The 288358-nt window shown below is 42.1% G+C and overlaps 1 protein-coding gene across 5 annotated transcripts; it reads left to right on the top strand.

Moving 5' to 3' along the window:
* Positions 1 to 86411: 86411 nt before the first annotated feature.
* On the top strand, positions 86412 to 279691 carry PHF21B (PHD finger protein 21B). 5 transcript variants are annotated; one of them, XM_034440342.3, is made up of 13 exons: positions 86412 to 86540; positions 87597 to 87662; positions 230957 to 231049; positions 242847 to 243197; positions 246057 to 246176; positions 255184 to 255235; positions 256051 to 256127; positions 263988 to 264042; positions 266833 to 266855; positions 269396 to 269554; positions 272109 to 272184; positions 274173 to 274276; positions 276536 to 279691. In XM_034440342.3, the coding sequence occupies exons 1-13, from the start codon at positions 86484 to 86486 to the stop codon at positions 276767 to 276769; spliced, it is 1467 nt and encodes a 488-aa protein (XP_034296233.2). In that variant the 5' UTR covers positions 86412 to 86483; the 3' UTR covers positions 276770 to 279691. The 5 variants fall into 5 exon arrangements, with proteins under 5 accessions (XP_034296233.2, XP_060540126.2, XP_034296234.2 ...); XM_034440343.3 differs by lacking the exon at positions 86412 to 86540 and adding an exon at positions 86979 to 87261; XM_060684143.2 differs by lacking the exon at positions 230957 to 231049 and having other exon boundaries at positions 86413 to 86540.
* The last annotated feature ends 8667 nt before the right edge of the window (positions 279692 to 288358 follow it).

Below are 288358 nucleotides of genomic sequence, written 5' to 3'. Positions count from 1 at the left end.
CGGTTCGGGCGAATCGGTAGCGGTGGCGGCAGGCCTCGCCCACCCGCCCGGACACTTCTGTGCATGCACAAAAGCTTCTGCACATGTGCAGAAATGGCACACACGTGTGAGCAAACGGGTAGCAAACTAAATTGAAACCCACTACTGATCCTACCGTTTAAAGCAATTTTTCTCAGACCTGGCCACAAAGATGTGTAAACATCAATGTCGGCTGGGGAATTCTGGGAGTTGAAGTCCACGCATCTTAAAGTGGCCAAGTTTGAGAAACATTGCTTTTAAGCAAGACCAGCTACCCTGCATTTCATGCACTTACACACGGGGAGCCGTATCTCTTGAAAGGCCACCTTTGCAAAGCACTTCTGAAAATGTTCTCCAGCTTCCAGGAGCTGGAAGGTTCCCAAAAGCGCTACTCAAAATCTCCCCCTAGATGGTGCTCTTGAGTCCAAACATCTCTTCTGCACTGGAGACACCCATAATGTTTATTCATACGGTGCCATTTTTCGGGGCTGGTGCCACCTGTTCCTGTTGACTAATTAGGACAACCTCAGATAACCTGAAGTGAAAAATCAAATTCCAACGGAGTATATCATTCTCTTTTTATCACACAAAGCACACACATGCTGCAGTTTTGGGTAGCAGAAGCAACGCAGGCGGGTAAGACTTCAGCCGCTCGTCCCTTTTCATTCACCAAGCCCTGAATTGCATTGAAATGGAGACCTTGACATTCAATTAATTCAAATGGAGAGAGTCAGATTTGGGGGTATTCAGGGTTCCCCCTCCTTTTTCCCCCCTTTTTCTCTGTGGGAGTTGTACTGAAGCATCAGCCAACGTAGAAAGCATCTCTGCTTAAAATGCATTTTCTCCTGAGAGACATTGAGTTGAGGAATACATAAAAATGTAATGCAGCGATGGTTTTCACAGAAACACACAAAAAGTTGGTTAAAAGGTTGGGGAGGGGCGGGGGGCGGCGGCGCAGAGACGTTTTGCATTAATGTATTACATCCTAAAAGGATTCCTGCAACAGCCCACAAAGAACCAGTGGCTACGGATCTAAATTTCCGAAACCATTAGCACCTGAAACATCTCAGTGAAATTCAGGTTCATTTGCCGAATGTTGTTCGTTGAGTCACCCCAGTGGTGGGATTCAAATAATTTAACAACCGGTTCTCTGCCCTTATGAACGGCTGGGTGGGCGTGGCCAGGGGGTGTGACAGGCCAAATTTCATCCAATTGCATATTTAACCCCTGAGTGGTATATTTGGGACCCAAACATTGTGTCAGCACTTCAAGCTGCATTTACTCTAGTGCTGACATAAGAAGGAGAAGCGGAGGTGTCTGGAAAGGGATGTTTGACTTTTCACCTACTTATTTTCCCTGGAGATAATATCCCCTAGGAGATGGGATGGGAGGGGGGAAATTCCTTTGAGCTGGAGCAGTAGATTAGGGGTAGAGTGACTTGGAAGATGGCCAATGAGTGCAGACGAGTGGGGAAAGGAAAGGGAGGGTTTTGGGTCAGGAAGTCAGTGTTGGCTACGATGGAGTCGGAGTTAGAATGTCGTGCTTAATAAATGGGAGTTTTTCATCAAAGACTTTGTTTGAAATGCAATTTATTTGAGACGACCTCAAAACCTGACACATTGTCTGATCATCCAGTACCCTGTTTCCCCTAAAATAAGACATCCCCTGATAATAAGCCCAATTGGGATTTTGAGGTCATGCACTAAAATAAGCCCTCCCCGAAAATATTTAAACATATGAGCAGCCATTCCCCGCCATTCCCTCTGGTTTCCTCCATGCACCCCAAAATAATAAGACCTCCCCGAAAATAAGGCCAAGTGCTTATTTCGGGGTTCAAAAAAATAAGACAGGGTCTTATTTTCGGGGAAACATGGTATTTCTTTCCTTCTAAAATAGGGTTCAATAACGTAGACCTCCAAAGCTTCAAGCAGCCTCCAAAAGTCTTGGAACTAGATCCCTAAATCACTTGCCACTGAATTATAACTTTTAAGGGGAAATCATTAAACAGGTTGCATACACCCTAGCAATGTTTCATTCATTTAACTGAAATATGAATATCAATTCATTCAAATCTACTGTGGCGAGGTGTTAATTTTTGGTTGACCCAACAAACCTATTTATGGGGTGAGATTCCCCAAAGGAAAGTTGTACTGTTGTATTTTTTTTTTATTATTTGATTTATATGCCGCCCTTCTCCGGAGACTCAGGGCGGCTTACAATGCGTTAAGCAATAGCCTTCATACTTTTGTATATTTATACAAAGTCAGCTTATTGCCCCCACAAACTGGGTCCTCATTTCACTTACCTTAGAAAGGATGGAAGGCTGAGTCAACCTTGAGCCTGGTAAGATTTGAACCTGCAGTAATTGCAGGCAGCTGTGTTAATAACAGGGTGCTTTAAACCACTGTACTACCAAGGTATTGTATTGTTGTTGAACATTGTATTGTTTCTTATGCCGTATCAGTTCACAACTGAAGTTCGTAGAATTCCTGCTGGAAGGAAAAGAATGTCATTTCTCATCACCCAAGGATCAGCTGCCTGCACAAAATACATTCAAAATGGCGGGTCTTTGATCATACCATTGTGGCTGCCATCTTCAACTTTGTGATCACACACATACTGTCACCCAATTGAACAGGGGTGGGTTCTAAATTTTTTTATTACCGGTTCTGTGGGCGTGGCTTATTTTGTGGGCATGGCTTGATGGTCATGTGACAATTCTTTAGGATTTAGCAGAGGTACTGGTCTACCAGGCTTTTAACTGCTTGCAGAGCTGTACGGGTCTACTCATTCGTTTTTGGAGGCACCGGTCTACCCATTTGTTTTTGGAGGCACCGGTCTACCCATTTGTTTTTGGAGGCACCGGTCTACTCATTTGTTTTTGGAGGCACCAGTCTACCACCACACTGCCTTTTAACACTGATCAGCTGTAGGGCGGCCCTTTGAAGCCCCGCGGCAAGAGTTTAAACAGGTTTTTTCCTTCTAGCCGATCATCTGGGACTCGGGAGGTAGCAATAGATTAGGGGTGGGGCCAAATAAAAGGTAAGAAAAATGCGGGGGTGGGGGGTGGGAGGGCCTTCTCCCGAACAAAGAGAAATGGTTCAGTGACATCATATCGTCACTGCTACCGGCTCGGCCAATAGCATCACTGAATTTAGTGGAGCTATGCCATTGGAAAGAATGAAGCATTTTTTAATCACATGACTGCACCAAAATCAACAATAGCAACAAGTGAACAAATGGACAGCTTTTCAGAAAAGAATTAAAATCCATGTAATTCGAAGTGCCTCTCCATACTGTTTAGCTTTTGATGATTTTTTTTTGAAGAATAACCTTAGATATGAGCCCGTGGCATTTTTAAGTTTGAGGCAAACCATAATTAAACCTAAAAGAACCTCAACGCAAGAGTATGTCTTAATGACAGGAACGGATCTTGTGTGTAAATAACTGGAATAAATTGGAATTTAATGTACATCCTTAATCACTTGGTAAATATAAATGTAATCTGTTGAGTTGCTGGTTCTGAATGCAAATGGATACTTATAATATTAGATTAGCAGTTTCATTTGTAGGATATAGGAAAAAAATTTGAGAAGGCCATCCTCTTTTGAATCTCCCTTCCTGTAAATTGACAAGAGACAGAAATCTGCAGTACAGTTGCAGTGTGCAAACAATGGGGGAAAAAAGGAGTAACTTTTTTTTAATATATATAAATTCTATTTCTTTAAAAAAGTACAAACAAAAAATTTATCGACAAACAGATCACGGTAAGAACATTACACAATACATAACATTCAATCTAAATAAACAGATAAAAAATAAAAGTCTAATCTAGCATTGTCCTCTTTTTATTCTATTATTTAACCAAACATACCATAGGTCCCAGCATTGGAAATATGCAGAGTCTTTCTGATCTCTTAAAATTTTAGTTAGCCTATCGGCTTTTGCACATTCCATGATTTTCCCTATAATTATATCTTCAGACGGTAGATCTTTACCTTTCCAGTTTTGGGCGAGGCATATTCTAGCCGCATTTTTTTTTTTTGGATTTGATTTATATGCCGCCCTTCTCCAGAGACTCAGGGCGGCTTACAATGCATTAAGCAATAGCCTTCATACTTTTGTATATTTTATACAAAGTCAGTTTATTGCCCCCACAATCCGGGTCCTCATTTTACCTACCTTAGAAAGGATGGAAGGCTGAGTCAACCTTGAGCCTGGTAAGATTTGAACTTGCAGTAATTGCAGGCAGCTGATGTTAATAACAGTGCTTTAGTCTGCTGTGCTACCAGGGCTACCAGTTGTAATATAAACAATCAGATACCATTTGTTAGTGCCTATTTTGTCTGGCTTGATGTTTAATAAGTAAAATTCAGGTTTCAGTTGTAATTTGTAACCAGTAATTTCTAACAAAAAAAGGAGTAACTTTCAGTTCACTGCTATGGTGACACATTTGGGGTACTGCCAGGGGCATTGTGATATACATCAAAAAGAGTGGTATTTGAGTTTTAAGATCGTGGCCTCCATTTTAACCTTTTTGATCTCCTTGTGGATATTCTGGGATATACCCATTTATTAATGTGGTGTCCCATTCTTTGAGTGTCCAAAAGGACACGGAACAGAAGAATTTGCAGGAACTGAGTCAAAAACATCATAAAGATCTTGACCACAACTACAGAATTAAGCCTGCCATCTTGGATTATTTTTAATTGACTTCCCCATGGCTGTCTTTGAATTTACTCAGGTCTTTACTCACTGGAGAAGAGCCTAATGTTGGGAAAGATTGAGGGCAAAAGAAGAAAGGGACGACAGAGAACGAGGTGCCTGGATGGAGTCACTGAAGCAGTAGGTGTGAGCTTAAATGGACTCCAGAGGATGGTAGAGGACAGGAAGGCCTGGAGGAACATTGTCCATGGGGTTGCGATGGGTCCGACATGACTTCGCAACTAACAACAACCAAGATCTTTACTGATTTAGGTGGGAACATGGGAAAATTAAGGACAAATGGATATATGGCATCAGAAGTAGTGTAACTGTTTCAGATTTTGATATTAATAAATTTTAATATTTTAATATTAATTAATTATATTAATCTTGTTTAAAATACTGTGTGCTCAAAGTGGACATTTGAATTTCATCCCTATGGACTTGAGGATGTTCCAGGAGGCATCAGAACAGGATTGGATCTGTTGTAACAAAACCTGGTAATGAAATATTGGAAACCAACCCACAAGCTCGGAAAATGAACCTTCACCTGAGCTACACATATTTGCCACTATTGCAAACACTTAAAGTATTTTTATTGATTAGCAGGAGGCTCTGCAGGGATATCAGACACATCATGATATGATCATGGAAAAGATGTCATTTGTGACCTCCTCATGGCTTCTCCTAGATAGTTGTGATTCTTTCAATAAACTGAAAGGATCCTGAAAACATTTTTTTTGCCTTGCTGACTAAATATTAATAGGCCGGGATGTTGGAAAATATTTCTTCAACAAAAACTTACATTTCAAAAAAAAGAAGAAGAAGAAGAAGAAGGATTCTTGCTTGTCAAAATAAAATCCTAAAGATGAGTTTGGTCCCTGTCCTAATGTTTTTTTCTTTCTTTCTTTCTTTTTTTAATTTGATTTATATGCCGCCCTTCTCCGGAGACTTAGGGCGGCTTTCAATGCGTTAAGCAATAGCCTTCATACTTTTGTATATTTATACAAAGTCAGCTTATTGGCCCCACAAACTGGGTCCTCAATTTACCTACCTTAGAAAGGACGGAAGGCTGAGTCAACCTTGAGCCTGGTGAGATTCGAACTTACAGTAATTGCAGACAGCTGGTGTTAATCACAATGCTATCACTCTTCTGAGCCACCAGGCCCAGTAATGTTCCCTTTTATTCGTATCCATTTCATGTATTCATAGTTATGTTTTTACTTATATCTGTTATCTAATACATGCTTGATGAACATAAATAAATAAAATAAATAAAAATAAATAAGTGTGTGTGCAAATATTTACACTAAAGAATGGAGCATCTTTGTAAGATGTGGAATAAACATCAATGAAAAGAAATGGTGGGTGCATGAGTTTACCATTTTATTGAGGTCTAGAGACAACTAACTAGTACTCAGGCTAATCCACTATAAATGGGATGTTTTTCTCGATTTCCTAGTACAGTCTATAAAGACTTTGGCTTCCCTTCCAAGTACTGATCCTATCTGACCCTGTTTATGGTTTTCAGATGCAACCCATTCATATGGCATTTTTCACTCCTGCCTTTTCAGTTAATCTGCTCCTGGATTCTCTTCCTTTTCTAGACTATCTTGGTTTTATGAGAGATGTGCAGGACATAAGAAGAGGATCAGAGGCAATTGCCAGCTTGGATTTTCTAATTTACCTCTGTGGATCTTTGTGAAAGATATTCAAATGCCATGATGTGTCTATAACTACAAAGGTTAGGATTGTGCAAGCTATGACGTTCTCTTGACACTCTATGGAAGCCAAAGTTGAACTTTGAAGAAGTAGGAGAGGAAGAACGTGTTCATGATTATGAACTTGGGTGTTAGAGAAGACTCCCGAGAACATTGTGGACAGCCAAGAAAACAAACCAATGGATCACAGAACAAATCAATTCAGAGTTTCACATTTTGAGTCACAAATGACCAGGTTCAAATTATCCCACTTTGAACACATTATGCAAAGACCTAGCTCTTTGGAGAACGGTCTAATGGAAGAAAGGTAGAAGAAAAGAGAAGGAGAGGACAACAGCAAGGTGGGTGGATTTGATTAGAATGGAGATGGGTCTACCATTGGAGGAACTGAAAGACCAGGTTAGGGAACAGATCATCATGAAGAAAATGTATGTGGTGCTAAGAGCTGACGATGACTTAATTGCACATAATCAACCAACCAACCAACCAACCAACCAACCAACCAACCAACTAATCAATCAACCAATCAATCAATCAACCAACCAACAAATCAACCAACCAACCAACCAATCAACCAACCAATCAATCAATCAACCAACCAATCAATCAATTAATCAATCAATCTTGTGGAACCCCCCCCCCAATAGGTGCATTGAATTTTTGAAACTGGTTGGATGTTTGCCAAACTTAATTCCTAGAGCTTCTTGACACCAGATTTTAATTTCTGGGAGTCTTTTGTTGCGCATCTTCGCTTACCATGAATTGCTGGTTATTATATGGCAGCAATATGATGATGCTCAAACGTTTAATAGATAGTAGAAATTTATTGAATAAAGCGGTATTTGCCAGATGCCAGAAACTATATTTCAGAAGCAGTACCCCTGTTCTGCCATCCCTCCCACTCAGTTTACCTCAGGCTTATTATGATTATAAACCAATTTGGGTCTTTGTGAAGGGAAGTGGGGGGCGGGGAGAGAGAGAGGAAGGCGAGAGAAAAAGAATTCACTTAGGCAAGTGTGACAGACTAAGTGTTGTCCCTCAATATAATACACAAATTAAAATTTTTCTCAAAGCTAACGACTGATATGAGTTTATGTTTAATTGCTCAAATGAAGTGAAAATGTAAATTAGATGAAACTATGAATCCATAGACCCTGTTGTTGCCCCTAATATAAAACATAGAAGGTATAAATGCAAATAAGCAGAGAAGGCATGTCGAAGATGCCATCTGCCATAGACTTCCTTCAGAAGGTCCCAGGCAGTGGATCTTCTCTGTCATGATGTCCCAATTTATGGAATATTCCCTCCCCACTCCCAAAAAAATTAGATTAGCTCCATCTTTCTTAATGTTATAGAAGTCCCTCAAGACCTGGTTATGTCACCAGGCCTGGAGCTTCCATGGAACTGGAGACATATTTAGATGGCTCCATTACTGAGGTGGATATATTCTCTCATTCTCTCACTCATTTTCTCTCTCTGCCTGGGATTTGTCAATTTTAAAAGCTAATTAACTTCTAATGTTTTCATGTTGACTTTTTATAGCTTTCAAATGCTTGTTTTTATATATGTATTGTTTCTAGTTCGTTATTTCACATCTCTCAGAGTTATTTTGCATGAGATGGGCAGCTCTGTAAAGCACGGGTGTCAAATAACGTTTGTTATTTGTAACGTTTCGTGACGTTTTTTCTCTTCAAAGAGCTGGGGTGGGTGTGGCCTGCATGTGACACATCTGGCCCGCGGGCCACCAGTTTGATACCCCTGCTGCAAAGGAATGGATGGATGGATAGATGAATGAATGAGTCCACTAACAATTCTCATCATTAAAATTTAGGATTTCAAATGGGGATTGAAGGGATATAAGAGATAGGAACTGTGGTGACTTAATGGTTAGAATGCAGTATTGCAGGCGCATTCTGCTGACTGCCGGAAGTTCAATTCTTACTGGCTCAAGGTTGACTCAGCCTTCCATCCTTCCGAGGTCGGTAAAATGAGGATCCAGATTGCTGGGGGCAATATGTGGACTCTGTAAACCGCTTAGAGAGAGCTGTAAAGCACTGTAAAGCGGTATATAAGTTGAAGTGCTATTGCTATTGCTATAATTCAAACATACAAGTTTTAGGTGCCTGTCAGAAGCCAGGCTGTCTAAGCTTCATAATATGATCAAGCACATCTTAGTTATGTCAGTTGTGTAATGATATCATAGTTTATACCAGGGTGTCAAACTCGCGGTCCACGGGCCGGATGCTTCACACGCTGGCCACGCCCACTCCCATTTTAGCAAAGGGGGGGAAAGTCGCAATACATCATGTGACGGCAACATGACGACGTGAGTTTGAGACCCGTGGTTTATGCAACACTAGCTCTCTTCATTCCAGCTATTATTGCATTTGACACAACACTTTTGGAAGTTCTGCTGATCAAGTTGTAGGAATACCAGCTGTTTCCTGAGGATTACCAAATATCTAGCATGCAGAAATGCAGAACTTTTCCATGGTTGTTTGTTCTCCCCGAATCAGATTGCAAGGGAGTCATTGTCAGTGCAATGTGTGCATGAATTCGAATACATTCAATGCAACATTTAGATGTTTGTCCCTGTTTTAATCACCCGCCTTGAGGGAAGAGTCGTAATCCATCATCCAAGAGAGGACAGCCACATGGAGAACTGTGTTTAAACTGGAGATTCAAAAATGAATGTAGCCAATTCCATTGTCAGTGGATAACTTAGTTTGCAAGTGCCCAGAGGTCAATAGGCCTAGGCCAGGGGTGAGCAAATGTGGCCCTTTTACAACCTGTGGACTTCAACTCCTAGAATTCCTGAGACAGCCAAGCTGTTCTGGGAGTTGAAGTCCATAGGTTGTAAAAGGGCTACATTTGCGTACCCGTGGCCTAGGCTAATTAAGAAAAACGAACAATGAAGAAATATAAAGTGTTTTAAGCAAAAAGCTTTTTTTGCAAAAGATTTGGGAGTGGGGAGAGAACCCAAACAGCCTCACGTCACTGAAAATTTAGCAACATATTGATGCAATTTAGCAACACAAGACAAGAATAATTTTTAATTTATACCATGGATATTAAAACGTTAGTGCTTTTGACTATTATCACTCCCTCACATTTTTTTTTTTAAAGTTTCGAAACTTTCAGTAATGTATGACTTTCATTGTAAAGATTTGATTCATTATCCAGCTCAGGGATTTTAATCTGTTTTAGCTTGATGCTTTTATTTGTTTTCGTGCTTCAATAAATCTTGCATCTCTGTTGCTTCCTACTTTATATTGTGGGTTTCACTGTGCTCTTATGATAAACAAGATTTTATTTGTTGAATAAATCTGTGAAGTGTGTGCAGGGGAGCCCAATTCAAGAATGAGACCCAAATCGTTCGTCGCACCAAAGGGGGAACTCTATTTCTCTGAGGGACTGAGAAAGCATTAAAACGCAAGGCAGTGCAGAATATATGACAAAAGCTCTTTTAATATAAGATGATTTCAATTTCAGGATTCACACGTAGTGTTTTTCAAGCTTGGAAACTTTAAGATATGCGGTCGTAAGTCAAGGAATAACTACAGTCATTTCTAGTGCCTGTGCAGGCAGTGCTGAACAAGGGTACAGCATATTTTTCAATTTCTTTTTGATATTCAGGTTATAATCTGGGAATCTCAGAGTGCAAACGGACTTTCTCCAGCACTTTGCTTTGTAGCCAGAAGCTTCTTTTATGCTGTTCACAATCTTTGCTGCCAATTGAAGGAGGGCCTTTTGAGGAGGGATCCAAGAGATCTCTTCCAACTGGGTGAAAATTGTGCCACTGGACAAGCAGGTGTCGTATTCACAACAGGCTCTAACAGGCATTGGTGATGGGAGTGAAAAAGAAAATCAAGATGGCAGCCGTAAAGGCCTGACTGAAGCCCCTCCTCTTTCTACCCACATCATGAGGTACCGAAAAAGGGGCGGGGCTTCAATCACGCGGTTGCAGCTGCTATCTTGACTTTTTGGATGTTTTCCATCCCAGGAGATGCCCTGTCAGAGCTCAAGGCATGGATTAAAATACCTGACTTTTGTCAGGTTTTGCATTTCTTCAAACACTGTGATGAAATTCCCAGCGCAGAAGGCACATTAAACTGAAGAACAGAGGGAAAAAAGTCTGCTGCTAGAAATGTTTTAGAATCGTATCTTTATTTGTAAAACTTTTCTACACAACAATTCTGCCCAAATGATTCCCATAGCAGCAGGAATACATGCCAAAACATCAGTTTCCATAACAATTCTTTCCTCTTTTCTTAGCAGAAAAAAAAATAAATAAAATAAAATAAATTGGAATAGATTTACTGTAGGAATGAAAATAAGCGCTTCTAAAAATGGAAAGATGGAGCATTATGTTTCTATAAGGTCTCAATTTAATAATAAGTTTAAAGACTTAATTAATCTTATACTGATATTTTAGGGATTCAGTGTTTTCTCCCCCCTTGGTTTCTTTCCCTCCCCCTCCTTATGTTCATCTTACTGTAATGTTTGTACTTATATTACCATACATTCACTGAAATTCTAGTTTTATTATCCTTCAATAAATTTCTACTCGTTTTTTTATTTAATAAAAGGAGAAATATAAACAAAAACACCTAGCATGGGAATGGACCAGAGGTGGGTTCTTCTTACCTTTATCACCGGTTCGCAACGGGATCGCGCCTTGCTTCTGCGCATGCACAGATCGCTGATGACGACATCCAGGGCGGTGAGCGGGGCCTCCCGCCGGTTTTACTACCAGTTCTTGCGAACCGGTCCGAACCAGGGCAATCCACCACTGGAATGGACTGACGGGGCCATCTGTAATCCAATCCAAGCTATTTATGTATCAAGTTCCATCCTTCAAATATTTGCTCCAGATTTCAACTACCAATGACAATTCTCCTAACAGGCTGGGACCTTCCCCTGAAATTTTATTTATTTATCTATTTTTTTACATTTCTGAACCACCCATTTCCTAGAAGAGGGACGCTGGGCAATGTACAATAAAACGTTGAAATATAAAATAGTATATATCAAAGTTAAATGGTAAATGTGATTGGCAGGCATTTGGCAAGCGCAGCGTAACTTTCAAGAACAACCTTCCCTCATGCCTGAAGAAAAAAAAAGTTTTCGATCAGTGTGTGCTACCTGCTCTAACATATGCTGGTGAAACATTGATCCTAACCTCACAATTGATTAAAAAAAAAAAACTACAAGTGGTACAAAGAACCATGGAAAGAGACATGCTTGGCATTACAAGACAAGATAGAAAGACCCACACATGGATTAGAGAACAAATGAAAGTATACAATATCATCAAGAGAGTAAAAGCATGGAAATGGAAATGGACTGGTCACATAGCAAGAAGAACTGATGGCAGGTGGACCCAGGCAGTCATAGAATGGATCCCACTTGATAGAATGGATCCCACTTGATGAAAGAGACCTAAAACAAGATGGATCGATGACATCAGCAAGGATTGCAGGCCCAATTGGCAAAAGAAAGCTCAGGATCATATGAGTTGGAAATAGGCGAAAGAGGTCTTCATCCAGTGGTGGACTTCAAAAATTTCAGCAACGGGTTCTCTGCCCGGTTGCTGGGTGGGTGTGGCCATGGTGGGCGTGGCCTAGTCGGCCTCCTGCACCATGGTGAGGGATGGGGCGCATTTTTGCCTTCCCCAGGCTCTGGAAGCTTTCCTCGAGCCTCTGGAAGGGCGAAAACTGCCTCCTCTGGGCTCCAGACGCCCTCCAGAGGCTGGAAACGGGCCCATTTCTGGCCTTCCGGAACTTCCGGGAGACCCATTTTCCCCCTTCCCCGAGCCTCTGAGTGCACCCTGCACTTATCTCGCATCCAAAACGGGCGACATGGAGACTCCTGGGAGGGGAGGGGTGGGGTGGGCAGGGCCAGCCAGGGGTGGGATTTGGAAGTTCTCCAAACCAGCCATAAAGTTAGTTACGGATTTCTCCCAAACCTGGACAAACCCGTAGCAGCTCACCCCTGCCTTCATCCTGCAGTGAACAGACAACAGCTAAAATGATAATGATGATGATGCAAGTTAAAGATCTTGCAAACATCTTCCCCTTCTTATACTCCAGTGAATCAGGGAGGAGTCAGGCTGAGCCACTTCCAAATGTCATCGCAACCATTCTAGACTTTAAAAAAAATGTTTCTGCCTCTTTTGCCTAGATAACAGTTCCTTCATATTTCTTCCAAGGTCATTCTTCCTACCTTCTACCAGGTCATCTTCCTATCTCTACATTGTCTGTGCATGTGAGGAAAGACATCAAGGGCAAACGATGAATCTGATCCATCACTCTTCTTTCTCTGTCTGCTTATTGCATGTTTCAAATGCCCTTAAATCAGAAGAAACTATGAAAGAGATCTTGGAGTCCTAGTGGATAATACTTAAATATGAGTCAGCAGTATTCTGCAGCTGCCAAAAAAGCCAATGCAATCCTAAACTGCATTAACGGAGGAATAGAAGGTGGCACAGTCGCCAATATTGTTGGAATATAATATTGCAGTCTAACTCTGCAGACAGCCAGGAGTTCGATCCTGACTGGCTCAAGTTTGACTCAGCCTTCCATCCTTCCAAGGCCAGTTAAACAAGGACTCAGCTTATTGGGAGCAATATGCTGACGTTGTAAACCACTCAGAGTGCTGTAAATCCCTGTGAAGTGGCATATAAGTCTTATTCAGAGGTGGGATTCAGCCAGTTTGGACCAATTTGGGTGAACCGGATGCTAATTTGACATCTGGTTCGCCAAACCGGTAGTTGCAAGGACTGGCTGGCCCCGCCCACCCTACCCCTCCCAGGAGTTTCCACGCAGCCCGTTTTGGATGCCAGGTAAATGCAGGGCCCACGCAGAGGCTCTGGGAGGGTGAAAAATGGGCATCCCGGAAATTATGGAAGTCTGGAAACGGGGCCTTTTCTGGCCTCCGGAGGCCCTCCGGAGCCTGGGCGAAACTGTTTTTGCTTTCCCACAGGTTCGAGGAAAGTCTCCAGTGCCTGGGGAGGGCAAAAAATGGGCCTACCTGAAGTCTGGAAATGGGCCTGTTTCTGGCCTCTGGAGGGCCTTTGAAGCCTAGGGGAGACTGTTTTCACCCTCCTGGAGGCTCGAGGAAAACCTCCAGAGCCTGGGAAGGGCAAAAACACCCCCCCTACCATGATGCAGGAGACCAAGTAGGCCACGTCCACCATGGCCATGCCCATTCTGCAACTGGGCAGAGAACCAGTTGCTAAAAAATTTTAATCCCACCCCTGGTGTTATTGCTATTGCTATAGAATCAAGAGTACACAAAGTGTTAGTACCATTTATAATGCCTTGGTATAACCACTCTTGAAATACTGCATCCAGTTCTGGCCACTGGTCATATGTTGAGGCTCTGGAAAGAGTGCAGAGAAGAGCAATACAGATGCTGGAGGGGGCTGGAGACTAAAACATGTGAAGAATGACTGCAGGAATTGGGCATGTCTAGTCTAGTGAAAAGAAGAACTAGGGGTGACATAATAGCCGTGTTCCAATATTTGAGGGGCTGCCACAAAGAAGAGGGCGTGAACCAATTTTCAAAAGCACCAGAAGGCAAGACAAGAAACAATGGATGGAAACTAATCAAGGAGAGAAGCAACCTAGAACTAAGGAGAAATTTCCTAACAGTTAGAACAGTCAATCAGTGGAACAACTTGCCTCCAGACGTTGTGAATGCTCCAACACTGGAAGTTTTTAAGAAGAGATTAGACAACCATTTGTCTGAAATGGTACAGGGTCTCCTGGTTGGGCAGGGGGTTGGATTAGAAGATCTCTAATGTCCCTTTCAACTCTGTTAAAGAATTCTTCCATTTGTGCAGAATCATGTTCCCTGCTGTTCTGTCCCCGTCCCACACATGCACCCCCACAGACGGCCCGGAGTTAATAAGCCACACGACAAAATCTTTGAAGAGAAAGCTGGCAGCAACCCAGTAGCTAGCTGCCAATTCAGACTTTACTCACACAAAACTAAGATTAGACTGCAAGCATTCCAATAAAGCAGGCAAAGTTTCCACAATACAAGGATTAGTCCAAATGCAGTCCGACAAGGCAGGCAGAAGTCCAGTAACGCAGAGATCATGGATTATTTCTAGTTTTTGCTCGTCACAAACTGAACTGGCCACCACACCCACATTTATACCCTGTGGGGTGTGGTCCAGTGACTCAGCTAATCTCTGGCACGCCTTCCCCTCTGCTGCGCATGCTTCTCCCTGCGCCTCTGCCGAGGGTCCAGCCAGCACTTATCTCCCTCGTTGCTGTCCACCTGTGGCTGCGGGGATGTGCTTGGCTCTGGGCCTATCTTTTGGCCTTCGGTGTCCTCCGGAGGCATTGCCAGAGAGGAGGGTCCTGGAGAGGGAGGCCTTGCCAGCTCCTCTCCCTCACTCTCAGAGTCTGCATCTGTCGATAGCCCAGGCTCAGGTAACGGAGCCACAACACCTGCCAGTGAAATTTCCTGTTCCATTCTCTGATGCCTTCTCCAGCAACATTACTTGCGCTGAACTTGAGTCTTTCCGTTGTGCTAGAGAGCCCACTTAGCTGAAACTCTGAGGCTTCACACTGCACTGTGCCATAACAGTAATCTTTCATGTGGAAACAGCCCATCGGCGTTGTGCCAGAATTGTTCCACTGGGTCATGTCAAGTGTTTTCGTGATACTCATTCGGTAGAGAGTCATTATGAAGACAATGAAGGGAGACAGATATTGGAGAGTTCTCCCATCCCACCCTTTTTTTCCCCTCCTGTGCTCAAATAATAGAGGAATAAAATTGATGTGTGGGAACAAAGTGCTAAGTACAGGCCTGAAATAGCCAACCTATCATTAACACAACAGAAAAGAGTTCCAGGCTCACCAACTGAAGCTTTGACTGCCATCAAATCAAAGAGATTTTAAATGCAGACTTTATATCCCTTCTGGTCCTGGGCACTCACAATGCCACAGGTAAGTGAGATTAATTCAAAGCAGTAGAATCTTTTCGCTGGCTCAGTCTCTCGATGTTACCTTGGAGCAAAAATCTCTCCAAACTCTTCTAAAGACCTTGAGCATCGGATTCCCTTTCTACAATATCCTGATCCAGATCAATAAGGAGGAATTAATATATTGTGGAAATATAACACTGGATCACCCAACCAGGTTAACTACTCCCTTATTCCAGGCCACATGTACATGTCCACAGGCAGAAGAAGTGATGCTATCACAATTGCCATTATGTCACTGCAGAGATCATGTGAGTTTTGCAATTTGCATTATTTTCTCTGGGCAAGTAGTGTTGCTGTGACTTCTGCAGCAGGTCTCTGCTCCAGGCATTTAAATTTAGCCCTAAAAATTCCTAATCTAACTTCACCAACTGGGAAAGATTGAGGGCAAAAGAAGAAGGAGACGACAGAGAACGAGATGGCTGGATGGAGTCACTGAAGCAGTCGGCATGAGCTTAAATGGACTCCAGAGGATGGTGGAAGACAGGAAGGCCTGGAGGAACGATGTCTATGGGGTTGTGATGGGTCAGATACGACTTCGTAACTAACAGCAAAACAACAAAACTTCACCAAGACAGTTGCTTGAGGAATCTATAAATCCACCCCGTCATAGCAGATCTCTCTCTCTTTCTCCTTCCCTCCCTCCTCCCCTCCCCCCTCTCTCCGTACATGGGTCAAAGAAGTCCAGTAGACAGCCTCGGTTACATGATACACGTCTTCCTTCTTTTTTTACGTGCAATCTTCATCATGCGACTGAAGCTGCCACCTTGAGTTTTTGTCACCACCCCAACTTTCTATCTTGGCAGAGCAGCTCAATATCCGAAGCTCTAGCAGAAGCATGAATGAGGAAGGGGTGTCAACATTTGTTGGACAAGAGTTATGGTTCATATACCAAGTGGCAGAGCTTAGATTGCAACGCTGTACTGGTCATCTTACAATTTTATTTATCAATATTACAGCATGTAAGATATACAAAGATGGATAGATGGATATAGATGTACCTCTTCTTTTAAAACATACATCAGCAATACTCCGTACTTGTTTTAGCATTATTTTTAGAATCTTACTATAACCCTCATATTTTATTTAAAACAAGAGTGTGTTTAAAAAGTATTATCTATGAATGAACAGATAATTACTGAAGTCGTGCAATTATTGCTCAGTATAATATTAGTATAATATTAGAGACGCGGTGGCTCAGTGGGTAAAATGCTGAGCTTGTCGATCGAAAGGTCGGCAGTTCAGCGGTTCGAATCCCTAGTGCCATGTTATGGGGTGAGCTCCCATTACTTGTCCCAGCTTCTGCCAACCTAGCAGTTCAAAAGCACATAAAAAATGCAAGTAGAAAAATAGGGACCACCTTTGGTGGGAAGGTAACAGCGTTCCGTGCACCTTTGGCGTTTAGTCATGCTGGCCATATGACCATGGATACGTCTTCGGACAGCGCTGGCTCTTCGGCTTTGAAACGGAGATGAGCACCGCCCCCTAGAGTCAGGAACGACTAGCACATATGTGCGAGGGGAACCTTTACCTTTATATTATTAGTAAAAGCTATACCAAGCAAGGTGTATTAAGTTGTTTTTAATGCTACAAAGATATAGATTTTGCATCTTGCAGATTTTGACTTCTGCCTCCAAGGCCAACCACACTAGCCCTCCCTCCCCCAAAGTGAGCAATCTCTTACCCTTTCCTCAGCCTTATGGGCTGCCAGGCACCTTCCAAAATGAGTTGAGGGGAGAAATTTTCCTTCCTTTTCCCCATCACTTTCCCTCCATCGTTCCTTTTGCCAGCTGGAAAGCTCTGCAGAACTCTTGAGTGGGCCAGAAATAGAAGTTCCTCTGAGAAATAATCGAATGCATTTTAAAACCGTGGTCAAGGTCTGAGCCAATTTCCATAAATTGCATCCCTGCAAGGTAACAAGTGAAAACGTGTGCTTGACTTATCAGGCACAGCCGCTAAAACCTGCCATTTTGCAATTCAAATAGCAGCCTGCATTTAACGGATGCCAATAATATAAGTAAAATCGGGATAGTATTCTTTGCTGCTGTAATAATAGCTTATCTTTGCATTCCATTTTGTGTAAAAGACCTCTGCCAAAGCTTTTGTCAGCTAACAGCATTTGCTCAAGATCTCTATGTGCCACCGGTAATATGATATGCAACATTTCATCCTAACATTAATAATATAGTTATTATTGCCGGCGTTCCAAAACGGTTCAGAGTAAAACTCCTTTTAACCCACAAGACAACAATGGAGAAATCACAGGGGCATCTAAAAACACTTGGCAAAATGTTGAACATAATTCAGGGCAGAATGAGAATGGGAACAAGATAAAGAAAACTAGCATAGCTTCCAGAATTATTTCTCGTCCTTTAATGAGCAGTGACAAATAGAAAAACATGTGCATGTTCTACTCTGTAAGAAGGAAATGAATTCGTCCTTGACTTATAACCTTTCGTTTAGTGATGGTTTGAAGTTACAACGGCACTGAAAAAAAGTTACTTAAGACCGGCCCTTGCATTTTAACTGTCATGGCACCCTTAATGTCACATGATCAACATTTGAGCCCTTGGCAATCGGCATTTATTTAAATCGTGGGTCCTGTGATCACTATTAACAACCTTCCAAGCTTTAGCACTATAAACAACCTTTCCTATTGTGGGGTACAATATAATACGTTGTAATTTTTCATTAATACTACCGTGTTTCCCCGAAAATAAGACCCTGTCTTATATTTTTTTGAGCCCTGAAATAAGCGCTTGGCCTTATTGCCATGCGCTCAAAAGCCCGATTAGGCTTATTATCAGGGGATGTCTTATTTTGGGGGAAAACAGGGTATATTTTACAATTTATATAGGGTTTGTCTTTTGACCAAATTACCTAAGGGTTAGTATATTAACATATAGCTGCTACATATCCAAGGTACAACCATGATTAAATTTTCTTTTCAGTTGTATGCATTGTAGATATTACTTTATCAGGGATGAGCTTCAAAAATCTCAGCAACGGGTTCACTGCCCCGTTGCTGGGTGGGCATGGCCATGGTGGGCATGGCCTAGTTGGCCTCCTGCATCACAAGGGTGGGGGGCGTTTTTCACCCTCCCCAGGCTCCGGAGGCTTTCCTGGAGCTCCGGGAGGGCAAAAATGGTCACCCCTGGCCCTTCGAAAGCCCTCTGGAGGCCAGAAACGACCCATTTCTGGCCTTCCGAGGCTTCTGGGAGGCCCATTTTTGCCCTCCCAGAGCCTCCGCGTGAGCCCTGTACTTACCTGGCATCCAAAACGGGCCATGTGGAGATTCCTGGGAGGGGTGGGGAAGGGTGGGTGGGCCATCCAGGCATGGGATTTGGGGGTTCACCGAACTGGGCAGAATCCTAGCTAGAGGATTGCCCGAACCTATGTGAACCCCAAGCAACCCACCCCTGCACTTTATCTTTAACTGTTCTTAGGTTTCCATGAACAAAGAAAATAATCAAGCCAACCTTGGGAAAGTTTATTCCAAGTTTGTAAAAATGGAGCTGGGGAAGGAAAATCAAGGAAATGAGGAGTATGCTAAGTCGAGCAGGAGTAGAAGGGTTACAAGTGATGTGGGGAATTTTATTGGAAGGTAGAATTTTTGACTGGAAAATGAAACAAAGGGGAAAATAGAACAGGAAGAAAATACAGGTAATCCTCTTAACAACATAAATGTTGGGTTCAATTGTGGTCATATGTTGAGGACTGCCTGTATTGACAGATTGCCTCAACTCAAAAGGATAAATGTTACCTGGGTGCAATAGATTGGGGGGTCTCCAACAATAGCCACTTTAAGACTTGTGGAATAAAGAAACAAACAAACAAACAAACAGACAGACAAACAGACAGATTTGTGGACTTCAACTCTCAGAATTCCCCAGCCAGCAAAATTCTGAAAGTTATCAGAGTTGGAGATCTCTGCAACAATAACTGTATTTCTCCTTTTAAGTGATTTGAATTTATTTTTCTTCAATTTCCTTAGTGTACAGGTAGTCCTCGACTTACAACAGTTCATTTAGGGATCGTTCGAAATTACAACGGCACTGGAAAAAAAGACTTATGATTGTTTTTCACACTTACGACTGTTGCAGCATCCACTGAGGTCATGAGATTTACATTCGGACACTTGACAACTGACTCACATTTATGACAATTGCAGCGTCCCAGGGTCATGTGATCACCTTCTGCGACCTTCGGACAAGCAAAGTCAACAAGGAAGCCAGATTCACTAAACAACGGTGTTACTAATTTAACAGCTGATTCACTTAACAAACGTGGCAAGAAAAGCCATAAAATGGGGCAAAATTCATTTAACAAATGTCTCACTTAGCAATATGAATTTTGGGCTCAATTGTGGTCATAAGTCAAGGACTACCTGTAATAACCTGGGGCTGCTGATGGGGCTTGGAGAGCCAAAAAGGATTGAGACTCTGAATCTCCAGATGGAAAATGAAGACTGAGTGCTGATGAGAGGATTAAGTATGTGGTTGCTTTCCTAAGCGATGTCATACCATGAGGGGAAAGTTTGAACAGCAGGGTCAGGGTCCTCAGATGAGTGTTTTTGTTGCTTGAATCCTGGACATATCTGCCTTGGCCAAAGCCATTTTATTGCCAATGAACATGGGAGGTTCAAGAAGAAATTGAACGATGTGGTTCCATCTTGGAATCCAGCTCTGTCCAGGTTTTTGTGGAAAGAGAGGAGAAGGAATGGAAAAAAGACACAGAGAGAAGTTATAAAAAGTAAATATAGATATAGAAACCACCAATATTTATTAAAATAGCACACAGATATAGACATCTAAAATGTATACCGTGTTTCCCCCAAAATAAGACCGGGTCTTATATTAATTTTTGCTCCAAAAGACGCATTATGGCTTATTTTCTGGTTAGGTCTTATTTTGGGGGAATAAAGTACTAAACGCATCCGTCTGGTTGACAATCTTAACTGGGGCTTATTTTTGGGGTAGGGCTTATATTACAAGCATCCTGAAAAAACAATGCTAGGGCTTATTTTCCAGTTGAGTCTTATTTTCAGGGAAACAGGGTACAGTACTTGGAAACCCATAATAAGATGACATACAAAATATACAAATAATACAGTAAAACATTTATAGATATACTTACTTAAGATATATATATATATATATATATATATATATATATATATATATATATAATTTATATATCGCTGATAAAGAAACAAAGGGAGACTATTTCTTTATCAGTGAAATATAAATTTGGTATAAAATGATTTGTCGTGAATGCAACTGCTTGAGGGCTCCTGGATTAGAGATGAAAGGCGAAAGGGATGCAGTATGCTCCCTCCCACATGCTGGGGTAGACCAGGTGCCTTGACAGAAAAACACTTTATATATATATATATATTCCATATATATATGGAAATATTATTTGTTTGGAATAAGTATCAACTTTGTATAATAAATCCTGCCCAGACACCACTCCATTTCTTGTTTAAGAAAGAACCTGTCATTCATTTGCAAAATATGAATTTTATGAATGACAGTAGGGGTGTTGAGTGAGAATTGAGATGAGTAGAACATTTTGGAGCTTCTATACAGTAAATTAGGAATTCCAATCCTTTATTGCACAAACTGGAATCAACACAGAGCCAGATGTTATCTTAAACGTGTATTTTAGCTACTGCTAAAGCCTTCACACACGAGCTGAAAAATAACTAGTTTCTCTCACAATCTGGATTTCTACAAAGATAATCTCATAAATACATTCCAAAAACTGTTAGGGAAATAGATTAAGTTAACTGGTGATTGCTTGAAATAAGAGATTTTTATCTCGACAGATGATATGAAAAGCCTTTGTGGAGGGGCTTAAGTTGGTTTGCTGTGTGAGCCTTCCCTCTCATTTAGTCTGCTGAGATTGGGAATTTGTTTTATGATCATAAACACTACCTCCAAATCAATGCGTATTCTCACTCCTAGAAACGAAAAACAATAAGAACCAAATATAATTATCAATTTGATCTGAAAGCTTGAACCCCCATATCCCAGTCTTCTCAATGTTTTCCTTCCCTTTTCTTTTTCGCTTTCCTTTCCTGTCTTTTTCTGCTTTCCCTTTCCTTTTTATCCTGCTCCTCCTGTTCCTTGCTCACAATACAGATTAGATGCCTCTGGCCAGAGTTCACTCATCCAGGTGATCAAGCTACACGACATTGGCAGAATTATGTTAAACTGCTGGGGACAAAAGAGGTAGGAATCACTTTTTTTTTTTTTTTTTTTTGGCTGGCAGATTTAACAGCTTGAGCAGAAATGGCTTTGCTAGCAGGGATTTGTGATTCGGGCAGCAGAGAAAGAAAAGTGTCACTTCTTACATATCCAGGGTGCATTAATTGCTTCCTTTTCCAGGGTCTCAAACCTTCCGTTTGGTAAAACACAGTCCCTCCATTTATACAGAGGCCATCGCGAATCGATACTATCTCACTCAGTGTCTGACAATCCTTATGGATTGTGTATTGTGCCATTTGCCTCTCACAACTGAGAGAAGTCGGGCTTCCACTGATTTCGCTTTTTTCCCTTTCCCTTCCAGCTTCTGAGATGCGCTTCAGAGCTATTTGAGTATTTTACCCCAATTCCCTTTGGCATTCAGTGTAAAAAGACGTTTTCCTTTGAAAGATACAACTCCGGCTTTGCTCTGGAGGCCAACCCAGAAGCTTCTGAAACTACACTATTGTACAGAAATGTCCAGAGCGGTGTGTGTGTGTGTGTGTGTGTGTGTGTGTGTCAGGGGTGAAATGTAAAATTTGTTACTGTGGGCGTGGCTTGGGAGGGTTTAATGTGATTGGATGGGCCTGGCCAACTTTTTTTTTTAAGACTTTTTAAAGCATTTTTTCAAATGCTTTGAAAAGCCTCTGCCGATCAGGCAACTCAGCTGGGATCATCAGAGACTTTTCAAAGCATTTTTTTTTATCACCTCTTCGGCCAAGAAGTTGCAGAAAAAAATGCTTTGAAAAGCCTCTGAGGATCCCAGCTGAGCCGCGCAATCATCAGAGGCTTTTTTTAAAAAAAAACTTTTAAAAGCATTTTTTCATCGGAAGAGGTTGTAGAAAAAATGGTTTTAAAAGTTAAAAAAAAAAGCCTCTGATGATCGTGCAGCTCAGTTGGGCAAGGGGGGTGGGGGGCACAGGGATTTTTGCTACCAGTTCTCCGAACCACCAGCCGCCATCGCTACCGGATCGAGCGATCCGGTCCGAACCGGGAGCATTTCACCCCTGGTGTGTGTGTGTGTGTGTGTACTCACCCCTCTTTTCATGCATTACCACATATTAAAAAATAGTGATTGCTCAATTGTTGCCATCAACTTGCATTTTTAAACCACCCGTGCAACAGAAGCCAAAAGGTGGGTGGGAATAACCTTTCAAAGCTAAACTTTTTTCATTTTCCAGTTTAATAAGATTTAAAGTCAACTGCTATATTATTCTTAATTTCTGCAATTTAGCTGAATTACTTAATTCAGTGATGCCTCACCTGGGACGAGAAAAACCCTGGTTTCTTTGTTCACCAAGTATGATTTTCTTGCTGCAGAAAAACACACGTGCATAAATACAGATCAATTACTATTCAGTTCTGTTCGGTGGCCAATTTAAAATGTACTCAGATGTATTTAAAAACGGATCACATGTTGGCCAATTTGAAAACAAATATCCAAGATAGGAAGCATCTACAAGAAAGACATTTGGAAAATCAAAAATGAATGCAGGCATCAAAATAAATACAAAGTCTAAAAAAAGGAAAACAAGTTTTGCTTGGCACTCAAAAGATGATAGAGAAAGTCTTGGCAAACTCTCTGGAGGAAGGCCAAGGGGAAATCTACAAGATATGGTCAAACAAGTCAAGATGGCGGCCACAAAATGCAATGGATGTTTTGCCTATTTTTAATTTGGGTGATATATATACTGATGCACCTAAAAAAAGAGGTGAAGCTTTGATCCTGATCCTCTACTGAACACTTGCATTTTGCAATCAGTGAAAAGTGCATTGGGCAAACTCAGATGGAAAGCATGCCTGTGTAAGTAAATGATTGGCTTGCAAGCATTAATTTAGCGAGCATTCAAAGTTATAATAGCACTGAAAAAAGTAACTTACTGTATGACTTAGTCCTCGTACTTATGGCCATTGCACCATCCCCATGGACACATAATTAAAATTCTGGAGCCTATGCAAGCTTGTTGTTGTTAGTTGCGAAGTCGTGTCCGACCCATCGTGACTCCATGGACGACTTTCCTCCAGGCCTTCCTGTCCTCTACCATCCCCCGGAGTCCATTTAAGCTCATACCGACTGCTTCAGTGACTCCATCCAGCCACCTCATTCTCTGTCGTCCCCTTCTTCTTTTGCCCTCAATCTTTCCCAGCATTAGGCTCTTTTCCAGTGAGTCCTTCCTTGTCATTAGGTGGCCAAAGTATTTGAGTTTCATCTTCAGGATCTGGCCTTCTAAAGAGCAGTCAGGGTTGATCTCCTCTAGGACTGACCGGTTTGATCGCCTTGCAGCCCAAGGGACTCGCGGGAGTCTTCTCCAGCACCATATAATTCAAAGGCCTCCATTCTTTGGCCCTCAGCCTTTCTTATGGTCCAACTTTCACAGCCATTCTTTGCAACTGGGAAAACCATAACCTTGACTATACACACTTTTGTTGGCAAGGTGATGTCTCTGCTTTTTAGTATGCTGTCTAACTTTGCCATAGCTTTCCTCCCCAGGAAATTTTTTTATTTTAAATTTCTTGGTTGTTGTCCCTATGTGCGGTGATCCATGCAAGCTTACACTTAGAATAACTTTATTGTCACTTTAAATGTACACTAATTGGCATACATTAAAATGAAATTTCGTTGCATACAGCTCTCAAAGGCTCACCACCTCCAATATACACTACTTCAAAATGCCAAGAAAAAATAAATAAATAAATAAATATTTATTATGCATATACCCACATATATTATATGACACAGAGAAACAACACAGTCTAGTTCGGATGTGTATATGTACATGGCGAGAAAAACAAATCTTGTGAGTTTACCAGACGGATGGCATAGGGAACAAAGCTGTAACAGAATCGGATAGTCTTGTTAGAAATATTTCAAAACAGAAACAGAAACACTCGCTCTTTCGCTAATGCTTTGTCAGGGCTGCAAAAATCTGGGCTGTCGTTCTGTCATGGCCCCATCGGAGCCTGGTTCGGAAGAGGAGGAGAAGTTGAAACTGGGACTGTCCGCTGGGGATGACGCCAGTGGTGAAATCCGAATTTTTTTTTACTACCGGTTCTGTGGGCGTGGCTTGGTGGGCATGGTGTGGCTTGGTGGGCGTGGCTTGGTGGGCGTGGCAGAGGAAGGATATTGCAAAATCTCCATTCCCACCCCACTCCAGGGGACGGGTATTGCAAAATCTCCATTCCCTCCCCACTCTGGGGTCAGCCAGAGGTGGTATTTGCCGGTTCTCCGAACTACTCAAAATTTACGCTACCGGTTCTCCGAATTGCTCAAAATTTCCGCTACCAGTTCTCCAGAACCTGTCAGAACCTGCTGGATTTCACCCCTGGATGACACGTCTCCCTTGGAATGTTTGGCGAGGCCAAGGGCAGAGGATGATGCTGCCCCAGGCCTCTCAGGCATTGGGGGAGGTGATCGACCAGACGGAGAGCTGCCTGCCCTCACAGACCCAGGGGAGGATCAGCAACTGACAGCAGCCATCCATTGTTTCTTGTCCTGCCCTCTGGTGCTTTGGAAAATAAATTGACCCCCTCTTCTTTGTGGCAGCCTCTCCAATATCGGAATACTGATATCATGTCCCCCTCAAGTCCTTCTTTTCTCTAGACTAGCCAAACCCAAATCCTGCAACTGTTCATCACATGTCTTAGTCTCCAGGCTTTTCATCATCTTAGTTGCTCTTCTTTGCACTCCCTCCCCACCAAATCTCAACATCTTTTTGTAATGTGATGACCAAAGCTGGATGCAGTATTCCAAGTGTGGCCTTACTAAGGCTTTATAGCACTGTCAACACTGTCAAACTATTTACTAAGTCTGCACTACTATTAACCTGCTCATCGTTCCCATCACCCGTCTCCTCCCATTTATGACTGTATGACTGTAACTTTGTTGCTTGTATCCTTACAATTTATATTGACCGTTTCCTAGTAGGATTCGATTGCTTATTTGTACCCTATGACTATCATTAAGTGTTGTACCTTATGATTCTTGTGTCAGCACTTCAAACTACATTTGTTCCATTGCTGACATAAGGAGGAGAAAAGGGGGCAGCTGGCAAGAGGAGGCTTGACTTTTCACCTACTTATTTTCCCTGAAGATAATATCCCCTAGGAGATGGGTTGGGAGGGGGGACATTCCTGGGAGCTGAAGTAGTAGATATGGGGAGAGTGATTTGGAAGATGGCCAATGAGACGCAGAGAATTGGGGAACGGAAAGGAAAGGTTTGGTGTCAGGAAGTCAGTGTTGGCTTCGACATAATCGGGGACAGATTGTCGTGCTTAATAAATGAAAGATTTCATCAAAGACTATCTGTTTGGAAAATGCAATTTATTTGAGACGACATCGAAACCTGACATCTTGATGAACGTATCTTTTCTTTTTATGTACACTGAGAGCGTATGCACCAAGATAAATTCCTTGTGTGTCCAATCACACTTGGCAATAAAGAATTCTATTCTATTCTATTCTATTCTATTCTATTCTATTCTATTCTATTCTATTCTATTCTATTCTATTCTATTCTATTCTATTCAATGGTACGAATACTTCACGTGATTTTGATTCTATGCCTTTGTTTATACAACCAAGGATTGTATTAGCTTTTCTGGCTGCTGCTGAATTATAACCACTGTCGATTATAACCACATTTTTATTTGAAGCTATAAGCACCTCCTGTTCTATTAGCAGAGACATAGATACCAAGACGAATCAAAGCCAGCGTTCCTGAAGTAGATAGGATAATAGTCTAGCATATGAAGCGGGAGGTTGCATTCTTCAAAAGCACCAATTCACAGGTAGAATTAAATCGTTGATCTGTCCCCCTGGGTAACATGCTGGCCCTCAAGAAAGGAAAGGAAATGTGTGTTTTAACAAGCTGCATCTGGTGCTTTCGATGACAAGACAGCCGAGCAACTTTCGGCATCATCCTCAATGAAGTAAAGCCATATTAAATCCTGCTTGTTGCAAGGAAGAAAAAAAAAATTGTTTGGCATCTACCTGCAGCTTATGTTATAAATACTCTCAAAATAACTGCATTAGGAAAGGGGAGAGAACAGCTTTGTTTATTGAAGCAAACATGAAGTGTTTGCGTTGAATTATAGCCACCAAAATGTAATGTATTCCTTTTTGTCGAGGATTAACTGAGAAGAGGTTCTTCTCAGTTAACCAGCTGGGATTTTATTTGGAGACGATTGATACTTATGGAAATATCTTGCATTGACTGGCCAGCATAATCTCTTCATTACTGTGTGTTAAGGGCCAATGACAATGGATTCACATGTCATAGTAAGACATGGTTCGTTCTGACTGTTTTGCAGACATGCCACAGTGGACTGATTAATACAGGTAGTCAGGTAACAGGTAACAGTAACAGAGTTGGAAGCAGTGGTGGGTTCCTCCCGGTTCGGCCCGGTTTGTCATCGAACTGGTTCTCTTTGTTTGGGAGCTGGGCCCTCCCGCCCTCCACCCCCGTTATTCTTACCTTTTATTTGGCCCCGCCCCCAATCTATTCACTGCCTCCCGAGTCCCAGCTGATTGGCTAGAAGGAAAAAACCTGTTTAAACTCTTGCCGCGGGACTTCAAAGGGCCGCCCTACAGCTGATCAGTGTTAAAAGGTGGTAGACCGGTGTGCTCAAAAAACAAATGGGTAGACTGGTGCCTCCAAAAACAAATGAGTAGACCGGTGCCTCCAAAAACAAATGAGTAGACCAGAATGCTCCAAGAACAAATGGGTAGATCAGTACAGCTCTGCAAGCAGTTAAAAGCCTGGTAGACCAGTACCTCTGCTAAATCCTAAAGAATTGTTACATGACCATCAAGCCACACCCACAAAATAAGCCACGCCCACCAAGCCAAACCCACTAAGCCACGCCCACCAAGCCACACCCACAGAACCGCTAGTAAAAAATTTTGAAACCCACCACTGGTATGAATACCCTCCACTCTCAACTCCATGTGGTCGGCTGCACCAGAACCACAAATATTTCCTTCTGTTCATCGATAAATGGACCCTCTTTTCAATCAGCCTCCAGCCTCCATTTTGTTTCCAGTGCCTTTCCCCCGGCTTGGAAACTGAACCAGACGGATATTTCTTCCAACAAAACAAAATGGTTTTGCTGATTGTGATAAGCTTAACCCTGTTTCCATCACAGGCCACTCTTGGACAACCATTTTAGCTTCATCTCATCCAATTTTCTTAGCTTCCCGAGACTAGTTGGTGAAGTTTCTCAGCTACTTAACTTCGTAACTACTGTAGAAGCAAGTAAAATGGAAGAAGAGTGGTAATGCTCATTTTCTCCTCCTCTTTTCACTCCCTGTTGGGAAGGAGATAAAATAGAGCAGAAACCATGGGGGTGGGGAGAGGGGGGAATCATATCTAATCATAAGGAAGAGAAACAATTGAGGACTAGAAAGGAAAGGAGGATCATCCCATTTTATGTTGCTTTTCTTCATCCTCAGCAGGTGGCAGCACCTGTATATAACCTTCTTCAGAAGCTAAAGCAGATTGGACCCGGCTTAGTACTTGAGGGGAGGTTGCCGGAGAATAGCAGCATAGTAAGTTAAAGCATGAAATGAAACATTTCCATAAAGCTGCCAAGAAAACGATGGAACTTCATCTAATGCAGTGTTTCTCAACCTTGGCAACTTGAAGATGAATGGACTTCAACTCCCAGAATTCCCCAGGCTTTTAAAAGGTAAAAAAAAAAGGCTCTGACGATCACAAGGCACAGCTGTGATCGTCAGAGCCTTTTTTTTTACTTGCAAAAAAGCAAAACCTTCTGTGCATGCACAGAGGGTACAAAACACATTACTTCCTGCTTAAAACCAGGAAGGAACGACAACCAGGCAGGTGGGCCGAGCCTCGTGCCGCGATCGCTACCGTTTCTCCGAACTACCCGCTACGATAGTTACCGGATCGGGCGATCCGGTCCGAACCTGGGAGCATTTCACTCCTATGTCAAATTCAATTTCATTGAGGGCCACATCAGGGTTGTGTTTGACCTCGGGGGGCCGTATGTGTGTTTGTACAGCCAGGGTGGTGGCCAGGGTGGGCATGGCCAGCTTGACATCACTCATCAGGGCTCTGTTTTTGGCTGCGACAGCCTCCTGCAGCCCTCTGCCAGTGAAAACAGAGCTCAGGGAAGCTACATGTGGCTCACCTGGGCTCTGTTTTCACTGGCAGAGGGCTGCAGGAGGCCGTTGTAGCTGAAAACGGAGCCTGGGTGGTCAGCGCATGGCCCTCCCAAGCACTTTACTTTACTTTACTTTTATTTAATTTATATACCGCCCTTCTCCTGAAGGACTCAGGGCGGTGAACAGCCAACAATAAAATACATACATACAAAATTTTAAAAAACAGAACTAAAATCGAATTAAATAATTTGGCCCAGACAGATTAAAACCTCAATCAATTTAAAACAGATTTAAACTTTGAAAATTAAAAGATATTAAAAATATTAAAATTGTTTAAAAATTGTTTAAAAAGAGGGAGAAAGTTAGGCCAGGCCCGCCTGGTGAAATAAAAAGGTCTTTAGAGCGCGGCGGAAGGTGCGCAGATCTGGGATCCTCCGTATCTCCAGGGGGAGCTCGTTCCAGATAGTAGGTGCCCCCACAGAGAAGGCTCTCCCCCTGGGGGCCGCCAGTCAACATTGTTTGGCCGACGGCACCCGGAGCACTGCAGGCTGGTCCTTCACTGTTTCCAGGGTGGGCCTGTGGGCCAGATCTAAGCACCCCCCTGGCCTTGAGTTTGACACCCCTGGTCTAAACAGTACAAGGAGTACAGATAGTCCTTAATCTATGACCATAACTGGGCCCAACATTTCTATTTGACTTACGCCTCATTTTACGACCTTTCTTGCCTCCCTTGTTAAGTGAATCCCTGCCATTGATAAGTTAGTAACCATCTGCAATTTTCCCAGCCACCTTCTGACAACCATTGAGGCAAGTCAGATTGGCTTAACAACTGAACGATTGACTTAACAATGGCAGAGACTCACTTAATAACTGTGGTTTAAAAAAAAAGTTGTAAAATTACCTTTTAAAATAACCGCCTTATTTAGTTCCGGTTCCAACTCTGGTCATAAGTCAAGGATTCCCTGTAACCTGGCATTTACAAAACAAGAACATTATTATGCAGCTCAGGCAAGTTTCATTCAAGATTTGACATCTTAGATTCTATCTCTGTAAATCAATGGAACATTTTTTCTTGAATCAAACTCCACCCTGGCCAGTATATGAACTAGAGGTAATTTCCAAAGAACTATATACAGATTTTCAGTTTGTAAAATCTGATATGATATCTCTTCAAAATTCAACATACATCTCTCTGTGTGTGTGTCTGTGTGTGTTTATGCATGTGTGCATGCGTGCACATACATAGGTGTCCCTTTTTCTGTCTCTGTCAGATCTGCCATCTTCAGCTTAGCGCTTTGCTGGCATCCTGCCATAAATTGTTAGGGGGCGGGGGAGCAAAGAGGAAGTAGGAAATTGGCATGTAGAGCAGGGGTGGGTTCTACTTACCTTTACTACCGGTTCGCAGTGGGGCCGCACACACACATTCTTCTGCACAAGCACAGAAGCTTCTGCGCATACGGAGAAGTGTTTTGATGATGTCGGGGTCGGTGGGTGGAGCCTCCCACCGGTTTTACTACCGGTTCTATAGAACCGCTGCGAATCAGGGGTAACCCACCACTGATGTAGAGGGTAGAGATGTGCCAAGGTGGAGTGGGTGACAGGTTTAACAGAAGCCAGAGGTGTGAGAGCCAACCTGCTCCAGTCTTCAAGGCCACGAAGCCTGGAAAGGAATGCGAATTCCACCAAGTGGCACCAAACATCCCAGCGGTTTCCAAAACACCTATACCGCAAGCCATTGGATGAAGACAGACTAGTCAAGGGGTGAGAGCTGGTGAGAAGGGGACAGTAACTCTGAGACTCTTTATGTGGGAACTTCAGTTCTAGCCTGCTCTTGTTGCAACCACTAATCCTTAATAAAAGAACCTATCACTTCAAATAAATGGAGTCGAGGGTCTTTCTTTCCTAGGGACCTAGTTGGGGCAAGCCTGACACACACAATCTTCACCCCCCCCGCATCACTTGCAACAGATTCTCCTGCTGAGATACATTTAGACTTTGATATCTATCTGGTAGTAAAACTCCTGAGCATAATGGAGATAAGTTTGGAATATTTATTTATTTTATTTATTTATTTATTGCGATTTATATGCCGCCTTTCTCCCTAGGGACTCAAGGCAGCTTACGAAATGACAACTTCAATACAAATCACAATACAATACCAAATTAAAATCAGTAACCCAATTAAAAACGATTTAAAATTATACCAGTGTACCCCCAAACGGATCAGTTTAATTAATATAGGAATATAGGCCCTATTGGTCCTAAAAATAATTACTTCAGTGTGAGAGTCACTGAACTCCACAGAATTGACTCCTGAGCAGAAGGGAAAAGATTGTCCTGTGAAACCATATAGGCAAACCAGGAATGATTGTAGTAGAGAAAGATTTATTGACAGACACATAATACAACTCCCAAACATATGAAAAGAGCCATAAAGAGCATTCTGCTTTACTGCTGTTCTGTGTTATTTACAGTATTCATTTTTAAAAATTTAATGTACTGCTGACTAACTGATAGGCTTTTCAAAGCAGTCGGTAAAAGAAAATGCAACAGCATTCAGATAAAATGATTGGATAATTAAAACAGGAAAACAGGGAAGAGCTTCAGTTGTGCCATTGTGATTGCCATATTGATGTGTCAGCCCCACTGCACTGTGCCTCGTGGCTTGGGGCTGTCATACAGGAAGGACCGGGGAGCTGACCTGGCGATGCTCAGAAGTATGTCCGGTCGCCCAGCCTATTTCAGCCGAAAGTTAAAGCATCTGAAATATAACACCCATCTGACCTGCTTAGGCAAGAGCTCCAGCTTTTATTGGGAAGAACACATCCAATGTTCCACAATAGCCTGCTACGTCCACTCAGGACATCTATGTTATGGGGAACCCCTCCTCCTCCCCCTGTTCTGTCCCCGTCCCACATGCACACACACCAACAGACGTCCAAGAGTTAAAAACCAAACCAGCCGACAAAATCCTTTTCCTTATGATAAAGGAACTTGGCAGCAACCTAGTGGCTGCCTGCCAAGAGTTTATTACTCACAAAGGGAAGAGATAACTTTTCTCCGCTTCTGGTACATCAAAGTAAAATGTTCAATAATTACAGAGTAACTCAAGTCCAAATATAATCCAGCAAAGTCTATAGCAAACGTCCGGCAATGCAGAATGGCATGAAAGCTTTCAGCTTTGTTCATTACAAGGCTTGACTGGCCACCACGCTCCCTTTTATACCCTGTGGGGTGTGGTCCAGTGACTCAGCCTAATCTCGGGCATGCCTCTTCTTCTGTTGCTCGCGCTTATCCCTGCGACGCTGGCGTGGATCCAGCCAAGACTCATTACTCTCATCAACCACTGTTAACACTTAGTGGTTACTTACTAGGTTCCACCGGAAATACCCAACCAAACCGGGTGGGGGGATGGGGGGGTACACCACAACCAACCTAACTGTGGATTTTGTCTTCCAGATGCCATCAATGTGGTAGGGGGCCCCGCATGTCAGTCCCACTGCACCATGCCTTGGAGCTGTCATTCAGGCAGGACCGAGGAGCTGACCTGGCGATGCTCAGAAGTATTGTCCTTCACCCAAGTAGCATTTACTAAATGCTTCTAACACTTCTCAAACTCAGCTTCCCTTTCTCCTATTCAATAAATAGGACTTTGAAAGGAGTTGGCCCAATCCCTATCTCTGCAAATAAAAATGAAAGTAAGGTGCTATGTTGTTACCTCTGATGCACATATCCTCATACAGATTAATGCTAATTCTTAGGCTCACGCTACAGTTGTCATACATTCTATGACAAGAAAACTTTAGGAGAAAAGTTTTGCACTCTTCTGCACATAATCGAATTCCCTATGTTACTAGGCTCGAAATTCTTGGTTTGGATAACCTGGAACTGCGTTGCTTGTGTTGAATTTAGGTATTGCATACAAAATTGTACGTAGTAATGTTTTACCTGTAAATGACTTTTTCTGTTTTAATCACAATAATACGTGCACATTTTAAACTCAATGTAAATCTTGACTGTAAAAAATACAATTTTTGTAATAGAGTTGTCAAAGTTGAATGTTTTACCTGATTCAGTTGTCTCAGCTACAAATTTTCACAGTTTTAGTCACAAATTGACTTCTGTGGACCTCACTTCATATTTAAGAGGTCCGTAAAGGGGGCATGCATAAGTGCACTAACGTGCCTATCGTCCCTGTCATTTTATTTTTATATTATTCATGTTTTCGGTTTTTGTTTGACAAATTATAAATAAATAAAATAAAATAAAATAAATAAATAAAAAATGAAATCCAAGATGAAGTTAGCAAAGACAACGTATCCTATTTCTAAGTGGATTCAAATGTGACAAAGTGAATGAACTGAAAGAAGAATGAATTAATTGCTCTTGAGAATGGGGTGACGAGTAAGCTTAGATCAAGAAATGTTCAGGGATTTTGTTCGGCCCACATTTTAAAATTCACTAAACCACTTCATGCTCCTTAGGTTATATTAGAATATGATTGTGCTTCTGGAAAAAAAAGATTGTAATACATATTGTCGTGCACAAAAGTGCATATTATATAGGAGGCAATACGTAGAAAAATACCTAGAAAATGTAAACAAATCGTGCATTTTTTGATGAAAAATGGGCTTAATTTAAATGCAAATGTGCAGGCTTTTAAAACATTTCATAGAGTGATGTGTAAAGATGATGGAATGGATTTATGACTAAGCACTCGAAGAACTGACATAGTCTAGGAGGTACTCACTTAGTGAAGAATGCTTCCTACTGAAATTTTGTGACAAATCTGTTTCAGTGCTGACTAATCATGAGTCAGCACATCTGTATGAACTTTAGAATGGGTATTATTAGGTGGGAAAGACTAGCTTCCCAAACACTTTGTTTTTATTAATTTATCAAATTTATATGTCCACCAGGGGTGGGTTCTACTTACCTTTACCACCGGTTCGCAACGGGATCGCGCACGTGCTCGCGCGCTCACTTCGCTCGTGCGTGCATGTGTGCAGATCACTGATGACAACATCTAGGGCGGTGGGCAGGGCCTCCCACCGGTTTTACTACCAGTTCTTGCAAACCAGTTTGAACTGGAGGCAACCCACCAGTAATGTCCACCCTTCTCACTGAAGGCAACTCTGGGTGACTAGCTTTTAGCTTTGTCTTTGCTTTGAAGATAAGAAGCTAGCTTCTGATAGGACTAAGGCTATGCATCTCTCTCCCCCCTCCCCCCCCAAAATTACCTCAAGATGGTGGCTCTGATTGTGCAGTTGAAAGGCTTGCCCCCTTTTTAATGTATGTCACGTGGCCGGAACCATCAACTTGTATTTTAACCCTCTCCACTGAAAAATGTCATGGTATGTGAGAAAGGCCTTGGGAAAGAAGACACAGAGTCACAGACTGGACAACCTGGATGTAAAAACCCACAGAAGGACGAAAAGTGTGCGAACATGGACCACCCAATTATCCTGGCTTCCTGGCTCATATTAGAACCATAGGGAGAGCTGTACTTAGAAGAGCCTTTGGATAGTTTTGGCTGGACTTCCAATTGCAACTTTTCTGGCCATTGATATCAGAGACTTAGAAGTTTACCAAATCCGGATTAGACCACTGCAATGCATGCTACCTGGGGCTGCCCTTGAAGGTCACCTAGAACAGTGATGGCTAACCTTTTTGTTGTCACATGCACCCGCACCCATAATGCAATGCGCGCATGACACCCCCCGCATGATCTGCCCCCCCGTACATGCACATGAGACCCCCGTGCTCCCCTCACCCCCACGCATACATGCGCAACCCGTGATGTCCCCGCTCCCCCGTGCATGCACACATGACCCCCACACATGTGCAAATGACCCCCCATCCCCCTGTGCATGTGCACACATCTCCCGCATGTGTCCCACCCCCAGGCATGCGTGGCAGAGACCCGAAAATCGGCTAACTGGAAGGAGGCATGCCCGCATGCGCGATGTAGCTGAGGTGGGGCGACGGCAATGGTGGGTTGCCCCCGGTTCAGACTGGTTCACAAGAACCGGTAGTAAAACCGGCAGAAGGCTCTGCCCACTGACCTGGATGTCATCATAAGTGATCTGCGCACGCGCAGAAGCTTCTGTGCATGCGCAGAACAGTGTGCGGGCGCGCTACAAACTGGTAGTAAAGGTAAGTAGATGTTGTGGCTCCGTTGCCTGAGCCTGGACTATCGACAGATGCAGACACTGAGAGTGAGGGAGAGGAGTTGGCAAGGCCTCCCTCTCCAGGACCCTCCTCTCTGGCAATGCCTCCGGAGGACATCGAAGGCCAAAAGATAGGCCCAGAGCCAAGCACGTCCCACAGCCACAGGTGGACAGCGACGAGGGAGATAAGTGCTGGCTGGACCCTCGGCAGAGGCGCAGGGAAAAGTGTGCACAGCAGAGGGGAAGGCGTGCCAAAGATTAGCTGAGTCACTGGACCACACCCCACAGGGTATAAATGTGGGTGTGGTGGCTGGTTCAGTTTGTGACGAGCAAAAACTAGAAATAATCCATGATCTCTGCGTTACTGGACTTCTGCCTGCCTTGTCGGACTGCATTTGGACTAATCCTTGTATTGCGGAAACTTTGCCTGCTTTATCGGAATGCTTGCAGTCTAATCTTTGTTTTGTGAGAGTAAAATTGGCAGCTGAATTGGCAGCTAGCCACTGGGTTGTTGCCAGCTTTATCTTCAAAGATTTTGTCATGTGGCTTATTAACTCCAAGCCATCTGTGGCGGTGCGTGTGTGGGACGGGGACAGAACAGTAGAACCCATCCCTGGGCGACGGCTCACATGCCTGCAGAGAGGGCTCTGCGTACCACCTGTGGCCTGCGTGCCACAGGTTCGCCATCACGGACCTAGAAGATCCTGCTGATGTAGAATGCAACAGCTCATCCTCTGACCAGTGGTAACCAGTTTAAGTTGCAGACGTTACCACTGAATGTTAGTTGACCCAAGCTAAGTTCATGGTGCTGGTTGTGTGTTTCTCCATAAGGTGAGCTTTGCCACAACAGATCCATTTGGGGACATCTTGCACCCAAAGTCAGAATAACCGTAACCTGTTAGCATTCAAGAAGGCTCTAAAAATAACACTGTTCCCCAAGACCTTTGACTAAGATAACGCCAAGCAGGTAGAGAGCAGTTGTGAGAGTTAATGTACGGTTATTTTAATTTATTGGTTATTATATATTTATGTCCATAAGCTGCCTCATATCAAGCAAGCAGGTGGCATATAAATGAGTAAACAAATGAACAAAATTAGCCCCAGAAAATAAAATGAATGTGTCAGTGGTGAAATGTAAAATTTGTTATTACCGGTTCTGTGGGCGAGGCTTGGTGGTGGTGGTGGGTAATATGACTGAGTGGGCATGGCCAACTTTTTTTTTTTTTTTTACTTTTAAAACCATTTTTTTCTACAACCTCTCCGGCTGAAGAGATTGTAAAAAAATGCTTTTAAAAGCCTCTGAGATCCCAGCTGACTTGTCTGATCGGCAGAGGCTTTCTTTTTTCTTTTTAAAGCCTCTGACGATCCCAGCTGACTTACTTGATCGGCAGCTTTTTTTTTTAAAGCCTCTGACGATCCCAGCTGACTTGCCTGATTGGCAGAGGCTTTTTTTCCCTTTAAAAACATTTTTTCTATAACCTCTTCGGCCGAAGAGGTTGTAGAAAAAAATGCTTTTAAAAGCCTCTGATGATCCCAGCTGAGCCGCGTGATCATCAGAGGCTTTTTTTTTACTTTTAAAAGTATTTTTTTGGCCAAAGAGGTTGTAGAAAAAATGCTTTTAAAAATAAAAATAAAAGCCTCTGATGATTGCGCGGCTCAGTCGGGCAATTGGGGGGGGGGCAGGGATTTTTGCTACTGGTTCTCCGAATCACCCATCTCCATCGCTACTGGATTGGGCAATCCGGTCTGAACCAGGAGCATTTCACCCCTGGAATGTGTCCTGTACCAATCCTGAAGGGTATGAAAGAGTAGTGTGGAAATGCCCTTAGATAGAACACAGGCAGCCTTCAAATGTAAGATGGTTTTCCAGGGAGGGATCCCTAAGTAGAAAGACAGGAGGCCTCAAACTGGAAACCTGGAAAAAATTAAATTTTCAGTCTGACTCTTTAAGATTGAAGACAGTTCTAAATGAGGAAAAGGACAAAAAAGAAATAGAAACCCAGATAACACCAGAGTAAATGAAAAAGGGAGACGAGAGGGGGGAAAAGAACGAAGATTATAAGAATAAATGTACAATTATGATGATAATACTGATAGATAGAATAAATCTGAAAAGAAACTGAAAGAAAGTATATATGATTAGAATACAGGAGTTGCTCAGATATCAAACAAGGAGAATATTCCACAGCAAAGAAGATAGAAAGGAGAGAGGAGTAGAGGGTAGGAAGAGGAGAGGGAGGGAGAGGAATGGAAGAAAGGAAAAAGGAGAGGAAGGAAGGGTAGGGGACAGGAGTAGGAGAGAAGGGGAGAAGGGGGAAAAGAAGAGAGGAGTGGGGGAAAGGAAAGGGAAGTAAGGATGAGGTAGGAGAGGAGGAAGGAGAAAGAAGAAGAAGAGCCTGGATAGCTCAACAGACTAAAAGCCTGTTATAACATTCAGCTGTCTGCAATTATTGCAAGTTCGAATCTCGCCAAGGCTCAAGGTTGACTCAGCCTTCCATCCTTTCTAAGGTAGGTAAATTGAGGACCCAGTTTGTGGGGGCAATAAGCTGACTTTGTATAAAATATACAAAAGTATGAAGGCAATTGCTTAATGCATTGTAAGCCGCCCTGAGTCTCTGGAGAAGGGCAGCATATAAATCTAATTAAAAAATTTAAAAAAAAAAGTAGGAGAGGAGAGGATGGAGGGAAGGGAAAGAAAGGAGAAGAAGGTTTGTTGCAAAACGAGGGAAGAAAAGGTAGAAGAGCAACTCCGAATGTAATTAAAAGGCCTTATTTTAAGGCTTTCTTTAAAGAAAACATGTATATGTATGATTAATTATGTATAAGAAAATGTACATTTTATATTATGTGTATAAGAAATAAAACTGAAAAAACTTTTCAAAAAGAAAGAAAGATTGAAGACAGTTGATGGTGGAAGTCAACCAGTTCTTCAATCAACCAACAGTTCTTTGTCAGCCAATTTATCCCAACTACACTTTCTTGCCCTCAGAGTCTCCTTCCTAGTAAAGTCACTGTAAGCTACTGGCATGCCTGGATTGACTGAACATCAAAGCTCACCACCATAACAACAGACCCATATTATCAGTTAGATTCCTAGTTCACTCAGAGCAAAGGACTTTTCTTCTCAGAGAGCCACCAAAGGAGCCATGCGTCCTCTCTCTATTCCAGCCGACCTGATCTCTTCCCACACTTTCATCTACCTTGTCCTCTCCTTGGCTCCTGAGGGGAAGAAAGGTAAATAAGCACCATCCATCTTTGACTGTACATTCTGGCAGGCCTATTTTGATCTCTCAGTTGTCTTTTAGGACCTCGCCAACTTGGTCTGCAATATAGACATGCCATGACAAATGATTTGTCCTCTGGGTTCTCTTGAATTTTTTTGTCATCTTGCCTTCCTCCCAGACAGGAGACTGGCTTAGGTTTTCTTTAGTTATGGAGGGAGTATTTCCCCACAACATTCCAGGGATGAAAGATTGCTCTGATTTTGCCACCCATCTTCTTGGCAGGAAGAGAGGAGACCGCAAGGGCTGGGGAGAGAAGCAAGAGAGCCGGAAGACAGACTGGTGATGGTGACAGCCAATTTCATGCCAGTCTAGCTTTCTGCTAACTCAAGGATGAATGGACAGAACTTCAGTTCAGATGTGGGGAGAGGTCCTTTGTCAGTCTTTTGAGGTCATGCCTCAGAGCCCCCACTTTCCAAACTCAAATGACAGAAATCGGAAGGTGGGGATTTCAGATTGCGTTTTTGGGGAAGGGAAGGAGGCTATGCAGTTGGTGGGATTTAGCTGGTTCTGCCCGGTTCGGGCGAACTAGTAGCGCCGACTTCGGTAGACCTCACCCACTCGCCCGGATGTAATGTCATCCTATTTACCCACGTTTTGGAGGCCGTGCACATGTGAGGATGGGGCGCTCGCACGCGCAAAGAGCATACACAGAAGGCCAAGCATGTGTGGAAGTTGGTGCGTGTGAGCGAAGTGAGCACGTTCGCTCATGCGCTCACATTTGCAAACCAGTAGGGAAGGTAAGTGAATCCCATCTCTGAGGCTGTGGATAATTTTGACCAATTCTCCAAATCTGTCACAACTGTTTCAGAAAAAAATCATTTTTGATTGTCAGACAAAAGTTACAATATTTAAAAATATTTTCCCCCCATACTGTTTGTATTTGAGTAGAGGTATCCTCAACTTATAGCCACAATTGAGCCCAACATTTTTGATGCTAAGCGAAACAGTTGTTAAGTGAATTTTGCCCCTTTGCCCCATCAGATGACTTTTCCCGTCACAGTTATTAAATGAATCACTGCAGTTGTTAAGTTAGAAACATGGTTGTTAAGTGAAACTGGTTTCCCCATTGTATTTGCTTGTCAGAAGGTTGCAAAAGGGGATCATGTGGCCCCTGGACACTGCAACCGTCATAAATATGAGTCAGTTGCCAAGCATCTGAACTTTAGTCATGGGACCGTGGGAAGGTTGCAGTGGTTGTAAGTGTGAAAAACGGTCATAAGTCATTTTTTTCTCAGTAACGTTAATTTGAACGGTCATAAATGAACTGTTGTAAGTCGAGGACTACCTGTATAGTCAACTAGAACTCAGTACTGGAGGGTAACACAAATCAGAAAATGTGCTTTGTTTCAAACTAGAAAGCAAACATGTTGTAAAATGGAAATATGGTCCAAACAGTCAAGAGGTATGAGTTGGCATCAGGGATGAAATGCTCCCGGTTCGGACCGGATCACCCGATCTGGTAGCGATGGAGGCGGGTGGTTCAGAGAACCGGTAGCAAAAATCCCTGCCCCCCTCCCCATGCCCAGCTGAGTCTCGTGATCATCAGAAGCTTTTTTTTTTTTACTTTTAAAAGCATTTTTTCTACAACCTCTTTGGCCAAAAAATGCTTTTAATAATAAAAAAAAAGGCCTCTGATGATCGCGCGGCTCAGCTGGGATCATCAGAGGCATTTAAAAGAAAAAAAGGATTTTTTTCTTTTAAATGCCTCTGACAAACCAAGCTGAGTTGTCTGATTGCCTGAAAGGTTTTTTTCTTTTAAATGCCTCTGACGATTCCAGCTGAATTGCCTGATCGGCAGAGGCTTTTTTAAAGCCTCTGCCGATCAGGCAACTCAGCTGGGATCGTCAGAGCCTTTTGAAAGCATTTTTTTTACAAAATGCTTTCTTTGTCGAACCACGCCCAAACCACACCCACAGAACCGGTAGTAACAAATTTTAGATTTCACCACTGGTTGGCATGTTTTGCCTGAGCCAAAACTGGGAATATTTGGTTGTTTCTTGCTTTTATTTAAAATATAATCCAGAGGTTTTAAAGGATGAATAGGATAAACCTGGAATATTCCACCCTTCCCCCCCCAATCCTATCTGACGTGTCATCTTTAGTAATAGCAATAGCACTTAGACTTGTATACTGCTTTAAAGTGCTTTACAACCCTCTCTAAGCGGTTTTACAGAGTCAGCCTATTGCCCCCAACAATCTGGGTCCTCATTTTACCGACCTCGGAAGGATGGAAGGCTGAGTCCACCTTGAGCCTGGTGAGATTTGAACTGTCAGATTGCAGGCAGCCGGCAGGCAGCAGAAGTAGCCTGCAATACTGCACTCTAACCACTGCGCCACTGTGGTTCATCTTGCATTCAAGCAGAGTTTATCAACCAGCCCACCTATCCCATCCTGGGAAAATCTGGGGAATTGGGTAGGCTGACCGATTGGATATACCCAGTGGTGGGATTCAAGTAATTTAACAACCGGTCCTCTGCCCTAATTATTTCTTTCAAAAACCAGTTTGCCAAACTGCTCAGAAAGTTAACAACCGGTTCTCCCAAAGTGGTGCGAACTGGCTGAATCCCACCACTGGATATACCACCCAGCAGAGATGGGATTCACTTACCTTCCCTACCGGTTCGCAAATGTGAGCGCACGCACGCTCTTGCTTCGCTCGCACGCAGCACCTCTGTGCATGTGGATGGCCTTCTGTGCCTGCACAGTAGTCGCGCATTACATCCGGGCAGATGGGTGGAGCCTCCGCATTCGCCGCTACCAGTTTGCACGATCCGGAGAGAACCGGCCAAATCCCACCACTGCCACCCAGGAATTCATGGTTGGCACATCTACCTTCTGCGGATCTTCCCAACTTCTTCATTTTCTAACCTTTAGCCACCAACAAACAATTCCCCCCACTCTATCCCTACACACACAGACACACATCCATGGCATTGACTGTTTCCTACTCTTCCTACCTGGAAACAGACATAATTTAGCAACATGCTCAGGTCCAAAGCAGTGGTGAAATCCAATTTTTTTTTCTACCGGTTCTGTGGGCGTGGCTTGGTGGGCGTGGCTTTGTAGGCATGGCAGGGGAAAGATACTGTAAAATCCCCATTCCCTCCCCACTCCTGGGGGAAGGATATTGCAAAATCTCCATTCCCACCCTACTCCAGGGTAAAGATACTGCAAAATCCCCATTCCCTCCCCACTCCTGGGGGAAGGATATTGCAAAATCTCCATTCCCACCCTACTCCAGGGTAAAGATACTGCAAAATCCCCATTCCCTCCCCACTCATGGGGGAAGGATATTGCAAAATCTCCATTCCAAACCCCACTCCAGAGGAAAGATACTGCAAAATCCTCATTCCCTCCCCACTCCTGGGGGAAGGATACTGCAAAATCCCCATTCTCTCCCCACTCCTGGGGGAAGGATATTGCAAAACCTCAATTCCCTCCCCACTCTGGGGCCAGTCAGAGGTGGTATTTGCCGGTTCTCCGAACTACTCAAAATTTCCGCTACCAGTTCTCCAAAACCTGTCAGAACCTGCTGGATTTCACCCCTGGACCAAAGGCACATCTCTAGATACGGAGCGCCTGAAACTGATGACTGAATGATGCCTACACAGAACGAATGGCACCTCCCGGTCAAAACTCATAAAGTAAAATAAAATAGTAATCAATGTTTATTGTTGTACCATTTAAATAATAGTTTTCAGTATTGGGATTTAGGGCACAAAGCAAGCATGAATGTTTACTGGGGTGGGGGGTGTACAAATTGGCTCCCCTCTTCCAACTGGGCCTTTTCCTCATTTGCCGATGTTCAGGAATGGCTACTGAGAAAGAAGAAATAAGCAGGAAGCCTCTTAATAGAGTGACATGCGTTTCCTGAAGATAATAAACTGAAAAGATGAAATGGATTTTTTTTAAAAAAAATAAAACTTTCCTTGCAGAGAGAAAAGTATTTCGAAGCATTCATTGGTTACAAATCTGATTAAGTAGATGGCGCTATGATAGGATTACTTCATCAGTGTGTAAATAAGATCAGAATTTGCCCTGTTACACATTAATCCAATAAAACCTTCTAAAATACGCCAGAATTAACTTCTCATTCAACAGCACTGGATTCACTGGCTGCAAGAAACATCGCTGAAGCTCTGCGTGATGTAAAGCAGTAGTAAAGGGGTTTGTTTAAATTATTATCTTTCCAGTACAGTTTCAAATTCAGTCATATATCACACTGATTAAAACAGTTATTTCACCACCTCCTTTTTATAATACATTGCTCCTCTTTATAAGGAGCAATGGCTTTCCATTGATACATGCCTTACCTGTTCCCTCACTTTTTCCAGAAATATTAAAGGACACAAATGCTTTCATGCATTACACCTGGTAGCAAACTAAGCTTATGTTTACCTTACTCCTTTAATGGATTTCTCTGGTGAAGAACTTTACCCATCAAGTAATGCAAAATTCCCTTCTGAAATCCATCAATCTTGTGCTGTAGCATTGTTTTTATGGTAGGACAATTTAGCCAGACTGATCTACCTATAGCTGCCTGCTTTCAGAATAAGAGGTACAGAAGGCCAGTGGTGAAATCCAATTTTTTTTTACTACCGGTTCTGTGGGCGTGGCTTGGTGGGCATGGTGTAGCTTAGTGGGCATGGCAGGGGAAGGATACTGCAAAATCTCCATTCCCACCCCACTTTGGGGCCAGCCAAAGGTGGTATTTGCCAGTTCTCCGAACTACTCAAAATTCCCGCTACCAGTTTTCCAAACTGCTCAAAATTTCTGCTACTGGTTCTCCAGAACCTGTCAGAACCTGCTGGATTTCACCCCTGGAGAAGGCCCTTGCTTCTAAAAAGGGGGAAATGGTTTCATTTTGGGGTATTGTTTGAAAAAGCTATCTCTGGCAATTTCTGGACCTTAACTAGCTTCTGAGCTTTCACAGGGCATACCCTGATTTTCCCCAAAAATAAGACTGGGTCCTATTTTCTTTTGGGCCCCAAAAGAAGTACTAGGGCTTATTTTCAGGGGCTGTCTTATTTTTTTCCCCATGTACGGGAGGCCCACTTCTTCTGCTTGCTTTTGGCAGGGCAGGAGACCATGTGGTGCGCCAGTGCCGCTATCATGAGGTGGGGGGCCTGGAGATGCCCCAAGTGCCCTACACTGGCTTACCTCAGAGCACCCGCAGCCAAGCCACCCACACCCTGACACCTGCCTCACCTCTTGGCCACTGTACCAGCACACTGCACGGCCTCCTGCTCTGCCGCGAGCAAGCAGAAGAATTGGGCTGCTGGCCACATGGGCTCCTGCTGCACATGGTTGCTGCTGCGAGGCAGGTGTTGGGGCCTGGATGGCCTGGATGCAGGGGCCCTGAGACCCCCAGCTTCACCACCAACCCACCTCGCCTCATGGCTATGACATCACGAGCAACCAGACGAAATGGGCAGCTGCCCGACTGCTCAGGCTCTTAAGTAGGGCTTATTTTGGGGTAGGGCTTATATTAGGTATGCACATAAAACATGCTAGGGCTTACTTTTGAGATAGGTCTTATTTTCAGGAAACATGGTATTAATTTTTGCTCCAAAAGATACATTAGGGTTTATTTTTTGGTTAGGTCTTATTTTTTGGGAAATACTAAATATGTCTGTCTGTCTGGGGTAGGGCTTATATTACGAGCATCCTGAAAAATCATGCTAGGGTTTATTTTCTGATTGGGTCTTATTTTCGGGGGGGAAACGGTATCAGAAGATTTTTCCGCCATTTCCAGATGTCAAGAATGGAGACAGTGAGATAAATAACTGGCAGATGTCCTGGCTAGGAAGAACCATGATGTCAAGATCAAAGGAATGGCCAAATATCCATTGACTGCAAAAGATGAGAAGTAGACGCTTAGAATAAAAATGAAGGGATGGAAATTTAGAGAGGAGTTTTGATTTCTGCAGATTACCCCGGACTCCTCTTCTGGGTAACTATAACTTCATTCTGTCAGCAGTAAAGGGACTTAGTTTGCCATTTTGCAATTGTGAGCCTTCTGTCAAGGAAACCAAGTCCTGATTAAAGGATTAATCTGGAGAGCCCAGCTTGGTGGGAAGCCTGACATCAGGGAGCTAGTAAAAGAGTCAGAAGAGGATTCTGTGAATACGCAAAATATGTCCACTTACTGGATGAGCCAGAAGAGACCGTTGAAGTGACACAATGTGGTGCAGGGAACGAAATCTCATAAACACCATGCCTCAGTGTTTATGACAATAAACACTGCACCGAAATTCACCTTGCTGATGTGTACTGTGTGCATGTTATCCGGACAAAAGGTGTCAGCAATGGTAGTAAATTGTCAAGATGGCGGCAGTAGAAATCCTTCCCTTTTATCACAGAGGGCTTTGATGGCTCAATCACAGTCATGTTTTCCAAAAAAACGAAATCAGAAATTTCATGGCTCCACGTATGCCCTTAAAATGAAGAATTATGGGACAACTTCTTACTGTCTCCTTTATTGTACAACAACAGAATGGAGTCAAGAACAAGGGAAGGCCCGGAAAAAATACCCCCCTCAGTGTTGTTACAGATTCAGAGACCTTTTTTGTGTTGGTTTGACCACATTCTCTGACAGGGGGCCAGTGGAGACAGGTGTTAAAAAAATCAAGATGGAGGCTGTGATTGTGCAGTCAAAGCACCTCTCCTATTTAATGTGTGGGGCTTCAATTGTCTGTTTGCAAAAGCCATCATGTCTTTTTTGACTCACCAAAATACTCCTGATAGATATTATTAATGCCACCCTTCTCCTTTCCCCCCAAGTCTACCAGGGGTGTCTCAGAGTGGAGGGGGGGGACGTGACATCATCTTCCTCACAACAGAATTGATGTCATTTGCATTATGGCAGGTACCAAATGCCTCTGTGACCGATGACTGTGGGCTGGGGTTAGCCTAGGGCAGTGATGGGGAACCTTTTCGGCACCGAGTGCCAAAAAGATCCAGCGGAAACATAGTGTGCACGCTCATTGGGGCCGCGCTCCAGAAAAGCTGAACTTCTAGGTTCTAGCACACATGCACACCCGACGATCAGCTGGTCGTTGCACATGCGCCAGCTGATTTTCGGCACTGCCGCGCACGTGCGAAGGGATCGTGCTCTGGAAAAGCCGAACTTCCAGGTTCTGGCCTGCATGCACACCCAACAATCAGCTGGCCGGCACGCATGCACACAGCTGTTTTCAGTACTGCCACGTGCCCGATGGACAGCTGATTGGTGTGCACGCATGTGCGCCAGAAACCCAGAAGACAAACAGGCAAGGCGACATGGCTTCACGTGCCACTTTGGGCACGCATGCCATAGGTTTACCATCACGGGCTTAAAGTCAGGTTGTAAATTGCATCAGCTGCATGATATGTGAACCCAAGAATATCCAGTAGCTTCATGCAGATGATAAATAGGAGTGAAGAGAGTGTTGGCTCTGTCGCTTCTCACAGTTGAGGAAGTCAGGGCTCGCTTGCTTCTACCATCAACTGAAATCAATGCCTTAAGAAGGAGGACAACATTGAGTCACATGATGAGTCAACCAGTCTGGTCATTCTTTCAGCCCAGCTCATCTCCCAGAATTATTGTGTAGCTAAAACCAAGGAAAATATCCAGGGAAACAGCCTTCAGCTTTCCAATTATGTAAATCTAAGAAATCACAGCAAAAAAAAAAATTGCACGCCTGAATCTTCACTTCTGAATCACGAGAAGCCATGATATTAAAACACAGCATAAATGTATCCTGCTCCAGAAAGGCTCATAACTGACATAGCGTAAGACGGAAGTAGGAAGGCCTTCTTAGGCACAGCTTCTACCTCTTCATCAAGCAGGTGCTGTGAATCGAGGAGGCCCCCTACTATGTACTAGTTTTGTACAGGGAAGACTGTCCCACCTAGAAGTGAAAATAAAATCTCCATGGATAGCTTTCGATGACTGGCTCTCCATCCATTCATGGAACTGGGTGACACTCTTGCTGAGATTGAACCTAAGCCTGTTCTTTTTTTTTTTATCTTTTTAAATTTTTTTTTAATTTTAATTTGATTTATATGCCGCCCTTCTCCGGAGACTGAGGGCAGCTTACAATGCATTAAGCAATAGCCTTCATCCTTTTGTATATTTATACAAAGTCAGCTTATTGCCCCCACAAACTGGGTCCTCAATTTACCTACCTTAGAAAGGATGGAAGGCTGAGTCGACCTTGAGCCTTGGCGAGATTCGAACTTACAGTAATTGCAGACAGCTGGTGTTAATTACAATGCTATCAGTCTGCTGAGCCACCAGGCTCGTTCTTCTCCCCTTCTAGAGCCTAGCAGTCTTCAGCACCAGAATAGCACCTACACAATATCACCTAATCAGCCTAGAATCCAATTGCAAATTTGAGTATCATCTGCAAATCTGAACTCATGAATGAATATCCAGTAGCTCAGGGGTGGGTTCTAAATTTTTTTACTACTGGTTCTGTGGGCGTGGCTTATTTTGTGGGCATGGTTTGATGATCATGTGACAATTCTTTAGGATTTAGCAGAGGTACTGGTTCTACTAGGCTTTTAACTGCTTCCAGAGCCATACTGATCTACCCATTTGTTTTTGGAGCACACTGATCTATCACCACACTGCCTTTTACCACTGATCAGCTGTAGGGCAGCCCTTTGAAGCGCCGCGGCAAGAGTTTAAACAGTTTTTTCTAGCTGATCAGCTGGGACTCGGGAGGCAGCCAATAGATTGGGGAAGGAGTGGGTTCTAAATTTTTTTACCACCGGTTCTGTGGGCGTGGCTTATTATGTGGGTGTGGCTTGGAGGTCATGTGACTAGGTGGGCATGGCTAGCTGGTCAGAGTCATTTCTGGAAGGTCCTTGCACTTACGACCAGTCCTCGCACTTACAACCCGACTCATTTGTTTGCTTTTAACACTGATCAGCTGTAGGACGGCCCTTTGAAGCCCCGTGGCAAGAGTTTAAACAGTTTTTTCCCCTCTACTCATCAGCTGGGACTCAGGAGGCAACAATAGATTGGGGGTGGGACCAAATAAAAGGTAAGAATAATGTGGGTGGGTGGGGGGTGGGGGGGCGGGGGGGAGAACTGGTTCGGTGATGTCATATCGTCACCGCTACCGGCTCGGCTGAACCGGACCGAACCGGGAGGAACCCACCACTGGATTGGGGGCGGGGCCAGGCAGAGGTGGTATTTACCGGTTCTCTGAACTACTCAAAATTTCCATTACCGGTTCGCAAGAACCAGGGAGAAACAGTAGCAACCCATCACTGCAGTAGCTTCATACAGGTGTTAAATAGGATTGAAGAGAAGTTCGGCCTGTAGCCTCTCACAGATGAGGAAACAGGGATTAACCTCTTCCTTGCTACCTCTACCAACTGGAACTAACACCTTAAGCAGGAGGACAACTGCAGAACTCTGCCTCCATTCCCAAACATCAGAGGCAGACAAAAAAGGATACCTTTTTTGTTTCGCTTCTTGTTTTTATTGTTTTGTTTCTGTGTTTAAAATATGTTTTTAGCTACAGAGCTGCTGGGAGTTGGGTGTCAACTTGCAAAGCTTTCCAGACCAGCTTTCAAGTTACTATAAGCAGGAGAGGGGGGAACTGATGGAGCTGCTTGGCTGTCCCAACTGAAAATACATTCCACATATGCTCCAGATTGTATCCTAAGTTACCGGAGTCAGCAGGAGGGGTGGGATTTTTACAGCCCGCCAACGTGGTCCATTGGAGAATGTGATTTATGACATGCCCAGGGAGGATGGGGGAGACAGGGTCCATTGGAGAATGTGATTTATGACATGCCCAGGGAGCATGGGGGAGACAGGGTCTGTAAATTACGTGGGGTCAGAGCTGACTCCACTTGAGTAATTGCTGGAATGTTGCTCCTAATAAATGACTGGATTTCTTTTGAAACTTGGCTTGAGGCTCATGAATTAATTAGGGCATCTTTTGGCAATTTCACATTGGGCAGCATAGAAATTTTAAATCCACCTGTCATCATCATCATCATTATCATCATTATCATCATCACCACCACCACCGTTGAAGGTTGTTGAGCAATCATGCAACCTTAGGATGATTGTATTTCTTTTTCCCAACCTAATTTGAAGTCTTCCATTCTTGACTTAATGCCAAATGTAAAATCAAAGCCAAGTTGTTTGTGATATCTACTGCATTCAATTCACCTAAGGCTCAGATATCCAACTGAGAATTATGGATCCTTTCTTTGATGCCTCATATCTTCAATATTTCCCACCCTGTGCAAGTTTCTTGGTGGAGGGATGAAGATTCATTTACCTAAGATATTTAAGAAAACGGGGAGTTAAGTGATGTGTCGTATCACAGCTGGATTCTGTTTAACTTAGCTTTAGACCTAGAACCTTGAACAGTACACACTGGAGATGTAAAATATAAGACTTGCCATTTTCCACGAATGAACAACTTTCTTGTGATTGTTTCTGTAATGGTATTGTGTAGTTAAAGACTCCCTAAGCCATCTTCTAAAATTTTCCCAACTAGTTCAGAAGCAGATACTTGGATGTACCTTATGTGCCTTGTAATTCTTTACTTTCTTTCTTGTTTTTTATTTCCATTTAGTTGAAGGTTAAAAAGAGAACACTTCACAGAAGAAGATAGAGACGTTTTGAACAGTTTTGAAGCTGGGAGCTGAAAACTTAAAGAAAATGTAACGAATGTTATTTGTTAAAATTAACAAATAGATAAACGAGAGTTTACAAATGTTATATCTCCGGATTAAAAAAAAAAACCCTCTGTAATGTATTAAGAAACATTTATTTTTGTCATTATAGTATAGTTGTATTATAATGAAGTGCAATACAAATTTAATTTAAGCATGATGAGATACTGTAGACAATTTGTAGTCTTTCTGCTCCTTGGTAACAGATTTATAATTACATGCCCTTTAAAACACATCAACAGAAGTTATAAAAAGCCTTAACACAGCAAAGTCTAAAAATGCATTTAGAGAAAGAGAGAGAGAGATGAATACAATGATTCTTAAACAGCAAGGCTTGTGGGTTTTAAAAAAAAATATATAATTTTTTTGCCAACATTCTCTCTTCTACAAAAATAATACTTCAACCAAAGCCTCCCAGAATTTAAGGGATGGAAAGATCTTGGAAATCACTTAGTGGAAACCCCTGTCCAGTGCAGGAATTTGCTTCCACACCACTGAATATTCTAATAGATGTCCAGGATAATGAGAAAAATGTTGCTCATAGATCTTTCTGTAAATTAAATTTATTTGATTATGTGGGCAAATTTGGTGCTCCGCCGAATTAACTTTGTACTCTTTTGATAATCGTTTACTGTAGTCTGTTTTAATTCATCACAGAACTTTGTTTATCTAAAAATAAAGGAAGGCACTGTTTGCCCCTGAGAAAGATTTCAAGATAAATAAGTAGCATTTAAGACCCTGAGACATTAAGTCAAGAAAAGGTTTGGCAATATTGTTCAGAAGCTTTTTTTTTTTTTCAAAAGCAGGAACAAACAAGAGGAAACAGAAAAGATGTAGATCGCAGGAAAGAAATTGTAAGTACCATAGTTTTTGGAGTATAAGACGCACCTACCTTTTTTGGTGAGGAAAACAAGAAAAAGAAATCTGCCTCTGCCTCTCAGTAATTTTGCCTAGTTGCAGCAAACAGCAAACAGCCTGCTTTACTTTCATTTTTGTTTTCAGCATAGCTTGATTAGCACAAGAAGAAGAAAAAAAATCTGCCTCCCAGCAATTTACCTCCTTGCAACAAGCAGCAGAGGCCCGGGCAAAACAGCTGAGAGTCGGGAGGCCGATCCAATGAAATTGTGCTAATTAGGCTTTGCTGAAGCTGAAAGGAGCTGTTTCTTCTTGCTGCTTGCTGCAAGGAGGTAAACTGCTGGGAGGCAAAGGCCAAAGGGTGGGGGCCAGTGGGTGGGCGGGGCTACATTCGGTTTATAAGATGCCCCTAAATTTTCACTCCCCTTTAGGGGGGAAAAAGATGCATCTTATATTCCGAAAAATACGGTAAGTTTGTAAAGATTTCTAGTTGAAATGTTTTAGCTGGTAAGCTAAATGTTTGTTTTTAAAAACAAAATAGCACTAGACATATACACCACTTCATAGTGCTTTACAGCCCTCTCTAAGCAGTTTACAGAGTTAGCCTATTGCCCCCAACAATCTGGGGCCTCATTTTACCAATCTCAGAAGGATGGAAGGCTGAGTCAACCTTGAGCTGGTCAGGATCAAACTCCTGGCAGTGGGCAGAGTCCGCCTGCAATATTGGATTCTAACCACTGTGCCACTATAGCTCCTCTTTGGTTTTATTCTCAATAATTTAGGAAAAAAAAGAAAGAGAGCAGTAAATCTTTGTGGTGGGATTTTTATTAAAGAGGAAAACATGATATTCCATATTCAACTAAGTTTTTGCTATCACTTATTTATTTTATTTATTTATTTATTTTATTTTATTTCTATACCACCCTTCTCCTGCGGGACTCAGGGCAGTGTACAGCCAAGATAAAACATTGGATATAAAATTTAAAAACAATTTAAAAAACAATTAAATAATTTCGGCCCAAGATTTAAAAACAACCCAATTAAAACCGAATTCAATTAAAACTGAGAGGATGGGATCAAGCCAGCCCGGCTAGATGGAATAGCTGTGCTTTCAGGGCCCGACGAAAAGTCCGGAGGTCTGATATCATGCGTATCTCAGGGGGTAAGTCATTCCAGAGGGCGGGTGCTGCCACAGAGAAGGCTCTCCCCCTGGGGGTCGCCAGCCGGCACTGTCTGGCCGACAGCACCCTGAGGAGGCCCTCTCTGTGCGAGCGAACCGGTTGGTGGGAGGCTATTGGCGGCAGAAGGCGGTCTCGCAGATACCGCCTTATGTTGCGAACTTTTGATTTAATAGAATGCTCCATCTTGAGGATTGAGGAAATGTGCATTTCCCCACTCAAAAATAATAATTAAAAAAAAATCTAGTTGCATAATTGACAAATTACTTAAATCAGGCTATTCAGTGAACTACCATCATTCAAAATTGTAAAGAAGAACTGTAAAATTAAGCTGAAGGAGCTGCTTTGAAATCTTCATAGAAACCATTGTGCTGCAAAGCCTTTTAAAATGTGTTAAAAAGCATATTTGTAAACAGTGTAGCAGCCAAGAAAAATCAATTCAAGGTATGAAAATAGGAATTCATTACTTGAGATAAAGGTACTCTTTTGTTCCTGTCATGACAAACTTTAAGAATGAACTTTAAAAAAAAGACTTGATCTAAAAATGCTACTGCTTACGACCTCAATCTACAAATAATATAAGATACTTCACATTTTTTTCTGAAGCTAAAAATTATCATTTAAGCATTCTAACATCTTGTCATAACAGAGTGCACATTTGTCATATTCATAGTGTGCTTGTCTTAAACTGACAACAATTAATAGAACGGCTAAAATTAATATCCAGGAAACAGCAGTCTTTCAAAATAGATTATACAGATCAACAACTCTATTCCATCAAAGAAGATGCAATATTTATCTATTTGTTGTGAGCTGCCCAGTGTCTCTGATAGTCAGGTGGCACATAAATTTGATTGATTTGATTAATAAATTTAAGACATAATGGAATAATAGAACAGAATAACACAGTTGGAATGTACCTTGGAGGTCTTCTAGTCCAACCCCCTACTCAAGAATGAGACCCCATACCAGGGGTCTGCAACCTTAAACCCTCAAAAAGCCATTTGGACCTGTTTCCCACAGAAAAAAAACAACCACCGGCAGCCACAAAACCTGGATGGACGTGGCCAACTCCACGTCACTCACTCCCACCCAGTCACATGTTCCCATAGCCACGCCTACCCAGCCGATTATTAAGGCAGAGAACAAGTTGTTAAAAAACACCGGAAACGACAAAACCCTTTTCTCTTTCTCTCTCTCCCCCTCTCTCTGAATCTATCTATGTCTCTCTCCCTGTATCTCCCTCTCTCTCTTCCCCTCTCTCCCCCTCTCTCTGTATATCTCTCTCTCCCTCTCTCCTTCTCTATCTCCCCCCCTTCTCTCCCCCCTCTCTCTGTATCTCTCTCTCCCTTGCGCACGGTCACTCACGCCCTTGTCACCTCCCGGCTGGACTATTGTAATGCTCTCTACATGGGGCTCCCCTTGAAGAGCACTCGGAGGCTCCAACTGGTCCAGAATGCGGCCGCGCGGGTGGTTATGGGCGCAACTCGTTGTGCCCACATGACACCCCTCCTGCGCAAGCTGCACTGGCTCCCAGTGGTCTTCCGGGTGCGATTCAAGGTGTTGGTTACCACCTTTAAAGCGCTCCATGGCATAGGACCCGGGTACCTTCGAGACCGACTTCTGCCACCAATAGCCTCCCACCGGCCAGTTCGCTCCCACAGAGAGGGTCTCCTCAGGGTGCCATCGGCCAAGTTATGTCGGCTGGCGACACCCAGGCGGAGGGCCTTCTCTGTGGGAGCCCCAGCCCTGTGGAATGAACTGCCCCCGGAAATGCGTAAGATCTCCGACTTCCGGGTATTTCGCTGTACACTGAAGACCCTGTTGTTCCGCCAGGCTGGGCTATCAATATAACAATTTTAAATTGGAGTATTTTAAATTTTGGGGGTTTTAAATTCAGCCGAATTTATTTAATAATTTTTAATTTTTAATTGATGTTTGTCTTGTGTTTTTAAATAGGCTGTACACCGCCCTGAGTCCTTCGGGCGGTATAGAAATAAAATTATACTTATACTTACTCTGTGTATCTATGTCTCTCTCTCCCCCTCTCCCCCTCTCCCCCCCTCTCTCTGTATCTTTCGGATTTCCAAGTCCAGGTGAGGAGTGACTGGGAGGGGAGGGTGAGGGGCGGGGCCAGCCAGTGATGGAACAGGGAGCCGCAGCAGAGGGCCCAAAGAGCCACATGTGGCTCCAGAGCCACGGGTTGCTGATACCAGTCCTATGCCATTTCAGTCAAGTGCCTGTCGAGTCTCTTCTTAAAAGCCTCCAGTGATGGTGCACCCTCAATGTCTAAAGGCAAGTCGTTCCACTGGTTAATTGTTCTCAATGTTAGGAAGTTCCTCCTTAGTTTTAGGTTGCTTCTCTCCTTGATTAGTTTCCACTGTTTCTTGTCTTGCCTTTTGGTGTTTTGGAAAATAGATTGACTCCCCCTTCTTTGTGGCAGCCCCTCAAATATTGGAACACTGCAATCATGTCATCCCTAGTCCTTCTTTTCACTAGACTAGACACACCTAATTCCTGCAACCATTCTTTTTTTTTTAATGTTTTAGTCTCCAGCTCCCTAATCATCTTTGTTGCTCTTTTCTGCACTCTTTCCAGAGTCTCTGCATCTTTTTAATAAGATGGTGACCAAATTTGACACAATTTCTCAATACTAGGTACATCTAGTATATTAACCACCGAAGTTGTGACGACGCTGAAAAAGTAACTTTATGACCAGACCTCACATTTATGACTGTTGCACGTCCGACAGTCACATGATTGCCATTTGCACGCTTCACAAGTGGCTTCAGACAAGAAGAATTAACAGAGAAGTTGGCAGCAAAATGGCAAGTTGCAGTGTCTCACTTAACAACCAAATGGGACGTGATGTTGTAAATCCATCACAGTCATGTGATGTTTTGTTCTAAGCATCACTCAGTGACAGAGTTATTGTTCTCAATAGTGTATGCTAAGCAAGGGCTACTTCTAAACAATTGCAGTCTTGGGATACCAAATTAATTATTGGAAATTGGATCTGAATATTACCAAGTGTCCACCCAAGACAAATTTACACATTTTTGGAAGAATCAATAGATTTCAAGAAATCAGAAGACATAAGTTTGAAACAAGCCACATGAGATCACATGCAAGTTTCTTCCCCTAGCTGTCATACTTAATTCCTTCCACGCCACACCGACTTCACTGAATCTTCATATCTTGTCAGTTAAGTAATAGAAGGGCTGAAGGGCACGATTCTTGGGCTGTGTTTGGGGCATCCATTGGCCTTGATCATATGCATGTGAATCCATGATATGAAGGATATAATTGGCATCATGTGATGATTCCCCTTTCCCTCTCTCCCATGATATGAAGACACTAGCTCAATGCTCGTGCTTTGCTACAACACTATGTGATCGGGTGTGATAAATTGACACTTAAAGCCTGATACTTAATGTAGAATGAGTAACTCTGTAGCATCGGAGTGTGTTAATATAAGGCAACTGGCAGTTGGGACAGAGTTCCTTTCAGGTGGGAGTGGGAGTAGAATGTCTAACTCCTTAGCATCAGAGCGTGTGAATATAATACTGTATATGAAATACTAATGATCTGATGGTCATTTAGAAAAATCCTTTCTTAGCGAGCACCTAGAAGCCAAGAGGAACATACGTGCCAAATTTCAAGTTTGTAGGCTTTACCGTTCTGGAGATTTCGTGATGAGTGAGGGGTATTTGGCTTTTATATATATATAGATTTCCCAGGTGACTGAGATTCTATAGAATGTTCTCTCCTATCTGCTCTCTATGGTGAGAAATTCTCCCAAGATCTTTGTTTTCTACATGAGCTCATGCCATTTTGAAGAGCAGAAAGAATCTAAATTTTCCTAATGAACTAAATGCTAAGGGATTTCCACATGGATGAAAAAATGATATTTGTTGAGGGAGGTGAGGGTGGGAAGTGTTCTGTGTTTCAGGGACCATTAAAAGCTTCCTGTTTCCCTTAATTCCAACTCTTAGAAATTTCCCAGACCACCATGGAACTCTTGGCAACCATGTACAAATGGGTTCTCACTGCAATTGCATCCTTAAAGCGAAGTCAGCTTGAAATAGTCAGAGGAACTCTGATGCTGAGTGTCAGAGGAACACTCAGCTTAGGAAAAATGCATTTTCTTTCGCAGGAAAGAATGATTTTTCCCCCCTTAGGAAAAAGCAGGAAGTGGGGAATCCAAAATAAAATAACACGTAGCAAGTTAGCACCCACCCTTCTCCTAGAAGAATGAAATATTTTGAGAAATATTAAAAAGGCAGGATAAAATATTCCCCCTAGAAGAGAAATAAAAATCCTAAGGGAGACAGAAACTCAGAGTCCCAGCCCCCCTGCCCCACGCAGATACTAAACTGAGCCAGATTTGGTAATCCATTACTCCCTGCAGCAAAGTCTGAACAAAGGCAGAGTGACAGGATTAGCCCTCACTCAAGATCCAAACCAGGACAAAGCCATTAAGCCATAATAGGAATTGCCCAATGCCTCTTCATTGCACCAGCAGTCCAAACTTCAACAAAACTTCTCAGACAACTTACAGAGCCGCTTATGACCTCTTCATAGCCCCATGGGAGTCTGATAACGACCAATAGAATACATGTTCTTGCACAGGAACAGGAAGCTCAAGTTCAAAGCCCAAGAGAAGGTATAAAACCCCCTCACTCTCAACTCCATGTGGTCAGCTGCCCAGAATCCACGTGGTTCTGCTTCATCATTAAACCTTCCTTCCAATCAGCGTCCAGCCTCCATTTTGTCTCCAGTGCCTTTCTCCCATCTTGGAACTGAACCAGATGGATATTTCTTCCAACAAACATAAAGAGAAAGAACCCTTCAATCTTCGAGGGTAAATATTGACGTGACTCCATTTAATCCTTGTGGATTCAGTTAGCTAGTGACAATATGAAAATATTATATTTTTGTAATAAGGATGTCATGGGATCAAACAGATATCCTGCACATGGTATCACCATCATCAGAGGTGGTATTCAGCAGGTTCTGACCAGTTCTGGAGAACCTGTAGCGGAAATTTTGAGTAGTTCGGAGAACCAGCAAATACCACCTCTGTCTGGCCCCACCCCCATTTATTCTCTGTCTCCTGGGTCCCAACTGATTGGGAGGAAATGGGGATTTTGCAATAACCTTCCTCTGGAATGGGGTGGGAATGGACATTTTACAGTATCCTTCCTCTGCCACGCCCACCAAGCCACGCCCAGAGAATCGATTGTAAAAAAAATTAAATCCCATCACTGACCATCATTCCAAACTTGCCATTACTTGTATACTGACGTTGGACCCAAGAACCTAAATTGTATTTCAGATTTTTCACTTTAATCCTTTTAGACTTCTAAGAAATCTTGTAGGCTGGTTTCCTTTTAAGAATAAAACATTTTCCATAGACTCTCTATTAACATGAGAGTTTAAAACACTTGTGGGGAGTTTGTATTATTTTTTTCTAAGCACATTTGTAGAGACTTGTAATTGAAATGTTTTAGCTGGAAAGCACAGGTAAGATAAATGTATTTTTGAAACCAAGCCTCTCCTCTTTGGTTTTTATATTTAGTAAGGGCGGGGGGGGGAGTTAAAAACTTTTGGTGGGGTCTGTTACTAATGTTATAAATTCATTTTGTTGCATGTGCCAAGGTAAAACGTAGGAAAGAAATGAAGACGAAGATGAGTCAAGAAGATATTTTAAAAGCACAAATTTAATTAGTTTAGCTTTCTTCTCCCTAAAAATGGACATATTTCATATCTGTAAATGGCTGCTCCAATTTATTTGACATGTTTATTTGTTACAGTATCTTAGAGACAGAACAAGTAGAATCATAAAATATCATTTATTTTCAAATATGCTCCTTTTTCTGCAGATCCAAACAGTCTTTCCTGTTGAACGCTGATCTTATTTTAGAGATGGATGTTTTCACCCAGATAAAATGGGATAAGTTGTTAAAATAGTGGTGTTTCCCACTATTTTATAGTTTATAGTTATAGTTTATTATATTTATACTTATATACCGCCCCTCTCCCGAGGGACTCAGGGCGGTGAACAGCCAGCAAATAAAATACACAGATACAAAATTTAAAACAAAATTAAAATCCAATTAAATCAATTTGGCCCATAGTTAAAAACCCTATATTAAAACCAGTGGTGGGTTCCTCCTGGTTCGGTCCGGTTTGGCCGAGCTGGTAGCGGTGACGATATGATGTCACCGAACTGGTTCTCCCCCCCCTGCCCTCCCACCCCCCCACCCATGTTATTCTTACCTTTTATTTGGTCCCACCCCCAATCTATTGCTGCCTCCTGAGTCCCAGCTGATGACTAGAGGGAAAAAAACTGTTTAAACTCTTGCCGCAGGGCTTCAAAGGGCCATCCTACAGCTGATCAGTGTTAAAAGCAAACAAATGAGTCGGGTCGTAAGTGCGAGGACTGGTCGTAAGTGCGAGGACCTTCCAGAAATTACTCTGACCAGCTAGCCACGCCCACCTAGTCACATGACCTCCAAGCCACACCCACAAAATAAGCCACGCCCACAGAACCGGTAGTAAAAAAATTTAGAACCCACCCCTGATTAAAACCCCTAATTTTTTAAAACAATTCTTTTTAAAAAGAGTAGGTCAGGCCAGCCCGGCTTGATGAAACAAAAATGTCTTTAGGGCAGTTCGGAAAGCGTGAAGGTCAGGGATCCGCCGTATCTCTGGGGGCAACTTGTTCCAGAGGGTAGGTGCCCCCACAGAGAATGCTCTCCCCCTGGGGGCCGCCAGCCGGCATTGTCTGGCCGACGGCACCCTGAGGAGGCCCTCTCTGTGGGAGCATACTGGTCGGTGGGAGGCTACCAGTGGCAGAAGACGGTCTTGTAAGTACCCGGGTCCTAAGCCATGGAGCGCTCTAAAGGTGGTAAAGGGTAACTCCTTTATCACTCCTTGATAAAGGAGTGTTCTGAAAGTCCTTGGGATCCAAAATAGAAGAATATTTTTGACTGAACTCCCAAAATGTTTTGTTTGAGGGTAGGTGGGTTCTGTTTCTGCTATCTTTTCCTTCAGCTTTTATTCTATATTGACTTCGTATACAAAGAATAACAAATATACTGTCAGATCTGCCATTTTAGGCTTGGAGCCTTGCTGGCATCAACAGCTACGGGGGAGAGGAAATAGGCAATTGACATATAGAGGGTAGAGATGACCTAGAAGGGAGGGATGAAAGATTCGATGGAAACCAGGGATGTGAGAACCAGCTTGTCTACGCTGGCTGGGGCATGTCGTGAGAATGGCTGATGGTCGGATTCCGAAAGATCTCCTGTATGGAGAATTAGTGCAGGGAAAGCGCCTCAGAGGGAGACCACAGCTGCGATATAAGGATATCTGCAAGAGAGACCTAAAGGCCCTGGGAATGGACATTAACAACTGGGAAACCTTGACCTCCGATCGTTCAACTTGGAGGCCAAAGACGCAACATAGCCTTCTCCAATTCGAAGAGACTCTTGTTCGGCAGGCTGAGGCAAAGAGGCAGTCCCGGAACCAGCGAAATCTGGGGGCTGGGCAGGGGACAGAATGCATCTGCCCTCAATGTGGAAGGGATTGCCACTCTCGAATTGGCCTTTTTTAGTCACACTAGAGCACGATACCATAGTCTCTTGAGACTGAAGGATGCCAATGATGACCTAGAAGGGAGGGATGAAAGATTTGATGGAAACCAGAGGTGTGAGAATCAGCTTGTCCCAGTCTTCAAGGCCACAGAACCTGAGAAAGGAATGCGAATTGTACCAAACATCCGAGCAGTTCAAAAAACATCAACACAGCACACCATTGGTGAAAGATGAATCGGTCAAGGGGGCAGGGATGAAGGGGAAAAGTTACTTTTACAGCCTGCTTTTGCTGCAACCACTAGTAAAAGAACTCATCACTTCAATCACATGGAGTCGAGGGTCTTTCTTTCCTAGGGACCTAACTGGAGCAAGCCTGACACATACATTCAATAGGAACATTCACGGTGAGGGCGAGGGAATCAAAATCTGCAAAGTGTTGTGCTTGAAATGATCAAAGATGTGTCCCTTCGATTGCAACGCAGTTCCCACCACCTTGCAGGTTTTATTTAGTTATTTATTTATTAAATTTATATGTGCCCCCCCCCCAATCTCACTGTTGAAATGAAATTTTGAAATCTCTCTACAGACTCTGCTATCCACCAACGTAGTTGTCTACATCTTCATGTATTCTGTCAAATTGATCACTTTGCTCCAAAATAGAGCTTCAACTTAAAACACAGCCGTGCAATCAATGCCACATGCCTTTTTAATGCACACTGAAATTCACTTACCTTTCCTACCGGTTCACAAATGAGCATCCACACATTAATATTGACTTCGCTCGCGCACAGGTAGATGCTGAGATTAGAAAGGCTGCCAGTAGACTTTGCCTTTCTTTGATTCATCCAATAGGTTAAATAGATTGGCAATCTATTGGTGATTGGTTTGAAATCACCAATATAAGTGAACCAGGAACCATTACCTTCTCTCCAGTGGTGAAATGTAAAATTTGTTACAACCGGTTCTGTGGGCGTGGCTTGGGGGGGGGAATATGACTGAGTGGGTGTGGCCAACTTTTTTTTTTTACTTTTAAAACCATTGGCTGAAGAGGTTATAAAAAAAATGCTTTAAAAGCCTCTGACGATCCCAGCTGACTTGCCTAATCAGCAGAGGCTTTCTTTTTTTTTTTTTAAAGCCTCTGATGATCCCAGCTGACTTGCCTGATCGGCAAAGGCTTTTTTTCCTTTTAAAAACGTTTTTTCTATAACCTCTTCGGCCACAGAGGTTGTAGACAAAATGCTTTTAAAAGCCTCTGATGATCCCAGCTGAGCCGTGCGATCATCAGAGGCTTTTTTTTTTAACTTTTAAAAGCATTTTTTTGGCCAAAGAGGTTGTAGAAAAAATGCTTTTAAAAATTAAAAAAAGCCTCTGATGATTGCGCGGCTCAGCTGGATTTTTGCTACCGGTTCTCCCAACCACCCGCCTTCATCACTACCGGATCGGGTGATCCAGTCCGAACCGGGAGCATTTCACCCCTGCTTCTCTCTCAGGGGTGTGGAAGCCAAGCATATCATACAGGAAGTCCTTGACTTATAACCACAATTGAGCCCAAAATTTCTGTTGTTGGGTGAGAGATTTGTTAAATGAGTTTTGCCCCATTTTACGACCTTTCTTGCCTCAGTTGTTAAGTGAATCACTGCAGTTAATAAGTTAGTAACCCGGTTGTTAAGTGAATCTGGCCTTCCCCATTGACTTCGCTCGTCAGAAGGTCGCAAAAGGCGATCCCATGATGCCGCAATGGTCATAAATATGAACCAGTTGACGATCATCTGAATTTTGATCACGTGACCATGGGGATGCCGCAAAGATCGTAAATCGGCCATAAGTCACTTTTTTCAGTACTGTTGTAACTTTGAATGGTCACTAAACGAACTGTTGTAAATCGAGGACTTCCTGTATCTGGCTAATATTGGAATGGAAGATCACTAGGAGATCCAGAACTGTGGACTGGTGTGGAACATTGAAATAAATCAATCTTCATCTGTATCTAGATTGCTTATTCATGAAGGACCCAAGAAACTTTGCTTCCCCTCCCCCCTCTCAGGATGTTCTTTTCCTCATGATTGCAAAGAAAAAAGTGAATATTTACACAATGTAAGGATTTTTTCAGGGAACATTTCTGTTTATTTATTTTACAATACCATAAAACACAGATAATAAAACAACCATACAATAATACAAAACATTAAAACATCTAAAACCATGCAATACATTCACGGGGAGAGCAGAATAATTCATGTACAGTACAAAGATGTCAGTTTTACAGGAACATCAGACTGGAGCTTTCTGCTGCAGAAAATCTGCATTTAATATTTTTGACATGCTTTTGATTATATAAGCAAAACAGAGGTGGGTTTCAGCAGGTTCTGACCAATTCTGAAGAACCGGTAGCGGAAATTTTGAGTAGTTCGGAGAACCGGTAGTAAAAATTTTGACTGGCCCCACCCCCATCGATTCTCTGCCTCCCGAGTCCCAGCTGATTGGGAGGAAATGGGGATTTTGCAGTAACCTTCCCCTGGAGTGGGGTGGGAATGGAGATTTTACAGTATCCTTCCCCTGCCACGCCTACCAAGCCACGCCCACCAAGCCATGCCATGCCACGCCCACCAAGTGATGCCCATAGTAAAAAAATTTGAAACCTACCACTGAAGCAAATGTATAAGTAATATAATTTGAAAATAAATCAAAAGCCAGAAAACAATTAAAAAAAAAACACCCTACCTACAAGTCAATAGATAGTATCTTCAAAAATCACGTTGGAAATCTTTGTAAAGAAAAACTAGGTTGTTGTTAGAAAGATATTTTATTTTTAGTAGCTATTTCCTAACTTCTCTATTTAATGGACTTTCCAACTAAGGACTGCATTCAGGACAAATAGTATATGGATTTTTCTCAGGTGTGCTGAACCTGGCTGGAAATTACACGGCAGATGCCTCTTTTTTCAAAATCCACTAAGAGCTTCTTGTGAAATGCTTTGTAGAGCTGATGGATTCTTTTCAGAGAGCACCAAGGTGGAAAATGCCTCGTTTTGTGATCCAGTATTAACGTTTTTGAGAGACAGGCAGCTATTCAAATTTGATTAATAGGTTTAAAAAATTGACCTATTCAACAATAACATAATTGATAACTTGTCTCAAGCCAAAATTGCCCTGTGATTTTGTTCAGCCAAATATGCACAAGTTATTCTTATGGTAATTAATAATATATCTGAACATCTTACAGTGAGGTTGAAAAGAATCAAGATGGCAGCTATGTGATCGAAGTCCTATATTTCGTTCTTGACTTACGATGACAACGGGAACCAGAATTTCCATTGATAAACCAGGTGGTTAAGTGAATCATACCAGGGGTGGGCTTCAAAAATTTTAGCAAGGAGTTCTCTGCCTGGTTGCTGTGTGGGCGTGGCCATGGTGGGCATGGCCTAGTCAGCCTCCTGAACCATGGTTGGGGGGCATTTTTGCCCTCTGTGGGCTCCGGAGGCTTCCTTCGAACCTCCGGGAGGGTGAAAATGGCCTCCCCAGGCACCGGAGGCCCTTTGGAGGCTGGAAACGGGCCTGTTTCCGGCCTTCCCGGCCTTCCAGTAGGCCCATTTATCACCCTCCCCGAGCCTCTATGTGTGCCCTGCACTTACCTGCATCCAAAACGGGCCGCGTGGGGACTCTTGGCAGGGTGGGGTGGGCGGGGCCAGCCAGGAGTGGGATTTGGGGGTTCTCCAAACTCCACAAAATCTTAGCTAGAGGTTCTCCCGAACCCCTGCGAACTCCCAGCAGCCCACCCCAAGTCACACCCAATTTTATGGCCATTTTTATCACCGTGGTTAAGCAAATCAGTGCAGTTACTAAGTGAATCATACAGTTATTAAATGAATCCAGCCTCCCTCATTGCCTTTGCTTGTTGTAATCTGTTTAAGAAGATCACAAGTGGTGATCCCATGACCCCAGGATGCTGCTAGGTCATAAATATATGCCGATTGACAAGAACCCAAATTCTGATCACATGATCGTGGGGATGCTGCAACACTCATAAGTACAAGAACCAATCATATGTCCCTTTTTTCAGTGCCACTCGTAGAGTTGCCAGGTGTCCACTATTTGAGCAGACAGTCCGCTTTTTTCACATTATGTTCACTATTTTTTTTCACAAAATAGTGGACATTTTTTTATTCAAAAGCTTTATGATGAAATGGTACGTAATCTAAAGAAGTACAGTCTAAGAGAATAAGGATAGGAGAATCGCATTTTGTCTTTTTTTTCATAAGTTAGAATGAGACAAAGATCGAATATCCATTGAACTCGATTCTCCAAAAAAATTAATGATGAGATTAAAATAAAAATATATTATAAAATTATGTACAGTTCACATTTTTAAAATGTATTGTAGCTTGTGTCGACTGACCTAAAATGGCGTCGAGTGACAGCGGCGAGATTTCCAATTCTTTAAAACGAAAGAGGGGAGTGTGCAAATACACCAAAGACTGAGAAGCTACTTTTGCATGGATTACCAACAACGAAACCGACAGAACAAATACGACGGCCTACTGTAAATTGTTTGTAAGAAAATATATAATTTAATTGTAAATTTTTTTTAATTTTTTTACTACTTACCACCCCCCACCCCACCCCCCTTGTCCGCTATTTTTTGGAAGCAGACCTGGCAACCCTACCAGTGTAACTTTGAAAGGTCACTAAAAGAAAATTTGTGCATCAAGATCTACCTGTACTTGTTTTTTCTTTTGTCATGGTCACATAGAAAGGGGGCAGGGCCTTGATTACATATTCATAGCTGCCATCTTGATTTCTTCTCCTCCTTCTTCTTTAAACTCTCTTTGCTGACAGCCCTGAAGAGAACGGGACCATTTTATGGAATGCAAGGTTGCTTTTCTTGTCTGGCAAATCTATTTTGGTTCAAAATATTCCTTGTGTCAGGGGACTTCATTAGAACATGAATAATGCGTCAAACACGAAACCTCCTTTTCTGCTTCAGAATTTGCATCAGGTACTTGATCCTTCCACCAAAATAAAAATGACCCCCTTTAGAGTGAATGAATCCCTTGTATCTTTGTGCACGACAAAGTCCATCTTCTCTGAGATGGACTCAAAGAGTGGCTTCTAATATTAATGGTAGAAGAAAACAGCCACTTCTGAGATGGTGTCAGAGAAGGATAAATTTACAGTCTGGCGAAAATAGATTTTTATATATTAGCAACAATTTACCAGCAGGGGTGGGCTGGTGGGGGTTCGCAAGAGTTCGGGAGAACCTCTAGCTAAGATTCTGTGCAGTTCGGAGAACCCCCAAATCCCACTCCTGGCTGGCCCTGCCCTAGGGTTGCCAGGTCTGCTTCTAAAAAATAGCGGACAAGCGAAAGGGGGGGGGGTTTAAGTAGTAAAAACATTAAAAAAAAATTTACAATTAAATTATACATTTTCTTACAAACAATTTACAGTAGGCCGTTGTATTTGTTCTGTCGGTTTCGTTGTTGGTAATCCATGCAAAAGTAGCTTCCCAGTCTTTGGTGTATTTGCACACTCCTCTCTTTCATTTTAAAGAATTCAAAATCTCACCGCTGTCACTCTCATCACTCGACGCCATTTTAGGTCAGTCGACACAAGCTACAATACATTTTAAAAATGTGAACTGTACATAATTTTATATTTTTATTTTAATCTCATCATTATTTTTTTCGGAGAATCGAGTTCAATGGATATTCGATCTTTGTCTCATTCTAACTTATGAAAAAAAAGACAAAACGCGATTCTCCTATCCTTATTCTCTTAGGCTGTACAGCTTTAGATTACGTACCATTTCATCATAAAGCTTTTGAATAAAAAAAAAGTCCACTATTTTGTGAAAAAAAATAGTGAACATAATGTGAAAAAAGCGGACTGTCCGCTCAAATAGTGGACACCTGGCAACTCTACCCTGCCCACCCCTCCCCTCCCCTTCCAGAGTCCCCACGCAGCCATTTGGGATGCAGGTAAGTGCAGGGCATGCACGGAGGCTCGGGGAGGGCAAAAAATGGGCCTACCGGAAGTTTGGGAAGGCCAGAAACGGGGCCATTTCCGGCCCCCAGAGGGCCTCTGGAGCCTGGGGAGGCTGTTTTTTCCCTCCCGGAGGCTTGAAAAAAGCCTCCGGAGCCCAGGGAGGGCAGAAACACCTACCACCACCATGGTGCAGGAGACCGACTAGGCCACGCCCACCATGGCCACGCCCACCCAGCAATCGGGCAGAGAACCCCTAGCTAAAATTTTTGAAGCCCACCCCTAGTTACGAGTCATTTCTCTTTTATTCCTGCCTTGTTTTTATAGAGACAGGTCCACCGGACATGAGGGAGCAAAATATTGGATGATGGGATGATGGGAGAACAGCCATGTTAGTGTAGAGGGGGCAAAAAAAGTCAGTAAGATCTGGTTGCACCATTGTTAATTAATACACTCTATTAAATAGCATAAACCTTCATGAGCTGCAGCTTCTGCCTTTTAATAAAATTGTCGCTTGGAAAAGATCCTGCCAGACGATCCCTGATTTTTTTAAGAACATTCAAATCTTTTTTAGAAACAAGCAAAACTCAAGGCTTTGTACATTGCTACGTTATGGACTCTGAATAACAGCACTGAAATTATTCAGAGTCTGATGGGATGGGGAGGGTGATTTATAATTTTAACGATAAAATGCGCGTTTCTGTCTCGCACTTTGTCTAATTGTGGATTTAGATGGGATTAACTGCAAAAGAATGGGAATGACTATAGACACCCAAGGAAAGATTAATGCTTGTGCCAATAACAGCAATATAGGAAAGTCATCCACATTCAGATCCATGTTTGATTTTTTTTTTCTTATATGTGTTTTATTTAACAGTAACAGAGTTGGAAGGGACCTTGGAGGTCATCTAGTCCAACCCCCTGCTCAGGCAGGAGACCTGTACTAGCAGTGGGGGGTTGCTACCGGTTTGCACTAGATTGGGCAAACTGGTAGCGGCGGTGGCGGGAGGCTCCGCCCACCTGCCCGGATGCTTCTGCGCATGTGCAGAAGCGCCTCGTAGACACGCACAAGCAAACCGGTAGTAACTGGATTTGGAACCCGCCAGTGGTGGGTTTCAAATTCTTTTACTAACGGTTCTGTGGGTGTGGCTTGGTGGGAGTGGCATGGCTTGGTGAGCATGGCCTGGTGGGCGTGGCAGGGGAAGGATACTGTAAAATCTCCATTCCCTCCCCACTCCAGGGGAAGGATACTGCAAAATCCCCATTTCCTCCCAATCAGCTGGGACTTGGGAGGCAGAGAATACATGGGGGTGGGGCCAGTCAGAATTTTTACTACCGGTTCTCCGCACTACTCAAAATTTCCGCTACCGGTTCTCCAGAACTGGTCAGAACCTGCTGAAACTCACCTCTGGAACTTGCCCCTGTGTACTAGGGATTCGAACCGCCAAACTGCTGAACTTTCTTGATCGAGAAGCTCAGTATCTTAGCCACGGATGGTATTTCTTGGATTGGAGTAACAGAATGTTCTGCAGAGTCCTTTAAAAAAAAATGTAATCAAGAAAAATAAAATGTATGTTGTTAAGCTATTCAAATTCTATACCCAGAAAAGCCTAGCTAAATAAGGTTTACTTTAGACCAATGTACTTTATGCGTGTATATTTTTAGCTTGCAAGCAACAATGTGACCTTTAATTACACATTTTGGAAGAATCTGTCCAGCCTACCCTAGGGAGTTATAAAATTAAAAAGTATTTTTCATGCCCTAACAAATATTTTAACAGTTTTACTGCCTGCTCTGAATTGACTTTGCAACGGACAGTGGCATTTCCTGGCCGGATACTAGTGGTGGGTTGCTCCCGGTTCGCACTGGTTCTATAGAACCAGTAGTAAACTGGCAGGAGGCTCCGCCCACTGACCCTGACATCATCAAAACGCTTCTGCGCATGTGCAGAAGCTTCTACGCTTGCGCAGAAGAGCACGCGTGTGCGCAAGCGAAGCAAGCACACACACGCGGCCACGTTGCAAACCGGTAGTAAAGGTAAGTAGAACCCACCCCTGCTGGATACGCTTCCTGAACTAACCATAAACCCAATATTTAATTGCTCCACAAATTGCAGTTGATGAGCATGTACCAGAGGTGGGTTTCAGCAGGTTCTGACCAGTTCTGGAGAAACGGTAGCGGAAATTTTGAGTAGTTCAGAGAACCGGTAGTAAAAATTCTGACTGGCCCCGCCCCCATCTATTCTCTGCCTCCCGAGTCCCAGCTGATCGGGAGGAAATGGGGATTTTGCAGTAACCTTCCCCTGCCACACCCACAAGCCATGCCCACCAAGCCATGCCACGCCCACCAAGCCACGCCCACAGAACTGATAGTAAAATATTTTGGAACCCACCACTGGCATGTACCCCTTGAAAGCAGAGGTAACATCAGGAGCAGGGAACACAATTTGGGTCTACATCAGAGGTGGGTTTCAGCAGGTCTGACCAGTTCTGGAGAACCGGTAGCGGAAATTTTGAGTAATTCGGAGAATCGGTAGTAAAAATTCTGACTGGCTCCACCACCATCTATTCTCTGCCTCCCGAGTCCCAGCTGATCGGGAGGAAATGGGGATTTTGCAGTAACTTTCCCCTGGAGTGGGGAGGGAATGGAGATTTTACAGTATCCTTCCCCTGCCATGCCCACCAAGCCATGCCCACCAAGCCATGCCATGCCCACCAAGCCACACCCACAGAACCAGTAGTAAAAAATTTGGAACCCACCACTGGCATGTACCCCTTGAAAGCAGAGGTAACATCAGGAGCAGGGAATACAATTTGGGTCTGCATCAGAGGTGGGTTTCAGCAGGTTCTAACCAGTTCTAGAGAACCGGTAGCGGAAATTTTGAGTAATTCGGAGAACCGGTAGTAAAAATTCTGACTACCCCCACCTTCATCTATTTTCTGCCTCCCAAGGCCCAGCTGATTGGGAGGAAATGGGGATTTTGCAGTAATGGGCCTTGGTGGCGCAGCAGACTAAAGCACTGTTAAGTAACACCAGCTGCCTGCAATTACTGCAAGTTCAAATCTCACCAGGCTCAAGGTTGACTCAGCCTTCCATCCTTTTGAGGTAGGTAAAATGAGGACCCGGTTTGTGGGGGCAATTGTATACAAAGCTGACTTTGTATAAAAAAAGAACACCGCTTAGGGAGGGGCCGAAGCCCTACTAAGCAGGTATATACAAAAGTATGAAGGCTTAACGCATTGTAAACTGCCCTGAGTCTCCAGAAAATGGCGGCATATAAATCGAACCAATAAATAAATAAATAAACCTTCCCCTGGAGTGGGAAGGGAATGGAGATTTTACAGTATCCTTCCCCTGCCACGCCCACCAAGCCATGCCACGCCCACCAAGCCACACCCACAGAACCGGTAGTAAAATTTTCTGAAACCCACAACTGGTCTGCATGGACCCCCACGTCAAGGCACCTGGTGGTTGGAAGTGCTATGTCTCCTCAAAGTTGCATCAGTGGGATACTCAACTGTCTGCACACATGGAGAAATGGGAGTGGGAGATGGAGTGGACATGGAGACATGGAAAAAGGGAGTGATAAAAAAAGGTGTTCCTATATTAAATGAATTTTACTAAGTGTCTTGTGAAAACATCCTCTTCCGAGATAAGGAGCTGTTGTTACCTTTAAACAAAATGTTCATTGCCCCATATACAGTAGTGGCCAAAATTGTGGAAACCTTTTGGGAAAAGTGTATTTTTGAGGTTTGATGGCTAATAACACCACTTTTTTTTTGGAGTTTCAAGATAATCCTATTCCACTGCTGGAATGGCCTGGGAATAGCCCAGACCTTCACCCAATTGAAATCTATGGAGCCAACTAAAGAAACTTGTTAGTCAGATCTGACTTCTTGTGAGGTTGTGGGAACAGCTACATGGCTTTCTCTTTTCAAAACCGATCCAGCTCAGCTAGCTGTTGCCATTTAGTGAATGAGTAATGCATTAGGAGCCTAAAAAATTCCATATTTGCTGCTTAGGATATGTGCAGAGGTTTTGTGTATGTGTGTGTGTGTTTGCACACATGTGCCTGAAGGAAAAGACCGTGACCATCGCTTATTTTTCAGGAACAGACACAATGGAATATCAATCAGTTACTCAGGGTCACTGTTGACAGGAGAAAAATATAGTGCCCATTTGGACTTACGACCTGTGCTATGCTTTGGCTACATTATTCTTAATTGAATGCCCCAAGATGGCACCAGTGTTGGCATTCAGTATGCCATTTCCCTTTCTTTTCTTTCATGCCCTCTGACTTCCCAAAGCCTTTTTCCCTACGGGCAGGGTGACTTGGCGGAAATCCCGAACAACTGAAATAAAATGCAATAAAGGGGGTTGAGTGTTTTGCTTTATGGAAAAACGAAACTGAATGCCGTGGGTTTATATAATGTTCAGCCACGGTGACCTTAATTTAACTCCGTGGTGTTTAAAACTTGGTAACTTTTAAGATGTGTGGATTTCAACTTCTCAAATTTCCCAGGCAGCAGAATGGGTACCATTTTTAAGCACTGAGATTCTCTAAATCAATGTTTCTCAACTATCTCAACCAGTGATGGGATTCAAATAATTTAACAACCGTTTCTCTGCCCTAATGACCAGCTGGGTAGGCGTGGCTTGGTGGTCATGTGACCGTGTGGGAGTGGCCAACTCAATGTCACTCACATCGATGGGCGCTTCGCCTTAGCTGTTAAAATGTAATAAGGGTTAAACAGAGAGGCAGTTTCTGTAAGCAGGGCAATAAAGAGTAGGCTAGAAATAACACCAGAATGTTTCCTTCCTGCTTTCCTTACAGGATTAGCCTTGTAAAGTGGAAAAAAACAAAATAAGATTTCTTCCAACAACTGGTTCTCCGAACTGCTTAGAAAGTTAACAACTGCTTCTCCCGAATAGGTGCGAATTGGCTGAATCCCACCAGTGATCTCAACCTTTAAGATGTACGGGGTGGGGAATTCTGGGAGTTGGCATTTACACATCTTAAAGCTGCTAAGATTGAGAAACTTTGCTCTAGAGCAGTGATGGTGAACCTTTTAGACACTGAGTGCCCAAACTGGGCGCTTGCGCATGCCCAAACTTAAAGGTGCATGCACCCGTGTGAATGTGTGCATGTATGGATAATGTGCGAATGCATGCATGCATGGACATGCACGCATGCGTGAACATGCACGAACATGTACGGATGTGTGTGGACATGCACGCATGTGCAGCAAAGACCCAAAGACCAGCTGGCCAGCGGGAGGCAGGGCATCCCAACATGGCAGCACAGCAAGAGGTAAGATCTTTTTCTTTTGTGATCTTCTGTTTTGTTGTTTGCAGGGAAACAGAAGCTCAAGAAAGAAAAGCCACGGAGATTTGACCTGGGGCGACAGCGTGCGTGTCTGGCAGGCATGCCATAGGTTCGCCATCACGGCTCTAGAGGAAGAATTGGCTTCTCTGATTTTCCTGGCATGGATGTTCTGGTACAAGCCACAATGATGTCTCAAACATCACCCTTGAATAATTGATATGTGATGCAACTGGTACAGACTGCTTGCCTCATTTGGGCAATACTCTGATATTTCAAGTGACATTTCTGTCCTCGTCAGCCATGGTCACCTCTATTGTCCTACCTGTAAGCTAGGAGCTTTGATTGCATCAAGTCAATCTGAGATTGAGATCAAATCAAGAGTTCCAGCAGCTAGGCAAGAAGGGAATGAGCCCCAGATGAAATCAACGAAAAAGTACACATATTCACACTAAAAAAAAAAACACAGTTTGAGGGCTGCAGACAAACAAGTTGCTTTTTAATTTTTTTTTTAAGAAAGGGACAAGAACACCACTGGCGGTGATGGACTTCATCTAGGAAGTTCCAGGTTCAAATCCAAATTTAGACCATCAACTGGATGATTTGTGGCCAATTAACTCTCATTTAGACCAACTTATTTACTTATTTATTTACAGACCAACTCATTTAGACCAACAAGGGTTGCTGTTAGCATCAAATGAAGATGGTTTCAATGAAAAGTCCTAGAGGAGAGAAGATAGACATCTAATGATGTAGTATTAATGTAGTATGACCACTTGAAGATGTGTGGACATCAACTTCCAGAATTCCATAATCAAGCCGCATAATTCAGACATCCTAAAGTTCCTTTTCTATACAAATCCAAGGTATGTTCACCAACTCTCTCTCCTCATTCTGAAAAACCAGGAATCTTCTGCAGAAAAACCCAGCCTAGGTCATCTCATATAGTCCAGCCGGGAGGTAGGCCACCTCCCGGCTGGACTACTGTAATGCTCTCTACATGGGGCTCCCCTTGAAGAGCACTCGGAGGCTCCAACTGGTCCAGAATGTGGCCACGCAGGTAATTATGGGTGCAACTCGTTGCGCCCATGTAACACCTCTCCTGCGCGAGCTGCACTGGCTCCCAGTGGTCTTCCGAGTGCGATTCAAGGTGTTGGTTACCACCTTTAAAGCGCTCCATGGCTCAGGACCTGGGTACCTACGAGACTGCCTTCTTTCACCGATAGCTCCCACCGACCAGTCCACTCACACAGAGAGGGACTCCTCAGGGTGCCGTCGGCCAAATTATGTCAGCTGGCGACACCCAGGGGGAGAGCCTTCTCTGTGGGAGCCCCTGCCCTTTGGAATGAACTGCCCCTGGACATACGCAAGATCTCTGACCTCCGAGTTTTCCGCTGTGCTCTTAAGACCCTGCTCTTCCGACAGGCAGGGCTAGCTTCATAAATTGAGTTTTAAATTCGGAGTTCTTAAATTTTGGGGTTTTTAAGCTAATTTTGGCCTTAAATGTAATACTTTTAATAATTTTTTTAATTTAAATTGTGATATTTGTATTGTGTTTTTACCTGGCTGTACACTGCCCCGAGTCCTTCGGGAGAGGGGCGGTATAGAAATAAAATTATCCTTATATGGGATCGTATAATGTCAGGATGAGAGGTCATTCCCCCAGCTTAAATCAAGGGAGAAAAAAAGCTGATGCTACCCTCGACAAGATGCAGAGCACATAAAAATAAATCAAACAAAATCAAACACTCACTTGGAATGACTCTTCATATGATATTAGCAGCACACATTACTGTGTTTATATGTCAGAGATAGGGATATTTTGCTTGTTAATCAAACTTCATTACACATCACCGCCAGTCATACAAATGCGCATGTCATTATAACACGGTGAAATGGCATGGATTTATTATAAATTAGTCTAATGTTATAAGAGATTTGTAAAGCATTACTATTATTACTATCACACATTTTCTCCTGCTTAATGGGCAGCATTAGCTCAGTGATGTGATATATGTGGCGGGATGCACAGTTGGAAATAAATGAATGAAATATACAGGTTTATCTCACTTATCTCACCTTGGCAAGGCTTAATAGCTAAGTTATGCTTGGATTTATTTGTACCTATATGAAAGATCCATATAAGGTCTAGACCAGTGATGGAGAAGCCTTTTTGGCACAGAGTGCTTAAAAGGAAGTGTGCGCCAGAGTGGGTTTCAGCAGGTTCTGATCAGTTCTGGAGAACCGGTAGTGGAAATTTTGAGTAGTTCAGAGAACCGGTAAATACCACCTCTGACTGGCCCTGCCCCCATCTATTCTCTGCCTCCCAAGTCCCAGCTGATCGGGGGAAATGGAGATTTTGCAGTAACCTTCCCGTGGAGTGGGGAAGGAATGGAGATTTTACAGTATCCTTCCCCTGGAATGCGGTGGGAATGGAGATTTTACAGTATCCTTCCCCTGCCATCCCACCAAGCCACGCACACCAAGCCACACCTACAGAACTGGTAGTAAAAAATTTTGAAACCCAACACTGGTGCACGTGTGTGCTAATCACCATTTTCTGAAAAGGGATCACTTCATGCGTGCTTGTCAGAGCCACGATCAGGGAGAGGAGCTGCCCAGGGGGCATGTGCGTGATGGATATGGTACTTCCGGTTTTCGGCGCGTGCATGTGCGCCGGCCAGCAAGTCTTCCGGTTACTTCCACGCATGCGCATGTGCCAATTAGGTGGTCAGTGCGCACGCCAGTGATGGGTTGCCTCCGGTTCGGACCGGTTCTATAGAACCGGTAGTAAAACTGGGGGGAGGCTCCGCCCACCGACCCCGACGTCATCAGGAAGCTTCTGTGCAGAAGGGCGCGCGACCCTGTTGCAAACTGATAGTAAAGGTAAGTAGAACCCACCCTTGGCGCACGCTCACGCCAGAAAATGGAAGACCAGCTTTTCCAGTTTCCGGCACTGCCGCACACACAAATCCCAGCTGATTGTCGTGTGCACATGCGTGACAGAAACCAGGAAGAGAAATGGGCTATGCCTCGCATGCCAGGCAACATGGCTCTGCGTGCCACTTCGGGCATGCGTGCCATAGGTTCGCCATCTTGAGTCTAGACTATCGTAGTGTAGATAAGGGGTGTCAAACTCAAGGCTTAGATCTGGACCGTAAGGATTGTCTGGAAACAGCAAGGGATTCCCCACCAATGCTGCTGCCAGTGAAAACGTGACCGTCGTGGCCAAAAATGAAAAAAAGAAAGGGAAAAAGACAAAGAAAAGGATGGGAAGATGGGAAGAGAGCAAGGAAGGAAAAATAAGGAGAGAGGGGGAGGAAGAAGAAAGGAGAGTGAAGAGGGAGGGAATGAAGGAAGGGAGGGAGGGAGGGAGGGAGGAAGGAAGGAAGGAAGGAAGGAAGGAAGGAAGGAAGGAAGGAAGGAAGATTATAATGAGAGTGAGGGGAAGTCCTGCCTTAGCACTTGGCCACCACAGGTGCCCCCGACACGAGTGACATTGAGCTGGCCACGCCCACCATGGCCCCGCCCATCCCACTCCTGGCCCTCCGAGGTCCGACACAACCCTGATGCTGCCCTCAATGAAATAGTGTTTGACACCCCTGGTCTAGACTGATTTTTAAAAAAATCTGAAATAGGGTCATAGTGATCTTTTTCTCTTTATTTCTAGGAACACAGCATGTCCTAGGAAGGTATCAGGAGTTGAGCTGAATTCGGAGATGTACATTTTTTACTTCCTAAATTAGTAAACTAAAGGTTTTTACTTTTATTTCCTAAATAAATTTTAGAAAGGCTTCTTTGACTCATTTTTCTGCTGCTGGTTATCATGCTTTCAAATATATTAGCTTCCTTCTATTTTTTTTTTAAAAAAAATACTTTTTAAAATGGTTTTTGCTGTTTGATTAGTTTAAGTTTTTAGATCGCTCTTTGCCTCGGGGTTCGGTTCTTTCGAGCAAAAAAAAAAAAAAGACAAAAAAAACCCCTTAAAAGAAACGACGTTATAAATAGGCAAATAAATATATTTTTCTAATTAATGCAGCACAAGCAAGTCCTTTCCTATAATAAGCACGTTAACATATGCCCACATATTTGAGTCTTAGCCAATCTGTCAGACAGAAAAGTGGGCCCAACAAGAAATCTGCAAAAAAAAAAAAAACCACATACCACCAAATAGGCTGTGAAAGGAACTTCTTAGAATTTTCATTTTGGCAACCGTAGAATCCAGGAGGAAACCATAGTCTTGAATTGAAGCAGGTATAATGTTATTCTCAAAAATCTATGCAAGTTCGGATCTGGTGAGCATTTGCACAGAACGTCGAAATTTGTACAGCAGTGGAACAATCTACCCTATTGTTGTGGCCCACCAGCGGCCAGCAGAGCTGGCAGCAGATTCGGACAGTGAGGAGGTTGGGGAGGAACGTGGGCCAGTCCTAGAGTCTGGGGAATGCTCAGACGATGCTCTGAGTTGGAGGCAGAGAGGGGGCCAAGGCCATCTGGTAGTTCTTTGCTGCCTCTGGAGTCTCCGGAGCCTGACATCAGCAAGGCAGAAGAACAGCATGAGTCTGTTCCCAGTGTGCGCATGCGCTGAATTTCCAGGAGACAGGAACAATTGAGGAAACAGGGTCGACTTGGGAGTAAGGCTTAGAGATGATTGGTCCCTCCCATAAGACATAAAAGAGAAGCGAACGGGTCGTGAGCTTTTACAGGAATCAGTTAGTTCATCTGGTTGGTAAAAGTTGTGGAAAAGTTCTGTTTGACTCTGTGCTAAGTTTGGCCTTGCCCTGCATGTGGCAATTAGTTCTCTGGCAGCATTCCAAGGGAGATAAGGTGGGCGTTTGTAAACACTCCCCTGCAAGACTGTTTGAGAAGCCTTTCGGACTGGGAATGACAATAATTCACAGCTGTTTGAATTAAAGAGGTTTGCCGGGACTATGTGCTGTATATTTGCTATGTTGTGGCCCGTCAGTGGCCTGTGAGGATTGTAGCTGACTCTGACAGCGAGGAGGCTGGTGTGGTGTTGTGCCAGCAGCCTGTGCAGCTGGCACTCGAGTCGGACAATGAGGAGGCTGGAGAAGATGTGGTGCCAGAGGCAGGGATTCAGTCAGGGCCTTCAGAACCTCCAGAAGCTCCTTTAAGTGAAGAGGACGAAGAGGAGGAGACTCCTATTGATGCACGGGTGCACAGAGCGGCCAAAAGGCAGGAGTGGCTCCTCAGGAGGAGGTCTCCGCAAGAGTAAGGCTTGGGGCTAATTGGCCACTCCCTTACCCTATTTAAGGAGGAACGCTGACTGAAGCAAGTTGTAGGGAACAACTTTAGTTCACTCTACTTCACGTCTGGATTCTCTGCAAATTGCTTCTGGGCTTTCTGCCAATCTTAGTAAGATTGTGATTACTTTATCTTTGGTTTCTTATAGGCTGTTAAGAAAGTTTATTAACAGCCTTTGTTTTGAAAAAGACTGAGTTATTTTAGTAAATTAAGTTTTGTACAAACTTTGTGTGTGCTGTATTCATAGCAGAACATGCTAAGGAAGCCTAGGGGCAGAACATCTATATCCCAAAAACATTTTTTCCTGAAGGCAACTGGACTTGCTTGTTTTTTTCTTTTTTTATATAAAATAAAACTTTTATATTAAATAAACATTTTTTTATTTTTGAACAAAAGCAACATAAAAAACATCATCTTTCCATATACTTGTAGACAGTGATTCGATTGGTTAAAATCAGTTCGTGCTCTCAACATTTTCAAAATTTCAATTGTGACAAATGTTCTTTCATCTAACTAAAAACAAATGTTTACACATTTTATCCAAATTTCATTTCATAAGTAATATTTCATCTTTATTATCTACCCATTGATAAAATAGCTCCCATATCAAATAATATTGTTTATCTTCCTGTTCTCTTATTTCAAATGTCAATCTACTCATTTCAGCATAGTCCAATATTTTTCTAATAATTTCTTCATCAGCAATTATCTTCTCTCCTTTCCAGTTTTTTGCAAATACAATTCTAGCCACTGTTAAAATATTCACAATTAAATATTGCAATTCTTTATTAAATGTCTCTGGTAAGATTCCTAATAAAAATATCTCTGGTTTAAAGTCAATATGTCTCTTTGTCATTTTTTCCAACCACGTGTGTATCTTAGTCCAAAATCTCCTTGCTTCTATGCATGTCCACCACATATGGTAATAAGATCCTGGGGTCTGATGACACTTTCAACACTTCTCCGATTTATTCTTGAACATTCTGGCTATCCTCGTTGGGGGTAAATGCCACCTGTAAAACATCTTATATAAATTCTCCTTATATGCTGTAGACATTGTCATTTTATAGTTATGTGACCACAATTTTTGCCATTTCTCCAAATTAATACCATAACCAAAATTTCCCCCCCACACTATCATTGATTCTTTAACTTGTTCTTCTTCCAATTTTATCTCTAACAAATATCCATATAACTTTTTAATTACATGGTCATCAGAATGCATTAATATCTTATCTAAAATAGTCAAAACATTATAAATATCTTGTTTGAGATCTTCTCGATAACTAGAAAGTAATTGCATATATGAAAACCAGTCCATCTTAAATCCCTGCTCTTCGAAATCTTGTTTAACTTAAGATCACCCTTTTCATCCAATAACTCACTGTATCTAACAATTTGTTCTCTTTTAAATATCACTGGATATGAGAAGGCTTCAATTGTCGATACCCAGACTGGAATCTTCAAATAATGATATGTTTTAATCCTCTCCCAGTTCAAAAATAAAGCTTCACGTATCTGATGTCTTCTAAAATACCCCTGTATTTTAGTTCCTTTGTACCATAAAAAGGCATGCCAACCCATCAACAAATCATGCCCCTCCAGATTCAATAGTTTAGTATTTTTCAATGTTATCCATTCTTTAATCCACATTAGATTAGCTGCTTGATAATATAATTCAAAATTTGGTAGTCCAAAACCACCTCTCATTTTAGCATCTTGTAACAACTTAAATTTTATTCTTGCCTTTTTTCCCTGCCAAATGTATTTCAACACCATTTTGTTCAAATCTACAAAAAATTCCTTACCCAATTTTATTGGAATAGTCTGAAAAAGGTACAAAATTCTAGGTAAAATCTTCATCTTAATAGTTGCAATCCTACCAATCATAGATAACTGCAGATTTCCCCATTTCACCAAGTCAAAACCTATCTGTTGCTTAAGCTTATTGTAGTTATTTTCTTTAAGTGAACTACACCTCGTTATCAAATATATCCCCAAATATTTTACCTTGTTTGTGACCTGCATCTTGGAAATCTCCATCAATTTTTCTTTTTGTTTTTTTAACATATTTTTAGTCATTATTTTTGTCTTATCTTTATTAATTTTCAAACCAGCAACTTCCCCAAATTCTCCAATAGTTTCTATCAGTTTTTTAGTTGATGCTAGTGGTTCTTCAATAATAAAGACCAGGTCATCAGCAAAAGCATGTAGTTTGTATTCTTCTTTTCGAATTTTCATACCTTTTATCTCTTTTTCTTCTCTAATATTTCTATTTAAAATTTCCAGTGTCAAAATAAACAACAATGGGGACAATGGGCATCCTTGACGAGTCCCTTTTTGTATCTCAATAGAATCAGTCAATTCTCCATTAATCATAACCTTCGCCACCTGTTTAGAATATATAGCTTCAATTGCCTGAATAAATTTCCTACCAAAGCCCATCTCTTCCATTTGTAACGTCATAAATCGCCAGTTCACATTGTCAAATGCTTTTTGAGCGTCTAAAAATATCAAAACCATCTGCTTTTCAGGATGCGCTTCATAATATTCTTTGTTTTTTTTCTTTTGAGAAAAGAATGGATGAGAAAAGAATGGATGAGAAGCGAAACGTCTTCAAAAGAAAAAACAAACAAGAAAGTCCAGTTGCCTCCTGAAAAAAGCACCTTGGGGAAAACCATGACTGAGAATCTCTACAGACTTTTAGCTATACAATTTTCGGATGAGCACCCTTTGAATGGTGTGGGAGTAGGAATGGATTTCCAGAGGGAAAAAATTGCAAACTACAGGAACAAGTAGCATCACTCAGATTACCCTGAAGACACAGATAAACCTCCAAGTGCTTCAAGGACCCTCTAAAAGGATGCAAATGACCGGCTGTCTGCAAGGAATATAAATCCTTCTATTCCCCACTGTCCTGTCAGAGCTGAAGAAGCTTCTTGGATGAGAAGTGAAACATCTTCAAAAGGAAAAAAACCCCAAGAAAGTCCACTTGCCTCCTGAAAAAAGCACCTTTGGACAACCATGACCTGGATGACTGAGAATCTCTACAGACCTTTAATTTACCCTTTGGAGAATGTGATTTTTTTTATCTTTGGAGATTTTTTTAGAAAGGGTGGGGATAGTCACCTTTCAAGAATGGTTTAACTGGATTTGCTGCACTCTGTAGAGCAGTGTTCTTCCATCTTGGCAATGACTTCAACTCCCAGAATTCCTCCGCCAGCTATGGAGTTGTACTTGGATTATCTTCATGCTCTTTGTGCTTTTTTCCAACCCTGCCATTCTCTGATTCTAAATCCCAAGACTGGCGGATAATTTGGAACTCAACACCATCCGTGTGAAGACAACAAAAAATTATTTTCTTTGGGAAAGAAGACACGATAGAGCTTTCCACAGACTTATCAAGGATTGAGAGTTGAGTTTGTTGAAACAAGCTATGTCATCACATCGCTGACTTTGATGGATCTTCAAAAGCTTAAGCAGGTTGGACCTGCTTAGGAAATCCCAGAGGTATAGGTTAAATTAAAAAGTCAACAAGCCACCCCAGAAGAAATAGTTGCAAACTTCTTCTCTAGTATGAGAAAACGCCAAAGAAGTCCCTAGGAGTCAGACTTCATACAAAGGAGACTTATCTTTACCTTACAACTGCTCCTAGATCACATCAAATTAATTTGGTTATCTAGGTCAGTGCTTCTCAATCTTGATTACTTTAAGACAGTGGTGAAATCCAATTTTTTTTACTACCAGTTCTGTGGGTGTGGCTTGGTGGGCATGGCAGGGGAAGGATACTACAAAATCTCCATTCCCACCCCACTCCAGGGGAAGGATACTGCAAAATCTCCATTACTACCCCACTCTGGGGCCAGCCAGAGATGGTATTTGCCAGTTCTAAGAACTACTCAAAATTTCTGCTACCGGTTCTCCGAACTGCTCAAAATTTCTGCTACCGGTTCTTCAGAACCTGTCAGAACCTGCTGGATTTCACCCTTGCTTTAAGATGTGTGGATTTCAATTCCCAGTGTCAGGCCTGGAAGTCCTATTTTTCGTTGGATCTTCAGGATTGCCACATTTACTACTGTGGGAAATTGGGAGGGGGGATTGTATGGAGCCAGGTTTGATACATAGTCATAATAACATTCCTTTCTCAGAGAGTCAAGGACATCTTGCCCTGCACCTGGGTGGCTGGAACTGGGAGGCATCTCCAGTTGGGACGGTGCTTGGATTGGACCATGTGATGGACATTGTGGGCGTTGGGCAGGGACTTGAACTTTCCTTTGGGTGGAGAAAACCTGGAAGCTTTCAGATTCGGGTTTTCCCAGATGTGCCAATATGACATCTCTAATAAAATGGAACTTTGAGGAAAATCAGGTGTCTGGGTTTTCTTTCGTTGGGGGCGTTACTTGGATCCCTGACACCCAGATGAGCAAGCTGGCTGGGAAATTCTGGGAGTTGAAGTCCATACATCTTGAAGTAGTCAAGGCTGAAAAACAGTGATCTAGGAAATCTCAGTGCTTCAGAGATGGCACCCGCTTCCCTTCCTTGGTTGAACCATCTTTTGTACCCATACGATTAAGGGCATCTTGCAATCATACAACAGTGGCTACCGATTTGACCTTTGTCATATGCAGAGATACACAGGCACACGCTATGGGTGTCCTTGCATGTGAGATAGCTGAAGCCTACTTGGATTTCAGGGTACTCTATCAAACAAAAACTGTCAATGGCCTATTCAGCTGTCAATCAATCTTGGAAATGCCAGCATTCAGAATATAAATGTTAGATACTCTTTGTCTCTACATTTGATTTGAGCCTTCATCTAATTTAAAATGACAACGAGGGAGGGAACTTTATTTCGCTCAATGATTAGCTTGAAACAAAATATAACAAGATCCAGTCATAGAAAAATATTATACTGAAGTACTCTAGAAGTAAAATACTATGTGCAGCATGACATTCTATTTAAGATGAAGATTAAAATTAAAGGTTAAATCTAGCTAAGACAGGGGAAGTGGGGGAGAAATTCTAAAATTAATTATGAGTGAAATCTAAAACTAGAGGCTGAGGGTCATGCAATGAATAAAGAATATAGAAATAAAGTGTACTGTAAAATCTAATAATCTAAAATATTGACAAGTTACAAGTAATAGTCCATTCATGTATGACCGAGGATTAATGGAACAGATATAAAGATATTGCTCATTGTACAACAAAAAGCCAGGTCTTTGCATGCCATTCACAGACACTGGGCAGAATTACATTACTTGCACGCACAATAAAGCTTTTCTTATCAGATTGGAGGAAATTAATATAAAATTTCTCAGATTGATAAACCTTGCCAAATTTTTTCACATGCTCTTTTTCTCTCATTTATTTCTTATATTTCTTTTGCTGTTCATCTTGGAAGTTTTAGTAATTTGTTTACAATATACCTGTTTCCCCGAAAATAAGACATCCCCTGATAATAAGCCCAATTGGGCTTTTGAGTGCATGCGCTGAAATGTCTCCCCCCGAAAATAAGCCCTCCCCAAAAATATTTAAATGCAGAGCTGGAAATCAGGTTAGATGGCAAGAGGAGCCCCGTCTTGCTCCATATGCCCCAAAATAATAAGACCTCCCCGAAAATAAGGCCAAGTGCTTATTTCGGGGTTCAAAAAATATAAGACAGGGTCTTATTTTCGGGGAAACATGGGTAGATAGATAGATATAGAGATATAAATAGATAGCTACAGTAGATAGATATAAAGGTAAAGGTTCCCCTCACACATATATGCTAGTCCAGTGGTCCCCAACCTTTTTATCGCCGTGGCCCGCTGAGCGCGCGCAGGGGTGGGGGCACGGCCCAGGAGCTTTTGCGCATGGCCCATTGCGCACGGCCCAGGAGCTTTTGCGCACGGCCCAGGAGCCTTTGCGCTGCAGCGTTCATGTCCCCCGGCCGCTGCGCGGCCCGGTGCCAGGTACTCCACGGCCTGGCACCGGTCCGCGGACCGGGGGTTGGGGACCACTGTGCTAGTCGTTCCCAACTCTAGGGGGCGGTGCTCATCTCCATTTCTAAGCTGAAGAGCCAGTGCTGTCTGATGACAATTCTGTGGTCGTGTGACCGGCATGACTAAATGCCAAAGGCGCACAGAATCCTGTTACCTTCTCACCAAAGGTGATCCGTATTTTTCTATTTGCATTTTTACATGCTTTCGAACTGCTAGGTTGGCAGAAGCCAGGACAAGTAACGGGAGCTCACTCCGTCACACAGCGCTAGGGATTCAAACCGCCAAACTGCTGACCTTTCTGATCAAGCTCAGCATCTTAGCCACTGAGCCACCGTGTCCCCTAGATAGATATGGATATAAATATAAATATAGAGAGCTAGATAGATATAGACGAGAAAATTCAATTTTTTTCCTCTCTCTAAAACGTAGTCTTTTCAGGAGAAAGTCTGAGCCACTAACTACTACATTCCATGGGGTCTGGTTTGTACCACCAAGTATGTACACACGGATAGTCCTCGACCACAGTTGGGACGAGAATTTCCATTGCCAAGCAAGTTGGTTGTTAAATGAATCACATCCTGTTTTAACAGCTTTTTTCCCCTCATGGTTGTAAAGCAAATACTGTGGAAGCGAATTGTGTGATCTTTAAGTCAACCTGGTTTCCCTCATTGGCTTTGTTTGTCAGAAGCTGGTTGGGAAGGCCACAAATGGTGATTGCATGACCCTGGGACTCTGCAACCTCTGTAAATACATGCTGGTTACCTGTGGGGATGCTGCAACAGTCCTAACCGTGAGGACCAGTCGTGAGTTTTTTCACTTTTTGCCACTGTAACTTCGCACAGTCGGCAAACAACTGGCTGCAAGTCGACGATTGCCTGTATACAATTGTGCTGATATTCTATTTCTTACAATTATTTGACTAAGAATTTGGTTGGGTCTTTCAGTATAAGAAATATTGACATTTTTATATTTATAAAAATTGATATTTTTTTATATTTCTATTCCATGCTTATTATTAAAAAAAAAGGAGAATATTGTTATTCTCTTCTGTTGGATGATTATTGTTGTTTTCGCCAGATTTCGTACTTTTGATGATCAGATTGTTTCCAAGAATCTAGGAGAGATAAAGGTACCAGGGAGACCTTTTGTAACATGAGTTGAAATTCGATCCAGCTTTATCATCTCCCAGGTGCTTTTCCAGATCTTTTGGGATGGCATCAAGGCCAGCAAATGCCCCTGGATCCACTATGACTTTCTTTTTTCACACTGGCACAAACTTCACGTATCCTTAGTTTTTTTTTAAAAAAAAATGCCTTTCTCATTGATCCTCTGTCTCTAATCATCATCATTGTTGTCATCATCATATTCATAGAAAAAAAACAACAAGGAGATGTTTAGGAATAGAGGACAAATGACACTAAATATATTAACATATGACTATGGCTATCATTAAATGTTGTACCTTATGATTTTTGATGAACATATATTTTCTTTCAAGTACACTGAGAGGGTATGCACCAAAGACAAATTCCTTGTGTGTCCTATCACACTTTTTTTTTTTGCTTTAATTTATATGCCGCCCTTCTCCGGAGACTCGGGGCGGCTTACAATGCGTTAAGCAATAGCCTTCATACTTTTGTATATTTATACAAAGTCAGCTTATTGCCCCCACAATCCGGGTCCTCATTTTACCTACCTTTGAAAGGATGGACGGCTGAGTCAACCTTGAGCCTGGTGAGATTTGAACTTGCAGTAATTGCAAGCAGATGTTAATAATAGTGCTTTAGTCCACTGTACTACAGGCTCTTCACTTGGCCAATAAAGAATTCTATTCCATTCCATTCCACTCCACTCCACTCTATTCTATTTCAGAATAGAGCTGGAAGAGACCTTGGAAGTCTTCTAGTCCAACCCCCTGCTCAAGCAGGAGACCTTATACCATTTCAGACAAGTGGCTGTCCAGTCTCTTCTTAAAAACCTCCACCATTGAAGCACCCACAATTTCTGAAGACAAGTTGTTCCACTGGTTTATTGTCCTCACTATCAGGAAGTTTCTCCTTAAGTCCAGGTTCCTTCTCTCCTTGATTAGTTTCCATCCATTGATTCTTGTCTTGCCTTCAGGTGCTTTGGTAAATAAACTGACTCCCCTCCTGTTTATGGCAACCTCTCAATTATAATTAACACTAAACATGAACATGAGGAGGATGCATCCCAAAACTAAAGTGACACAGTGTAAGTATTCACCAAACCTACTTTAACATTAAGATCTGAGTTTGCCAATTATTTGGTTTCATTTGCACAATACTTTCAACTACAAAGAAACCCAACAATTCCCATTTACACAACCGGAAAAAAATTCTGAAAAATGAACCGCTGCAAGTGTCAGCCAGTTAAGCATGTTGTGTGAACAGAGTTTCTGAATGCAGAAAGAAATGCAAGATTGGAGATGCAGGATACGCTACATTCTCTCTGGGTGCTACTGAGTCTTGGCCTAACCCAAGAATTTGCTTTGCTGCACATATCTGACAGATAAAGACCCAGTAAGTCAGAGATGGTTCTCTGCATCATCCATATCCTAAACTCTAAAGCAGGGGTCTCCAACCTTGGCAACTTTATGATTTGTGGACTTCAACTCCCAGAATTCCTCAGCCAGCACATGCCGGCTGTGCTGTAAAGCACTGTTTCTGCCGGCTGGGGAATTCTGGGAGTTGAAGTCCACACATCTTAAAGTTGTCAAGGTTGAGACACTCTAAAGCAGCATGTTTCTCAGTTGCTGGTAACCTGGGTGATGAATTGCACAAGTTGGAATTGTGTGTAAGGGGAAAGAGGCGGGCAAAAACACAAGGAGGGAGGGAAACCTTTGACCTCCGGTTACTAACACACTCCAAACTCCCATCTCTGGGAAAGCACCTGCATCTCTGATTCAAGGCAGCCTTTCAGCAACTTAAAATCTCAAAACAGCCCTCATTCACCCATTCTTCTCCAGCACTTGAAGTCTTTAAGTCAAGCTTCTTTTCCAGCTGCCACGATTCTTTGGAGCGGAGGGCCCTGTCCAAATGGCATGCTTTTACAGAACAGGAACAATCACAACTAGGGTTGCAAATGGTTGACTTTTGCAGTATGGAATGAATAGCTCCAATTCAGATTGTAAGAGAGAGAGAGAGAGAGAGAGAGAGAGAGAGAGGGGGGGGGAGGGAGGGAGGGGGGAGGGAGTGAACGAGAGAGAGAGGGAGTGAATGAGAGAAAGGGAGGGGGGAGAGAGTGAGTGAATGAGAGAGAAAGAGCGTGAATGAGAGAGAGAAAGAGAGGGAGGGGGAAGAGAGTGAGTGAATGAGAGAGAGAGAGAGAGTGAATGAGAGAAAGAGAGGGATGGGGAGAGAGTGACAAGAGAGGGGAAGAGAGTGAGTGAGAGAGTGAATGAATGTGTGTGTGTGGGGGGAAGAGAGTGAATTAGAGAGAGGGAGAGGGAATGGGGAGACCGAGAGAGGGGAAAAGAGTGAGTGAGTGAGTGAATGAGTGTGTGTGAGGGGGGAGAGTGAATGAGAGAGAGGGAGGGGGAGAGAGTGAGTGAATGAGAGAGGAAGAGAGTGAATGAGAGAAAGAGAGGGAGGGGGAGTGACTGAGAAAGGGGAAGAGAGTGATTGAGTGAATGAGTGTGTGTGAGGGGGGAGAGAATGAATGAGAGAGGGAGGGGGGAGAGAATGAATGAGAGAGGGGAAAAGAGTGAATGAGAGAGTGAATGAGTGTGTGTGAGAGAGAGGGGGCAGAGTGAATGAGAGAAAGAGAAAGAGAGGGAGGAAGGGGGGAGAGCGTGAGTGAGAGAGGGAAAGAGAGTGAATGAGTGTGTGTGAGAGAGGGGGGGAGTGGATGAGAGAGAGAGAGAAAGAGAGGGAGGGGGGAGAGAGTGAGAGAGAGAGGGAAAGAGAATGAATGAGTGAGAGAGGGGAAGAGAGTGAATGAGAAAAAGAGAGAGAAATGAGACGGGACGTCTGAGCTCTGCTGAAAACTCAGTCCATTGGCTCAAGAGTTGCCAGCAAGATTGCACAGAGGGCAGTGTGTGTGTGTGTGTGTGTGTGTGTGTGTGTGTGTGAAGAGTCAAGATGGCAACCTCAACCTTAGAATGAAAACCCTGCCTCTTTTTTCTTTTTGGCGTGCAGGTTGCCCCCTTGAATCCTTCTGACCCCGGGGCGAGCCCTCTCCCCACCCCCCAAACGACATCCCACCCCCCTCATTTGTTTTGCTTTGAAGAGTCCTTGTGTGCAGAATGGGGTAAGGGGAAGAAAAGCAAGGAGCGGGCGGGATCTCGGCTTCCTCTCCTCAAGATGCTTTTCAAAGAGGGGCGATTTCAGCCGCTCTGCTCCGGACAGGCCCCGAAGCATCTCAGGAAGCTGCTGCTGGCGGCGCCCGATGGGGGCTCTCCCCGCTTTCCCGAGCCTTCGCCCCTTTGCAAGCTCCAAAACGCCGCCGTCGATCTCCTCCTAGCCCCGTTGTTCTCTCGCGCTGCCTTCCCTTAAGTCCGCCTATCGCGCATGCTCCATCCGTAGAGCAGCTTCTCACACACACACTCTCTCTCTTTTCCTCCTCATCCTCCTCTCTCTCTCCCCCCCCCTCCGCCCCCCGCCTGGCTCCATCCGGGCACTTCCAAATTAGCATCGACAGCCGCGGCACAACTTTTTTCTTTCCTGAGGGCAAAGTGAAATCAAGGCGCGCACTCGGAGAAAAATATAGTCCCTGCCGTTTAGTCTTCTGGGTCTGCCACCGGGGGGGGGGGGCTCGGGCGGAGGAGGGTCCCCCCCCCGAGAAGCCGGGGGGCGGGGGACCCTCCCGGGATCCTTGGCTAAGCGGGGTGGGTGGCGGAGCCGGGAAAGGGGTGTGAGGGCGGGCGGCCCGGGACTTACACCCCCCCCTCCCACCCACTTTGGCGGAAAGTGAGTGATTTGTCTGTGCCCCCTCGCCAAGAGGCAAAAGAACTTGCTCTTGGCTGCTGAGTTGCCGTTTCTTTGGATTGTTGGGGGTGGCTGTTTTTTTTTCTCCCCCTTGTTTTGGCAAACAAGAAGAAGGGGGGGGAAATTGGGATTTTTGGGGTGGTGTTATAGTGGTTGAGGGGGGGGAGGAAAGAAAGAGAAAGTGTCCACGCGCGGGTCTGAGCCAACCTCGGGGAAGGGAGACGTTTGGGGAGGGTGGGGGGGGAAGAGAGAGAGAGAGAGAGAGAGAGAGAGAGACCAAGCTCCCTCCCCAAACTTCCTCAGGCTTCGAGAGGGGGAGGACCCAAAAAAAAAAAATTAAATAAATAAATACATTTTTTTTAATAAAAAAAAAAGTGCCTCTCAACTTGCAAAGGATGGAGATGCCCGGTTTGCAAGAGGCGTTAAAAGTGGAAATCCAGGGCCGCCAGCAGGTAAAAAAAAAAACAAGAACGAGCCAAGCGGGGACTGGAGCATCCCCGATCCTTTGGGCGCCCGAAGGCAGCCCAGGGCACGGGCAGGATCCTCCGGCCCTGCCGCTTTCCCGGGGAGCTCTGGATCCCCGCCGCAGGTTGAATCGATCGGAGGGTGGAGGAGGAGGAAGAGGAGGAGGGCAGAGTCCGGCTCCTGAAGCGAAGGGGAAAGGCATGGCGGGGCGGGGAAGAGACCCTCCCGCTTCTCTCCTCTCTCGACTCGCCGCCCGGAGCACTTCGGCGAAGTACTTTTACGGATTGTTTGGCTGACTTTCGGCGTGGGAATCTGCGTGGCTTCGATCCGGAGTCACCCTTGCGGTTGATCCTTGTACGTGTGTGTGTGTGTGTGTGTGTGCGCGCGCGCGCGTGTGAATGTGTATGTGTAGACGTCCGTCCGTCCGTCCGTGTGTGTGTGTGTGTGTGTGTTGGAGAGATTAGGACGAGACTTGAATATTTATGAGCTTTGCTTGAAACTGACTCGCTGTGTTTACTTGCCTCTTTGTTCCACACCCCTCCCTTCCCGTCCTACACACACACACACACACAAGAACACACACGCACATTTTTTTTTTTATAAAAAAAAATCCATTACACCCCTAAGACTTTTAATTCATTCTTTTTCGGGGTACTTTCCCCCCTCTTTAAACAGAAACTAGTTGCACAGATGAAGCAAAATCCACAGGTAAATGCAGATGGCTGTATTTTTTTTCCTTCCTTTTTTTTTTAAAAAAATGATAAAAAGAAGAGTTCCCGGTTCCACCGGATTTTAGCTGTGTTGCAATAAGTGCTCTGACCTCAGGAGGAGAAACTTTATCAATAGGAGAGATCCCTTTGAAGTCCGGGCTGATCTTTGTTACTTTATCTCCATCTCTCTCTCTCTCTCTCTCTCTCTTCATTGTGCCTGGGTTTTTTTTCCCTTGCTCTTTCGCTGGGAGCCATTCCTAGACACAAGTTTACTTTTAACTAGCTTTAGTTTGCACTTGGTTTTTAATCTGCATTTTATTGCCATTTTTACAGAACGGGGATCTTAAGAAACAAATCCAAGAGAGGCAATCGAGAATAGCAGCTCTTAATGAAAAACAAGTAAGAACGAATCAATTCGGTTCTGTTTCTCTGCACTGAGCTTCTTCTGTTTTTTTTTTTTTCCTCTCTTCCTGGCTTCCCTTCTTTTCTTCTTTTTCCTCCTGCTATTAATAGTACCACTTTCTAAACATCTGAAAAGTCCGCGTTGTTGGCTGAGAAATACCTCCATGTGAATAAAACACTCGGGTGTTTATTATTATTGTTGTTGTTTTGTTTTGTTTTTGTTTCTTGATTTGTTTCTCGGAGTGTTTGTGTGTTTTAACTTTAGGTTGGCTAAAGTGAGAAACGATTTAAAAGGTCGGGATTTATTTTGCTTTGCTTTGCCTTGAAATGCCTTTATATGGATTATTCATGATAAGAGAAAAAGAAGGAAGCTGTGGTTGGAACCGTTTTATTTTAACACTCACTCTCGCTCTCGTACACACACACACTCTCTCTCTCACTCTCACACACACTCACTCACACACAGGCGTCCATTTTGAGTTGGTCGACATGTTTTAGGAATATGGAAAATTCTTGGGTCTTGGATTAGTTTGTGTTGACTTCCTTCCAACGTGGAATAACTCAGAGTTGGGAATCGGGAGGCTGAGACCAGCCCCCTTGGAACCTCTGCAGATCCGGATTAGGTCGGAAATGTTTATTTTGTTGGTATGTGCTGTGTATATTTCTCTCTCCCGCCCCAACGGTCCGTCCATACACTTGCTGTTTCCCCCCCCCTTTCTTTCTTCCCCTTGATGATCTGATGCATTGGCTTTCTGAGGGTGCTTTTGCTTGAACCTCCTTCCCCCCCCCACCCTCCCTCCCTGCACCTAGTTAGGCAAATCTAAGCAGGAAAGCGAAGCGATGCCCAAAGCAAACCTGGTTTGCTCTTCCCCACCCTTCTTCAAACAAACTTTCTTTGTGTGCATGCCTGAGTGTGTGTGTGTGTGGATGTGGATGTCTCTCTCTCTGTGTGTGTGTGTGTGTGTTATGCGCGCGCGCGCGCCCGTGTGTGTGTGATCTTTGTCAGCACGTCTCCTGCTATTGCGGTGAATGACCCTGATATGCAATGACTGGCTCGGAGGCTGCTACTTCTTTTTCCCCCCACCCACCCACGCCCCCCCCACCCCGATCCCCCTTTCCCGTCACCTTCCCCCGCGGCTTTCCCAGCTGAAAAGAAAGTTGGTCGGCGGGGATGAGTTGCTCGCATCTTACGGAGGGGGGGGGGGCCCGGAGCTCGGATGGCTTGGGGTTTTCAGCACCACGAACAGATGCCCAGGAACGCTCCGCGGCTCCGCCAGCAGCCCGCTCCCCCCCTCCCCGCCGCCGCCGCACTCCTCAGCCCCCTTCCCTTCCTTTCCTTTCCCTTCCCCCTTCCGCCTTCCGCCACTGTCGAGCCTCCCCGTGCAGAAACCGACAGCGGCGGCTTAAACCGACGAGCCTGCGATCTGCCGGATTATGCATTCCCCCGCCCCTCCCCATCCCATCCCATCCCACCCCTCCCCGCCTCGACAAGCCAACTTTCCCCGGGGCTGTCTCCCCTCTTGCCCAGATCTCCCCTCCCCTCTCCGACCCCCCCCCCTCATCCATCCCTCCCTCCTTCCTCGTCCTCTGGCGGAATCGATGCCGCGATTCCTTTCGGAATGCTGCCGACGGTTTCAGCACCAAAACTTGGAACAGCGCCTCGTCTTTTCTTTTTCTTCCTTTCCGGGGAGGAAAAAAAAATTGGGGGGTGGGGTGGGGTGGAGGGAAGAGAAGCGGGGAGGGTGGGAGGGAGGGAATGAATATATATATATATATATATATATTAAAAAATTAAAAAAATTCCGGGATCGACTTTCGTGCCATGCTCGCCTTCCCAAGGGGAGAGGGGAGAGATCGGGGAAAGGGAAAGGAAAGGAAAATAGGGGGGGGGGGCGGGGGGGAGAGAAATCGATCTAGGTCGTATGTTTCGTACGATAAAAGATCTGTGTTATAAAAGACGTGCATTGGTTTTTATGTGATGGCAAGGGTATGTGTCTGTATTCCTCCCTCTTAGCTGGAAAGCATGCGGAAGTGTTTGGAAGCGTTTCCCTGCAGGATGAATGCTTTCAGTTCCCGGGATTAGAAATCTCAGCATTTCTACTATTCTCCTCCTCCTCCTCCTCCTCCTCCTCCTCCTCCCCCCCTCCCCGCAACCCTGATTGATCCTCGCCCAGAATTTGCCACCGCTCTCAGTTTGTAGTGGAAGCTTCCATTTTGTGACAAAGGGGGTGTTGGTTTCTTCCTAACATGGAGAAAAAGTCTGCAGAGTTTTAACGCGGGTGGGGGGGGGGAGGAGGAGAAGAGGAGGAGGAGGGGCTGGTGTGGCCCATTCATGCTAAGCATTACCATTTTGATTGCTTTGATGCCATTTTGGAGGGGTGGGGGTGGGGAGAGGAGACCCCTGTCAGCAGAGCACAAAGATAAACAAAGATATTTAATCAAACCGGATAGTTTCTTTTATTGGGGGTGGGTGGGTGGAGGGAATTGTAGAAAACAAGACTGTAGTTTAGAGCTATTAGTTCTCTTTCTAGCAGGAGGAAACAACGTGTTGTATTGATTCTGCACTGAGCCAAGGATTTATTTAAAACAAGGCAACAGCCTTATACTGCAAACAATGCATGTTAATGTTCCCCCCCCCCTTTGATAAGGAACGAGTTTGGCTTCCTTAAACAGGACACATATATTGGATTGCGCTTCTCTGTATGATTGCGACGGTTTCAAAGCAATTTACATTTTTTTTTTTTTTTTTTTGGTGATGCCGATAGTCAAAAAGAAGCAATTTTTACACGCTGTGCTGGAATTTAGATAAAGCAAAGAACTCATAGCTGGAAAAGAGAACTTGATGCAAGCTTTGAAAGTGGAATGGACATTTTTAGCATGGTGAAACACTTCCTGGACTAAACAGTAAATTATGGCTCTCTGCCACGCACATTACAGGCAGATACTCAGTGAACAATTATGGAACAAACAACCACTACTCTGGTTAAAAAGTGTGGGGTATTAGCCTCTGCCTGTTTTATCGCCAGAGGTGAAAGACTAGATAAGTCTTGAGTATTTTCACATTTCCAAGTCAGGAAGCAAGACTATCCCAGGGACAGGGGCTGTCAGTTTTAAGGCTGAAGATGTTGAGACGATTGTTATTTTTCTTTGAGGAAAGATAAAAAAGCATCTTTCCATCTATGGTCTTCCTGAAAGAGGATGCTTCATCTGAGCTCTGTGCTGGTATTGAATGAATGTGTTGAATGAGTGAAGATTGTGAATATGGAAATGTTCTGGAGGCATTCTGAAACCCAAGGAGGTTGAAATTGCTTTTATTTGCTCCAATCTCCCTGACATTGTTTTTCCAAATATTTAAAAAAAAAACACACACATCAGAAATGGGCTCTTGATAATCTGGGAGAGTGGCATAGATTTAAAAAAAAAAATAATAAGCAAAAATAAAATGTCTAACTCTTGCAAAGTTCTGCAGGAAATTAGGTGCCTTTACCTTATTCCATTGGACCGTCAGCGCATACCTAGTGTAAAATTTCTCAACTTCAACAATGTCAAGATATGAGGACTGCAACTCCCAGAATTCTCCCATCACTCATGCCGGCTGGGGAATTCTGGGAGTTGAAGTCCACCCATCTTTAAGTTACTGAGGTTGAGAAACTCTGAACTAATGGTTGAATGCTCAATGCTTCAAAAAACATCATGACCGTAGTAATTCCTTCGCCAAGAATTTATATCAATTTTTTTTTGAAAAAAAGCCTCAGAATGGATCAAGAGATTTCAATGTTTTTTTTCCCCTCTGTCTTCTGAATGACCCACCATCTGACTTCCTTGGTTAACCCTAGGTTCTAACATTTCTCCACATTATTATTTTTTTTTTAATAAATTATGGGCAATTTCCTCTAATTCTCACTTTCCCTCAAATTAAAAATCTTCAGATTGTCCTCTTTATTCCAATCTACCAGTAATTTGGGATGATCCTACGAAGGCTCAAGTGTATGAAATGTATTGAACTACCTGTAACTGCCTGATTATTGCTGTTTTGAAAGTAAAGTTTGTGAGACATGTCATGTATTTTTCTTACCTACCTAGCCAGGAGGCTCATTCCTTTGAAATATGTCTATATAGGATCTAGAAGTCACTTCTTGAAACTCCCACCTGTCTTCATGCCTTTCTCCCTTGTTTTCTGAGAACCCAGCTGAGACAGTGATAACTCTTCCATCTTATGGTGCAGAGCTGAATATATTTTGGCCAGCTAAGCATCTATTTATAATAATTTTTGCTTAAATGTGCAACTGCCATATTTGCTTCTGATACATCAAAAGCATATTTTATTATTATCTGTTCACAACAATGTGAAGTCACAGCTGCCAGTTCTTTAGCTGGTATAGGCCTTAATATGCATCACATTCTTCCCAAGGACATAGGATGTGATATTGTTTCAGCGTGGTATATGTAGAAACCTAAGCAGTGCGGCCTTTTGCATTTGACAGATGGAAATTTTGTCAATGCACAGATTTTTTAAGTGCCGTCCAAGATTTTTCAGTATGGCACCCAGTGTGCAAATAATCCTTGGTACCATCTTGGCCAATATATGTCAAGCTTTCGGCTTCTATTTTCAGATCTTGAGACTCAACTGGAAAATAAGTCCTAGCATGATTTTTCAGGATGCTCGTAATATAAGGCCTACCCTCAAAATAAGCCCCAGTTAAGATTGTCAGCCAGATGGATGCATTTAGTACCATATTTTCCCCAAAATAAGACCTAACTATAAAATAAGCCCTAATGCATCTTTTGGAACAAAAATTAATATAAGACCCGGTCTTATCTTCATGGAAACACAGTATTTTGTGATCGTCTCCATTTGCTGTCTTCTATTCTACTATCTCCTGGTATTTCGACATCAGATATCTTCACTTTCTTCTTTTCAACCACAGTTATTATTTATTAAATTTATATGCTGCCGCCCATCTTAATATTTTAATATTAATATTTTAACCTGCTCATTTTTGACTACTTTTTCAATTATTTTGTTCCTAATTATGAATGACTAATTTGTCATTATCTCCTCCCTCACAACAATGGTGTGTTGTGGCTATCCATGGGGGGTGGGAATGATAATGTGTGGGTAATCTACATTTAGATTCACAGTCTGGTGATAATTTAATAAGTCAAATCCTAATCAAGGACCTAAGAATTATTAAGATAGTATCAAAGAATATAGGCAGTTCTAGCAAGGTAAGTTTTTCATAAAATTAGGGTGTTCAAATCTAATAAATTCAATATTTCCAAATATCAAGGAATTCCGTTAGGTATCAATTATGATTGGTATAACAATGGATTTCTTTTTTCATAAGTGATCAGTTTCAATCCACAAGTTCCAGTATTTCATAATTTTTCCCAATTGTTTTTCCTCAAGCCTAGCATCTCCTAAAATAGCTAAATCAATGAACCAGACTTTCTTCTTTTCAATAACTGTTATATCTGGCATGTTATGAACAAGAGGCCTATCTGTTTGGATCTTTAGTTCCCATAAGATCTTAACTCACTCAGTTTCCCAAACCTTCTCAATTTGATGGTCCCAGTAGTTTTTACTACATTCAGATCCAAACCTCTGGCAAAGTTTCTGATGAATAATTCTGACAACTCATGATGCTGCTCAATAGTCAGTTTGTGAAATTTTGCTGCAATCACTGATGAAATATATTGTTTCATCTTTTTTTACTAGAAAGGTATGATTTGCTATTGTTTGTTAAACATTGAATTTTTTCCTCCATGCAATTAGTTGGCAAAGCTTCTTCTTGAACTGCTAAAATAAAGCCTTCAGTTTCTTTCTTTAATACTCCTGATCTTAACAAACTCTGTGTGGTTTTTAATCAATTTTTCTTTCTACCCTGTTTCCCCAAAAATAAGACATCCCCTGATAATAAGCCCAGTCAGGCTTTTGAGTGCATGTGGTAAAATAAGCCTCCCCCTGAAAATAAGCCCTCCCCAAAAATATTTAAATGCAGAGCTGGAAATCAGGTAAGACAGCAAGAGGACTCCCATTTTGCTCCACATGCCCCAAGATAATAAGACCTCCCCGCAAATAAGGCCAAGCGCTTATTTCGGGGTTCAAAAAAATATAAGACAGGGTCTTATTTTCGGGGGAACACGGTATATCCTTCAAAGTTTTGACCATCCACTGCCTTGTTCTTCTAGTTAGCAAATCAATTTTCAGTTATTTCTTTTCTGGATTCTTCACCTTTGTTGCTTTCAAGAGCTTTCCTGGATTGACTTTGCCTTCAGCAAAGGTTCTTGGGTTTTCTTAATGTTTTCATTCAGGCCATACTTCCCTTCCTCCACAGTTGGTTCCATCTTTACCCCTTTCAACTCTTGGCAAATTCAGCTGATCAGAATCACTTTTTGGTTGTTTAACCAATTATTATTATGGTTGGTTGTATAGTCAGTCAGATGTTTAAAAACTGGATTTGGCGTTTTTATTCACTTATCCAGTCCTTCCCAACGACCTGGGATAGGCAGATGTGGTTTCATGGCTTTGTCACAGGATGTAAGCTGCTCCAAGTAAAGCTGCCTTTTGCAATTGACTGATGGTGATTTTGTCAATGCAATGGTATTCAAGCACTGTTTCATTTATTTTAGGACTGTACTCAAAATGCTTATTATTATCGATACTATCTTTGTTTACTTTTGCCATGTCGTTCTATTTCTACTTGCAGGTTTTTGTACTTTGTGTGTTACCTATTATTATGCTTTGTTGCACAGTCAGTCAGAGCTCAGACTGGATTTGGCATTTTTATCCACTGATCAAGTCCTTCCCAAGGGACATGGAATAGGCAGATGTGCATGTTTGATGATGTTAAAGATATCATTGTAGGATGTAAGCTATTTCGAGGAAAGCTGCCTTTGCAATTGATTGATGGTGATTTTGCCAATGCCAATGCCAATGGTATGCAAATGGGGTTTTGGGATTGCACCCAAGGCACCTATTACTTCAGGTAGTCCTTGATTTACAACAGTTCATTTAGTGACCGTTCAAAGTTACAAAAAAAGTGATTTATGACTATTTTTCACACTTATAACCATTGCAGCATTCCCATGGTCACCTGATGCTGGCAACGGACTTCTATTTATGACAGTTGCAGTGTCCTGGGGTCATGTGATCACCTTTTGGGACATTCTGATGAGCAAAGTCAATGGGGAAGCCAGATTCACTTAACAACCATGTTACTAAATTAAGAATTGCAGCGATTCACTTAACAGCCATGGCAAGAAAAGCCATAAAATGGGGCAAAACTCACTCAACAAATGTCTCACTTAGTAACAGAAATTTTAGGCTCAATTGTGGTCGTAAGTCGAGGACTACATGTATTGGTATTGCCTTTCTTTTACCTCAGTCAGTCTATTTCTATTTGCAGGTCTTTTTGGTTTTTGTTATCTTCTCCAGTCCTTTCTCTTCCCTTCTGCTGTTTCCAGGTATTGCCGCATCCACCCTCCAGACATTTTGTTTTTTTGCCTTTCTCATCTTTGCACAGACATCCTATTTTTATTTTGCAGGCCTTTGGATTTGTATTTTATATTTGTATTTTATATTTTTATTTGTATGTTTGTATTTTTGTGTTGTATTTTGTAATCTTCGATCGATTGTTATTATTATATGCTCGTAATGATAGAGTCCTTGTTTGCTTCCTTTCTGGGATATCAGCTGCGAGGGAGGATCCAAAATCTGTAAAATGGTGGTGGAGCATTCCGATGGAAGCCCTGTCCTTTTGTCCATGCCCTACAATGCACACCCAATGTACACAAAAGAGGTGGAGTTGAATTGCAATGTTGGGCCTACCTTCCTTGTGTGTGAACACTGAGGATAGATATTTACACAGTGTCTTTGCACTTTGTTTCTTTGGAAAATAATGGTATATAAGTTAAGGCATGAATGAATCCTTCCACTGGCTCAAGGTTGACTCAGCCTTCCATCCTTCCGAGGTGGATAAAATGAGCAGCCAGTTTGTTGGGGGCAATAGGCTGACTCTGTAAACCTCTTAGAGAGGGCTGTAAAAGCATTGTGAAGCGATATATAACTGCTATTGCTATTCCTGTAGAATTGATGTAAAATTACTTATCAGAACGATAACCGGAGGTGGTATTCAGCCGGTTCGGGCCGGTTCACCCTAACCGGTAGCGGGAATTTCTGGTGGGCCTGCCCACCTGCCCCGGCTCTATGCCATCCTATTTAGGCATGTTTTTGAGGCCGCACGCATGTGCAGAAGGCGCACGCGCCAGCATAGTACATGCACGGAAGGCCAGGCACATGCATGGACGGGAACATGCTCACATTTGCAAACCAATAGGGGAAGTAAGTGAATACCAACCCTGAAGATAACTATGCCACAGTTAATAGAAGGTATAGTCCAGGGATCTGCAACCTTAAACACTCAAAGAGCCATTTGGACCCGTTTCCCACAGAAAAGAAAACACCGGGAGCCACAAAAACCCTTCCCGTGCCTGACTATTTCTTGAGTGGCCACAAAACTAGAATACATAGTTGAATTAAACATTCTGCTTTCTTTCTTTCTTTTTCTTGGATTTATCCTTGGTTGGCCTACCGGGAGTTGAAAAGCTCAATAAATCACATGCCGGTGGGTATTGCACATTGGTGGTTGTGACACATATTTTGAGTGCCAGGGAGCTGCAGCAGAGGGGTGAAAGAGCCACATGCGGCTCCAGAGCTGCAGGTTGCTGACCCCTGGTGTAGTCGAAAGAGTCAATGGTGCCATTGACATTCTACCTGTTTTTTGCTGTGTAATCATAAAAGTATGGCTGCCATCTTGATTTTTTTGACCGTCTAGTACAAGCTCGCTTACTAGTGCAAGCTCGCTTAATCCTACACTGTACAGTTGTTATTAGAAACTAGGCGTTCACTTTTATTTATTTTTTTTGCCTCCGGGATTTCAGTCTGATTTGTCAAATGGACTTTATTATGAAAAAAAAAAAAAAAGAGTGACTGGTCTCCAGGGACAGTTATGAAATATTTCGAAGGAGGGCATATATTGAAAATGTGCATCTATTGCAGAAATCGGACCATTATTAGGTTCTGTAGTTAAGAGGGTTTTAAATGTTTTACTTTTATAGACTTTTTAAAAGCCTTGGGTAGTTTCAATATTACTGTTCGAGAATGGCCTATGACGAGCTTTCTGTCTGATAGATTTTGAAACAGTGAAATATGACAAACTGAAATAATATAATAGCCAAAGGGCAGAATCAGAAGATTATCCATCCCCCTGCTGTTGATCTCTCTCTAGAGCAGTGCTTCTCAACCTTGGCCACCTGAAGATATATTGCCAAATTTTGGAAGTTGAAATCCGCCATGTCTTCAGGTTGCCAAGGTTGAAGAACACTGCTCCAGATCTTTCCCTTTGTCTCCTGAGCTTGAAATCCTTTTGGAGAGCTGAGGTGGATTGTCATGCTGCCAGGAGCCTTCATCTTGACTCTTTTGATCTCTTTGGAGCATGCCTCTTTAAAACTTTGATGAAATGTGGTATCAGTTGATAATGTTGTGACCTAGGCCCAAGTAGTTATTACCAGACACAATCAGTCCTAAAGAAACATATTTTATTAGAACAGCTGAGAATTACTTCATTCTCAGTTTAGTCCAAATTAAGTCCAAAACAAATTCTTCATAAACAGTCCTTCGGCCTTATCACCAACCTTTGTCTACTTTGGCACCCTGCCAAAGGCTTTTCTTGGCAAAAGTTCAGAAGCAAGAGACGCGGACAAGAAACAAATGTAGCAACGTTGCTTTCCTACAAAGATCCCAAGAGCCCTTGCTGCTCTTTTAAGTCTTCTGGGATGGGCCAATCATCTCCTGGCCTTACTTCTGAGTCGTCCTTTTTGCTTTAGCTGCTCTTGCCTTCTGGCAGCTCTTCGCATGCATGCACTAGGAACAAGCTTCTCCTGTTCCTCTGCCTCTCTGCTATCTGCCTCTGGAGGCTCCGGAGTTCACACATCGCTCCCAGATGACCCTGGCCCCATCTCTGCCTCCTATGCAGAGCCCTCGTCCGGGCCTTCCCCTGACTTCAGGACTGGCCCATTGTCCTCCCCAGCCTCCTCACTGTCTGACTCCGCTGCCAGCTCCGCAGGCTGCTGGCGGACCACAACAGATAATATTAATATAGGCATTGCCTCTTTAACCAAACAGAATGTTGTGCCGGCTCGTTTGTCGTTCCAATTGCTTGATATCTTGAAACCACACTGCCAGCCTAGCAGCTGTAACATTTTTATCTATACAGTTGTCAAACAAGCTGGTGTTGGTAAATAAAACCCCTTTCCTAAAATGTAGAATGATTCTTTTACCGCGCATCTGAAGTGCTCAGTTTCATGTTTTCTGTATGTTTTCCAAGCCTCGCTCAGCTATCCTTGCTCCTTTGCCAAATATGTGATTGTACAATTAAATTCTAACCTGACAATTAGTATTGCCTGGTAAACTCAGTTATGGGGAAGCCAGTGGAATTCTTGCTGTGTTTGCTTTGTTGGTGAACTGGGGATTCAGACAAGCCTATCCCAGAAGAGAACATTAAAAGTACGTTCACTAAATGGCATAATCTATATCTTTTCTTTTATGTACACTGAGGGGATATGCACCAAGACAAATTCCTTGTGTGTCCAATCACACTTGGCCAATAAAAAATTCTATCCTATCCTATCTTATCCTATCCTATCCTATCCTATCCTATCCTATCCTATCCTATCTTATCCTATCCTATCCTGGTCTATTCTATTCTATTCTATTCTATTCTATTCTATTCTATTCTATTCTATTCTATTCTATTCTATTCTATTCCATTCCATTCCATTCCATTCCATTCCATTACACTCCACTCCACTCCACTCCACTCCACTCCACTTCTATTCTATTCTATTCTATTCTATTCTATTCTATTCTATTCTATTCTATTCTATTCTATTCTATTCTATTCTATTCTATTCTATTCTATTCTTTGTCACTCAAGTGTGTTCTCTTCATTTCTTAGCTATTATTTACTATCTATACAGAAATCAACTATAATGGCTGGTTTTGACATTGAGGGTGGCATATCTGGACTGACGCTGGCAAATATTTGCATGGATGCCTGGGGAATTCTGGGAGTTGAAGTCCACACATCTTAAGGTTGCCAAGTTCAAAAATACTGGTCTGGTGCAAGGGAGGAATAACTCCACTTCCTGGAATATGCAGGTCATAGCAAGGAGCAATTTTATAGCAAGATTGCATGTATTGTTCAAATAATGTCTGTGAAAGAAATTTCAACATTTCAAAGAGCGGTGGAAAGACAGAGCTCTGACTCGTCCTCCTAAAAGCTACTCCTATTCCTTAAATTGCTTGCTATTCACAGAATAAGCAAGTTAATGTTTAAATTTCGGTCAGAAGCAGATTTTCCCCGCAAGTAAACCTTTTTAAGAGTCAAAGGCAGCGTAAGCTTCGCTTCTTTTTGAGGTAATTTTGCAATTTGTACGCAGTTACCCTTGGGAATTATGCATTTTAAACGGTTACAAAGCTCAAGAAACTTTTAAGCTTCAGTTAAATAACACCCACTCACCCACACATTTTCACGGAATGAAGTTCTTCCATCATCTTTTTATATTTTCAGTGGGATATTCGTTTCAGTTTTCATCTTCAGCAGCTTGTTGTGAATCATAAGATTATATTTACACTAAAATGGAAAGCACACCCTGAGAATGTTGAGATCGGTTGAGGTGAAAAGAAATATTTTTCTCTGAAATCCTAGAATAGTTCCCTTTAAGGCCCAGTTGTTGTACCAAGGTCTATAAGTATGTGTTCATATGTGTCTATGTATGTGTCTATGTGCATATCCAGTGTTTCTTCCATAAATGACAAGGAAAGCTCTTTATCTTAAAGTGTCTGCTGTAATGCAGCACTTGGAAATGCCAGAAAAGTGAATGCAGCACTTTTTGTAACTTATTTTAAAGTGTTTGCTGTGATATTTTGGACCACTTCAAAAATCTGCTGTCAGAACAGGATAATTGATTTGAATGAACTTTGAATTTCTTCAGTCCGATGAGTAGAGCAGTGGTGGGTTTCAATTTTTTTTTACTACCGGTTCTGTGGGTGTGACTTGGTGAGCATGGCAGGGGAAGGATACTGTAAAATCTCCATTCCCACCCCTGAGGGTGGCTAGCTGAGAAACTTCACCAACTAGTCTCTGGAAGCTAAGAAGATTGGATGAGATGAAGCTAAAATGGTTGTCCAAGCGTGGCCTGTGATGGAAACAGGGTTAAGCTTATCACAATCAGCAAAACCATTTTGTTTTGTTGGAAGAAATATCCGTCTGGTTCAGTTTCTAAGCCGGGAGAAAGGTGCTGGAGACAAAATGGAGGCTGGAGACTGATTGGAAAGAAGGTCCATTTATCGATGAACAGAAGGAAATATTTGTGGTTCTGGTGCAGCTGACCACATGGAGTTGAGAGAGTTGAGAATTTTTTTACTACCAGTTCTGTGGGTGTGGCTTGGTGGGCGTGGCGTGGCTTGGTGGGTGTGGCGGGGAAGGATACTGCAAAATCCCCATTTCCACCCTACTCCATGGGAAGGATACTGCAAAATCTCCATTCCCACCCCACTTCAGGGGAAGGATACTGCAAAATCCCCATTCCCTCCTCATTCCAGGGGAAGGTTACTGCAAAATCTCCATTCCCATCCCACTCTAGGGGAAGGATACTGCAAAATCCCCATTTCTTCCCGATCAGCTGGGACTTGGGAGGCAGAGAATAGATGGGGGCGGGGCCAGTCAGAATTTTTACTCTCCGAACTACTCAAAATTTCCGCTACCGGTTCGTCAGAACTGGTCAGAACCTGCTGAAACCCACCTCTGGACTAGAGTGATCACAGGATGATTCATTAGGGATTACTGACAATTCTCAGCAATCTCCCTGGTTCTGGTTTTCCATGAGCTGGTTTTCAATGCACTGCCATTGTCTCCCCAGAAGAATGAAATTCCGACTACAGTGCCATCTCTTGCCCTGTGCTGGGAGATATTTGCTGTGTCTTATATCTTGAGATGCTTGTTTCTCATCTGCAGTGAGCCAAAACTGAATCTTAAACAGTTGATGCTTTGATCACATGGACCCCGATTTAAGTTGGGATGTCAGCTTTGGAAGCCACATTAGCACCGGAAGCTTCCACGCTGCCACCTTCTTGTGCTTGGGAAAATAGGAGTGGGGGATTTATTAGACGGTTTGTAGTTAGACATAATAGCATTCTTTTTTTCGGTCAAGGTCAGGTTGTTCCTGCATCTGGAGGAGGAGTGGTTGAAGTGGTGGCTCAAGATGGGACGGATGATGATTAGGTCATGTGATGGACTGAGGGATGCAGGGGCTGGATTTGGGATGTTTATTTTCTGAGGGAAAACTCAGAACTCTCAGATTCGGGTTTTTCCCAGATGTGTCAGTATACCTAAATTGGAGTTTTGAGAAAATATCTCGGAGTTTTTAATTGGAGTTGGGTTCTTCTGGAATGCTGTCATGGGAGATGCTTAATCTTAGTTCTCTTGTACTCCTGTTTTCCCGAAAATAAGACCCAACTGGAAAATAAGCCCTAGCATGATTTTTCCAGGATGCTCATAATATAAGCCCTACCTCAAAAATAAGTCCCAGTTAAGATTGTCAGCCAGACGGATGCATTTAGTACTGTATTTCTCCCTCAAATAAGACCTAACCAGAAAATAAACCCTAATGCAACTTTTGGAGCAAAAATTAATATAATGCCCAGTCTTATTTTGGGGGAAACATGGGTAAGTTTAAAATAATTTCCCCTACTTGTCTAGGCTTGCTATGTAACTATCTAAGTATTAAATTACTAAATCAGTTGGGGTTTTTTTTGTTCAGAACTTTGCTTAAAACCGTTGGATTTCAATCGTATTTCTCTGGCAACTGGTGGCATTTTCAGAACCTCATATGTTACTCTGTATGGACGTTTATTGTTTGAATCTTCCTCCCTGGAAGGCAATATCTTGCTTACATTACTTTCAGATCCACCATCAGCAAAATCAAGATGGCGATTTTATGCATCACCCATAAAAATATGCAGAGTTTCTTTTTCAGTTTAACGTTTTTATTGACTTATAAGATAGAATAAGTAAATACAAAAGTAAGTAGGAAAAGGGTGGGGAGGAAGAGGAGGAAGAGAAGCGAGGAAGGATAGGGAAAAAAAAAGAAAAAGAAACATTGACTTCCGACTCTCTCCGTTGCAGTAAAACAAGGCATGAACATCAAATCACAACTTTTTGTTTTTTTCATAATAATATGAACAAGCCGTTTCTATAAAGATCGATATCAATCTAATCGGTAAAACCCGAAATCAAACTTTCATTCTTTTCCACTTCAAGCACGAGGTTCAGCAGCAGTCTCCATGTGGAAACCAAAGTACTTATATTCTTTTCTTTTAATCAAAGTAGTCAATTTTGCCATTTCAGCCAACACCCAAAAAACATGCAGAGTTTCTACTGCACCATCGTAGCTGCTGCTATCTTGACTTTATTATTATTATTATTATCATCATACATTGCAAACATCTGTGACCATAAGGGTTTGTCTTAAAAGTGGGTAAAATTCGGGCTTTTATTTATTTAATTTAAAACATTTATTTTATGTTTACAACAAAACAACAACAACACACACACACAAAAATCATTCACAAGAGCTTCAGCCCTTCCTCCAATGTGACCCTACTCTTTCTTAATTTAAGTGCCCCACCCAGGCATTATTATTATTTTTTTTTAATTGTGAAGCAAAAGTCAAGCTGTTGCTTTTGTGCTGAAATACTGAGCAGGAGTTTTAAAAAGTCAAGATGGCCTCATGGCATAATACAGAGAGGCCGGGCTTTGACAGTGACTTGGTGATTTTCATCGTGATTATTCTTTTACCCTCTCATAAGTAGACAAAGATAAAAAATTTCCTTGCATACGAGACTTTGATTTATAAAGCTGAGCATCAGTAAGATAAGGGGCTTCTCCTCTCCAGGATTTTAACACCTAACTAGATGTCCATATGTAGCTTCAGAAGGAGATTAAGACCAATGCTTACTTTCTATTGAATAGAAGCTTTTCATTTCAGGGTCCTGAAGCTGAAGAGGGGGAGAAAAATTGAATGTGTCATGTATATTTGCCTGTTGTTTGCTCTCTTTTTTTTTAAGGGCTCAGTTTAAAAAGTCTCCTCCTTCTCCTTCTCCTCCTTCTCCTTCTCCTTCTCCTCCTTCTCCTTCTCCTTCTCCCTCTCCCTCTCCCTCTTTTCTTCTCTTCCTTTCCCTTCTCTTTTCTCTCCTCTCCTCTCCTCCCCCATCCTCCTTTCCTTTCCTTTCCTTTCCTTCTCCTCTCCTCTCCTCTCCTCTCCTCTCCTCTCCTTTCCTTTCCTTTCCTTTCCTTTCCTTCCCTTCCCTTCCCTCCCCTTCCCTTTCCTTCCCTTCCCTTCCCTTCCCTTCCCTTCCCTTTCTTCTCGGTCAATATTCTTATGTACTAGCAGTTTCCAGGATGGAAATGCTAGAATTTCCATATGAAAATGCTGAGGCAGCCAAATTCTAGCTACATTCCGCTATCCAATAAAGAAGCAGATTTTGAAACCTAATAACTGTTATGCTTTTGCATAGAGTCTGCTGTTCTTATGCTTCATCTAACAAAGGAAACCCAGTAGGAAAAAAAAATGCAATTTTAAGCCCTAGAAAAATTAAATATGCAACTTCAAGGTTAGGATGGAAAATTAAGGAAGACTTAATTTGCTAAAAAGTAAAACAGGAGAAACTCTCCGTAGACTCAGTAAGTCTGAGATCCGTGGCTATGTGAAAGTTAAGATCTTTTTCATTGGAGAGTAAATTTACACCAAGGAGGTTAAATGTAGCAGCTGTAAGAGGAGCAATTGGACGTCATATTCATCAGACACTGAATCAACCAGTCCGTGTAATTGGGCTACAAAAGCTTTTCTTTCCAAAGCTATTTAAATTGAACAGCGGTTTATACTCTTTGTACGAGACAGAATACTTTTATTTTGTGGGGTAGCTTTCACTTCAGTGCAGTGTCAAAGAGGATTTATTTATTTTATTAGTCCGTTTGGACTATTGTAACGCTCTCTACATGGGGCTCCCCTTGAGGAGCACTCGGAGGCTCCAACTGGCGCAGAGTGCGGCCGCGCGGGTGGTGATGGGAGCGACGTGGCGCTCCCATGTAATGCCTCTCCTGCGCGAGCTGCACTGGCTCCCGGTGGTCTTCCGAGTGCGCTTCAAGGTCTTGGTTATCACCTTCAGAGCGCTCCATGGCTTAGGACCTGGCTATTTACGGGACCGCCTGCTGCCACCAATAGCCTCCCACCGACCAGTACGCTCCCATAGAGAGGGGCTCCTCCGGGTGCCGTCGGCCAAACAATGTCGACTGGCAGCCCCCAGGGGGAGAGCCTTCTCTGTGGGGGCACCTACGATCTGGAACGAGCTCCCCCCGGAGATACGGAGGATTCCGGATCTGCGTACCTTCCGTCGCGCGCTTAAGACGTTTTTATTCCATCAAGCTGGCCTGACCTAAACTTTTCCTCTTTTTAAATGGAATTTTAAATTTGGTTTTAATTTATTGGGGTTTTAAAATGTCTCAGCCAAATTTATTTAACTAGTTTTATTTCTATTTTAAATTTTGTATCTATATGTTTTATTATGGCTGTTCACCGCCCTGAGTCCTTCGGGAGTAGGGCGGTATACAAATTTAATAAAATGAAAAAAATGAAAATGAAATTTGTGTAAGCAATGCAGCTCTCGAGAAACATGTATTGTCCAAATTTTTATTTATTTTTTTTAAAAAGATGTCCACTTGCATTCTGTGTCGCCGGAGCCAGAGGGGAAAAAAAAAAAGTACCGTAATATTTTCCGGCCCTTAAAAGCTGTGTTGGATGTCATTTTTAAAAATTTCCCGAGCTCTTTGAATGAACCGTGATTGCTTAAAGAGGACTTTGATAGACTGAAATTTTCTTTACAAAAATGGGTGAGGAAGGATGGCTGCTTTGGAATGGCAACTGATCCCAGCTACTCCCTTTCTGCACCTGTGCTTATGCAAATGTGTGTCTGTATGCACAAGTGTCTGTGGTATAAATACCCAAATTATTTCTCAAAAGTTAATATACTTATGTAAATGAATCTGCAAGTCTAATGAAAAATGTATCGTGTTTATTGCTGACTGCAATACGGAGAATTAATTGCAACATGACAGTTAACGGACCCCATTTCTCAGATAAGCCACCTCTTATCTCCTGCCAGGCACTGGGTAAAATTCTGTACTCAGGTAATCCCAATTCCTCTTTAAATTTAATTCCTTTCTAAATTGAATTCTGTTACCGGTGGAATATGCAAAACGATCCATTTGCATGATTTTTGTTAGTTTGCATAATTTGTTTCCTAGTTTCTACTGTTACGCATACTTTATTCTGATTTAGCGCCATTGCAATCCTGCTTTCGCTGTGCCATTTCTTATCCTCCTATCCTTTTTGCCTTCCAAGACTTTCTGGACAGAAGGATATGGTTTAGAAATATATAAAGAAAATCAAACAGGGCCCTCTGAAGGTCCATTTTGGTGATTACCCTACTGTCAAGCTCCGCTTTAGTCCAGTTAAATCACAGCATCCATCCATGGATTCTTGTCTTTTTTTTAAAAAAATATACTTTATTAATTTTGTAATTAAAAACATCAAATCTCTACTAAAATCAGAAGTGCAGTGTTTGTACATATTTACAAGATATACATCAGGTAAATTTCACATTTAAATTGCAAAAGATAAGTATACCCTAACATCATAATTTTGTCCTGTTATTTAACCATTCGTACCACTTTCCCCATACTATATGATTTCTCGTCGTTATCTAGCTCATTCGTTAGTTTTGACATTTCTGTGCACTCTAAAATTTTATTTATTAAAATTTCCTCTGGTGGTATGGTTTTATCTTCCAAAATTTCACGTTGACTAATCTGGCCGCTGTTGTAATATGAATTATAAGTTGGATTTTATCTTTAGTAAGTCCATTCCTAATTATTCCCAAGAGAAATATTTCAGGGGATAGATCTAATTCCTCATCAATTATTTCCCGTAACCAAATTCGAATTCTAGACCAAAACCTTTTTGTCATTGAACAGGTCCACCACATATGATAGAAGGTGCCAACCTCCTTACCTCACTTCCAGCAATTCTTGTCTTTTATATATTTATTGACGATCACATAAACAAGAGTTAGTAATGTGCGGCGGCAGCCAAAAAAAGCTAATTCAATCCTTGGTTGTATGAACAAAGGCATAGAATCAAAATCACTTGAAGTATTAGTACCGCTTTATAAAGCCTTAGTAAGGCCACACCTGGAATACTGCATCCAGTTTTGGTCACCACATCACCAAAAAGATGTTGAGACTTGGGAAAAAGTACAAAGAAGAACAACTAAGATGAGTAAAGGTCTGGAGACTTAAACATATGAAGAACGGTTGCAGGATTTGGGTATGGCTAGTCTAGAGAGAAGAAGGGCTAGCAGTGTTCCAGTATTTGAGGGGCTGCCACAAAAAGAAGATTGGGTCAGCCTATTCTCCAAAACACCTGAAGGCAAGCAAGAAACAATGGATGGAAACTAATCAAGGAGAGAAGCAACCTGGAGTTGAGGATAAACTTCCTGAAAGTGAGAACAATTAACCAGTGGAACAGCTTGCCACCAGAAGTTGTAGGTGCTTCATCACTGGAGGTTTTTAAGAAGAGACTAGAAAGTCACTTATCTGAAATGGGATAGGGTCTCCTGCTTGAACAGGGGGTTGGATAGAAGACCTCCAAGGTCCCTTCCAGCTCTATTCTGATTGATTGATTGATCCCTGAGAGAGAACATAAATCATACACATAAACACATATACACATTATTTTCAAAAAATAGTTAATGCCTTTCATGCTATTGTTCAAGATCTCCCACTTTCGTTTAGTTTACAGTCTCGAAAGAGGCTAATGATTGCATTGGCCACTGAAAACTACATCCGCTTAGCATACCTTTGGCTAATGGATAATTGTATTCAAATAGGCTGTAGCATAATACATTAGGAATGACAGTTTTGCAGATGGGCAATAGATGTTCAGGATTTCATCCCAAAAATTTGTCCAAGGGAAAACTGGCCCATTATGAAAAATAAAATAAATAAATAAATACGGTTGACCTTCATTTCCAAGCTTAAGAGTGCCAGTATGAAATCTACCGCTGCTTTTCAGGCAAAAGACTTTTGAAGAAAAGATTTTTTTTCAGGCAAACTCTTATCCATGAAGTTTGAGTTTTCTTCGTGGCTCATTTCCCCCCTTTCTCCTCTACCTTTGTGCCTCTTCATTTTGGATTTCTATGCATGTACTTGTGTGGGTGTGTGCAGCACACAAATATAGACACATGCGGACACGATGTGTACAATGACTTATTTACCAATGTTAGGTTTATTAACATCGTTTGACGAGGAGGCTTGAATGAAGTGCCAGGTCTATTTAGATAATCCAATTGTAATCAGAAAGGAGAGGAGAATTGTAATCTCCCTTCTGATGACAATTAGATTATCTAGAAAAAGAAAAAGAAAAAAGGTCTGGCAGCTTTGTGTTAAAGTGTCCTTTAATGAACTTCTTTAGCAGCTTGTATCTTAGCAACACATTTTATTACATAGCAGTGCAAGAGAAGCAGTTTGCAGATGGATCACACACAATAATTTATTCTCTCCCGTTTCTACTATACCCAGCCTCTCCACCATCACCACGATAACCCCCACACCCCCTCCTCCATTCTGTGCTCTGTTAGTGAGTCCACTAAAATATGCAGAACAGCTTCCTAACTCGGATAGTTCACTTGGAAATCCCTGATTGGTTCATTTGTATGTGCTCTGCCTGGTTAGTTGATGAAAACAGCATTTGCGATCTCAAAGACAAGCGCCGTCTCCTCGCTGGATTAAAAATCAGCAGAGGGTTGGCTGCACTTCTGAACGGGAAGAGAGTTTAAGGCCCTTGCAGTCGCTCGCTCTCCTTCCTCGTCTTCTGAATACTGTTCAGGTAGTCCTCAACGTACGGCCACCATGGATTTCCCAAAATTCCCAAATTCCCGGCGATGTCAGGGGTCTGCAACCTTAAACACTCAAAGAGCCATTTGGATCCATTTCCCACAGAAAAGAAAACACAGGGAGCCACAAAACCCTCCCCGTGCCTGACTATTTCTTGAGCAGCCACAAAACTAGCATACGTAGTTGAATTAAACATTCTGTTTTCTTCTGAATTGGATTTATCCATGGTTGGCCTTCCGGGGGTTGAAAAGCTCAATAAATCGTGTGACTGCGGATGTCGCGCATTGGCGGTTGTGACGCATATTTTGAGTGACAGGGAGCCGCAGCAGAGGGGTGAATGAGACACATGAGGCTCCAGAGCCACAGGTTGCTGACCCCTGGGCTATGTGAAGCATTTGTTATGTGAATCTTGCCCCATTTTACGACTTTGCTTGCCAACGTTGTCAAAGGGAATCACTGCCGTTATTAAGTTAGTCACCCGGTTGTTAAGTGAATCCCGGCTTCCCCATTGACTTTGCCTGCCGGAAGGTCACAAAAAAGGGGATCATGTGACTCTGGGAACACTGCCACCATCATAAATGTGAGCCAGTTGCCAAGCGTCTGAATTTCGATTCTGCGGCAATGGTTGTAAATGTGAAAAACGGTCATAAGTCACTTTTTCCCGTGCCGCTGTAACTTTGAATGGTCACTAAATGAGCTGTTGTAAGTCGAGGACTACCTGCAGTCCTATTACAATCACAAGGCACAGGCATTCCTGCCTTGTGTGATTTATTCATTTTCCAAGCCAATGGGTTTGTTTGTATTTGGTATCCCTGCCTTTCCTGCAGTCTTTCTGGCTTCTCTCTTCTTCAATGGCTTTCTACCATTGACCATATCAAACTCTTTTCCAACTGTAGATTCCTGTCCATTGGTAACCCTGGTTCTTCTCATCTGTTTTGAAACATTGTCGATTTGGATCTATTTATATTTCAGGCACCTTCCCCCAGTTTCTAATCAAACAGTCAAGACTGATTTCGGTGGAATTAATGAAGGAGCAGAGGATTAGTTAGCATGACTAAGCTTTTTTGGAGAGCTTTTGTTCCAAAATGAAAAGAGAAGATATTTATATGACGGAATCACACAAATGTGGAATGCCACATCAGCAAAGTTGTACTGCTTCCGTGCCTCTCATCGTGTTCAAAAGGAACAGAATTCTAAGCGCGCTCGTCAGTAATCTTAGATGGAAAAGAAGAAGAGACTGAAAAAAAGAAAGATGGGACATTATACATATAGAAATGACTTGCATGGAGACCATGTAGGTTAAACATCTGGAGAAGATGGCTACCTGAAGATCACCTCGGTGGAAAACTACCTGATACATGTTGAAGGAACTCTCTTTAGAAGAAATGGGGATTGGCAAATATATTTTAAATTCTAAATAAAATTTTTAAATAAAAAGTTTAAAGAATTGAAATGGAAATGGGCTAGTCACATAGCAAGAAGAACTGAGGGCAGGTAGACCAAGGCAGTCATAGAATGGATCCCACTTGATCAAAAGCGTCTACGAACGAGACCTAGAACAAGATGGATCAATGAGATCAGCAATTATTGCAGGCCTAATTGGCAAAAGAAAGCTCAGGACTGTATTGGTTGGAAATATGATGATGATTTTAAATTCCATGATAATGTTTCTGTGCCCAATGATACAACGAAGTTCTATCAAATCTTTTGATTCCTGCTGTTCCCCTTTGATTGTTTATATGACTGTGAGAGAATCCAGAGGATTAAAAAATGTCTGCATAATAGAAGAGCTCCAATACTTGCTTCTACCCCTAGATTGTTTCAGTATTCGAACCAAAATAACAGGATTTCTTTCGAAGTTCAAAGCGATTCAGATTCCACGTGATTCCTGTTTTCTGCTTTTTATTTTTACAAATAAAATCTGTATATCCCCCGGAAAAGGGATAGAACCATTTCTGAAAGAGCATCCGAATCTAAATTTCCACATAATTTTGAAATTTCATAATAAATGAAATACAAATCGAAAGAAGCTTTTCAGTCTTGGTTTAAGCCAGAGTTTGTCAAACCTTGGGCAGTTTTAAGATGTATGGACTTCAACTCCCAGAATTCCTCAGCCAGCATGCTCATCTGAGAATTCTGGGAGTTGAAGTCCACACATCTTAAAGTTGCCACGGTTAACAATTATTGCTTTATGCCTTTCTAAAGATGGGAGAACCGAGCTGCAACTATGGGAAGCTAAGCTATGCACAAAGAACATAACCATAGTGATGAAATGCCAACGGTTTTAGAATGCCAAATTGAATGTACGGATGCTAACTCTCCCCCCCCCCATTTTTTTTAGAAGAAACATTCTTAAACTTTCCTTCCTTGCAAGGACATACAAACGTACGCTTCAAATCACCAATTTGAGTTATGCACCAGCCCATTTAAAACAGCAGGTCGTGACTTGGATATGAAAATAGAATGGTTGTTATGCAGGTATATGCTATCCAGCGTGCATAAATAGAGACAAAACCACAGACCCACACAAGTCAATGTCAGTGAAATAGGAAACACAACACTTAAGCAGTGGATGGGACTAAGAGGTGCCTGCTCAGAAGTAAAGGGAATACAGTGGGCATGTTTCCAAATAGATGGCAGTGGATTTGAACCGAAAGGTCACAGAATAGACAAATAGGTATATTTTTAAAAGATGCCAGAGACTCTGCTGTCAGTTGCCATGAGATGTTACCAGATGGTACAAACACAGCTCTCTGAATATTTCCAGAGGCTGATATTATGCAACTCTTAATAGCAATAGCACTTAGACTTATATACCACTTCACAGTGCTTTTACAGCCCTCTCTAAGCGAGTTTACAGAGTCAGCCTATTGCCCCCAACAATCTGGCTCCTCATTTTGCCAACCTCGGAAGGACGGAAGGCTGAGTCAACCTTGAGCCTGGTGAGATTCGAACTGCCAAATTGCAGGCAGCCGGCAGAAGTAGCCTGCAGTACTGCATTCTAACCACTGCGCCACCGTGGCTCTTAATACCGTCTATAGATCCTGCACCCATTCTCATAGGAATCTAATGGAATATAAAATACAGAAATGGGGCTGGGATGTATTTTTATTTCCTGGTTCCAAGATGGTCACATAGCCAGAAGAAGCTGAAAACTTGGTATATATTTAGCATATATATTTAGCATATATGGCACATCATACAGGGACTAGAAATATATATTAACATTTCACCTAGATTAGTGAAGCACAATAAAATATGAATGCAAAAAAGATCTATGTTCAAATACCAATGACTAAGCCATCTAAGCATTGAAGCGTAGCATCGATTGTATTTTTAAAAATTAAATACTGGACTGGAATATGCCCCTAGTTTCCAGCCAGTCTACAATGTGGTAGAGACAGAACTGAACTAGGATAAAATTGAATGAAGATCCACCATGGAGGTTTCAGCAGTAATGGTCAGATCAAGGCTTCCATTCTCCATGATCTCCCATCCTCCCAATGTTAATCTTTGTCTTTGTCTTTTATTAGATTTATATACCGCCCTACTCCCGAAGGACTCAGGGTGGTGAAAGGCACAAAATAAAATACATAAATACAAAAGTTAAAAGATATAATTAAAACCAGATTAAATAATTTAGCCCAAGACAATTAAAAAATCCCCAAATTTAAAACAAATTAAAATTTCGATGTAAAAGAATTTTAAAACGGGAGAAAATTAGGCCAGGCCGGCTTGCTGGAATAGGAGAATCTTAAGAGCACAGGGTAAAGTGCGTAGATCCGGGATCCTCTGTATCTCTGGGGGGAGCTCGTTCCAGATAGTGGGTGCCCCCACAGAGAAAGCCCTCCCCCTGGGGGCCGCCAGTCGACATTGTTTAGCTGACGGCACCCAGAGGAGCCCCTCTCTATGAGAGCGTACTGGCCGGTGGGAGACTGCTTGTGGTAGTAGGCGGTCCCATAAATAACCAGGTCCTAAGCCATGGAGCGCTCTAAAGGTGGTAACCAGAACCTTGAAGCGCACCCGGAAGACCACCGGGAGCCAGTGCAGCTCGTGCAGGAGAGGTGTCACACGAGAGCGCCATGTTGCTCCCATAACCACCCACGCGGCCGCACTCTGCACTAGTTGGAGCCCCCGGGTGCTCCTCAAGGGGAGCCCCATATAGAGAGCATTGCAGTACTCTACTGTACAGTAATCTACTGTATACAGCTGCCCATCTTGCAAGTGTGAGTTTGGATGGCAAATATAGAATTCAAAAACCAAGACAACGAAAGAGAAAAAGCCAAAGAGTAATGGCGATAAGAACAATAACAACTGTTGTGGTCCGCCAGCAGCCCACGGAGCTGGCAGCGGAGTCGGACAGTGAGGAGGCTGGGGAGGACCATGGGCCAGTCCTGGAGTCTGGGGAAGGCCCGGATGAGGGCTCTGCGTCAGAGGCAGAGATGGGGCCAGGGCCATTTGGGAGTGATGTGCGGACTCCAGAGCCTCCAGAGTCGGACAAAGAGGGGCAGAGGAACAGGAGGAGCCTGTTCCTGGTGCATGCATGCGCAGAGCTGGTTGAAGGATTATTTCTCCGTTATGATCGAAGTGCAAAGAAAGAAGTGGAGGCAGAGGTGGGCTTCAAAAATTTTAGCAAGGGGCTCTCTGCCCGGTTGCTAGGTGGGCGTGGCCATGGTCGGCCTCCTGCACCATGGCAGGGGGAGGGCATTTTTGCCCTCCCTGGGCTCCGGAGGCTTTCCTCGAGCCTCCGGGAGGGTGAAAACGGCCTCCCCAGGCTCCGGAGGCCCTCTGGAGGCCGGAAAGACCTTCCCGAACTTCCGGTAGGCCCATTTTTCGCCTTTCCCGATCCTCCACACGCGCCCTGCACTTACATGCATCCAAAATGGGCCATGTGGGGACTCCTGGAAGGGGCAGGGGGGGTGGGCGGGGCCAGCGAGGAGTGGGATTTGGGGGTTGTCCGAACTGTACAGAATCTTAGCTAGAGGTTCTCCCGAACCCCTTCGAACACCCAGCAGCCCACCCCTGAGTGGAGGAGTCCTTTTAATGATATTTAAAGCGAATATGGCAGATCCATAGAAAAATATATAGAATACATCTCAACTTATAGCACTTTGGAGGCTATGAGGAAATCTGAGAGAGCGGGAGTGTGTGAAACTCAGGGAAATATAAAAGATGCATAAAGGAGCAGGGATGTCCAAGGATGTCCACCTGGTATGGTCAAAAAGCCAAGGTGGCAGCTGCCACTCATGCAACACATCCAAAAATCCAGGCAGATATTTGACCTCCCCATTCTGTCCTTTTTGTCCTGCCCCCGGGGATCATTGCCACCAAATGTTCCTGCTGGACCTAAACAAGGCAAGAACATTTTCTGCAGTGGCTGCCACAGAAAAAAGAAATGCTTGAGCCAGGATAAATGTAAAATGAGATGTGACAGGGGCTGCCTCAGAATAAAATTTCAGATTTCAAAAAATGTGCAAAACTCTAAACCAGCTCATCCTTCCCGTGTTTTGTGTCGTTTTCTTTCAATGAAATGCAATGATTTTATTGGTATGATTTGGAATGAAACCTTTTATAAAATTGCGAGGCTCTGGTGTTCTTATATTTGATACATCAGCTAAAATTCATTACTATGGGTCGTCCTTGACTTAACAACAATCCACTTAGTGACCTTTCAAAGTTATAACAGCGTTTTAAAAAGGAAGTTACGACCAGTCCTCACACTTATGACTCACAGCCGTCCCGTGGACACGGGATCAATTTGGGCGCTTGGTGATTGGCATCATTCTTTGCAACTTTCCCAATCAGCTTCTGACAAGCAAAGTCCATAGGGAAGCTGGATTCACTTAACGGCCGCATGATTCATTTAACAACTGCAACGATTTGCTTAACAACCGTGGCAAAAATGGTCTTTAAATTGGGCACGACTTACTTGCCAACAGGTTTGCTTTAGCAACAGAAACTCTGGTCCCAAATTGTGGTCGTAAGTCGAGGATTACTTGTATATTAAAATTATTACTGCGATTTATTTTATATTAGTATTATTAATATATTAGTTATTCCTGGGTGTTCAGGAATCTTTATCATTTTAATGGGTCATGGACGGCACCACAAACTTTTGAGAACACCTGATTTATTTCACTAAAAATGTTGATACGCTGCCAAGCTCAAATTGACTCGAGAAACACAAAACTTGAACTTTGCAGGGAACTTTGAAGGCAAGGCAGGCTTTAAATTTTAGAAGCATGACAGATGCCTTTTTAATTCCAAGCAGTGGGTAGCACATATTGACTGCCCCAAGCAAAAAAAATAAAAATAAAAATGAGAAAAATCAGATCTCTGCCCATGGAGAAGCAACATGGACAGAAATGTGAGTGGGCTCCTGTCTTTAACAGTAAATGTTAATGTTAATTATCTTTTGCTCTGCAGATATTTTCATAATAGAAGTTGCAAAGTTCTAAATCGGTAGAGGATTGCATGTTTTGGCTACAGGTAGTCCTCGACTTACAACAGTTCGTTTACTGACCGTTCAAAGTTACAACGGCGGTGAAAAAAATGACTTACGATTATTTTTCACACGTATGACCCAGGGGTGAAATGCTCCCAGTTCGGACCGGATCGCCCGATCTGGTAGCGATGGCAGCGGGTGGTTTGGAGAACCGGTAGCAAAAATCTCTGCGCCGCCCCCCCCCCATGCCCAGCTGAGCCGTGCGATCATCAGAGGCTGTTTTTTTTACTTTTAAAAGCAGTTTTTCCTACAACCGAAAAAATGCTTTTAAAAATAATAATAAAAAAAGTCTCTGATGATTGCGTGGCTCAGCTCGGATCGTCAGAGGCCTTTAAAAGCATTTTTTCTACAACCTCTTCCGCCGATCACCCAGCCATTAGGGCAGAAAACCGGCTGTTAAATTATTTGAATCCCACCATTGCCCCCTCCCTGAAAATTTCATTTTCCCCTCACAAATTTAAATGTCGATCTATTTAGCCTGATTTCATGGCCTGGTTTCGGAAAGATCACCAACCTATCTCTTCCGAAAGTGATGTGTTTACAAGAGCCTTGGTGGCGCAGCAGACTAAAGCGCTGTTAAGTAGCACCAGCTGCCTGCAATTACTGCGAGTTCAAATCTCACCAGGCTCAAGGTTGACTCAGCCTTCCATCCTTCCGAGGTAGGTAAAATGAGGACCCGGATTGTGGGGGCAATAAACTGACTTTGTATAAAAAAGAACACCGCTTGGGGGGGCCGAAAGCCCTACTAAACAGGTATATACAAAAGTATGAAGGCTATTGCTTAACACATTGTAAGCCGCCCTGAGTCTCCGGAGAAGGGCGGCATATAAATCGAACCAATAAATAAATAAATAAATAAGTTTATACAGATATACTGGAGGAGGAGAAGAAAGAAGGGATGTTCCCATCCATAAACAATATGCAGCTATTTATTTATTTATTCATTTTATTATATGTAAGAAAGAGAAAAGTTTCACCAAAGGATATATCACTTTTCTTATAATTACAATAAGCCATATCCTTGTACTCACATCAAGTTATCAATTATAACAAAAAGCAAGAAGTTAATATAAATTGAAACTTGCTGTCCAGATTTCTAAATTACTTCTCCAGTTTTCCTTGATCAAAAATAGAAAAAAAAACACCTCAAAGCCCTTCAGCCTAGTGTAATTTTATTCCACCGTTGAAACCATAAAAAACACACGCTATACAATTTTATTGCCCTTCTATTTCTTTCCAGAGTTAGTTTGGTCTAGTGGTGAAGGCACTAGACGATAAACTGGGAGGCCATGAATTCTAATCCTGCCTAAGGCACAAAGCCAGCTGGGTGACCTTGGGCCAGTCATTTTCTCTCAGCCCTAGGAAGGAGACAATGGCAAACCTCTGGAAAACCCTGTAAGAAAAGGGAATCTCTAGGAATTGAACAAAAGGGGGAGGGGAACTCTTATATATAAGAGTAATTATCAAAAACATGAGCATTTACAAATTCCAGTGACTCTTCCAAAATAAAACTAAATATGAGATATTTACCGTATTTTTCAGAGTATAAGACACACTTTTTCCCCCTAAAAGAGGGTGAAAATTTGGATGCATCTTATACACTGAATGTAGCCCCGCCCACCCGCCTGCCCCCACCCTTTGGCCTCTGCCTCCCAGCAATTTGCCTCTTTGCAGCAAACAACCTGTTTCAGTTTCAGATTAGCACAAGCAGCTGATTGTTGGTTGGATCGGCCTCCCGATCATCAGCTGTTTCAGGCTGCAGGGATTACACATTGTAAGCCGCCCTGAGTCTCCGGAGAAGGGCGGCATATAAATCAAATTTAAAAAAAAAAATTGCCATTGCCTATTGCTGCCTCCCCGCGCCCCATTTTCGGTCTCGGCTGTTTGCTGCAAGGAGGCAAATTGCTAGGAGGCAGAGGCAGATTTTTTTTCTTGTACTAATCAGGCTATGCTGAAAATGAAAATGAAACAGGCTGTTTGCTGCAAGGAGGCAAATTGCTGGGAGGCAGATTTTTTTTCTTGTTTTCCTCCCCAAAAAAGGTAGGTGCATCTTATAGTCCGGAGCGTCTTATACTTCGAAAAATACAGTAAATTATCTCCAAAAGCTGCTGTAACATATAACCACATCACAGGTTGTCTCGCAAACACCACATTTCTAACCAAGTGCTAAGCCCACATCTCCTCCAAATGATGATTAGTTTTCCAATAGATGCAAAATTAAAATGCTGGAGAGAGTTAATAATAGTTTTAAATCTATATGAATATGCCATCTAATTGCCTAACTGGTTTTACATTAAGGTTCCTGTAATCAGACATTTTAAGTCCTTATTGCACACCTCCCTGTAGTCTTGAACTTCTAATTAATGTAGTTGAGCGATCATTTATGAATAGCTGTTATAAAAACAATGGCTCAAAATAATAGGCTTATTACTTTTGAGCAGCACACAGTTCCTAATTGGTGTTTCAGTTGCAACTTATCACGGCTGCTCATCTTTCAAGGTAACCAAACCCAGCCTACCTGGCAGAAGCCATAATGGTGTCATTTGTATTATGTCACCAATCAAGAGATATAAATCATCACATAATTACCATCACATGGTACTAGTACTGATAACAATTACATAATTCAAACCGGTTCTGTGGGCATGGCTTGGTGGGCGTGGCATGGCTTGGTGGGCATGGCTTGGTGGGCATGGCAGGGTAAGGATACTGCAAAATCCCCATTCCCTCCCCACTCCTGGGGGAAGGATATTGCAAAATCTCCATTCCCACTCCACTCTGGGGCCAGCCAGAGGTGGTATTTGCCGAATTCTCCAAACTACTCAAAATTTCCGCTATTGGTCCTCCGAACTGCTCAAAATTTCCACTACAGGTTTTCCAGAACCTGTCAGAATCTGCTAGATTTCATCCTGATTCAAATCATTTGCGTAATGATATTATGATGCAGACAATGCTACTTCCCCATTTGTCCTTCCAGGATGGATGCTATGCATCTAAAGCGGAGGTGTCTAAGTGGCGGCCGGATGCGTCACATGCAGGCCACGCCCACCCCAGTTCCGTGAAGGGAGAAAAAGTCACGAAACGTTAGGGGATGGCAATGTGATGCGGCGAGTTTGATACCCATGTTCTAAATTCTGATCAAGACTATGCATAAAATAGTTGATTTTCGTTTTAGCAAGGTCCCTGGACATAAACAAGTTTACAGGTAGTCCTCAACTTACAACACTTCATTTAGTGACCATTCAAAGTTACAACAGCACTGGAAAAAAAGAGACTTAGGACCATTTTTCATACTTACGACTGTTGCAGCGTCTCCGTGGTCATATGATCAAAATTCAGATGCTTGGCAATTGACTCATTTTTATGACGGTCATAGTGTCCCGGGATCACGGGGGGGGGTCACTTTTTGCAACCTTCTGACAAGCAAAGTCCACGGGAAAGCCAGATTCACCTAACAACCGTGTTACTAACTTAACAATTGCAGTGATTCACTTAACAAATGTGGCAAGGAAAGTCATAAAATGGGGCGAAACTCACTTAACCAATGTTTCACTGAGCAACAGAAATTTTGGGGCTCAATTGTGGTCATAAGTCGAGGACTACCTGTCCTATGTCTTTCATGCAATAGTCTGGGAAGTACAGCTAGTCCTCAATTTACAACATTTATTTAGCGACTGTTCAAAGTTCTAATGGTACCGAAAATGTGACTTATGACGGGCCCTCATGACCGTAAGTGTGATTCACCTCCGAACTTGACAAGAAGAGTCGTAAAACGGGGCAAAAACCTACTTAACAACTGCCTTGCTCAACACAAGAAATGTTAGGCTCAGTTGTATAAGCTGAGGACAACCTGCATATATAATTCTTTTTGAAAAGAAATGCATTCTTGTTTATACTACAGTGTTTACTACCCGAAAATAAGACCCTGTCTTATATCTTTTTGAAGCCTGAAATAAGCGCTTAGCCTTATTGCCATGCCCTCAAAAGCCTGATTGGGCTTATTATCAGGGGATGTCTTATTTTGGGGAAAACAGGGTATGCAGAGTGAAACAGATAGGATATGGCACGATGTGAAATTCTTCTCTATGGTGGCTTGCAGGGGTTTCCATGGGATGTGTGCAGGGGTGGGCTGCTGGAGGTTCGCAGGGGTTCGGGAGAACCTCTAGCTAAGATTCTGTGCAGTTGGGAGAACCCCCAAATCCCACTCCTAGCTGGCCCCGCCTCACCCCGCCCACCCCTTCCCTCCCAGGAGTCCCCATGTGGCCCGTTTTGGATGCAGGTAACTGCAGGGCACGCGTGGAGGCTCAGGGACGGTGAAAAACAGGCCCATTTCCGGCCTCCAGAGGGCCTCCGGAGCTGGGGAGGCCATTTTTGCTCTCCCAGAGGTTCGAGGAAAGCCTCTAGAACCCCGGGAGGGCAAAAATGCCCCCCCTCCATGGTTCAGGAGGCCGACTAGGCCACGCCCACTATGGCCACACCCACCCAGCAACCAGGCAGAGAACCCCTTACTAAAAAATTTTAAGCCCACCCCTAGATGTGTGTATGTCAACAAAATCGAGATGAGTGACCACAACCAGGCAATCAAAGCCCTGCTCTGTGTGTGTGTGTGTGTTTTCTTTTTAAAAAAGTGTTGCATATTAAAAAGGGGCAAAGGTGAAAGCCTCCATTTTGAATTTTGTTTTGGGTTCCTCTGGTGGCACCCTTTTCTAATTAACTTCTCACTTGTTTTGATTTGCTTTTTGGTATTTTTGACGGATTTGCCGTTTTTGTGTGCGTTTCTTTGCTGATATTTGATTTTTATTTTTTTTTACAAATGCCATGCATCGTTTTCAGCATACACCGGGGTAGCAGTTACAAATATGGGCCACTCAGTAAATAAACCAACAAAGAAAATGTTGCACATGGAAGGCAGTTCAGAAGTTTTGTGCCAGGGCCCTCATTAATGTGAGAAGCGGTGCTGCCAGTCTGTAAATTGTTCCTGCTGGGAAAACAAAACAACAACAGCAAAAAAACAACATGCCCAGTCTGACTTCTTTTGTGACATCCAGGAAGGACAGTGTGTCATGATGCTTTGGACTGGAGCTGTTAATGTTTTACATAAGGTGTTTTCATTTGGTTGTGTTCTTTCACACTTCATATTTCTCTAACCTTCCCCCACATTGCCATCAACTGCATCTGAAATTTCAATCACGGTATAGATTACGACAAAATCAGGAAGAATTTAGCCCATTGTCTCTTTCCCACAAATAAAAACCTTCATGTATGTATGGACTGGGCAGAAAAATCGATCAACACATTAAATTACAATGCTGCCGAGGCTTGCGCTGCAAGACAATTCTGCATTATATTTTAAGGTGTTAGATTTTTTTTTTGCTTGACAGGCATCTGGTGAGAAAATTCACATACAGTCTTAACTTTCCACTGTCTGACAGCTCTGGAACAGAGAATGAGACCTGATGGGGAAGGAAAGATAAACGACTGTCCAACTTCAAGTTATTTGCGGGTGGGTGCGGAATGAAAACTCATTTTTTAAAAAAAGATTTTCTGGCCAAATCAAAGTAAGCAACATTTGAATTTTTTTATTTTTTTTTTGCTGTTGTTCTGTCCCCTCCCATGAGTGGCCTTGCAGAAGCTCAAATAGCCTGGCAGTAACAAACGCAGGCTAGAGAGATTGAAGCTGGCCCTTTAATAAACAGTTCTCTTTCAAAAGTATCAGTTCAGTAGTTACCAGCAATGTTCCAGAGATCTTGGCAGACGGCCAGCAGGCTAATGCAGGAATGCAGGCTCCTTTTCAAAACTCAAAACTAGCAGTTCTAAACTCCACTGCATCCAAAACTCCAACAAATTCTTCACCACACCTTTCCGGCCCAGCCACACTCCTTTTATACTTTGTAGGGTGTGGCCCTACATCTCCTGACCACACCTCTTGGGACGTGGCAATAGCTGTTCTCTACGATGTCTCCTATGTCTCTCTCTTGCATCCAATAGGGCCGTGATGGCGAACCTATGGCACGCCTGCCACAGGTGGCACGTTGAGCCATATCAACGGGCACACGACCGTTGCCTTAGCTCATCTCCGGTGCGCATGCACACACCGGCCAGCTGATTTTAAGTCAGGAAACAGGCTGTTTCTGGCCTCTGGGGGGCTGGGGAAGGCTGTTTTTGCCCTCCCCAGGCTCTTAGAAAGGCTCTGGAATCTGGGGAGGGCGAAAAATGGGCCTTCTGGGCCATCACGTACCAAGCGGGAGGAGCGCAGGGGGTTGCGCGCGGGGGAGTGGGGTGCATTGAATTATGGGTGTGGGCACACACGTGCGACCCCCCCCAGCTTTTGGCACACGACGCCAAAAAGGTTAGCCATCACTGCAATAGGGGCTCCCTCTCCTTGTTACTGGCCTCTGTTTCCTCCTCAATTTGGCTGGGGTCCAGAGGCACGTCAGCAACTGTCAGTTCTTGCTGACTCACCAGTGAAGACAGCCCCTCCAGCACATAGCTTGTGCCAGCTTCCTCCATATCATCCTCCGACTCAGCATGCGAAGATAAATCAGCCTCCGGGGCCGGAGTCACAACAGCTGTATGTGGCTCCTTGTGTGACAAATGTAGTAGGAGTTTGACAGAAATGGACGCAGATGAGTTTGGGAGAGAGATATCGAAAGTCTGCGTCCACCTGATAGGCAGATTGGGCAACAGAGAAATTACCAGAATTATGAGGATCCCCAAATTTCAACATTTGCAATTTGGTAGTTATAGACAACATTTCTAGTAGGGCGTATCAAATTTTTCAACTTTCAATTTCCAAACATGGAGGAGTGCTCAAAGATTGTGACATATCTTGGGGATTGTAAAGATATTTTGGTTACTTTAATATAATTTAGATGCAGGGGTGAAATCCAGCAGGTTATGACAGGTTCTGGAGAACCGGTAGCGGAAACTTTGAGTAGTTCGGAGGACTGGCAAATACCATCTCTGGCTGGCCCCAGAGTGGGATGGTAATGGAGATTTTGCAGTATCCTTCCCCTGGAGTGGGGAGGGAATGGGGATTTTGCAGTATCCTTCCCCTGCCATGCCCACCAAGCCACGCCCACAGAACCAGTAGTAAAAATATTTGGATTTCACCACTATTTAGATGAGCGTGGTGAGTAACTACATAAATATCCTAACTTTTTGACATTTTGTTTCATTTCTTCTATAGCAGTGATGGCTAACCTTTTCCGGACAGAGTGCCCAAAGTGCGCGCGCATGCATGTGAATGCACATGTGCACCCCAAACCCCCAGAATGTAATGCGCGTATGGCCCCCGTGCATGCACCCCCCACGCTTGCGTCCCCACACGTGCCCTGCTCCTTTGTGCATCCGCATGTGCCCCTCCCCTGCAGATTCGCGACTGCCCCCAACCCCCCCACGCATGCGTGCATGGCCTTCTGCATGCCCCCGCCCCCCATGCATGCGTGGCAGGGACCCGACGACCAGCTGGCCAGCGGGAGGTGAGTGCTCATGTGCAGTGGAGCTGAACTGTGGCGATAGCTTGCATGCCCACAGAGAGGGTGTTGCGTGCCACCTGTGGCATGCATGCCATAGGTTTGCCATCATGGTCCTATAGTCTTCTAAAGTTGGAATCACCCACATAGACTTTCCCTGTCCCTGTTCACTGTGCTTGCTGCTCTGCTCTATTTTTTAAATTTAAATGTGAGTTTTAGTTTTAATCAAAATGTAAGCCATTGATTTTAATCAAAATTAAAAAGGAAGCTCCTGCAAGGTAAACACCATCCAGGACTTCTGACAAGGGACGAAGGTGATAAAAAAATTACTATGGCCATTGCAATTGTGTGGTTGTGATAGTCACTTTGACCTTTCTGACTTGCCTGTTGTTGTGGCCCGCCATGGCCTGCGCGGATCGTGGCTGATCCCGATGACGAGAGGCTGGTGTGGTGTCGCGCCAGCAGCCTGCGCAGCCTGCTCTTGCGTCGGACAGCGAGGAGGCTGAAGAGGATGTGGTGCCAGAGGCAGAGACTCAGCCAGGGCCTTCAGAACCTCCAGAGGCTCCTTCAAGTGGAGAGAGCGAAGTGGAGGAGCCTCTTCTCAATGCTCGAGCACGCAGGGCTGCTAAAAGGCAGGAATGGCTACTCAGGAGGAGGAGGTCTCCTCGAGAGTAAGGCTTGAGGATAATTGGCCACTCCTTTAGCCTATTTAAGTCACACACGGTTAGTAAGTTTGTTGCTGGAAACAACTTGTAATTATCATCAGAGCATTTTTGGAAAAGTCTTATCGTATTTTGTTTTCTGGGCTGGTTGCCAACCTTTGCTAGACTTTGGTTTATTCTTGCTACTTAATAAATTTGATAAGGACCGTTGGTGTGTGTCAATATCCTCAGAAATCCGGAGCTGGGGCGGAACATCTGTAGAAGCTCCTTTGGTGCCAGCATCCAAACTCACTCTGATTTCCAAAATACACTTGAATTCCAGATTTGGCTCCAAAGGCATCGTCTGCAAAGCTAGGAGGTGATCTAGAGTTGGGTTTGTACATAAGCCCCCCATCTAGAAGAAAAAGAAGAAGAAGACAAAATGAAGCTGGGGTTTATGCATATCCTGGGAGGGTAGAAAAGATGGTGGGAAGTAACCTAGAACCATCTAATGATAGGACTGGAAGGGACTTTGGAGGCCTTCCAGTCTAACCTCCCACCCACGGCAGAAGTCCCAGACAAATGAATATCCAATATTTTCTTGAAAACCTCCAGTGATACTGTGTTTCCCCGAAAATAAGACTCTGTCTTATTTTAAGACTTATAAAATAAGACTTATTTTGGGACACATGGAGCAAATTGGGGATCCTCTTGCCATCTTATCTGATTTCCAGCTCTGCATTTAAATATTTTCAGGGAGGGCTTATTTTTGGGGGAGGCTTATTTTAGTGCATGCGCTCAAAAGCCCGATTGGGCTTATTATCAGGGGATCTCTTATTTTCGGGTAAACAGGGTAGAGCACCCACAACTCCTGGAGGCAAGTTCTTCCATTAATTAATTGTCAGGAAGTTTCTCCTCAGTTCCAGGTTGGATCTTCTTCTGATGAGTTTCCACCCATTTCTTCTTGTCCTGCCCAGGGGTGAAATCTACTTACCTTCCCTACCGGTTCGGAAGTTCTGCGCATGCGCAGAGGGTAAAAAACAGGCTACTTCCTGGTTAGAACCAGGAAGTAACGACAACCGGGCGGGTGGGCGGAGCCTCACGCTGCCATCACTACCGGTTTCTCCAAACCACCCGCCACCATCGTTACCGGTTCGGCTGAACCGCTTCGAACCGATAGCATTTCACCCCTACTCCTGCCCTAGGTGCTTTGGGGAATAAATTGATCCCCTCTTACTTACGGCAGCTTGTCACATAATGGAAGACAGCTATCATGTCTCCCCTAAGCCGCCTTTTCACTAGGCTAGACATACCTAGTTCCCTTAGCCGGGAGGTATTGTAGGAATAACCACACCTTGGAGGCAAGAGCTCCACGGAAGCCATTTTTAGTGCATCTCCAGCAATTTAGTAGGAATTATACTGTAATTTAGTAGGAATTATTTATTTATTTATTTATTTATTAATCAAATTTCTATACCGCCCTACTCCCGAAGGACTCAGGGCGGTGAACAGCCAAGATAAAATACAGATAATACAAATATTAAAAAATCCCTTAAAATTATTAAATATTTCGGCCAAAACACAGATTAAAACACCCAATTTATAAAATCACGAATTAAAAGATTTAAAAATTTAAAAGATGGGAGTTAGGCCAGGCCAGCTTGCTGAAATAGAAAAGTTTTGAGAGCACGGCGAAACGTGCGCAGGTCCGGGATCTTCCGTATCTCTGGGGGGAGCTCGTTCCAGATGGTAGGTGCCCCCACAGAGAAGGCTCTCCCCCTGGGGGCCGCCAGTCGACACTGTTTGGCCGACGGCACCCTGAGGAGCCCCTCTCTATGGGAGCGTACTGGTCGGTGAGAGGCTATTGGTAGCAGAAGGCGGTCTCGTAGATACCCCGGTCCGATGCCATGGAGCGCTCTAAAGGTGGTAACCAAAACTTTGAAGCGCACCCGAAAGACCACCGGGAGCCAGTGCAGCTGTATTATACTGTAACAATAGCACTTAGACTTGTATACCGCTTCACAGTGCTTTATAGCCTTCTCTAAGCGGTTTACAGAGTCAGCATATTGCCCCCCCCCAACAATCTGGGTCCTCGTTTTACCGACCTCGGAAGGATGGAAGGCTGAGTCAACCTTGAGCCAGTCAGAATCAAACTCCTGGAGTGAGCAATATATTAGCCTGCAGTACTGCATTCTAACCACTGTGCCACCACGGTTCTGGTAGGCAGAGTAATTGACCCCTTTTCATTTGGGGATGCAAGTGCACATGGGCTTTGTAGTGAACGCAAGGGCAAGGCTTGGATGGAGATCATTGCAGATATCAGGGAACAATGGAAGTCGGGTGCTCCTAACCAAATCTATAAATCCTGCTCTGTTTCTATAACCCATAAATAAATTTTATTTATCCTGGACTGAGTGTAGCCCATTCTGACGCTGGAGTGTGGAGGGGACATATTTTCTCTGTTCTCAAAACTCCTGGTTTTCCTCTCCAGCTCTTGTACGTGCTCTAAAAAAAAATGTCAGATGGTCCACAAATTTGGAAACTCCTGCTCTAAGGTGTTGTATCAAAGCACTTAATTTAGAACAGCTTTGCATAAATTGGTACCCTGCAGATTTCTCATCGCCTTCAGCAGTAGTGTGCAAATTGCATGATTTCAGAAATCAAATGATGTGTTTCGAAGAAGCCCACCGTGCATTAAAGGAGGATGGAAAGTAATGCTCTTTGTGACTGGGATCATCGCTGCCTTTGTTTTTTTAAAAAAATATTAGCCATTTGATTTGTTGCAAGTGTGAAAATGATACGATGTCACATGAATGGATCAATTTTTTCTTTCAGGGGAAATGTGTTCTGTGCTTCACACTTTGTTTTTCAGTTTTTTAAGCTTACCTTTTAATTCAGATGAATTAAAGCTTACCTCTGCTAGGAGAAGCAGTTTTCCCCTTTCCTATGACACTCTGAAAATCTGCTTTGGAGGAACAAAATAATGGGAAAGATGCTGCTAAGTGTGAAAAGAGGATGGGGAAAATGATTCCCCTTTTCTTTGGCCAGCTGGAGAATTATGGTCAGAATTTATCTCAGAATAGGGTCAGTCTGGAGGAGGGCAGGCAGGACAGCTAAATTTTACATCAGTTCAGAAATGGATCAATAGATCTGTTTTTGGTGCTTATCAGCTTTGTATATTGTGCATGGATCAGTTCTCTTTCCATAAAACATGGATTTTTTTTAAAAAAAACCAAGTTCTACATTTGATAGGCATTTTATTCTAAAGTAGGAATCTGTGTATCCACTGCATTCTAAATCATGCATTTTTAAAGAGTGTATACGGGCTCAAAAAGGCATCAGAAACGATGAAGAAATCCAATTTGCAAAATTTAAGTTAGTGTAAAGTCGATTTGACATCTGAATCTCAGTCCACATTTTGAGAAGCGCAGAGCAAGTTTGTTTATTTTTTTTTTAAAAAGTGGCTGAATGTCATTTTTTTCCCCTGTAAAGTTTGGAAAGCAAGAATAGAATAGAGTAGAGTAGAGTAGAGTAGAGTAGAGTAGAGTAGAGTAGAGTAGAGTAGAGTAGAGTAGAATAGAATAGAATAGAATAGAATAGAATAGAATAGAATAGAATAGAATAGAATAGAATGACAGAGTTGGAAGGGACCTTGAAGGTCTTCTAGTCCAACCCCCTGCCTAGGCAGGAAACCCTACACCACTTCAGACAGATGGTTATCCAATATCTTCTTAAAAACTTTACAACTTCTGGTGGCAAGTTGTTCCACTGATTAATTGTTCTAACTGTCAGGAAATTTCTCCTTAGTTCTAGGCTGCTTCTCTCCTTGACTAGTTTCCACCCATTGCTTCTTGTCCTGCCCTCAGGTGCTTTGGAGAACAGCTTGACTCCCTTTTCTTTGTGGCAGCCCCTGAGATATTGGAACTCTGCTATCATGTCTCCCCTAGTCCTTCTTTTCATTAAACTAGACATACCCAGTTCCTGCAACCGTTCTTCATATGTTTTAGCTTCCAGTCCCCTAATCATCTTTCTTGCTCTTCTCTGCACTATTTCTAGAGCAGTGATGGCTAACCTTTTCCGGACCGAATGCCCAAAGCGCGTGCGTGCGTGAACGAGTGTGCGTGCATGCCGAACCCCCTAAATGCAATGTGCCTGTGGGACCCCGCAAGTGCTCCCTGCGCATGTGGTGCGGGCCCCCCACATGCGCCCCACCCTGCGCATGCACGGCAGAGACCCAAAGACCAGCTGGAGGCAAGCGCGCATGCACGGCAGAGCTGACCTGGAGCGACGGCTCGTGTGCCCACAGAGAGGGCGCTGCGTGCCACCTTTGGCACGCGTGCCATAGGTTCGCTATTTATTTATTTATGTTTTAAACTTTTGGGGTTTTAAATTAAGCCAAATTTATTTAATACTTTTAAATTATTTTAAATTGATGTCTATTCCGTTTTTAAATAGGCTGTACACCGCCCTGAGTCCTTCAGGAGAAGGGCGGTATAGAAATAAAATAATAATAATAATAATAATAATAATAATTATTATTATTATTATTATTATTATTATTATTATTTATTTATTTATTTATTTATTTATTTATTTATTTATTTATTTAGTCGCATTTCTATGCCGCCCAACTCCCAAGAGACGCTGGGCAGCTTACAACAAAGAATAAAACAATGTGAACAATCCCATAAAAAATGTTAAAAAGAAAAACATTAAAACATTAAAAACTTTAACAACATTAAAACACATGCACTACTCCAATTCGTGGCCAGGTCTCGCAAGATCATTATAACGAGATCAACATCCCCAGGCCTGCCGGAACAGCCAGGTCTTCACCGCTTTCCGGAAGGCCAATAGGGTGGGGGCGGTCTGGACTGCAGGAGGTAATTGGTTCCAGAGAGCCGGGGCAGCCACAAAGAAGGCCCTCCCCCCGTGGGCCTGCCAGCCGACATTGTTTAGCTGACGGGACCCGGAGGAGACCGACTCTGTGGGATCTTACCGTCATCTGAGCCATCACAGTTCTAGAGTCTCCACATCTTTTTTACATCGTGGCGACCAAAACTGAATGCAGTATTCCAAGTGTGGCCTTACCAAGGCATTATAAAGTGGTTTTAAGGTTTAGCTTGGGAGATGTAATAAAATAACAACAGTAACCGTTATTATTAGAAGTTATAGGCCCAGTGAAAAATAAAACAAACCAGGGTGTGTGCAGATTTTGAAGCCCCATTTCTTTTTATGTGTCTCAGATAAGCATCTTAGTTTTGTCAAGTATGAGGTAAGTGGGTGGGTTGCAATTATTAACAAAAGTAATAAAGCCGAGTAACAGCCGTGAAGTTGGGATCCTCAACATTCAGAAGTAATGGCATCAAACTTCAAATAAACCCAGCATGCTTAGGATGGATGGTTGATCTTAGCTGAGAAGGCTAAAAAAACATTTTTCCATATTTCCCCGAAAATAAGACCAGGCCTTATATTAATTTTTGCTCCAAAAGACTCATTAGGGCTTATTTTGGGGGAAATACGGTACTAACTGCATGTGTCTGGCTGATAATTTTAACTAGGGCTTATTTTGGGGGGTAGGGTTTATATTCTGAGCATCCTGAAAAAATCATGCTAGGGCTTATTTTCCGGTTGGGTCTTATTTTTGGGGAAACACAGTATTTGCCTGACCAATGCTGCCTCCTGCATTTGTGGATATGACTGGATTGCTCTTGGGGTTTTTTTTTGTTTTTTGTTTTATTTATTAGCTTCTTCTTTGACCTTGGGACAGATTGAGGAGGTGCCTTTGAACTTAATTCTAATATGTGAGCCCATGTCCCGGAATTGCTTGTTGTTTTCACCTTCAGCATGATTCAATCAACTATAAATCCCACCAGGAGCAAATGCATACATGTCAAGTGGGCTCTTCAATGCACAATCATGAACATTAGGGCACCGATGTCTGCGCCGAGTGCTTTGTCAGGCGATACAGCTAATTAAATTCAGTTTAGTTGATGGTGTAGGAAATACAGGGGAGCAGAAAGAAGTCAGAAGCTGTGTTGGCCAAGGGCAATTTTTTTTAAAAAAAAATCTAAAATCCATAGGAGCATATATTTTTATTTGGCAATCATGGCAAAAGAATCTCAGCTTTCGGTCATTTTTCTTTAGGAAAGAAAGCAAAAGGAAATGGGAGAGAGATAAAAAAATATATATACAGCCAATCTTTCAGCCATGGCTGACAATGATGAGAAATCCCTCTATCAATGTTTCTCAATCTTGGCAATGTGTGGACTTCAACTCCCAGAATTCCCAGAATTCTCCAGCCAGCAGACTAGACCTAGATAGCCAAACTGGGTCCAGAGTGGAGATAAGAGTTCTTTCAAAGCTTGCTTAAAGGAAAAAAAACCAAACAATTTACATTCATGTCCTCATGGAAATAAAAAAAAAGTCAAGATAGCAACTGGAAACCAAGTGGTCATAGTATGACTCAGAGATAAAATCTAAATTTTTTTGCTACCGGTTCTGTGGGCGTGGCTCAATTAGTGGGCAGGGCTTGGTGGTAAGGTGACTGGGTGGGCGTGGCCAAGTCAATGTCACTTCTTTGCCCTTTTTTAACCTACAAAACACAACACAACACAACTGGCTCACCCACAATGTCAAAGCAGCTGTGTGTTAGACCCAAAATGGCCCCTGCAACAAGCAGGAACCTCACACAGCCACAAAAAGCCCCCAAAAAACAGCTTTCACACTTTACACACACACAACACAACACAACTGGCTCACCCACAATGTAAAAGCAGCTGTGCTACACCCAAAATGGCCCCTGCAACAAGCAGGAACCTCACATAGCCACAAAAAGCCCCCAAACCAACTTTTACACTTTACACACACAAAATTCCACATACAGCTTTCTGAGATTTTGTGTGTTTGTGTAGTTAGAGTGAAACACTACAGAAACACACTAAATCTCAGAAAGCTGCACAAATATTATTTTATTTTTATTTTTATATAAAAGCAGCTAAATTTAAAACTTCCTAAACTTTAAATGGCTAGGTCTAAAAAAAGAACAACTAAGAAAAACCTCAATTAACTATTTTTTTTTAAGCTCCCAAAGGGGAAAAAAACTTACCCAATAGAACAGGGGTCTCCAACCTTGGCAACTTTAAGACTTGTGGACTTCAACTCCCAGAATTCCTCAGCCAGCTTTGCTGGGAGTTGAAGTCCACAAGTCTTAAAGTTGCCAAGGTTGGAAACCCCTGCAATAGAAGATACAAGGCAAGCAGGAAGGCAGGCAGGCAGATAGAGCTGCTCACTGATGAGCTTGATTGCAGGCAGGGAGATTCAGTTGCTTGCTGATGCAATGGATTGCAGGTATTACATCAAGCGAAGCAAGGCAGGTGTTGCGACCAGCAGCTAAGGTAAGCAAGTTGGAGGCTGGGGGGGGAGGGGGGAGAGGGATTTTTGCTACCGGTTAGCAGGCAACTCAGCTGGGATTGTCAGATTTTAGATCGTCAGAGCCATTTAAAAAAAAAAAAGGCTCTGATGATTGCACGGCTCAGCTGGGCATGGGGGGCGGGGGCAGGGATTTTTGCTACCGGTTCTCCGAACTGCCCGCCGCCATTGCTACCTACTCGCCCGAGCTGGTCCGAACCGGGAGCATTTCACCCCTGGTATGACTGGTAGTCTAACACGGTGATACCCAGGGGTGCGCTGCTGGGGGTTCACAGGGGTTCAGGAGAATCTCTAGCTAAGATTCTGTGCAGTTCAGAGAACCCCCAAATCCCACTCCTGGGTGGCCCCGCTCACCCAGTCCAGCCCCTCCCAGGAGTCCCCATGCAGCCCGTTTTGGATGCAGATACGTGCAGGGTGCATGCGGAGGCTCGGGGAGGGCGGAAAATGGGCCTACCAGAAGTTCAGGAAGGCCTCCAGAGGGCCTCCAGAGCCTGGGGAGGCAGTTTTTGCCCTCCCGGATGCTCAAGGAAAGCCTCTGGAGCTCGGGAAGGGCAAAAATGCCTCCCCTCACTGTGGTGCAGGAGGCTGACTAGGCCACACCCACTATGGCCATGCCCACCCAGGAACCGGGCAGAAAACCCCTTGCTAAAATTTTTGAAGCCCACCCCTGGTGGTATCTCCAATAATTGATTAGTAGATTTCAGTCCCAACCAAAAAGTAAGGTGCGATGACAATGCCAGGTGCCATTTTAGAAGCAAGTTAGTAGGGTTGTTTTGTGGGAAAATGGAGAATCACTGATTTCAGAAGATACCTGCTGCCTTTCTTACCACCATCACTGGAGATCCATCATTGACAGTTCACTTAAATGAGAAAATTGGGTGTCTACAAGGTACGGTTAAAAAAATAAGTTAAAATGGTAGCTACAATAGTGTGATCAAAGTTCAGCCTTTCTTGGCAATTCTTTCTCATCCTGGCATCATACGGATATATTTGACCACACTCTGCAGACCCCCTGTGTGCTGTTACCGAATGCAAGAAATGATAAGCAAACATGTGTACCATAAAATGCCAACTGTGAAAGGTAGAAATGCTTGTGAAATAGCCTAAAACCCCAATGCTAAAAAAGAAACGGTGGGATTAACAGACATAGAAAACGGGTGTGATTTGTATTGCATAGCCGCCAATGCCGTCTTTAATTTTTTTCTACCCATGGATGCCCCAAAGAACTGATATTTGAAATGATGTAGTCCACCATGGTTGAAAATTTGATGGAGTTAGCAGAGATGGCTAAACTGACTGCTTTGATTAAAGGGGAAAAAAAATCACAATTACTTTGGTTTCTACTTGGAAACCGCTTCTGGACTTTGTGCTTGAGGTGGGGGGAAAAAATGAAACTTTGATTTTGGGTTTTACTGATTACATAGGTTTGTTATTATAGAAATGGGTAGTTTATACCACAGGTAGTCCTCGACGTACAACCACAATTGAGCCCAACATTTCTGTTGTTAAGTGAGACATTCGTTAAGTGAGTTTTGCCCCAATTTTACGACCTTTCTTGCCACAGTTGTTAAGTGAATCACTGCAGTTGATAAGTTTAGTAACCCAGATGTTAAGTAAATCTGGCTTCTGCATTGACTTTGCTTGTCAGACAGTCGCAAAAGTTGATAATGGGACATTGCAACAGTCATAAATATGAATCAGGATAAAGAAGAAAGAAGAAGAAGTCCTTCCTTTCTGTAGTTTTCGAAGAAGGCCATCTCCATCTTTTCTGTTCAAGCTTTGTTTGAACAGGAAGCAATCAAGGAAGCAACAAGTGGAGTATTCAAGGCGGATAATGAAAACCCAACAGCAGCAGTCAGAGTAGAGAAAGCACGTCCCAAGGAAAACTTCCCTCGTATGAATGCAACCGCAGGTGGATGGTGACTGCAGAAATTTTGGCACTCTGGGAACAAACCTGCAGAGACTGGTGGGTATTTCAAGCAGACTAATTGGGTGGCATGCTGGAATCGAGAACAAAGCCAAAGTTTGCTCCATCACCTAGAGGAGGAGAAGAAATAGAGGATGAAGGAGGCCTTAGAACATCTACCAGGACTTGGTGGAATAGAGTGAATTCCAGCATGGGAAACATCCTACACCATGTTTGTTTAAACAAATTACATGGGTGTCCATCTCATACTCCTTTTCTTTTTAAACTTTCCATTGTCCACAAAAAATTAATGCCCAGGTGCTATTATTTTCAGAAGTTCAAATCTTTCTGGATTTGCCTGAAATGCGCACAACAGTTATTATTTAATGTGAACATCTGGATTGCATTGGGCCTTGTCAGATGAAGGTTGCACAGCCAACCATTACAGATGGAGAGAGCTAAAGGTAGGAAGGTAGGAAGAAAAGAGCTGCTAACCAAGCCAGATCGTTATGTTAACATGGTACTGATGTCCTTCACCTTCCAATCTGAGAAAAAAATCCAACAAAGTCTCTCTGAAAGAGAACTAGGATTTAAACTCTCTTCACCCAGCCAGTCATATGACTATATTCTTCGGTAGTGGACTAGAAGACCTCCAAAGTCCCTTTCAGCTCTATTCTGGTTGGTAGCTGATCATCTGCACAGATCCAGTTTCAATAAAGGTTATATCTAACTGTGCTTAGTCCTTGAAAGTTCTGCTCTTAGCCCAAACCATGTCGGTAAGGAAGACGAAGTACTGCCACTCCCAGCAGTGGGCAGAAAGTCTGCACTCCTAACGCAATGGTTTCCCATTGTCTCGTAAGTCTGTCACTGGGGATTACTTGCTGGTGTCTTACTCCAGTATTGGAGCTAAATGATGATCCAGATGGACCAGTTACTCAACTGAATCAGCGAGCAGGGAAAATGAAGAGAGTTGGCCATACCAGATTGTTTCAGTCCCTTTTTTAACCCAAGATCTACAGCAGGGGTCCCCAACTCCCGGTTCGTGGACCGGCACCGGTCCACAGCATGTGAGCAACCGGTCCACGCAAACAAACGAAGCCCCATCCGCGGGATGCAGGCAGCACGCGAAACCACGCCCCTTCTGGTCCACGGAAAAATGTCTCTCCATCGATCCGGTCCCAGATGCACAAAAGATTGGGGGGCGCTGTTCTACAGGATCCATCTCCAACACCAAATTCTTGCTTCCTTGCTTGTCAAATACTACGGGGACTCGGGATCATCTGTAGGGGAAGGCCACAATAATTCAGTATTCCAGGTAGAACTTTCATGGTATTTTTTTTAAAAAAAAAAGTTTTCAAAAAACTGGTTTTCCAGCAACCGGACGAGAATGAAAGTTATCAGATCTAATCAGGACATCGCTTTGACTGAAACACGTAAGGAAACTAGTGTTATCGTTGTCGAATGCAGTCCGCTGTGAGAAATGGGCATTCTCTTCACTTTGGAAACTGTTGTTTAGTCTGGGGTCTGCGGATGAGGTCAGGAAGGTCACACATAAAAAGAGGGCAAGGTTTCAACTGCCCGGTCACAATTACCATCTTGCCTTTTTTTTTGAGACACCTCGTCTTCCGATCTTCATTGTGGGTTTTTTTTTTTTTTACAAAAGCCACGGAACATTCAAAAACTTCTCGTGAATGTTTTGCGGTTCGTTTCTATGCCTCGGTAGTAGTTCTTCTACTCAAATGCTTTTTTCCCCTCCATCCTGTGCAGGGCCCCCGGCCTGGCTTCGTGGCCGTGAAGACACAGGGTGTGCTTTTGTCCTTCAGCTCTTATTTAAATTCTGAAACGGCAGCCACGCCACTCGAAAAACAAAGGGAGCCATCTCAACCGTCCGTTCCCCCCCATCCCCCTTTTCCAGATGCTGCCAGCTCTGAAATACAGCTCTCACCATCTCGCTCGGGTCACTCGGCGGGGTCCCAGAGGAGCAACTGCAGAATCGCATAAAATTGGCCGGAGAAAGACCTGGGATGCATTTCTCCTCCTTGATGGGATTCCCAGAGCAAGTCTTTCTGAACTGATGAATAAACATCATGGGAATGACCTTCATCAAAGAACTCTAGCATGATCCTGCATCAATCTTATCTACAAAGCAGATTCCAGGGTATATATATATTTTCCCCCCTCCCCACTTCTTTTATTACAGAGCATGACACTTACAGGCGCTGACAGCAAGCCATAACATTGACAGCAATTTGATGATGACCTCTTTTTTTTTATTTTTTTATTTTTTTTGTAGAATTCGGTAATTTGATGGATCAAGGTTGCAGCTGGCCGACTGGGAATGCAAAATTAGTTCATTTGAATGGGTTTGAAAAGGCGTGCACATGGGGTGCCTTTTAAAATGTCTCGATCTGGCGTTTAACTGCCCTGCTGATCCATCCTTTTTTAAAGCGTTTTTGCTTCAGGACAACATAATCCTCATCATTAACACCGAACGTTACATGTGGAACAGAGACAGAAGGTGGCACTAGATGGATTTTCAACTTCCTGTCATCTTCTGAAACCAGTTATTGAAACATTTTCCAATGAGAAGATGCAGATGATTTTACCCCCAAAGTACTATCAGAAAGCAAAACTTCTGCATGGATACCCTCAGTGGTGGGATTCAGCCGGTTCGCACCACTTCGGGAGAACCGGTTGTTAACTTTCTGAGCAGTTTGGCAAAGTGGTTGTTGGAAGAAATCATTGGGGCAGAGAACCGGTTGTTAAATTACTTGAATCCCACCACTGGATACCCTTAACTTATTGGACACACATTTTATATACACTCGGTCAACAGGAGTATCTGCAACAAAAATACAGTTTTTTCCAGGTATTTCTTAGACTCCACTTTGGATTAGAAGCCAGAACAAATGCATTTTCTATAGAGCAATTTCCTTTTCTTCTTAATGTTATCATTTTGGGCAGCGGTGAAATCCACTTTTTTCTTACCACTGGTTCTGTGGGCGTGGCTTGGTGGGTGTGGTGTGGCTTGGTGGGCGTGGCTTGGTGGGCGTGGCAGGGGAAGGATACTGCAAAATCTCCATTTCCAGCCCACTCCAGGGGAAGGATATTGCAAAATCTCCATTCCCACCCCACTCTGGGGACAGCCAGAGGTGGTATTTGCCGGTTCTCTGAACTGTTCAAAATTTCCGCTACTGGTTCTCCAGAACCTGTCAGTTAGGACATTAAGATGTTCATTCAAGATCACTCTTTGGTTGACTGTTTAATTTACTTCCTATCAGAGTTTGTTGCAAAAATCAAATCCAATAAGCACCCATAGGCAGACTGATGCATCAGGATTCATTAACTTCTTTATATACATAATAACACATGAAGATAATTGTACAATACCAATAGCAGATTCTTCCAACATAGCAATTACAAGCAAAACACAAGCAGAGTTGCAGACTAGTTTTGTTTTAGAGCTGAGCGCAGAGCTTAACCACGCCCTGACTTCTTACTTAAATTTCTGTATCTAAACAGCCCTCATTGGCTAATCCAGTTGCAATGCCTATTCATTGGCTGACCTTGTTACCATGTCTTCCCAGTCATAAATATTCTGACACTTCCTGTCCTTGGTGTCCCTTGGTATTATATCACAACTGTGGTTGTGCTTAGTCCAACTTGTTATAATATACCATGAAACAATTGTTTCGATATTAAAAACAGACTGTACGTACTTATATTTATGTATTTATTTTCAGAATAAATGTGATGAAAGCACATTTCTAGCACTTAGGAATGGGGCAATTAAAAAAAAAAAACTATTAGAAGTTTTCTCTCCTTGATGTGACATGAGCCAACTTTTCTGTTCCTCTATTACCTTGGCTGACTTTTGGCAATGAGCATCCTTCTAAAAAAAGCACAGGGCTGCATCCATTTACTACCTATGAGGCATCCAGAGATTGTATGGAAATGCATATAGTCCTGGAGATCGGTGTTTTGCTTTGTAACAGCCTAGTTTCCTTTTTTTTTTTTTAAAGAATGGAAAAGAGCATTAAATCAATAGTTCTTGAAACCTGGCAAGTGAAAACAGATTTCTTATTCAGAACATTGGCAATGTCGGACATCAACCTATGAATCTAGGGTTTTGTATCATTTGTTTTCCCAGTCACTTTGTTGTGAAAATTGCTGCACCAAGTACTTTGCAAATTTGGGGTAATTGAGGACTTCTGCCTTGGGCAGAGAGCTGGACTAGAAAACTTCCAAGGTCCCTTCCAGATTCTACAAAAACTTCACTTTATTTATTTATTTATTTACTTATTATATTTCTATACCGCCTTTCTCCCGTAGGACTCGAGGCGGTGTACAGTCAAGAAAAATATAGATACACAAACATCATAAAATTGCTAATTAAAATTATTATTATAACATAGTTTGGCCCAATTAAATAGAACCTAAAATTAGATAACATTTTAAAAACATTCACATGTTCATATGTTTAGCCCCGCTTGTTGGAACATCAGGGTTTTGAGGGCACGGCGGAAAGCAGGGATATTCCGTATCTCCGGGGGCAGTTCATTCCAAAGGGTTGGAGCCCTCACAGAGAAGGCCCTCCCACTGGGAGTCGCCAGTCGGCATAATTTGACTGACGGTACCCTGAGTAGTCCCTCCCTGTGAGAACGAACTGGTCGGTGGGAGGCCATTAGTGGCAAAAGACGGTCTTGTAGGTACCCAGGTCATAAGGCATGGAGCGCTTTAAAGGTGATAACTAACACCTTGTGCTGTTTGCAAGTTAAATAGTGTATTATTAATCTTCTCAAAAATGTAAGTGTTTGAGCTAGCCTACAGATACTCTACGTCCAATATGATAACATCCAATTTGGATCTAAAACAATTAGTTCTCATCAATCCCTTTGGGGTGTTTTTTCCCCCACAGGTCTCAACAATGTGCTGGCAACTTTTGGGTGGATGTGCTTAATCTTAATATTTTGGAGTGAAGAAGCTGCTCGTGTAAATGGGTACTGCTGGCGTTATTTCCCCTGGATTCTGCAGAACGTTCATTCTCATCTAAAGATGATATTATGCCAGTTTTAGGACTTACTACGATCTTAATGTGATTCCTGCCTCAAAAATAGCAGGGAAACATACCACCAGTTTCCAGATAACATGGTGATAGCCAGGAAAAATCCGGGAGGAGGGGGAAACCAAAAAGCTGTTTAGGAATATGTGCTTAATCCAATACAAAGCAATATAATATGAAGATTAACAATGCAATCCCTACACAGGCATTATTAAAAAAAAATAAGCCACATTTAATTCACTGCAATCCAGGGATTATGGAATATCTCCATACCAGTGAAAATGTCCCCACTCCAACGATAGTACGACATCAGCAGTAGAATACTGGGAACATCTTTCTTTTAAAAAGAACTCCATTTCTCACCCTCAGTATGGCTAAATTTGAAAGAAAATCAGTTGCTGATCTTTAATACTAGCTTATTCACTCAGTTATGAGCAAAAATCCCTCCTTTCCTTCTTCCCTCCCCTGGACATCCTTCTTGGTAGGGTAGCTTAAATACCTTGTTTGTAAAATGTTTCCTTTGGATCAAAAAAGAAATCACTTGTTAATCGGTTTCTGTAGCCAATACATTTCAGCGGAATAATAACTGGGATCTATTTCTGATACTATTGTTAAGTGAAGCGGTGTAAATTATATTAAGAATTATTGTTTGTAAAAGAGAGGACATCTATCTTAGAATATGAATTGTCATCCTAATAGCAATAGCAATAGCATTTAGACTTATATTCTGCTTCACAGTGCTTTTACAGCCCTCTCTAAGCGGTTTACAGAGTCACCATATTGCCCCCAACAAGCTGGGTCCTCATTTTACCGACCTCGGAAGGATGGAAGGTTGAGTCCATCTTGAGCCGGTCAGGATCGAACTCCTGGCAGTGGGCAGAATTAGGCTGCAATATTGAATTGTAACCACTGCGCCACCATAGCTCTTGATATTTTCAAATGCAATCCTATACTTGTTTATCCAGAAAGAAGATCCCCGACCCTCAATGGGATACACGTCAGGATAACTAGGTGGCTCAGGGGCTGAGACACTGAGCTAGTCGATCAGAAAGGTCGGCAGTTTGGCGGTTCGAATCCCTAGTACAGGTCTCCTGCATGAGTAGGGGTGGATTAGATGACCTCCAAGATCCCTTCCAACTCTGTTACTGTTACTGTTACAAACAGGGTTATCAAATTGGAAGGTGGAATTATTAAACTGTGTTGGGAACTGTCTCTGAAAATGTGTGTGACAATTGGGTGGCTCAAACTGCCCCCCCTCCAAAATCTGCTTTGGAGAACTGTAGAAAGAAAACACTGAGTAGTATCTAAGATAGTCTTCTGATTGAATAAAAGTTGTTCCTGTGCACTCTCACTTTAAATCTTAAGATTTAAAGTGAGAGTGCACAGGAACAACTTTTCCTGTTCCTGGTGTGTCAACCTCTACAGCAAATACGGGTATAGGATTTTAAAATAATATGATAGCATTTGTTACATGTCTAACCATTTCCAATGTCTGATATGGTAAGAACTTTTGGCAGTCCTCTGAAACTCTGGCCAAGCTTTCCTGTTGTGTGCTTTTGTTCTGGAGTAGGGGGTCTCCAAATTTGGCAACTTTAAGACTTGTGGACTTCAACTCCTAGAATTTCCCAACCAGCGATATTGAAATCCACTAGTGTTAAAGTTGCCAAGTTTGCAGCCCCATGGTCTAGAGCAGGGGTGTCAAACTCAAGGCCTGGGGTCTGGATCCGGCCTGCGGGGTGTTTAAATCTGGCCTGCAGGGCCGCCCTGGAAACAGCAAAGGATCGGCCCAGGGTGCTTCTGCCAGCGAAAATGGAGCTCGTGAGGGCCACGTGCAACTCTACTGAGCTCTGTTTTCACTGGCAGAGGGTTGCAGGAGGCCGTGGCAGCTGAAAACGGAGCTCAGGAGGGCCATGTGAGGCTCTCCTGAGCTCCGTTTTCACTGGCAGAGGGTTGCAGGAGGCTGCGGCAGCTGAAAACGGAGCTCAGGAGCCCGTTTTCGCTGGCAAAGCGCTCAGGCTACCACATGCGCCCCTGACACGAGGGATGTCGAGCTGGCCATGCCCACCCTAACCCCCACGTCCACCCCTCCGAGGTCAAACACAACCCTGATGTGGTCCTCAGTGAAATTGAGTTTGACACTCCTGGTCTAGAGTAAAGCTTTGGTGCAAAATGGTATTTGTTTTATGAGGCATAGGATTCATGAGGCATAGAAGCATTTTCTCCAGTGGGGCAGAGAAGGTTGGGGGGGAGGGGTTTTTCTCATCTTCTAAGAAGGCATTTTTTTGCCGTAACTCACAGGGTATTTTTTTAAAAACTTATTAGAAAAAAATCTTCCTCCTTAATCATTGATAAAAAGATTTCTATGGTTGTCATTTTCCTTACCGCCACATTTTATAGATCCCATCAAATTAAAGTAGTTGTGAATGAAATGAGTGCTTTCATTATGTTCGTCACTGATCACACAGCATTTTCTTCCACTGGAACTGGAATCCAAATGATTGAATTATTAATAATAATATAATATAATATAATATAATATAATATAATATAATATAATATAATATAATATAATATAATATAATATAATATAATATAATATAATATAATATAATATAATATAATAATCTTTATATTATTTTAACATACATAGGAGTAATCTTTCTATCTTTGAATAAAGAAATATCAGTAGATTATGAAGTGTTTCAACCTTGCGAAGTTTCTTTCTGACTGAAAAGTCATTTATGTGCATGTCTTTTTCTCCTCTCTTTTTTTCCCCACCATCCTTGGCTGCCAGTCTTACATAATCAATTCTGACTGCTTATTGAAGGAGGCTTATGTTGAAGGACATACAGGCCAGGGGTGAAATCCAGAAGGTTCTGACGGGTTCTGGAGAACCGGTAGCGGAAATTTTGAGGAGTTTGGAGAACTGGCAAAAACCACCTCTGGCCGGCCCCAGAGTGGGGTGGGAATGGAGATTTTGCAGTATCCTTCACCAGGAGTGGGGAGGGAATGGGATTTTGCAATATTCTTCCCCCAGGAGTGGGGAGGGAATGGGGATTTTGCAGTATCCTTCACCAGGAGTGGGGAGGGAATGGGATTTTGCAATATCCTTCACCAGGAGTGGGGAGGGAATGGGGATTTTGCAGTATCCTTCACCAGGAGTGGGGAGGGAATGGGATTTTGCAGTATCTTTCCCCCAGGAGTGGGGAGGGAATGGGGATTTTGCAGTATCCTTCCCCTGCCATGCCCACCAAGCCACACTTACCAAGCCACACCACGCCCACCAAGCCACGCCCACAGAACCGGTAGTAAAAAAAATTGGATTTCACCACTGATACAGGCCCAGAGTACGAACCAACCTCATTCCTCCTGTACACCAGGAGAGGCAAGTTATCATTATAATACTGTAAGGCAAAGGAGCTAGCTGGATGTTTCTCAACTTTGGCCACTTGAAGATGTATGGACTACAACTTCCAAAATTCCCCAGCAAGCCATGCTGACTGGGGGATTCTGGGAATTGAAGCCCATTCACGTGGGCAGTGGAATTCGGAAACTGAAATTCACGCTTCTTAAAGGAGCTAAGTTTGAGAAACAGCGAACTAGAAGATGATGTACCAATGCAAAGCAATGCTTGGTCTTTCCTTGTAGGTATGGTGATCTCAGCAGGTGTTAAGAAGAAAGTGGAAATGCTTGAACCTCTCCTATATTTATAAAAAAGTAATAAAGATGGGATAGAAATTGTTGTTAGTTGTGAAGTTGTTTCCAACCCATCCCGACCCCATGGACAATGTTCCTCCAGGCCTTCCTGTCCTCTACCATCTTCTGGAGTCCATTTAAGCTCATGCCTACTGCTTCAGTGACTCCATCCAGCCACCTCATTCTCTGCCGTCCCCTTCTTCTTTTGCCCTCAATCGTTCCCACCATTAGGCTCTTCTCCAGTGAGTCGAACAAAGAGAACCGGTTCGGTGACGTCATATCGTCACCGCTACTGACTCGGCCGAACCGGGCCGAACCGGAAGGAACCCACCGCTGTTGCAAAGCCAAATTTCTATTGACATTCTCCGTGTTTTGTCATTCCTCCCCTAGAACCCATACCAAGCCTTTTGATTATGTCTGTGCTAGTAGTTTAGCAACTGGACTAATCAAAATTCTCAACACAGCCTTTGGAAAGGAAGAAAGCAGCTTTTAACATTAACATTCAAAGGGTGTTAAAATGTCTACCTGTTCTTGATCAGTTCTTAAGTAGTCAGAAGGTTAATAATGAACATTACTGATACACTTTCCAATGGAACTTTTCCCGCACTGTGAGTAATAGTTTTTTCTTTTCTTTAATTACATTCAAGAGGTCAAAAGAGCAGAGAGATATTCGTCTTGGAAAAAGCTTCTTTGTGAGATGTTGAGGCTTTCTAAATACTTGTCTTACAGCAGAATAGCAGAAGATTTTGGCATTGCATGGAAAAACAACTAGACATAAGGACGGGTTTTTTCCCCCATGCCTTCCAGTGGTGGGATGCTGCCGGTTTAACAACAAGTTCGGTGATTGCATGCTTCGCGCGCCTAATGTGTTCTATGCACACGTGCACAGTCTTACAAATACTAACCTTCTGTGTTACTTGGGAGTAACACAACTGAGGTGCAGCAATCCGCTCTGTCGCGTCAATCAGCTGAGAAGATAAAGGTAAGTAAAGCACAGGGGTGGGCAGGTAGACCAACCTGATCGTCGGAGCGAACCAGTTCGCTCCCAACTAATCATCAGAGCTACTGGTTCACCCGAACCGGTCTGAACCGGTAGAGTCCCACCCCGATGACGTCACTCTGCAAAACAACTAATTCCCACAACATTATCTTATGCCCTGGGATGTCAAACCACCTAATAGGGCTGTATTACTATTACTATTATCCTTCTCATCTTTCCTATTACCTATTTCCTTAGCTTCTTATCTTATAACTTTGTTCTTTGTATCTTATGATCTCTGTTGATTGCTTTTATTACTATCCTATGACAGGGGTCTGCAACCTTAAACACTCAAAGAGCCATTTGGACCAGTTTCCCACAGAAAAGAAAACACTGGGAGCCACAAAATCCTTCCTGTGCCTGACTATTTCTTGAGCAGCCACAAAACTAGCATATGTAGTTGAATTAAACATTCTGTTTTCTTCTGAAACTTTTCTTTTCTTGGATTTATCCATGGTTGGCCTATCAGGGGTTGAAAAGCTCAATAAATCACGTGCCAGCAGGTATCGCACATTGGCAATTGTGACTCATATTTTGAGTGACAGGGAGCCGCAGCAGAGGGGTAAAAGAGCCACATGCGGCTCCAGAGCCGCACGTTGCTGACCCCTGTCCTATGACTATCACTAAATGTTGTATCTAATGAGGACTGTACTTTATGATTACAATCATGATTTATCACTGTTGCTTGTATGTACACTGAGAGCCTATGCACCGTAGACAAATTCCTTTTTTTTTTTTTCACACTTGGCTAATCAAGAATGATGAATTCTAACAGCAGAAGATGGGAAACAAATGCAATTGAGGTGTCACGTACAGTGGCATTTTATTTCTCATTCTTGTTGTAATCAATTGAAGATCAGTTTCAGATGCACACATACATGCAGGGTTGGTTTTTGGGGGGGGGGTGCACAGAGGGAAAAAAGTCTATTCCCATCCAACGTAAAACTTAAAATGTAAATCTTACCCTCGCAGAGATTCAGCGGTTAGTTGCATCAGAAGGAAATGAGGCTACTTTCAATTTCTCTTGCCTTCGTCCTTCCTGCTGCATAGATCCAGGGGTGGGATTCTACTGGTTCGGACCGGTTCAGGCGAACCAGTAGCTCCAACGATCAGCTGGGCCTGCCCGCCCACCCCTGCACTTTACTGACCTATATCTTCTCAGTTGATTCGCGCTGCAGAGCAGATTGCTGCGCCTCAGCTGTGTTACTCCCCAGCAGTAATGAGGAAGGTAAGTTTTTGTAAAACTGTGCACGTGTGTGCAGCGTGCGCGGAGCACGCAATCACTGAATGGGTTGTTAAACCGGTAGGATCCCACCACTGCATCAATCAGCCAGCGCACACCAGGGATGGGTTCTACATTTTTTTACTACCGGTTCTGTGGGCGTGGCTTATTTTGTGGATGCAGCTTGGAGGTCATGTGACTGGGTGGGCGTGGCTAGCTGGTCATGTGACCGGGCAGCCATGGCTATGTGTATAGGGACTACTCAGAGGGCTGAAAAAAGTCATTTCTGACAGGTCCTCACACTTTTGACTGGTCCTCACACTTATGACCATTCTCACATTTATGCCCGTGCAGCATTCTTAACAACCATGTCACTCATTTCACAACTGCTTCTCTTCACCATGGTGACAAGATAGGACAAAAAAAATAAAATGTGAGGACAGTCGTAAGTTTGAGGACTGGTCAAAAGTGCGAGGACCAGTCAAAAATAACTTTTTCAGCCCTCTGAGTAGTCCATATGCACAAAAGGATTCAATTATTTCTTCAAAGTGCTGATGATTGCACCCTGGCTGGAAGAACTCCAACAGGGCAGTATTTCCTACCAACAGCGGTGTAAAAAGCTTAAAACAACCCTTCCCCTTTAAGAAAGTCAAGCAGAAATATAGCCTCTGGAACTGGAAGTGACAGTAAATCTAGGCATACTGCCAGAGAGGCAGTTTCTGTAATAAAGATTAGGCTAGGAAACAACACCAAATGTTGTATTTAATCCTTACAGGATTAACCCTGTAAAGTGGAAAAAAATAAAAGGAGATTTCTTTTAACAACCAGTTCTCCGAACTGCTTAACTACTTAACTACTGGTTCTACGGAAGTAGAATCCCACCACTGGGTCTACCCATTTATTTTTGCAGGCACCGGTCTACTCATTTGTTTTCTTTTAACACTGATCAGCTGTATGGCGGCCCTTTGAAGTCCCGCGGCAAGAGTTTAAATGTTTTTTTTCCCTCTAGCCATCAGCTGGGACTCAGGAGGCAGCAATAGATTGGGGGTGGGGCCAAATAAAAGGTAAGAATAACGCAGGGGTGGGTGGGTGGGGACGCGGGGGGGAGAACCGGTTCGGTGATGTCATATCGTCACCGCTACCGGCTCGGCTGAACCGGGCCGAACCAGGAGGAACCCACCACTGGCGCTCCCCAAGCAACGTAGTGAGTTCTGCAACCCTCTGCATTTTCCAACAAGTAATGCAAAACTGATTTTTTTTTAAAAAAAAATGTTTCGCACAGACCCCTCAAAGTCCAAGGCCTTTTTTTCCTTTCATCCAGTGCCTTAAAAAAAGTGACGAATACTAGTATCTCCGCCATGAAACCATACCATAACCGACGTTACATGGCCACCTGCAATGAGTAAATTAAATATTGACTATTTCATTGACGGCTAGATTTAATTTGAAGCAATCATGCAGGAGCCATAATGGCCCAGAAGACGACTGGCTATTTAATTTTGGCTGTCGTCCCCTGTTAAGTGTTGAATAATGAGAAAAATACGCACTTGACAGAATAAGGGAATTCACTTCATCTCCAGCTTCTGCGTCGGGTGGACCACAACTTCATAAAGCCGTTGGCAGCAGCTGTTGAAGTAACGTTCGGCCTTGCGTTGTGCAGTCAACGGTGGGTGACATTAATGCACTCCTTCCACTTGATTCAATTTCAAGGTAATTGTTTGCATCGGTCTCCACTAGTCAACGGCTGCACCTTCCTTTTTTGTTTTCACACCTTTTCTATCCAGGGCAGCAATAAATCAGCTTTGCTGCTTACAACAACTTAATAGAGCGAACCAGAAGGTCCAGGTAACTCAGCTTCAATTTTTCATAACTAGGATCGCGAATAGAAGTGAGAAATCAGGACTCTCCAACATCTTTGGCCCATCTGGTGGGTGTCGCAGGAAATTTATGCCTAACGATATGTTGAGCGCTGCAGGTTTTCGACCAAGGAGCCCTCTGGTTCCTCATAAACAGGACATGAAAATGATGTCCTTCCCATCCTGCTTAGCATGGTCTGATGGAGCTGCAATTTATCTCTACTGGGTTGACTGCCGCTGATAGATTTATCTCCATGGTTTTCCTTAATTCTTTTGGAGAGCTGTGGGGTCCTAATTTCTCCCCTTGGTTTCAGCATAAATAAGAGTGGCTCTGGATCCGTCCAAAGGACTAGCAATGGCTTACAACGTGGGTAAATTAAAGTAAATTACTCACGGGCTGACATTGGTGGGCTGTGCAAGCCCATCTGGCACGGCTGGTTTATGGCTTGTGCCGTGCAGATCCAAGTAAATTAGAATAAGCTGTTAACAGAGAGTTAGCATGATGGGGGAGCACAGGCCATTATTTGTTTTCATCATGGTTTGTTGAACAAATTGCAGTGGTTGAGCTGGCATATGACGCTAAAGCGTTCGCCATGATTTTGAAATCACAACTGCACTAAGCCAGAGTGAAAATCATACCTCCTTTTGGCTTAAGTAGTAATAGTTTGCAGTAGGCAAACAAATATTTTTTTTTCCTTGTGTATTTCTTCTTTTTCTTAAAGAAGCGAAAAACATTGTAAAACAAAGCACCAAAGAAGGCAGTGTTGTGGGAGTAAGCTGGTGTGTAGGTGTGTGCCAAAAAAAGTACACATTAGCAGCCACAACTGCTTAATGAAACCCTTGTTTGTTCTATGTACATCCCAATTTTTTGTTTCTTTTTCTTCCTTAAAGGCAATGTTTATACGGTTGCAATCAGTGGTGGAATTCAAATTTTTTTACTACCAGTTGTGCGGCCTTGGCTTGGTCGGTGTGGCTTGGTGGGTGCGGCAGGGGAAGGATATTGCAAAATCTCCATTCCCTCCCCACTCCTGGGGGAAGGATATTGCAAAATCCCCATTCCCTCCCCACTCCTGGGGGAAGGATACTGCAAAATCCCCATTCCCTCCCCACTCCTGGGGGAAGGATATTGCAAAATCTCCATTCCCACCCCACTCCAGGGAAAGGATACTGCAAAATCCCCATTCCCACCCCACTCCAGGGGAAGGATACTGCAAAATCCCCATTCCCACCCCACTCCAGGGGAAGGATACTGCAAAATCCCCATTCCCTCCCCACTCCTGGGGAAAGGATACTACAAAATCCCCATTCCCTCCCCACTCCTGGGGGAAGGATATTGCAAAATCTCCATTCCCACCCCACTCCTGGGGGAAGGATATTGCAAAATCTCCATTCCCACCCCACTCTGGGGTCAGCCAGAAGTGGTTTTTGCCGGTTCTCCGAAGTACTCAAAAGTTCCACTACCGGTTCTCCAGAACCTGTCAGAACCTGCTGAATAGCACCCCAGATTGCAATAGAGAGCAGTTTGGTCTAATGGTTAAGGCACCATTCTAGAAAGTTCAGGTCCCACCTTAGACATGAAAGCCATCTAGCTGACTTTGAGCCAGTCTACTCTCTCACAGCTCAACCCACCTCACAGGGTTGTTATGAGGAAAATAGGAGGAGGAAGGATTGTTCACCTCCTTGAGTTAATAGTGAAAACAATAAAAGCGGGAAACAAATAAAATAAAAAATTTAGTACTGTAGTTTCATAAAGAGAAGGACTAGGGGAGACTTGATAGCAGTCTTCCAATGTCTCAGGGGCTGCCACAAAGAAGAGGCAGTCAAGCTATTCTCCAAAGCACCTGAGGGCAGGACAAGAAGCAATGGGTGGAACTTCAAGGAGAAAAGCAACCCAGAACTAAGGAGAAATTTCGTGACAGTTAGACCAATGAATCAGTGGAACAACTTGCCTCCAGAAGTTGTGAATGCTCCAACACTGGAAGTTTTGAAGAAGAAGTTGGATAACCATGTGTCTGAATTGGTGTAGGGTTTCCTGCCTAAGCAGGGGGTTGGACTAGAAGACCTCCAAGGTCCCTTCCAACTCTCTTATTCTATTCTGTTCCAATAACTTGCAAATTGCGATCTGACAATAGATGTGCAGTTTTGCTGGCTGGGGGATTCTGGCAGCTGAAAGCCACACCTTAGTTGCTAAGGCTGAGAAACACTGCATTCTTCGCCTTAGTTCCATTCGACGTGTTAATATTAAGTTGAGTAAAATAATTTTGTAAGACGAAAAAGCCCCACTTCAAGATTAAGGTTGAAATTCTGGACGACTCCATATGTTTTCCTCTCAATGATAAAAAAAAAAAGTGGTTTTCCATACTGGAAAGATTTTAAGCTCCCTAGTTCAGCCTGAGATATCATAGTTGTCTCTTATCCAAGTATTAGCCAGTTCTAGTAGCCCTGTTGTTGTTTGAGAACAGCCAAGATTGGCTGCATGTACACTTCATGGACAAATCTATGTACCCTGTTAACCTCAAAATAAGACGTCCCCTGATAATATCGAGGGCTTTTGAGCGCATGGCAATAAGGCCAAGTGCTTAGTTCAGGGTTCAAAAAAATATAAGACAGGGTCTTATTTTCGGGGAAACACGGTAATGGAATAGCTTGCCTTCAGAAATTGTGGGTGCTCCATCACTGGAGGTTCTTAAGAAGAAACTAGACAGCCACTTATCTGAAATAGTATAGGTTCTCCTGCTTGAGCAGGGAGCTGGACTAGAAGATCTCCAAGGTCCCTTCCAGATTCTCTTCTCTTCTCTTCTCTTCTCTTCTCTTCTCTTCTCTTCTCTTCTCTTCTCTTCTCTTCTCTTCTCTTCTCCTCTCCTCTCCTCTCCTCTCCTCTCCTCTCCTCTCCTCTACTCTACTCTACTCTACTCTACTCTACTCTAATGTTCTTGGTGGCAACATGGAAGAAGTTACCCCTTGCTTTAGAGCAGGGGTGGGTTCTAAATTTTTTTACTACTAGTTCTGTGGGCGTGGCTTATTTTGTGGGTGTGGCTTGATGGTCATGTGACGATTATTTAGGATTTAGCAGAGGTACTGGTCTACCAGGCTTTTAACTGCTTGCAGAGCTGTACCGATCTACCCATTTATTTTTTGCAGGCACTGATCTACTCATGTATTTTTGCAGGCACTGGTCTACCCATTTGTTTTCTTTTAACACGGATCAGCTGTAGGCAGCCCTTTGAAGCCCCGTGGCAAGAATTTAAACAGTTTTTTCCCCTCTAGCCATCAGTTGGGACTCAGGAGGCAGCAATAGATTGGGGGTGGGGCCAAATAAAAGGTAAGAATAATGTGAGGGGGGCGGGGGGCAGAACCAGTTCGGTGATGTCATATCATCATCGCTACCGGCTCGGGAGAACCAGGCCGAACCGGGAGGAACCCACCACTGCTTTAGAGGTATCCAAAGAACCTCAAGACGGTGACAATAAGACTTGATCAAAACTCTTTTTATGTGGGCCACAGATAGAGCTTCGATATCACATCCTTATAATTTCATCTTGTCAACATTGTCTGTGACACCCCACACGGACTCATTTTTGTTAATTGTTATTTCATTGCCTTGTATTTGTCCCTCTGTTCGGCAGCCTTGAAATTTCTGGTTTTCAGACAAAAAAATTATCCAACCTGATCTGATACATTGACATAGAAAGCTCTTCCTCTATAAAACTGTTGTGGCAAAGCTATTTTGTGCAGATTTTTGCCCCGTAAAAGGGAATTTGGGAACTTGGCTTTTTCAAAATGTCTTTTCTCACTCTATCAATATTATATAGTTTGGAGGTTTTTAGTTGCATAATTAAAAAAATGAGAAACTAGGAAACAGCTCATAACAAGGGGGGGGAAAACCCCTGCTGTTGCTTCTTCATTGCAGTTTTGTCTGACACAACAGGAATTTAGTTTTTCTGTGCTTTTAAAAAAATATCCTTTCCCACACTTTTACATAATTTAGTCTCGGAATGGGAAAACAAGCTAAAGCATTTAGTTGCATGACAATCAAATTATGCACTTTCATGTTCTCTTCTCTTGGCAAAATAAATTCTGTCTCTTGTTGGCTGGAAACTAATCCTGCTTAATAGTGAAATTGCCAATTTGCTGTGTATGATATAAAGATGTACTGTATATTGCAGTGATTACATTTAAAGATTTGAATATAAATTTAAACACGTAAATTGTACTATCCTCAGAAGTCTTCTTCTTTTTATTGCAATGTTTTAAATCATGATACATTGTATTATTTTAATACAGATTTCAATGCAGTGATGTTCATATAATATGATTAAAATTATTAACATTCTACAAAAAGAGAAAATTTTTAAAAATATAGTACAGTAATATCAGTTGCTGTTTAGGATGTCTGTGTTACAAGCATGATTATTTAACTTTTCACCCAGGGTATAAATTGAGTATAAGATAAAAAAGAATCACTGAAATTAACATCAAAGTATTAGTTATATGATAATAATTTCACTTTTGAACTAGTTACTTAATATTGAGATTGCCATTGTATTGTTACTTAATATCGTATGCATATCTCACTTTCTCTCTCTGTGTACATATATATACACACATTAAGTAATGTGTGTGTGTATATACACATAAAGGTAAAGGTCGCACATATGTGCTAGTTGTTCCTGACTCTAGGGGATGGTTCTCATCTCCATTTCAAAGCCGAAGAGCCAGCGCTGTCTGAAGACGTCTCCATGGTCATTTGGCCGGCATGACTAAACGCCAAAGGCACACGGAACGCTGTTACCTTCCCACCAAAGGTGGTCTCTATTTTTTCTACTTACATTTTTTACGTGCTTTCGAACTGCTAAGAAGCTGGAACAAATAACGGGAGCTCACCCTGTTACACGGCACTAGGGATTCGAACCGCTGAACTGCTGACCTTTCGATCGACAAGCTCCGCGTCTTAGCCACTGAGCCACTGCGTCCCACATACACACACCTTAATGTGTGTGTGTTTGTGTATATAGATAAAAGGAAATAGATGAAGAAAATAAAAAAAATACAATAAGTAATATCTAGATATTATAACGGACATCTAGAAAGAGAAGGAATCAAGAGCCTTGGTAGTACAGTGGTCTAAGGCACCCTGTTATTAAGCTGGTTATTAAGACCAGCTGCCTGCAATTACTGCAGGTTCGAATCTCGCCAAGGCTCAAGGTTGACTCAGCCTTCCATCCTTTCTAAGGTAGGTAAATTGAGGACCCAGTTGTGGGGGCAATAAGCTGACTTTGTATAAATATACAAAAGGATGAAGGCTATTGCTGAGCACATTGTAAGCCGCCCTGAGTCTCCGGAGAAGGGCGGCATATAAATCATTTTTTTTTTTTAAAAAAAGTGTGCTATTAAACAGAAAACTCCTTTATATCTATGGCTTCCTAATTTTGTGGTTTTTCTGACATAAATCTAATGATTGGATTCTTAAGTCAGCTTTGGGAATACAGAGAATGTAAAATTGCTGTGGTCAATAGAAACCATGACAAATAAGAGTCAGTATTTCTTTTTTTTTAAAAATGTACATTTCTTCACCTCATTGTGATTTATAGCTGGTAATTGTTAAGGATATATTTCATGTCTTCTTTATCTATTGATCAAATATATAACAGATCTCTGCTAAAACTTGGGTCTTACAACTTCAGCAATAAGCACATATAGCGCATAACAATAGCAATAGCACTTAGACTTATATACACTTTATAGTGCTTTACAACTCTCTCTAAGCAGTTTACAGAGTCAGCCTATTGCCACCAACAATCTGGATCCTTGTTTTACTGACCTCAGAAAACTGAGGCTGGGTCAACCTTGAGCCGATGAAAATCGAACTGGTGGCAGTGGGTAGAGTTAGCCTGCAATACTGCAGTCTAATCACTGTGCCATCATGGCTCATTATTATTATATCATTTCTAGACATTATTTTTTTAACATCTTCTAATGTTATGGTTACAACGATGAACTGTAGCCAACATTTTTTAATATCCCTAATCTTAAAAACTGCCCACCCCCAACATTTCTTAACTAGGAGCTGATGTTACAACCATTGCAAAACTAAAGTTCATGTTACACACAATTCTGATGTTACTAGGCGCATCCTTGAAGTTCTACTTAGGGTGTAAAATCACATGTAGGTACCGTATTTTTCAGAGTATAAGGCGCACTGGAATATAATTCGAACCTTAGTTTTTGGGGAGGAAAATAAGAAAAAAGCTGATTGGCAGGTGCATCGGCCTCCGGAATACTCCCAAATCAGCTGTTCCCAGAGGTGAATTTTATCAACAGGTTCCATGGTTGTGAGCTCTGTGCATTGCTTTTTTTTTTTTTTTTGCTTTTTTCCCGTGCCTCTGAAACTCTGTTTCAGAAACAACTTTTTTTCCTGCCTCTGAAAGCCTCCGAAACAGAGTTTCAGGGAAAAAAAGCCTCTGAAGCTCTGTTTGGGGGCTTCTTTTCTGAAGCTTCATTTCTGATGCTTTTTTCAGCCTCTGAAACCTGTTTGAGAAGCTGGGTGGGTCTACATTCGGAGTATAAGATGCACCCAGATTTTCACCCTCTTTTTTGGGGGAAAAAGATGCGTCTTATACTCCGAAAAATACGGTAATTTTATTTTAAAATTAGCTATATTCATAGTATTTATTAGTTCGATTTATATGCCGCATATACATCGAACTAATAAATAAATAAATAAATAAATAAATAAATAAATAAATAAATATTCATAGTAAGTTTTCAAGAGAATTTGTAATACTTGTACACAGGTTTTCCTTTCACTCATCTCAGACTGCAATCCCAAAGGTGCTTTTTTCAAAAGGCAACAGGACTTTGTTTTTCCTTGAATATGTTTTGCTTCTCATCCAAGAAGCTTCTTCAGTTCTGACTGGATGGTGGAGGATGAAAGGATTTATATGCCTTGCAGTCTTCTGATCATTAGCATTCTTTCTGAGAGTTGTTGAGGCCGCTTGGAGGTTTATCCGTGTTCTCAGGGTCACCTGAATAGTGCAAATGGGTGTGGAAGCAGCTTCTTGGAACTGCTGAAAGGACTGTGTTGTAAATAAGAAGAGACCCAAACAGTTATCCTGAACACAGATGACCACAATGCCAAGATGGACACTCTTCTGAAGGACACTGCTACATATGAGATTCTGAAGAGAGATCCTACCAGCAATTTTAAGAAAAAGGTCATTAATTTTCTGCAACAACTACTGAAGGACAATGCCACTGAGAAGCCACAATACTACCGCCTTTACCCTGGGGAAGCTACTCCATGCATAGATGGATGCCCCAAAATCCACAAAGCAGGAACTTGACTCAGCAATTGTCAGCAACATCAACTCCATCACCTACAACAGGGGCCGTAGGCCGGATCCAGTCCATGGGATGCTTAGATTTGGCCTATGGGGCCAACCTGGAAACAGTGAACGACAGGCCTGAGGCCCTCCTGAGCTCCATTTTCACTGGCAGAGGGTTGCAGGAAGCCGTCGTAGCTGAAAATGGAGCTCAGGAAGCCCGTTTTCGCTGGTAGAGCACTCGGGCCACCACAGGTGCCCCTGACATGAGTGATGTCGAGCTGGCCATGTCCACCCTGGCCATACCCACCCTGGCCCCCCGAGGTCAAACACAAGCCTGAAGCGGCCCTCAATGAAATCGAGTTTGACGCCCTAATAAGGTGGTTAGATGCAAAACATCTAACCAGCTTATTAGAACCTCTGGTTGGCAACATCACCCATCACATCAACAATTCATAGGACTTCGCCAGCAAGGTTTCGAAACTAAAACTGCATCTGGATGGACTATGATTTCTTATGATGTGATTTCACTCTTCTTCACCTGCATTCCAGCAACTGAAGTTGTCACAGTAGTGAAGAAATGACTGCTACAAGACTGCATATTAGGTGACAGAACCAGTCTCAGCCCAGACCACATATGTACCTGGCTGGACCTCTGCCTGACCACTACCTATTTTAAATAAAATGAAGGTTTATACAGACAGAAACTTGGCTATGCCATGGGTTCACCTGTGTTCCCCATGGTGGCCAATCTCTACGTGGAAGTGGTAGAAACCAAAGCCCTAAACACCTTCACAGGAATTCCACCCACTCGCTGGTAGTAGGTATGTGGATGATACTTGAGTCAAGATCAAAACACAGGAATTGGAAGCCTTCACCAAACACATCAAGTCTGTGGACAGATAGATTCAGTTCACTTGGGAAGATGTTAAGGGAAATGTTAAGTTAAAATGTTAAGGGAAGATGTTAAGAAAACTCAAGACCTTGGTGCTCAGTCTCAACAGTTGAGTAAAAGGATTAAGGTAAATGATTAAGCTTGCCATCAGAAGTTGTGTGTTGGGGTTCCAAGTAACACTCCCAACGAAAGAAGACTCCGAGACTTGAGGTTCCTCAAAGTTCCTTTTTATTGAAGATGTCATATTGGCACATCTGGGAAAACCTGAATCTTAAAGTTTCCAGGTTTTCCCCACCCAAGTGAAAGTTCAAGTCCCTGCCCAGCACCCACATGTCCATCACATGGTCCAATCATCCACCGTCCAAACTGGAGTCACCTCCCAGTCATCCGACTCCAGGTGCCAGGGCAAGGCGTCCTTGACTCTCTGAGAAAGGAATGTTATTTTGACTACATATAGCCCATACTCTATGCAATCCCCCCTCCCACTTTCCCACAGTAGAAAATGTGGCAGGCCTGAAGGCCCAAATGTAAAAGATGGCTTCCAGGTCTGACATTGTGGGTGCTTCATCACTGGAGGTTTTAAAGAAGAGACTGGACAGTCACTTGTCTGAAATGGTATAAGGGTCTCCTGCTTGGGCAGGGGGTTGGACTAGAAGACCTCCAAGGTCTCTTCTAGCTCTATTCTGACTGACTGACTGACTGACTCACTCACTCACTCACTCACTGACTGATTGATTGATTGATTGAAAATATTCTGGCCTTCCTGGACTGTGCAGTACACGTTAAAGAAGACAGAAGCCTTAACAGTGAAGTTTACAGAAAACCTCCACACACAGATCAATATTTACATTTTGATTCTCACCACGTACTGGAACACAAAATGGGAGTGTTCAGAACCCTACACCACTGGGGTTTAAGTCTGCCTACCAGCAAAGGTAGAAAAGAAAAAGAACTAAAACACGTCAAGGAAGCCCTCAGAACTTGCGGCTATCACAACTGGGCCTTCATCAAATCCAAAAAGGAGCAGGAGCTCCTCCATAAAAGACAAAAAGAGAACAACGAACAAAGCAGCATTGTCATTCCACAGGTTGCAAGAATATCTGAAAAGCTCAGGAAGATTTTCAACCAACACAATATACATACGCACTTTAAACTAAAAAAAATGCATTAAGGCAGAAGCTTGTCCACCCCAAGGATAAAACACCCAGACACAAACTGTCTGGTTTTTGTAATTGTTTTTTTTGTTTTATGCTGCACCTAAAAACAGTTGCATGAATCAAGACACTATCTTGATTTTATTGTCCCCACCTTCCAAATGCTGGATGGCCCTGGGTACTATATTATTTTCAACCTGAATTTTCCTGCCTAGACCAGGCCTTGGCTGCCTCTTCTATTGTTGTATGTCTTGTGATGGGGAAAAAACTTGCTCAAAAAGAAAACCAAAAACTAGAGGGAATCCAGACAATTATTTTCTTAGTGAAAAACTGCTAGACTTACAATGAGTCATTGGTCTTTTGCAATTGGAATAAAGAACTGCATGCTAAAAGCAGAACTTCGAGATATGGATGCAACAAGGCAACAGATATTTACAATTGACAGAATAATTGTTTTGCAATGCATAAAAGTAAACAGATAAAAGAAAGAATGCCTTGGTCTCATCCCATTCTGGGCAGACATCAAATCATCAACTCTCTAATTTATTCATACGTTGCCATTTTTAAGCCGCCCGATAGCTGAAGCTTTCTGGTGGTTTATGTACAATGGCACACTCTAAAAATACAATTCGATTAACAACGTATACAATAAAAACCAGCTAAATGCAAAATGAGAATGTATGTAAACTAGGCAAACGGCAAGAGAAGTCATAATCAAAAACATTATGAATTAAAAGACAATTAAAATCCAATTAATCAGCGTAGAAAAATAGAAATTGTGCCAAAATGGGCACCACTTAAACCTCTTGTACCAGGAGTTCTATAAAAGGCAGTGGTGGGATTCTACCGGTTCGGACCGGTTTGGCCGAACTGGTAGTTTCCATTTCCTGCCAAGAGCAAACCGGTTCTTTGTTGCTGTAAAAGTGGGCCCGCCTGCCCCTGGGTTATACAGACCTTTATTTCTGCTTCTGAAGCCCAGCTGATCAGGGGCGGTAGATTGAATTGGCTCCCCTCGGCTGTTTTCCTTGTCTTTTCCTTGTTTGCAGCGCGGAAGTTCAATTTTATGGAAACTGCACATGCACGTGCTCAGCCAACCGGATGGATCCAAGAGGTGTGTGTGCTACCACTGAAAAGTTTTTATTTTCTCTTGAAGAGACTCACATCTCCTCGTTTGATGAGGGGACTTGGAAGAGGGCCTCTTTGATGATCTTCATGCCCAGATAGATACTACCCGTATTTTGAAATGTGGAATTGCTTCTTAGCCCATCCTGGAATGCAGAGTTGCTAGCCCTGAAATGTAGCGATATATTAAATTATTAATATGCAGGTTTGAGAGTATGAACCCTCAAGAGGTTGCAAATATATAGATTATAACTACGGTACCTGCGAGAAAGTCAGTATTTTCAAAGAATTATCAAGAGAGGAACATTACCAAGGTTATACTTCTACGGAAAGAGTTGAGATTTAAAGAATAAAAGTTCATATTCTTGGAGTACAAAGTACACCTACATTAATTCTCTATTTTGTGTTGTCTCCTTCTACAAATATAAGAATTGTTCGCCACTCCCAAATTTCCTTCTAGAGCAGTGTCTTTCAACTCTGGCAACTTTTAGATACGTGGATATTAACTCCCAGAATTCTGGGAGTCAAGACCCATCCCTCTTAAAGTTGCCATGGTTAAAAATCATCGCTCTATATCGTATGCTTCTACAGAGCCTGGACAAGTCCCATAGCTCTTGTAGGTGATCTACAAAATTAAGCAAGCTACGCCCTAGTTTGTAGTTGGATGCCTGTCTGGAAAGATCGTCTGTACATAAGACTAGGACAGTGATGGCTAACCTTTTTCTCTTTGTGTGCCGAAAGCATGCATGAGCGTGTGAGACAGCGCGCACACGTGCCGACACCCATAATGCAATGTGCGCCTCCATGCACGAGCACATGACCCTGACGACCGCCCGCACATGCGCATGCAAAACCCCCCCCAGCCCCCAGCACATACATGTGCGACCTCCGCCCTCCCGTTTTGGGCCTAGTAGGCCTCCCTGCAGCCTCCAAAAATGGGCCATGTGGGGGGAGCACCGCATGCCCCGTTTTGGGCCTAGTAGGCCTCCCTGCAACCTCCTCAGCCCAAAAATGGGCCATGGGGGGGGAGAGCACCGCACGCCCCGTTTTGGGCCTAGTAGGCCTCCCTGCAGCCTTCTGGGCCCAAAAATGGGCCAAATGGGGGGGGGCGCTGCACGCCCTGTTTTGGGCCTAGTAGGCCTCCCTACAGCCTCCTCAGCCCAAAAATGGGCTATGGGGTGGGCCCAGACTACCCGTGCTCCCCCGCGCATGTGCATGTGACCCCCACTCCCGCACATGGACGCACAAACCCCTGCACATGCACGCACAGTGGAGCTGAGCTGGGCGACGGCTCGCGTGCCTGCAGAGAGAGCTCTGCGTGCCAGCTGTGGCACGCATGCCATAGGTTTGCCATCACGGGACTAGGAAGTTAAAAAAAGCACCCTGGAAGAAGACAATGGGAAAATATTTCTTTGTTGCTGCCAAGAAAAAAAATATCTGGGCATGTCCATGAAATCAGCAGGAGTCAAGATTTTACCTTCAGACTATGAGAATTACGGCTTACTAAGAAGTTATTCCTAAATTAAAAACAAACAGCTATTAATATATCCGAGTTCCTGAAAGCAAAAGCCAGGCCCTCTATGGGGAAGGTGTCAACTTGCAAAGCTTTCAAGTTTCCATGAGCAGGAGGGAGGGAGAACTGATAGAGCTGATTGATTTCCCTAACTGAAGTGCATTCCATACATTCTTCCTGACCGCAATCAGAAGGAGGGTGTTGGATTTCACAGCCAGGCAAAATGGTTAATTGGAGAATGTGATTTATGACATGGCCAGAGAGGAGGGGAGAGACAGGGTCATAGGGGAACGTAAATCTACGTGGGATTAGTTCTAACTGCATCCGAATATTGCCGAAATGGTGCTCCTAATAAATGACTGTATTTCTTTTGAAGTTCGGCTCATGGCTCATGAATTAATTACGGCACCTTTCGGAAACTTCACAGAAGGGTTATAATTATTTCTTACTAAAATCCATTATCGGCAATCCTCATTGCACCTGTACTAATAACGGCATAGTTAGCTTACACAGTAAAAAAAAAAAAGACATTTAAAAAAGTATATAAGCTTATGCAGTTAAAAATCTGTGTTGCTGACATAGTGTTGAAAAATCCCCACTGCTTAGCGCTAGGTGAGATTTTTTTGCTGCGATCCACACAAATGCTTTTCAATTTTGCAAATTAAGAATTGCATCCTGAACGGGGGAAAAGGAACAGACAGTACAATCAATATTCATTGCTCTTTTTGAAAACTAAAACATCTACAGTTTTCAAAGGAAGGGTGTCTAACGCAGGTAGCATTTTATTGGAAAAAATATGTTTAGTAGCCACTATAGAGTATTTTACTGCAGGGGCTTATCTTTATGACAGCATTCCAACCACCTCCCGCTTCAAATCCAGAACAGCTTTTACGATAGAAACCAAGCTCAATATTATCATGTTGACAGAATATTTTTGCCCTTGCTGGATGGCACATTCAAACTGCTGGCCGCATCCTTCTCCACTTTCCTTTTTTACTTACCTGAGCCTACGGATTTAATTATGCCATTTCTACGCAATCGTTGTGAACTTCAAAATGATAACCACTTTATCCTTTCCCTTAGGAGATAAGTCAGCAATGACTTCTGGAGATATCACAAAATTGTGTGCAATTGCCACTACAGCCTGTTGTGAGATTGTTTAGACCTGGATTCAGGGGTGAGCTTCAAAAGTTTTAGCAAGGGGTTCTCTGCCCGGTTGCTGGGTGGGTGTGGCCATGGTGGGCGTGGCCTAGTCAACCTAGTAGACCTAGTAGACCACGGTGGCGGGGGGGGCTTTTTGCCCTCCCCAGGCTCCGGAGGCTTTTCTCGAGCCTCCGGGAGGGCGAAAATGGCCTACCCAGGCTCTGGAGGCCTTCCTGAACTTTCGGTAGGCCCGTTTTTTGCCCTCCCTGAGCCTCCACATGTGCCCTGCACTTACCTGAATCCAAAATGGACCACGTGGGAGTCCCCTCCTGGGAGGGGCTGGGTGGTTTGGGCGATGCCAGCCAGGAGTGGGATTTGGGAGTTCTCCGAACTGCACAGAATCTTAGCCAGAGGTTCTCTCGAACCCCCGCAAACCCCCAGCAGCCCACCCCTGCCTGGATTGCTGTCTTGACATTTTCTGTTTATTTTGTGCAATAGCCAATAGGAAGTACAGGTAGCCCTCAACCTACGACCACAATTGAGCCCAAAATTTATGTTGTTAAGTGAATCACTTGTTAAGTGAACTTTGCCCCATTTTGCCAACTTTCTTGCCACAGTTGGTTAAGTTAATAAAATTACAGTTTTATAGATATCCAATACAAACCATGATAACAGCTGTCTTCTTGCAGATGTCTATATATTTAGAGGCCTGCCTGAGTCCTGGCACCAGTATAATTATCACATGTGCGTGACAGTGGTGGGTTTCAAATTTTTTTACTACCGGTTCTGTGGGTGTGACTTGGTGGGCGTGGCATGACTTGGTGGGCGTGGCAGGGGAAGGATACTGTAAAATCTCCATTCCCTCCCCACTCTAGAGGAAGGTTACTGCAAAATCCCCATTTCCTCCTGATCAGCTGGGACTCGGGAGGCAGAGAATAGATGGGGGCGGGGCCAGTCAGAATTTTTACTACCGGTTCTCCGAACAACTCAAAATTTCTGCTACCAGTTCTCCAGAACTGGTCAGAACCTGCTGCAACCCACCTCTGGTGTCTGTGTGAGAGAGAGAAATGGACCAACCTGGATTTGCTGCCAGGGGAATTCTGGGAGTTGAAGTCCATTCACCTTAAAGTCCTCAAAGTTGAGAAAAACTATACTAAATTAATTTTTCTTTTTGGCTCAACAAGTGCATGTAAGCCCCCAACTATTATCTAAAGAAAAGAGCTGAAAGAAGAAACTCAGCCCCGAGGGGGGAAGGATTTCTTTAAATGATTCAAGGAGAATGGAGTTCTGTTTTTCTCCAGAATTATACCCTGAAACCAGGAATGAATGAGGCCTGTTGCCTTTCTCTGGTTCGGTTATTCTTGGGTCTGGGCCATGAAGTGGGATGGCTGGCTGTGCAGGATATTAGATTTTGCTGTTCTCTACTGCTAAACAGCACTGTTATATTGCTGTGGACCTTGTGTTAGTCCTGGAGATGAAGGATGAAGTTGTTGTGGTCCGCCAGCAGCCTGCGGAGCTGGCAGCGGAGTCGGACAGCGATGAGGCTGAGGAAGAACATGGGCCAGTCCTGGAGGCTGGGGAAGGCCCAGATGAGGGCTCTGCGTCAGAGGCAGAGATGGGGCCAGGGCCATGGGGGAGTGATGTGCGGATTTCAGAGCCTCCAGAAGCTGACAGTAGAGAGGCAGAGGAACAGGAGGAGCCTGTTCCTAGTGCACATATGAGAAGAGCTGCCAGAAGGCAGGAGCAGCTAAAGCAAAAAGTCGCTATGGTGGCTGTCACATCCCAGGACAACCCTAGACAAGAGTTTGTCAGGTGCCTGTGGCTTTTGAACGGAAACTATTATTAGAGAAAAGAAAAACCAATTCAAGTTCCCCCCCTTTTTTGGGGGGGGGGGGTTGGCTGAAGCTGAAAGTACAAGCATTCTGATTCCATATATGGACATTTCCACAGCGGAAGCCTTGATGAAGTTCATGGTAAGTGAAGGATTTCTGCTTCAAAGAGAAATTATGCCTCCTCTCTCTATTGAAAGGAACGGGGTTCTTTTATTTCCTACCAGCCTTCTACTTCGAGCGGAATACTTTAATGTTAATGTAATTAAGGGCATTACTTTGCCTATGTTCATTATGGAAATCCTGCTGGCTGACTGTGTGGATCTAAGTTTCCTTTTAGCTTTTCTCCTTTTAACTCCAGATCAGAAACTGGGTGTTGTAAAGGCTGCTAAACATGCACACTTTTCTAGAATTATGCAAAGGGGGGGGAAAAAAAACCCAGGTTGGCACATCCATTCTTCTCAAAGTTCATTCGGCTGTATCTTTTCTCCGACGACCTGATTCCTCCGACAGTCCATTTCTTGAAGAACCAAATTACCCAGGAAAGAAACCCTCCCCACCCCCCACCGGCCCCGCCGTTCCACAACCTCCCCAATTTTTTCCGATCTTTTATCCTCTCTCTGTTTCCCGTTTGGACTCCCCTCCTGGAGGATAATAACCTGGGAGAGAGAAAGCCGGTGAAAGGAACAGCTGGCAAGTTGCATAAATGGTGGTCAGGGGGCCACCAAGGGAGCCGTCGGCCCCCTCCCCGCGTTGAAGCTTGCAAAGGGGTTTGCAAAGTGCAGATGGACGTCCTTTTCCCAATTGCCACAGGCAGATGCAGTTCTAAAAGTAACAGATTTACAGAGGACGGTGATTTGCTCTTTGCAGGGTGTGGCTGTAAGGAAACTGCCATGTCTGATCCAGCAACAGCCCTTGCAAGTATCTGGCTCCCCTACCCTAAAGGGCTGATTAAAGAGACTTCATAGCGCTGAATGCTCACCTTTGCAAAGGAAGGGTACAAGTGGTGGGTTGCCCCCGGTTCGGACCGGTTCACAAGAACCGGTAGTAAAAAAAAGGCAGGAGGCTCCGCCCACTGACCCGGACGTCATCATAGGTGACCTGTGCATGCAGATGCGAACCGGTAGTAAAGGTAAGTAGAACCCACCCCTGAAGGGAACATAATAAACTCCTCTGAAATACTTTGCATCTTTTTTTTCTTGCAATAGTTCTGATAGAAATGGTACTCAGCTGGAAAGTAAGCTTGGCAGTTCTACTCAGTCTGATGTGCTGGGCTACAATTTCCATTATGTTCAATCAGTATTGCTACCCCTCCCTCTACACCAGGGGTGGAATTCATTTACCTTTGCTATGAGTTCACAAATGTGAGCACTCACATGCTGGCTTCGCTCACATGCGCCACCTCCATGCATGCGCAGAGCGTCAAAAATGGGACATGATGATGTCCGGGCAGGTGGGCGGAGCCTCCCGCAGCTGCCGCTACCAGTTTGCCTGAACCAGATAAAACCGGCTGAATGCCCCCACTGCTCTACACACCTGTACCCTTCCTTGCTGTTTATTAATAATAACTTTATTGTCATTGTACGTGTATACACAATATACCCTTACAACAAAATTCACTTAACACCCAAAGACTAGGTCCAACACACATAACAATCCCCAAACACACTCCCACCTACCACAATTCCCCACCCCTAAAACCATCCAAACATCCACACAACAGACCAAATAATGCTGTCCATCAGCTCACCAATGGTGGCCCTTTAGTTCATCGTTGAGTGCAATTATATCTCTGGGATAAAAACTATTCAGAAAATGTGTGGTCCGAGTTTTAATTGTTCTGTATCTTCTGCCAGAAGGCAACAGTCCAAATAGATTGTAAGCAGGATGGGAAGAGTCTCTGAGAATGTTATGCAACTTTCTCAAACAGCGAGATTCGAAGATGTCATCCAGGGCTCGTAGCTAGAGTCGAATGATATTCTAGGCCAGTGATGGCTAACCTTTTTGCCATTGTGTGCCAGGAAAGGGGGGGGAGGTTCATGCACCATGTGCCCACACCCATAATTCTATGCGTCCTGCTCCGTGGATGTGAGCGTGACCCCCCTCCCCCCAGCTCCTGGCACATGATGGCCCAGTAGGCCCGTTTTTCTTTCTCACCTGGCTCCAGATCCTCTCTATGCATCTGGGGAGGGCGAAAACAGCCTTCCCCACCCTCTCGGAGGCCCTCCAGAGGCCCGAAACGGCCCATTTCCCAACTTCCGGTTGGACAGGAAATGATTTTTTTTGCTGTCCCCAGCCTCCAGAGATTCCTAGCGCCGGAGCTGAACTGGTGTGCCAGGAGACATGGCTCCGTGTGCCACCTGTGGCACGCGTGCCATAGGTTTGCCATCACAGTTCTAGGCAGTTTTAATGATTCTCCGCAGAGGTTTTTTGTCCGCTACAGAGCTGCTCCCATACCATGCAGGAATGCCATATGTCAGGACACTCTCAATGGTGCTGTGCTGGTAGGACAGAAGTAGATTATTATTTCTGGGACTGAGGTTTTCATAGTTATACAGAAACAGATAAGTGTCTTAGCTAGCCAGGCTGTGTGATATATGTATATAAGGGAGTTGGTTAGACTTCTGCTGTGTACGTATACTATCAATTTCTTCAGTTTTAGTCCCCCCAATTCTGTGTTAACATCAAGCTTTATCTTTTCCAAGACTTTACAGTTCATACTTCAATGATTGATGAACCCTGTTGCCTAATTACAAAATTAGCCATTTCATACTCTTTTTTAAAAAAAGTTGGCCAGATGCGGTATTTACTTCTGGGAACAAAGAAAAAGAAATATATATTTTTTTGAAATGCTCGCTATCTCTTTTATGAAAGAGATGAATACAAATAAAACTCAGAGACGCTCTGTGCTTCTTCCTGTTTCATAACCACAAAGAAAGAAAGAGTATTTCCATGGAGAATGAAAGGGAAGTTGAATGGAATTTAAATTGCCGTGTACACTGAGTGGCATCAATCATATATAAATAAACTATTATCTATCCAAAGGAACCAGTGGAGTATTTTTAAAATTCCAAGGGTGCCTCCAGCAGACAATGAACTTGTAATTAGAACATTTTCTTTTATTAAAGTCCCATTTCTTACATTCACAGATATTTAAAAATGTTGAAAAGAAGAAAATAGCCTCCATAGTGGAGATCACCCTTTATATGGAAAATACAGGTAGTTCTCAACTTACGACAGTTTGTTTAGTGACCGTTCAAAGTTACAACAGCACTGCGAAGAGTGACTTACGACCGTTTTTCACAGTTACGACCTTCGCAGCATCCCAGTGATCTCGTGATCCAAATTCAGATGCTTGGCAGCTGGTTTGTATTTATGACCATTGCTGTTTCCTCAGGTTATGGGATCCCCTTTGGTGATCTTCCAATAAGCAAAGTCAATCGGGAAGCCAGATTCACTTAACCAACCGGTTACTAACTTATCAACTCCCATGATTCAATTAACAACTGTGACAAGAAAGGGCAAAACTCACTTAACAAATGTCTCAGTTAAGAACAACAGAAATTTCGGGCTCAATTGTTGTCGTAAGTTGAGGACTACTTATACTGCTGATTTTCAGTCAGAAGAAATATCTGAAGGGTTATGGAACTGAGATGATTCTGTTTGACCGGATAAACTGTTGGTCTCTCCACAGCAGTGGTGGGTTTCAAAAATTTTTACTACCGGTTCTGTGGGCGTGGCTTGGTGGGCATGGCAGGGGAAGGATATTGTAAAATCTCCATTCCCACCCCACTCCAGAGGAAGGTTACTGCAAAATCCCCATTTCCCCCCGATCAGCTGGGACTCGGGAGGCAGAGAATAGATGGGGGTGGGGCCAGTCAGAATTTTTACTACCAGTTCTCCGAACTACTCAGAATTTCCTCTACCGGTTCTCCAGAACTGGTCAGAACCTGCTGAAACCCACCTCCGGTCCACAGGGTTTGGTCAAAATATCAAGATGGTGGCCATGATAGAACGATTGAAAGTCCACCTGTTTCTTACAGCATTGTGACAGACATAAGAAATAGGTGGCACTTGAGTCATACCTTCATGGACACCATCTGGACATATGGTGAACATCCTTGTGTCTGCCTCAGAAACATAATATACACTGACAATATCCTTTTGTTCCAGCACCTTCTGGAAGCAAGTCTTCATGGTAGCTAATCAGCTGTGACTTGGGGCCTCCACTCTGGTTGTCATCCTTTCTATTAACGCACCCCTCAAAAAGTTGATTACCATTTTTATGTGCCACTATGCATCGCTGGCAAAATTTATTTAAGTAAGGGACAGCTTCTTAACAATGCGTTCCAGCTTAATAATTCATCCCGCAGACTATTATACAAGGTTGAACATATAATTTAGCAAAGTCTGTACATTCAAGGGTGCTATATTTTGCTAATCTGATTGTACAGTACTGGCTGTGTTTGGAAGAAGAATGACAAGGCCATTGGACGTTGATCCTCTTCCGCATACCAGTCATGGAGTTATTTTAAAATAGGCTTCGGACATCAGCAGCTACTGGAAAATGAATCTCTCCCTCAAAGTCCTATCATTTATTAGGAGAGGAGAGGAGAGGAGAGGAGAGGAGAGGAGAGGAGAATAGTAGAATAGTAGAATAGTAGAATAGAATGGCATGGCATGGCATGGCACGGCACAGTGTAGCATAGCATAGAACAGAACAGAACAGAATAGAATAAGAATTTATATTAGAGAATGGAATAGAACACAACACAACAGAATAAAATAAGAATTTAGATTAGAGAATAGAATAGAATAGAATAGAATAGAATAGAATAGAATAGAATAGAATAGAATAGAATAGAATAGAATAGAATAGAATAGAATAGAATAGAATAGAATAGAATAGAATAGAATAGGAATAGGAATAGGAATAGGAAATAGAACAGAATAGAATAGAACAGAAAATAGAATAGAATAGAATAGAATAGAATAGAATAGAATAGAATAGAATAGAATAGAATAGAATAGAATAGAATAGAATAGAATAGAATTCTGTATTGGCCAAATGTGATCAGACACACAGGTAATTTGTCTCCAGTGCACAAGCTCACGGTGTACATATAAAGAGCAAGTAATAGATCATAATCATAGTTACAATCAGGGATGGGTTCCACTTACCTTTACTACCAGTTCGCAACGGGAGCGCACGCGTGTGCGCAGATCACCCATGATGACGTCGTGGCGGGTGGGCAGAGCTTCCCGCCGGTTTTACTACCGGTTCTATAGAATCAGATCGAACCGGGAGCAACCCACCACTGGTAACAATCATTAATCATAAATTACAAAACAATTGATAAGTCATAAGAAACCAATAGGAGAAGATAGTAGGAAAGATGAGAAAAGATGAGAAAGGAGACAGTCCTGTGGGAATTACCGCATTTTTCAGAATATAAGACACACCTTTTTCCCACCTAAAAGAGGGTGAAAATTTAGGTGTGTCTTATACACCAAATGTAGCCCCCACCCTTTGGCCTCTGCCTCCCAGAAGTTACCTCCTTGCAAGCAAACAGCAAGAAAAAACAGTTTTTTTCAGCTTCAGCAAGCCTAATTAGCACAAGTTGATTCGATCGGCCTCCCGACTCTCAGCTGATTTGCTCTCAGCTGTTTTGCTCAGGGCTCTGCTGCTTGCTGCAAAGAGGTAAATTGCTGGAGCAGATTTTTTTTTCCCACTTGTGCTAATCAAGCTATGCTGAAAACGAAAATGAAAGTAAAGCAGGCTGTTTGCTGTTTGCTGCAACGAGGCAAAATTGCTCAGAGGCAGAGGCAGATTTCTTTTTCTTCTTTTCCTCACCAAAAAAGGGTAGGTGCATCTTATACTCCGGTGTGTCTTATACGCCGAAAAATACGGTAAGTGTTCAGCAGAGTGATGTCATGGGGGAAAAAAACTATTTTTATGTCTGATTGTTTGGGCATGGAATGCTGTAGTGGCTTCGACCTGAGGGGAGAAGTTGAACCAGTTTATGTCCAGGATGTGAGGGGTCTGTAGATATTTTCCCAGCCCTCTTTCTGCTTCGTGCAGTATACAGGTCCTCAATGTAAGGCAGGCTGGTTGCGGTTGTTTTTTCTGCAGTCCTAACTATCTGTTGAAATCTGTACCTGTTTGGTTATTGTGCCAAACCAGACAGTTATTGAGGCATAATAACTTTATTATTTATGTTGTTTGGGTGCCTTGGCTAAAATCATGCCAGAGTTTCAATGCACATTTCATTTCAAGTGGACTTCCTGTGTTAGTAAACACAAGTGGGAGAACCTTCCCAGGAAATCAGATGGTTTTCTTTCATAGTCATGCTTGTCATCCTTCTTGTGTTAGATGACAAGATTGATGAGATTGACAGCCTCTGAATCTACCTGGTTATTTTCCCCTTTAGATTAGGATGGGTGCTTGGTTAAGTTCGTGCAGTAGAAGGACTGTTTCAGTGCCATTGTTTCAGCCAGCCACAGCATTCATTGCAGGAACAGGTCTCTATTACAAGCCAGAGTGACATCACAGATGCAGGGGTGGGTTCTAAAATTTTTTACTACTGGTTCTGTGGGCGTGGCTTATTTTGTGGGCGTGGCTTGGTGTGGGGGGTAATGTGACTCTGTGGGTGTGGGCAACTTTTTTTTTTAACTTTTAAAAGCATTTTTTTCTATAACCTTAAGAGGTTTCAGAAAAAAATGCTTTTAAAAGCCTCTGACGATCAGGCAACTCAGCTGGGATCGCCAGAGGCTTTTAAAGGCATTTTTTTTTCTACAACCGCTTCGGCTGAAGAGGTTGTAGAAAAATGCTTTTAAAAGCCTCTGACGATCCCAGCTGAGCTGCACGATCATCAGAGGCTGGTTTTTTTTTTACTTTTAAAAGCATTTTTTCAGCCAAAGAGGTTGTAGAAAAAATGCTTTTAAAAGTAAAAAAAAAAAAAAGCCTCTGATGAGGTGGGCGGGGTAAGCAAGCGGCGACCGGGCCGGGGACTAGTTCGAGGGCGTGGCCAGCCAATGTTATTACCGGTTCTCCGAACTACTACAAATTTTTACTACCGGTTCTTGTGAACCGGTGCGAACCCACCACTGCACAGATGTCACTGTGGATATTATAGTGCAAGTAGTCTGCATGATGTCATGATAAACATCTCTTATCCCATTTGCCTCCCTCTATGTCAGCGGTGTCAAACTCAATTTCATCGAGGGCCGCATCAGAGCTGTGGTTGACCTCAGGGGGGCTGGCCAGGCGTGGCTGACTGGGTGGGTGTGGCCATCTTGACAGCACTGACTGGACGTGGCTGACTGGGTAGGCGTGGCCAGCTTGACACCACTCACTGGGCATGGCTGACTGGGTAGGCGTGGCCCGTTTGACGTCACTCCCCAAACTGCAGGCATGATTCCTCTTCTCATTGGGTAGACGGGACCGAAGCCACACTGGCCTGATGTTCCCTCTTTGCACTGGGTAGACCGGGCCGAAGCTGCATTGGGTAGACTGGGCCGAAGCAACGTAGGCCAGCCCCTTATATTTTCCAGGACGACCCCACGAGCTAGATCCGACCACATCGTGGGCCGGATGCAGCCTGCAGGTCAGTGGTTGCCCCCGATTCAGACCGGTTCTATAGAACTGATAGTAAAACCGGCGGGAGGCTCCACCCACCGACCCCAACATCATCAGGAAGCTTCTGTGCATGTGCAGAAGCGTGCACGGCCCCGTTGCGAACTGGTAATAAAAGTAGAACCCACCCCTGCCGCAGGCCTTGAGTTTACACCCCTGCTCTATGTGAATTTCCAGAATTCCCCAGTCAGTACGGCCATTGCAGTGAATTCTGTGGGCATCTGGGTTGGGAATGTTTGCTTTGAGGTATTCTCTTACTTCTTAATCTACAAGTGAGATATACATTTTCAATTTTTTGCAGGCAATCGGGTTGTCTTTGATACCGAGTATAATAAAAATTCAGAATTTTTGTGCCTCTGGAAATACTGTACTCTAATACTACTATTCAGTGTACGCTCTCTCTGTCTATTTGCATAATACGATGACAAATATTCATTGAGATGAGTGCACTGACATTTATTTCTACTCTGATGATTTTATCATTCCGTTAATTTGTTGCTATTATATCATGGATTACTGAAGTCTGTCAGTGGCTTACAATAAAACACGATATTAAAAAAATAGCGTAGGACAACAATGCCCCATCATAGAGCTTAAACTCAGTAGGGAGTAGATACCAAAGAATTACTAGAAGGTACAGACAAGACATGACCCCAAGTCCATGCATGGCAGGCTATTGCAACTGTAATCAGTCTGTCAATCAGAAGGAAATTGGCAAACAATTTCTGTTTCTGGGGTACATTTAAAGACAGACTCAAAATAAAACGGTGGGGTCTCCACAGTTCAACTCTAAGCTATAAATATTCTCTTCAATCTGTATCAAGTAAATCTCTATAATGATAGAGTCATTATAAATAGATATAGAGACCACCTTAGAAGTTGCCCAGAGGTTGCACAGGTCAAAGCAGCAGTCACATCATCGGGCTAAGGTAGTCTTAACCCCTTGTTAGCATCACTTTGAAACGGGTGAAAATAGTATGCTTCTAAAGTTAACTAACCCTAGAAGGCTAAAGACTGGCCTATAAATGTGCACCCCTGAAACGGTAACTGTAGGGTAGAATGGGAAATCTAGGACCATGGACAATCACTGACAAACTATTGCCCCAAAATATATGTGAATGCATCGGTGGTGGGATTCAAAATTTTTTACAACCAGTTCTGTGGGTGTGGCTTGGTGGGCGTGGCATGGCTTGGTGGGCGTGGTTTAGTGGGCATGGCAGGGGAAGGATACTGTAAAATCTCCACTCCCTCCCCACTACAGGGGAAGGATACTGTAAAATCTCCATTCCCTCGCTACTCCAGGGGAAGGATACTGCAAAATCTCCATTCCCTCCCCACTCCAGGGGAAGGATACTATAAAATCTCCATTCCATCCCTACTCCAGGGGAAGGTTACTGCAAAATCCCCATTCCCTCCCGATCAGCTGGGACTCGGGAGGCAGAGAATAGATGGGGGCGGGGCCAGTCAGAAGTGGTATTTACCGGTTCTCCGAACTACTCAAAATTTCCACTACCGGTTCTCCAGAACTGGTCAGAACCTGCTGAAACCCACCTCTGGAATGGATCCATGAAATTCCTAAGAGTCAAACTTGAATTAAAGGAGACTCAAAGAAAGAGGTGTCCTCCAAGAAGCATTTCTAATTACAGGTAATCCTTGTTTAATGACTGGCCACTTAGCAACTGTTTGAAATTACAACAGACGTCCCCCGAGTTATTTCCGACCTATTTTTGAAGTTACGATGGCCGCGCACACTATCTTAATGTAGGCCTGTGATTGCATTTTGGGCACTTAGTAATCTCATTTACAGCATCCTGTGGTCGTGTGACCACAATTTTCGATATTTTCAGTGTTTTCTCATGGTTTATGGCAAAAAATGCCCATTGGTGAAAATGGGTTCATTTAACAAACACAGCATTCACTTAACAACTGACTCAAAAAAGATTGTAAAATCAGACATAGTCCTGTGGTAGCCCGGTTAACACCAGGTCTTAAGTCATCTATCATGATTTTTGTCTCTAATTCCAGGCTCAAATAAACTGAGAACTATTGTAATGTGACAGTTCAGACATGTTCTCTTCTTTATATTAGTTTACTAGCAATGGTTATCTTAAGAACAAATATTGGTGACATGATAACTTGGATGGCATAATTTCAGAAAAACTAAAAATTGTTTTGTTCATACAAGTTTCAAATTTTCTTTTTTAAAAACACTGATTTTACCTTTATATAAGTTTAAAACACCTAGAGAAGCATAAATGAAATGTAGGAAATGATGATGAAGGGACTGGAGGCTAAAACATATATGTAGATTTTAAACCTGAATTGTTTTTATTAGGTATAATATCAGAAAAACCTGATGAGAAAAGTATGTATTTAATATTACATGTCTTAACAGCAGCGAGGATTATTTTCGCACAATATTGGAAAAATGAAGATATACCACGAGATGAAGAAATAGTCAAGAAGATACTTAGATTGTGCAGAAATGGATAGATTGACAGTGAAAATTAAACAGAAAAGGGGATGTAGAATATTATCAAACATGGAATTTATTTTACCAATGGGTTGGAAAAAAAGGGGTGGAAATTAAGAATGTAATTTATATTATTAAGCAAATTAAATACCCAGACAACACAATATTTATTATAAATATATTATAAATATTATTAATCTTTATTAAGCACTAAGAAATGTATTTAATAGAAAATCAATAAAAGTAAAACAAAATATAAAAAATAATAAGATGCATTTTGAAACACTTCCCAGAGATCTTGCTTTCTAGTGACCCTTTCAACAGACATGTAGGAAGAACATTATTATTTCTGGATTACAGATGGGGATAGGGATGAGGTTTGACATGGCAGGTTGCCCCATGCCACCAAGTGAGTTAAGAGCAGAAGCTGGAGTTGCACTGGAACTTCATGGTTCATAGCTTAGTCTCTTTGTTGCTCTACTACACGCACTCTTTGATAAATGTTCTCCTTGTAAGTTTAGTTAAGCACCAGATATAGAAACAGCAAGATACGTCGTATATTAAAGGTTAGTATCAAAAACCCTACATCTGTCTAAGGACTCATGCCATCTGTTGTGGACAGGCCCTTTGATTAATGTCTGTGAAGACACAGGGTGAACAACTTGCTCTCTTAATGCAAGAGGTGTTTTATTATCACTAATATGCTGCACGAAAGGTTAAAAATAAAAATAAAAACCCTGGTTTCTGGTTTACCACTAGGGAGACCAGGGATGGGCTTCAAAAATTTTAGCAAGGGGTTCTCTGCCCGGTTGCTGGGTGGGCGTGGCCATGGTGGGTGTGGCTTAGTCGGCCTCCTGCACCATGGCAGGGGGAGGGCATTTTTGCCCTCCCTGGGCTCCGGAGGCTTTCCTCAAGCCTCCCGGAGGGCGAAAACAGCCTCCCCAGGCTTTGGAGGCCGGAAATGGGCCTGTTTCCGGCCTTCCCGAACTTCCGGTAGGCCCGTTTTTTTGCCCTCCCCGAGCCTCCGCGTGCGCCCTGCACTTACCTGCATCCAAAACGGGCTGCGTGGGGACTCCTGGGAGGGGTGGGGCAGGGTGGTTGGGGCCAGCCAGGAGTGGGGTTTGGGGATTCTCTGAACTGCACAGTATCTTAGCTAGAGGTTCTCCCGAACCCCTGCGAACCCCCAGCAGCCCACCCCTGAGAGAGGCATAAGACAAATGGGGAACTAGAAGAGAGGGCCCTCCCCAATGAAATTCCAGAAAAGCTTTACTCTCACATTCCCCTCTGATACCACCAGCCACATGAAATATTTAAAACGAGACCCTTCTAAGGATTCGGCATTAGTGGCAATAGAGAATTAATCAGCCTCACGGACTGATGCAAAGTAGTTATCAGAGGAGATTTTCAGTGGTTTTATGGCTTAAGTGATGCCTCCATTTGTGAATTTGGGACCATAATTAGGTTGTAAGGGTACCAAATATTGTAATTATATCGGGATGTTTTGCAGGTTGCCTGCAGCATGGACTTCATATTTCAGCCATCTTAGAAGAAAGTTTTTTTCTGTTACGTATTGAGGAAGAGTGACTTGGGAAATTTTCCCATCTTGGTCCACAATGGCCAACATGTCTCTGGGCACTCATAAGTAGAAGATGGAGACCTCTATTCTCTTCTGCCACAGCTGGAATTTGGAGACATGCTTCCCCCCACCACTAAACCTTCCAAGGTAGATACCCTTGATTGATCTGATTACACCTTGCATCTAAAAATGGGCAGGCCATTGAGTGATAAGAACTGCAGTGGTGCAGTGGTTAAAATGCAGTACTGCAGGCTACTTCTACTAACTGCCGGTTACCTGCAATTTGGCAATTCGAATCTCACCAGGCTCAATGTTGACTCAGCCTTCCATCCTTCCGAGGTCGGTAAAATGAGGACCCAGATTGTTGGGAGCAATATGTTTTTCTCTGTAAACCAGTGGTGGGTTCCTCCCGGTTCGGCCAGGTTCGCGAGAGCCGGTAGCGGTGACGATATGACGTCACTGAACCGGTTCTCTGTCTTCGGGAGCTGGGCCCTCCCGCCTGCCCCGGCGTTATGCCGACCTTATATTTTTTCTTTTTTCGCCCAGCTGAGAGCTGTGGCAGAGCGAATTGCCGCACCTCAGCTGGGCAGATTCTCAACGCGCTTGCGCAAAGTGCAAGTTTGGCACGCAGGTGAGCAAACCGAGCATTCGCACAGCAATCGCGTGCAAAGCGCGTGACAGAAGAGGCGATTGCGCACAAAGCGTATGCACAAAGAGAACCGGTAGTAAAGCCAGTTAGAACCCACCCCTGCTCTAAACCACTTAGAGAGAGCTGTAAAGCACTGTGAAGCGGTATATAAGTCTAAGTGCTGTTGCTATTGCTATTGTGGCCACCATCTTGTTATCAACATCTGCTCTTCGCCCAATCTTTTTAAAATTTGTTTTTGTTATCTGCCTTTTATAATTCAAAGTGTTTAATGCAGGGTAGTGGTATTTACTTACCTTTGCTGCCGGTTTGCAAATGTGAGCATGTGTCACCTCCATCAAAAGCACCAAAAACGGGACGTGATGAGCTTCCTGCAGCCACCGCTACCAGTTTGCCCAAACCAGATAGAACCGTCTGAATACTACCACTGGTTTAATGTTAATGTTAATATGAATTTGTATATTAACCTTGTGATATACCGCCCAGAGTTATATGATCATGAGATGGGCGGCCATATAAATATGACAAATAAATAAATATTTATCTCTTTCCTGCAGGGACCCCAGGCTCTTTCTCTTTAGAGGAATATGAGAGAGCCTGCATTGAGTGGCAGTTAAAATGTTGACAGTAATTTAACGGTAATTACAGCAGTGGTGGGTTTCAAATTTTTTTACTACCGGTTCTGTGGGTGTGGCTTGGTGGGTGTGGCATGGCTTGGTGGGTGTAGCTTGGGGGCATGGCAGGGGAAGGATACTGTAAAATCTCCATTCCCACCCCATTCCAGGGGAAGGATACTGTAAAATCTCCATTCCCTCCCCACTCCAGGGGAAGGTTACTGCAAAATCCCCATTTCCTCCCAATCAGCTGGGACTCGGGAGGCAGAGAACACATGATAGCAGTGTTCCAATATCTCAGGGGTTGCCACAAAGAAGAAGGAGTCAAACTATTCTTTAAAGCACCTGAGGGTAGAACAAGAAGCAATGGGTGGAAACTAATCAAGGAGAGAAGCAACTTAGAACTAAGGAGAAATTTCCTGACAGTTAGAACAATTAATAAGTGGAACAACTTGCCTGCAGAAGTTGTGAATGCTCCAACACTGGAAATTTTTAAGAAGATGTTGGATAACCATTTGTCTGAAATCGTGTAGGGTTTCCTGCCTGGGCAGGGAGTTGGACTAGAAGACCTCCAAGGTCCCTTCCAACTCTGATTCTATTCTATTCTATTCTATTCTATTCTATTCTATTCTATTCTATTCTATTCTATTCTATTCTATTCTATTCTATTCTATGGGGGAGGGGCCAGTCAGAGGTGGTATTTACCGGTTCTCTGAACTACTCAAAATTTCCGCTACCAGTTCTCCAGAACTGGTCAGAACCTGCTGAAACCCACCTCTGAATTACAGTGAGCCTTTTAAAAAAGCCATTTCATGATAAATATTTGTGGATTTTTTTTATATTTGAATAAGCGCTTTGTCTGTATATCACTTTACAATGACTTTTCTTTCAACGGTTGTAACTGACACATCATTAGAGATATTGATTTGTGATTTCAAATGGGGACAGGTCTAAAGAGTGATCAGTCTACAGTTAGATTTATTTATTGATACATTTAAATTGATTTATTTGGCCACCCACCTCACGAATGTGATTCTAGACAGTTAAAAATTCAATATACAGTAAATAGAACATAAATATAAAACGATTATATCTAACCAATTAACACAAAATGGCTTCCCAAAACACTGTTTGCCAGCCGCACAGGCTCAGTTGTTCCCCTGACCATGGCGCCATGCCTGGGAAAACAGTCTTCAAGATGTTCTGGCCTAGGCTTCCTTAGAAAGTATACAGCACAATCTTAATCCTGGCAAACCTCTTTAATTCATACGGCTGTGAATTATTGTCATTCCCCTTCCGAAAGGTTTCTCAAACAGGCTTTCAGGGGAGTGTGATTCTGAACTCAGTGGACATTTATTTCATACGTAACACTGATGAAGTATCTTGGAGTAAAATGACGTTTTGGAGTGTAGATTTAAATTACCTGAGTGTAATTTGCTGATTTAGGGACACCAACCAAACTGGTGCTATTTTAATGATTTTTTTAAAAAAATTCCAGATAAAGGCACTAAATTTCCCCCAGATCTTTTAACCGTCTGTTAATTCCAATGTGATATTTTGTAAAAATTTATACTACCATTTTCACTCTTTGTTATTGCTTTTATTTTTCTTATTTTGTCTTACATATTTTACACAGTGCAGCAATGCATGGTTTTATTGACGTGTTTAGTCTGCCATTTGGATAATTTGAATTAAAACAAAAACAAAACATCCTTATCTTAAAAGTTCTGAATAATATTCTTCCAGAGGCATCTTGGGAAGGGTGGGAGATACAAAGAAAATCAAGATAGCATCTGCATTTGTTAACTTTGCCCCTTTCTAAACATGAGTTGCATGCAAAAGATGTAAACAAGGGTTAGAACTTATGGTCTGCACATTTCATTCAATATATTAATGCTCTGATTTTCAAATACTTTTGTGGCATGCTATAAACGAACATTAGGGCACGGTAACCTTTAGCTAGAAACCAAAGCAAATGGATGTGGATTTGTATCTGAAATATGCAGATATTTAATAGTTATCGCCAATAATTAATGCACACATTGTGTTAGGAAGAATATGCTATTGATGTGCTGTATGGATTCTTTCATTCACTTTCATTCTCTGCAACATCTAAAGGAAAGGACCATTAGGCTCAAGAAAACAAAACAAAAAAATGGCCTTGAGTTGTTTCCTTCTTTTTGAAGCCACTCAAGGTGAGGCCTTTTAATTAACACATTGATTACTAAGTTCTACTTTTATAGCTGCGGCACAGCGATAACTCTTTTCACCAAATGCCTTTGGAAATTCACGTGGTGGCAGTAGCCAAGAATGGAAGCTGGAATGGGATAGATAGATAGATAGATAGATAGATAGATAGATAGATAGATAAATAGAGATAGATAGATAGATAGATAGATAGCTAGATAGATGATAGATAGATAAATAGCTAGCTAGCTAGCTAGCTAGCTAGCTAGATAGATAGATAGATAGATAGATAGATAGATAGATAGATGGTAGATAGATGATAGATAGATAGATAGATAGATAGATAGATAGATAGTAGATAGATAGATAGATAGATAGATAGATAGATAGATAGATAGATAGATAGATGATAGATGGTAGATAGATGATAGATAGATAAATAGCTAGATAGATGGTAGATGGTAGATAGATAGATAGATAGATAGATAGATAGATAGATAGATAGATGATAGATTGATGGATAGGTAGAGAGAGATAGATAGATAGATAGATAGATAGATAGATAGATAGATAGATAGATAGATAGATAGAAAGATAGATGATAGATGGTAGATGATAGATTGATGAATAGGTAGATATAGATAGATAGATAGATGGTAGATAGATAGATAAATAGCTAGATAGATAGATGGTAGATAGATAGATAAATAGTTAGATAGATAGATGGTAGATAGATAGATAGATAGATAGATAGATAGATAGATAGATAGATAGTAGATAGATGATAGATAGATTGATGGATAGGTAGATAGATGATAGATAGATAGATAGATAGATAGATAGATGATAGCTAGATAAATAGCTAGATAGATGGTAGATGATAGATAGATAGATAGATAGAAGATAGATAGATAGATAGATAGATAGATAGATAGATAGATAGATAGATAGATAGATAGATAGATAGATGGTAGATGGTAGATAGATGATAGATCAATGGATAGATGGATGGATGGATGGATGGATGGATGGATAGTAGGTAGATAGAGAGAGATGTTATAGATATATAGATATGTATGCTTGGAATGTATATGTATATATATACGTATACGTACACACACACACACACACGTTACACATGTTAGTTTAAAAACAAAAAGTGCTGTTCCTTTTCCAAAATGTGGGAGAAACACCTGCCATCTTTCAAACGTTGACCCAAGAGTGGCATCCATGGAAGAGGGCAAATGATGAAAGCAGCATTTGTGATGCCAGCCCTGCCCCTTTTGACATCCCTCACAAAAGTGTCAAAGTTTGCATCACCACCGTTGCAACACTACAATGCTGCTTTGCCATTTTGACAAAAACAGCGGCTCATGCAATACGTAAATGATCCGGTAGCCTGAATTATATCCCGTTCATTCATGGAAGGGAAAGGGTTGTTTCCTCTTAAATAATTACTTGTGAATTGGGAAGGTTTTCTTACACTTGCTAATGTGGATCAGCAGTAGCTATTGAAAGCAAAGAAATTAGTCCAAGGTGCAAGCTGACTTCCACTGCCTTTGAACATTGCTTGGGGGGGCCTGGTTGCCTTCTGGGGCTTGGAAGTCCAGAGAGTTTAAAGTTACCAAAGTTGAGAAACACTGGATTAAAGATAGTATGTCAGGGCTGCCTTTTCTTATTTTTCTAACAGAGTAACCAGTGAAGCATGCTCTAGTTACTTTTAGGTAAAGGTAAAGGTTCCCCTTGCACATATGTGCTAGTCGTTCCCGACTCTAGGGGGCGGTGCTCATCTCCATTTCAAAGCCAAAGAGCCAGCACTGTCCGAAGACGTCTCCGTGGTCATGTGGCCAGCATGACTAAACGCCAAAGGTGCACAGAACGCTGTTACCTTCCCACCAAAGGTGGTCCCTATTTTTCTACTTGCATTTTTTACATGCTTTCGAACTGCTAGGTTGGCAGAAGCTGGGACAAGTAACGGGAGCTCACCTTATTACGCGGCACTAGGGATTCAAACCGCTGAACTGCCGACCTTTTGATCGACAAGCTCAGCATTTTAGGCCTACCTAAGGTTGGGCCTACCTTCCTGCAGATTGTGTCCTTGTGTGTGATAGATATTTATACAGTGTCTTTGCACTTTGTTTCTTTGGAAAATAATGGTATATAAATTAAGGCATGAATGAATCCTTCCACTGGCTCAAGGTTGACTCAGCCTTCCATCCTTCCGAGGTGGGTAAAATGAGGACCCAGATTGTTGGGGGCCATAGGCTGACTCTGTGAACCGCTTAGAGAGGGCTGTAAAGCACTGTGAAGTGGTATATAAGTCTAAGTGCTATTGCTAAAGAATTCATAAGGGAGAGGAATCTTTCTAGGACTGTAACTGTTTTTTATCCCACCACGTTCTGTGAGTGAGCAGCAGAGGGCATCTCCAGGAGGTTTTCTCAGGTTCTTCATATTGTAACTGGTAAAGTTCTTAACAAAGTCTCGTTGACCACGATTGAGCAAAAGTTTGTGGTGCCCTCTTCTTGTTCCTTCCAGGTTGTTTGAATAGTTGAAAACAGCCTTTGCTAAAGAAAAAAAAGAAGTGAATTACAGGTAGTTCTCAAGTTACGACCACAATTGAGTCCAAAATTTATGTGGCTAAATGAAACATTTGTTTAAGTGAGTTTGCTCTATTTTATGAATTTCCTTGCCGCGGCGGTTAAGTGAATCATCACATTTGTTAATCTGGATTCCCCATTGACTATGCTTGACAGAAGGTCCCAAAAGTTTATGGAAGTGAAATGTTTTCAAAGAAAAACCAAAAAGTCCAGTTGACTTTTGAAAAAGCACCTTTGGGACAAGGTCCCAAAAAGTGATCGTGTGACCCTGGGATACTGCAACTGTCATAAATATGAACTAATCATAATATGAACTAATTGCCAAGCATCTGAGTTTTGATCACGCGGCCATGGGGATGCTGCAGTGGTCATAAGTGTGAAAAATGATCATAAGTCATTTTTTCCAGTGCTGTTGTAACTTTGAATAGTGACTAAATGGAACTATTATAAGTTGATGACTGTGTGTATAACAGTACTATGTGTATAGTACCAAGTTGGGAAAAAAATTCTAGGCTTTGGACAGAATATCGAGTTTGCAATTATTTGGAGCTGGCTTTCTATGGGAAGTGCTCATGTGAATGGAAATCATTATGTTGACGCAATGCAGTCAGGAATCACACAACAGTTCTTCAGAATGGATCTGACACATAATGGTTCTCTAAAATATTCTTTGTTATGATGCGTTTCCTGCAATCGCCACTCATTCCTATGAGCCAAGGTGGCGCAGTGGTTAGAGTGCAGTACTGCAGGCTACTTCTGCTGACTGCCGGCTGACTGCAATTTGGCAGTTCGAGTCTCACCAGCTCAAGGTTGGCTCAGCCTTCCATTCTTCCGAGGTCGGTAAAATGAGGACCCAGATTGTTTGTTTCCTCCCTAAATTAAAGTTAATACTTAAGTTAATGAGGACCCAAATTGTTGGGGACAATATGCTAACTGCTTAGAGAGGGCTGTAAAGCACTGTAAAGTAGTATATAAGTCTAAGTGCTGTTGCCAGGGGTGGGCTTCAAAATTTTCAGCAATGGGTTCTCTGCCTGGTTGCTGGGTGGGTGTGGCCATGGTGGGCATGGCTTAGTCAGCCTCCTGCACCATGGCGGGGAGCTGTTCTTGCCTTCCCCAGGCTCTGGAGGCTTTCCTTGAGCGTCTGGGAGGGCAAAAACTGCCTCCCTGGGCTCCGGAGGGCCTCCGGAGCTTCTGGGGGGGCCCCGTTTTTCCCCGTCTCTGAGCCTCTGTGCGGGCCCTGCACTTACCTCGCATCCAAAATGGGCTGCATGGAGACTCCTGGGATGGACAAGGTGGGAAGGGCAGGGTGGGGTGGGATTTGGAGGTTCTCCGAATCGGCCATAACTTTAGCTATAGGTTCTCCCGAACCTGGGCGAACCCGTAGCAGCCCACCTCTGGCTATTGCTATTCCTTCAGGTTTCCTGCACTGGGCTAGCATTCAGTATTTGCAAAGTCCCTTCCAGTCAGAGGCGGGAAATTAAAAAAAAACGCCTCAAGATGGAGGCCACACTAAACGGGCGAAGCCTTTATCATGCAGGCACAGTCCCCGTTGTGACTCTTTTGACCTTTCCTGCTGCCAATTCTTCTCTACTGTGATTCTGTTCAGGCGTTTCTCTCCTGTCAAATGGTCCTAGTGACCAACTTTTCAGAGAAACCAGAGAGATTTTGCCAAATCAATCTGCTGAGAGAATGGATGCCTTTCCCCCTGAATCCTTAATTTAGTGCTGGAGGGAGGGAGGGAGGGATGTTTCTCCCGCCTGACTCTTTGCTAGGGTTACATGTTCATTGGATATAGATTTTGTGTAACTGTGAAGAGGTTTTTATGTACACACCATTAGTTAATGTAATGAGTTAATCTTATACCAAGCAACGGAGGAAGCCCCCAGAGCATCAAGCTGAGCGTGTAGCTGGTATATTTGAAATACATGCCGTCTAATCCTCCTGGTTTGACATTAGAGGTAAATAGAATTAGAGACAATCCCTAGTTTAAAATACGAAAAGCATCAAATTAGCAAAACTATGCACACTTATTTAAAGCAGCCTATTTAAGTCCCTATCTGTTTAAATTGTGGAATCAACTCCAGGAGAAAATTTATTAACAGAAACAGATATAACAATGTGGGATGGAATGGAATGGACTAGAATAGACTGGGCTGGACTAGACTAGGATAAACTAGGATAGACAAGGATAGACTAGCATAGAACAGAACAGAAGCTGGAAGGGACCTTACAGGTCTTCTAGTCCAACCCCCTGCTCAAGCAGGAGACTCTATACCAGTGATGACTAACCTTTTTGCCATCGTGTGCCAAAAGTGGGGGGAGCTTGGGGGGGTCGCGCATGTGCGTGCCCACACCCATAATTCTATGCGCCCCGCCCCCCCATGTATGCGCGCGTGATTCACCCGCACTCCCCCCGCTTTTGGCACATGATGGCACAGTGGGCCCAGTAGGACCGTTTTTCGCCCTCCCCAGGCTCCAGAGGCTTTCTAGGAGCCTGGGGAGGGCAAAAACGGCCTTCCCCACCGCCCCCCGGAGGCCGTCCAGAGGCCGGAAACAGCCTGTTTCCTGACTTCTGGTCAGCCCGGAAGGCCCGAAAATCAGCTGGCCGGAGCACACATATGCGCTGGAGCTGAGCTCGCGTGCCCACTGATATGGCTCCGTGTGCCACCTGTGGCACGTGTGCCATAGGTTCGCCATCACGGCTCTATACTGTTTCAGACAAGTGGCTGTCCAGTCTCTTCTTAAAGACCTCCAGTGTGGAACTGGAGCACAGAACTGGAAGGGAGAAGAGATTTCTACAGATGAAAATGAATCTCAGCCATGGAATCAGTAAAAGAGGCAGTTCGTAATGTAGCACCAGAGGAGTTTATCCTTTTTTTTTTATTATTAAAATCGGTGACTTTCTACCCTTTTTTTCCAATATAGCAAATGAGAGTAATGATAGAATTCTTCATGTGTAAATCAGCGGGGAATGGAAAACTGCTTTAGAAGCTGCTTTAAAAATGCAATTCTTTTTGAATCGAGTGAAGAAAAGCATTTTTCACATTTCACATTCGCATTTTTGAAACACACGCACACACACACACACACACAAACACACACACACATTATGTGGTAGAATGGTCTACTTCCTGAATTTTAATCCAGATTCAGAAAAAAGGGGCTGAGTCTACAATTCATTTTCCCAAACGTTTTTCTCTTAGAGGATTTATTTCTACACGTAGTAATATCAGTAAAAAAAAGTCAGTCTTGTCATCTGGTGACTTCATGGACATATTGATAAACTTTATTAATGTTTAATACATTTAATAGAATTTGCCATTTTCTTTGGGGATGGTTTTTTCCCCCTCTACCTCCTAATCTAACCTACCAACCTGGAATTCCATGGTGTCTTCCACTATTAGTTAGATCCAATCCTTCCATCTCCACACAAAGTTGGCCAGGAACTGCCCACCCATTTCTGATACTCTTAATAGAAGAGAATATCTGTAGATCAGGATTGAAGGTGGAGACTTTAGTGCTTTCTGAGCTTAGAGCTTGGACACTGCATTACCTGGCTAGGTAAAATCATCAGGACTAGAAGCCTTCTAGCATTGAAGATGTTACCTAGCAAGCAGGGATGGTATTCACTTACCTTCACTACCGGTTCGCAAATGTGAGCATGCATGCGTAGAGCGGGGGGTGGGCGGAGCCTCCTGCAGCTGCCACTACCGCTTCACCTGAACCGGATACAATTGGCTGAATATCACCACTGCTAGCCAAGTAATGATGTGTCTGCAAGAAAACACAAAGCCAAGCACAGAGACTACTAAGGACTCCACATTCTAATATCAATAGAAATGACAGGAAGTAGAAACCAACTGTTCCTTTTTTCACATTAAGAAATGTGAGAGTTGGCTTAGTTTAGTGCAGGGGTGTCAAACTCGATTTCATTGAGGGCCGCATCAGAGTTGTGTCGGATCTCGGGGGGGGGGTGTTAGGGTGGGCATGGCCAGCTCGATGTTATGCGTGTCGGGGGCGCCTGTGGTGGCGCCTGTGCCTGTCATGGGCGCCTGCGTGTCGGGGGCGCCTGTGGTGGCGCCTATTGAGGCACGAGCCTCAATAGGACGTTAGTGGTTTGCCCTGATTCTCCATGCTGCCCTTAGCAAAATTAATTGCTGGTGGAAGTAGACTGTTCTTTATTCACATTTTCACCTAGGTATTTATTTATTTATTTATTTATTTATTTATTTATTTATTTATTTATTTATTTATTTATTTATTTATTTATTTATTTATTTATTTATTATATTTCTATACCGCCTTTCTCCTGTAGGACTCAAGGCGGTGTACAGTCAAGAAAAATATAGACACACAAACATCATAAAATTGCTAATTAAAATTATTACTTAGTTTGGCCTATTAAATAAAACCCCGAATTAGATAACATTTAAAAAATCATTCATATGTTCATATGTTTAGCCCTGCCTGTTGGAACATCAAGGTCTTGAGGGCACGGCGGAAAGCACGGAGATCAGGGATATTCCGTATCTCCGGGGGCAGTTCATTCCAAAGGGTTGGAGCCCTCACAGAGAAGGCCCTCCCCCTGGGAGTCGCCAGTCGACATAATTTGACTGACGGTACCCTGAGTAGTCCCTCCCTGTGAGAACGAACTGGTCAGTGGGAGGCTATTGGTGGCAAAAGACGGTCTCATAGGTACCCAGGTCCTAAGCCATGGAGTGCTTTAAAGGTGATAACTAACACCTTGAATCGCACCCGGAAGACCACCGGGAGCCAGTGCAGCTCGCGTAGGAGAGGTGTTACATGGGCGTAACGAGCTGCGCCCATAATCACCCGCGCGGCTACGTTCTGGACCAGTTGGAGCCTCCGGGTGCTTTTCAAGGGGAGCCCCATGTAGAGAGCATTACAGTAGTCCATACAGGAGGTAACTAGGGCATGAGTGACTGTGCGCAAGGCATCCCGATCCAGAAAGGTTTTTGCATACTAGGTGAGAGGAAAGAGAAGACGAAAGAGGATTATCAACAACAAGGGGGATGAATTAAATTGCAGTGGATATAGGTGCACCATTGAGAGAGCTGAAGGACCAGTGTTTCATGTAGTGGAAGTAAGACAATAGAGATGAATCCTAGAGTGGCAATGTGATACAGGAAACAGCCTGGTTAGGAACAGATCCTCCTGGAGGAAATCTATCTCTGTGGTCAGTAAGGGTTGACAGGGATTTGATAGCACGTAATCAATCAAGTCACAGTGTATCACTGTATCAATCAGGGCACAGTGGCTCAGTGGCTAAGACGTTGAGCTTGTCGATCGAAAGGTCGGCAGTTCAGTGGTTCGAATCCCTAGTGCCGCGTAACGGGGTGAGCTCCCGTTACTTGTCCCAGCTTCTGCCAACCTAGCAGTTCAAAAGCACATAAAAAATGCAAGTAGAAAAATAGGGACCACCTTTGATAGGAAGGTAACAGCGTTCCATGCACCTTTGGGATTTAGTCATGCCGGCCACATGACCACGGAGACGTCTTCGGACAGCCCTTTGAAACAGAGATGAGCACCGCCCCCTAGAGTCAGGAACGACTAGCACATATGTGCAAGGGGAACCTTTACCTTTACCTTTAATCAATCAAGTCAATTTTACATGCTCCAAGGTAGTAGACTTAAGCTGAAGCGGTTCCCCCGAGATCAGGTCTAAAAGCAAAATATTTGCGATGAAAAAGGCAATACTGATTTGCAAAGAAAATAGCTTTCAGAATTGGGAACCAAAGTACCTATACCCCCTACAAAAATATATGGTGCTAATGCTGACATTTCCTTACCCTTCTGTGCTCAGGATGGCTAGCCGCCATGTTGGCCAGGCTGACTTAAGATGAGAGATTTGAAACAAGCGGACTAATCCAAACTGGGTGAAAAGGGTATAGTAAAATAAAATATGGACACCAAACGCTTTGAAACAACCTGTTCCACCTTTTGTTTTGCCCTGTGGGTTTTTTTGAAAAATAAATAAATAAAAATAAACCCATCATTTTCAAGATAGGGCTACGTCCTTGCATGGTTTCTCCCATTGTTCCCTCCAAGAGCTTCCTAAGAGAATAGATAAAAAGGAAGAAAAATACCAGAAGGCCCTTCTCCTGCCCTTCCATGATGATGGCCTTGATTAATGGTTCATTCAGCTCCACATCAAAACCTCAGAATGAATTCCGGGGTTGTTGTTTTATTTTTAGATGCTTTATCTGTCTTCAGAGTGTGCCTCTCTATTACGGCTCTGGAAAGAGAATCGCTTATGTCCTTGCATACCGCTTAGCTTTGTCTTCACATTCGCATTGTTGCTGTAAATTGGGAGCCATCCTTTTTTTTTTTTGGTTTTTTGTTTTTTACTGCTTTGGCATTCTACACACATTTGGTATGACATGGACAACATTACCTACTCCACCTCCTTCTTTGTGGTCTGGACCTCAATAGCAAAGCTTTCTGGCACTTCAGTTTCATTAGTCACCTCCTTTGTTCATTCCTAAAAGAAGTGTTTTCCTCCACCCCACCTAATACTGATCGTTTCTCTTTGGCACCTCCGATATCATTGTTCTGCTGAGTTCACCTTAAATTTATAATCTTATGTTCTGAGAATGCAACCTTGGGAGCTACAAGCGCTTTTGCAAAATGCATCATCAGAAAGGAAGACTGAACTGGTTTCAATGTCTCATCCCCAAGAAGATTTTCTTTCCCTTGATCGTGGAACTGGCATTGTTCAAACGATCATTTGGGTTCAGAGTTCCCCAAACTTTCCAGCTTTGAGGACCAGCCGGGGTGGGGAGGGTATGGTTCTGTGCGAATGGCTGGCCCACCACCATGGCCCGGTTCCAAACGGCTCAAGGCCCGGTAGTGGGCCATGTACAGGGCAGTGATGGGTTGCCAATATTCTTACCACTAGTTCGCTGTGCATGTGCGTGTCTTCCCCACATGCGCCCGGCCGTCTAAACATGCACTTTGCTCACTTGTGCGCCTTCCGCGCATGTGCCCGGCCTCGAAAACGTCCCTAAATAGGACGGCATAGAGCTGGGGCTGATGGGCAGGCCCACCAGCAATCTCCACTACCGGTTTGCCCGAACCGCTACGAACTGCCTGAATACTACCTCTGGTACCAGGGGTTTGGGACCCTTGATTTAGATGACACTTCCTAGGGACTATGATTGAATACAGGTAGTCTTCGACTTACGACCGCAATTATATTGCTAAGCAAGATAGCTGTTAAGTGAATTACCATCCGATTTTTACGATCTGTTTTGCCACAGTTGCCAAGTGAATCACTACCGTTAAAATGAATCATGTGATCATTAAGCGAATATGGATTTACCCATTGACCTTGTTTGTTGAAGACCAACTGGGAAGGTCATAAAAGATTGTCACACAAGTTTGGGATGCTGCAATCTTCATACGTACACACTAGCTGCCAAACGGCAAAATTGTAGGAATTTGAGGTGGGGATGCTGCTACAGTTGTAAGTGAGAGGAGTGGTTGTAAGTCCCTCTTTAGTCCTGTTGTAATTTTTAAATGGTTGCTAATGAATGGTTGTAAGTTGAGGACTACCTGTATTGGAATCAGCTTGTGATATAAGTTTCACTTTCTGTCAGACCTTAAGAGGAAGGGGGTGGAATAGGAGATTGTTGTGGCCCACCAGCGGCCAGCAGAGCTGGCAGCAGATTCAGACAGTGAGGAGATTGGGGAGAAACATGGGCCAGTCCTGGAGTCTGGGGAAAGCTCTGATGAGGGTTCTGTGTCGGAGGCAGAGAAGGAGCCAGGGTCGGATGCCACTTATCAGCTGCCTTCTGAGGCAGACATCAGTGAGGCAGACGAACAGCTGGAGCCTGTTCCCAGTGTGTGCATATGCAGAGTTGCCAGATGAAGGGAACAGCTAAAGAACAAGGGTCGACTTGGGAGTAAGGCCACAAGTAGACAATGAATGGCCCCACCCAGAGGGAATAAAAAAGGAGAGAAAGGGGAGTGGAGTTTGCAGGAGACAATTAGTTTGCCTAATTGGTTTGTGACTGTCCGAAACTCTTTGCCAAGTTTTGAAGATATCGGCCTGGTAGCTCTCCAAGTCTGGGCCTATAAATTCTCCCTTGAAAGACTTTGCTGTTTGTTTAATAAAAGGGGTTTTGTCAGGACTCTGCTTCGTGCTTTTCAGGGAAGCCTAGGTCAGAACAGAGATAGACTTTCACCCTCCAGGAATAAATAGCTGGAATGTTTGCTGTTGTTCCATTTTCCACTCTCTCTCTCTAACACTGGCATGGGAGAAAATGCTGAACCTCAGCAAAAGTTCTGGTGCTGGAGAGCAATTCCCATGATTTAATTGCATCCATCAACAGCCCTATCTAAAATTTCTTCTTCCTTGAATTAATAGCAAAGATATTCACGTTTTTCCCCCAGAAATGATTAAGCACAATAAGAGAAAGAAAGAAAGAAAAAATAAGGCAGACTTGTAAATAAAGGTACTTCTCAACTTACGACCACAATCGAGCCCAGAACTTGTTGCTAAGTGAGAGAAATTTGTTAAGTGAGTTTTGTCCCATTTTACGACTTTCCTTGACACATTTCTTAAGTGAATCACTGCAGTTGCTAAATTACGGTCGTAAATAGGAACCAGATGCCAAGCATCCAAGTGTAAATCACGTGACCATGGGGATGTTGCAAAGTGTGAAAGATGCTCATAAACTACTTTTTTCAGTGCCATTGTTACTCCGAACGGTCACTAAACGAACCGTTGTAAGCCGAGGACTACCTGTATTTGAAATGCGAACTGTGCAATGCGGAGGGGATATATTTTCCTCAAATGAATTTTGCCACATTGCACAGAAGAAAGACACAAATTTCTCAAGTTTTTTTTCAGGAGATATGAAAAAATGGGGCAGAAGGAAATAGAAGAAAGAAAAAAGAAACGGAAGATAAGATAAGCTGATTTTAGGAGCCTGGATAGCTCTGCAGATTAAAAGCACTGTAATTTAACACCAGCTGTCTGCAATTACTGTAAGTTCGAATCTCACCAGGCTCAAGGTTGACTCAGCCTTCCATCCTTTCTAAGGTAGGTAAATTGAGGACCCAGTTTGTGGAGGCAATAAGCTGACTTTGTATAAAATATACAAAAGTATGAAGGCTACTGCTTAACGCATAGTAAGCCACCCTGAGTCTCTGGAGAAGGGCGGCATATAAATCAAATTAAAAAAAAAAAAGATCAGAATGTTAAAAAAATCAAATTGGATGCCAGTGTTTAATCTCCTTTATCTGTTGGGAATGTTGATTAGAAATCCCTCTCTTTTAAACTTTAAAAGAGATGCCAGAAGTCTTAAATTTGATAGAGCAGCAGAGCTTTTAACGTTTATGGAAATCAGTATTGACTTCTGGGCCACTCCATACAGTTTTTTGTTCCAGGCGCTCTTTTTCAAAAGTGCTTTGCCCTTGTCTTCTTCTTCTAGGGCCAAGAGGGAGGGACTAGCGCCATGATGGGGAACCTATGGCACGCATGCCGGAAGTGGCACGCAGAGCCATCTCTCTGGGCACGTCAGCCATCGCCCGTTGCTCTTCTGGGTTATGGCGTGCATGTGGTCAGTTGGTCAGCTGGTCTTCATGAGTGCGGGAGTGCCGGAAACCGAAAGAGCAGCTCCTCGGTGCGCAGGCACGCTCCCCCCACTCCGCACGCTCCCATTTCGGCAAAATGGTTCGCCAAGACCAGTCTAGCCCAAAATTCCCCAGCTGGTTTATAGTCTACAATAAATAGCCCACATTCTCCCAGTCTCTAGATTGGTGCTTTAACCACTGCAGCAAAGCGGCTTTGTTTTTCTCTTTTAGGAAGGATTAATTCCCAGGAAAACAAGAGATCTGTGCTAAACTCTTATCTTGAGAAAGTTGTATACCTTGTTAAGGAGATTAAGAAAAGCCTAGCTGGATGTCAAACTAAACAGAAATTTGTCCTATGTTTTCATAAAGGTGTATGTTTTCTATATATTAAACCTCTAGAGCAGAAACCACCGAATTTGTAATAGCGGCTTCCTCATTGCTTTGCTTGAGTTATGTAAATTTGATATCCATCATGTGTTCTTAATTCATAATTCATCTCTAATAACCCATTTCCTCTGGGGCCTTTTAAAATTTGAGAAAATTGAGAAACATTTCAGACATACGATGCAATTTCAGAAGTAAAAGAAAAACGTAGCGATGTGCAGAATGCATTCTGCAGTCAACTGGGTGACAAGTAACCCAAAAGCTTAAGTACTATGTAGATCATATTGTGACTAATTCATTAAATTGGATTTAAAAAAAAAAAAAACCTGTGAGCCATTCAGCTGCATTATAAATTATAATTATAAATTATAATTATGTAAATCTAATAGTGATAGAAAGCCTATTTAGGTTCAGTCAACGTTCTCTCTCTAAAGGGTCATTGTGTGTTTGTTTTTGTGTGTGTGTGTGTGTGTGTGTGTGTGTGTATTATCTAACTTTATTAGTTTTCCAGAGTAAAAATATTACTAATTTTAAGTGAAAGAGAGAAAAGAAAGGGAAAGGGAAAAGAAATAAAGAAAAAGCTAGAGAAAAGGAGGAAAAAAGAATGAAGAAATAATAAAAAGTGGCTTCTGATCTTCTTAACAGCAATTATAAGTACATGTATATTTTACCCTCTCTCTTTAAGGTTATATCAATCAATCAATCAATCAATCAATCAGAATAGAGCTGGAAGGGACCTTGGAGGTCTTCTAGTCCAACCCCCTGCTCAAGCAGGATACCCTATACCCGTGATGGCGAACCTATGGCACACATGCCACAGGTGGCACGCGGAGCCATATTTGTGGGCACATGAGCCGTTGCCCTAGCTCAGCTCCAGCGTGCATGCGCGTGCTGGTCAGCTGATTTTTGGATGGCCCCGCCTACTCCACCCCTCCCCTCCCCAGAGTCTCCACATGGCCCGTTTTGGATGCCAGGGCTCGCATGGGGGCTCTGGAAGGGTGTTTTTGGCCTCCAGAAGGTGGGGAAGGCTGTTTTTGCCCTCCCCAGGCTCCAGGTTTTTGCCCTCCCCAGGCTCCAGGAAAGCCTCTGGAGTCCAGAGAGGGTAAAAAATGGGCCTTCTGGTCCTACCGGAAGTTGGGAAATGGGCCATTTCTGACCTCTGGAGGCTTCAGGGAGGCCTGCTTGACCCAAAATGGGGTGCGGGGGGAGGGGTCATGCGCGCATGCGTGCGGCGGGCATTGAATTATGGGTTTGGGCACCTGCGCGCACAAGCCCCCCCTGCTCCTTCCGCTTTTGGCACGTGACGGCAAAAAGGTTAGCCATCACTGCCCTATACCATTTCAGACAAGTAACTGTCCAGTCTCTTCTTTAAACCCTCACATCAAAGTTTCCTGCTTCCATTATTTACCCTTTCTACTCATCAAATCCATAAATCATCACTTCATTTTTCCCCCTTATTTTCAGCAAGAAAGTCCATAAGGGACTTCCTCTAAACTAAAAGATCTTCAATAACTCCAGAATTTACTAAGCCACTCAATTATATGCTCCATCCCGGAAAACATAATGTTGCATGGTTGTTATGCAGCTACACACGAACGAAAAAATTTGAAAATGGAAATGGAATGAAATGGAATGAAAATGAGACTGACTTTATGCAGATGTACGCTAAGAGGGAAAAAAATGGTGTGATTGTGTCATTTGCCAATACAAGCCAAGTAGCATGCATCGCAAAACTGGATTGTGTATATCATTTGGCATGGTAGACTATACTCAATTTTTCTTTCTGCCCCAGTGAATTATTGAAAAGAAAGCTTGTGAAATTATAGGGGGAAAGCTGCACAAAAGGTTATATGCCTTTTTTCCCCCAGAAGTTTTTATTAATCCATGTTCAAACAAATGAACAAAAAATAACACGAAGTAAAATAAAAAATGAACAATGTACCAGACACAAAAACCAAAGAAAAGAAAAACATTATAATATAGAAAAATACATTAAAACGCAACAAAAATAGTATATCTCTAGTTCACCTTCTCTTGTAAATCTTAAACAATAACTAAGCTTTTAATATTGAACAAGCCTTTCCAAGATTTTTTTCCAAAGGGAAATATGATGTGACATTTTCTGATTAAGCAAACATACAATCTCCTCAAAAATTCTTAAGTAACCCATCTCTAAAATCCGATATTTCTATATCTGGGATTATAGCATTTTTCTATTTCTTGAGAATTATTCTTTTTTCTACTTATTAGAGCGTGAAAAACCAATCTTTGTTCTCTGAACATACTAAATTCCAAATAGTCACTAATATTCAGTTCAAGATATATGTCTTTAAAAACCAGAGATTTCTCCACAATACCATCAATGTATTTATACAACATTATTCTAAAAGAGGCACAAAGAATATGATGGTAACATGAGTTAAAGGGCCCTCAAAGTTCTCACAGTTGCAACACAAATAATTACGTAAAATAATCTTTTTTGAAATTTTCTAGATCAATGTTTCTCATGCTTGATTTCAACTCCCAGAAGTCTACCCATCTTAAAGTTCCCAAATTTGAGAAACTCGGTAACCTACATGGTGTCCAGCAGATATGAAAAACAATGTTATGATGGATAAATTTCAAATTTAAGTCACAGAATATAAACTTCATGTGTGTGAGTCCATTGATTGAAAAGAGCTGAAGTTTGCAGTTCTTGATTCCAAGAGTCTTGTAAATTGGCTATAATGAAGAAAAAAAAAATCAGTTTCCCCAAATTTTTCATTCCATTCTATTCCATTAAACTTCCCGTTTCCTTTTAAAATATACTGAGAAGCTTCTCTTTTTCGAAACCCAACATCTATTCAATACCTGGTTACAGGTAGTCCTCGACTTATGACTGTAATAGAGTCTGGAATTTCCATCATAAATCATGAGGGTTGAAAGCTAAGGCACTGTTCTGCCCCAGCTACGGACCCCAAAGGACGCAGCACACACAAAGTCTGTACAAACCTTAGTTTACTAAATTAAATCAGTCTTTTTCAAATAAAGGCTGTTAATTAACTTTCTTAAGAAAGTTAATTAACTTTGGAATTCTTATTCCAGAGAATAAATAATTGTAATCTTACTATGATTGGCAGAAAGCCCAGAAGCAATTTTGCAGAGAACTAAGATCCAGACGCGAAGGAGAGTGAACGAAGTTGTTCCCTGCAAATTGCCTGAGTCATCGTCCTTCCTTAAATAGGCTAAGGGAGTGGCCAATTAGCCCCAAGCCTTACTCTCAAGGAGACCTCCTCCTGAGGAACCAATCCTGCCTTTTGGCAGCTCTGCACACCCGTGCATCGAGAAGAGGCTCCTCCTCTTCGTCCTCTTCACTTAAAGGAGCTTCTGAAGGTTCTGAAGGCCCTGACTGAATCCCTGCCTCCGGCACCATATCTTCTCCAGCCTCCTCATTGTCCGACTCGAGTGCCAGCTGCACAGGCTGCTAGCGCAGCACCACACCAGCCTCCTTGCTGTCAGGAATCAGCTACTAGCTGCACAGGCCGATGATAGGCCACAACAGGCACCCACGTGACCAACCTGGTTTTATGACCTTTTTTTTGCAGTTATTAAGTGAGTCAATGCATTCCTATGGGCGTTTTTTGCCAAAAACTGATCAAAAAAATCCGCTATCAGGCAAAAAAAGAAGAAAAAAAAGGCAGAAATTATGTCTAGCCATAAAGGCAAGGCAACTATCAATTGGCCATCATGTGGTCATGTGGCTACAGGGTTGTGTGTGGTACCTGCAGAATTCTGGAAGGTAGGTCATAAGCACCACAAGTACTGTGGGTCCATCATAAATTTGAATATTTACTAAGAATCTGGTTGTTAAATGAGGACTACCTATATTCCATTTCAAAATGTATTATATTTTTATTGATTAAATTTGTATAGCGCCCATCTTGCTGACTGAGATGACTCTGGGCAGCTTACAATATAATAATAATAATAAAAATAGAGCTATAAAAACTGTTATAAAGACTAAAATTACAAAAGACTAAATACAGAGTAAAAGATCACGGGTTTAAAATCTTCATATCTCCCTTTCTGCTTGGCTTTTTATACTGACAGCCCTTCTTCCCTTTGTAGCTAAGAGGGAGATGCATTTGCAACTTCAGCGTGGAGGGGTAGAGAAAATGTGGAATAGTCAAGGTCTGTTTATTTTCGAACAGGTCTCAGGGTGTTATAAGGGGAGGCACTTGACATTAGGTTTCATAAATTACTATGTGTGCATTAATTCCACGGAGCAGAGAATGTTGCTTTTTGAAGGTCTCGGTTTAAAAGGTTGCACACTTGGAGATATAAACCCAAGTTCACTTTTGGTTGGGAAACATTAAAATATAAACCTCAGCGGAATGCACACTGAGGAGGAAAAAGAAGGCAATGCATTTGTGCCTTCAGAGAAACAGGATTTTAAGAAAGGTGGGGCTCAGAGCCATTGTGGTGGCACCTACCCTTTGGAACAATCTACCCCCAGAGATACGAATGATCTCCGACCTCCGGACTTTTCGTCGGGCCCTAAAATCCTATTTTTTTCAGTTAGCCGGACTGTCCTGATTTTATGGTTGGTTTTAAAATTTGATACAGATTTTAAATTGATAAGTTTTAAATTACGGGCCAAATTTATTTAATTATTTTAAATTTATTTTTAACTTTATGTATAAATGTTTTTTATCTTGGCTGTTCACCGCCCTGAGTCCGAAAGGAGAAGGGCGGTATAGAAGTTTGAAAAATAAATAAATAGAATAAAATAAATAAATTGTGCCGCATGGATCTAATTTATCAAAGTTTGACAAGATGTACCTTGCAAAAGTACAAAGTCTGCTTTGCAGCTGGATAAATGAAACTGTAATATTGCCCAGTAAAACATTTGACGGATTCAGTGGCACTTCCTGAGTCTCTGTATGCTTTGTGAATTTTCAGCACAATGTCCTTTTGGCATTTACAAAAAGTTAAATTAGAGACATGCCCGTATTTTGAACGGGGCACAAACTATTATTTTATTAGATTTATTTTAAAACGTATCAGCTTAAAAGAAACCTCACATATGCAGAAAAGTTGAGAGGATGGACCAGGATACAGCAAATTATAGAAAATAATGAGGGGCTATTTCATATGTAAATTGAAGCTTTTTTCTTTTTTAGTTTTGCTTTGCAAGAAAACATATTCTAGTCTTTCCCTAGAGTTACCAACCTAACTGCCTTGGGCAGTGGTGAAATTCAATTTTTTACTACCAGTTCTGTGGGCGTGGCTTGGTGGGTGTGGTGTGGTGTGGCGTGGTGGGCGTGGCAGGGGAAGGATACTGCAAAATCTCCATTCCCACCTCACTCCAGGGGAAGGATACTGCAAAATCTCCATTCCCACCCCACTCTGGGGCCAGCCAGAGGTGGCATTTGCCGGTTCTCTGAACTACTCAAAATTTCCACTACTGGTTCTCCAGAACCTGTCACAACCTGCTGGATTTCACCCCTGACCTTGGGGTGTCCATAGGATGTAGTCAAAATCATCAACTTGGCAGTGTTGAATCCAACTTCTCTGATCTCTGTATGGCAGTGTTTAAACCTGAGTAACTTTAAGATGAGCAATTTCAACTCCCAGAATTTCCCAGCCATCATGACTGGACAATTCTGGGAGATAAAGTGCGCACAAGTTACTGAGGTTGAGAAAGACTTGCGTATTGTATACAGTAGTGCTGATAATTGGTGGCTCGCTCAGACATATATGTAGGGTTTTTAAAAATTGTTTTATTTGCCCAATTCTTAAACACTAAATGCATGACTTTTTAGTTTGTATCTAATAGGTTTTCTTCAGCTCTTATTCTTTGGGTTCCAAACTAAGATCTTTGTAAAGAATAAAGACAAGACAAAAAAAGAAAGAAAGAAGTTACATTATTCCTGTGATCGTATTCACTGGAAAAGCTAAGCTTTCTTTTTTAAAAAATACAGTGATATTGTCTCTCAAACAGTGAATAAGCAGGTTTTAGAATTTTCTACAGATGCCTATAAGATTTAAGAAGAGATTGGACAGCATTCAGTGGCACTTCCTGAGTCTCTGTATGCTTTGTGAATTTTCAGCACAATGTCCTTTTGGCATTTACAAAAAGTTAAATTAGAGACATGCCCATATTTTGAACGGGGCACAAACTATTATTTTATTAGATTTATTTTAAAACGTATCAGCTTAAAAGAAACCTCACATATGCAGAAAAGTTGAGAGGATGGACGAGGATACAGCAAATTATAGAAAATTATTGAAAAGGGGGCTGGACTAGAAGACTAGAAGACTTCCAAGGTCCTACCCAACTCTGTTATTCTGTTATTCTATTCTGTTTTTTTTATGTAAAAAAATCTCCGGACTTGTCTATGACTGTGATAACAATTGATTTATGTGTAAATCTTAATATGTTGAAAGAATTCTGGGTCGTATGAGAAATAAGATTTGACTATGAAAGGTTCAAACACTTGAACTGAAGCTGTACATGTAGATTAAAGCTCCGAATTAGTTAAAATACGTTTACTGAGAATGAGCGGAAGGTAAATTAACAGAGGTCAAGTCCCCGATGCTGAAGAAATGGCTATTCAGAGATCGGAAAATATTGAATTATTAATCAATCCTTCCATTCAGTCTTGAGTTGTGCACAATATTTTTAGAACTGGCTACATAGGAAGTAACAAAACAGGGGCGGATTTTACTCCGCAAAAGATCAGCAGAATTTCAGATTCTTTGTTTTCACATCAGAATCTTGATCAGAGGAATATCACTCTGAATTAACAGAAGATATGAAGTACATTTATATTTAAATGTGCACTTTTAAAATATTTTTTAAAAATATATTTAATTCATCAGTATATACAGCCTTTTGGAGTTGTGTTATAGATACTGTGGATCTGATAAGCCAGGATAAACAAGGGCTTCATTGAACCTGGCTAACCTGGCTAGGTGTCGATCAGAAAAGTTGGCAGTTTGGCGGTTCGAATCCCTAGTTGTTGTGGCCCATCAGTGGCCTGTGCAGCTAGTAGCAGATTCCGACAGCAAGGAGGCTGGTGTGGTGCTGCGCCAGCAGCCTGTGCAGCTGGCACTCAAGTTGGACAATGAGGAGGCTGGAGAAGATGTGGTGCCAGAGGTGGGGATTCAGCCAAGGCCCTCAGAACCTCCAGAAGCTCCCATCAATGAAGAGGAAGAAGAGGAGGAGCCGCTTCTCGATGCACGGGCATGCAGAGCTGCCAAAAGGCAGGAGTGGCTCCTCAGGAGGAGGTCTCCTCGAGAGTAAGGCTTGGGACTAATTGGCCACTCCCTTAGCCTATTTAAGGAAGGACGCCAACTGAAGCAATTTGCAGGGAACAACTTCATTCACTCTCCTTCGCGTCCTGATCTTAGTTCTCATATCAGGTTCCTGCAAATTGCTTCTGGGCTTTCTGCCAACCATAGTAAGATTACGATTATTCTTTGGATTCTTGTAGGCTGTTAAGAAAGTTTAACAGCCTTTATTTGAAAAAGACTGATTTAATTTAGTAAACTAAGGTTTGTACAGACTTTGTGTGTGCTGCGTTCTTTGGGGTCCGTAGCTGGGACAGAAGACTAGTATAGGTTTCCTGCGTGAGCAGGGGGTTGGACTAGATGACCTCCAAGGTCCCTTCCAACTTTGTTACTGTTACTGTTACTGAAGCAATACATCAGGGGTGTCAAATTACTGGCCCACGGGCCAGACGCGTTACACGCCGGCCATGCCAACGCCTGGTTTAACAAAGGAGAAAAAAGTTACGATACTTCACGTGACGACGCTGTGACGACGCGAGTTTGACACCCCTGCTATACATTATTCCCTCAGAAGACCAGCATCCTTCACCCTACACTTCCAGTGCTTCAAACCAGTATGATGGAAGATAAGTGAGGAGTTGTGTTTCCCCAGGGCAGGAATGCCTGTAAGGTCAAAACAACCTATTCCTATTCAGCCTCAATCACAGAAGGGATGCAAAGCAGAAGGGATGTTAAATCAGAAGAAAGAAATGTGAGACTGAAACAGCTGTGAGAATCAGACAGCCAGCAGTTGACATTTGACTGAAGGGGAAATGGGTGCTTTAAAAGAGCCTTGATAGTACAGTGGTTTAGTGCACCCTGTTATTAACACAGCTGCCTGCAATTTCTGCCGGTTCGAATCTCCCCAGGCTCAAGGTTGACTCAGCCTTCCATCCTTCCTAAGGTAGGTGAAATGAGGACCCAGTTTGTGGGGGCAATAAGCTGACTTTGTATAAATATACAAAAGTATGAAGGCTATTGCATTGTAAGCCGCCCTGAGTCTCCGGAGAAGGGCGGCATATAAATCAAATTTTAAAAAAAAAAAAAATTAGCTCCATTCTGGCACACTCAATAATATATATATATAATTGGTGGGATTCTCGGTGCTCTCTCAGCTGGATTGTTTGCTTGCTTCGTCACCCAACTAGGCAGAGGTGGGCTGCTGCTGGTTGTAACGCCTGGCCTTCCACACATTCGCGTGGCTTCAAAAACATGACGGAGTAGCACCAGGGTGGCTGGTCAAAACTACCGGTTCGGGCGAACCGGTCTGAACCGGCAGCAGCCCACCACTGAACTCGGTAACATCATCAGTTGAGTGTGACATTTGTTGCCTAGTTGGGTAATAAAAGGTCTGCCAGCAAACAAACCAGCTCGGAGAGTACCAAGGATTCCACAGTCCAACCCTGACCTAGAGCTTCTCATCTATTAGAATATAATCCAGCTGTGACATCTGGGTAACGTCTGCAACTTTGGACCAAAGAGAAGCAGCTGATAGTCAACATCAGTGTTTGAACATAGGTTTCCATGGTTGCAAAGAGATGGAGGGGCCCAGTCCTGCAAGTACCGGTAGTTTGACCCTATTAAATCATTTTCCTGTTGATTTTGGCAAGAAAGCTGCCACATATTTTTGGGGTGGAAACCTCTAATGCAGTGATGGGTTTCAAAAAATTTTACTACCGGTCCTGTGGGTGTGGCATGGCATGGTGGGCGTGGCTTGGTGGGCATTGCAGGGGAAAGATACTGTAAAATCTCCATTCCCACCCCACTCCAGGGAAAGGATTCTGTAAAATCTCCATTTCCTCCCCAATCCAAGGGAAGGATACTGCAAAATCCCCATTTCCTCCCAATCAGCTGGGACTTGGGAGGCAGAGAATAGATGGGGGCGGGACCAGTCAGAATTTTTACTACCGGTTCTCCAAACTACTCAAAATTTCCGCTACCGGTTCTCCAGAACTGGTCAGAACGTGCTGAAACCCACCTCTGCTCTAATGTCCCTGGAACCCTTGTCTTTGGAGAGTGCTGGCGAGGCTGCCTAGTAGCATGTGCCCCTTCCTTATTGTTGGGAGAAATATCCATCTGGTTCAGTTCCAAGCTGGGAGAAAGACACTGGAAACATGGAAGCTGATTGGAAAGATGGTTTATTGATGAAGCAGAGAACCTGGTTCTCTGCTGCAGCTGAACACATGGAATTGAGAGTGAGGAGCTTTTATACCTTCTCTTGGGCTTTGAACTTGAGCTTCCTGTTCCTGTGCAAGAACATGTATTCTATGATTCCTATGGGGACATGTTTGTCTGAGCTCCCAGGTTTGGTTGAAGTTTGCTGGGTGATGCAATGTCCATAGGAGATTGCAATGCAGTGGGCTCTGTGTCTTCTTCTAAATGGTCCTACTATGTCCTGAAGGGCCATGTCTTAATCCCATCACCCTGGAGCTGAAGGTCTTTTGTCTTGTAATTAGGCTGGCCCAGTCTGCTAGGGCTATTAAGAAAGGTGGGAGCTGCTTTCCAAGAGCATGTTTCTCCTTTAGGGAAATCTAATATTCTGCCTTTTTTAATATTTCCCAAAACATTTCATTCTTCTAGGAGAGGGTGCTAACTTTGTACACTATATATATAGCTAAGGCAGCAGGAGTAAGCCTGCCTTGGCCTCTGCAGCTCTTCTATGTTTGGAAAGTGGAATTTGGGCTGCCAAGTCTCAATAGTGAATTTTGTAATGGAGAGATCAACATTTTCATCTCTTCTTTCTCTCCAGCTCTGCTTTGTGGAGGACTAAGTAGGGGAAGAAGTTAAATTTAAGCTTAGGTGTAACCATAGTCCCATTGATGGATGGGTTAACTTTGTGCCCAATGTCTATTTTGGGGTAAATTTAATTCCCTTGGCATTAGTTGTGTGGGTCAATTGATTTCTTTCTGGTGTCTTCCCAATTCATCTGCATTAACCCAGTATGCGTGGTTTGGAAATAGGGCCAAATTGTGATGTCTTTGTAAATTGTAAATTGTGATGTTACCCCTCCCCCTCACTTCCACTTACAAGCAGAAGAGAAACTTTTCTTGGTCTGTCATTAAATATTACAAATACTTAATCCGTAATTGTAAAGCACCATTCTTGAAATTTGATTTAAAAAAAACAAACAAACCCATTCCCAGATATTTTTAAATGACAGGTGATAATGTTTAATAAATATCATGGTATGGTTTTTTATTTAATTCACCATTCATGGTTCAGATTTGCTTTCCTTTTAGGGAAAGTGGTCTCTCCCCCCCCACCCCATCCTTGTTAAATTATTTTTAGTAGTAGCGACCTTTGAGATGGCGTGCCATTTGCATTTTAATTACGCAAGTAACAGTAAAGCTAATTTGATGAAAAGGGAGAAAAAAAACGTTGGCTTTTCTTTTCATAGTTTTATATTTATGGACAGAACTCCACCCGTGTAAAAAGCTGGAAATCACAAACGAGCTGTTCCTTTTCCAGCACATTGATGAAGATTAGTGTGTGACTAGCATACTTATTCCCACAACTCCACCTTGTCTGTGGCATCTTGCCATGAAAATGATAGTTGTGCTGTTACTGAAAGATGCCGATTCAAAAAACTGTGGTTTTATGCAGATTGTGGGTTTCAGAGGAAAAGCTGCTTTCAGGTGCTTAGGAGTGTTTTTAGATATATATATATATATATATAGAGAGAGAGAGCAGGGGTGGGTTCTAAATTTTTTTACTACCGGTTCTGTGGACGTGGCTTATTTTGTGGGCGTGGCTTGATGGTCATGTGACAATTCTTTAGGATTTAGCAGAAGTACTGGTCCACCAGGCTTTTAACTGCTTGCAGAGCTGTACCGGTCTACTCATTTGTTTTTGGAGGCACCGGTCTACCACCACACTGCCTTTTAACACTGATCAGCTGTAGGGTGGCCCTTTGAAGCCCCACGGCAAGAGTTTAAACACTTTTTTCCTTCTAGCTGATTGGCTGGGACTCGGGAGGCAGCGAATAGATTGGGGGCAGGGCCAAATAAAAGGCAAGAATAATGCGGTGGCGGGCAGCTCCCGAACAAAAAGAACTGGCTCGGTGACGTAATACCATCACCGCTACCGCCTTGGCCGAACAGGGCCAAACCGGGAGAAACCCACCACTAATATAGAGGTCTCCTTTTATGACTTTAGGTTTTCCAATTCTGGAACCAAAGCAAGCTTTGTCAAGCCCCATTACTCGTTATTTAAATATAATGCAATAAACCGGCGAATAGGTTCTGCTGTTTCCTGAAATGGGAGATTTCCCTTCTCTTAAAATTGAAAATTTTCCTTCTAATTAAATTTGGCGGAAATAAAACAGGGCAGATGTAGCTCTCGTTTGAGGAGGGTTTTTTTTTTTTTTGTATCCCACCTGTCATTTCATAATCTGCATTGTTTCTGCCAACACCCTTTTATCAGCCTTTCCATTGGGTATAAAGTGAAGAAGAAAGAAGTTCATTAAAGAAGAAGACCAAAGTGGGTGTTTTTTTCCTGGCAAGAGAATCTAATTAGGAAAGATGTTCTGCTATGTTTGATCAATGCTTGCCTTCTTTGTTTTGTTTTAACAAGAAAATGTTGAAGTCGAGCCAAATCCAGTTGTTTAGGCTTTAGGGTTTTTCACAGTGGTGAAATCTAAACCGGTTTGCTACCGGTTCGCTGGTCGCGCATGCACGCTGTGCGCCAAGTGCGTGATGTGCGGGCGCATGCACACCAAACACGTGCTGCATGCACATGCATAGTACGTGCCAAAAGGAGGCTTGGGAAGGTAAGTAGAACAGCGAGGGGGGGGATCAGCCGGGCCACGCAATTTAGATTTGCTAGAAAGCAGGATTTCCTGCTTTCTAGCAAAGCTAAACCATGCGGCACAGCTGATCGTTGGAAATACCAGTTTGGAGGAACCGGTAGCTTTTGTAATTACCGGTTCAACCTTTTTTTTTTTTTTTTTTTTTACTTTTTAAAAACTTTTTTTTAACCTTTTTTCAAGCTTTCTTTTACTACTAGTTTGCCTGAACTGGTAGTTTTTATCACTACCGGTTCGCCCAAACCGGAGTGAACCAGTAGCATTTCACCCCTGGTTTTTCACTACTTGTACTAAAAATGATGCCTAGATTTAGAATCTTTTGAGCTCCCACCACAAGCATCCATGGCCCTCCTAACTACAGGTAGCCCTTACCTTACGACCACAACTGAGCTCAAAATTTATGATGTTAAGTGAGAAATTTATTAAGTGAGTTTTGCTCCATTTTATGACTTTTCTTGCCACATTTGTTAAGTGGATCGCTGCGATTGTTAAATGATTAACGCAATTGTGAAGCGAATCTGGCTTCCCCATTGACCTTGCTTGTCAGAAGGTCACCAAAGGGGAGTCACGTGACCTTGGGACACTGCAACCGTCGTAAATGTGAGTCAGTTGTCAAGCAATCAGGATGTAAATCACGTGACCATGGGGATGCTTCAATGGTCATCAGTGTGAAAGTCACTTTTTTTGCAGTGCCGTTGTAACTTCCAACGGTCACTAAACGAATTGTTGTAAGTCGAGGACTACCTGTATTTTTCTTCCAAAGTGCACGCAGCACTTGGGATAAGGATAGGAGCAAATAAATGCTGCACACTGGTTAGCAAAAAATATATATTTGAGCATTTGATATTGTGGCTACACACACGTGTGCATACAATAATTTACAGTGTATAGAATAGAATAGAATTTTTATTGGCCAAGTGTGATTGGACACACAAGGAATTTGTCTTGGTGCATAAGCTCTCAGTGTACATAAAAGAAAAGATACATTTGTCAAGAATCATATACAGATAGTCCTTGACTTACAGCCATTGATTTAGCAATAATTTGGAGTTACAACGGCACTGAAAAAAGTGACTTAAATGACGGGGCCTTGCACTTATGATGATTGTAACATCTCCATGGTCAACACCATCAAAATTTGGACACTTGGCAAGACCCGCATGTGTTTACAATGTTCGTAGCATCCCGGTGATCAGTCCTCTGATCACTATTTGTGATATTCCTATTCAACAAGCAAACTCATTGGGAAATTTGCTTAACAACTACCTTGCTTAGCAAAACAAAAATTCTGGTCCCAATTGTGGTCACAAATCAAGAACTACCAGTATAGTAGTTTGGATACTACATGAAATTTCTTTGCTGGATTAACTGAGAATTGGATCGAGATACGCCAACTTCTTCTATCCATCTGTTGCTGTATGTCTTGAATGGCCATAGTCCCAAAGAACCAATTTCTTTTGAAGCCACCTGGAAAATAAATGACTTTTTGTGTACTGACAATTGCATCCCATATGTGATTACCTGTTTTATTATTTCTCTTCCTTATGTGCTTAAGACATAGCCAGAAAAATTCTTTAGTAAACAAGTGATACAAACAGGTAGTTTAAAATTTTAGCTGAGTCTGAAGCAAAAACAAAAACAAAACAGGGAGCCAAATATAGTTATTGGTGAATAAGACTTGGAAACAGTGAAAGCTTAAAGTCTAAGTCAGTGATGGCGAACCTGTTTGCTGTCATGTGCCAAAAATGGGGGGAGTGGGGGGGCGCGTGCGTGTGTGCCCACACCCATAATTCAATGCGCCCCACCCCCCACACATACGTGTGTAATCCCCGTGCATGCGCACGCAAGGCCCTCCCCCATGTTCCCACCGCTTTTGGCACGCAATGGCATGGTGGGCCCAGTAGGCCCGTCTTTCACCCTCCCCAGGCTCCAGAGCCTTTCTGGTGAGAGTGAAAAATGGGCCTTCCCCAACCCCCTGGAGGCCCTCCAGAGGCCGGAAACAGCCATTTTCCCGACTTCCGGTGTGCCCGAAAGGCCTGAAAATCAGCTTGCACGCGCCGGAGCTGAACTATGGCAACGCTCGCGTGCCCACCGATATGGCTCCGCGTGCCACCTGTGGCATGCGTGTCATAGGTTCGCCATCACGGGTCTAAGTGGTTCATAAAGAAATGTCAGGAAAATCACAACTTAAATCTGTTTTCTTATGAAACTTTTATAATTAAGTACAGGTACAATAATTAAGTACAGGTACAGCCAACATTTCTGTGGTTAAGTGAAACATTGGTGAAGTGAGTTTTGTCCTATTTTCCAACCTTTCTTGCCAGAGTTGGTAAGTGAATCACCGCAGTTGATAAGTTAGTAACAAGATTGTTAAATGCATCTGGTATCCCCATTGATTTTGCTTGTCAAAAGGTTGCAAAAGGTGATCATGTGACTTTGAGACACAGCAACGGTCGTAAGTATGAGTCAGTTGCCAAGCATCTGAATTTTGATCACATGATCACGGGGCTACTACAAAGGTCGTAAGTGTGAAAAACGATCATAAGTCACTTTTTTCAGTGCCGTTTTAATTTTGACCAGTCACTAAATGAACTGTTGTAATTCGAAGACTACCTGTATCATGCTTTTTCCCTTTTTTGTTTTTATTGAGCATTTTTAAAAAACATCCTGTTTCCTAAGTAGAGATAACTCAGCCATAATGTGATATAATCACATTAGTTAGCTTGATAATAAAGTTTAAAGTTTGGGACTATCAGACCATCTCATTCTTTCAAATCCTGTAGTATCTTAAATTTAATCCACATTTTTTTTATTAGACCTTACAAAATTGGTTACTTCTCTCTGCCAATCATAAGAGTGCCTTGTTTTCAATTTTTATTGGAATCAATTGGCATAAAAGATAAGCTTTGGAAGAGTGTTCATTTCTGCAATTCTTCCTTACCAAGTCAGTTTTAATTCTCTTCAACTTAATGTGTTTGCCGTTATATTTTTTCCAGATTGGTCAATAGTTATTTTTAAATACGTCTTTAATATTTTTTGTCAAATAAACAGGTATTTAACCTTTTCAGCAGTAATATTGAACCCCATTATTTGATACAATTATTTTTCTTCTTCAGTTAAATTCTCTGTCAACATTTTGGTTTATTGATTTGACATTTCAATAGCAAACTATACTGTTATATGTACGGCATTGTCAATTCTAGAAAATCCTTAGGCTGCATAATTATGTATGTAAGTATGTATGTAAGTAAGTTTGTAAATATCATAAGAATGCTATCATGGCATATAATTTCAAGTCAGTATCTCGTGTTGCTAATTTAATTTTTGAAAATTTATTTTATTGATGCAGCTTAATTGCCAATGGCTCAAAGGCCAATAAGAATAAGGGATGAGATTGCAACGTGGTCTTGTCACATTCCTCATGGTACATTTTGATGCTAAATTACCCTGTGTTCATGATCTTTATTTCTTGTTCTTTATAAATATTTTGTATCTATGTTAAAAAGTTAGAGCCACTATGTTAGAGTGTAAGCATGAAAGACCATTCCAAATTATCGAGATCTTTGTTCGCATCAAAACAAATATAATTGCCTTCTTCTGATTTGTTTAATAATTTTCAAAACAAATTGTTATTGTCTATTATGTAATCTCTTTGGGACAAATCCATCTGGTCAGTATGCATTAATTTGGTTAGAAAACCATTGATTCTCTTTGTAAGTAAAGGCTATAAAAATCTTGTAGTCTACAAGCCTATAAAAATCTTGTAGTCTACAATCGATAAGGAAATAGATTTGAACAATTCTAGACAAAAAGGCTTTCTTTGTATACTTCAAGGAAATAAAAGCTTCTCTCCACGACAAAAAGAGTTTTGATATTGTTGTCTGGGTTGGTTTAACCAACATTTCTTTAAAAGTTTTGCGTCCTCAACTTAAAACCAGAATTTCATTTCATTTCATTTATTGGATTTGTATACCGCCCTACTCCCGAAGGACTCAGGGCGATGAACAGCCACGAAATAAAACACATAAATACAAAATTTAAAAACAGAATAAAACCGAATTAAACAATTTGGCCAAGACAAATTAAAAACACCCAATAATTTTAAAAACAAATTAAAATTTACATTTTAGGGAAAAGATGTAGGCCAGGCCGGCTTGATGGAATAAAAAAGTCTTGAGAGTGCGACAGAAGGTGCGCAGATCTGGGATCCTCCGTATCTCCGGGGGGAGCTCATTCCAGATAGTAGGTGCCCCCACAGAGAAGGCTCTCCCCCTGGGGGCCGCCAGTTGACATTGTTTGGCCGACGGCACCCGGAGGAGCCCCTCTCTATGAGAACGTACCGGCCGGTGGGAGGCTATTGGTGGTAGCAGGCGGTCCCGTAAATAACCAGGTCCTAAGCCATGGAGCGCTCTAAAGGTGATAATCAAAACCTTGAAGCGCACCCGGAAGACCACCTAGAGCCAGAGCCCAAAATCTCCGTTGTTAAGTAAGACAGTTGTTAAGTGAGTTTTGCCCGTATTTATCACCTTTCTTGCCATGCTTGTTCAGTGAATCATTACACTGATTATGCTAGTAACATGATTGTTTACTAAATTATTACTATATTACTAAATTTACTAAATTACTAAATTTACTAAATTGGTTAATACCACTTTATACTGCCTTGGTAAGGCCGTATAACTGGAATACTGCATCCAGTTTTGGTCACCACGATGTAAAAAAGATGAGGAGACTCTAGAAAGAGTGCAGAGAAGAGCAACAAAGATGATTAGGGGACTGGAGGCTAAAACATATGAAGAACAGTTGCAGGAGCTGGGTATGTCCAGTTTAATGAAAAGAAGGACTAGGGGAGACATGATAGCAGTCTTCCAATATCTCAGGGGCTGTCACAGAGAGTCAAACTATTCTCCAAAGCACCTGAGGGCAGGACAAGAAGCAATGGATGGAAACTAATCAAGAAGAGAAGCAACCTAGAACTAAGGAGAAATTTCCTGACAGTGAGGACAATTAACCAGTGGAACAACTTGCCTTCAGAAGTTGTAAATGCTCCAACACTGGAAATTTTTAAGAAGATGTTGGACAACCATTTGTCTGAAGTGGTGTAGGGTTTCCTGCCTAAGCAGGGAGTTGGACTAGAAGACTCCAAGGTCCCTTCCAACTATTCTATTCTGTTCAGTTCTGTTCTATTCTATATCTGGCTTCGCCATTGACTTTGCTTATCAGAAGGTCACAAAAGATGATCACATAACCCCAGGATATTGCAACTGTCATAAATATGAACCAGTTGCCAAGTATCTGAATTTTAACCATGTGACCATGAGAATGCTGCAATGGACATTAAGTGTGAAAAATGGTTGCAAGTCACTTTTTTTCAGTGCCGTTGTAACTTTCAATGGTCATTAAATGAATGGTTGTAAATTAAGGACTACCTGTATACTGCAGGATGCTAAACTAGACAAAGGTTGGGTTTTTGCTTTTTAAGTTATTTCTTTGGTTTCATCTTCTGTTATGGTCTGTTAAGCATTTCCTGTTTTGGTCCATATATTTTGTAAATAGTATTCAGTCTCTTCTGGATCAGATGTCTATTTACTAAGCAATCTTGAATTGCTCCATCAGTCCCCTAACTGTAGAATACATCTAGAAAATAATAATAGTAATAGTGCTTTTATCATGGTCCTGTTACAATTGGTAAACCAGCAATTGTCTAACTCACTATTTTTTCAAAATATTTCTGTTTGCCAAAATTTAACGTTTAACCATTTTAGAAGGTTATTTACTTCGATTAAATCTCATAGATTAGAAATAGCTTTGTTTTTTTTTCTAAGTCCCAAATACCACCTGTTTCTCCAGAGTTTTCTTTCTTGAATGCCAGAGAGATAAACAAATGTTTTCATAAATGCTTTGTTGGAATCTCATTTTTATTTAGTAAATAAAAAGTCATCAGAGATTAAGTTCATTTGAAAGAGGTCTTTTAATTTCTGCCGGCAATTCAATATCCTCTTGTAATGTTAAAAGTCCGTAACGTCCCCACCTCTTCAGTCTAGAGCTTCTTCTATTTAATTTTTATAATAAATGGGTTATAATTTATATATGAAGGAGCTGCAACCTGGATAGAGCCTGGATAGCTCAGCAGACTAATGCATTGTAATTTAACTCCAGCTGTCTGCAATTAGTAAATTCGAATCTTGCCAGGCTCAAGGTTGACTCAGCCTTCCATTCTTTCTAAGGTAGGTAAACTGAGGACCCAGTTTGTGGGGGCAATAAGATGACTTTGTAAAAATATACAAAAGTATGAAGGCTATTGCTTAACGCATTGTAAGCCGCCCTGAGTCTCTGGAGAAGGGCGGCATATAAATCAAATTAAAAACAAAAACAAAAAAAAAACCCTCCATGTATCTAAAATTAATTGATAATGAGTTGGAAATCCGTCACATAACTATTCTTGAATAGGCTTTGTATGCCAAGGAATAGTAAGTATACTCTTTCTCTGCAGGATATAGTCCAAGACCTTTTGAGGAAATTTACCATAATTCCTTTTGATGAAGCAGGTTGATCATATTTCCAACAGTTGCCATGATCTGTCCATACCTACAAAAATAAAAATCATGCAAGCCATGGATATTGTCTATAAAATTTTCTGGAAGGGAAACTCGAATTCTGGTGAATTCTCCTGTCTCTTGATTCTGCCCCCCTCTCTCCAGAAACTGCCTTTCATTCTCTTTATGAGGAGCAACCATAATGAAGAAACAGCTTGGGTAATCTCACTTCTCTCTCTTTTATCCAGAGAGGATCATAGGAACTGGTCCTCTTCTTCCGTGTCTAATTCAGACTTTAAATTGCCAGAATGAAGCCATTTCTTGGCTTTGTCGTTTGGCCAAACATAAGTCATTAACAGTACATGAATGGTAGATCTAATCAGCAATTTATAAATGTCCACAAATGTGGATGTGCTCTTTTTTGCAGAGCTGTCTTCAATCTGCCATCTTCCCTCACTAACCTCCTTTGAAAATTGCTCATTAACTACTTCAAAGTAGTAAGACACCTTCAAAGTATCATTTTTGATAAATAAAAAGTGATTTTATGCCCATAATTTCTTCTCATTAAACCAAACCAGAACAAATTGTTTTATTAACAAAAGATATTTAACAACCTATTATAACATATATAAATGTTCAAAGTAATATAAGATAAAAAGAGCTTTAAAAACCAAATTTTAAAAGCTACAAGTATTAAGGCTGAATTCTACCTATACATTAATACTTTAAAAATAAATTGTTTAATATTGCCATTTCTTTATACTAAAAACCTAAGTTTTTCCCTATTATGTTTTTCCCAAAGATTTGAACATGTCCTAAGATTAAGATCATATACTAAATTATGATTGTATTATTTTTTTCTATGAAAGATAACATGCCTAGAGTAACTTGCAAAGTACCGTGTTTCCCCAAAAATAAGACCCTATCTTATATTTTTTTGAACCCTGAAATAAGCTTATTATCAGGGGATGTCTTATTTTGGGGGAAACAGGGTGTAAAGTTCAGAAGTACATTAAAAATACACACCATAAATAGGAAGGTTGTTTTAAATGTATATGAGAAAAAGATAGAGGAATCCAATTGTTTTGGCTGTAACTGAGTGAGTACATATAAAGTACAATAATAGGAGAATATCTTCAAGCATATCACATTCCAAGTCTTTTTAAAATAAATTATCTTAGTGACCTACTGAATTTAGCCAAAGTAAAACCATTACAAAGGAACATGATTTTAAAATGCTTTGAATTTGACTGAATTATACTTAATGATGGGTTATTCCTGGCAATGTTTTTTGTATAGAAATGGCTAAATGAATTGGTAAATACAGGGCCTCTGGAGTCACAACCGCAATAATTTGATGAACTATTAAATGCATTTGTCATTCAGCCACAAGGTTCAACCAATACACCGCCATTTGAGTGTAAAACCTGGAATTCATACTAAATTTTGTTCTCTTAACAATATCTTGTTTTAAAAACAAATAGCTAAATGAGTTATTCCATCTCTCAAAGAAGGAAATCCTAATCCTGCTATTTTTCCGATTACCCTCCTTATAATTAGAACTGCAGAAAAAACAATTGCTACCAACCTGCCTTGCATTGAGGACCTGTATACTGCACGAGTCAAAGAGGGCTGTGAAAATATCTACAGACTCCTCACATCCTGGACATAAACTGTTTCAACTCCTACCCTCAAAACTCAACACTGTCAAACTATTCACTAAGTCTGCACTACTATTAATCTTCTCATCGTTCCCACCACCCATCTCCTTCCACTTATGACTGTATGACTGTAACTTTGTTGCTTGTATCCTTACGATTTATATTGATAGTTTCGTGATTGCTTATTTTTACCCTATGACTATCATTAAGTGTTGTACCTTATGATTCTTGATGAACATATCTTTTATGTACACTGAGAGCATATGCACCAAGACAAATTCCTTGTGTGTCCAATCACACTTGGCCAATAAAAAATTCTATTGTATTCTATACTAGTGACTAGGTATATACATCCATGTAGTTTTCTTGGCAACTATACCAAATATGGTCACTGACTTCCAATGGGGTGGTTTTTTCAACTTTCCAATTTAGCCTACAGCCCTGAAAGAGCCTTGGTAGTACAGTGGTCTAAGGCACCCTGTTATTAAGCTGGTTATTAAGACCAGCTGCCTGCAATTACTGCAGGTTCGAATCTCGCCAAGGCTCAAGGTTGACTCAGCCTTCCATCCTTTCTAAGGTAGGTAAATTGAGGACCCAGTTGTGGGGGCAATAAGCTGACTTTGTATAAATATACAAAAGGATGAAGGCTATTGCTGAGCACATTGTAAGCCGCCCTGAGTCTCCGGAGAAGGGTGGCATATAAATCAAATTAAAAAAAAAAAATGACTGGTGATTTCCCATCCAGATGTTCGCCAGACTGATCCCACTTAGCTTTTTTGAGATTTAATCAAGGTCATCTACTTGCTGTCCGTTCCTGTGCTAAATAAAAATGTTGATACACATATTATAGCTTTTCTCTCGTGAATATCATGTTAGAAGTGGTCCCCGTAGCTTGCAGGAAGAGCTGTCCTTCTGTTTTTGTAAATTGTGGTTGCAGTTCTAGAACCTCATAGAAAAGAATATCTGTAACTCAAGGTTGAATGTGGAGTTCTTGGTGAGCTCTGAGCTTGGTGGTGTGCTTGAAGACATTTTATTAGATGTCTTCAAGTAGATGACATCATCAGTGCTAGTGAGTCTTGGGTTTGCTCCTTGTTTATACACAGTAGCTTGTCCTGCTAGGGTTGGTGAGGGTGGAATCTTCTCCTTGATAGTTCCATGATTATAATTTTCTGTTTGATTGTTTGGCTGGTGCCAATCTCTGTTTATCTGAGTGCTGCTGGAGAGAATGTGTCCTGGTCTTTTTATTTAATTCTTAGCGTTTTTTTTTTTTAAAATTGTACCTTCTGAATGGTGTGTAAATGTGGCTTATCTCTATCTTACATCTGTGGATGGCTGAAACACACTGCCATCAACGCTGTTCATTTCTGGTCAAGTTCAGCAGCACATTGAACTGCAAAGCTTAGATTAAAAGCTGAGGTGAGTTAAAACCCCAGAATGAGGTGACAGCACAAGCAGGACACTTTCTGGCGTTTTTTAGATTCAGTTCGAGTTGTAGTTAAAGTTTCCTCCAGATGTTTCAAACCAGATTAGATCCTGCAGCATTCTCTTCCAGTATCACTTGCCGAGATGGCCTTTAGGCTTTCCTGTCCCAGGAATCTGGACTCACTAGGTGCTGCTAAAGAAATTTAAGGGAGTATATTTGACCATATACACACACACACACAAAACTGGAGATATCTATCTATCTATCTATCTATCTATCTATCTATCTATCTATCTATCTATCTCCAGTTTTGTGTTTGTGTGTATATGGCCAAATATACTCCTTTAAATTTCTTTAGCAGCACCTATCTATCTACCTACCTACCTACCTATCCATCCATCCATCTACCTACTTACCTATCATCTATCTATCTACCTACCACCCTTATTTATCTGCCTGCCTGCCTGCCTGCCTGCCTGCCTGCCTGCCTGTCTGTCTGTCTACCTACCTACCTACCTACCTACCTACCTACCTACCTACCACCCTTATCTATCTATCCATCCATCCATCATCTATCTACCTACCACACTTATCTCTCTCTATCACCTACCTATCTACCTACCATCTATCTATCTACCTACCTACCACCCTTATCTATCTATTTGTCTGTCTGTCTGTCTCTCTCCCTCCAGTTTTGTGTTTGTGTGTATATGGTCAAATATACTCTTTTAAATTTCTTTAGCAGCACCTCCCTCCCTTACCTACCTACCCACCACATCCATCCATCCATCCATCCATCCATCCATCCATCCATCCATCCATCCATCTATCTATCTATCTATCTATCTATCTATCTATCTATCTATCGAGATGGTGGGGGCTGGATGGTGGGGAATCCTTCCATTCCCCACCATCCAGTCAGAGCTGAAGAAGCTTCTTGGATGAGAAGCGAAACGTCTTCAAAGAATAAAAAAAAAAGAAAAGTACAGCTGCCAATTGAAAAAAAGCACATTTGGGTCCTCTTCACCGTCCTCTCCCCCCCCACCCCCACCCACTTTTCTTGGTTGGTTCCAGGCTACGAGAGAGACCCCCAAAGCTGCAGCGGACTCAGCGGCAGAAGGCGGTGTGGTGTATGGGTGTGTGGGGAGGGAGGGAGGGAGGTCCCTTTCTCCGCAGCACTCCCGAGGCTCTGCGGCCAAAGCGCGCAAGGGAAAAGGGGAGCAGCCGACGCGCAGCCCGCTTTCCCAGCTGAGGGGGTGGGGGAGCCCTTCAGTCCAGCCCCCCCCATCCCAACCTGCTTTGCGAAACGCCCCTTCCCCCCATCCCAAAGCTTCTCTCTCTCCCCCCCCGCCCCACGGTCAGCCGGCGACCGGCCAGCGATGTGCGCAGGCGCTCGGACTTTTCTCCCCCCTGATAGCGCCACGCCGGGCGCCCCAAATGGGCATCTCCGAGCGGGAGGAACCCTTTGCAAGGGTCGGCGCGGGTCGGGCGCCGTGCGGGGCTGCAGCTGAGCGGAGGCGCGGCGCCTACGGAAGGGAGGTCTCCAGGCGCCCAAGCGGGGCTCGCCGCCGCGCGGTTCTTCTCACCTTTCTCGGTTGGGCGAGCCCGGATCTTCGCGGCCCCTCGACCCCGGCCCCGGTCGCCATGGTGACCACGCAGCCCCCCGGGCCGCCTGAGCTGTTGCAGCTGTTGCAACCCCCCGCCGAGCGCGCCCGCCACCTGCGGAGCGAGGCCGGAGCGGGCGCCCAGGTGAGCAGCCTTCAGGCCGCCCCAAAAGCGGCTGCTGCCTCCGTCTCCCCGGATGGCCGAAGGCGGCGTGGCCGGCTGACCGTCCGCCCCGAGCTTCGCCGTGGAGTCTCGGGAAACCTCTTCTGGAGCCCGGGTTCGCGCAAGAGCCCGGTCCGGTAAGGCGCTTTGCCGGCATAGGCAAATAAAGCGGGGGGGGGGGGTCGGGGGGACACACAAATCCTGCTGGGGAGTCAAAAATGAGAGGCTGTTTGGAACATCCCGTTTGCATGTTTGGTACGGCTTTGACTTACACCTGACTAGGTGGCTCAGTGGCTATGACACTGAGCTTGTCCGTCAGAAAGAAAGGTCGGCAGTTCGGCGGTTCGAATCCCCAGTACAGGTCTCCTAGGCAGGGGGTTGGACTAGATGACCTCCAAGGTCACTTCCAACTCTTTTGTTACTGGTTACTGTTATCCTCTGGTCCATCTGTCCAGGATCGGGGGTGTAATCCAGCAGGTTCTGGAGAACCGGTAGCGGAAATTTTGAGTTTGGAGAACAGGCAAAGACCACCTCTGGCTGGCCCCAGAGTGGGGTGGGAATGGAGAGTTTGCAGTATCCTTCCTCCCAGGAGTGGGGAGGGAATGGGGATTTTGCAGTATCCTTCTCCTAGAGTGAGGTGGGAATGGGGATTTTGCAGTATCCTTCCCCTAGAGTGGGGTGGGAATGGGGATTTTGCAGTATCCTTCTAGAGTAGGGTGGGAATGGGGATTTTGCAGTATCCTCCTAGAGTGGGGTGGGAATGGGGATTTTGCAGTATCCTTCCCCTAGAGTGGGGTGGTAATGGGGATTTTGCAGTATCCTTCTCCTAGAGTGGGGTGGTAATGGAGATTTTGCAGTATCCTTCCCCTGGAGTGGGGTGGGAATGGAGATTTTGCAGTATCCTTCTAGAGTGGGGTGGGAATGGGGATTTTGCAGTATCCTTCCCCTAGAGTGGGGTGGGAATGGGGATTTTGCAGTATCCTTCCCCTAGAGTGGGGTGGGAATGGGGATTTTGCAGTATCCTTCTAGAGTAGGGTGGGAATGGGGATTTTGCAGTATCCTCCTAGAGTGGGGTGGGAATGGGGTTTTTGCAGTATCCTTCCCCTAGAGTGGGGTGGTAATGGGGATTTTGCAGTATCCTTCTCCTAGAGTGGGGTGGTAATGGAGATTTTGCAGTATCCTTCCCCTGGAGTGGGGTGGGAATGGAGATTTTGCAGTATCCTTCTAGAGTGGGGTGGGAATGGGGATTATGCAGTATCCTTCCCCTAGAGTGGGGTGGGAATGGGGTTTTTGCAGTATCCTTCCCCTAGAGTGGGGTGGTAATGGGGATTTTGCAGTATCCTTCCCCTAGAGTGGGGTGGTAATGGGGATTTTGCAATATCCTTCCCCTAGAGTGGGGTGGGAATGGGGATTTTGCAATATCCTTCCCCTAGAGTGGGGTGGGAATGGGGATTTTGCAGTATCCTTCCCCTAGAGTGGGGTGGGAATGGGGATTTTGCAATATCCTTCCCCTAGAGTGGGGTGGGAATGGAGATTTTGCAGTATCCTTCCCCTGCCATGCCCACCAAGCCACACCATGCCCACCAAGCCACGCCCACAGAACCGGTAGTAAAAAAAATTGGATTTCACCACTCTCCAGGATGGTTTATGACAAGCGGCGTCGGCTTTCCAATCCAGAATCCAAAGATTGACAATTGCTGGGTTATCTTGCCCAGCTTGTTTCCCCCCTAAAAAAATCTGTTACTCTATATAAGGCAAGTCTGTAGAGATTCTCAGTCATCTTCTAGGTCATGGTTGTCCCAAAGGTGCTTTTTCAGGAGGCAATTGGACTTTCTTGTTTTTTTTTCTTTTGAAGACCTTTCGCTTCTCATCCAAGAAGCTTCTTCAGCTCTGGTACAGGATGATGGGGAAATGGAATGATTTATATTCCTTGCAGACAGCTGGTCATTTGCATCCTTTTAGAGGGTCCTTGAAGCCCTTGGAGATTTATCTGTGTCCTCAGGGTCACCTGAGTGTTGCTTCTGGTTCCTGTGCCTGCAATTTTTTTCCCTCTGGAAATCCATTCTTATTCCCACACCATTCCAAGGGTGTTCATCCTATATAAGACAAGTATAGTAAGAGCCTGTAGTACAGCGGACTAAGCACTGTTATTAACATCTGCTGCTTGCAATTACTGCAAGTTCAAATCTCACCGGGCTCAAGGTTGACTCAGCCTTCCATCCTTTCAAAGATAGGTAAAATGAGGTCCCAGATTGTGGGGGCAATAAGATGACTTTGTATAAATATACAAAAGTATGAAGGCTATTGCTTAACGCATTGTAAGCTGCCCTGAGTCTCCAGAGAAGGGCAGCATATAAATTAAAGCAAAAAAAAAAAAAAAAGTATTTATTAGGAAGAGCTTTCCAATGAGGCCGTTGACTAGTATGAATGGGAGAACTTTGGATGGGTTTCTTCTCCTGGTTTTAATATCGGCGTGTTGTTAGTGTGTGATTTAATGCAAGGACACATTTGAAAGCATTGATCCATTTTTACTTAGGGGCAACGGGAGCGGTCAAGGTGATGACCTCATTGAAGTCCCCTGACAACGTTGGATTTCAGTTGGAACTGGGGGTGATTCAGAATCACTGAGGAATCTGCAGTTTGATTTGGGGCCAAAGGCAGATGGAGGCTTGACACAGTTAGACAAGCCAAAACTGTCTTTAGTCATTGAAATGTTTAAGCCAAGTTTCTAGGGACAAATATAAGCTTTGATAAAGTTTCCCCATCGGGTGAGATGTTTGGTGATTAGAGTTTCTGGTGATTAGGGTTTCTTGTAGGTTCTTCTCTTTCCCCAAAATACTGTATGCAGCATGTCAAAATTATACAAAATGAAATAGATCCGTCGTTTGAACCCATGGCAGGCAATTGCAGTAATACATAAAAGGTTTTGGCAGTGGTTTGCTCTCCAAGCTTGTTTCAATTTAGTTTGTGAATGCTTTGAACATTCTAACCACTGCCAAAATTTAAAACCCGAGCTACAAGTATTTTCTATTATTTCAAACATAAATGTTTTTCATGTGCAAGCCTGGTTATGTTGGGGAAGTAGACAGACAGGTAGAATCCATGCCCTGTTTTCTATTGAAAGGACATAATCACCACCATCATCATCATCATTATCATAGAATAGGTAGAATTAGTGGGACATAATAGTAGAGTCAGTAGGTTTGACTTGCTGTTTTGCTTCTGTAAGAATTGCTTTGCTAAGAATTGGAATTGCCTCTGCCATTTGCTTCTACCGGTGACCTAACTTCTGTTATCTTGTTTTTCTGTACAACTCCGTGCCTGGTGGATATCTCAAGAAGCGGGGTATGTCATGGTTTGGCAGGGTTACATCGGGCAAATACTTGATTCTTGTTGAATGTATCTTGATTCTTGACAAATGTATCTTTTCTTTTATATCCACCGAGAGCATATGCACCAAGACAAATTCCTTGTGTGTCCAATCACGCTTGGGCAATAAAGAATTCTATTCTATTCTATTCTATTCTATTCTATTCTATTCTATTCTATTCTATTCTATTCTATTCTATTCTATTCTATTCTACTCTACTCTACTCTACTCTACTCTACTCTACTCTACCCTACCCTACCCTACCCTACCCTACCCTACCCTACCCTACTCTACTCTACTCTATTCCTCTGTTGCTAAGCGCTCACCCCCCTGTTCCTTGCTGCACAGCCAATACAGGGCTACAAGGAAGGCATGGGCCAGGGAGCCAGGGATCAAGATCACATGGAAGTGTTAATACCACTTTATAATGCCTTGGTAAGGCCACACTTGGAATGCTGCATCCAGTTTTGGTCGCCATGATGTAAAAAAGATGTGGAGACTCTAAAAAGAGTGCAGAGAAGAGCAAGGAAGATGATTAGGGGAAGACTGGGGGCTAAAACATACGAAGAACGGTTGCAGGAACTGGGCATGTCTAGTTTAATGAAGAGAAGAACTAGGGGAGACATGATAGCAGTGTTCCAATATCTCAGGGGCTGCCACAAAGAAGAAAGTGTCAAGCTATTCTCCAAAGCACCTGAGAGCAGGACAAGAAGCAATGGATGGAAACTAATCAAGGAGAGAAGCAACTTAGAACTAAGGAGAAATTTCCTGACAGAACAATTAATATGTGGAACAATTTACCTCCAGAAGTTGTGAATGCTCCAAAACTGAAAGTTTTTACGAAGATGTTGGATAACCATTTGTCTGAAGTAGTGTAGGGTTTCCTGCCTAAGCAGGGGGTTGGACTAGAAGACCTCCAAGGTCCCTTCCAACTCTGTTATTCTATTCTATTCTATTCTATTCTATTCTATTCTATTCTATTCTATTCTATTCTATTCTATTCTATTCTATTCTATTCTATTCTATTCTATTCTATTCTATTCTATTCTATTCTATTCCATGCTCGTCTGTCAATTATACAACTGTGCATCCTCCTTGCTCTATCTGAGAAATAAATTTACAGGATAGAGAATATGAATTCAGCTCTGTATAAATGCTAAAATATTTGAGGGGCCACAGATGTCAAAATATGAGAGAGCAAGGTTACAGTGGAATAGAATTGCTTTATTTGTTTTATTTGCCTTTAATAAGAATGTCAGGGTGATTCTTGAAGCAACTGCATTGATGATGATAAACTGAAGTCAATATGAAGTTATTTGCACTATATTACCATGATTTTGTAGTAGTTTTGTTAAATGGAATAAAAAATTAGGGTGGCATCCTGGCATTCTGCAATAAATCCACTTCAGTTGGCTGCAGGGAATGTCTGAGTAAGTATATTCAGGCTTACTTTGCAGAAATATATTCCTAGAGTATTGTGAAAACTGGCTTTCTCTCTTTTTCTTTTTTATCTACATAGATTTTTCTATTGTAAAAATCTTCCAGCATTTATTAGAGTTTGTGGAACCAAAGAACTAACAGTTGAATTCTGTTAGAAGCTGTAATCACAATATTACAGAATAATAGCAATAGCACTTAGACTTATATACCACTTCACATTGCTTTTACAGCCCTCTCTAAGCGGTTTACAGAGTCAGCATATTGCCCTCCCCTCCACACCAATAATTTGGGTCCTCATTTTACCCACCTTGGAAGGATGGAAGGCTGAGTCAACCTTGAGCCTGATGAGAATAACAGACTTTTTTTAAAAAAATTGATTTATATGCCGCCCTTCTCCGGAGACTCAGGGCGGCTTACAATGCGTTAAGCAATAGCTTTCATACTTTTGTATATTTATACAAAGTCAGCTTATTGCCCCCAGAAACTGGGTCCTCATTTAACCTACCTTAGAAAGGATGGAAGGCTGAGTCAACCTTGAGCCTGGTGAGATTCGAACTTACAGTAATTGCAGACAGCTGGTGTTAATCACAATGCTTTTAGTCTGTTGAGCTACCAGGCCCGGCTTGGAAGGTTTTTTAATCCAACCCTCTGCTCAAGCAGGAAAGCCTACATCATTTCAGATAAATGGTTGCCCAATCTCCTCTTAAAAAGCATCCACAATTTCTGGAGGCAAGTTGTTCCACTGATTAATTATTCTAACAGTCAGGAAATTTCTTCTTCATTTTAGGTTGGTTATTTCTTTAATTAGTTTCCACCCACTGATTTCTGTCCTGCCTTCTGGTGTTTTGGAGAATAGATTATTATAATACTGTAATACTACTACCCAATACTAGTATTATACTATTATGAGCCAAGGTGGTGCAGTGGTTAGAGTGCAGTACTGCAGGCTACTTTTGCTGATTGCCGGCTGCCTGCAATTTGGCAGTTCAAATCTCACCAGGCTCAAGGTTGACTCAGCCTTCCATCCTTCTGAGGTGGGTAAAATGAGGACCCAAATTGTTTGTTTCCTCCCAAAATGAAAGTTAATACTTAAGTTAATGAGGATCCAAATTGTTGGGGGCAATATGCTGACTCTGTAAACCGCTTAGAGAGGGCTGTAAAGCACTGTAAAGCAAATTTATTAATTCAATTTGTATTATTATTTATTAATTCAATTTGTATGCTGTCCCTCTTCAAAGACTCAGTCTTAAGTGCTATTGCTATTATAATACTATAGATAAATACTACTATTATAAATAATATTATTTATCTGTACTTCTAATAATGATCACTGCTTCTTCCCTTTCTGAGAAATCCCCCTATTTTTTTTAGTCTTAATGTCCATTAAAAACTGGACATAGTCAGAAGCCTTCTTCTCAAAAGAAGTAGTGTTTGAATTTAACCAACTTGGCTTCATTGCTATAAAGCTGAAACATATCCTAGAGTTGTGATGGTGAACCTATGGCATGTGTGCCGGAAATGGCACACAGAACCGTCACCCAGGTTCTGGCTCACCAGCCAGCTGGTTTTCATGCGCACAGGCATTCCGGAAACCGGAAGAGCAGCAGCCCATTGCACATGGGCGCTCCAGGAAGATGATCTTCCTGTTGCCAGGGCACGCATGCACGTCAGCCACCTGGTCTTCTGGTTTCTGGCGTGCATGCTTGCGTGAAAACCAGCAATGGCAAGAGCAACGAGCACGTGCAAAAAGATGTGGAGAGGGAATCCCGGCAGTCGTTTCCTAGGGAAGCAGAGCTGTCGGCCAGGACGGGCGGGCTGGGGCTTCCCTCCCTCCCTGCCCAAGCAGGCTTATTGTGTGGCCCCAGGCGGTTTAGAGCACCTGGCCGGCTCAGGCACCCCAGAAGAGCTGGCTGGTGCCCGCGTAGCTCCCCTCCACTTTTATGAAGAAGCGCAGCCGTTTCCCAGCTGGTGTGTTGTCTCTGGCATTCTTCCTGCTGCCCCAGAAGAGCAGCACTAGCGGCAGCTGCAGGGGGAAGGGCAGGAGCAACCGGCTGGCTCAGGCGCACGGGGCAGCAGGGTGGGAAGGAAGGGAAACCCTGGCCCACCCGTCCTCACCACCACCGCCCCCTCGCCCCCAGCAGCGGTGGCTGTCTCACTGTCGGTTCTGGTTGGGATGCTAGAGCAGCCAGGAGAAGGAGAAGCCGCCAGTGGGGAGGCGAGCTGCCCCAGGGTTGCACCAACCTTTGCCGTGAACGGAAAGGTTGGTGCAGGAGTCTTTCCAGGCCCAAAACAGAGGGCGGGGTGGCGGGGCATATGTGCAGGAGACACACGCATGTGTGGTGTGGGGCGCATGCGCGGGGAGCATGGGGTGTGTGTGTGCATGCGCAGGGCCCCCCACGCATTGCATTATGGGTGCCAGCACGCGTGTGCACTTTTAGCACACAACGACAAAAAGGTTAGCCATCACTGTCCTAGAGTTTGAGAATTGTGTGTGTGAAAGAATGTGTCTCCACAATTTCTCTGTGAAGAAAGAAAATTATCAAAGCTCCCAGCCCTCCCTATTGTGTGTTGAAAGAAACTGAAATTGTGTACCTGTTAACAGAAATTCATTTCCTAAACTTGTTATCTGTTCCTTCTCAAATCCAGTTTCTTTCATGAAGACTGACTTAACCCTTTTATTGTCAGGCCCACAGATAAATAAGTGTAAGCGTATGAAATTAATTGAGCTATTGCCCTTATGTGCCACTTTAGTTTCTTTCTTTTTTGTGTGCCTTCAATTAAGTTTCGATTCCTGGAGACTGCCTGGATCACCTGCTGTGGTTTTCTTGGCAAAAGTTTGGAAGTAGTTTGTCATTTTCTAGGTCTAGGAGAGAATGACTGGCTTTGTGTCTAAGGTGGACTAGAATTCACAGTCTTCTGGTTTCTAGCCTGGTGTCTTAACCAGAGGTGGGTTTCAGCAGGTTCTGACCAGTTCTGGAGAACCGGTAGCAGAAATTTTGAGTAGTTCGGAGAACCGGTAGTAAAAATTCTGACTGGCCCCACACCCATCTATTCTCTTCCTCCCGAGTCCCAGCTGATCGGGAGGAAATGGAGATTTTACAGTATCCTTCCCCTGCCACGCCCACCATGCCACACCCATCAAGCCACACCCACAGAACCGGTAGTAAAAATTTTTGAAACCCACCACTAGTCTTAACTACTGCACCAAACTGACTCTCTCACTCCAATTTATACTGCTATATCGTGCTTTACATACCCTTATTTTTGCAAATAAGATTTAAAAAGCAAAATGAAAAAAAAATCATATTCAACCTACTGTTTAATCCCAGTGATCAGTATGTTAACACTGTATTAAACAAGTCCCAGATTAGGGTTTTTTTAATACAGAGAAAAGGGTTTGAATAATATTTCTGCCACTACAAACTGCTGAAAAAGCCAAGTTTTAATGGTGCCACAGTTTTGGCACCACGGTGATCCCTGGGAGAAGCTGTTCCCGAGAAGAATAGAAATGATTGGAAACCGTGCTTCCAAGGCCAAGGTGATAGCATTGAGTGAAGAGATTCAGAGTAAGCCACTTCCACCCGATCTCATCAGATGGGCAATTGGGAGAAGTTGGTTTGAAAACGTCCCATTTCTGAACCATGAAAGGACTTTCGAAGTGCAAGCTAGCATCTTATATTATACCTGCTTCAAACTGGTAACCAGTACAGCTCTTGAAGCAGCGGTGTTCCATAGGCATATCATAAAATATCCATCACTATTCAAGCTGCTGCATTCTGGATCAGTTGTGACGGCTGAGTCACCTTCAAGATCAACCTCATGTAGAACATAGTGCAGCAGTCCAAATGAGTGAGCCAGTCTCTGATTTGGACTACTGCAATGTGCTCTGTGTGGGACTGGCCTTGAAGATAAGTCAGAGACTACAGCCTCCAGCTCGAAGAAAAGTCCTAACTGTTGTATCACATGGACTTGGGCAAAAATCTTTCTTGCCACAGTAAAAAATTTGAGTTGAGACTTTTTGAGGAGTTGAGACTTTTTGAGGAGTTGAGAATCAAGAAGGACTCTCAAGTTATGAATCAAGATTGAGAAATAAAGTTATGTTCATCAAAACCTACTACCAGTTCTTCTGGAAATTGGCTCCCGATGAATGACACTACTTAATTGAAGGAATGTTGAGATCTTTGAAGGGCATCTAATGATCTGGGCCCTCAAATTTTGTGGCTTCCCCTTCTGGAAAAGTTGAAAAAGCAGATTACCAAGATGTCCTTTTTCTGTAGGACATGTTATCAACACTTTGGGAAGAAGTGGTTTACTAATTTCAGTGCACTTGATATGCCCTAATTTATTTGTTGCCTCGATGAGAGATTCAGTACACTTTTAAACCTGTATAACAAGTGAAGAATACTTTTGTGATGTTTTCATTCCTCTACCTGCGTGTTCTGATTATACAATGCAAGTTACGTTATCTATTATCAATTCATTAAATTTATAGTAGTGAGAATTAACTATATCAGCTAACTTCAGCTGACTGCTAGTTCAGCAGATCAGTGGATCAAATCTCACCGGCTCAAGGTTGACTCAGCCTTCCATTCTTCTGAGGTGGGTAAAATGAGGACCCAGATTGTTGGGGGCAATATGCTATTTAGTATACTGTCTTTGGTGTAAGCCGCCCAGAGTCCTCGGAGAGTGAGCGGCATAGAAATATGAATAATAAAATAAATAAATAAAATAATAATAAATAAACTCCATAATTAAATTCAAAAGCTTGGGAATAAGAGCAGATTTTCAGATCAGAGGATATTAGAACAAGTGCATTGTCGAGAGTAGTACTCACATGCAAAAACGAGCGAGGTTTGATTCACATTGATTTATGTTTATATAGATTTATGTTGAAATCCATTATATTGATTTGTATATTCCAAAACCAGGCAGAGCTCAGTTTCAGCATTGCAGCCACCATCTTAACTGTTGTGACCATAACATGAGGATACTCAGGGGTGAAATCTACTTACCTTCCCTACCGGTTTGGAAGTGTGCGTTCTATGTGCATGCATCACATGCAATTTTGGACCCTCTGTGCATGCGCAAAGCCTTCTTTGGGTCAAAAACAGGTTACTTCCTGGTTAAAACTAGAAAGTAATGACATCCGAATGGGTGGGCAGAGCCTTACGCCGTCGCTGCTACCGGTTTGCCCAAACCAGTGTGAACCGGTAGCATTTCACCTCTGAGGATACCTCTACACCTGCAGTTGCCCCTTATTAACTCGAGTGTACCTTCAAAGATTTTAAAGCTAGAAATGTTGTCTGGGGAATTCTGGGAGTTGAAGTCCACTCATCTTAATGTTATCAAGACTGAGAAACGCTGTTTTAAAAACCGCAATGTTTAAAGCAACTCACCACAAGGGATATTCTTGGAAAGAAACATTAATTTTCCGGTCTGGGATTTCATTTTCATCTTTCACAAATGCTTCAGAATCTTGGCTGGATCACTGCAATCGCAGATCCTTTGGATTCCTAGGAACAAAGTATTTATTATAAGGCATAATAAGGTGTCAGATTGATAATTGATGAAATCTTCTAAAAGGATCAGTTGAAATGGAGAAGTTAGAGAGGCCACACAGTTCAGAAGAAAAGATGGTAATTAAAGATGCCTTTTAAAAAAAATCAGTTCATGAACCCCTTCAGTGTTTTAACAATTTCCCCCAAATTTGATGGGAATTCTTTTTTAAAAAAACAAAAATCCTATGAAACGAAATGAGAATAGGGTGAAAAACTGCAGAAGAAATGGTTCACCCGTCTGCCATATTTTAATTCCTTACGTCATCCTTTCTCATGGTTTCACTCTTTGAATTGGATTCAGAAATGGCAGAAGGGGAAGGAAGGCCCAAAGCCTTCATCTTTTCACTCTCAGATGTGAATTCTTGGATTTCCTATCAATTTAAAAATCGCAAGTAAGAAATTAAGAGTTTCCTTGTGATATTCCAAAATGAGTGTCAGTTTACAAGGCCTGCCAGGTTCTATCCGGTTAACTAGTTATTCCTGATGCACATTCCGGATGAGAAGCTATTTCAACAGCGCATAATAAACTCTCTTCTAATTGAAAGAAATATATACTTGTGAAAATAATCCAAGAATTCTAGAGATGATTCCTACATAGCTGCTCACTTCTGGAAATGCACGGACAATCCTCCAAACAAACAGATGGGTTTTCTCAGAAAAATGCTTCCGAAATGAATTGTTCGATATTGAACAGCTCTGAAGTTTTAGTTATTTTTTTTCTTTAAGCACAGTTGTGTCAGTTGGTTTGTGCAAACAAAGTTACTGATATGCATAGGAAATTCAAAATACTTCAACCTGGCCAGTGTCAATACGTTGTTGTACTGTTTAGTTTGTCCCAGACATCCACATTTTAATATTCCAAGAGCAAAACTCTCCAAGCAGAGGGAGAGATTTAAAATAATGGAATGGAAATAATACGGCTGTTGAAATGGAAAGATCACACAACTCATTCCGTAAGAACAAACAAAGGAAAGTAGTTGGCAGAGTTAAGGAATTTAATCTGCTTAATAGGTAGCCGTACACCATTGTTGATTCTGTATCATAAATCCTTGTATTAAAGTAAAAAGTAAGCACTTGTCAATCTCAACCCCGCTACATCAAGCCAGCATTCCACTTAATAGAGTTGCTAAGGAGGCAGAGTCCAGATTCCACGGTTGCTAAGAAAAACCTACACCAGGGCGGGAGTTTGCTTTGGTATCATCACAGCTGAATTGAAACAGAGGTGTTTGGCCTTGAAAGCTTTCCAAAAAGCCACAGCAATCTTGAAAACACTGGGCAGATCGAAACAACTGATTTTAAATTCGTTCTCATTCTAAATACTTTGCACATACTCCTGTTGCTCCAGCCGCATGCCTGACAGAATAGATGGACTCCTTATCTGGTAAAGATAATTTGGTTGTTTGCAGCATTTCTCAACCTTTCTATCCTAGAGAGACCGTTGAAATAATTTTGAGGTTTCGGGGAATCCCTGAGTAAAAATTATTACATCTACAGCCAGGGCCGGATTTTCCTATAGGCTAACTAGGCTTCAGCCTAGGGCCTCAAGATCAAGAGGGGCCTACATTCCCTACATTCAAATTGTTAGCAAAATTAAAATTACACTTTCACTATAGGTGAAAGGGCCTCATAAGTGGAATAGCCTAGGGCCTCTTTTCATCTAAATCCGGCCCTGTCTACAGCTAGCACCGCACACAGCATGGAAAATAATGTTAATTAGTTTATTTTTCAGTCACAATCTCTCGCAGAAATCCAGGTGACTGCTGATGTAAACCTAGGTTCAGCAAAACCCTGGTTGAGAAAGACTGGATTAGAAAGAGGTTTGTTCATTATATTAGTTTGGAGTGTTCCTGTCCTCCCCTCCCCTCCCCTCCTCTCCCCTCCTCTCCTCTCCTCTCCTCCCCTCCCCTCCCCTCTCTTCCTCCCCTCCCCTCCCCTTGCCCACCTCTCCTCTCTTCTCCCCCCTCCTCACTTCCTCCCCTCCCCCCTCTTCCTCTCCTCTCTTCCCCTCTCCCTCTCCTCTCCTCTTCCTCCTCTAATCTCCTCCCCTCTCCTTTCCTCTCCCTCTCTCTGTCTCTCCCCTCCCCTCCCTTCGCTCCAAACTAAATTCTTGGAAAAAATCATGTTCACTGAGAGCGTAGAGAACATTCTTAAGGATCTTTATATGGTTTATGAGGTCTATAGTGTTATCTCAAAAAATATCTCCTAGCCTGATCCTCATCTCCAGGTAGTATATCGTGCTAGAAATGTCTGAAATAGAATATATTCGGTATACACAGTATAAGCATTTTATTCCTGCTTATTTTCTACTGCATGCAATACATATACACAGTTATTTCAGAACTGGGCAGTGCATAAATCAAATAAATTAAATAAATTCCATTAAAATGCTCAGGTTTGCTTTTTCAGTCTGCTATTCTAGGCACTGTGCCATACTTTTTTTTGTACTAGGGTTTCTAGATCAAAAAACTTGGCGTTTAATTCCACGTCTATCAGGATGCTTATAGAAGTCATAATTCTGCTGACGAAAGGAGAACATTTCACATGAGTGTGTGAAGCTTGATGAGGTATGCATGACTTTCAATGTATACAAAACAGTCATGAATGGGAGAAAATTATGTTGTCTGTGAGTATCATCTCATTTATTTATTTATTCATTCATTCATTCATTTGTTCATTTGTTTGCTGACTGATCGGTGCATAAGATCACCCTGGGCGATTTATGTAACACAACTTTGGAACATGAGATCAACAGAGGAACAATAATAATAGCCACAATTGAAGGAATGAACGCACCTGACCAAGGAAAGAGTACATTTTTTAGAGCCTTACAGAAGGACACTAGAAAGGTAGTTAATAGTTTTGCCTTACAAATATTCAAACTAAGCCCCAAAAATAAATAAATAAGCAATTAGAGTTTATGGGGAACTCTGCCAAAATTAAGCAATAGCTGCTATTTCTATTTTTTTTTTTAATCTAAAAACTGCGTTTGATTCTAGCACTGTAAGCAATATTTCAGTTGTCTTTCATGAAAAGCTTTGGATCAAGGTTTTGGATCAAGGTTTTTAATGAACAGCACAGAAAATTTATATCATGCCTGAAGAGATTTAAGTAGCACATTGTATTTGTTTTGTTTGTTTCTTTTTAAATAGAAGTTCGATCATCACTGGCAGATGTGGCAAATTATTTTAAAACCCTTACCTTGTTTTTAAGAACATGTCTGTCGGATTTGTTTTTGGAATAGGGTCAAGTAACACCTTCTTTAAGACAAGCAAACGAAATAAAATCCACAATTGACTAAGCTTACCTCAAAGGTGTTTTAGAGTAGAATGTAATATTCATCGAGTGTTTTGCAAAAAAAAAAAAAAAAAACGTGTACTGGAAATGTGGGTTTCTACATAAAAGATGGTTTTTCTTCCTTTCTTTTCTCAGCTTTTCCACCATGTATATAAAAATAGCGGGTACAGTGTTTATCAGGAAGAAAGCTTTGAGTTCATGTTCCTTAAGTTTTTAAGAGCAAATTCAAGGTTGCCTTGCAACGTCCTTTGTAAATAAATGCACTCACACACACATGGCACCCTGCAATTACTTTTCTGAATGTCCATTCAAGTTAAGAATTTTCATCTTCGCAGTTGCTATAGCAATCTGTTCTTCTCTTTCTACTACATTAAAAATCCATTCAGTTGCCAATATTGAGCGTGGAACGGGGGGGGGGGAATTCTTTAAAATAGCTTTAGCGTCTTATATGCAACAGAAAACAGAGCTGGCTTTTATGTTAGGAGAGGTGGGTGTCTGCAATAACAGCAAACTTTTACTGCAAAAAAAGGTTATCTAAAAATACTACAGACAAAAAAAAATGTTTAATAAACCAACTCAGAGGAAAGTTTTGCAAATATATTTCATGTAACTTTACGAAATTAGGAATTAATGGGTCAAGTAACATTTTAATTTAATTTAATTTAATTTTAATTTTAATTAATTAAATTTATATGCCGCCCCTCTCCGAAGACTCAGGGCGGCTACATTTTAGGAGTGAAAGAGGCAAGTCCTGTCTTATGTAACTTATGTAACTTTATTCAGGGGCCTGAAGGTTTTTTAGCTAGCTTTTGCTTAATTTTGAGAAGGATGGAAATGTATTTATTTAGAGATGCAATGGATAATTTTTTTTCCTATTGTAAACTCTGCATTTAACGCTGATTTCTCAAATTTTGATTGAACTATTTGGAAGTCTTAAGATAATTTTGTCTTGCTCTGGGAACCTGCTTTTCATATATCAGGTTGTAGCAATAATACATATTTAACTGATATCTTTCTCTGTTTATCTTGGTTAAGTATTATTTTGTTGAAAGGCTCATAGTGTGTGTGTGGAATTACAGTATTCTGCAAATAATTTCTCTTTAAAAATGTACAGACCTTCTTCAATTAACTGGCATTTGCTATTGTAGAGCTTCAGTCTGTAAAAGTTGTCATTATTGAATATCCTTATTATGTTATCAGCAGGGGTGGATTGCTGGAGGTTCGCAGGGATTTGGGAGAATCTCTAGCTAAGATTCTGTGCAGTTTGGAGAACCGCCAAATCCCACTCCTGGCTGGCCCCGCCCACCCTTCCTTGCCCCTCCCAGGAGTCCCCTTGTGGCCTGTTTTGGATGCAGGTAAGTGCAGGGTGCGCACGGAGGCTTGGGGAGGGCGAAAAACGGGCCTACCGGAAGTTCAGGAGGGCCAGAAACAGGCCCGTTTCTGGCCTCCGGAGCCTGCGAAGGCTGTTTTTTGCCCTCCCTGAGGCTCAAAGAAAGCCTTTGGAGCCCGGGGAGGGCAAAAATGCCCTCCTCCTGCCGTGGTGCAGGAGGCCAACTAGGCCATGCCCACGCAGCAACCAGGCAGGGAACCCCTTGCTAAAGTTTTTGAAGCCCACCCCTGGTTATTAGGCTGTTGAATAAGTGATATTGCCAGTTTTGGATGAGTGAGGATTAATGCTGTTCTTTTTCACTTCCGATTGTCATTATTATTTTATAAAATAGTTTTGGTGTCCATTCTGGATTTTTTTTTTTTTAATATTGCTTTATACAAACTCTCATCTGAGGCTGTTGTGAGCATACAAATAGAAGAGTGACATAATCATATACAGCATTTTCCTCCGAAGTACAGAACGGTATTGTAGGGGCTTGCCGGAGGGTGGGTGGGTGGGGGGCAGTGCATGGTGTCTGCACCATACAACAGATTTGAGTTTAGCGTTTGACTCTTACAGTCCTTTTTTTTATTAAAAAGCTTAACATCATAAATGTAGTAATAAGAAACTAATTTATCTCGACAAAAGTGCTACTATAAACTATTCTGCAGTTATAAAATAACCTTTTAAAATTATTGTTTCTGCTGGTATCCATAAATTCATGCAAAGCACTTAAAGGTCAGGCATTGTCAGAAAAAATGTCTTTTTCGATTGTTAATTAAAGGTTCATAAGAACAAGCACTGGGTTTACTCTCTCTTAACAAAAGGAAAAAAGCAGGAAAAAAGATGCCTTATTCCCAGAAACAGAAGGCAAAATCAGAACAGGAAACCAGGAAAAGAATGCCATTGCAGTTGGATGGAGAAATAACCTGCATCATTCAAATCTGGCTGGGTGAAAGCTTAGACAGGTGCTGGTAGAAATGCAAGTAATCCTCAATTTATGACCGGCCACTTAGCAACAGTTCAGAGTTACTTAGTTTACGCCCCCAAAAGATACTTCAAACCAGTGGTGGGTTGCTCCCGGTTCTGTCCGGTTCTTGAGAACCGGTAATAAAAGTGGCAGGAGGCTCTGCCCACCCGGCCTGACGTCATATTTGGTGATCTAAGCAGAAGTATGAGTGTGAGCAAAGCAAGCGCGCATGCGCGCTCCCATTGTGAACCAGTAGTAAAGGTAAGTAGAACCCACTCCTGCTTCAGACCTGGATTTGAAGGTCTGATCTACACACACACACACACACACACACACACACACACACACACACACACACACACACACACTGTGATCATGTGCTTGGATCTTGAGTGCTCAACAATTGGCCAGCATTTATGACCATTTTCAGGGTCTTGTGATCACATGAACATGATTTATGACATTTTTTTTTTTGTCGGAAAGGGTGTTTACTTCCTGTGTCCGGCAAAAGACGCTCACGTGCAGATGATGGGTTCGCTTAAGAGCCACAGCGATTGCTTAACCACCGTGGCATTTATGACTGCCACATTCACAACAACCACGAAATAGGTTGTAAATCGGTCATGGTCATGTGATAATCTGCTTAATGACCAGCATGATTTATGACCTTAATTCTAGGCTCAATTGTTGTTGTAATTCAAGAACTACCTGTATAGTGAATGAGTGTTACTCCCAGTTTATTTATGAGCCTGTTCTCATAAAAAATACAAAATAAGGACAGATACTAGGCCATTCTGCTTAGACTGAGCTGGGAATTCACAAAGAAATTCAGTTTTACCACAGCTTTGATGGTCTAAGCCCCTGTGTCCTTCAGTGCTCTTATCTTCTGTCCTTGTCAACTTCCATCTGAGCAGATATGACATAAAGCTCCTTAAATTCTTGCTAATATGTAAGCTAGAAACTTGCTTTTTTGCTCTTCATTTAGATGTTAAGCCAAATATATTGAGAGTTTTTATTGGTAGAATTAGCGGTAGCCAAATTTCTGTGTGAAGCTTTCCAGAAATAATCACAATGCTACAAGGAATAGAAAAATTGGAAGGGGTTATCTTGATTCTAGCAAGATGTTGGGCTGAACTTAGTTTGATAAGGCAGAAACCATGCCCGAAGGGAAATTTTTAATAGCAGAGCTAGTCCTCATTGTCCATTGCATAGAAAAGTAGTATTTTGAACTGGTTACACACAGTTTATCTTTCACCTGGATAAGGCAGACGGAATTCCTGTATCCAAAATCTGTACTACTTGACACACTTGGAATACATTCAAGATTAGCCCTGTGCATAATGCATTACAGCAAGGGTGTCAAACTCGATTTCATTGAGGGCCATATCAGGGTTGTGTTTGGCCTCGGAGAGCCAGGTAGTGGTAGTGGCTGGAATGGGCGTGGCCAGAGTGGGCGTGGCCAGGGTGGGCATTTGACAGAGGCTCAAGATGCATTTTTCCCCCCTTCTCTTCTTTCCTTCCATAGTTCTTTACTATAACCATTTTCCTATGTCTTCTACCAGATATTACTGGCAAAGATTTATTACTTATCCTTCATACTCCATTAAACTTTTTATTTCTAAATTTACACCCCATTGTTTAATAGTAAATTGCTTTTCCAGGCAGAAAAGCTGTTCATACTATTGTATTTTTTTTATTCAGCTAATAATAAAAATACGATAGCATGAATAACATGATAAAACAAGATCTAACAGCAGAGGTAAATTTCCAGGATAGTAAATAGAAATGGCTGCCAATTATAGATTGTTGATTGTAGATTAAATGGACCTACACAGTATGTAAAATCTGGTGATGAAAAATAGAACTAGCCTTCACATTGAGATTTTAAAAAGTAGGATGGGTGTTATAGTTGTGCACAACTCCATATATGCTTTGCTTTATCTCACATGAGTCTTAAAGTTGAAGTGCCACCTTACCTATGAAGGCCAGCCAGGTGACTTTGGGCCAATCACTCCCCCTTTCCCCCTCAAATATTGGAACCACACTATCGTGTCATCCCTAGTCCTTTTCACCAGACAAGCCATTCTCAATTCCTGCAATTGTTCTTCATAGGTTTTAGTCTCCAGGTTCTTAATCATCTTTGTCGCTCTTCTCTGCACTCTTTCCAAAGTCTCAACCTCTTCTTTTATTATGTGGTGACCAAAACTCGATATTGTATTCCAGGTATGGTCTTACTAAGGTTATAGAAGGTGGTACTTCTTGATTCTATCCTTCTGTTTATGGAACAAGGATTGCATTGGCTTTTTTGGTGGCGGCTGCACACTTCTGGGTCATATTCCTTCCAGTGGGAGGAATGATACAATGGAAGGGGTTGACCAAGTAACAACAGATCCTACCTCTCCCATTCTACCCCTATCCTCCCTACATGTCCTTGGTTTTTAATTCTAGCTTTTCATTTATTTATGTTTTAATGTATACATATACTTTGACTGTAAGCTGCCCAGAGCTACCTTATGGTAAAATGGGCAGCCAATAAATTTTATAAATAAAGTTAAATAAATAAGTAAGTAAGTAAGTAAGTAAGTGATTTTCCACTAGGACTCCAAGATCCCTCTCACCGTTACTGCTATATTGAGCCAGGTACCACCTAATCTGTACTTGTACATTTGGTTTTTCTTGTCTAAGTGTAAAATCTTACTTTTCTCTACATTAAATTTCTCTACATTAAATGGAGCACTATCTTTCTCACCCTCCACCTGAAATGGTAGCAATTCCCATGATGAGGAGGGTCTGAAGAGTGCTTTCATTCCCCTTTTTAGTCATGCTGAGAGCTACATCGTAAATAGTCAGTTTTTTTGCCCTTGTGAGCTGCGTTGAGATCATCTGCATATGCTTAACTCATTCCAGCTGAAATCAATAGTATTTAAAATGTTTGGCTGGATGGAAATCATAAATAAATGAGCAATATACATTGGGATTTTTCATATTATTATGTTATCTCCTGGTTATTACTCACCTGGGTTTTTTCTACCATCCTCAGCGGACTGATAAATAAAATAAACATTTTTTAAAAAATAATAATAATCAACACGTACAATTTTAAGATGGCTGTGTGCAGAATCCGCTGGACAGCTCATCAGCAAAATCCAGATAGAAGTCACGTATTAGAAAGGCATACAGAAAATAATAGAAATAAACATCAGAGATGATCTGAGGGTATTTTTTTAATACCCTCCCTTGTTGAATATTAAACAGCCAAGTTTTAATATTAAGAGGCTGGTAAACTTTAAGTACATATTGTTTAGCACTAAAAATTTAATAAGTGAAGAATACCATAATTTGCCTCCATTCTCCTCAGAGGTAATAGCAGACTTCTTAAGGGAAATAAATTGATGGCATTTTCTGAGGATGTAGGTGACAGAACTAATGATAACTTCATTGGAAAACATCCTTTCCTGCACCTCGGGTACCAAGAGAAATGAATTTAGCTACACAAAGAAACTGTTTGGCTGAGTTGTTCTTTTTCTCTTTTTATTTTTAAAAATTCTCGGCACTTTTTGTTTTTCTTAAGTATTTTTCTGTTCTCTGGAACTCATTAGCTGATGAAATAAACTGGTTTATTGGGGGAAAGAAAAGTGGGACTAAGAAGGAAAGGCGATTGAGAAGGAAATGGTGGTGTTTTTTTTGGAAATATTTCTTCACTCTGATTTTAGCTTCTCAATATTGGTTGTTTATCTGATTGGATCAGTGGTGAAATTCAATTTTTTTAAAAATACCGGTTCTGTGGGCGTGGCTTGGTGGGCATGGTGTGGCTTGGTGAGTGTGGCAGGGGAAGGATACTGCAAAATCCCCATTCCCTCCCCACTCCTGGGGGAAGGATATTGCAAAATCTCCATTCCCACCCCACTCTGGGCCCAGCCAGAGATGGCATTTGCCGGTTTTCCGAAATACTCAAAATTTCCGCTACCGGTTCTCCAGAACCTGTCAGAACCTGCTGGATTTCACCTCTGGATTGAACCCTGAAAGGATTAACGTGTTTGATAGGGGTTTTACAGGTGACAACTTGTCTTATCGTGGCCCGGTTTTTATGTTTCTCTCTGGGTTACGCAAAGTCTTGAGCCCTGAACCAATGACGTTGATAAATTGAATAATAAATACTTTTTTTTCCTTTTAATTTTCCCGGCAGGCTTTGGGCGCCATTACTTCAGTGCCGATTAAAGTTCCTCAGGTCAGTTCCTTGCTGAGGTTGGCAGGACAAAGACCAGCAGTGCTACCTCAGGTAGGAAAGTTAATTACTTTGATTTTATTGGCTTTCAAAAAAATATACAAAAAAGATAAGCTGTAATCAAGGACTATCTGAATTGCTAGTTATAAATACTACATTTTTTTTAAAAAAAGGCTCTGATCACCTCTAATATTAAATCTCTTTCAAGGAAGCTTCTGTTTCTCTTCCCTTCCTTCCTTGTAAATGTTGTTATGATGTACCGTATTTTTCAGAGTATAAGACACACTTTTTCTCCCCTAAAAGAGGGTGAAAATGTTGGTGCGTCTTATACACCGAATACAGCCATTTTTAGCCTCCCAACCCACCCACCCCCCGGGTCACATTTTTGGCCATTTTTCACAAAAATGGAACTCGCAAAGGGTTTGGGAGGCCTGCAGAATGCTCCTGGGGAGGGCAAAAACTTTGTTTTCTTGTTTTCCTCTTCAAAATCTTGGTGCTTCTTATAGTCCGGTGCATTTTATAGTCCATATAGAAAAATACGGTAATGCAGTAACACTCTGGAAAACTTTCCCCTCTCTGTTATTGGACTAGCCAAGCTATCTATTGAAGCACTGTCTGGGACTGAATATTTTTGAGATTAGTCTTCTTCCTTGATGTGAAAAGAGCTACGGGACAAAGGTTATTGCATTTAACAGATTAACAGAGTTGGAAGGGACCTTCCAGTCTAACCAGTCTTCTAGTCCAATCCTCTGCCCAAGCAGGAGATCCTACACCATTTCTGACAGATGACAGTCCAGTCTCTTCTTAAAAGCTTCCAGCGATGAAGCTCCCACAACTTCTGAAAGCAGCTTCTGTTCCATCAGTTGATTGCTCTCACTGTCAGAAGATTTCTCCTTATTTCTAGGTTGAATCTCTCCTTGTTCAGTTTCTATCCATTATTCCTTGTCTGGAATTTGAAGGACAGAAAGAAATCCTTTCAGTTAGAGCATGGAGTTTGGAAAGGAGTTAATTGCAGTTCGTATAATTTGGCTTATGTGATCATTATTGCATTGTGTTTACCCTGATTCTCCACCTTTGGGTGATCAAATACAACAATTCCTTCAAGCAGTTTGAGATTTTTTCCCACCTTAAACCAGGGGTGAAATGCTCCCAGTTCGGACCGGATCGCCCGATCCGGTAGTGATGGCGGCGGGTGGTTCGGAGAACCGGTAGCAAAAATTCCTGTGCCCCCCCCATGCCCAGCTGAACCGCGCGATCATCAGAGGCTCTTTTTTTTAGCCTCTGATGATCACGCAGCTCAGCTGGGATCGTCAGAGGCTTTTCAAAGCATTTTTTTACAACCTCTTACCCAAAGAGGTTGTAGAAAAAAATGCTTTGAAAAGTTAAAAAAAAAAAAAGTTGGCCATGCCCACCCAGTCACATTACCCCCACTCCCCCACCAAGCCACGCCCACAGAACCGGTAGTAACAAATTTTGCATTTCAGCACTGCCTTAGACTAACATACAGTAAATGGGCAAGGTCTTTTGCTAAAATTGCCATATGAATGAAGTTGTATAAGTAAATGACTTTCCATTTCAGTTGATCTATCTTTGCAGTAGAGGTTTTTGTCAATTATTCAGGGTGTCCATGAAAAAAGAGAATCGGGGGGGAGGGGAGGCATTTCACATTTAGAAATGCAGGAGTCCTCAAGTTAGAACCACAGTTGGAACCAGAACTTCTGTTTCTAAGCAGGATGAGTTGTGTCCGATTTTATGACATTTTTTGCCACATTTGTTAAGTGAATCCTGCCGTTGTTAAGCAAACCCATCTTCCCCCATTAACTTGGCTTATCAGAAGTCGCCAGGAAAGTTTCAAATGGTGATGATACGACCCAGGGATACTGCTATTGTTGTAAATACATCCCGGTTGGTCAAGCACCCAAATTTTAATCATGTGACCGTGGCAGTGGTGGGATTCAAAAATTTTTACTACGGGTTCTGTGGGTGTGGCTTGGTGGGTGTGGTGTGGCTTGGTGGGCATGGCAGGGGAAGGATACTGTAAAATCCCCATTCCCTCCCCACTCCAGGGGAAGGATACTACAAAATCCCCATTCCCTCCCCACTCCAGGGGAAGGATACTGCAAAATCCCCATTCTCTCCCCACTCCAGGGGAAGGTTACTGCAAAATCCCCATTTCCTCCCAATCAGCTGGGACTCGGGAGACAGAGAATAGATGGGGGGGGGGTCAGTCAGAGGCGGTATTTACTGGTTCTCCGAACTACTCAAAATTTCTGCTACCGGTTCTTCAGAACTGGTCAGAACCTGCTGAAACTCACCTCCGGACCGTGGGGTCGAGAAAGAAATGATTATGCAATTTTTTTGGTAGCTGTGTAGAAGAGGACATTCCTTTATCTTTAATGATAGACTTTACAAATCAAAATTCTGTGTTATTCAACCAGACGGTTAAGATAAGTGTACAGTGACGGGCAATGAAGAGTGATAGGAAGAAGTATGTTAAAAAATGAGCACGGAAAATATGGCAGACCTGCAGGGTGAATGCGCTTTTGAAATAGTCATTTTATTAAAAATGACAATGCAAAGTCCGGGTGAGTAGGAAGAATGAGTGCCGAAGAAGTTAGAACTCTAAAGGATTTTACTGCATGGAATACTAAACTGTAGTTATGTGAATAAGATGGCTTATGAACTTTGACTGTCTCTTCCCACAGTCTCTTGGGTTTGTCTATCCTCTGCAGCAACCATAATTTTGCAGAAGACTTATTTCATTCAAACTTATCGAGCAGCCGTTTGTTCAGATAGTAAGTGGAAATCACAATCCAGTTGTGGATTTTATGCTTTTTTTTAAATGAAGAAGAATGTTTTCAAGGACAAGAATGAAGGAGCAAGACTGTAACTTTGCATCACCACTGAACGTACAATTTATTAAAAGAGAGTGGCTGAGATTTACTGTTTTCCTTATGCACTTTTTAAATGAACGCTTCCAAATTTTCACACAGTGGAACCTCAAAAGATTTCCATTGGGGACTATGATAAAATCATTTCTGGAAATGAAATGTTGATAAGAGTATCAGCTTTTTTTTCTCATCATATTCTGTATTTCAGACAGCCATCTGATTAAATTTCCTGTGCATAAGTATTCAAGAAGCAGAGGGCATAAATTTCATCACGTCTACTTGATTCTTTACTAAAGGTAAAGGTAAAGGTTTCCCCCGCATATATGTGCTAGTCGTTCCCGACTCTAGGGGGCAGTGCTCATCTCCGTTTCAAAGCCGAAGAGCTAGTGCTGTCCGAAGACGTCTCCGTGGTCATGTGGCCGGCATGACTCAACGCCAAAGGCGCACGGAACGCTGTTACCTTCCCACCAAAGGTGGTCCCTATTTTTCTACTTGCATTTTTTACGTGCTTTCGAACTGCTAGGTTGGCAGAAGCTGGAACAAGTAACGGGAGCTCACCCCGTTACGCGGCACTAGGGATTCGAACCGCTGAACTGCTGACCTTTTGATCGACAAGCTCAGCGTCTTAGCCACTGAGCCACCGAGCGTCCCTTTTATTGGTACTACTTGGTTCTATTTTAGAATTGAGTGCATAACCTCCTCTTTATACTTTTATCATCATTTAACATATGTTTGCAGAATATATTGTTGGGGTCCTTTTAAATAAAATCTCTAATCCTTTAATTGTATATTTTAACACTGTTAGTTAAAATTCACTGACACAATGTGAAATGTGAGGATTAAAACAGTTCAGTACGAAAACAGCTCCTTATGCTAATTTTTCTTGGCCTCTGGGGCAGGGCAACTATTTGATTTTTTTAAAAAAAACTTACATTGTGCACACAGTGACACTTTATTTGTTATATGTAAAAATAAATTATTTTGAAATGGTTTGAAAACAGGTGGAAACTTAAGATGTAGGTAGAATGTGCAGCCGAGCTGAATTTTCACAAGGGGGCAGCAAAGACCCAGGGTTAACCTCAGCTACCAGTTTACATATGCAATAGAATTACTATAAGATTTTTGTACAACGCAGTGTGAAATTTTATCTGCATATATACATTAATGCAACAATGTCAAATGTATTTAAATTAGTCTAATTATAGCATTCATTCTGCTTTGCTAATAACATACATTAATGTAAATTGAATTATTTTATCATTAGTAAAGGTAATCCTCGAAATACAACAGTTCCATTTAGTGACCAAAGTTAAAACAGCACTGAAAAAATGACTTATAACCATTTTTCATGCTTATGACCATTGCAGCATCCCCATGGTCAAAAATTCAGACAATTAGGAACTGACTCACATTTATGACAGTTGCAGTGGGCCGGTGTCATATCCCCTTTTGCGAGCTTCTGACAAGCAAAGTCAATGGGGAAGCTACATTCCCTTAACAACTTAACAACTTAACGCCCTGAGTCCACTAGGAGAAGGGCGGTATATAAATTGAATAAAATAAATAAATAAATAAACTGTACCACTAATTTAACAACTGCAGGGATTCACTTAACAACTCTGGCAAGAAAGGTCATAAAATGGGGCCAATTTCACTTAACAAACCTCTCACTTAACAACAGAAATTTTGGGCTCTGTTGTCAAGGACTTCCTGTAATGGGATTTTGAATTCAGAGGAAAGAAAGCAATGGATGAATGACTACCTTTGAATGTTTTTTGCATTCTTGTAGTGCTAGATTTTAAAAGTACTGGGTTTTAGTTCAGCCCTCAGTATTTTGATCTCAGATTATTACTGCAGAGAACTGCAATGTATAAATGACGCTTTAGAGAACAAATTTTACAATCAAACAGGAAATAAAGCAGGCTTGGCTTCCAGAGAAGTTTCAGTCCACTTTTGGACAGTAGGGAAGATAATTAAGGGATGAGGGCTTTGTTCTTTTACTTATGTGTATATTCTGACTTTTGCATCTGAACTGAAGGTAGCATAGATAATGCTCCCCCATCTTCTTGTTCCGCAGTCTTAAGAGATAGGTCAGGTGAGAGAAAGCAGCTGGCCTAGATGCTAAAAGGGCCTAGATCCTGTGTCTCCCCATTCCTTGTCCAACATCTGAACTATTATACTATACCACCTTTGCTGTGTACATACACTAATGAAGTGTTTTTGAACTCTGGCAATTTTCAGATGTGTGGACTTCAACTCCCAGAATTCCCCAGCCAGCAAGGGTGAGAAACACTGCTGTGAGGCGTGAGCCCCAAAGCTTCACAAGCATTAAAATGAGACCTGTGGGAAGCGACAAGGCGTGGGGTGGTGTTGAGGCCTAAGGAGGAAAGAGATTGCAAGAGAAATGAGCTCAATTTGCAGGATAGGCAGGTACAGATTTGGTCATAAGGGCATGAATTCCTCCAAATAATACTGAAGAATGACTACCCGTGATTTCCCGAAAATAAGACCTGGCTTATTTTCTTTTGGGCCCCAAAAGAAACACTAGAGCTTAGTTTTTTGGGAGGGGTCTTATTTTTTTCCATGTATGGAAAGCCCACTTCTTCTGCTTGCTCATGGGAGGCGGGGCAGGAGGCCACGTGGCTCACCAGCGCCGCCACCGTGAGGCAGGGAAACTGCCCTACGTGCCCTGCATCGGCTTACTTCAGAGTCCCCGCAGACAGGCCACCCACACCCCGACACCTGCCTCGCCCCGTGGCTGCGGCACCAACACATCACTTGGCTTCCTGCTCTGTTGAAGCTGTGAGCAAGCAGAAGAAGTGGGTTGGTGGCCATATGGGTTCCTGCTACACATGGCTGTTGGTGCTGTTACCACAAGACAGGTGTCGGGGCGAGGATGGCCCTGAAGTAAGCCAGTGCAGGGCGCATGGGGCAGTTCCACCTCCACCCCGCCTCACCTCATGGCTGTGACACCGCGAGCAACCAGAAGAAATGGGTGGACGGGCGGACGGTTGTGCAAACTCTTTAGTAGGGCTTATTTTAGGGGGTAGGGCTTATATTAGGCCACACATAAAACATGCTAGGGCTTATTTTCGGGATAAGTCTTATTTTCAGGGAAACAGGGTTCTAGATAATTCACCATTGGCTGAGCTGACTGGAGCCAATTCCAGTTGTTTCAACAGCTGGACAGAGACATCCTTTCTGTAGTATTCTTCCTCTCTATTAAGAAATCAAGACACAAGTATTGCCATATGAGCTGTGTCACATTGTCATACCCTGCACCTAGAACTGCCGGAATCTGTACTGATGTGTGTGCGAACAGGGCAACCCTTTTGCTTGACTTTGCCTCTTTTCTTCAAGCTGCAGTAGCTAAAATCTACTTTTGCATGCTGGAAGGCAACAGCATAGACGGTTATTTTCAGTATCCAATTATTGGGAAACAAACAGCGCTGAGACGAAGTGGATTGGAAGAAACTGAATTTAACTGTGTGGCACAATAAATCATTTGTGTAGGATCTTGAGTATACAGCATATTGTTGACTTAATTACATCCACAGTAAGCATTGTAGTTACCTGCAGACAGTCTTAGTTGGAAAATCTCTTCTTGAATGTGACAGAAGGCTCTTTGGAGCATTCTTAGATGATTATTTTTCTTTACAAAACCATTTTTCTCTCTCTCTTTTGGATCATCTTCTTGTCTGTTAGCTGCTTTAAAGAAATGAAGTGGAAAACTTGACTTCGGTTGATGAATCTCATCACCATTCATAAAATCTTCACCTTGTTCTATATAGTCTAAAGGTAGCTAGGCTAAATAATATTTCCTACAGCAAACACGCTTGTCAAATATGGAACAAACAAAGGTGATGGTTTGGCTTGACATTTTTCAAGTGACACACTTGGCATTCTATTGATGACTTCCTACAATTTCTTCCTATTAGAGGAGGAGATTATTTAGCACAAAGACTGACTACGCTATGAATTAGGTGCAAAAGATCAGAATGATAACATCCATTTTGTTCTTGGCCTCAACTTGGAACCAAGCTTTCCATACAATAATTGTAGGCACAGAAATTTTTTAAAAAAATCATCTTCACCTTCACGTTCAGGATATTTCTTCATCACGGAGGAAGACTTTCAGACAAAACTTTTAATTCTCTCTCATATGTCTATCTTCTTGGTTGATAGATTCACTATTTTTATCAACACATGGGAGATTAGATGTTGGATCCTTGTTATTACCTAGGAAGATGATTAATTAATTTGATTTACAGTATATCCTACTTGAGTAAGGAATTCAAGATGGTGTACTTAGCGCTCCTTCCTCCAATGTTTCCTACAACGTTGTAGAAAATACAGTGAGTTTCCATGGCTGAGGGTGGATTTAAATTCAGGTGTATCTGGTCCCAATCTAACAGGGCACCACACTTGTCTCTTGCCAGCTTGTGAATGGCAGATCCACCATCTGATCTCCCATGTGTTGATAAAAATAGTGAATCTTCCAGAAGGCATTTTGTGTTGTATCCCATTTTCACTACCATTAGAAGTTGCTCTGTGACTTCTCTAGCACAGGGGTCACCAACCTTCTGGACCTCAGGGACCACTAAATTCATAATTTTAAATCCCGCAGACCACTAATATGATCTGCATAATGACAGGCTGGGTGGGCGTGACTAGGTGGGCATGTGACTGGGTGGGCGTGGCCAACTCGATGTCATTCGCGTCAAGGGGCGCCTTGCTGGCCTCTCCTATCTTCTCCTCACCCCTCCCCTCCCAGCCATTCCTTGCCTCCCCGCCCAGCTCCTTAGGGCCCCAACAGGAAGGAGTTGCTGGAGCTAAGCAGCCACCACGAGAAAGAGTTGGCAAAACAGCTGGCTCAGTTCAAATTGGATCTGGCCGAGAAGGACCTCACTGAGGACTACGAGCATCGGCTTTCCAAGCAGAGGGAAGACCTGCGGGAATGCAAGGCCAGGTACTGGTGCCTGGAGGCTCAGTGGGTTGAGATGGTCAGCCAGTGCCAGACCATGAAGCAGTCCCACTGGAACGAGACCCTCCGGCTCTTCACCACCAGTGGCGCTTCCCTCCAGCCTTCACCCAAAGCCCCATACCAAGAGGCTGAAGCAGACCCCAAGTCAGAATTTCTCCCCCTCTCTGACCACACAAAAAGATCCCGAAGCGGGAGACTCTGCAGCAATACAAACGTTCATTGCATGTATCTGGCCCAGGGGCCGTAGTTTGAGGACCCCTGATTTAGTGCAATATAAAAAATGCAAATAGTTTTTCTGCAGACCACCAAAATTTTCTCGTAGACCACCAGTCTGGACCACTAGTTGGTGACGGCTGCTCTAGCACATCTAGTTCATCTTCAGTTAGAACAGGAATTGCACCCCAGATGCTTCGTAGATTAAACTAACTTCTGTCCACCGGTGGGACTGGCTCCTTCAATAAATTTCACTTGCACCTAGAAGATGTTCCTACTGATGAACGCTTTTCACAATAGTTTTTGCTATTCATGGCCTACAACCTTGGGTGTTTTTTGAACTGTGAGCCCTCAGCTGCCTAATCATTGCATTCAGGCTCACTGTTGAGACTCCTTCTATCTGCTTTGCTGAAAGGCAAATTTAATAGGCTCCTTTGAGGAATGCAGCTGCCCTTCTAACTCAGAGATAGGTGAAAGAGTTGGGCACGCTCTGCTATATACAGGTTTTTATAAGGATCAGTGCGATAACCTTATTGTCTTTTAAGTAAACTTTCCAGGCTATCCAGAATAATTTCTTCCCAATATTTTCTTAGGGATAGTAACTTGTTTCCAGCTAAAAGGCATCAAAATGTGCCGGTGTGTGGAGTGCAGCAGCAGATAATGAGTGGCATCAGCTAATCAAGTAACCGATCCCCTTTTTTTGCCTGTTTGTAATATATAATCTATGACGTTAAGGTGGTGGCACAGTGGTTAGAGGGCAGTATTGCAGGCTACTTCAGCTGACTGCTAGCTGCAGTTCAGCAGATCGAATCTCACCAGCTCAAGGTTGACTTAGCCTTCCATCCTTCCGAGGTGGGTAAAATGAGGACCCAGATTGTTGGGGGCAATACGCTGACTCTGTAAACCGCTTAGAGAGGGCCGTATAAGCCAGGGTGGATTTGATTTAAATCGAGTTGATTTAAATCATGATTTAAATCATGATTTAAATCACTAGTAAAAAGGCTTGATTTAAATCAACTCGATTTAAATCATAATTTTTAAAGAGCAACTGTCATCTCTGCTACTCCTTTGACCTACTGTTGCCTCATCGATAGTCCCAGTGTTGCAGAATATACAGCCTCATGCTACATAACTAAGCTCCATTTCATGCTGAATAAACTAAATTATTTATGTATCTTAAATAGAAAACTATCTTACGATAGATTTTTACCCCAAAAGTTTTTTATTAAAATAAATTCGATAAAAATAAAAAAAATCCGATTTAAATCAAAAAAATCTGATTTTTTTGATTTTTTAAAAAAAATCATTGGTTTTTATCCACCCTGGTATAAGCACTACCAAGCGGTATATAACTCTTAAGTGCTAAGTGCTTGGCAGTGTCATAACCCATGACACTGCCAAGAAACTACGCATCTTTATTCATGGAATCAGCAGAAGCCAGGTTTTTTACTTTTAACATTTATACCAAAGTTATAACTTCACACGTTTTGAAATGAAAAGAAAATGCTTGTGTGGGTCAGAACTCCGAAAAGTGGGTGCGGCTTTAGCACTTTGTGAGTGAGTCAGATGTTGACTAAGCTTTTCACACGGACAATTTGGAAGAGGTCTTGCGTTTTTGCTCATTCGTTTTAATGTTAGTTGAGGTGGAAAGCAGCAGGTGGAAGGTGGGAAGGAGTGATGTGTTAATTCATTTATGTACTCCGGATAGTGCTTCTCCGCTGTCGTAGATTCATGATTGCGTAGCTGCGGGCAGAGATATCTACAGAGTAGTATGGTTTAAAAAAAGGTCAAGATGACTGCCAGGAGGTTGTGACCAAAATTCTGCCCATATGTGATGCACACACAGACATGCACATACACACACACACACACACACACACACACACACACACGGAGGAATTTCACTTGCATCTTGGACTTTTTGAGTTGAATGAGCAAATCTACAACCTTTAAACCATGATGCTATCTATAGCAACCTCCTCTTTCCTGTAGAGCTTATCGTTTCAGGGTTTGATGTAGAACTTACAGTAGAGAAAGAGTCTACTGTGGCCCGCCAGCAGCAGCGTCGGACAGTGAGGAGGTTGGGGAGGAACGTGGGCCAGTCCTGGGGGCTGGGGAAAGCTCGGACGAGGGCTCTGCGTCGGAGGCAGAGAGGGAGATAGACAGCAGTGAGGCAGAGGAACAGCTGGAGCCCGTTTCCAGTGTGCGCATGTACAGAGCTGCCAGAAGACGAGAACAACTCAGAAAACGACTTGGGAGTAAAGCTACACCTTGGAGGTTATTGGCCTCTCCCATAGGAAATAAAAGAGGAGCGAACAGGGAGGGGACTTTTGCAGGAAACAATTCATTCGTTCCGTGACTCTGAGAGAGACTGTTCCAAGTTTTGCCTTGCACTGCAATTGGAAACAAGTTACGTGGCAGCTTGCCAAACGAGATAAGGTGTGTTGAGAAATATTCCTTTGAAAAACTGTTTGGACAAACCTTGCTGACTGTGAATGAACGTAATTCACAGTCGTGTAAATAAAAGAGGTTTTGCCAATAATTCCTGCCTCCTGCTTATTAAGGGAGCCTAGGTCAGAACAGAGTCTAAGACAACGAACCCAAACCTTTTGGGTGCCACGCAGGGGTGAAATGTAAAATTTGTTACTACCGGTTCTATGGACGTGACTTGGTGGTGGTGGGGTAATGTGACTGGGTGGGCGTGCCCAACTTTTTTTTTTTAACTTTTCAAAGCATTTTTTCTAATGCTTTGAAAAGCCTCTGCTGATCAGGCAACTCAGCTGGGATCGTCAGAGACTTTTCAAAGTATTTTTTTTACCACCTCTTTGGCCAAGAGGTTGCAGAAAAAAATGCTTTGAAAAGCCTCTGACGATGCCAGCTGAGCCGCGCGATCATCAGAGGCTTTTTTTTTTACTTTAAAAAGCATTTTTTTGTTAGAAGAGGTTGTAGAAAAAATGCTTTTAAAAGTAAAAAAAAAAAAGCCTCTGATGATCGTGCGGCTCAGCTGGGCATGGTGGGGTGGGGGGGGGCGCAGGGATTTTTGCTACCGGTTCTCCGAACCACCCGCCGCCATCGCTACTGCATCAGGCGATCCGGTCCGAACCGGGAGCATTTCACCCCTGGTGCCACGGACCCTTTCTGTAGAGAGCAGTTTTTCTGCAGACTGGGTGGGGGCGGGGTTTCGTGGTTCTGCATGTGCACAGGTGGCGCTTTGCTTGCTTGCGAGGACCGGTTCTTGGCAGACCGTGGACCAATGCCGGTCGATGGACTGGGGTTTGGGGACACCTGATCTAAGAGAAAAGGCTTCCTAAACTCTATCTCGCTTTGCCTTTGTGAGATGCTGCTTTCAAGTCAGCAGAACTGAGAATAAGGTTGGAAATCTGCATTTCAGCAAACTGTTGAAAAAAAATGATTTGAAAAAAAGCCCCAGGTCTACAAAAAATGGCATTGAAATGGCTTCCTCCTGTGGTGCGGCGACTTAGAGATGGTGCTCTCGCCTCATAATCAAGAGGCTGTGAGTTCGATCCTAGGTAGAGGCTGATATTTCTCTGTCTGGACTACACTGAGAATATATCTGCTGAAAAAAAAAACCTCTGCATTGGCAACAGGAAGGGCATCCGGCCAATAAACACTCAGCTCCATTCAGTTGCCCAGACTCCACCCCGCAAGGGATTATGGAGTCGTTAAAAGAGGATGATTGAAATGGTTTCCTCCGGAGTTATGTAGAAAAGAGTTTTTTTTTTCCCCTCCTTCTTTCCTGCAGGTTAGGCCAAAGACTCTGATCCCAGACAGCCTCCCAATTTCTCCATGCAGAGATCAACCTTCCAAGCAACCTCCAACATTTCAGAAGGCAACAGTGGTCAGCATCAAGAACCCAACTCCTGCCCTCCCCACTGCCAATAATACTGTTAGCCATGTACAGACGTCCAGCAACCAATCACAAAGTGTCACAGAGACGGCAGCCATCTCCTCATCCCTGAATAGTGCTGGGGTAGCATATGCCATTATCTCAACATCTCCCAATAATGCAATGCCCATCAACACCAGCGCTGCTGTCTCGGTGGTTAATGACAGCATTAAAGTGCAACCACTTCTCATCAGTGCTGACAGCAAGGTAGGTTTCATTAGGGAACTGCAGACATTGCAAATGGCTTACAAAGTTAAGACAATATCAGGGCGTCCAATCTGAGTTTTCTCCTTAGTACGGTGATTGCCCTGATGAATAAAGTGAGAATCTTGTATGCCTCGGTAAATGGGATTCATAACCAAATCTTATCACTTGACCTCACTTGGCAGCCGTGAAGGGATTCATTCATATATCCCAGAACCGGGACCGCATGAGAAGTTAAGGGTAAACTGGCTTGCAAGCTAAGCAAGAGAGCTTTCGCAGAATTGGCATACTCATTATTGCCTTTCAGGTGTGGTATTCAGATGGGGGCCGAGCGTCCAGAAACATCTTTCATTGCAAACCAGTTAAGAGGCCATAATGATAATCAGATCAAGATGCTATCAAAGCAAAATTGGCCCTTAAAATTAACAGGAAACAGATGCAAAGAACAGAGCTGATGTAACTGTTAAGAATCCAAAGGGAATGTCAATACCTCCGTGTATTTCGCTGTGTCCTCAAGACCCTGCTGTTCCACCAGGCCGGGCTATCAATGTAAGACCCTTGGTAGTGCAGTGGTTTAAGGCACCCTGTTATTAAGCTGGTTATTAAGACCAGATGCCTGCAATTACTGCAGGTTCGAATCTCGCCAAGGCTCAAGGTTGACTCAGCCTTCCGTCCTTTCTAAGGTAGGTAAATTGAGGACCCAGTTGTGGGGGCAATAAGCTGACTGTATAAATATACAAAAGGATGAAGGCTATTGCTTAACACATTGTAAGCCGCCCTGAGTCTCCGGAGAAGGGCGGCATATAAATCAAAAAATAAAAATAAATAAAATAAATAAATAATAAATAATGATTTTAAATTAGGTGTTTTAAATTTTGGGGGTTTTAAATTTGAGCCGAAACTATTTAATAATTTTAATTATTTTTAATTGATGTTTGTCTTTGTGCTTTTAATAGGCTGTACACCGCCCTGAGTCCTCCGGGAGAAGGGCGGTATAGAAATAAAAATTATTATTATTATTATTATTATTATTATTATTATTATTATTATTATTATTATTATTATTTTCAATGGGGAATGTGACGCCCAACAGAAGAGATATCTCCATCATATCCAGGGCTCCTTGGATGGTCTCTTAGTTCATCTCTTAGATGCTTTTAGAGCAGCTCTTTCCTCAATTTCTTTTGTAGTTCACTCTCATCTAGTCCTTTATTGATTCCTGATACCGTGTTTCCCTGAAAATAAGACATGTCCAGATAATAAGCCCAATCAGGCTTTTCAGTGCATGCGATAATATAAGCCACCCCCACAAAATAAGCCTCCCCCCCCACCAACTATTTACATGCGTGCGCAGCCGGTCCCGCCATTTCCTCTGGATGTTTGCCGCGCAACCAAAATGAATTGAGGAGGTGAAGCTGGAGGGGGGGAAGGGAGGGACATGCCCTCCCCTTCCTGTTCTTCACACTGGCCGAGTGGCCCAACACGTCCCACCCCAATGGCAACAGCAGCCTGGCTGCTTCCCTTCCACGTCGTCTCTTTATTGAGAGGGGTGGCAGGTGGGGCGGGGGAGAAACGAGACACGTGAAGCGAAACGTGGCTCCCCTTGCCGTCTCTTCTCCCTCCCCCTCGCTGGGCATGGCCCTTGCTTAGCCACCTGCCCCCTTTAGGGAGGCAATTTGGGGGTGGCGGATGGGGCGGGCGAGAAGGCAGGCACCACCTGGAGGCTGAGGAGCAGTGGTGAAATCCACATTTTTTTACTATGAAATCCACATTTTTTTACTATGTGGTTATGTGGGTGTGGCTTGGTGGGCGTGGTGGGGCTTAGTGGTGTGGCAGGGGAAGGATACTGCAAAATCTCCATTCCCTCCCCACTGCTGGGGGAAGGATATTGCAAAATCTCCACTCCCACCCCACTCTGGGGCCAGGCAGAGATGGTATTTGCCAGTTCTCCGAACTACTCAAAATTTCCGCTACCGGTTCTCCAGAACCTGTCAGAACCTGCTGGATTTCACCCCTGCTGAGGAGGCCAAAAACAAGATGCGTACAGCCCCTGGGAGGCCAAAAACAGGGCCGTTTTTAGCCTCCAGAGAGAGAGGGAGGGAGACACACACACACACACACACACACACACACAAACATAAGTCCCACCCCCACCCCCCCTCCGGGCAGCTACATCCCTTCACTAACCTCCTTTCCATCCCCAGGAGCATAACAAATTGAAGTTTAATTTGTGTGTATTGTTTAATGGACTGCTAAATTGTCCACACCCACCTAGTCACATGACCACCTAGCCACACCCACCCAGTCACATGACCACACAGCAGGTCCAGGCCCCCCAACAGTCTGAGGTACCGTGAATTGGCCCCTTGTTTAAAAAGTTTGAGGACCCCTGCTGTAGCCCATCTCTGACCTTGAAAAGCTCAACAATTCAAGCCTTGGCAATACTTAGGCGATAATCGGGCAATCCCAGGATTGCAGGCTAGATTGGAAAGCCCAAAAATAACTTCAGAGAAGTCAGTGGGAAGCCACTTTCCTGTTGTTGTCAAAAAGCAAACAAAGCCTACATAAATGAAATTGTCAGCTCAACTCAAGGGATACTTTTATAGGATGCTGACCTGACATTCAAATCTTATTACAACTTACGAGTTTTTACATGTTGTATTGACAGAGTAGGCCTCGGCTTAAAGGCTTTGCAGTTCCCCTAGCCAAGAATTAATAACTTTAATTCTGGCTAGGGAATTCTGTGAGTTGAAGGTTTCACATCTGGAAATTGTCAACATTGGGAAATACCTTCCTTTCCTTTAGCTATGCGCATAATGATTATGTTCACGTCTTATTTTCACCTGTCTCTTGATTTTTCAGGTCATCATCATTCAACCTAAAGTTCAAACTCAGACAGAAAATAAAGTGGAGATAAAGAAACCTGCTGAAGAGTCAACTCAGGGACCTGCTACCAAAAAGAAAAAAGATGAAAATCCAGAGGTAAAAAGACCACTTTATTATTTTGAAAAACATAATATATGCTTGTTGTGTGTATCATCATCATCATCATCATCATCATCATCATCATCATCATCATCTATCTTTATCATCATCATTTCAGCCATTGTCTTATCCACTGCAGGATGAAGGCCTCTTCTGCATGTTTCCAACCTATATGGTCCTGAGCTTGCTTTTGCCAATTGGGCCCACAATACTTCCTGATGTCGTTGATCCATCTTGTTTTAAGTCTCCTTCGTGGATGCTTTTGATCAAGTGGGATCCATTCTACCACTGCCTTGGTTCACCTGCCGTTAATCCTTTTTGCTGTGTGACCAGCCCATTTCCATTTCAGTTATTTTATTTATTATTATAACACCAACGCAATTATTAAATTTGCAGATGACACAACAGTGGTGGGGCTCATTAATAAGAACAATGAGTCTGCTTATAGAAAGGAAGTACAAGGGCTGACATTGTGGTATAAAGAAAATAATCTTACACTTAACACCAAAAAAACTAAAGAACTTATAAAGAACTTCAGGAGGAAGAGAGATGTACATTTACCGTTGTACATAAATGGTGAGGAGGTGGAGAGGGTTGGTAGTTTTAAATTTCTGGGCATTTATATCTCGAAGGACTTCTCATGGACTATGAATGTTAACATGCTTGCGAAGAAGGCACAGAAGAGGCTGTACTTCCTGAGAATGCTCAGGAAGATAAATCTATCTCAGCATCTACTTCTGTCCTACTATCGCAGCACCATTGAGAGTGTCCTGACATACGGCATTCTTGCATGGTATGGGAGCAGCTCTGTAGCGGACAAAAATGCTCTACAGAGAACATTAAAACTGCCCAGAATATCATCGGGTTCCCGCTACCAGCCCTGGACAACATCTTCGAATCTCGCTGTTTGAGGAAGTTGCATAACTTTCTCAGAGAGTCTTCCCATCCTGCTTACATTCTATTTGGACTGTTGCCTTCTGGAAGAAGATACAGAACAATTAAAACTCGGACCACACGTTTCCTAAATAGTTTTTATCCCAGAGCTATAATTGCACTCAACAATGAACTAAAGGGCCACCATCAGTGAGCTGTTGGACAGCATTACTTGGTCTGTTGTGTGGATGTTTGGGTAGTTCAGAGGTGGGGAATTTGTGGTGGGTGGGAGTGTGTTTGGGGATTGTTATGTGTGTTGGACCTGGTCTTTGGGTGTTAAGTGAATTTTGTTGTACGGGTATACTGTGCATACACGTACAATGACAATAAAGTTATTATTATTTTCACATAAAGGCTCTTAATAATCCAAATATAAAATAGATCAAAGATTGAAATAGATATAATCAGATGGTTCTGTTTTATTTACAACTTTTGCTAATGACAGTTTGCTGGAGAATATAACCACAAAATATAATCAAGGCAAATGTAGTCTGCCTCTTGTCTAGCCATAAAGTTGGATATTACTTTTTTTTAATGTTCTCCACTATTTTCCCCACCTTTTTTTTCATCTTCTGAGAAAAACTCTTCTCCTTTCAACCTTCCATCCAGTTTACGTTGTTCCTGTACTATGCTAGTCTCTTAATGAAACAACGAGGGTGTCAATTTGTTCTTGCTTCTCCAAAGTCCAATAAATAATTGTGCCAGGAAGAATTCATCAGGAAGCATTCACACCATAACAAGTTAAATAGGCCAATATCCGCTTGCTTCGGCTCTACACAGAATGGTTATTGTGAAAACGTAGCGCTGTGATAAATAACACAGCTCCTTTCCCATTTTTTCAGGTAGAATCTGTTGAAAATTGATGTTTGCTTGTATTCTGCACAAAATTGAAATGGATAATATAAAGGAAGGTTGTTTTAAGAATTAAACTTCTATATAAACTACTTTCCTCATATCTGCTAGAATAATTTTGATCAGAGGTCTGAGGATAGCAGAACTTAATTTTGAATAAATGCCTTTTTTATTCCGTGTGCAAAGCTAATGTTTACATTCCTAATATAGCTGAATGGAACTTATATTTGGTTTTAAAATTAGACTATAACATGCTGGGTTGAGCTACGTAGGTGATTTTTCAAGATGTTCCACAGAGCTGCATTTTAACCAGGGCATTATCTAAAATTCATCTAACTAAGAGACACAGTTGTTCATTCATTCACTTTCAAAGGCTACACACCCGCCAAGTGTCTCAAGACGAAATTCCTTGAGTGACAATATTTGAGAGATAATCTTAAAATTATACCCATAGTTCTTAGAAATATTCATTTTTTTATAAAGATGGGTTACATGTGAATTGTAAAATGATACTAATTCTAAAAATTCTAAAAAAGTATAGGAAATAGCACAAATTTCCCCCCCTCTGCCATCATTACTCTGGCATGGCATGGCATGGCATGGCATGGCATGGCATGGCATGGCATGGCATGGCATGGCATAGCATAGCATAGCATAGCATAGAATAGAATAGAATAGAATAGAATAGTTTATTTGGTCAAGTGTGATTTGACACACAAGGAATTTGTGTGAGAGCAAAAGCTCTCAGTGTACATACAAAGCAACAGAATAATAATAATCATAATGATGATACCAATAGGATGGGGTATTAAAGAAGATGGGAAGGATAATAATACTGCTACCGTCATACAACATTGGCAAATATACGCAGTCATAAGACAGTACTGTGAGAATTAGGTGTTCAGCAGCGTAATGGCATGAGGAAAAAAACTGTCCCTGTGTCTAGCTGTTTTGGCATGCAGTGCCCTATAACATTGTCCTGAGGGTAGGAGTTGAAACAGTTTATGTCCAGGATGTGACTGGTCTGTAGATATTTTCTCAACCTTCCTTCTGAGTTGCGTAATATACAGGTCTTCTATGGAAGGCAAGGTGGTTGCCATTGATATAGTGTAATGCCATATTGGCAGCGTCATCTGCCAATCTATTTGCTTGGTAGGCAAATAGATTAGTCTAGGGGTCTAATAGCAGATCCATGATGATTTTCTGGTGGGACAGCACTACCCTTTTGACAGTTTTTATAACTACGGATGTCAGAGCAACTGGTCTGTAGTCATGCAGCTCCTTGATGGAGGGTTTCTTGGGAACTGGGATGATAGTAGAGCATTTGGAGCAAGAAGTGACATAATACGTCTCAAATGATTTATTTAAAATGTGGGTGAAGATGGTCAACACAGGCTTTTAAGCAGGCAGGAGTTACTCTGTCTGGGCCTGGTGCTTCTGTGATCTTTTGTCTATGAAATAGACCTCACACACTTTATTCTAAGATCACCAGAGCTGGGGGCCTGGAGAGTTGGAGATAGGTGTAGGAGATTTGGCTACTGCTGGTCCATGTGAGGTGGGGAAGATAGCGATGAATTGCAGTGTTCTCCTCTCAAACCTACAGTAGAACATATTCAGGTCATCTACCAGTTGCTGATTCTCTTCAGTAAGGGAGGGAGGTCTGTTGCAGCCAATGATATTCTTCAGGCTTCTCCACACCTTTGCTAGTTCATTAGCCAGGGTGGATAAAAATTGATGATTTTTAAATAATAATAATAATAAAAAATAAGATTTTTAAAAAATTTAATCGGATTTTTTAAATCAAATTTATTTTAATAAAATGCTTTTGGAGTAAAAAATATATCTAAAGATAGTTTTCTACTTAAGATACGTTAATCATTTAGTTTATTCAGCATGAAATGGAGCTTAGTTATGTAACATGAGGCTGCGTATTCTGCAACATTGGGACTGTCGGTGAGTCAACAGTGGGTCAGAGGAGGAGCTGCTGCAGGACAGAGATGACAGCTGCTCTTTAAAAATTATGATTTAAATCGAGTTGATTTAAATCAAGCCTTTTTACTAGTGATTTCAATCATGATTTAAATCAACACGATTTAAATCAAATTCACCCTGTCATTAGCTGAGAACTGGTTTTTCAGCTTTTCGAAGTAGCTTCTCTCTGCTACCCCGATCTCCCTTATTAATACATTCTGATCTTGATTATACAAAATCCTATATTCTTTCCTGTAGACCTCCTCTTTGGCACAACATAGCTGCTTGAGTTTAATCGCTGCTTTTGAAAAAGTATTTGGCTTAGGCATTTTTTTTTTCACTGTAAGATTTTTCCACGTAGAATATTTTTAGCTTTGCTTCTATTCTATTAAATCTGTTCTACTTCCCGTGACCAAGTTCAAACCCGTTTTTTAAGAATGATCCTGGGAGCTGACAAGAACTCATCAGTCCCATGATCAGAACAAAAACAGGCATCCATTCCATGCCCAGCCATTTCTAGGCAAAGGAAATGTTTAAACAGAAAGTCCTAGATACCAGCGTTCAAATAGATATGAAGTTATCGGCAAAATAGATCTTTAAACTGGTTGTCTAAGAACACGACCACTTTCCAAATGGAGAAATACCTTGGTGAGTTTGATACCATTCTTAAGAAAGGCCTATTCTAGAATAAGAGGGATGCGATGGCTCAGTGGTTAAGACGGTGTGCTTGTCGATGGAAAGGTTGGCAGTTCAGTGGTTCGAATCCCTAGTGCTGCGTAATGGGGTGAGCTACCGTTACTTGTCCCAGCTTCCTAGCAGTTCGAAAGCACGTAAAAAATGCAAGTAGAAAAATAGGGACCACCTTTGGTGGAAAGGTAATAGCGTTCCGTGCACCTTTGACATTTAGCCATGCTGGCCAAATGACCACAGAGACGTCTTCGGACACCGCTGGCTCTTCGGCTTTGAAACAGAGATGAGCACTGCCCCCCTAGAGTCAGGAACGACTAGCACATATGTGCGAGGGGAACCTTTACCTTTACCTATTCTAGAATAGGATTTGAGTTATTGGATTTCATGGCCAAATATGAGTATCTGTTGGAACCTTCACAGACCCTTTTGTTAAAATATCATGACTGGTTGTTTAGATATCTAAAGTCTCTACTTGAAAGAATAGCCCACTGAAAAAGTGAACTGCAACTCTCCTGTTTTCTACAGGACTCTAATGTATACAAATTTAGCAGAACTGCTAAATTTAAAGACAAGGCAGTTTGGCTAAGAATCCATTATATTGAATGGGCTATCAAATAAAAGTGATATATTTATCTGAATATTGACTATTTGTGTTAAGCACATGTGTATTTTATTATTGCATTTTCCTTTACCTATTTTATCTTGGAAACAGGCCTTGTATTTTAACCTTTGTTTTTAATTTTTGATATGATTGTAAGACTAATCAATCAATAATCTATATCTGTCCGTCTATTCATCTATCCATCTATCAAATCAACAGCTTCACTTTATTTCCTATTTGAGAATTAAAAAAGATGTACAGTGCACGAAGCATTACACAGTTTTTGGCATTATTTTATTAATAATGCCACTTAACATTCACACTGAACTTTGTGGAAATTCATTTATTTTTACCCAGGATTTCTTAGAGTGGTATCGAGAGAAAGGTTAGTGTTATCTGTGTATTACAGAAGAGAAGATTCAGAAACTGTAATTTATCAGGTTCCCTGGTAGGTTTATAGCAGAAGTCAGATTTTAATGAAGGATCTCCCCTCTTACAAATTATACTCTTTGAGCCAACACACTGATACTAACCTATTACCATTAGTAACCTATGCACCCATTACTATTACTGCTATTAATTATTTTGTTATTGGGGTCACTTCAAATGCATAATTTGAAACAATACAATATGTATGCTGTGCCATAAATACAACATGTATACATATTATGGAAATAGACAGATTTGAAATGATTTCTATTGTAATAGCTAAACCGATTTTCAATACTTTACATGCTCTTGTTATATGATGAGTTTGCTGATTTTGTAATTTTAATAATTTTCCAGATTTTTCATAGCCATAAAAACAAGCCCCTGTAAGGTATAAGGAATTGAACCAATTTTTCAAGGAGTCTGCTCTAGCTAAATCAGGTTTCCACAATTAATTTTGACAGTAGAAACCTCAAAAGAACACAGAGAAAAGCCATATAATATAATTGCTATGGGTAATAGGGAGAGAGAGGGGGGGAAGGGAGGGAGAGAGAGAGAGAGAAAGAAGGAAAGAAAGAACAAAAGAAAGAGAAAGAAAAAGAAAGAAAGAAAGAAAGAAAAAAAGAAAAACAGCAAGAAAGAAAGAAAGAAAGAAAGAAAGAAAGAAAGAAAGAAAGAAAGAAAGAAAGAAAGAAAGAATGAATCTTAAGCAAGTGTGGTATCTCAAATAAAGTGTTGCTAGGCCAACTAGCTAGATCAGGGGTGTCAAACTCACATCGTCACATGACGTATCGGGACTTTCCCCCCCTTTGCTAAACTGGGCATCCGGCCCGCGGGCCAGGAGTTTGACAGCCCTGAGCTAGAAACGCTGACTTGGGAAGAGCTTATTTACAACAAACAGGAAAATCCTACCCCATGGCCAAGACCCATGTTAATTGACTTCATTTAATATCCTCCTGGAGGTACCGAAGTCTCCTGCCTGTACTCTGTTCACATCCATATACAGATTGTCCTTAACATATAAACATAATTGAACCCAGAATTATGGTTGCAAATTGTGCCACTTGTAATGTGGATCGTCGCGCAGTTGTGCCTGATTTTATGACATTTTTTGCAGTGGTGGTTAAGTGAATGCTATGGTCATTAAGCAAACCCGTTGCCTGCAATGGGCATTTTTTGTGGAAACTGGAAGTAAGCCCCGGTTTCTAGCACAAAAGTTGTAAATTGTGGACTTGTGAATATGGAATGCTGCAAACAGTTATAAATGCAGTAAATGCTGGAAACTGGCAAAAAATTCATAAATCATGGCTACATGACTGTGGGATACTACAAACGTGAGCCAGTTGCCAAATGCCCAAAATAGGATCATGTGACTGCAGGGGGTGTAGGTGTCATAATTTCAAAAATGGGTCGTAAATAGCTTTTGTGTGGTCCCGTTGTAACTTTGTTTATAACCAGTCATAAGTTGCGGACTATCTGTGTTGATTGCCCAGTATTGAGTCATACTATATAAGACTAAACAAATATAGCCATGTCTTAACAGCAGCGAGGATTATATTCACACAGTACTGGAAAAATGAAGATATACCGTGAGATGAAGAGAGAATCAGGAAGATACTAGATTGTGCAGAAATGGATAGATTCAGTGGTGGGATTCAGCCAGTTCGCACCTATTCAGGAGAACCGGTTGTTAACTTTCTAAGCAGTTCGGAGAACCGGTTGTTGGAAGAAAACTTATTTTGTTTTTTTTCCACTTTATAGGGCTAATCCTGTAAGGAAGGCAGGAAGGAAACATTCTGGTGTTGTTTCTAGCCTAATCTTTATTGCCCTGCTTAGAGAAACTGCCTCTCTGGTTAACCCTTATTACATTGTAACAGCTAAGGCGAAGCACCCATCGACGTGAGTGACGTTGAGTTGGCCACACCCATATGGTCACATGACCATCAAGCCACGACTACCCAGCTGGTTGTTAAATTATTTGAATCCCACCACTGGATAGATTGACATTGAAAATTAAACAGAAAGAAAATGTAGAATACTATCAAACATGGAATCTATTTTATCAATGGTTGGAAAAAAGGGGTAGAGTTTAAGAATGTAAATTTTTATGGTTAAGCAAATTAAATACCCAGACAACCCAATGTTCAATAAGCACTAAGAAATGTATTTGATAGAAAATCAATAAAGAAAACAAACAAATATAGCCAGGCTAAATTAATGACACAGGGCTCAGGTTAAAACATTCTCTGGATTTGCAGCATAATTAAGCAATTTCCTTGTATTTCCAATCTCTCTTTCTTCCATTTCTTCACTCACATTAAACTATCTGACCTCCAACATTGTATTCTTTGTCAAATTTCATCACTCTAGGCTTATCTTAAATGTAAGGAGTCTCTGACCTCACACTAATGTGGGGTGCTGTAGCCTAATCCTAATGTTAATGGATTTGTTGATTTAGCAGGAGTCCTCGTTTTAGTTTTCGCATGTTGATACCTGGGATATAAAGTTGAGGTCTGCTTCTTGCTTCTCAATTTTTATGGGTGTGCTAAAGAAACGGTTATATATTATTGTCTTGGCATTGATAAATAAGCTTTGGGTTAATTTATTTTGTTCCTTGAATAAGCTTTAGTTGATTAACATGCATTTATGCAATTAGTGTAATTGGACCTAACTGTATAATTAGTATAAACGCATGTTAACGATGAGAACATATAATTACAACATGATTTTTAGATATATATATGTATGTATGTGTGTGTGTGTGTGTGTGTGTGTGTATATATATATATATATATATATATATATATATATATATATATATGACCCTTACCAAATTATTCAAAGACAGATACGCTGCTGATTTCTTAAGGCATTTATTGATATTTTTACTACATCATGAAACAAAAAACCCTTCCATATTTATGCTGGTCTTTTAAAAGAAAAGTTAAAAAGTAGATAAAATACGGTAGGTTCTGCATAACTCCAATTGAATAATACCATAGAAGAGCAAATAATCCACTATACTTTGCAACATGATACAATGGTTGAAAAAAAAAGAAACAAATAAGTGTTTACTTATTTAATTTGCATTGTCCCCTTAGAGCTGCATTTTACATTTACCATAGTGGAGTACATTGGATATTTCTGAATCCTATTTTTGTCTCACTAACATGGATGTCATGGAGCTTTAATCTTTTCAACCTTTCTTTTTCCTCACTAATTCCAAATTTGAGAGAATTAGAGAAATTCTAAGAGTAGTCACAGAGTTGGAAGGGACATTCTGGACCATAGAGTCCAACTCCCTGTTCTTTGTGTGAACTAAAATTAAAGGTTGCCGACTCCTGCTCTGTGGCAATAGAAAATCTCTGTGTGATATCTCACATAGGCAAAGACATTGAATCTGTAGCTCATGTTCCATTAGTATCCACTTTATACACAACAACAATTTCAACTTTTATTTTCAGTTATTAGAAATAAGTATCAAAAGATACAAAAATAACTTTTTTAATTGCTTTATTTCTTCTCTAGAAAATTGCCTTTATGGTAGCGTTAGGCCTGGTTACGACTGAATACTTGGAAGGTAAGAAGGCTTATCGTGCTAGAAAAAAAATTATTGTGTTTTTAAAAGCAATGTATTTCAATATAATAACAAGATTATTTTATAAAAGGAGGTTGGAAACCTTAATCTGAAGTGTTTTATTGTATTATTGGAGTTAGATCTCAAGGGAAAGAACTTGAAAAATGCAGCACAGCTCCTGTTAGCAGCTCTTAAAACATGAACCCTACTGAGTCATTATAAGATGAGTAAACTGATTATGCAAGTCATTACCACAAATAACCAACATTTTATAATGAAATCAGATTTCTTTTTGCATCTTTAGAAATAGGCTATGCAAACATGTTAAAGGTAACGACTCTGCTATGCATAATTAAAAAGCTTATTAGGATTAAAAATTCAAGATCGCTATCTGGATTTTCCCTCTTTTTCTAAATAAGGTTAGAAATGAATTAAATGTATTGAGTTCTAGTTTTTTCTGTTCATGGCATTTCCTTCCTTCTTTCTGCAATGGACACACCTTTGGAGAAATTGGCCCTAGATTGTGAGCAAAATACATTGCAAGGCTTGCAATATCAGATTAGTATGACCCAAATATTGTGGGTTTCGAAGCTTTTGTGTTGCTAGGAAAATAAATTTCACATTGCTGGGATCAGTCCCGACTTCAGAAATCCAAAGGCCAAGGTAATCAGAATGATTCAGTCAACCAGATGTGAGTAATAGAAGATAAGGTCTAATCAGAAGGTCAGCTAAGTAAGAAAAATCATCTGATCAAATAGGTTTCATCTAAATATTTTAGTTTACGTGCAGGAAAATAACCCTTTTGAAATTGATTATAGAAATCCAGAGCAAACGTCAGGAAAGAAAAAGAAGAAGTACCGCCAATCCAGTTTACAGTGGACTCTTGGAAACTGAGGTAACCCAATAATTAAACATTTTCACTTTTGCTTTGATTTCTGGCTTATGCAAGTTTAAAGGTATAAGTCAAAGGAAGGTGAGAAAGTCAAGATTGTACCTGGGATCACATGAGTGTTATTTTTTCAATATCCTTGATTTATGACCACAGTTGGGAGCAAAATACCCTGTTTCCCCGAAAATAAAACCCAACTGGAAAATAAGTCCTAGTATGATTTTTCAGGATGCTCGTAATATAAGTCCTACCCCCAAAATAAGCCCCAGTTAAGATTGTCAGCCAGATGGATGCATTTGGTACCGTATTTTCCCCAAAATAAGACCTAACCAGAAAATAAGCCCTAATGCGTCTTTTGGAGCAAAAGTTATTTATTTATTTATTTATTTATTTATTTATTTATTTATTTATTTATTTATTTATTTATTTATTTATTTATTTATTTATTTATTACATGTATTTATATACCGCCATTCTCCCGAAGGACTCAGGGCAGCGAACACAAGTTAAGAAACAAGTACAATAAAATCATAATTTAATCCAAATAATTAATATAAGACCCGGTCTTATTTTTCGGGAAACACATCAATTGCTAAGCAAGGCGGTTGTTAAATGCTTTGTACTCAATTTTATGATTTTTACAAAATATAAAATTACATAATCTTTAAAAAAGGGTAAAGAATACATTATTCTTTCAATAATAATAATAATAATAATAATAATAATAATAATAATAATAATATAATGATAATGATGATGACCCATATCAACCATTAGCACCAGTCAATGGTATTTGTGATGCATTTTTGAATGTTCAGTTGATTGAGTTTCATGTTTAATGAATAAAGTAAATAATAATAATAATAATAATAATAATAATAATAATAATAATAATAATAATAATAATACCACCACCCCCGGGAACATCAGGTTGAGAAAGTTTTAGAGAATGAGAAACTCAAGATCTTGTGAGACTTCAGGATTCAGACTGACAGGCACTTGGTCCACAACACACCTGACATAACAATAGTTGAAAAGAAAAAAGTGTGGTTCATTGACATTGCAATACCTGGTGATGCACGGATTGAAGATAAGCAGCAAGAAAAAAATCACAAAGTACCGGGATTTGCAAATTGAAGGTGAGCGACTGTGGAAAAAGAAATCGTGTCTTGTCCCGATTGTAATTGGAGCCCTTGGAGCAATAGCCAAAAGGCTATTTCGCTATTTAGAAATTCTAAATTTACCGGACTTGGACATTTTGACTCTACAAAAAACCACTTTACTCGGAACAGCTTACATCCTCCAACGATACCTTAACAGTTCCTAGGTCCTTGGTTAGGACTTGAGCTGCTGAGCTATTAACAAGCCTCAAAGGCTGTGAATCTCACCAAAGATTAACCAATAATAATAATAATGGTGGTAATAATAATAATAATAATAATAATAATAATAATAATGCAACCCATATCAACCATTAGCACCAGTCAATAGTATTTGTGATGCATTTTTGAATGTTCAGTTGACTGAGTTTCATGTTTAATGAATAAAGTATATAATAATAATAATAACAACAACAGCCTTTCTTGTCATTGTACCTATATACAACGAAATTGATTTAGCCTCTACTGGCACAATCCATAACAAAATACAAAACAACATGAATAATATAGAAAATGGTCCTTATACAAGTAATTAGGGAGAAACCAGTCATATGTTTCCATGTATGCATGGAATGATTGTAGTTGTATTTAGGAGTCTGACAGCCCATGGATAAAAGCTGTTTTTAAACCTGTTTGTCCGTCTGGCTATACTTCTGTGTCTTCTGCCCGATGATAAAAGTGAGAAAAGACACTGACCAGGATGTGAATCGTTCCTAAGTATCTTCTATACTCTGCTGAAACAGCGAGAACTGGCGATGACATCCAGTGGTGTTAGAGGGCAACTAATGTTTTTTTGTGCCGAATTAATCATTCTCTATAGTGCCTTCCTGTCCGTGGCTGTTGAACCAGCGTACCATACTGTTATACAGTATGTAAGGATACTTTCTATCGTGGACCGAGGAAATGAAGTCTCTGTTGAGCCTTACTAACCACCAAGGTTACTGAAGTCAATAAGAATGGAAACAAATGCAAAGAAAATCATATAACGGGTTAATCCTTCAAGAACTAACACTAATACCAATTGAAAAAAATGACAAAAAGATGATAAATATTATTAATGAAATCAATAAGAACGTAGTAAGGATTTTTAAAAAATACTAACTAATCTGAAGCAGTGGTATTATGGCCAATCAGACACAAGGTTTATCGCTACAATAAAAAAACAACTGATACAAACAAAAAAAATTAAAAAGAAAATATAGAAGGCATAGAAAAGAAAAAGAAAAAAAGAAAAGAAGGCTATATTAACGATGATATGTGATTAATTCTATAGTATACATATAATGAATGTGTGTATTTCCTATTTCATCACAGCAAGTATAAACAATTTTAGTAGCATCACCTCATATTTATAAATTCTTAAGAACCTTGTCTTTTCAGTCCCCATTAGCAAAAGTCCATTAAGGGTTGTTAGAGATAACAACATTAATTATTTTAGACCTGTTCAAATAAACCAGCTTTAACCCTAATCCTTTTACTTTTAACAATATTGATATTTAGTGCCTTAAAATAATATTCTAAAACTTTATTTCTTTTCATTTTTTCCCCATTTTTCCTACTGACAAAAAACTTCAAAGCTTTTTTTTTATAAAAAAAAAAGCCTCCTTTTGTAAATCCAACATAGGAAGATTATTATGGGAAGAATTCTTATGTTTAATTCCAAAATCTTATTTCAAATTTACCTGGACCCTTAGTCCAGTTATAATTTTATAAACACAAAGTTTTAATCATCCTTTCGATGTTTATTCCATAAGAAAAAGTCTTTAAACCTGTATTTAAAAGCTTATTTTCGTGAAGGATTGAAGGAAACTGTCCTTGTGTTTTCACACTTGTCAATCCAAAGATTCCTAATAGCTAAAAAGCAGTTAACAAGCAATTTCCTAAAGTAATTAGTAAAAGAATTATGTGAGCTTAGTCTCCTTTCAAAGGTGCCAACCACAGTTTGAGCGAGATGACTATTCCCTCGTCTCCCAGAGCTCTAATCCCACTGGAGACTGCTGAACATGCTGAAGGAGGTTTTATTTTCCTTGGTAATTTCTGACTCAAAATGTTGACTCTAGTCAGGATTGTAGCTTTGAAGGATCTTTTTTCTTCCCTGGTCCAGCTTCCTGTAAAACTGGGCATTTTCCAGACCAAAAAGAATTCAATGAATCTTAAATCTGGTTTATGGACTGGACCTGAATATTTCTGACTGATGGTCCGAATTTGTTTTTTGACTTTTGTTTTTCGAATTTGAACCAAAAGCATGGCCAAGCATCACCAAGTTTATGTTTTGGTTTTGATTTTATACTGCTGGTCGAGATCTGAGTTTAACGCTAGCTGGTCTTCATGAGAGGTGCAGGTATCACCTTTATGATAGGTGATACTTACCTGCTTGCTTAGGTATGTGGAAACGGGGATGGTTTTGTTTTTCAAAAAAAAGTAGAGATTTAGAAATGCATCATTTCAATATTCTCTGCTCACAGGTCTGGTACAACGTTGGAGAAAGAATTGATGATATTTAAATGTGGAAACAAACTTATTTGCTTATTCCTGTTCTGACCTAGGCTTCCTTAGAAATTAAACAGCACAAATTTAGTCCCACAAAACCTCTTTTATTTATACGACTGTAAATTATTTTCATTTACAGTCTGCAAGGCTTGATAAACAGTCTTTCAGAGGAAGGTTAGCAACACCCACCTATCTCAGGTGGAACGCTGCCAGAGAGCTAATTTCCAGATGCAGGGCAAGGCCAAACTTGGCACAGAGTCACTTGCAAATCTTGAATCGGCCTGATGAACTAATTGCTTCCTACAAAAGCTCATGTCCCGTTCACTCTTCTTTTATGACTTATGGGAGGGGCCAATCATCTCCAAGCCTTACTCCCAAGTCGACGCTGTTTTCTTAATTGTTCTTGCCGTCTGGCAGCTCTGCGCATGTGCACACTGGGAACAGGCTGCCCCTGTTCTTCTGCCTCGCTGATGTCAGACTCCAGAGGCTGCACATAACTAATAGATGGCCTTGGCCCTATTTCTGCCTCTGATGCAGACCCCTCGCCCGAGCTTTCCCCAGCCCCCAGGACTGGTCCAAGTTTCTCCCCAACTCCTCACTGTCCAACTCTATTGCCAGCTATGCTGGCCCTCGCTGGGCCACAACAATTCCGTTCTTTAACTTAAAACACTTCCAGTTCAGGAAACTTATCTCAGTACAGTAGTAGCAAATTTGACACAAAGGAAAAGTGATAAGAAGTAGGAAGAAAGTTGTTTTGAATTGTTCTTTTTCTCTGAATGTATTATGTCTAAAATTGCGGACAATTTTCAGGGTTAGATTTATTTATTAAACTTCCTTTGCTAAGAAGCTTTGCTTTGTGTATCATTCTATCACTGGCTTCTAAATCGTATCATTGTTGTTGTTAGTTATGAAGTCATGTCCGACTTATCGTGACCCCATGGACAAAGTTCCTCCAGGCCTTTCTGTCCTTTACCATCCCCCAGAGTCCATTTAAGCTCACACCGACTGCTTCAATGACTCCATCCAGCCACCTTGTTCTCTGCCGTCCCGTTCTTCTTTTGCCCTCAATCTTTCCCAGCATTAGGCTCTTCTCCAGTGAGTCCTTCCTTCTCATTAGGTGGCCAAAGTAGTTGAGTTTCCTCTTCAGGATCTGGCCTTCTAAAGAGCAGTCAGGGTTGATCTCCACTAGGACTGACCGGTTTGATCACCTTGCAGTCCAAGGGACTCGCAAGAGTCTTCTCCAGCACCATAGTTCAAAGGCCTCAATTCTTTGGCTCTCAGCCTTTCTTATGGTCCAACTTTCACAGCCATACATTGCAACTGGGAAAACCATAGCCTTGACTATAAGCACTTTTGTTGGCAGGGTGATGTCCCTGCTTTTTAGTAAGCTGTCTAGATTTGCCATACTTTTCTTCCCCAGGAGCAAGCGTCTGAAAACAATGACTGGGTTTCCCAAAGGTGCTTTTTCAAAAGTCAACTGGTCTGTTTTTCCTTGAAGACATTTCCCTTCTCATTCAAGAAACGTCTTCAGTTCTTTTCAAACTGAATCAACAATTTATGTGTGTTTAATAAACAGACGAATAAACAGAAGAATAAAGCTGGCCCTATCTGTTATCTTTTTGACTAATTTAAGGCAAAGAAACAAAGAAACGGGACATAAATGTCCCCCTCACTAACCCCCCAGGAGAGAGATCTACAAAACTCCTCATGAGGAAATGCTTTTGGCTTTCAGAAGTGGCTTTAAATAAAACTCGAGTCAGCTCTTTAGCACTTACTCAGTTAGTATCTTTGATTTATTTCTTTATGAGCAATACTGATAAAGAAATACTGACATTCCAGGCATTTTGTGGCCATTTAACTTACAATTTGATCTCGAAGGCAATTCTTAATAGCTAATTGCTTAATTTGAAATTGCTTTTTTCCCTGTTCTTGCTCTATAATTGGAAAAAGTTACTGGACCAGACTGTTAATATCAGTGATCCAACGCCCATTCAAAGAGACCTGTGCGAAATGGCAAATTATTTCAACTGAACATAAAGCATTAATTAATTCCTCAATTAAGTAAATGAAAGAAGTAAAAGTGTCTCTACTTCTTTTGTTCCTATATCTCTTCCAAACAAACACTGAGTAAATACATCTGAAAAATAATGTCAAGAAATGATTAGGAAGAGTCTCTGGACCATAAGATGGGCATCAAAAATTTGTAAAATAAGTAATAAATGAATAGAAAAAAAGCAAGAATAAATTAAAAGATTCTCTATAAAAACACTATTGAAGGAGACCTTGAAATTGAAAACATTAACTCTCTGACTACGATTAACAATATTTTGGCTTGATAAAGTCAAAAGAATTAACACTTTGGTTAAGCAAAGAATCTAGAAGTATGCCAGTAGCAAAAATGAGGGCAAAAACATTCATAAAGACCTGTAATACATTCAAAGTCTATTTCTTCAAAATTTCAACATTTGAAAAAAATGGGCTTCTATATCAACTCCACCTCCATCGTCCTTTAGCTCTTTTATTTCATCATCCCTTTTATGATGAAGGTAAAATTAGACAGTACCCACTATTAGGAAAATGAAAGGACTACATTATTTAAAAGATTTATACAATGGGGTCATTCCTAAAACAGGAAACCAATTAAAGTAAACTTATGGTTTTAGATTCATCAGATTTCATTTCAGTTCCTGCAATTAAAACACAAGCAATTAGGCCATGAATAAATTTAAAGTCAGGCTAAATTTGTCAACTAATAGAACAAAAAAGATTTTTTTTTTTTTTTAAAGTACAACATTTTATTGAAAGGGAAGCAATGTTCTTGATTAGGATAAAAACAATTACAGGAATCTATATACTACTCAAAATCATTGCCATGATCTTTAGCTGGGCGAAATGATCCACTTATAGGGCAACATTTTTTGAACCAAGGTGCCTCAAGGGCTAACTTAAAGAATGTGTCCAAAATCTGGGACCCTGACTCTTGAGAGAATGAAATTTGGAGACGTTTTCTATCAAAGTATCTCTGGGGAAGTGCCAGATTGGGCAAGATGGCAAACATAATGTCATGGTACTAGTCCCACCCCTTTTGTGTATGGACTATTTTGTCTCTTCACCAGTTTCTATCCTGTTCTGCCCCAGCTACGGACCCCAAAGAACACAGCACCCACAAAGTTGGTACAAAACTTAATTTACTAAAATAACACAGTCTTTTTCAAAACAAAGGCTGTTAATAAACTTTCTTAACAGCCTACAAGAAACCAAAGATAAAGTAATCACAATCTTACTAAGGTTGGCAGAAAGCCCAGAAGCAATTTTCAGAGAATCCAAACGCAAAGTAGAGTGAACTAAAGTTGTTCCCTAGAAATTGCTTCAGTCGGCGTTCCTCCTTAAATAGGCTAAGGGAGTGGCCAATTAGCTCCAAGCCTTACTCTTGAGGAGACCTCCTCCTGAGTAACTACTCCTGCCTTTTGGCAGTTCTGCGTGCTCGTGCATTGAGAAGAGGCTCCTCCACTTCATCCTCTTCACTTAAAGGAGCCTCTGGAGGTTCTGAAGGCCCTGGCTGAATCCCCGCCTCTGGCACCACATCTTCTCCAGCCTCCTCATTGTCTGACTCGAGTGCCAGCTGCACAGGCTGCTAGTGCAGCACCACACCAGCCTCCTCGCTGTCAGAATCCGCTACAATCTTCACAGGCCGCTGACGGGCCACAACACATCCTGTGGATATTGATATTCTCAACTGAAGGTCCTACAGCAAAGGTGTCAAACACCTCAGGCCACCTCACGTTACCATCACGTGATGTATTGTGATGTTTTTCCCTTTGTGGAGCTGGAGTGGGGGTGGCCTGCACCCGACGCATCCAGCCCACAGGCCGCCACTTTGACACCCCTGTCCTACAGCATCTCCTTATCTCGAGAATAAATCCCCTGGGGGGCCATGAGTCATTCCCAAAAGAAATTTGACCCATTTACTGTCACTGCACAACCACAACAGAGGAATATTGCTCACACATTGATTCAAACTAATCGACTAAATCTAAAAAGAATACAATAAAACTGCAAACATTCATGTTTTTTTCACAAACGTACACATACTAACGTACTATGCATTTAAGTTTTGGGTTAACTTCTTTTAGAAGAAAACTCTACTTGGATTTTTCAGAAAGAGATGCAAGAGCTGTCGTTCATATAAATATGTGGACTTTTGTTTCTTTTTCAGCGGAAACGCCTTGCATCAAATTATTTGAACAATCCTTTTTTCCTCTCCACAAGAGGTAAGCTCTTCAAGTTACTGAATGGAAGATCAGCACTTCAAACACATGAATAAAATAGTTCTTGTAAATTCTAGTCTCTTCTGCTTGTAACCCATGTGCCATTAGATTTCAGAGAGATTGAAATCTGGCAGAAATTTCAAACTTGGAACAAGAGAAAATAGATTTGAAGTGCTTTTACGAAATTTTACTCGGGAATATAGCTGTGTTGCTGTATATCTGAAACTTGATCCCTAAATGTGTAAAATTATAGCAAAAGTTAGTGATCTTACAAATGTTTTTGGAAAAACTGGTAGTTTTTGTTTTATTCTAATAACATTGTTTGAATAAGTATTGTAATTTCTTGTTAGGATGTTTATATTGTAGACATCATCATACCATTAGTAATACCTACCTGTACGGCAATTGTACTAGAAATTGTAATTTTTGCTTCTAGTAGAAAGTTATGAAATTTTTTAGCAAGAGAAAAAAAGGACAAACTCTCAAAATTTAGAAAGAAAACAGAACCCTAGCACAGGTAATCCTTGCTTAGTGACCACAATTGGGATGATCAACTTGGTTATTAAGCAAAGTGGTCATTAAGTGAACCAAAAACTGTGCTTACAATTTCCCTTTAACTTTGCTTACCTGTGAAAGTAATAAATGTGAGGATTGGTCACAAAATTTATTTTTTCCATCATTATCCTAACTTAGAACTGTTGCTAAATTTTATTTTATTTTTTATTTTATATTGGATTTCTATACCGCCCTTCTCCCTGAGGACTCAGGGCGGTGTACAGCCAGATTAAAAAACATGCAGAACAAATATTAAAAACAATTAAAAGATATATAAATTTGGCCCAATTAAAACTCATTTACCAATTAAAAACGTTTAAAACATTTAAAAACAGTTAAAAATTTCATCTTAAGCCAGCCCGGCTTGTTTCAATAAATGGGTTTTAAGGGCGCGACGGAAGGCACTGAGGTCTTGGATTCTCCTTATCTCTGGGGGGAGCTGATTCCAGAGGGTGGGAGCCCCCACAGAGAAGGCTCTCCCCCTGGGGGTCACCAGCCTACATTGATGGCTGATGGCACCCCGAGGAGGCCCTCTCTGTGGGAGCGCACGGGTCGATGGGAGGTCGTTGGTAGCAGCAGGCGGTCTCGAAGATAGCTAGGCCCTATGCCATGGAGCGCTTTAAAGGTGATAACCAACACCTTGAAGCGCACCCGGAAGACAACTGGGAGCCAGTGCAGCTCGCGCAGGAGCGGTGTTACATGGGAGCGCCATGCTGCTCCCGTCACTACCCGTGCTGCTGCGTTCTGGACCAGCTGGAGCCTCCGGGTGCTCCTCAAGGGGAGCCCCATGTAGAGAGCGTTGCAATAGTCAAGGCGAGAGGTGACGAGGGCGTGAGTGACTGTGCACAGGGAATCCCGATCAAGAAAGGGCCGCAACTGGCGAATCAGGCGAACCTGACAAAAGGTCCCCCTGGTTACAGCCGTCAGATGTTCCTCCAAGGACAGCTGCATATCCAGGAGGACTCCCAGATTGCGAGCCCTCTCTGTGGGGGCGAATGACTCGCCCCCAATAGTCAGTGATGGAGTCAACTGACTATATCGGGATGCCGGGAGCCACAGCCACTCAGTCTTGGAAGGGTTGAGCCTGAGCCTGTTCCTCCCCATCCAGATCCGTACAGCCTCCAGGCACTGGGACATCACTTCAAGGGCATCGTTGGGGTGGCCTGGGGTGGAGATGTACAGCTGGGTGTCATCAGCGTACTGGTGGTATCTCACCCCAAAGCCACGGATGATCTCACCCAGCGGCTTCACATAAATGTTGAACAGGAGAGGCGAGAGGACCGATCCCTGCGGCACTCCACAAATGAGAGGCCTCGAGGTCGACCTCTGCCTCCCTGCCAACACAAACTGCGACCGGTCGGAGAGAAAGGAGGAGAACCACCGCAACACGGTGGTTGAGGCAGTTAAATGAGGCAGTTGCTAAACTCTGCACTCAAGACTGTATCACAGATAAAACGCACAGTTGTTGTTGTTTTTATTACCATCAAATCTTCAATTCTTTGTTGTTACCTTCAGTTTTGGAACTTTGGTGTTATTCAAGTGGAACTAATCTTATGCCTAACATGGACAAATGCTTCCAGAATGGAGTGCTTTTTCCTGTGGTATTTCAGGGGATTATGTATATCTTATTTTATATATTGCCACATTTCTCATTTCTTCTACTAATTTTTTTGATAAAAGACATTGATCTCTGAGTTTGGTGGTGCAGTGGTTAGAATGCAGTATTGCAGGCTAATTCTGCCCACTGCCAGCAGTCCGATTCTGACTGGTTCAAGGTTGACTCAGCTTTCCATCCTTCCAAGGTGGGTAAAATGAGGACCCAGATTGTTGGGGGCAATAGGCTGACTTTGTAAACTGCTTAGAGAGGGCTGTAAAGCACTGTGAAGCGGTATATAAGTCTAAGTTCTATTGCTATCTTTCATAATCCTAGCTGATCAACCTATAACTGTTATTTTTATGGATGTTCACTGAGTATAATTTCCATGGTTCCAAAACAGGAATCATACAAAAATGGGGAATATATTGAGATTGTATATCAGTTTTTTTCACGCTGACTGAGGAATTCTGGAAGTTGAAGTCCACACATCTTAAAGTTGCTAAATTTGATAAAAACACTGTTATGGTTGGAAAAATGTAAATCGAAGAAAATGCAGGTTGAGTTGATTAGCTGCCACCCACTAAGCTGCAAATCTAACCTCACTTCTACTAACCTGTGTTTGCCCTTCCTCACAATGCTAGCCAATGAGGATCCATGTTGGAAGGTACGTTTTTGTCCATTACTACAGACTGTTTCAATCATAGCATGTTTCCCTGCGAAGAGTAATTTATATGTGAGTCCTGCAAAATACTTTCCGTACTGCCATGATCCATACCTTCCATTGACTCAAGAGCCACCTGGGCGTTTTGTAGCATCATGGGCTGGGAAAAGCTTCATAAAATGGACAGGACCCGAGGCTACATTAAATTGGATTCCTCCTCTTCCTCCTCTGGGGAATTCTGGGAGTTGAAGTTCACACATCTTAAAGTTGCCAAAATGGAGAAACTCTGTTATAGATCTTAGATTTGCCAGAATCTAGTCACTACTCCAGCATAGATGGTTAAGGGCAACGTCTGAAGCTGGATCGTGAGAGGTTGTGTTACCGTTTCAGGAAGACAGAGGTGGTTTATTCAGTCTCACTTGGCTATTCCATGTAACTGATGGTTTAGTATGAATCACAATTTGCCTAAATTTAAAACAAAACAGTAAATTCATGAAATCATTTCTATAATAAAAACGTTACGTTTATCTTTCTATAAAAGCCAAAAGCCAAATTAGTAAATCACATTTATTTTGAACTGCAAAATATATCAATTCAAAAGTGAATACACTTTTAATTCTCCTAGTAGTAATTAACATTGCCAGTAGATTAGCAAAGCAATTTAATTTGACACACTATTTTGAGATACTGGGGTTATTTTTTCAGCATTTATATTTCAGGCTTCAATCTCCAAAAAGCTCCTTTAGTGGCTTGCAAAGATAAATAAGAAGGCATTTGCTATTCCCGGCCTTACAATTACACTTTTCTTCTGATATTTTGTTGTAAGTGTATCTATGAAATAGGAGTTTAATTCAGTTTGGTTGGCCTTGAAGCTTCAGTCCTTTTCCCAGGACGACTATTAGAAGAAAAAGAAAGATCAACACTGTCCATTATCTTTATGCTCATACAAGACACTGAATAATTTGATGTTGCTTGCAGACTTTTGTATCTTCTCCTGCTTGATTTGGGCACGTGGGTTTTTAACCGTATTTTTAAATTATACATTTAAAATACTGCAATTGCCCAGTGTCTTTTCAGAATCAGGCAACCTTGAAAAATCCATCAAATAAATAAATAAATAAATAAATAAATAATTTAATCAAACTGTAATGCTGCAGACTTTCCATTCTGAAATGGTTTTTCAGTTCCTTTATCATTCTGAGAAGCAAAGATAGATGATTATCTTAAAAAAAAGAAAGAAGAAAGAAAATCCTTTAAAGTTCTCATTTTGAGATTAATATTGCATTCTATACGTATTAGGACAATGCAACAGAAGCAATTCTAGTTTTGATTAATTTTCATCACAATTCCAAGTGTGTAATTTCCATCTTTCACAGCTGTTGCGTGTGTGCTAAATTGGCATTTTCATTGCATTGTCAATCAGGGCCACCAGATTTCTTCCTTGATTAAAACATCTGAGGGACATAGGCATTTGCAGAGTATGTTGATATGGACAAAGCACACTTCTTTGAAACATTAAAGCAGCCATGTTACTGAGAACCTTCAATATACAGGTAGTCCTCGACTTACGATTGACACCCCCCAAAAAAATTTCTGTCGTTAAGTGAGTTTTGCCCCATTTTACTAACTTTCTTGCTGCAGTCATTAAGTGAATCTGGCTTCCCCATTGACTTTGTTGGTCAAAAGGTTGCAAAAGGTGATCACGTGACATTGGGACACTGCAAAGGTCATAAATATGAACCAGTTGCCAAGCGTTTGAATTTTGATCACATGACCTTGGGGATGGTGCAATGATCGTACCTGTGAAAAACAGTCGTAGGTCACTTTTTCAATGCCGTTGTAACTTCGAACAGTCGCTAAACAAACTGTTGTATGTTGAGGACTACCTGCAGTGGCTTTTACTCCCTGTTCCTCAGAATGATGAACACTGCCTCAAGACATTCATATTTAGTTGCAAAGCATAGTGGTAATTAGGTAGTGATCTTTGATGTAATCCTAGGAGGAAAGCTTGTGAATAAATACGTACTAATAAAAGAGAGTATTTGTAGCTCAGGGTTGACATGAGGGGTCCTTGGTCAGGGGTGAAACCCACTTACCTTCGCTACCGGTTCGCAAATGTGAGCGTGCGTGCCTCCTCCATGCTTGCGCAGAGCCTTTTGCGCATGCGTAGAGCGTCAAAAATGGACGTGATGACGTCCGGGCGGGTGGGCGGAGCCTCCCGCCGCCGGCACTACCAGTTCGCCCGAACCGGATAGAACCGGCTGCATTTCACCCCTGTCCTTGGTGCTCTCTGAGCTGGTTTGTTTTCTTCCAGATGTTTCATTACCCAAACTAGGTAACATCATGAATGCTAGCAGAAACATCTGCAAGAAAACAACCCAGCTCAGAGAGCACCGAGAACCCCTCATGAATAAACAAGTGTGCTAGTGAAATGTTGAGGGATATGACGGTCTACTGATGCTTGTTTAGTCAAATGCGGGCCCCCAAAAAACCTATTTCTGCTTCTGAGGAACTGCTTCAACTTTACCCTTGCCATCTTTCAGAATGAGGTCAGCCATGAGGAATACTGTTCAGCGTGCAAGCATGGTGCCAACTTACAACCTTGTGGAACATGCTCCAGGGCCTATCACCTCAGCTGCTTGGATCCTCCCTTGAAGACTGTTCCGAAAGGAGTATGGGTCTGTCCCAAGTGCCAAGAAAAGGTGAGCTATTTGGCCCCTGCAGGTACTAAACGAAGGATCTCTGAGAGGTGAACTCTGTTTAATTTTGATAAGATAGACTTGTATGATAGTTTCATCTTTTCCACAAAAACTTACTTTCTCATTTGAAGGTAAACTATGACGTCAATAGCCATGCTCCCTTTATAAGATTCCTAATCTGCTGGGGACGCGGTGGCTCAGTGACTTAAGACGCTGAGCTTGTCGATCGAAAGGTCGGCAGTTCAGCGGTTCAAATCCCTAGCACCGCGTAACGGGGTGAGCTCCCGTTACTTGTCCCAGCTTCTGCCAACCTAGCAGTTCAAAAGCACGTAAAAAATGCAAGTAGAAAAATAGGGACCACTTTGGTGGGAAGGTAACAGCGTTCCGTGCACCTTTGGTGTTTAGTCATGCCGGCCACATGACCACGGAGACGTCTTTGGACAGCGCTGGCTCTTCGGCTTTGAAACGGAGATGAGCACTGCCCCCTAGAGTCAGGAATGACTAGCACATGGGCGAGGGGAGCCTTGACCTTTAATCAGCTGGTGAAGAAGTAACCGATGTTTCATATCTCCAGTTGAAACAGAATATTTGGAGTTGAAACAGAGTATTTGGAGTGGAAAACAGAGCTGTTTAGCCACCAGACTGCCAATATGATCAGAAAATCCCATTCCAAAACGCAAAAGGCAGCTGCTACTTGCTCGAAACAACAAAGTCAGCCTCAAAAACGGGAAGTTTCCACTTGGAACCAACGAAGATTTAAAATGTTTTGCATGCTATGATTTGCAAAAATATTTTCCATATCTTGTTCATTCTGTCAATATTGTGTAAAATAAATAATCGTTATTCCACTTTCTACGGATGGGCGTAAACATTTGTTTCTGAAGGATGCCTGCTTTTTCTTTAACGAAATAAATCCTATTTTTATTTTTAATCCTATTTTTAGGATTTATTTACTCTAGAATTATTGTCATGTAAAAAACAAGTAGTGTGTGATAGAAAAGCTGATAATATCTCTTCCTCCAAAAAATTCTAGATTGCTCTTCTGTAAGAAAACATCCGTATTATATCAATTTGCATAGCCTGGTATTTACCAGAATCCTTTTCAAATGCATATCAAAAGGCGCTTCAATTGCATCATTATATCCACTGTCTTGATTTTTTGGACAAATCTTCCCATGGCCATTTCAGATACGATTATTAAATAATAATCTCACACTCTGTCAAGAGATGGGCAGTTCCTAAATAGAATAAATAAATCAAGACAGACCTGCAAAATATTTGCCACAATCAAAGCAGTGAAAAAAAAATAATCTCCCTCATTCATTTGCTTATTTAATATATTGGTAGATTATTTTAAAGGGTAGAGCAAAACTCAAAAATTATATATTTGAATTTAAAAATGGAAAAAAATAATAAAAACACAGCATTCCTGCAGAGAAATCTTAGATCTAAAATACCTTTAACAGGAACTTAAAAGATATAATTGTGAATCCCTCACCAATTTTAAGACACGGGATATCTCCAAGTGTAGTAGTATTATATATACTGTACTATATTCAATATACAAATATATGAAGTGAGTGGCCGTATAAATTTACCAAATAAATAAATAATAAATATTCTCTTACACCTTTCTTGAATTATAGAAATTTAAGTTTTCCCCATGGAGAATTCAGGTACTCCTCCACTTACGACCGATCGCTTAGTGACCATTCAAAGTTCCAATGGCCCTACTTCAGGGATACTTATGATCCAGATTTGAAGTTCCAGCAGTTTCCCGCTCTTTAGTCACATGACCAGACTTCGGGCATTCGGCAACTGAGCTGCATTTATCGCCATTTGCAACATCCTGCAACATCATATGATTATGTTTTATGACAGTTTTGCCAAAAACCAGCATTGCTTCCATTTTGGGACAAAAACACACCCATAGTAAACGATTGGTTCTCCTAACAACTGTGCTGTTCGCTTTAACAACTGTCACAAAAGGTCGTAAAATTGGGTTGGTCACATGACATAACTCGGGGGCTACCTGTGTAGGAAATAAAATTTGCAGGAGATATTCCAGCTTTTTTTTTTTATGCTCTCTGCTTCTCACAGGGATATCTGAGGAGAGGTTATCATTCCTAGATTTGTTGAAGCAAATTTTCTCTTTTGAGACAAGGCAAAATATACCTTTAGTGGTTATGACAACGACAAAGTATTTCATTGTCAACACAGACACGCTCAGTGTCTTTATGCAGTTTGGGCCCTGCATATATGGTGGCTGGCAACCAGTTTCAGTGGCTCGGGGAGATATTTGCTAGATGGATAAAACGGAGGATATTTTCTTATTCTCCATAGTAAAAGAGGAAAAGGGAGTGTTTACATTTTTTTTCTATATGATCTCCCATGAATTCTTATTTTGCAAGCCACTGGAGCCAGTTTTCTGTAACTGTTGGGTATTTCTTATATGATCAACTTTTGATTAAGAAAACTCGGGGGGAGGAGATGATGAGGTGCTCACAAATATAATGTCCTTGAATTGCTGAAAGCTGTTATTATCTGAAACCTGTAGGTGTTAAAGAAAGATGACAATATCCCCTGGTCCGGAACTCTGGCTGTGGTGCAATCGTACGTTACTCATAAAACAGGTATGTGCTGAAGTGATTGATTATTAGATAGTGTTTCTCAAATGTCAGCAGCTTGAAAATTGGAGTCACCCCAGGGGTGGATTGCAAGCTTCTCCGAAGGCATGTGCCCATCTAAATGTAACAGGAATTGTCAGACTAGAAGTTTTATCCAGCAGCTGTTCTTAACACAATTTACACTGGAGACAAAACTATTTGGAGAGAGACAGACAAGACAGTGGATGAATTCAGATGTCTTCCTAACTTATTTATTGGAAACATTTTTTTGGCTCATTTTTACCTTAATTCTCACGTCTTTTGCACTTTCTAGACTTTTTTAGATGTTGTTCTTTAATTCAATTCAATTCAAATCTTTATTGTCAGTGCACAACATACGTACAATGAGATTGGTTGAGCTCCCTCAGTGCCCAACACAATACAACTCACAGTGAAGACAGAAAATCCCTAACCCAATAAATCATATTAACAAAACATCCAGTCCTATTGCACCAGTGTGAACATGTTACACATTACGCCGGCCCTGCAGTCCATCATACTATGTAGTTATGATGTTATTTCTCATTCAGGAGTCTGACAGCCCACGGATAAAAACTGTTCTTCAGCCTGTTTGGCTATACTTCTATATCTCCGTCCTGGTGGTAGGAATCCTAACAAGTGACAGCATATACATGTATATAGATCAATCAGTCAGTGGCCTGAAATTGGGAAATCTCTTTGCCGACTATGGAATGGATCATTATGCATGTAGTCCTCGCTTCACAACTGCTCCATTTATTGACCGTTCAAAATTAGGATGACGCTGAAAAGTTGATTGACGATCCGCCTTTGGACATGGGACTGTTGCAGCCTCCCTGCAGTCACATGATTGTGATTCACGCTCTTGGCAAATGGCACGTGTTTCTGATGGTTGCAGCATCCCAAAATCACGTGATCATCATTTGCAAGCTTCACAACTGGCTTCTGATAAGAAAAGTGATGCTGCACTTAATGCCTGTGGGTGATTTGTGATTTAACAATCTCGGCAAAACTAAAGTTGTGATTTCGGCTTGGTGCTATGATGATTCATTTAATGACCATGCCACTTATCGACAGTCCCAATTGCAGCTGGTAAATGAGGACTAACTTGTATTCTCTTGCTGATCTCATTGCAGCCACTGAATTGTATGAGAAAAAATGTGGGTTCATTGAAGGATCTAAGAGTCTTGTTTATATAGACTCATATATATTGGGAATATATTGTCTGGATCATTTCTGCATGCAAAGGGGGCACTGGATTGAGATCTGACATTTTTCTTGTTCCTATCCTATTGTTGGGCTTCCAGCCATATTGAAAAGCTGAGCAAATTGACACAAATAAAATGTTAAAAAAGTTACGATATTTATGCAGTTACTTACCAAGCACATCTAGATTATATTAAAGTAACCAAAATATCTTTACAATCCCCAAGGCAGGTCACAATATTTGAGCACCCCTCATGCTTGGAAATTGAAAGTTCAAAAATTTGACACGCCTTAAATAGTAATTTGCTTCCAGCCATATTGAAAAGCTGAGCTGATTGACACCATATAGTAATTAGCTAAGCTTGTTTACCTGTGGTAGTAGAACCATTTCTCATTGGAGAGAACTCCAGCCTCATCCCTTCTCCAGAACAACACTCATCCTTCTCTGGGACAATTTTGGAGGATGGGGCTACTCCTATCTTGGCTGGCTGGCCCATTGGAGATTTTTTGTTGTTAGTTGCGAAGTCGTGTAGTCTTTGGCTAATACACAAAAACTATGTCAGGTAGGAAAAGCTGGCAGCCATGCGAAATGGGCTTGACTCAAGTCAAGAAAGATCATGTTGAAGTAGAGAAGGCCATTGCCTCTTCTGCATCACCCATAGTTGTTGCCCCCAAGGATCTGTCCAATTCTTTCCAGATGCATTTGCTTAACTGCTCTGTTTGGTAGAAAGTGTCATTATCTTCATTGCTTCTGTTTGTGTCTTTTTCAGTCAAAGAAGAAGAGAAGAGGAGGCTATTAAAGAGGAGCAATGAATTAAGAGGAGAACACAGACAGCTGGAGGAAAAAGAATGCTTTCTTAATAATGCAATGAAGGTATAATTCCTAGCTTGTTTCTTATCTCAAGGCTTGCGGGAGACAAATGGGAAGGTTCCTCCGAATTTCAGGCGAGCTAGAAGATGGTAGCCAAAGACATTGCTCCTTCAAGAGCAATTTTAAGAAAACAAGACTTTGCAAGACAAAAGTACTTAAAGGAAAAATATCTGTTCCTTTAAATCACGAAGAGCAGTTTATGGCATTCTCTGTTGAGTCCCGTTGCAGCTGCCCTTCGGCATTTTGATCGCCACAATGTAAAAAAGATCTTGAGATTCTAGAAAGAGTGCAGAGAAGAGCAAGAAAGATGATTAAGGAACTGGAGGCTAAAATATACAAAGAATGGTTCTGGAATTGGGTATGTCTAGTTTAATGAAAAGAAGGACTAGGGGCAGGAGTGGGCTGTTGCCTTTGTAAAATCCAGTTCGCCCGGAACTGAAAATGTGAGCACGCGTGGTAGGCAGTGGTGGGTTTCAAATTTTTTTTACTACCGGTTCTGTGGGCGTGGCATGGCTTGGTGGGCGTGGCAGGGGAAGGATACCGTAAAATCTCCATTCCCACCCCATTCCAGGGGAAGGATACTGTAAAATCTCCATTCCCACCCCAATCCAGGGGAAGGTTACTACAAAATCTCCATTTTCTCCCGATCATGGAGACTTGGGAGGCGGAGAATAGATGGGGGTGGGGCCAGTCAGAATTTTTACTACCGGTTCTCCAGAACTGGTCAGAACCTGCTGAAACCCACCTCTGGCGGTAGGATCTGGCTACAATCGTCCATGCCCTCATTATCACCTGGTTAGACAATGGTACCATGCACTGCTTCAGGCTGCCTTTAAAGACCACTCAAAAACTTCATTTGTGCAAAATCCATGTGCTTTTCAGTTACTGGCATTGGAAGCATATAATACTGGTTTTGTAGACTCCACACTGGCTGCAGATCAGTTTCCAGGTATAATTTTAAGTGCTGTTTTTGACCTATAACGCTTTTTATAGACTGGCACCCAGATACCTGCAGAACCATCTACTCCAACCAGTACTAGACTAACCAGGAGAAAAGTGCTGCAAATCCCACATTTTTGAGACGTTGAGGCTGGTGGTGGCTGAAGTGAGAAGGTGCTGCTTTTCTGTGCCAGCGCTGTGGAACTATTTCTGGTAGAGACAAGTTGGCCCCTTCCCTGCTGACCTCCTGAAATGGCTGAAATGGTTGAAATTTCCCAGGAGGTGTCCTCTGAATTTACATGTAGCACAAACTTTTCTTTTTCCATTTTATTGCTTTATTTTTTGTGCAGGTTCCTTTGTTACATGTTAGTTTGGGTTTGTTTTTTAACATGTCATCATGGACCTTCTGATTTCTTTTGTGTATATTCCCCGTGAGCCTCCAAGTGCAATAGGAATGTCTTTAATAAAAATAATACACATGATTTTTTTTTTTACTTTCCCTTTTTAGAATCCCGCCAGTTCTCCCATTCAAACAATAACCAGAGTGGGCTGTGCTCATTTATTTATTTGTGGAATTTCTATCCTGTTTTTTCTTTCATGAGGAAATCAGTCACGGTTAGATAAAGGTGACCTTAATAAACTGTACGTTACTTCAGATTGAAACTGGTTTGGAAAACAATCTCTGTATTAAGTTATGTAGGTATGCCACCAAGAAGAAATAGGAAAGGGAAGGGAAATATGTTTTTAAGTGCCCTGACTGATATTCTGGTCATAAGGATGTCGCAGGGCAACTAACTTGGTTGCAGGTCCTCCATGACGTCCATTTTTTCCCAACAGTTTTTCCCCGAATGCCATCACTCTGCTTAACAACTAATTCCCACAACACTGTCAAATAATTTACTAAGACTGCATTACTATTATTCTTCTCTTCCTTCCTAGTATCTATCTCTTCCCACTTATTACTATAACCATGTTGCTTGTATCTTTCAATTTATACTGTTTTTATTTGTTTCCTAGTACGATTTGATAGCTTATTAGTAACCTTGACTATCACTAAGTGTTGTATTGTTTATTCTCGATGAATGTATTTTATTCTCCTTATGTACACTGAGAGCATATACACCAAAGACAAATTCCTTGTGTGCCCAATCACACTTGGCCAATAAAGAATTCTATTCTATTCTATTCTATTCTATTCTATTCTATTCTATTCTATTCTATTCTATTCTATTCTATTCTATTCTATTCTATTCCGTTTGCTGAGGGATATTTCGATTGTTTCTTGTGGATGGTTTCTTACTCTGTCCATTTCTAATTTGACAGAAATGCCTAGAGCTCAAAAACAGCCTGTTGGCCCAGCAGAAAGGGGTTCAATCATCGCTGGAACACCTCAAAACTCTCATTAGACTGATACAGAATGAGCAGATGCTTCAGGTTACCATGACAACAACAACCACCTCCTCCTCCTCCCTGCTGACTGTCCCCTGGACCAAACCATCATCTGCCTCGGCTGCCGCTGCTCCCCAACCCTTGCAGTCGACACAGGGCAACAACTGACAGGGGCTCCCCTCGCCCTTCCCCCCCCCCGGATTGGTGGGTTTCCCCCCACACAGACACACTTTTTTCTTCAGAAGAGAACCAATCCAGCCAACAAGAACGCTTTAAGATCATGCAGGCGTAAGGAGAGAAAAGATGCATCCAGAAAAATAAAAAACCTGGGATAACAAGAAAATGACATTGGTCTTCTTCCATGTCCTAAAAGTTGTGCTGGGGGAAAAAAATAGTAATAATTATCCCACCATTGTGTCCCCCCCCCCCCTTTGGCAGCTCAATGTCATTATTTCCTCCTCCTCCTCCTCCTCCTTTTTTTTTTTCATTGCTGGGAATCTCAGTGCTTACAATCCTCTCTTTCCCTTCTTCGTTTGGTTGATTTGGCCTTAATGTAATTAATGCAGAAAAGGATGCCGCGTCTCTGGTCGATGGAAGGCGGGCGACCTGGAGAGGCGGAAGGGGCCTGCCTCTTTTTTGGGGGGCTGCACCTCCTTTGCAGAGGTGCAAAGAAGCTGCCCTTTGGGAAGGAAAAAAAAAATAGGTTGAAAGGCGAACCATTAGTGTGCTAGCGCAGATAGATAGATAGAAACAGGCACCAAGAATGGAAAATGGTGACTTTTTCTTTAAAAAAAAAAAAAAAACTAGCATAGATTCCTGATTTTTTTTTTTAAAAAAAGGATCAAGTGTCGTTTTCATTCAGGGCTATAGAGAAGAGTTACATTTGTGGACACTTTCAGAGCCTTCAAAATCAAATCTTTTTCTTTTCAGTATTATAATTGCAGATATTTAAATAAAAATGTATGAAATTTACCATTTTTAGTGAAATATTGAAGTATTTTCATGCTGAGGCTTCTGTATATGCGTTTCTGAAGTATTGAAAGATTAATGCCTGTAAAAACCCTTCATTTTAGCGGGTCCTCTTAACTTATTTTGCTATTGATGTATTTTTCTCATTGGGGATGTTTTTTGGGGGGGATTCTGCTGTTGTTCAAGGTTTAACAATGATAGTAGTGAGAAATATTTTAATCAGTTGGATCTTTTTAGTTGGGGGGGGGTTTCCTTTCAGGCCCGTCCATAGATAAGGTCAAAAAAGTCAAGATGGCAGCTGGGACGATGCAATCAGAGCTCATCTGTTTCGTATTGATTGCACTTCATGGCTGCCATTTTGATCTAATTTTTTTACCTCATCCTGCAGCAGACATGGCTGATTTTGAAGCCCCCCCTTTTTTTCTTTTTCTTTTTTTTGAAGGAAGAAAGCAAATAATATTCATTATTGCTGCTTTTTATTTTATCCAAACAGTACAAATGATATGCCAAAAAACTTAACTCTTTTGTACTGCATTTTTATTGTAAAATAGGAAATGTGGAAAAATGTTGGTTTTTTTGTTTTTACCTCCCCTTACTTGCAGAACTATCTGCTAAAATTTACAAGACAGGAAATAAACTGCCTCAAGTGGTCATTTCTTTTATTGGATATATCAGGAGTTTGGGGGGGGGTATCTGATTGTGAAAACTTTTTTTTTTAAATGTTCTTTTTATAATTTTGTTAAATTTGAGCACGTGTAAAACATTAGCTTTAGCTCGAATTTCATTTGACTTTTCACTAGCTAGTCTTCCTGAAGCAACCAAGCTGAGACTGGGCCCAGTATAGGTCTTCAGATAGCCTATGCTAGCGCCTTGAGGCTTAACCTCTCAAGTTGTTGATGGGCAAATGAGTTTCTTGTCAGTGTGGCTTTTTCCATTTTATAGCTCTGTTTCTCCTTTGCTTCCAAAGGATCACCATTTCAGAATTCAAGGGTTGAAGGGGAAATTTAAAGTTTTTTCTGAGGGATATAATAAAGATTAAATTGAAAGTAGCAGAGTATTTTAATAGCATTGGTTAAGGTTACTTTTTTTTTATCAAGAGGAATTGGGGCTGTTTAAATTTTTTTTAAGGCAGCCTATGGACTCATAGACATGGCCAAAAATATAAGTGCTGAGGACAGTGAGAAAGATGGTTCTTGCCCCTCCTCAATGGCGCCCTGAATTCAGCTCTGTCAAAAACCAGGCTCTGTCTTTGCGTGCCACAGGTGAGGCTTCTCACCTTCGCCTCTCATACGGTGCCGAAAAAAAGCTATTTTGTTTTTTTTGATGGATTGGAAGCTGCTACCCCCCAGGAGGCAGCACACAAAGCCCTTTTATCCATTTTCACAACTCCGGGAGAAACTGTGCAGTACTATACAAATCTATTTTAATACACTTAACACTCTGTTGAACAAGATTTTTATATTCTTTTATTGATGAACAAAAAGTGAACTAAGTAAAAAAAAACACAGTTGCGATACATTGGTTAGGTATATATCAATTTATGCATTTGAACATAGCTTGCAATGTAAATGTTTTGGGGATTTTATGTTTTTTTTTCCTTCTCAGATGAATTTAAGAAAAATAAAGGGTGGGGGGAAGCATAGAAAGTTTTTTTTTTTTAAATTGGGAAAACTTTCTGAAAAAGTGCTTTTCTGGGACTCTTAAAAAGTAGTTATTTTGGAAAAGGGACTGTCCCGTGGATAGTGTGCATAGAAAAAAAAATGTTTGTCTTAAATATACCAATGTAGTTTACTTCTTTAAGATGAATTAAACTTGACTGACAGATTTAAAACTGGTGTGGTCACTGAGGTGTACTTGTATTTTTTCAACCTTGCATGTGTTCTCTTGTAATTTAAATAAGAATTATTTTGTCATTGTTTCTGTTACACTGTTCTCTTCCTTTTTCTCCTTAGGCCTTTAAGACAAAAATATCTTCTCTCCAACAGTCCTTAAATGAACTTTGCTTTGCACTCCCCTACATTTGCAGGTAGTGGAAGTGACAACAGATGAACTACCATTCATTCAAAAATGAACTTTATAAACCAGGCACTTAAAAATGTAATAAACAAAATCTATCATGCCTTTTAGTTGTCTTTAATATTTGATTTTTGCTGTTCTCTCTATATGTCAATAATCTTAAAAATAACATGTCTTTAATCTTCAATATTGCAAAGTAAAATTAGACTTTGTTAAGATTTTGGCACATTAAAAATATATGTGTTTTTTTCTATCATAAATCGAATCTTTTAAATTCAAAATGCTCTATTTTTAGGTCAAACACTTTTCCAACTTTATTGGAAATATTTGGACATTATTCCAACACTTTTAGAAATGTTCCAGGCTTAAAAGAAAAACATATCTCAAGCCTGGGACATTTCCAAAATGATTAAAATGGTTCTTTAAATAAGTGATTAAAAAACATCACAAACATTATGATATGATGTGGAAAATTTGTTTTAAAAATATAGTGGGCTATACATTAGGAAGATTAAAAACAGTTTTTTCTGAGATGTTCCAATAAATCTCAGATGAACTGAAACTTTTCAAAATGCTTAAACACCAGGTTCCCAGTGGGCGAAATACTGAATTTTCTGCCATATTTAGATTGCACAGGATTGTGAGCATGGCTGAGTTAACCTGTTTAGTGGGTTTTCTTTTAAAAGGTAAAAGTTCCCCTCGCACATATGTGCTAGTTGTTCCCGACTCTCGGGGGCTGTGCTCATCTCTGTTTCAAAGCCGAAGAGCCAGAGTTGTCTGAAGACGTCTCCGTGGTCATGTGGCCAGAATGACTAAATGCCAAAGGCGCATGGAACGCTATTACCTTCCCACCAAAGGTGGTTCCTATTTTTCTACTTGCATTTTTTATGTGCTTTCGAACTGCTAGATTGGCAGAAGCTGGGACGAGTAATGGGAGCTCACCCTGTTACGCAGCACTAGGGATTCGAACCACTGAACTGCCGACCTTTCGATCGACAATCACTGAGCCACTGAGCCACCGCGTCCCTCTTTTTACCCAACCCCAAAACCCTCCTAAAGAAATTTATAGTCAAAGTGTGGTGCCCATTCAAGAAAAGGCCCTGACTGGAAATAATTTCAGTTGTTGACACCCATTTCAGCATTTTCTCTAATCATCCAAGTGAGAAGCTGGAGGTGCATAAAAAGGATCAGATGAGAGTAAGTTAAAGTGATTACACTTTGTTCTGCACTTTGTTGGCCAATAACATGTTACAAGTCAAGTGAACTCGCACAAAAAGAAGGTGTGAGAATTCTACCATTCTGAAATATATGGTGAATTTGGACATTATGCTAAGAGAAAACATTCCTGATGTTTGTGTTTTTTCTTATTTCATTCAAGACCATTGCTGTCCATTTTGTTAGCTTTTTGCTTATCTGTATTTAAAACAAGTCATTTTTTTTCTATTTAAAAAAAATTCACAGAAGAATTCTAGTTCACAAAATTTTCCTTTCTTTTTTCTTAAACTGTCAGGACCTTGAGGTAGGAGTCAAATTACACTTTGGTTATGTTGATATGTTGCATTGAGAGTGGTGTACCTTAAAATGCTTCCTATTTATTAACATATAGTTAATGCATACAAAGGATTTGCAAAAGAAAATAACCGAATCCCGCATAAAAATATTATGGTTTATTCCTAACATGATTTACCCAAGTCCATTTGTACAAATTGAAGCATCCAAGAATGGTGCACTCCTGCTCTCGTATAAAATCACATTTATTTGAATTGCAAACCTGGGGCTGAGATCTTCCACTAAATTTGACTTTAGATGTCCTCTTCTACCCCACCCAACAGGACAACCTGCCCCCCAAAACCCCAATAGGAACAGCATTATGTGAGGAGCTGAAGCCAGAAAAGGTGAGTAATTTTACAGGGAAAAGCAAACAAATGAAAAAGCAACAAACTCTGCGACAAAGAAAGGCATTATTCTGAATGAAGCTGCAACCCATCAGAAAGAGGGCTATTTCTTTTCATCTGCTTCCTTTATTATCCTGATTATAAAATGAAGTCTCTGTTTGTAGAGAGACTCGAAGAGATGCCATTTCACTGTTCCTGCAATCCACTTTTAACCAAATAAAGATGATTAAAGATTACATCAACGCGGGCATCAAGGAGTCTCCAAGACTTTGAAGGTACTGGGAAATTCTGGTGTAAATGATTCAAATTGGTTTATTTACACTTTTTTTTTGAGAAGAGGCTATTTTCTCAACCACGTTGAAAATTTAGGAAGGCTTCGATGCCATCATAAAGAAGTTACAATCTTTGTCTTCATTCTCTTTTGCCATTTTATCTTGCAGTATTATTTAAGGAAACTTTAATCTCACTCAGATTTTTACTCAGAATTGGAGAACGTCAAAGCTGATGTTAGACAAAATAGACCTATACTTTTGCACATCCAAGTTCTGCTAAATCACAGATAATATATTCTGAGGTTTAATATGTGTCACATAATGTTCAAGTTATCATTGAGGAAAATGTGCTCTTAGAGTTTATTTTTTTTTAAAGATGCAATGAAGTATTTTTTAAATGTAGGAAATAAGCTGTTAGAAGAACGTGCAAGGCAGTGTTTTAGTTAATTGTTCAATGAAGTAGATGATTTTGATTTATTTCATTATAACTTTGATTAACCTGGTTTATTATTCAGGAGACATATACAAAACATCCTGTTTTAGGGACAGAACTATCTAGTGAATCGCAATTTTTCTCTCCTGCCCCCAAAGATTTACCTCCAGAAAGCTATTTTGATAGGTTAGCATTTTGAGGAAAAACAGGATTATTCCAATATTTTTGCAAGCCATTTGACTCTAAAATTTATAGAACGTGTTGCAGGTTCCAACATATATTTTTTTCAGTTCTCCGAGTCATTACAAAGCAGAGAGGCTGTCACTTTTTACTCACTCCTTCCTACCACTTTCACAATCTCACTCCTGGCAGAGAACTTGCAATCAGGGATCATTGATCGTCCCTTTTTGCTAGTTTTATGCAGGGGTGGGCTTCAAAAATTTTAGCAACTCTGCCTGGTTGCTGGGTGGGTGTGGCCATAGTGGGTGTGGCCTAGTCAGCCTCCTGCACCATGGTGGGGGGGTGTTTTTGCCCTCCCCGGGCTCTGGAGGCTTTTCTTGAGCCTCCGGGAGGGTGAAAATGGCCTCTGGAGGCCGTCTGGAGGCCTTCCGAAACTTCCAGTATGCCTGTTTTTTGCCCTCCACGAGCCTCCGCGCATGCCCTGCACTTGCCTGCATCCAAAACGGACCGCATGGGGATTTCTGGGAGGGGGCGGGGCCAGCCAGGAGTGGGATTTGGGGGTTCTCCAAACTGCACAGAATCTTAGAAGTTCTCCCAACCCCCTGCAAACTCCCAGCAGACCACCCCTGGTTCTATGCCATTGATGGGTATGGTCAAATAAATCCATAGAGATGAAGTGTCTAGAAAAGTCCTGTTTTTCAGAGCATCTCTAGAACAGTTAGAAGGAATAGAAGCATTCTGGTAAGAAGTTCATTTTGCACAGGGTGTGTTTAGAGACTAAAGTAATTTAACCTTACAGAACTGGGTCTGCTTGAAGCCAGATCTTATGCTCTGGGGGTCAATTGACTAGAAATAGTGGACTGGATTGCCAGAAACTACAGGGTCATCTGAAAAAGTTTTATCAAAGATTAAAAGTTTTACAAGAATGTAAACAACTAAATTACTTCCCATCAGAACCCATTGATCTTCTAAGTTAATGTTCCTCAACCTTGGCAACTTTAAGATGTTGGACATCAACTCCCAGAATTCCCCACTCAATCTTCCCTACTGTTAATTAGGCCTACAGGTAGTCCTAATTTCTGTTGTAAGTCATGACAGTTGTAAATCAAGATGCTCACATGACCAGACTTTACGTTATAACTCTTTCTGCAATGTTGTTAAGCAAACATCACAGTTGTTAAATGAACTCTGCGGTCATTGCCATGCATTTATATGGGTGCTTTTTGCCAGAAACTGTCCGAAAAGGCTGGTAACCAGCTTAAAACGTTGTAAATTGCAGTCACATGACTGCAGAATGCTCCAACTGGCCATAAAGGTGAGCTAGTTGCCAAGTAGAAAGTCCCCCATGGAATCAGCCAGTTGAGGCAATTTTCCTCTTTTTTTTTCTGGACCCAAACCACCAGAGCTAGCCAGGGGTGGAATTCAGCCTATTTGGTACAGTTTGGGCAAGCCGGTTGCTCCGACGAGCAGCTGAGAGCGAACTGTTTCACTCTGACCGTCAGCTGGGCCCGCCTGCCCCTCCCCCAGGCTATACCAACCTTTATTTCGTTTGTTCGAAACCCAGCTGATTGGGGCAGCAGAGCAGATTGCCATGCCTCATCTGTTTTTAGTGCTTTTAACACTGCTTGTAATGGTCTTTTCTTATGGACTCTTTGTCCACGCTCAGCGAACCGGTTGTTACACTGGTTGAATTCCACCACTGGAGCTAGCTATGGATTTGGTAAAGACCGAATCTCCTTTTATCTGTTAAAATTTCAGTATTGCTAAAATTGTTTACAAAAGAGATACTCTTTTATTCTTTGCTTAAAGAGTTTAATACATTACCATATTTTTCAGAGTATAAGACGTACCTTTTTCTCCCAAAAAAGAGGGTGAAAATCTGGGTGCGTCTTATTCTCTGAATGTAGCCCTGCCCAGCTTCTCAAACGGAGATTTCAGAGGCTGAAAAAAGCATCAGAAAGGAAGCTTCAGAAAAGAAGCCTCCAAACAGAGTTTCAGAAAAGAAGCCCCCAAACAGAGCTTCAGAGGCTTTTTTTTCTGAAGCTCTGTTTCGGAGGCTTTCAGAGGCAGGAAAAAAAGTTTTTTCTGAAACAGAGTTTCAGAAGTTTCAGAGGCAGAAAAAAAAGCAAAAAAAAAAAAAAAAAGCAAGGCACAGAGCTCACAACCAAGGAACCTATTGCTAAAATTCACCTCTGGGAGCAGCTGATTGGGGGTATTCCAGGAGGCCAATCCACCTGCTAATCAGCTTATTTCTTATTTTCCTCCCCAAAAACTAAGGTGCATTTTATAATCCGAAAAATACGGTAACTACTGATTTTGTGTTGACTTAAAAATAGTTGACCTAGTCATTACAATTAAACATATCAGATTATCGAAAAACCATTCCTTATACATGCCTTCGTTTGTTCACATTCTTAAACCACAATGATTTAGCTGAAATGCAGTGGCTGTTTTCCGTAGTCTAATTATTATCTGCCCTATCTTTCCAATGGCATTTGTTGAATGCTGACATTAATTGAACTCTCCAAGCTAAAATTATCCTGCTTAATAGATGCCATTGATTCAAACGTTTTGTTTATTATCCCCTCATTTAGCATCTTTATCTCTGTCAATATATTTGTTCTAAAATAAGAACCTTACCTCCTTGCTCCTATTCATCACAGACTATGCCAGGAAAGTAAATCTGCTTCCTAGTTTTGGTTCAGACAAAGCCACCTTGATTTTTCCAAAATAATAATAATAATACTACAGATTTTCATTTGAGCTAGGACAACCATTTTTTTTAAAAAAAGTTTTTATTTTATAAACACGCATACATATATAATATATATGTATATATTATATATATACATATATAATCAATCAATCAATCAATCAGTGAATCATCTGAATACATCTTTTTTCCTGATATTATCATTTCATTTGTTGTAACATTTTCCCCACATTTATCAACAATTTTATCCCAACCCAACCCTCCCCCCCCATCCTGACTTCCCAGAGCAAAAACAGGGTATAACATTTAACAAGCAAAAGCTAAAATATACTAACCTACTACAAAGTTTAAAACTCCCTCACACTCTTTAACTCCTCTTTTGCAAATTCATCAACCTCCCTTTTGTAAATTCTCAAAATCAGTTAGATTAAATTCTTTCTTCCTGAATATAAGAGTCTTTTTCTTGGTATGTAATCCAATAACTTTAACAATATTACAAGCATTAACAAACATTGATAAATTTCATTTTCCTCCCTCAAACACCTTTCTTCTTCAACATTGCTCCCTAATAAGATTCTAAATTAAATATTTATCCTCTTTATTCCTTCATAAACCAATTATCAATTTCTAACTATTCAACATTAAAAATTCTAAATTAAACATTTTAAAACTTTAAACATTTTATCACCTATACCTTTTAAAATAATATAATCTTATATTAAACATTTTTAAAAAACCTCTTAATACATCAATAAGACCTTCTTAGTTCATTCCTCAAAATATAAATTTCAAAACCTTCAGGAAACTATCCCTTAAATTTTTAATCAACCATTTCTATATTTTTTGCAGTCCTTCTTCCTCAATCCACATTGCTCCCTAATAAAAGTTCTAAATTAGGCATTTATCCTCTTTAATCCTTCATAAAATTAAACATTTTAAAACTTTAAACATTTTATCTCATATACCTTCTTAAAATACTATAATCTTAATAGGAGTATAAAAAATAACCATTTCTTATACTCCTGACTGGCACTGTTCTACTTCACATATTCCCAGGGTTGTATGGATACCACAAGTTCTGCTTGAAGGTCTGGATTCATTCCATGTCATCATGATGATGTTTTGTGAAAAGTACTTTACGCCTTTTCAGATTCTTGGATTTTGTGTGTGTGTATCTTTGTGACCAAATGTTATTAAAGCTGCCATAAACACTTGTCAACATCCAACATGCCTTTCAAAGTCATCAAACATGCAATGTGCCAGAAAGGGAAAGCACTGCCACATTAAATTATTATTAGATTATTGGTTGCAACAACTTTAGTCGCAATTATAGCCACCAGCTACTTCCTGTAACACATAAATCACATCAGAGGAAGGAAGGTTTACTTTGACTCAGCAATATTTCATAGAATCCTAGAGCTTGAAGTGACCTCGGAGGTCTTCTAATCCAACCTTTTGCCCATCCCTGACAAATGGCTGTTTTGAAGCCTGAACTGCTCCTTTCTGATCTTGCTTCAACATTTCAACCAGGTTTAGGTCTTGACTGTAACACAGCCATTCCAAAACTATGGTTTGCTCTTCTTCATCCCTTTTCATTAGACTTGTTTGCATGTCCGGGATCATTTGTTGTTGGGAGAACCCATCTTAGAGTAGAATAGAATAGAATTCTTTATTGGCCAAGTGTGATTGGACACACAAGGAATTTGTCATTGGTGCAGGTGTGCTATTTAGCAGGTTCTGGAGAACCGATAGTGGAAATTTTGAGTAGTATGGAGAACCAGCAAATACCACCTCTGGCTGGCCCCAGAGTGGGGTGGGAATGGAGATTTTGCAATATCCTTCCCCGTGGAGTGGGGTGGGAATGGGGATTTTGCAGTATCCTTCCCTTGCCACGCCCACCAAGCCACACCATGCCCACCAAGCTACGCCCACAGAACCGGTAATAAAAAAAATTGAATTCCACCACTGCTTTGGTATATATTCTTAGTTATAATATATATTTGGTATATCTCCTTAGTCTACAGTGGTGAAATCTTTCCTGGTTTGCCTCCGGTTCGCTGCTGGCGCATGCACGGTGCATGCCAAATGCACATTGTGTGTGCAGTGCTTGCCAAATGCATGCACAGTGTGCGCCAAATGCACGTTGCGTGCACATGCACGTTGCGTGCATGCGTGCACGTTTGGCATGGGCCAAACGTGCGCTGCGCATGGAAAAAGGCTTGGGAAGGTAAGTAGAACAGCGAAGGGGAGAACAGCTGTGCCGCGCAATTTAGATTCACTAGAAAGCAGAATTTCCTGCTTTCTAGCGATTTTAAATCGCGCGGCACAGCTGATCATCGGAAATACCGGTTCGGAGGAATCGATAGCTTTTATCACTACTGGTTCGCCTGAACTGGTGCGAACCGGTAGGATTTCATCACTGGTCTACATAAACATTCTGTCCAAGGAGCACCTACATATCTCGCGTAAATCCAGACCTTGATTTGGGCTTTTACTTGGCCCCTTCTCCCTTCTTACAATGTGGATAATCACCAGCCTGACCACAATAAGCCCAGATTCTAGTTTTCTCTTCAAAACTCACACAAGAAAATCAACAATACTCTTTCCTGTATCAGAGAAAAAAAAAAATCAGTAAACAACACATCTTTGTTTACAAAGGGACTAAGTAATTTATGAAAATATAGCCCACTATCTACCCAAATTGCTCATAGGACATAAATGTCTTAAGAAAGACCATTCTTCGTTTCTATTTTTTTTTTTTTTTTGGGTAACAGCAGGGACATGTTTTAAAAAGCCACTCTGTCGTTTTCCTTGTCAAGTCTGGCAGAGTAAAAGTATTCAATTCCGCCGATTCTTTCTGGAAGCTTCTAAAAAAAATCAGACAAATCTTGCAACCCTTTTAAAGCCCCCGTGGTTTAACTTAACTGCAATATTTACTTCCATTTATGCGCTGTCAGTCACCAGCTTTCAAAGGCAAAGTTTTGATTTTTGCATGCTACAATTCCCTTCTTCTTCTTCTTTTTTTTTTTAATTGTCCTGCGTCCAACTGCAGTATGTGTGTTTCTGCAGATTACCCCTTGGTAATCACCTTCTTTTCTGCAATGGAAATGGCCTGAAAATTGCTCTTCGATAATCAGGGATGAGTTCGCCGGGGCCCCTGCCTCACAAAAGCTGGAATTGTGCAATTATCATTTGTAAAGAGAAACTGTTATCAAAGTCACTGCGGGAGACATCTCCAGGACTTCTGTTAAAAAGAGTTGGGGAAATCTGAAACACATA

The sequence above is a fragment of the Pantherophis guttatus genome, chromosome 7 (genome assembly GCF_059756535.1).
Source record: "Pantherophis guttatus breed Tessera chromosome 7, ASM5975653v1, whole genome shotgun sequence".
NCBI lineage: Eukaryota > Metazoa > Chordata > Lepidosauria > Squamata > Colubridae > Pantherophis > Pantherophis guttatus.
Note: the sequence above shows the minus strand (reverse complement) of the source record. Positions and strands in the feature narration are given on the sequence as shown.

What these genes read in the sequence shown, in the direction of transcription:
- PHF21B (XM_034440342.3), top strand. Translation starts at nt 86,484, where the DNA reads ATGGAGATGCCCGGTTTGCAAGAGGCGTTAAAAGTGGAAATCCAGGGC. An exon ending in CAGCTCTTAATGAAAAACAA is followed by an intron (nt 87,663 to 230,956) that starts GTAAGAACGAAT and finishes TTTTCCCGGCAG; the next exon opens with GCTTTGGGCGCCATTACTTC. An exon ending in TACGACTGAATACTTGGAAG is followed by an intron (nt 255,236 to 256,050) that starts GTAAGAAGGCTT and finishes AATTGATTATAG; the next exon opens with AAATCCAGAGCAAACGTCAG.